Source organism: Carassius carassius, chromosome 17 (assembly GCF_963082965.1).
Source record: "Carassius carassius chromosome 17, fCarCar2.1, whole genome shotgun sequence".
NCBI classification, from domain to species: Eukaryota; Metazoa; Chordata; class Actinopteri; order Cypriniformes; family Cyprinidae; genus Carassius; species Carassius carassius.
Genome location: NC_081771.1, coordinates 31,261,256 through 31,549,613, shown reverse-complemented (window position 1 = coordinate 31,549,613; position 288,358 = coordinate 31,261,256). Strand labels below are relative to the sequence as shown.

The 288,358-nt window shown below is 37.2% G+C and overlaps 2 protein-coding genes and 3 long non-coding RNA genes across 11 annotated transcripts in view; 3 read left to right on the top strand and 2 right to left on the bottom strand.

Annotated features, from left to right (window-relative positions):
• The first annotated feature begins 53,473 nt into the window (after positions 1-53,473).
• LOC132090940 (receptor-type tyrosine-protein phosphatase F-like) lies at positions 53,474-272,989 on the top strand. Of its 5 annotated transcripts, XM_059497707.1 has the most exons (34): positions 53,474-53,830; positions 124,116-124,286; positions 149,974-150,119; positions 154,460-154,601; positions 175,929-176,117; positions 180,243-180,260; positions 183,112-183,222; positions 191,876-191,887; positions 198,356-198,625; positions 203,757-204,338; positions 204,841-204,974; positions 205,354-205,498; positions 209,166-209,471; positions 215,230-215,423; positions 229,302-229,419; positions 230,397-230,978; positions 233,450-233,547; positions 233,634-233,890; positions 235,712-235,793; positions 237,406-237,621; positions 240,668-240,825; positions 241,910-242,022; positions 247,102-247,199; positions 251,504-251,627; positions 254,703-254,878; positions 256,323-256,442; positions 257,284-257,438; positions 257,522-257,807; positions 259,936-260,114; positions 262,569-262,695; positions 264,089-264,214; positions 264,288-264,442; positions 272,344-272,479; positions 272,602-272,989. In XM_059497707.1, exons 2-34 carry the CDS (start codon positions 124,196-124,198, stop codon positions 272,668-272,670), a joined length of 5,715 nt encoding a protein of 1,904 aa, XP_059353690.1. In that variant the 5' UTR covers positions 53,474-53,830; positions 124,116-124,195; the 3' UTR covers positions 272,671-272,989. The 5 variants fall into 5 exon arrangements, with proteins under 5 accessions (XP_059353690.1, XP_059353691.1, XP_059353692.1 ...); XM_059497708.1 differs by lacking the exon at positions 191,876-191,887; XM_059497709.1 differs by lacking the exons at positions 180,243-180,260; positions 191,876-191,887.
• LOC132160632 (uncharacterized) lies at positions 55,620-56,611 on the bottom strand. Its single transcript, XR_009438060.1, has 2 exons — positions 56,123-56,611; positions 55,620-56,001 (listed from the first exon to the last, which is right to left on the bottom strand). It is a non-coding gene; the product is annotated as an uncharacterized LOC132160632 (long non-coding RNA).
• LOC132160631 (uncharacterized) lies at positions 57,641-58,592 on the bottom strand. Its single transcript, XR_009438059.1, has 3 exons — positions 58,215-58,592; positions 58,018-58,095; positions 57,641-57,887 (listed from the first exon to the last, which is right to left on the bottom strand). It is a non-coding gene; the product is annotated as an uncharacterized LOC132160631 (long non-coding RNA).
• Positions 136,141-136,605, top strand: LOC132160630 (uncharacterized). Its single transcript, XR_009438058.1, has 2 exons — positions 136,141-136,259; positions 136,502-136,605. It is a non-coding gene; the product is annotated as an uncharacterized LOC132160630 (long non-coding RNA).
• Positions 272,990-275,446: 2,457 nt separating the features above from the next.
• LOC132090941 (lysine-specific demethylase 4A-like) overlaps positions 275,447-288,358 on the top strand; it is a 14,267-nt gene continuing 1,355 nt past the window's right edge. Inside the window, exons 1-16 of one of the 3 annotated variants that reach the window (XM_059497713.1) lie at positions 275,447-275,591; positions 276,603-276,762; positions 276,841-277,016; positions 277,664-277,778; positions 277,895-278,088; positions 278,364-278,413; positions 278,488-278,591; positions 278,675-278,812; positions 278,920-279,299; positions 280,430-280,587; positions 280,668-283,324; positions 284,675-284,765; positions 285,497-285,678; positions 285,781-285,976; positions 287,614-287,690; positions 288,081-288,136. In XM_059497713.1, the coding sequence (XP_059353696.1) occupies positions 276,616-276,762; positions 276,841-277,016; positions 277,664-277,778; positions 277,895-278,088; positions 278,364-278,413; positions 278,488-278,591; positions 278,675-278,812; positions 278,920-279,299; positions 280,430-280,587; positions 280,668-283,324; positions 284,675-284,765; positions 285,497-285,678; positions 285,781-285,976; positions 287,614-287,690; positions 288,081-288,136 (4,721 nt within the window). In that variant the 5' untranslated portion in view covers positions 275,447-275,591; positions 276,603-276,615. Of the gene's footprint in view, positions 275,592-276,602; positions 276,763-276,840; positions 277,017-277,663; positions 277,779-277,894; positions 278,089-278,363; positions 278,414-278,487; positions 278,592-278,674; positions 278,836-278,865; positions 279,300-280,426; positions 280,588-280,667; positions 283,325-284,674; positions 284,766-285,496; positions 285,679-285,780; positions 285,977-287,613; positions 287,691-288,080; positions 288,137-288,358 lie in introns of those variants that run through there. The other 2 variants (XM_059497712.1, XM_059497714.1) reach the window with 2 other exon arrangements.

Here is a 288,358-nt window from a genome sequence, read left to right as displayed (position 1 = left end):
TGCTTCTCTCCGACTGTGTCAGTCCTGCTATGAAGCACCGTCAGCCACGATTACTCATTTGACAGTTATATCAGTCTTGGTTTGTTAAAGTAGAATGTGCCTCGGGAATCTTCAAATTGAATGTAATTAGCTGAACAGCACATTAATTGTGCAACACTTTTGGAAAGTACTCTGCCAATTATTTTCAGTTTATAGCGGTTGCTGTAGAGGTGCTGTAAAGCGCTATATATAACTAGCAGACAGTTAGATATATAGGTTAAAGAGCTTTCTAATTTCATCTCAAAATAGGCAGTTCTTGAGACAAAAATGAGGTGGAAATTATGATCTCAGCTACCCCCGATGTGACTTATAGTTAGAATATATCATCCCCTTTGCCAACATAGATGTCAGAACAGAAGTACACATCATTCAAATGTAATAATCAGAAAAAAGTGTAAAGGGAACGATCAATCAATGATTAATTCAGATTGTTTAAAATTCAGAACACTGGGGCATCATTTATTTAAGACTCATTCTAAACTACTATGACTTTGTTTTAAAGGAGCATTGCGTAGTTTCTGAAATTTCTAACCGTTACTGACACCAGTGGCTGTTAGAGGAACTGCAGCCAGTCTCATGCTCGTTCTCAGTGCGCACGCTCTTTTTTTTTTTTTTTCTTACGAGGAGTGTCCGTGGGTGTCTGAATTGTGCTGGAGGCTGGTCGCTTCTTTCCATCCGCAGAGTCCATTTGAAAACACTATTGCCTCTGCTTACTATAATGGCTGGCGTGCCGTACGGTTGTAAGCCCAAGTAGACGAGAACGCACATGACGTCACATTTTGTGAATTTTTGCGCCAATTCGGGCCCGACTCCTCCACACACAATTGAGTCTACAGGCTGATAGAGGCAACCGTGGTGGACAGTCGAGGTGTCATTCTTTTTTTTACATCATGGTTGGCTCATACATGTACAAATGAAAACTCTATCTTAAAGATTTTTTTTAAGTAAAAACCTCCACATAGCTCCTTTAATGGCAGCAGATGTTAAGTTTGGAAAATAAAAAAGGCCCATTAAAGTATCTATACGGCTTCTGAAATCATATGATGGCTTTGTGAGAGAGAAAAAAAAAGCTGTGAACGTTCTGCTAAACATAAGAAAGGCTGGTTTGAAACGACTCCAGGGTGAGTAAACGATGAGAGAATGTAAATGTTGTGGTAAATCATTCTTTCAAATAGGAGAGAGAGAAAGATGTACAAACTCTGGCGTGAGACAGAGAGGCGTTTGAGATCACTGAGAAAGACAAGACGCTTTTATGTACACTGACACACTCAAACACTGCCCCGTTTGTCTCTCATCGCTGCCATAGCAACCGTGTCAAAAACACATTGTCTGTGCAATGGACCACAGAGTCCAAAGAGCGAGACGGACGATTCGAAGGGTTTCTTACACAAACTTCTCACCGAAATGTGCACTGTGATTATTGTTTTAGCACAACAAAGTTTAACCTCACAGGACTCCTCTACCATACTTGCTCTGCTCTTTCTAAAGAATTAACTAAAGCAGTGGTTCTCAAACCTTTCCATGAAGTACCCCCAGCTCTGCTCAATTTGTATGTCTCCCTATATCTGACAAACCCACTTCAGGTCTTGCAGCCTCCACTAATGAGCTGATGTGTTATAGATGAGGGAGACACACAAAATATGCAGTGCTGGGGGTACTTCATGGAGAGGTTTGAGAACCACTGAACTAAAGTATTAAACTATAAAAGCAAGTGAAAGTAAGATTATTATAACTAAACTGCAAAACCAGCTGTTACATTAACATTTAAATCAGCCACATTTACTGCATTGAGTGATTCAAAACTAATGCATCCACTCACAATGAGGAAATAAATATAAACTGTAATATTATTATGCTTGTGTGCTGTTATCAAGGACATGAATGTCAATAAACGAGATACTAAAGCAGAATTGCAAAATAAAATAATAAATAGTAAATAATAAAATGTACCTTCTAAATCCCACCTAAGCAATAGCAACCATGTGAGTTTAGGTTGTTTAAAACCTCAAGAGTCTCTTTCATGGCTCGTGTTTCATATGTAACTGTCATAGACTGCACCTCTGTGGCTCTCTCCGATCACAGAAGAACACCGTCACCAGAGTATTGAACTACATTTCCCATAAGCCCCGTACCTAAGTCTAATCACCAGCACAGGTGCATCCACTTTTCCCCTCTATATAAACTGTCTCCAAACTCTTGCACATTGCAAAATCTTGTTCTGCCCCGGCTAACATTTCTGAGTGTTTATTCAACATTGATTGATTGATTGATTGATTGATTGATTGATTCTCTGTTATCTGACCCCAGACTGTTTACTGATTCTCGATTCTTCATCTGCCGCCTGCGCCTGGTATTGTTTCTGGATATCCTTTGACATTCTTGATGCTGTTGTTTGATTACTGCCTGTCTGACCATTCTACAATAAAGGGTCTCTGACTCTGCATCACAGTAACTCTTAGTTTGGGGAACAATTCTCACTATTAACTAGTTGCTTATTATCATGCATATTACTATTGGCTGTTTATTAGTACTTGTAAAGCCATATGTGACCCTCGAGCACAAAACCAGTCTTAAGTTGCTGGGGTATATTTGTAGCAATAGCCACAAAATTGTTTATTTTTCTCTTATGCCAAAACACATTAGGATATTACATAGAGATCATGTTCCATGAAGATATTTTGTAAATTTCTTAACTTAATTTTTCCAGATATTCAAATCTTGGCCAAATATTGTCCTATGCTAACAAACCACATCACTGGAAAGACTATTTATTCAGCTCAGCTTTCATGTGACGTTTAAATCTTAATTTGGAAAAATTGACCCTTATGACAATTTTTTATATTTTGTGGTCCAGGGTCACATATTATAGTTCCCTTAATCCAGCCCATATCTAAACTTAGGGTGTACTCACACTAGCCAGTTTGAACCGTGCCCGAGTGCGTTTGACCACCAAAGCGCGGTTCGTTTGACTAGTGTGAGTGCTCCGAACCGTGCCCGGCGCGCTTGGAAGAGGTGGGCCAGAGCACGGTTCAGTTGGACTCGGGCGCGGTTCGCATGCAGTGTGAGTGCTAAAAACCAACATGGCGGGGAAAGGGTCGCTTTGGTCTACGGCAGAGGTGCAATGCTTGTTGGAAATTTGGGCAGATGAGAGCATACAAGAACAGCTGGACAAAACGCATAAAAGCTCTTCCTGTTTATCCTGAAACCGTCGAACCATAATGACGTAAGCGTGCTCCGGCACGAATGCTGAAACCCTATGTGAGGGCAGGCCAGAGGGGGAGTGGGGAGGGGTGACAATCGTACTCGGGCCCGGTTCATGGCAACCGTGCCTAGTGTGAGTACACCCTTAACAACAGCCTACTATTAATAAGCAGCTATTAGGACTTTAGACAAAAACTGTAGTTAATAGTGAGAACTGCATGGTCCCCAAACTAAAGTGTGACCAGTCTATACAACAAGTCTATATTAATCAGTTAACCTATTATAAAAGTTGGTATAAAAGTTTTACAGCCACTAGTGTTCATTTCAGATGAAAATTGCTGTAAATTGTGTGTAGTATAATATAGCTGTGCAGCAGCTTTTTTTTTATTCGGTCTATAAATCAATATTCTGGGTTTACCACAGGTTGGGTTCAGTCCATAATGTTATATTACAAAAAATAATTTTTCCATCTCCTTCAAAAGCAAAATTCAAGGTTACAGCGAGGCTTTCACAGTGGAACTGAATGTGCCAGTTTTTGAAGATTTAAAAGCAGAAATGTGAAGCTTATAATTTTATCAGAACTCTAATATTATTTTGTTTCTGTAAAAACGTGTTATTATAGCTGAAAAGCTCTTTATGTTATTATTGTCATTTTAAGGTTACCATAATAATATAATTTTTAATAAATATAGCTTTAGGTTTCTATTGCTTTCAGTTGGGATTTGTTCCCATCAAAATAAGCCATTTTGCATTGATGAGTGCAGCTCATCGTGCGCTGTGTGAACACTGGTTGTTCTCAGTGGGTTTATTCCTTTTCATACTTGTTGGTAGATGTTGAGAATTATTTGAGCCATTGAACTAGAAGTAGTTTACAGTATGTCACACTGAAGGTCAAATTCCCTTCCAGCTCTTCTGTTCCAATGCCTGATCATTCCCAACATCCAAACTCTACCAACATGTCACAAAACACTGCAAACCTGAATGATTTTACTTCTTCAGAAGAATATAAAATATGAATATCCTGCCTTTTGATTTTTATTTAATGAAAGTTATTTTCTTTGAGTTTGTGCTCAGCCCTGGCAGTTCTTAGAGACTGTCTGTAACTGGACACACTGTTTTTAAATTCCAAGTCAGTTTTTCTCCATTGGTGCTCAAGAATCCGAGTTTCTTTCTTGAGAGTATGAGAATTACTGTTGTACCATGGTGCAGTATGTTTTTCTCTAACCTTTTTAAATTTGACGGGGGCAACAGCTTCTAGTGTATTAGAGAACATAGTGCCTATATTGCTAGTCACCTCGTGTAGTTCATGTGTATTTATGGGTTCATAGAGCAGTTGAGATAAATCAGGCGGGTTATTAATGAATCTATCTTTGGTGGTTGGAACAATAGTTCTACATGGATGATGATGTGGAGCCATATAGTTAATATCATTAATACGCAGAATGCACGATACAAGGTAGTGGTCCATAACTTCATCACTTTTAGGTATAATACCTATGTCAGTGAGATCAATGCAATGCTATATAATTAAATCTAGTGTATGATTAAAACGATAATCATGTTCATCATGTCAGCATGGACTTAAATGTATTGAGCGATGACCACAGCAGTGAGCAAATTGCAATTTCACCGTAACAAATAACTATCTCACATTATAAAATGCTTTGTTTTGCAATAAATAGATAAATATTAAATAATAATAAATTAAAACAAAAACTAAAACAGCAAAAAAAAAAAAAAGTGAATAATGAACAAAAAAGATGTTTGCCTGTTAAACTCAATTTAAATGACCTATAGCAATTCTTAAATATATATATATATATATATATATATATATATATATATATATATATATATATATATATATATATATATATATATATATATATATATATATATTTTTTTTTTTTTTTTTTAATTTTTTTTTTGAATTTTTTTTTTTTGTTGACATTCTGTAAATAGCTTAATGCTGGAAACTGTTGGAAATCATGTTGGAATCTGCATTCGAATAGTGCAATATATAAATGTGCAATTTATAAATGTTTATACGAATAAACAATTTAGTTCAATATATAAATGTTCAGCCTTTTACAGTACAACACTTTTTTTCAGTGCACCGAGCTTTTGTTTGGTACTTGTGTACAGTTATGATACTTTTTGGGTACTTAATGTAATTTTGGACCTGACTGCTCCAGTCTTCATTCACTTTCATTATGTGAGAAAGAAAGGCGATATATTCTTCAGAAACTCACATTTTAAATTCCACAGAAGAAAGTCAGTCATACAGGTTTAGAATAACATGAGAGTAAATTATGACAGATTTATGATTATTTCGGTGGTCTGTCTGATGCACCTCAAGTTGCTTTTATGCTCAGACACATCTTGACATTGGCAGATTGCAGCATGTCTCAAGTACCTGCTCAAACAGTAAATGTTCTCTTTTGTCCTGGAGTTTCAGATTGTGTTCAGTGTTTCTGTCCAGAAATGTGCCTCACTGGCAGGCGGTGATGGAGAGAGAGGCGCCACTCGACAGAGAGAGGCTTCAAAGCATTGTGCCAGGCTGCACTGGCTACTATGGGAATGTCTATCTGAGAGAGGACATTGTAAATATGAGAGGCCTTTAGAAAGATGAGATGCATCATTTTGCATTGAGATGAAAGAGCTGCTTTAGACAAGAAGGAAACACAAAGCCACGATTTGGCATTGCATTTTACTGACCTGGAAAAGATTTGAAACGTGTTAATTTTGGAAAAAACTGTCAGGATACAATGAATCATGTAGTCAGCTTATATTTGAGTGGATGTTATTCCATAACGTTTGTTTCACATTGGTCTCATACTGGATGTTTTGATACTTTTATATTCATGCTTCATTTTTCATATCTACTGTATGTGATTTTTTGAAAGGAATAGTAGTGTCATTAATGTTAAACAGTCTATAAATATTTATAGTAATATTTTATGTAAATGTATGCATCTTGACAATTTAATTATAGAATATAGACTGGAACAACAACCGACAAATCAAATAACAGAACACCAGTGATAGAAAGAGATGTCTGAATAGGACTGTTTGATTGTATGAATTATTAACACTACACCTCACCAGTTTAGGGTTGGTGAGTTTTCTTTAACGGTTTAAAAAAAAAATGTCTGTTTTAATATATTTTAAAATGTAATTAGTTCCTTTGATCAAAGGTGAATTTTCAGCATCAATACTTCAGTTTTCAGTTTTTTATGTCACTTCATCATCAATTTAATGAATCTTGCAGAATAAAAAGTATTAATTTCCGCAGAAATAATGGTAGGTTATATTTTTAATTGAAGACACATCATAACAGCCATAACTATGAATCCAGACTGAATGATTCACTCAATTCACCATGCACGATGAATAACATATGTTAAAAAAATGCCTGTCTAATTTATGCAATTATAACATCATAACTCCATGAGTTACAATAAAACACAAGCTATGACACTGAATTCAAATAGCATTGTTTGAGGAATTACTTCTGCCTCGATTGCAAGAACATGTACAGTAAACAAACATCTATTTTAAATAAAAGCATTTACTTCCTGTGGCGAAATCATAGCACAGTGTTAATTGCTCCAGGAAAACAGTGCTAGTTTTCTGAATTTGTAAATTTATATATTTATATATTTCTGTGCAGGTGTTGTTTGTTTCACAAAAATGGAAATCTAGTTTTTGATCTCCCGAATCAACATGTTTTATGAACATCATCTATTACAGAGGCTACATACTGTGTTCGACTTCAGTTTACATGGTGTAAACAACTAGAGCTGCAAAACAAAGAAAGCACAACATGAACTCTGCTAAAAGTGAATAGAGCTGAAGGATCGCTCTTGGTTTGTAAAATCATCGTTACTTCTCCTGCGGTTTGAGATGAGAGCTCAAAGCTGTCATTAAACACTAACAGCAACCCCAATTATCCTCCAGCCAGACCTTCATCACCGGGCTGTTGCCATGTTTCATTTTCCTCTTCCCAGCATTGTTTCTATTACAGCTCTGGGCAGCAAGGTCCAGATATTGATGGTGGATTATAAAGACAGTGGCACTCAATTAATTTCTTGAAATGCCACGGTTTCCTCTGCCAGTCACTGATTGAGTCCAGTGTCTGCTTCAGTGGATTCTGATTGGTCAGCGGTGGTGCTGCTACAGGAACTTGTCTAGAGAGATGAAGAGTGTTTAGAAGAAAATAACAGCTTACTAAACAACACACATAATGCACTGTACTATATACTATCTGCTCTGTTAATATAGCGAGCAGTGCAAGTGTGAGTGGCATCCAATTATCATCTTGTTTTGCATTTTCAATTTGGTTTTGTGCAAAAATGCTTTTGGCAGTCTGAAAAAAATTTTTTTTTTATCAAGAAACAAAAATACCTAGTTCAGTCATGCCCAGTTCATTCACAATGCTGGAAATGAAAGGTAAAGCCATGTTTTTTTTTTTAATGAGGAAGACAATATTTCATTCTTTGTGTTCTGTTATATACACATTTTTCTTGAATGTAGTCTTGTACATGTAAACTTTGTATACTGTACAAAGTACAGTATATATGATAAATTAGTAACACTTCATTTTAGGGACCAGTTAATTAGTTGCTTATCAGCATGCATATTTCTAGCATATTGGCTGTTTATTAGTAACAACGCACATATTAATGCCTCAATGACCATATTTTAAATCCCTTAATCCAGCCCCATTCCTGAAGTTATAACTAACTATTAATAAGCAGTAAATACGGAATCTATTGAGGCAATAGTCATAGTTGATAATAATAAAAAAGACTAACGAAAGTTAAATTCATAGGAATTATTTAAAGGGGCAAAATCTTTATAACAAAAGTAGATGACATCAGATACTATTCTGACATTATTTTGCTAGTAGCAGTAATTATTTGGCACAAAATCAATAAGGATCTTTATAAGGGTGATAATATCAAACTTAAATGGGTTTGTTTTATTTGAAATACAACTAATAACACTGTTTACTTACATTGAAACTAAACAATGCAATTGTAATTTAAATTGTGTACATGTTTTTATATTGTACTAAGATAAAACTTTTCAGGAAAATGAATGAATGAATGAATGAATGAAAGAACTGTCTTTAACATGCATTTAAAATGTTTTCTGAGCAGCAAATCAGCATATTAGAATGATTTCTGAAGGATCATGTGACACTGAAGACTGGAGGAATGCTGCTGAAAATTCTGTTTTGATCACAAGAATAAATTACAAATTAAAATATATTAACATAGAAACCAGTTATTTTAAACTGTAATAATATTTTACAGTTTTTACTGTATTATTGCTCAAATAAATGCAGCCTTGGTGATAAAAAGAGACTTCTTTCAAAAACCTGTATTTATTGATAAATTACAATTTTATTTGTTGGACATTTGTGCAATGTTGATGTCATATTGACCATCAAATATGTATTATTCTGACAAATATAATAGTATCTGCTCTATTGTAAATAAAAATAAAAAAAAAAACAGGAGAAGTGTGGTGAGCAGATAACACGTGTTTGTTTTTCTGGACAAAGTTTAAGCTTCTGCTCTGAATGCGTATTAGATGCCGATAAGGCTGGGAATTTGTTTTTTTGCTGTCCTCACTTTTCATAAGCGTTAATGCGGAGTCATTTTTTGGCCTAGTGCACTCAATTATTCAATTTGTATGTCTTACTGAGGAAAATATTCATGGTTCTCCTGTAATGGCTCTCATTTAGAAATGATCAGTTAGTCATGCTAGCGTCGCTTCCCTGGAGCTCTGGGTCTAATGATCACTGCACACATTCTCATGGGCAACATCATCCATTAAACACCCAATCGCGCTGCGCTTGTGATGTTGCAACTGTAATGCCATGATTGTCGATTTAAAGGCATCTGAGTCTAAAGTCAATCAGTCTCTCAGTGGAGTGTTTTATTATAGGCTTCAGATTGCCTGATGTAAACATACACTGCTTCAGATTATCAGTTTTATATATATAACAGTCTGATTCTAAAAGAGAAAACCTAGGTGATTGACCACTCATCGACATTAGCTGCTTTCTCTACAAGCTACTTTTTTTACTTTCCGACTTTATTTTTTATTAATCTGTGAAGATGTTGTTGTTGTTTTTGTGCTTGCCTTGTCTTGCCTTGTTTTTTTTTTTTTTTACAATGTGTTTAAAAGCAGAAGCAGAAATTATCCTTTAGTGAGCACACATGAATTTAAAAGTTATTCAGATTATTCATAGCTCATAAACAGAGAAACTGTCATAACATGTTTAATTGTTCTGAAGATATTACATTGTTCAGTCATATTCATTTATTGGCTATACATTTTCTTTCTGCCTGCAAAATAATGATTCATTAGGAATATTATTTTACTGTGTAATGTCATTGTGTTACTGGTTTGTGTTTATTTTTAACAACACATTAACTAGCTCCTCTCTTTTGTTCTGCTTGAGCTCACCGGCTTCAGTCCTGGATTCAGTGAGAGCTGAGGAACAAATCACTTTCAGCAGAAACCGTGAAATAACCCACTAAACATTGGACGTCGGATAGACGTGCAGATCATGTCTATATTGGGTCCGTCGGTCCATGACCAATTCTGGACATCTATTCGACGTCCAAACTAGGTCCACTATTTGGACGTCCAACCATGACTCAACTTGGACGTCATATTGACGTTCAACATTGGACCTTTGAACTGGGTAATTTTTTTCGACGTCGAAAAAGCTCAAACAGTAGAGCGTTGGCACGTAGAGCAGATGATCACGAGTTCGAGTCCCAGGTAAAGCAAGGTGTGTGTGTGTGTGTGTGTGTGTGTGTGTGTGTGTGTGTGTGTGTGTGTGTGTGTGTGTGTGTGTGTGTGTGTGTGTGTGTGTATAAGAAGTGGTTGTTTTGTTTGAGAGCACTGAACGCGATTTATTGTAAACAAACTTTTGTGGATGGACGTCGAAAAATGACGTGCGGAAGATGTCGAAAAATGACGTGCGGATGACGTCGAAAAAAGACGTCGCCTGGCGTTACAAAACAACCCCTTCAATGGACCAAATTTGGACATCCAAAAATTACATGAAAATGACGTCACATTGCACAGTGGGAAGAGTCATCAAAGCTTTCGGACGCAGCTGCAGCGATCTTCTGAGGAGAGTGGAGCAGTTCACGTTTTTCACAAGTTCATCAAACAACGGCAGTATAGAAGTTTCATCAAGCACGGTGAGTAATGGCTTCTCCTATCATTGTTTCTTGCACCTCTTGCCACGTGTATAGTTTATCTATCTCTGTCGCTGATGAGGGATTCACATGTGATAAATGCAGGGAAATAGTTAGGCTGACAGAGAAGATTTCAGAATTAGAGACACGCATCCAAACTTTAATTGAGGACAGTAAGAATGTTAGGACTCTAGATACGGCTTTGGATGCGTCTAGCTCAGGGATTCCTGTACATTGTTCGGTTCCGGAAACAGAGCCCCAGCAGCAGGGCAACTGGGTGACGGTGAGGCAGCGTAGTCGTGGGTCAAAACACTGCTCTTCTGTTCCGATTAAAACATTAAACAGGTTCTCCCCACTCAGTGATGCACCCACTGAGAAACCTGATGAAAGTGCCTCTAGTTATTGGTGATTCTATTGTACGGAACGTGAATATAGAGACACCAGCCACCATAGTCAAATGTTTAACGGGAGCCAGAGCGCCTGACATCTTGGCAAATATAAAAGTGCTGGCTAATGCTAAACGTAAATACAGTAAGATTGTTATTCATGCCGGCGCTAATGATGTTCGACTTCGCCAGTCGGAGATCACTAAAAATAACATTAAAGAGGTGTGTGAACTTGCAAGAACGATGTCAGACACTGTAATATGCTCTGGTCCCCTCCCTGCTTACCGTGGTGATGAGATGCATAGCAGATTGTCATCACTCAATGGCTGGATGTCTAAGTGGTGCCCACAGAATAACATAGGTTTCATAGACAATTGGACGAGCTTTTGGGGCAGACCTGACCTGCTTAAAAGAGATGGTCTTCATCCCTCCTGGGGAGGCGCCACTCTTCTCTCTAGAAATTTGGCAAATAGTCTTAGTGTTTATACTTGACTAATTGGGGCCCAGGTCAGGAAGCAGACAGACTGGCTAAACCGACCGTCTGCTAGCTGCCTCCCGTCACAGAGGTCAGTTAATTCTCAGCACATAGAGACTTTTTCACCTAGATATCACACTATAGAGACTGTGTCTGTTCCCCGAACTAGAAAAAACAAAAAACGTCCAAACCAAGTTAAGATTAACAATTTAATTGAGGTTCAACAAATAAAAAACAGAAGCAATATGGATAAACAAATGATAAAGCTTGGCTTATTGAATATCAGATCCCTTTCTACGAAAACACTTCTGGTAAATAATATTGAAGTGAAGTGAAGTGAAGTGACATTCAGCCAAGTATGGTGACCCATACTCAGAATTTGTGCTCTGCATTTAACCCATCCGAAATGCACACACACAGAGCAGTGAACACACACACACACTGTGAGCACACACCCGGAGCAGTGGGCAGCCATTTATGCTGCAGCGCCCGGGGAGCAGTTGGGGGTTCGATGCCTTGCTCAAGGGCACCTAAGTCGTGGTATTGAAGGTGGAGAGAGAACTGTACATGCACTCCCCCCACCCACAATTCCTGCCGGCCCGGGACTCGAACTCACAACCTTTCGATTGGGAGTCCGACTCTCTAACCATTAGGCCACGACTTCCCACACAATCAGCAAACAGCGTAGTCGGCAGGATGATCACTGATCATAATATAGATGTACTCTGTTTGACAGAAACCTGGCTAAAACCTGATGATTACATTATTTCCTCAGAGTCCACCCCCCAAGATTACTGTTATAAACATGAGCCGCGTCTAAAAGGCAAAGGTGGAGGTGTTGCTTCAATTTATAACAACGTTTTCAGGATCTCTCAAAGAGCAGGCTTCAAGTATAACTCATTTGAAGTAATGGTGCTTCATATAACATTATCCAGAGAAACAAATGTTAATGATAAATCCTCTGTTATGTTTGTACTGGCTACTGTATACAGGCCACCAGGGCACCATACAGACTTTATTAAAGAGTTTGGTGATTTTACATCTGAGTTAGTTCTGGCTGCAGATAAAGTCTTAATAGTTGGTGATTTTAATATCCATGTTGATAATGAAAAAGATGCATTGGGATCAGCATTTATAGACATTCTGAACTCTATTGGTGTTAGACAACACGTTTCAGGACCTACTCATTGTCGAAAACATACTCTAGATTTAATACTGTCACATGGAATTGATGTTGATGGTGTTGAAATTATTCAGCCAAGTGATGATATCTCAGATCATTATTTAGTTCTGTGCAAACTTCATATAGCCAAAATTGTAAATCCTACTTCTTGTTACAAGTATGGAAGAACCATCACTTCTAACACAAAAGACTGCTTTTTAAGTTATCTTCCTGATGTATCCAAGTTCCTTAGCATATCCAAAACCTCAGAACTTGATGATGTAACAGAAACTATGGACTCTCTCTTTTCTAGCACTTTAAATACAGTTGCTCCTTTATGCTTAAGGAAGGTTAAGGAAAACAGTTTGACACCATGGTATAATGAGCCATGGTATAAATTTGACACCCGAAAAATGGAGCGCAGCTGGAGGAAAACAAAACTAGAGGTATTTCGTATTGCTTGGCGGGAAAGTAACATATCCTACAGAAAAGCATTAAAAACTGCTAGATCCGATTACTTTTCTTCTCTTTTAGAAGAAAACAAACATAACCCCAGGTATTTATGCAATACAGTGGCTAAATTAACGAAAATAAAGCCTCAACAAGTGTTGACATTTCCCAACATCACAGCAGTAATGACTTTATGAACTACTTTACTTCTAAAATCGATACTATTAGAGATAAAATTGCAACCATTCAGCCGTCAGCTACAGTATCACATCAGACAGTGCACTATAGACCCCCTGAGGAACAGTTCCACTCATTCTCTACTATAGGAGAGGAAGAATTGTATAAACTTGTTAAATCATCTAAACCAACAACATGTATGTTAGACCCTATACCATCTAAGCTCCTAAAAGAGGTGCTTCCAGAAGTCATAGATCCTCTTCTAACTATTATTAATTCCTCATTGTCTTTAGGATATGTCCCCAAAACCTTCAAACTGGCTGTTATTAAGCCTCTCATCAAAAAACCACAGCTTGACCCCAAAGAACTAGTTAATTATAGACCAATCTCGAATCTCCCTTTTCTGTCCAAGATACTAGAAAAGGTGGTATCCTCACAATTATATTCCTTCTTAGAGAAAAATGGTATATGTGAGGATTTCCAGTCAGGATTTAGACCGTATCATAGTTCTGAGACTGCTCTCCTTAGAGTTACAAATGATCTGCTCTTATCATCTGATCGTGGGTGTATCTCTCTATTAGTTTTATTGGATCTTAGTGCTGCGTTTGACACAATTGACCACAACATTCTTTTGCATAGACTTGAACACTTTGTTGGCATTAATGGAAGTGCATTAGCATGGTTTAAATCGTACTTATATGACCGCCATCAGTTCGTAGCAGTGAATGAAGATGTATCCTATCGATCACAAGTGCAGTATGGAGTACCTCAAGGCTCAGTACTAGGGCCGCTACTCTTCACGCTTTATATGTTACCCTTGGGAGATATCATCAGGAAACATGGTGTTAGCTTTCACTGTTATACTGATGATACTCAACTCTATATTTCTTCGCAGCCCGGTGAAACACACCAATTTGAAAAACTAATGGATTGCATAGTCGATATAAAAAACTGGATGACAAGTAATTTCTTACTGCTAAATTCTGAAAAAACAGAGGTGTTAATTATAGGACCTAAAAACTCCGCTTGTAATAACCTAGAACACTGTCTAAGACTTGATGGTTGCTCTGTCAATTCTTCGTCATCAGTTAGGAACCTAGGTGTGCTATTTGATCGCAATCTTTCCTTAGAAAGCCACGTTTCTAGCATTTGTAAAACTGCATTTTTCCATCTCAAAAATATATCTAAATTACGGCCTATGCTCTCAATGTCAAATGCAGAAATGTTAATCCATGCTTTTATGACCTCAACGTTAGATTATTGTAATGCTTTATTGGGTGGTTGTTCTGCACGCTTAGTAAACAAACTACAGCTAGTCCAAAATGCAGCAGCAAGAGTTCTTACTAGAACCAGGAAGTATGACCATATTAGCCCGGTCCTGTCAACACTGCACTGGCTCCCTATCAAGCATCGTATAGATTTTAAAATATTGCTTATTACCTATAAAGCCCTGAATGGTTTAGCACCTCAGTATTTGAATGAGCTCCTTTTACATTATAATCCTCTACGTCCGCTACGTTCTCAAAACTCAGGCAATTTGATAATACCTAGAATATCAAAATCAACTGCGGGCGGCAGATCCTTTTCCTATTTGGCGCCTAAACTCTGGAATAACCTACCTAACATTGTTCGGGAGGCAGACACACTCTTGCAGTTTAAATCTAGATTAAAGACCCATCTCTTTAACCTGGCATACACATAACATACTAATATGCTTTTATTATCCAAATCCGTTAAAGGATTTTTAGGCTGCGTTAATTAGGTAAACCGGAACCGGAAACACTTCCCATAACACCCTATGTACTTGCTACATCATTAAAAGAATGGCATCTACGCTAATATTTGTCTGTTTCTCTCTTGTTCCGAGGTCACCGTGGCCACCAGATCCAGTCTGTGTCCAGACCAGAGGGTCACTGCAGTCACCCGGATCCAGTACGTATCCAGACCAGATGCTGGATCAGCACCTAGAAAGGACCTCTACATCCCTTAAAGACAGCGGAGACCAGGACAACTAGAGCCCCAGATACAGATCCCCTGTAAAGACCTTGTCTCAAAGGAGCACCAGGACAAGACCACAGGAAACAGATGATTCTTCTGCACAATCTGACTTTGCTGCAGCCTGGAATTGAACTACTTGTTTCGTCTGGTCAGAGGAGAACTGACCCCCCAACTGAGCCTGGTTTCTCCCAAGGTTTTTTTCTCCATTCTGTCACCGATGGAGTTTCGGTTCCTTGCCGCTGTCGCCTCTGGCTTGCTTAGTTGGGGACACTTCATCTACAGCGATATCGTTGACTTGATTGCAAATAAATGCACAGACACTATTTAATTGAACAGAGATGACATAACTGAATTCAATGATGAACTGCCTTTAACTATCATTTTTTCATTATTGACACTGTTTTCCTAATGAATGTTGTTCAGTTGCTTTGACGCAATGTATTTTGTTTAAAGCGCTATATAAATAAAGGTGACTTTGACTTTGACTAGCATCCCTGTTGTTTCCTCGTTGTTTCCTCTACTCACACCAAAAAAGAGAATAGTACAAGTATGTTTAAAAATACTGTGCACTTGCATGAGGTGAATATTTCCAAAGCTTGCTTAGCTTGTATTACTTTTTCTGAAAATCATATACTAGACAATAGATTATGTAGTTCAGCGTGTAAGTGCATAGTGTGTAGGCCTAGTATGTCATTTGGAAAACAACTATTGTGTATTGTGTGTGATTTTTTTGTAATGGAGGGAAATCATGCAGTAACCTGGTTGCACGCTGTATATGCTTTAGTAATGGCACACTGTGTTCGTGGGAATTGGCAGTAATTGATCAAGCAATAAAGTGAAGTTCTACCCAACTCTGCTCTTCCCTCTCCAGTGAAGCAGGGCAGATTGTGACGGTCTGTAATGTAAGACAATTACCTGTCTCTCTGGCTCTGCTCTGCTGTTTGGAGGCAGCACTCCGACGATGAAGTGAGAGGATATCACAGCAAAGCCTTTTGATGTCTCATTTATTAAGATCACTTTTCCTGTATTCCTGCATTCCTAAAGATTCTGCACAAAACACCATACAAAACCCATTTTATTTCTGTAATCTGACATGTTTCATAGTAAAACAGAATAGTCAATGAGAAAACTTTGGGAGAATAATTAATTGGAATTTTGCCCGCCAACCTCTGGTTAGTTTGGGGATATTTGACACATTTATGAAGGCAAAAACCACATATTAATCATAATGGAAGACTATATTTGATTCAGTGACAGTACAAAAAATACAAAGTGCAAATACAGTACAAATTTTGGTTCTCTTTCGACTGTCAGAAAGGATCTGAGAATCTGTCCCTGATAATGTGGAGGAAGAGTTGCGGTCACGTTTAAGATGACGATGTCTGTGTGTTTTAGAGAAATATCAGGTTTAATTATTCATGCATTCATACTCCAAACGTCATGTCACTCGATGGACCATATTTGCGTCTTACAAATAGCCATTTATGCACTACTACAGCTTCTACCTGCTCACTTAGATATTACTTTTGTAAATGTATGGAGCATGCAAGAGGAAAAAAATGTAAAGCCTGTTTCACACCTCAAGTATAAAAAGCAAGTTTGTGCAGCGACAGACTACATGCAGTATCAAACCTGCATAGTGCTGCACAATGACTGAGTCTGCAGTGTGACATACGTGATGTTTGAGGGGAAAATCCTGTAAGCCACAGTGTCTTTGGTGAGCTCGTCTTTCTTTCTGTAAAATTAAAATAATCCTTCTAAGGTAAAATCTAACCAAAAGTTTAACCAAAGTTTTTATCTTGCAGTTCTTTTTAAGTTGGTTGCAAATTATATATATATATTTAGCCTTAGTGATTTTTTTTGTGATCTTTAATCTTTTGTATTATTTTTTTACATACTTTTGGTGTATAATATTTTTACATATTTACTAATACATATTGCATCACCTGTAATCCTCATGCTGTACATTTAAAAAATTAACCAGCGCTAGTGAATTTCAGTGTCACGTGATTTATTCACATGAAAAACTGGTTTGCATATCAAGAGTCAAGGTTTAGCTGGTAAGCAGATGTCCAAACTGCACCATCAGCACACACACACAAATGTTCCTTTATTGAAAAGTAACTGTTTTTTTTTTTTTTGGATTAATTTCTGTTTGTCTCTTTGCAAGCAACATGCAGCTCTAGTGTGATCAGTCACATGACATTTACACTATTCATAGTCCTATTGTATTTATAGTTTAATATGTAGAGTTAACGATCTCGTTACTAACCCAGGGTAAAGTATGATTTGTAATAATATTCCCTTCAGCAGCTCAGGTTGCAGTGCATTACAGCGGGTGAATGATGGAGCGGGTTAGTTCAGAGTGAATGTGATTGGTGTGTTATCGTGTGTGTTTGTCTGTGTAGGAATGGAGATGTTTAAAGGCAACAGGGATCAAAGCTCTGAATCAAAGTGGGTTTGCTCATGATAAGAAATTATTTAAAGTATGCTGAAATTAATTATGGGAATTGTTTCTGTAATATATGCAAATGCACCATGATCCGCCCACCATCAGTTAAAGCTTTTACTGCTTCTGACTCCTTTTCTTTTCTTTTCTTTGAGATTTTGAAGAAAATAATCAACTTGTTGATTTCTTGACTGAAAATGTTATAATTGATACTTTTCAGTCAGGATTTAGAACTAAACATAATATTGAATCAGTGTTATTAAAAGTTACAAATGATATTTTGTGAAGTACGACTCCGGGAAACGAGCTGCCTTGATGCTGTTAGATTTGAGCCAGCCTTCGATACGATAGACCATGTTGTTTTCATAAAAAACCTTAGAGACTATGTAGGGATAAACAGTGTTGCCCTTCAGTGGTTTTCTTCTTATTTACAGGACAGGACATGTGCTGTAAACATCAGAAACTGTTTCTGAACCTGCAACTATCTCTTGCGGTGTTCCACAGGGATCAATTCTTGGTCCAACCTTGTTTTCTTTATTCATTCACATTAAATTTAGATTTAGATAGCTTCATTTATTATAAGTTTTTGAGAGTGAAAAAAACTGAATTGAAGTCATTGACCACTTAAGTGATGAGAACTATTCTTTGCTTTCTTTGTATATTGTTTATTCCCAGATTGAAAGACCATTTTGTTGTCTTGCTACTATGAACTATTTTAAATGTTGATTTTGTAATGTGTAAAAAAACAATAAACAAATTAAAATCAGTCCTCAACTTTTGTTTATGTAGCCAGAAATGGGAAGTCGTGGCCTAATGGTTAGAGAGTCGGATTCCCAATCGAAAGGTTGTGAGTTCGAGTCCCGGTCCGGCAGGAATTGTGGGTGGGGGGAGTGCATGTACAGTTCTCTCTCCACCTTCAATACCACGACTTAGGTGCCCTTGAGCAAGGCATCGAACCCCCAACTGCTCCCCGGGCGCCGCAGCATAAATGGCTGCCCACTGCTCCGGGTGTGTGCTCACAGTGTGTGTGTGTGTTCACTGCTCTGTGTGTGTGCATTTCGGATGGGTTAAATGCAGAGCACAAATTCTGAGTATGGGTCACCATACTTGGCTGAATGTCACTTCACTTTCACTTTCAGAAAAAGTATGCTGTTTCCCCATACACAAAAATAATTTTATTTGTATTCTGACAACATACAACATAGGTAATTATACAATTTGTATTCATTTACAAAGGTCAAAAATGTCCTAGGAAATCAATTCCAGAGGGCAGATATCTGCCCTTAATAGAAAAGTTTGTTTCTGATCCTGTTCTGAAGTGAATTGAATATAAGTCATTATTCAGAGTTGATATTCTCCTCAGCTTTTAAATCACATTGGCTTTCACGTTAAGTTTCAAAAATTATCTGCTGAAACTTTGCACTAGGTTTGACATAAATGACTGGATCTGCTGTTCCCAAATTCAGTGCATCATGTCAAATATGTGAAACTGAAATTGAAATGTGAGAGATACCATTGGGAGAATATTAGTGATTGAGTTATAACTTAAATTTGGCTCTGTTCTTCACATAAAACTATTATATAACTTCAGAAGACTCGGAATATAGTGCACATATTATATAGTGTAAGCTACCTTTATGTGTTTTTTGTTCTTTTTGGACCTTGAAAACTGTGGTGATATTGAAATGAGCTGTGTGATGATTCTTCAATTCTGCATCTCTTTTAACCAGTTATAAATCTGCATGTCCTGCACGTATCAGACAGGATGTTTAACCTTTGTAAAATGTTCAGGATCATGCGGCCAGCCATGATGTAAAATCCTGGATCTGTAAGCCTGTTAGATTAACTCTGAGCATTAGGCATAGTTATGTGTTACATCAATATCTAAATGTCAAGGAGGAGACTCTGCCAATCCTTACACAAGCAGATCTCAGTACAGATGCTCTGGAGAGCCAGTGTTTGTCAAAGCAGCTGTTAATTCTTCGCAGAACAATACGCATTTGATATCTTTTGATGCTTAGTCAACCCTGATAATGTCACATGGCTTATTTGTTGACCCAGCATCAGTTGAATTTAAAAAGCTGGGTTTCACTTCAGGAATGAAGACTTTGTAGCCATAGAAACAGACATGTCACATGATTGCATTTCCTGTGCTGTCAGTAAGGATCGTGTAGCTAGAAAAAAACTTCTCCACTGACAGCTGCTCATGAGCCCTGCAGAAAAACAATCCACATTCAACATCAGTCACTGGCATCCATCCAGATGATTCATGAGTTTTATTATTCCTGCAATTGATAATTATGAATGAATGCTTCAGTATAGCAACTCTTCCCTCTGACCTGTAGAAATGAAATAGATATGCATGTATTGTGAATATTTAGACTAAGCGTGCAGGTTGATTATTGAATTATTGAAGTGATTTTGAGTCTACCTCCTAGATGATAATCATTCTAAGTAGTTTAACCCTTCTGAAAATCTAGTTATATATCATAGAAAAGTTATATATTTTGTAATTGAATACAAAAAAAGCAAACTTTCTTATATTCTAGATTCATTGCACACACCCTGAAATATTTCAAGAGTTTTTTGTTTTAATTCTGATGGTTATGACTTACAGCTTAAGAAAATTAAAAATTCTGTATCTCAAAAAAATTGAATATTTTTTCAAAGATCAATCAAAAAAAGATTTACAAAACACAAATATTCAAGATCTCTAAAGCAGGTTTAATTATGCACTCAATACTTGGTTGGGGCTCCTTTTGCACAAATGACTGCTTCAATTCGGCGTGGCGTGGAGGTGATCAGCCTGTGGCACTGCTGAGGGGTTATTGAAGCTCAGGTTGCTTTGATAGCGGTCTTCAGCTCCTCTGTAGTGTCAGATGTTACTTATCTTCCTCTTCACAATATCCCATACAGTCCCTGTCAGGTTCAGGTGAGTTGGCTGGCCATTCAAGCACAGTAATATCATGGTCAGCAAGTTACTTGGAAGTAGTTTTGGCACTGTGGGCAGATGCTAAAGTCCTGCTGCAAAATGAAATCAGCATCTCCATAAAGCTTGTCAGCAGTTGGAAGCATAAAGTGCTCCAAAATCCCCTCGTAGACGGCTGCATTGACTTTGGACTTGATAAAAAAAAAATCATCACTAACTTCAGAAACTTCACACTGGACTTTGGATTCGGTGCCTCTCCAGTCTTCCTCCAGAATCCAGAAGTTCATTTGACTTCCAAATGAAATGCTAAATTTACTTTCATCTGAAAAGAGGTCTTTGGACCACTGAGCAATAGTCCAGTTCTTTTTCTCCTCACCCCAGGTGAAATGCTTCTGACGTTTTTTCTGGTTCAGGAGTGGTTTGGTTCTAGGAATGTGACAGCTGTAGCCATTTTCCTGAAAATGTCTGAGTGTGGTGACTTTTGATGCGCTGATTCCGGCTTTAGTCCACTCCTTGTGAAGCTCTCGCAAGTTCTTGAATTGGCTTTTGTTTTTTTAATTGATTCATTTCTAAAAAAAATATTGAATTTGACTGACAATATGAGATGAGAGAAAGGACAGTTGAGGTGTGCATCAGTTTGCTCATTTGTAAATTTTGCATGTGCAATACAACAGTGAAACCAGAAATACAACATTTTGTCATGACACAGCAGTACTTTATGGAAAGCCCACTTCAAGTGCAAGCACTGCACTATGAGCAACAATCACATGCTGCTCCGCGAGCCCAGTGTTAGAGTACTAATAAGGGCCCTAAGGGACATTGTGGCGAGTGGGGCGGGGCCGAGGGACGTGGGAACAAGGAGTGAGGCCGGCAATGATTGGGCAAATCAGTGTCACCTGCGACCCATCGCCGGTCTCGAGTCCCACGTAGGAGATGGAAGGATATAAAACTGGAGCGACGACAGTGAAGGACGAGAGAGGACCAGGCCTGGGATTTTAGTTGTGTTTTGGTTTTTATTTGAGCACACCAGTCGTCCGTGAGGGGCTGGTGCGCTGTTTTGTGTTTATTTTTGTAATTAAAATGTTTTTGATTGTCCGCCGGTTCCCGCCTCCTTCTTCAGGAAGATTATTAAGGTTTAATTCATTACAGTGGTGCCGAAACCCGGGAGAAGGAGGGACGCGCTGCTGAAGATCCCTCGCCGCTGTGGTGAATCCGCGGTGCCATCGAGCAGGCGAGGAGTGTGCCGCCATGGACGCTCGAGGCGGTGGGCTGGAGTGAGTTGCCGGGGACGGGCGAGCTCGCTGCCGGCCGCCCACGATATGGAGGGGCGGCTTCTGTCCGTGAGGGAGCGGAGGAGTCGGCACCGTTCGCCAGGTGGCCGGAGCCTGCTGCCATCCGCCGGAACGGGGAGGAGCAGGAAACGGGGGACTCCTGCCGGCTGCCCAAAACCAGAGGAGCCGTCGCCGTCCACCGGGCGGCGGAGGAGTGTCGTGCCGTCCGCCGAGGGCCGTCCAGTGCCACCGCCAGGCACCGCGGAGGAGATCACCAAGCTGGTGTAGGGCCGAGCAGCAGTGCGTCTGGGAGCCGGAATTTTTTTTTTTTTTCCTCTCTCCCCTCTCTCGTCTCTGTCGCTCCTCCTTCCATCTCCGTTTCTCTCGCCTCGTCTGTCCTACCCCCAGGTTCCCGCAGGTCCCCGTGAGCGGTCCCCCCCGGATGGAGGGGGGGGGGTGTAGAGCGCAGTCTCGAGGGTACCCCCCGGCCTGCGAGGGGCGATGGGGGTATGTGGCAAGTGGGGCGGGGCCGAGGGACGTGGGAACAAGGAGTGAGGCCGGCAATGACTGGGCAAATCAGTGTCACCTGCGACCCACCGCCGGTCTCGAGTCCCACGTAGGAGATGGAAGGATATAAAACTGGAGCGACGACAGTGAAGGACGAGAGAGGACCAGGCCTGGGATTTTAGTTGTGTTTTGGCTTTTATTTGAGTGCACCAGTCGTCCGTGAGGGGCTGGTGCGCTTTTTTTGATTATATTTTTGTAATTAAAATGTTTTTGTTTGTCTGCCGGTTCCCGCCTCCTTCTTCCGGAAGATTATTAAGGTTTAATTCATTACAGACATTATCTCGCCCCAAGCTTAGCTGAGGGCATAAGAAACCACTACCCACATGAGAGGTTAGACAGCTAGAATTCGCGCCTGCAGCCGGCGACCAGTCAGTGGCCGCACAGATCTCACTGATAGTTATGCCGCTGGACTAAGCCCATGAGGAGGCCATTCCCTTTGTGGAGTGGGCTCTCACACCAATAGGGCATTCCAGTCTTTCTTATGCCCACAATGGCAATCCTTCAAGTATTTCAAGCCATACTTTTCTGTTGCATGGATGAGTCTGGCCAAGAACGGGGCTGGGCACTGGTGGGAGGATTACTGGCGGGTGTCTGGCAGGAACCACTTATCCAGTAAGCTATGGGCGTGCTCGTCCTGAGCCAACCACTCGAGGCCCAAATCCTCCACAGCCTTTGCAAGGACGTGGATTAGCTTGGCGCCTGGCTTCTGCTTCGGCACATGAGGGAGAGGGGCTGCTACAGACTCCTCACTGGAATCACCCCATTCCTCCATTTCTGACACAGAGTCATAGGCTGTGAAGTCGACAATGATGATGTCCTTCTCGGACATGCCGAATGAGACCATTCTGCTCGCAGCTGAAAAGGGGTGCTGGTCCTCATTTGTGAAGCACACTGGTGTAAGAGGACAGGGGGAGGGCGGGGACGCAGGAGCTGAGTCGACGTGACACTTCCCAGGCCTGCTGGAAAGTATCTGCTGCCCCACTGTTTTTTCCTCATAGGGGAGGAGAAAAACAGGAGGGCCTGCTGGGGTGATCGAACTTGATGGAACAAGGCGAGCCACAAGCATAGACGAGAAAGGATCATGCTCTTTCTGCGAGCTTGAGTCATCAGTGAGCACTGCTTCTGAGTGGGCATGGCCGAGGCCGAGGCGACATTTGCAGCAACGCCCTATAATTTGCTCATAGAAATTGCCAATGCTGGATGCCAACAGTAATGCTTATGTTCGCTGGAGCTTCTTCATTGCTGAAGGAGAATAATCTGATGAATGGCGCTACGGGCTGACTTATATAACTGTCGGCCCCGCCCCTTTTGGTGGGCTGAAGCATCATTGGTTTGTACAGCTACACAAACGTGAACAAATCAGGCTTTGGCAGAATGGGAAAAATGAGTTTTCCCATACATTACGAGAGTGGACGTTCGAAGGGGAACTATTTTGATGAACTAAAATTTTGCCAAGTGGTAATCAGTCTTACTTTTCAGATTCAGATTAGTCAAATCTATCTTAGAAAGTTATGACCAGTGTTGAAAAAGAAAAGAAAAAAAATGTATTAAAAATTTTTTTGAGACCAGTCTAAGCAGTTTATGCAACCAGCAATGGGTTCAGTTATACTTGTGAATCTATATTTCTGAACTTTTCTATGAGGAAAAACTGACGGCCTTCGCATTTCTGAGTTGTGTCGACTTGAACCACTGGGAGAAACACAAAGCTACTCACTTTAAAGAGTGAAGAAGAGAAAAAGAGAGAGAATTAATTACTGTCTTCCTCATTGGAGCTCAAATGTCTTATAACGAAATCACAGCAAACAAACAAAGACTGAATGAATCCACATCAAATAAGTAATCTGTGAGCGTTTTGCCATACAAATGCCTTCAAACCGGCCCGTTTAATATGAGGGGCTTCCCTCAGAGACCTCGCGGCCTTGCTCAATAAAGGAGAAAGAATCCTTCCTCCTCCTCCTGACTGTGCGGTTATGAGATAACTAACTCCGCAAACAGCCACAGCAGTTTAGCCGCAGGTCAGGGAGAAGCCGTCATTCATTTTGGCAGGATGTTAAAAGCCTCTCTTTCTGATCTCTGCTGCTAAATGGCCTTTGAATGTTTGCTGAGCGGAGCCTCGTGGGATTCTGGTTGGTAATCCTTCGATTTTGGACTGGTGTAGCAGCCAATCGGATTTGGAGTATATTGTTTTGTTTAATGATGGGTGACGTGTCCGTCTAAGCCAGGAGGTCAGGCGTGCAGGTGGCTGAACGAAGACAATAAGCCACGCTCTCATCCTCGGCTAAGACCTGCCATGTCTCTCCGCTCTCATTGGCATTCAGGGAAAACCTTTGTCCACAGGGCGGCTCGCTAACAGACAGCTTAGCTCATGTCAACAAATCCCAGTCCACCCAGGCCAAAACAGCAGCATGTTGATCTGTGTAAGGCGCTAAAGCTGGACATGTTGTGCTATTGTTTTGACCGGAAGAGGCAAAAAGGATAAGATACGTACGATAAGAGAATAGGATCAAACCACAACGACTCTCCAAGAAACCGCTGGCCTTTTTAGTCTTTCATTGAGCAAAGACAGCAGATCGAGCCACATGCTTGTACTGTGAAATTGTGTTCAAGTTGGGTTGTCATTTAATTAAAACTGAATTAGCTGTTGATTCATTCATCAAATTAATTGCTAATATCAATATGTGAAAATTAAAATAATTCAAAGACATTATACTGCTGGCTGAATAAAGCAATTGCTGGAAAAAGTCATTAGATAATAAGTGACGAAAAAATTTTGGCTTAGAAAAAATAGGTAAATAATCTTCACTCTAAATTAGAAAAAAGAATTCCAATTTAACTAAATCAAATAAAATATTGTGTGGTCACTATTTATTTCTTTATTCTTACAATTAAATAAATATTAAGGAAATGAACACAATTAATACATATTATAATTATTTAATGTAATTTAAATAAATTAACTAAATAATTTAATTACGTATAAATATAAATAAAATGTAAAACTATTACATTTTTATGTGCTCTTCCTAGTAATTGAATCAAAGAAACCTGTTGCCTTATTACCTACAGAAAAATATTAACATACTTAAAACATTTTTTTGTGTTCTGTGTTCCCTGAAACTTAATCCCCAAAAATCTGTTGGTCAATACTGAAACCCAGCATGCATTTCAGCATGAATAAAGTATTGCATTGTTGCTATCTTTTCTTGATGTTTGTCTGTGCCTGGTATAAGAGTTTGGTTATTATGTGGAAATGTGAATAAATCAGCTGGATTTTATGGCTCTGTTCTTGATTATAATTGGTTATATTTATTTAGTGTCATTATACAAAATTAAAACATATATAATGTTATTGTGTGGTATAATGAAGCTAAACTGTATAATTGACCCAAGAAATAATTTCATTCATAGATGTCAGTGTTATTTTACTATATAATCATTTCAGCTCCAATTTTTCATTACATTTTTCATTAACATTTTGAAAGATTTATTTATTTATTTATTGGTTAAGTAGCCTTGTAGTAAATGTGGAAGCGTGCAGTCAGACGGACATTATGGCGAAACAAACAGCGGGTTTATTGTGTGTTAATTAACAGCTGACTGCAAATAATTCCTTATTACGGCCTCCCATGAACTGGAAATGACTTAGACGTGATTCTGGCCTTGGTCCGTGATCATTTCTACCTGTTAATGATGCTGTGTGTGTTTTGTGGGGCTTGAGTGTGCATGTGCTGTTGTTATTAATTCCCTGATGTTAGCAGATCTGCTTTAAACTCAGCTCTTTTAAGACTTCACCAATCAAACGTGTCTCCTCCATTACCACACGCTTCAAACCTCTCTGATCCCAGATGTAAACAGACTGCATGATAGGACTTCTAATTACAGTCTCACTCGAGTTTACAAATGGCCGAGACTGTTAGACAACCAGCACCAAAACCCAGAGAGGCACACATGGACGCTTGTGACATACAGTGAATATATCCCATGATCTTCATTCCTTCAGTCATTTTGTACTCATGTTTAACCCTTAAAGCACCTCATTAATTTTGAAGCTTGTTTATTGAATGTTTCTTCTATGAGAAAAATCTCAATAATGTCTCAAGTGGTACTATAAAATCATGATGAACTCTGAACTATTTCTCAGCAGTTTTCTTATTCATGTATTTTTATTTCTCCTAAAGGATTTTCAGGAGATACATCAGAGATATTTCTAAGATAAATGACTGAACTTCATGAAGTTTCCTGAGCTGTGAAAGATCAATCTCTGGGAACTAGACGTGATGTCTCACGCGTCATGTACTTTTGCTCTCCACAACGAAAGTAAAATGTTAGTCAAAATGAAAGTCACAGCTGTGTTATTTTAGTATTATTTATATGTTATTATTTTATTTATTAATATTTGAAATGTTAATATAATATTATTATTTTAAATGAAGCTTTAAATTAGCTTTGGTTTTGGTTTTCATTTTAAGTTTAGTTGAAGTTTTGGTAATTTTATGTGTAGTTGTCAGTACTGTATTAGTATTTGTTTAAGTTTTATGTTTACCTTTATTATATATGCATACAGTACTCATATAGATTCATTAAAAATGTAATTAATAGTTTTTATTTTAGTTAACAAAAACACTGAGCCACAGCCATATTAACATTGTGGGTGGCAGAGTAATTCAATTCCATATAACAAAGACTGAAACCAAACAACCTTTAAAAAAGTCTTAACACATGATGCTGTTAATGTCTTTCACATGTTTAAAACATAAATATCAATCAAGTGGCATAACTGATGGCAATTTGGTTCTCCAGGACCAAAACTTTGCACACTTACTTTTTTTTTTTTTTCCTCTGTGATATGGTTCATACAGGTGCATCTCAACAAATTTGAATATCATGGAAAGTAATTTATTTTTTGTAATTTAATTTAAAAAATCAAACTTTCTTATATTTTAGATTCATTGCACACAAACGTGACTTAAAAAATGACTTCTGTATCTCAAAAAATTTGAATAATTTCTCAAGGATCAATAAAATTTCTTTACAAAACACAAATATTCAAGATCTCCAAAGCAGGTTTAATTATGCACTCAATACTTGGTTGGGGCTCCTTTTGCACAAATGACTGCTTCAATTCGGCGTGGCGTGGAGGTGATCAGCCTGTGGCACTGCTGAGGGGTTATTGAAGCTCAGGTTGCTTTGATAGCGGTCTTCAGCTCCGCTGTAGTGTCAGATGTTACTTATCTTCCTCTTCACAATATCCCATACAGTCCCTGTGAGGTTCAGGTGAGTTGGCTGGCCAATCAAGCACAGTAATATCATGGTCAGAAAGTTACTTGGAAGTAGTTTTGACACCGTGGGCAGATGAAAAATGAAATCAGCATCTCCATAAAGCTTGTCAGCAGATGGAAGCATAAAGTGCTCCAAAATCTCCTGGAAGACGGCTGCATTGACTTTGGACTTGATAAAAGAAAATGGACCAACACCAACGGACGTCACGGCACCCAAATCATCACTGACCTCAGAAACTTTGGATTCTGTGCCTCTCCAGCCTCTTGTGTTTGCATGTTCTAAACTAGCCTAAGAGGTACCCAGTATTTATAGTCAAAATTACTCAAATTAATCAATCTCAAAATGGAACATTCTAATTTTTTTAGATAATTATTTTTTATATTTTCCTAAGCTGTAATTCGTAATCATCATAATTAAAGACATAGAAAACTCTTGAAATATTTTAGTTTGTGCAATGAATCTAGAATATAAGAAAAATTGTTTTTTTTTATTAAATTACAAAAAAATAAAGACCTTTTCCATGATATTCGAATTTTTTGAGATGCACCTGTATACTGCTGTCTTATCTTGACTACACCTTCAGCTTCTGCACTTTCTGAGATCTTTCACTGCAGTTGTGCTTCAAAACATGTTACATTTTTGTTGGATAATTAAGTTGGAAATGATTAATTATTTAGTATATCTGGTATTGTGTGTGTATTTTACTGGATGTCAGTGACTGAAAGCAAGCTTTTTCAGTGGAGAAAGGGTAAGTGATCTCTGAACACAGAGCAGGTCTCCAGTCTTTCTCTGCAGTCCCTTAAGTGAGTGGGAGGAGGGGCACCGTGTAACTCAGAAGCACATTTTGACAGATCATTTTTCAGGCATATGAAAGGCAGAACCCAGAGCGCAGAGGATTAGTCGGATATCGAACGGACCTGCGTCGCTAGAGAGAGTCTAATTCTGACCACCAAACACAGCTCAGATGAGCTCTGGGACCAGCAAACACACACACACACACACACACACACACACAACTTTATATGACAGCTCTGAACGCTTCACTAGCAGTGTCTGTGTGCTACTGGTTCCACTCACTGACTGCATACATTATCTTGGGTAGTTTTTTAAAAGTCAATTCTTCTTTACCACTAGAATCAAAAGTTAACATTTTAAAATAAAGCAGTAAGCCATGAGAAGCCATGTGTTCTTAGAAATAATATAGTTTATTCTTTAAAAAGTTGCTCAAAATGAAATAAGCTTCAACTTAAATCAAATCAAATAAAAAATAGAATAAATAAATAACTGTTGTTTCAGCTAAAGTTTCTGCTTTTAATTTAGTTTGACTTGATATATATTAATTATAAATTGCATATAAATTGTATAAAAATTACATTAATATAAATTATTAAATTAATAAAAATACTATAATAAATGCAATACAAATTATATAGACATTTTAAAAATATGAAATCACAAAGAAATTAACTAATATAAAATATTAATAAAGACTATAATAGTGTCTCAATATTACTAAAATAACACTGATCATATTTCACCTTAAAACCAACAATAATAGCTAATAATAAATGCTAATAATAGTAATAATTATATATTTTTTTTCTCAGTAGAACTGTCTGTTTAAATTTTGGACAGTTAAATTTCATGAAAATTATTGCACAAAGAAACACATATGATGTATGTTATAATGTTTGTATGTATGTACAAATCTAGATAATTTGGTTTTGATAGAATTTCATGGGAAATATCCATATTTAATTGAGATATCTGACTTGTGATTGCATACTTTGTGTTTTTGGCAAACCTGAATGTCGTTTGAGGCATTATGTTCTCTTCTGAAACTCATGTCAGATTATTGGTATCTCCACATCTGCAGGAGAATTGAGATATTGAAATGTAGGAGAAACATATTAAATCTCGTTTTTTTCTGTTGGTGGTGATTGCCAAAACTGTTGTCGTTTCTTTCCCATAATAGTGGCTCTTTTCCACTGTGACCCCTGTGACTGAATTATTAAACAAGCTCCACCAGCCAGCATCCAAAATCGATCAATCCTTAAATCTGCCCAGAAATTCTCCCACTCTAAATGTGTTATCATAATACACCACAAAACATGCTGTGCCCTTCGCGAAGCCGTACTTGAAGGTCAGAGGTTTACATTGTGACAGATTGGCTGGTGTTTTAAGGTGAAGTCATCATGTTAAGTTGTTGCATGCTGAAGGTTTTTTCATATGCAATATTTGTGCATAAGCACATGAACATCAAGGGCAGCTAACAGACTCAGACATAGACAGATGTATAGAAGGATGCAATGCTCAGACAGCTCTGTGTGTGTGTGTGTGTGTGTGTGTGTGTGTGTGTGTGTGTGTGTGTGTGTGTGTGTGTGTGTGTGTGTGTGTGTGTGTAAGTGTGCGTACGTTTTCCCACCTGATTTGGTGTGTGTAAGTGTGTGAGCTGATCAACTGGCGGCTGTAGCTTTGTAACTCCGCAAAGCAGACTCATGGATGACAAATAACTCCCCGGGAAGTCTTGGCAGCGTCTGGCCGTATTTTTCTGAGGGGTCACCTTGCTACACTCGCACAGTTTGCTCCTAACAGAGTGATAAATACAACAATTCATACATTGTATCATTAAAGCGCTGAAAAGCTGCAGCTGCGAGTTCATTTATTTGGAAACTGGATCAGTTGAACTTTGAGATGAGAGTTACAGAATTACCTAGAACAGATATGCTGCAGTTTTGAGCTGTGTGTGTGTGTGTGTGTGTGTGTGTGTTTTACTACTGTTTTCAATATGCTTTAAATGTCAGTTTTGTTTTAGTTTTAGCTAAATTTTATTTTATTACTGGGACACTCTTTTGTATTTATGTATTTACATTTTACTGATTTGTGAAAATAGAAATAAAATAAAGCCTGAAATGCTTGAATGTAGTAAAAAGAAAAGAAAAGAGGTGATACATTTTTTGAAAATTTTGACCAATTGTATGATAAATGTTGAGAAAAACATTTTCATTTTTACTTGTAGGTTTGTATTTTCTATTTTTGTATTTTTATTTTAAATCCTTTATTTATACATTTTAAAATGTTTTCCAGAACAAATAAAGAAAAAAAATGTAAAAGAAAAATGAAAAACAAGCATCAAATTCTCAAAACAATGAACAGTCTGATTTTTTTTTTATGTGCCTTTGTTTAAAAAAAAAAAAAAAAGACACAAATCACTAAGTGTAATTACAGCAGAATAAACTTAAATATAATTAGCAGTCTTGTTCCATATTCAAGGAAAGTGCCAATTAAATCAGCGATAGCTATTGTTAATCACTTGAGGACTTTGTGAAATTTGCTGAAAATGTATTCACTCTCAGGCCAATTAAGCTGTAGACGAGTTTGTTTCTTCATCTGAACAGATTTGGTGAAATTAAAATGTAAGTTGTTTTGACTCTAAACAGTTACTTCCGTCTAAAATATGAGTCCTCTATCCACAATATTGGCTTCTCCAGTGGAAAAGTAATCTGGTCTGAATCAGGAGAGAAATCTGCACAGATCATGCACCGTTTACGAGCGTAAACAGTCCAAAACAGCTCTACACAAATATGTGGGTGGATTTTGATGTGAGAGATAACTGAGGATGGACTTTTTCACCAGAAGAAGTGCTATTATTGATTATGGAGATTATTATTTTAGCCAGAAGCAACGGTTTGGAGTTAAAATGCCTTAATAATGAGTTTTTTCTTTTTAACACAAACACAGCTTTTGGCTTCACAAGACATGAAGTGATGGACTGGAGTGCTGTGGATTACTGTGATGTTTTTATCAGCTGTTTGGACTCTCATTCTGACGGCACCCATTCACTGCAGAGCATCCATCACTGACCAAGTTATGAATGCTACATTTCTCCAAATCAGATGAAGAAATAAACTCATCTACATTTTAGATGGTCTGAGGTAAGGTTGAAATACATTTACAGCATTTATTTTTTATTTTTGGGAGAAGTATTCCATTTAAGACAAAGTAGAGTTTGCAAGACTATTAAATTGCATCACAGATTATATTTGTGAGTCTGTATTTGTGAGTTGTATTCCACACACACACACACATACACACACACACAGAGAGAGAGAGAGAGGTCACATGACGCAACCATATGTAAAGATAGTGTAATTACAAATTAGGTGTTTATTTTTCTCATTTATTTCTGTAAAGTCAGTTTTTCAAAGCACTTTTTTTTAGTTTTGAATTTTAGTTTTGAATTTAAGTCTTTATCTTAGTTTTAGAAACTCATTATAATGCTAATAGCAGCCTCTGTGTGTTTTGTTGTATTTAGTTACAGACTGTAGGTTTTTAAAAGCTATTATATGTAAATGATGTTTGCAGTGAAGTAATTCTCTCATCTCCTCCTCTCTTGGTGTCCTAATATATTAGCACTCAGCGGTCGTCTCCTGTTCTGTGATGGCTTCTGTTCAGGTTGTGTGTGTTTTATTGGTGTGTGTGACTCTGTGTCTGTCTTTATCTATTGTAATAATATTACTTGAGTTAAATGTTCCAAGTAAATAAAACTAAATAGGAGAACTAAACAAATCAGCCATATGTGAAAATCGTAGCAAACAAATTCACAGTTTCCCACTGAGAGGAAAGACGACCTTTATTACGTTATTTAGAATCTTAATAAGAAGGCAAGGTCACAGCAGTTCAAGCAGATGAAGATAGTGCTTTTAGTCTTTCCCAGTGGAAATCTGAATAGTGTGCTGCTTCTAAACAAACCAGGACCAAACTTCAGTAAGCAGGATTGTCAGTCAGAGAGCAGGTGTTTATGTGTGAGTCGGTCTTAGTTTAGCATCACTGAAATTCTATTCGATTGTTTTTTATTTTATTTTAATTTTTTTATGAATTACAATTTTCCGATTTAGTTTGAATTGTAGTTTGTTTGTTTTTTATGTCTATAGTTTTAATGATTTATTTATTTTTTCAGTTATAAATGTTTTATAAACATTTCATGAATGTTCATATGGCAATTTATTTCATTTTTTAAATTTTTTAAGTGAAAAAAGTAATGAGGTATTTGTCATACTACAATACCAGTGATGAGAAGCTGCCAAAGTCATTAACACCTCACTAATTCAATAATTGATAATATAATATTTTTGGTTTGCATGTAGTTGCTCCTTTGCCAAAAGTTCAGCAGATTTCTTCAAAATGTCATTATTTGTTTGTTCAACAACAGGCAGCCACAGGCAGGTTAAACCACAGATCAGCACAGAAAATACCACATTTTACACATCTGCCAAAGGGAAAGAGTGTATTATTACAAAAGCTACAATATTTGAGAACAGCTGAGCTACTGTCACACCACTAAAGAAAAATGTAATCAAACAGATCCCCAAAATGAACATTTGGTCGTTGCTTACTAAACTTCATTTCCTGTATGAGTTTTCTTCTACAGAGCACAAAAAATTATATATATATATATAATGTAAATTAGATGATTTTAAATGTTTGTTTTAATTATATGGGTCCTGGTGTTTTCTTCTCCACCAAATTTAATATGATTAACATGATAAGCTTTTGCTATTGCAAACAATCTACATGCTGTCTGTTTGATAGTTCATAATTCTGAAGCAAATAAAAGGCCTTTAATTTTAATTTTCCAAACATCAACCTTACGCTTGTATGTAAATGTAAGAATAACTTTGATATTGTTAGTAATTTTTCAAAATGTACACTTTCTGGACTGAAGCATCTTTGCTTTATTTGATGATCCAAACAATAAAAAAAAAAAAAGCATGTTCCAATGTGACTCTCAAATATGATCATCATTATTTTTATTTGTTCATGTCTCAATTGTCATTGTATAGCATTGCATTAAATGTTTTCATCATAAAACTAAGCATTTAATATCATCTTGCTAAGACATATTATTGGAGATGACGACTGATATTATATACATGTTATGTCAAAAAAGTACATTGCAAGCTATCAGAATTTCATCTTACTTTTTGTCCATATAAATATAAGCAAACTGATGTATATAATCAAGCATGAGCTCTATATTTTTTATTATTTTAGATTTCATATTATTACAGGTTTAAAATCCTTTAACTGTCACCCCGTCCCGTATAGGGGATGCCTACATTTACTTCACTATATTACAATTAAATCTAATCTAATTTTGACAAAATATATGTCATTGGAAAGGTCTAAAACTCCCAAATATATATTTTACCAATGTTTTTTTGTTATGTAGTAAAAGTAATAGATTAATTTATGACAAGAGTGCACCCTCAAAAATCTACATAACAGGAGTTCTGACCTTTGTTTAAAAAAAAGACTTCATCGTTGCCTTTTTCTCTACCACATTTTAGAAATCATCAGAAATTATATATCGACTGAAAACGTAAAATCTCAAAAACCATCCTTTAAAACCCATTTTAAAATCAGACATTGCATTACCATGTAAATGGTACATCAATATCATGGTACAAAATATTTTCATTCATGAATTATAAAAATGTAAGTTTGGATCGTGCTCTATAAAGTCTATGTTCAAAAATGTGACTGACAGTTAAGGGGTTTTAAAGCATGATAGTCATTTTTTCTCAATGTTTAAAAGAATCCCCTCCCAGCTAGATCGGCCGTCATCATCACACACTCTCCTCTCATCATTAAACATTCATGAACCTGCAGCATGTCTGTCACCTCATACGAAAGGTCTCATTTTTGCTGTTTAAAAATCTTAATTCCCTCAATCAAATCATACTCGGAAAAACGTCAGAGTGCAAAGTCCAAGTGCAGAGAATTAGAGTTCTGTAATAGTGTTTGACCTCGGCGCCTGACCTCTGACTGCAGCTTACGTCTCATTATGCCTCTGTTTGTCCAGCTCTAATGGACGCCCTCGACCTCGTCTCCTCACGATGAAGACGCCACCTGCTCTCGTCGCGAGGAGATTGGGTTGTGTTTTATTTGCTGCTGCATGTAAGGTGTGACAGGCAGATGGAATAACTCATCAGTGTGTGTTTGTGCCGCTCGCTGCTGACTTAATGCACCATATGCGGCTTATTCATTTAAAGGTTTTCTTGGCCAAGCAAGATGTCTCTCAATATTTGGATCACATAAATATATTACACTAACAGTCTTCACACATCACCATGACGATGTGAGTAATGAGCTCATTTTTCGTGTTTTTACATATGTGAGTGCGATGTTATAGTGCACTTGCTGCCAGTGCTGAGAAACTGCCAAAGTCATTAACACCTCGCTAATTCACTAAGTGGAAAGACACTTTATTTGTTTATTTGCCTGCACTCTGATTAATTGCTTTGTCTTATTGCTTTTAAACATAATCCTTTGTTATATCACTGCTATCTGCTCCTCTGCAGAATTTCAGTGTTTGTTTATTCTGTATTTTGGACTAATCTGACCAGGTTATAGCACAGAAAAGGCCAAATTAGGACACAGTTATATCAAAATCGTTTCTATCATTTTACAACAAATCATTATGTTCCATATATATTTTAACATAATTGTTATTATTATTTAATCTTGAAGTTATTTATTTATTTGAAGTTTTTTTATAATTATTACTTTACAATCTTATGTTACAGTATTTATGAAATTTTTAAAAATTGATGTATATTTTATTATTAAAATATAAATTATTTTAATAATAATAATAATACCACAGGAAGGTTATGGCATAGAAAAAGCCAACGTTTGTGTTATATCTACATATTTTCTAGCATTTCTTTATATTCATATATAATTGGCAGAAATGTTTTTGTGGATTATTATCTTAAAGTCAAGATTCATCTATTATATACGCTTTTATTTAATCTTGACTAGTTAATAGTTATTAGTACTATTAGGATATAATTATTAGTATTTATTAGTTTCTTTTTGTCTTATACTGAATCATTCACCAGTGCATGTTATTCCAAAGAAATAAATAAGGTTTGTAGTTTTCATTTAAATGCACCAACTTGTTTTGCCTGTGAAATGACTTTGATGGTCATCTTATGTAATCCTTCACTCTTATTTTTCAACCTGATATGTAATTAACCTGTGGGATATCTGTTGAATTCTACACTCCCTCATTCTATTCTTAAAAACAAGACTTTTACATTAGTGGTGAAAGCATGTTCACACAGAACTCATTGCCACAAATGTGGCTGAAAAAGATCCTGTTGCTCACTGGCCAAGTTGAAATGTGCTTAAATGAGAACAATGTATATTAATAATGCACACCAACTTTGATTATTTGAAGCATGTGATAAATAATGAATTGATCAAGTGACTGTAAAACATTTATAATGATGCTTTTGAACAGGAGCTTGAAATTTTAAATGTATCATGATTTTATAAAATATAACTGTTTTTAACATTGATAATAGCAGTAAATCATCATATTAGAATGATTTCTGAAGGATCATGTGACACTGAAGACTGGATGAATGATGCTGAAAATTCAGCTTTGATCACAGAAATAAAATGCATTTTAAAATATATTCACATATTCACAACAGCTATTTGAAATTGTAATAATATTTCACAACATTACAGTTTTTACGTAATTTTGATCAAATAAATGCAGTCTTGGTGAGCAGAAGAGACTTTGTTTAAAACAAAACTCTTATAAACCCAAAATGGTGAATGGTACACATAACATCAGAATATAAAAGAAGCACATGTCTGTCTGCTTATATTTTTAATATAAAATAAGATGTGCTGAAAGTCAGGAAATTGGCCTCATGGTAGCAGTTTGCACTCAAATTGATTTACATCCTACTGAATGTGAGAGAAAAACAAAGACAGACAGTCTGGATGACAGAGACATTTGTACTTTTGTTGGTTCTGAGTAACCCATAGTTATTGAATAAACACAGCGAGATTATTGATTAGAAAAAAATAAAATAAAAATCACATCAAGACACTTGAACACCCTGGTCTGCTCTGAGTACTTAAACATTAAACTTATATTCATGCATAATATTCTCAGCCTTTAACAAACAATGGCATATTAAATATGAAGTTTAAGGTTAAGTATTTCATTTTATTTAATTGCAAATGCACTTGGTAAAACACTGCCTCCTTCACACACTGCTGAGAGTACAGTACATGCAGTTGCGGTCAGAGGTGCAGTACATTAAGCTATCGACACACTCTTTGAATGTCTTTTATAGACTGTGGAGAGCTGTACATTAATGTGATCATAATCACATGCTTTGGCTGCAACTCTATTACCTGTCTAAGTAGATTACTAAAGTCTTTTGAGAAACTTTGCGATTGGCCTTGGCCAGAGCTCTCCCACATGTGTGTTTTTGTATTTCCTCAGCGCATTCAGAGCACAGTGACAGCTGTATGCTGATTAATACTGTGTGTGGGAGAGTTTGTAAGAAATTATATTCTGAGGGAAATATGAGTGCTGCTTGATTCTAGGGTGTTATGGGTGGCTGCCAGGATGCTTTTTGATCACTAAGGTGTTTTAAGTTTGTTTTTATGCTAAATGTTTGCTAAGGCTTTGCTATGTGGTTGCTTGTTAGCCAAAGCAAAAATATCCAACCCTGCTATTTGAGCTACTGCATATGGATATGGTTTTTAGGCTTTTTTGCACCAGTTTTAATCCTGGTGAAAATGCTATAACTTTTGATATTTGATTTAATTCGAATTTTATTTTATTTTAACCTTTGTGCGTTGTTGGGGACGTTTTCGTCCACTAGGGGGTAAAGTTGAGTCTTATTTTGGCCACAACTTTCTCTGTGTTTGAGCTAATGGAATGATTTTTGGTGACAAATCTTATTTTGACCCATATTTTGGGAAAATGCTTTGAAATTTTTCAAAAACTCAACGGTACACTGTGGGCAAATTCACTACCCTTTCGGGATGTTCGTGGATGAAAACATCCACTAAATTAAACTGCTGTAAAAATGTATCAGATAAATATTTTTTTCAATTTCTTTTGCATAAATCTATTAATCAACCTCAGTCCTGATCAAAACTACCAATTTTTTTTAAAAAATTCCAAGATTTTAACTTTTTAATTATCAAGTTCATAAATGATGTGAAATAAATGTGAAAAAACACACAAAATTACATATTTTCAATATAAAAAGTGATTGTGGACTGGATTTTTTTTTTCTTGGGCATGTCAAAGATTAGTAGCAACATTGGCTTTGATGCATTTTTAGTTTTTGTGCAGCATTAGGTTTACATTTTTTCTCCCTAATTTGTTGTTGGTGGCTGTTTTTGCCTCATTGACTTCCATTATAACGACATTTTTTGATTGCAAAGCCATGACACCATATAATCATGCATTCTTGATTGTTTGTGGTTTTCACTTTTGGGAAGAGGTAAAAAAAATTATTTTTACAGTTGATCACTAGGTGGGACCAGTAACCCTTTAAATAGGCCTGTACAAAAAAGGCTTGGTTTCTGGCTTGTATATGGAGTTATATGGAGTATAACAGCAAATTATAGTGCTTGTGTGTGTGTGAGATTCTTGATTGTTGGTGGTTTTCCCTGTTGGGAAGAGGTAACATTTGTTATTTTTTACAGTTGATCACTAGATGGGACCATTAACCCTTTAGATAGGCCTGTGCAAAAAAAGGCATAGTTTCTGGCTTGTATGGAGTTATATGGAGTATAATAACAAATTATAGTCTGTGTTTGTGATAGAGAGAGAGAGAGAGAGAGAGAAAGAGAGGGTGTGAGAGAGACCTTTGTGCACTTACCTTGATGTACAGTATTTGAAAAAATCAAAATATGCACCTCATGCTCTCAGAACTACATGGAGTAAACAATAAAAAAAGAAGTGTGTTTATGCACCTGCTTCCTTTTGATGGTGAAAAGTACAGATGGCCTATAAGTGAAATGCTCCTCTTTTCTTGATGGTAAAGCCAGTTTAAAACCTTAAAATCCTGTAAAAAAAATCTACTTTGCATCAAATTTATGAACATAATGTATTATGAACCAAAATGCAATACCAACTTCAAATAAGCTGCAGCTCGCTGGAGGGGTCACGCTACATAATCATTTCTAAAACTTTGGAACAAATCAAGCCCTTTCTCGTGTTGCTTGCTGCTCTTCTCACCATTAAATATCCAGCACGATGGCATGCAAGTGTTTAAATCCACATACTTTGCTTTTGTTTAGTCTATTCGCTTGTTAAGTCTGACGTCACGTAGCAGCGCTTCCGTGTCCAAACGCTCTATCAGTTACCACGAGAAAACAACAAAAGGTGCTAATATAAACTCACAATGTGATAGAATACTAGCGAAAAAGTTATAATATTAACCTTTAACTCCATACCGAAGTACCAAATAGCCAGACAATGAAAATATAAATATAAAAAAAAACATATAAAAATTATTTGTGTTTGGGACGCTGTGAGCACGGAGACTGTAGTGTATATCGTAAGTTTGAAAGCGTTTAACTTAAATTATCAATATGAATAAACAGTGCTCATAAACGGCTGCTGAGGTCATATTCTCAAGTGAAGCGAGTTGAGGCCTGGACCCAGAAACAGCGCTTCTTACGTCATCACTTAACAACCAAATACTTTTACCACCATTAAAAGGCAGCAGGTGCATAAATACACTTTTGTTTACTCCATGTAGTTCTAAGAGCTGAGGTGTACATTGTGATTTTCTGAAATACATGAAGGTAAGTGGGGTGGTGTTGGCGCAGTGGATAAGACACATGCCTTTGATGTGAGAGACCTGTATTCGAATCCACTGTGAGACACCAATGTGTCTCAAAAGTACCAATTTTCTATGGTTCTGGTCTATAATTTTCTATAAATCTCATGATTAAATATGTTTCGAGGTCCAGCATGCCTGTTTTATTGCCCTGTTATTGAAAATGGTAAGACTCAGAACTTTATAAAGTTTGTTTTGATTTATTTATTTTTAATTAGTTTATTTATTTTATTTTTGTTTAGTTCTCTGTATAATATGAGTAATAGTAATAATTTTTTCCTGTAAGGACGCTTTTCTGAAGGCACTATTGAAAAAATAGCTTAAATACCAGTGTCATGAATAAATCTAGTAATAAAGTCTTTTTTTTTTTTTTGCTTCTACATACCACATTTGATGGCTTTATTGGACGAATTCTCAGTGTGCCCAGATAAGACTCAGAGTAAATATTGCATGTGGATCTGTTGTATCTGTGTTCTCTTTATCTGAACACACAGACAAGAGCAAAACCTTGAAATGTCATTGCCTACGGCTGCAGCAGAAATGTTATGAATTTAAGATATCTGGACATTATTCAGTTGTTGTCCTGTGTATGTCACGGTCAAAGATGAACTAAAAAACGAGTGCATGTGTTTTTTGTAGATCCAGTAAAGCAGCATGTCTTTGGCTAATAGACATACTGGGAGACAGCTGTGATTCTGCATAGACTGGCATGTTCCAATATCCCTTTTGTCATTTTGATCATGTCAGCCGCTAGACAAGCTTTTAGATGATGATTGTCCAATTATTCTATGGAAATGGGATCAGCTAGCAATGCAGATATGATTGGGCAAAAATCCATTTAAATAATGTGAACGTTTATGTGGACATCGAATATGAATACATCCTCTTGACATGGAGACCATTATTATCAATGGCAGCAGTCCAACATGCTGTAAGTCTTCAGTTGTTCATATTTATAAGATTTTTCCAGAAAAAGTGTGGTCTTTGCCAACGCTGAGAAAAAAAAAAAAAAAAGCTGTAAACTGCAATCAGCAAATGCACACTGGTGGCGAGATTTGCACAGGAAAAAAACACATGTCTTGTGAAAATATAAAATATTGAGCAACACTTTACATGAGGACTTACAATAATGCATCACAAAGATATTTATAATGTATGTTGTAATGCATTATATAATTTCATTTAAAAAAAATTATTTGTCACATCTGAAATTGGTTGTTTGTCATGGGTTTTAAATAAATATTTAATACAAAAATGACAATTAGCTGAATATATAATCACCCTCAGACCATCCATGATGTAGATGAGTTTGTTTCATCATCAGAACAGATTTGGAGAAATGTAGCATTGCATCACTTGCTCACCAATGCATCTTGGCATAGTGACATGAACAATGTGAATAGTTTATTTGGTAGTAGGTGTTTCTACGAGGGATTTGTGGAGGACTTTGAGCATGCTGTATGGAAGCTTTTGAACATGAGAGGGAAGCGTCGCTCTCTGGACATGCTCCATTGAGAGATCTCGCCCTGTTCCCGCTCACGGCTCCAGCTCTCTCGTTCTCACAGGACGCATCATCTTAGAGAGACCTGCGCCATCCTTCTGTGTTCATGCCGTGAGTCAGAGCTCTGTTGCCATCTGTTAATGCCGGTACCTTCAGAAACGCTCAAGTATGTCTAATATTAGCGTTTTTTTCCCTCCTCTCGCCTAGCGCACATCCCATTGGAGGCAGTGTCCTGGGGGAGGCCATCTGTCCGTGTGGCTCTGGGTTTGGCTGGACGTCGTAGGGGACGCTTGTCCAACTCCTGTCTCAGCATTGCCACTGTGGTGCTTGTGAAAGCAGTGATACGAGTAAATGACTGTGGGCTTGTGACCTTGCTTGCATCATTTTGATAATTGCAATATATGTTACATCAATCTCAATGCTGATATAGATAAAACTATGATTTAGAAAGACCAACATAAGCCACTCCATGCATCATGTGCATTAGGCTAAACATATGTTACAAAAAAACTAAACATTTATACCCTGTGTTTATTTTTGTTTGTGCATGTATATGATAAGTTTAATAGTTAACAGAGATTGAAGTATATGTATATAATAACACACACACGCAATATTAAATCACCATTTAAATCACCATAAAATATATAATTATATTCACATAAAGCATTTGTAACATTTTTATATATACATGTATACATTTGTGTAATTTATATAGTAATATAATTAATTATATAAAATTATATAATTATATAACTAATTTATATAAAATTATAATTAATAATGTAATATAATAAATATATTTTTTTGGTTGTTACATAAAGCATTTCTTTATAAATTTAGTAATATATATGTAAAATAATTAATTATATATGATTATATATCAATAATTATCTAAAATCATAAATATATATATATATATATATATATATATATATATATATATATATATATATATATATATATAATGCATTTACAGTATTTAATTTCATTATAATTATACACTTTCAAATGACTTGATTCGATATTCTTATTATTTGTGATAAGAACATTGAAATCTCTTAAAGTAAACTCAAAGTTTATCATTAAGACAAACTGAGTTGTTTACTACTAATAAAGACATTTACGCAGTAGGAGTCTTTGCAGCCAGTGGCCTTATTGACATATTGTTATTCGACAAGCCAGATTTGTTTGTGAGGAGAGAGGTGAAATCTTGCAAATAAGTGTAATGTGAGACACTCTGAGATTTGCCTGCCGTGCTGGTCTCTGTGCATGAGTGAGTGGACACAGAGCTGCATGTGCTCATTAATGTGTGTGTGCTGTACAGTCCAGGTTCAACATAAATAGAGGGCTGTCACTCACCACACTGGCTTTCAATCTTAAGAGAATTACAAAATTTACAAAAACAATCATCTCTGTCCCTCTCTCTCTCTCTCTCTCTCTCTCTCCGTTGAATATGCTACACCTGTCTGATTCAGAAAGCGGGAGGTTTTATCATCCTAGCTATTTTTCCAGTGCAGAAATGAAATTATAAAGTCAGCAATTTGGAGAGCACGGTATGTGTGTTCTATTCACACAGAGATTGAGAACGGCAGAAATATGTATTTCTCTCTCTCACTTGCTCTTTTAATCTCTCTCAATTCAATCATTTGCATATTGAAAAGGTGAAAGTTTCATGGTTTTTGTTTGAAAATATTGCTGCGCAAGTACATTTTCTTAACCTCATGGAAGTAAAACATGAACTGCCTGGATTTGGATTAAAGCTGAACAAAGTCAATGTGAAATTCTGCTTGCAATCCACTTTATTTCTTTATTTTGAAGTGAAACAGGACATTCGCTAGAAAAAAAAATATATATAATATATAATTATAATATTTAATATATAATTATATATATATATATATATACAACCCGAATTCCGGAAAAGTTGGGACGTTTTTTTAAATTTGAATAAAATGAAAACTAAAAGACTTTCAAATCACATGAGCCAATATTTTATTCACAATAGAACATAGATAACATAGCAAATGTTTAAACTGAGAAAGTTTACAATTTTATGCACAAAATGAGCTCATTTCAATTTTAATTTCTGCTACAGGTCTCAAAATAGTTGGGACGGGGCATGTTTACCATGGTGTAGCATCTCCTTTTCTTTTCAAAACAGTTTGAAGACGTCTGGGCATTGAGGCTATGAGTTGCTGGAGTTTTGCTGTTGGAATTTGGTCCCATTCTTGCCTTATATAGATTTCCAGCTGCTGAAGAGTTCGTGGTCGTCTTTGACGTATTTTTCGATTAATGATGCGCCAAATGTTCTCTATAGGTGAAAGATCTGGACTGCAGGCAGGCCAGGTTAGCACCCGGACTCTTCTACGACGAAGCCATGCTGTTGTTATAGCTGCAGTATGTGGTTTTGCATTGTCCTGCTGAAATAAACAAGGCCTTCCCTGAAATAGACGTTGTTTGGAGGGAAGCATATGTTGCTCTAAAACCTTTATATACCTTTCAGCATTCACAGAGCCTTCCAAAACATGCAAGCTGCCCATACCGTATGCACTTATGCACCCCAATACCATCAGAGATGCTGGCTTTTGAACTGAACGCTGATAACATGCTGGAAGGTCTCCCTCCTCTTTAGCCCGGAGGACACGGCGTCCGTGATTTCCAACAAGAATGTCAAATTTGTACTCGTCTGACCATAAAACACTATTCCACTTTGAAATAGTCCATTTTAAATGAGCCTTGGCCCACAGGACACGACGGCGCTTCTGGACCATGTTCACATATGGCTTCCTTTTTGCATGATAGAGCTTTAGTTGGCATCTGCTGATGGCACGGCGGATTGTGTTTACCGACAGTGGTTTCTGAAAGTATTCCTGGGCCCATTTAGTAATGTCATTGACACAATCATGCCGATGAGTGATGCAGTGTCGTCTGAGAGCCCGAAGACCACGGGCATCCAATAAAGGTCTCCGGCCTTGTCCCTTACGCACAGAGATTTCTCCAGTTTCTCTGAATCTTTTGATGATGTTATGCACTGTAGATGATGAGATTTGCAAAGCCTTTGCAATTTGACGTTGAGGAACATTGTTTTTAAAGTTTTCCACAATTTTTTTACGCAGTCTTTCACAGATTGGAGAGCCTCTGCCCATCTTTACTTCTGAGAGACTCTGCTTCTCTAAGACAAAGCTTTTATAGCTAATCATGTTACAGACCTGATATCAATGAACTTAATTAATCACTAGATGTTCTCCCAGCTGAATCTTTTCAAAACTGCTTGCTTTTTTAGCCATTTGTTGCCCCCGTGCCAACTTTTTTGAGACCTGTAGCAGGCATTAAATTTTAAATGAGCTAATTAAGTGGATAAAAGTGTAAAATTTCTCAGTTTAAACATTTGCTACGTTATCTATGTTCTATTGTGAATAAAATATTGGCTCATGTGATTTAAAATTCCTTTAGTTTTCATTTTATTAAAATTTAAAAAATCGTCCCAACTTTTCCGGAATTCGGGTTGTATATAATAAATGCATGCATGTTGTTTTGCATATATATATATATTATTTTTGAATCTCTTAAACTAATTTTTTTTGTAAAACTTACTGTAAATACATGTTTCTCGTGTATCGTTCATCTTTTCAGTCCTGTCATATTTATTATATGATGCTTTGTATTAATTGTTTATGGTTTGCTGGCATTGCCATTCTCTCATTATAGGCCTGTTTGTTGTGCCATGTTTCTCAGGAGTTAAATTCCATGTGTTTTTTTATACATCTGGCCTGTCATGAAAAGAATAACAATAATCCTGCAATGAACTGAATAAACTGTTTGTTAGTTTACACAGTTGGCAGTTGATGGGAAAGAGCTACACTAAAATTATGATTTATTACTAACATCTTTGCACATACTTCATTTTCCTGTAAATTTACTTAATAAGTGAAAAGTTGAGACCAAAAACTTGAAAGGATTAAATATTTCTATTCTAAAAACTATTCTGTATTAGTTGCTTGAATTAAAAACAAAAGCAGTACATTTTAGGAGTGTGAACTGCATCATTTGAAAGAAGACACTTAGACTTCTTTATTTTTGTCCTGACATTTTGCTATGGGTTTCTTTTCTGGTTTGTACTGGGAAGCAGAAATACAGACAGCTGTCATATGTCAGCTCATGTTTTCCAGCATGAAGCAGCCAGTGAAGCATTCTGACTACAGACAATCAGTATGTGCAAACTGCGGTGCTTTGACAGAATCTTGTTTTCTTTTGCCCTGTAATCATACCCATCATCCAGCAGTAAAGGAGAGCCTTGCACGAGTTATCCAATCTGGGGCCATTAGTGCAGAGTCCTGCACTACACGGCTTTGTATTCAAGAGATTAAAAATTAACCAGTTTGATATCTTTTTTTTTATCATGCGCAGGTTTGGATAGAGGGCGAAAGAGAAACTCCCAGATCTCAGCTTCACAATATGACGTCAGAAACCCGATCGGCTGAGAGAATGCTGAGAGAGAGAGAGGATAAACGAGATGTGCAGATAATTATGATTATTAACGAAGTCAGTGAGATAGAACCTATTTCTGAGCTGCTAAGGGCGCACAGAAAATAGCTCAGGACGAAAACTGGTGTGAAATGACGGCTGGTGCATTAGTGAGAGTCTAACAGGAGAGAAAATGGCCAAAGTTTGATGTTATCATCAACAATAGGCTACAAATGACTCATAAGCCTTAATGTACAGGCACAAATGCTCATTGTCCTTTATTACACTATCAAATGTAACAACATGAAACTACTTCTACTTGATCTGACCTATAAAAATTACTTTTTTTGTATAACATGTTGACAATTTAATCATATTAAATAACTTATTTGACTTGATTAAAACCAGTTATCATGCAGATGTTTTTTACAGTGAAAAGCACAAAAAAAACTTCTAAATACTGATCAACTGAAGGCTCTATTCATTTCGATCAGTCTATTATGCATGAACTATTTTATACAATGATGTCCGCATTCTATCATCATGAAATTATATTGTGGCATAATTTTATCATCATGTTATTTTGGGACATGATATTCAGTATTTTCTTTAATTTCATCATATGCTTTGAGAATGAGAATGGGTTGGGTTTTTTAATGGATTTGTAATAAATAGTCAAATAATCAAACACACCTGATCAAGCTCATCAATGTCTTCAGGATTACTAAGGCTACAGGCAGGTGAGGGTTTTTTCAGGGTTGGAGCTGAGCTCTCTAGAACCAAACTTGTCTACCCCTGATTTAGGTTTAAATGTCTTTATTGTCACAAAGTTGCACCAAAATTCTATTTGACTCAGTCCAGTCAAAACACATACAAATAAAAGCATCCCAACACAAATTGTTAATAATTATTATTTAAAAAATGTCAGGTTGGAGTAGTGTTAGGAAAACCTCTTTGGACATTATTTATTCATTATGGTTGCGACGCGAATCCTTACTTCTAGTAGAGTAAAATGACACACTGCAGATTTAAGTGCATAAAACAGTATTGTGAGGACAGTCATTTTTCAATGACAAAGAAGACCCAATGAGATTAACCTCTTTGGGACTCCTGCTGTCATGAAGGAACAGTGATTCCCAAGACTTCAGCTATAAAATAATAAGAGAGTAGGATTTAGGGTACGAGCAGTTTTAGTTTATGCCCTCCAATGGCATGTTTCATGTGAGGTGACAGAGTTGAATTTATTTATAGGTCGATTTGAGGTTTTGGGCACCAAGGGGTCATATTTTTGTGGTGTGGCACACATCACTTTGTCTATATTTAATCTGCATTTTGATTTCTTGTGAAAAGAGACACAACATGTCATTCTCACATCCTGAAATCCAGCTGTCAAACCCCACAGCTGTTTGAGTGAAGAGTTCAGAGTGACTGATCCACAGGAGCTGTCATTTCATGAGCTGATGCAAAGCTTCATGCTCAATCATCAGTGTAATTACTGTCCGTCTTATTCCTCTTAAGTTCCTGCTCTCTTTTCTCTTTGGGTGTTTAACAGGTACAGCAGTCCCAAATAGTATTTAAGCCACTTAAATATGTTTAAGCCACACTTAGAACATGACATGAAATAAAAATGCCACTTTAATTGGCCATTTCTTTGATCAAAACTTTATGTAGTAATGAAAAAGTGTGCAATTTGCTTATAGTCATGTGTAATTACTGTTCACTTACTTTGAAGTTATATATTAATGTATACATTGCATAGTCAATGTTATCTTCTACATTCTGCGATTTTCGGTCTTAGTTAAGATGGCCAACTATTGGGTGATTGGAACATACCCTCAAAAACACTGCTGTGTGTAATTCTTTGACAGTACTAAAGCATAAAAATACTGTAATATGTTTGAAGAAACATGCTAAGTTCACATACATGTTTCTCTGCAAAACTGTTCTACAGTAATGTATTCTACTTTTAAAATTTGTGATTTACCCAATAGCATTTTGACACCCCAAGGTTTCCAGTTGGTGAAAAAAAGAAAAAAAAGAAAAAAAACATATTTTAGCAATGGAACCCAGAAAACAAATGGAGTCAGAGATTGACTGATCTAAAAAACACCAGCATCAGTCTCAAAAGCTCTATGACCACAAGCACAATAAAACAAGGATAAATTATTTAGTCATTAAATAACTAATCAACTTTCAATGTATTGCACATTGACTTCCATTGCCAGTTGCGCTCGTTCCTGACCCCAAATCTGGGAACCTGTGTGAGCATAAGGAGGGGGCAGGAGAAACAACACTTTGAAAAACTTTGAATTTGCATTGCAGTACCCATTTCAGCCTCTAGCCAACAATATTACATATTGCACCTTTAAAGGGTTAGTTTACCTGAGAATGAAAATTTGTCCATCTACTACTCACCCTCGAAGCATCCTAGGTGTATGTGACTGTCCTCTTTCAGAATAATCCAATCGATGATATATAAAAAAAATTGCGATGATATATAAAAAAGTCCTTGCTCTTCCAAGCCTTTCAAAATGGGGTAAGCGGGTTTTTGTTGTCAACTGTTCAGAAGTGCGCGCATCTGTAATAAAACATCCCTTACACAGCTCCAGGGGGTGAATAAAGCCCCCCTGTAGTGAATCCATGTGTTTTTGTAAGATAAATATCCAGATTTCAAAAGTAAAAAAAAAGCTGACTGTTGGGAACCGGAAGACGTTCAGGCAGATATTGTAGTTCGTCAGTGCTGTGTTAGGGCTGGGCGATATATTAAACGATATGATCACGTGCATCTAGTCAGTAAATCTGGTTCCCTGACTGCCGCTAAATCACCTTCACCTGCTTTTAAATGGAGTGGCATTTAATAGACAGAGCCATAGATCACTGACAAGCTACGCAATATCGCGTTCATTATCCCAGATGAATCGCCTTCGATAATGAACACGATCTACGGCTCTTTTCATTCTCGGGTGAACTAACCCTTTAAAAAAGTAAGTTCTTTAGTATGAATATGAGTAGTATGAATTCAAATTAAGATGTACTGTACTACATCTGACCTACACCGCCAGTTTCGTCACTTCCCTGCCATTCATAAATCCTCTTCTCTGACCCATTGGCATAGAAAAGTGTCAATCGAATCCAGACGGAAGTAGTAGGTCATTCTGATACCTTTCGCATAGTGTTTTTCCAGAGCTATAAATTCAGACATACCACATGCTTCACATACTGTTTTCTGCATACTGTATAGTAATGAAGTATTAAATTTTGGACAAACAGTTTGTGTTAGTGGTTCATGAAACGTCTGTAGATAATCTCAACTCCTCTGTGAACTTAAAGTGTTTATATATCCATTACAAACCACAGAAACACAAAGTGGTAAAGTTAGTTCCACTTTCTTTGATATTTTGTCTAATGCAAAATGCATGTACAGTTTAATTGTGGCTTCAGTGGCCAAGTTCTTATTTGGTCCGTGTGTGATACAAAAATATTTTTTTATAAGATGTGCTGTGAAGATATGAATGTATGTGATGTTTCAGTGAATAAAAGCTATGCTTCTTTATTTAGAGCTCTGTTTCTTGAGTCAAAAAGAACCAGTATGATCAAATGCTTGTTTGGTGTCTCACACCCATATCACTCTGAGAAGAGTTCAAGCAGCCTGCAGAGTATTTTCCCCATCAGTGACTTCTCAGTCTACAGCTGGCGTTCTTTATCCACTCTGTTTCTTTGAATTTCAATTTAGCCTGAGCTCATTTGAAATTTGCAAAGGTTCAAGAAGTTTGTTTGCCTTGAAGCTCTGCCTCCTCTCGTCCTCTCTTCCTCTTTCTGTCACTCTGTAATCAACACAGACTGCTACAAGAAATTTAAAAATGTCCAGGTCATGTTAATAATAATGATGATGACAGTGACAACAAAAGTATTAATAATGATACATATATATTTTTATTATTATAAAATGATAATTAATATAATACATTTTTTTTTGTATAGAATTTTATCATTGTTATAATAATGGAGCCTCTCGTACCGTGTATCAGTAGCAAAAACAAAAGTAGCGTAACAGTTTTGTTTTTGCATAATTAACAAATACTTCTCAATTGAAATAATATTTCATTATTTCATGTATTAATGAGATTTTGTGGAAACATTTAAGTAAATCTTACAGAAGTCACGTTTATACTACTACTATTAATAATAATTGTTGTTGTTATTAAAACAAAACAAAAAGTTTACAAAATACACCGTAATATATTATAATACATAATGAAATTATGCAATTTTTACTAAATTAATATAAAGATATTTTAGCATGATAAATACTTTAGAATTGAAAGAATTATTGTCTGTATTATTGAGAATTTTGGAAGAATCTTTCTTAATCATCCTGAAATCCCTTGTAATGCAACATATAGTTTCTTATTTCTTTCTTTTGATTATTTTAAATATGACAAGGATGTCCATCTCTTGCACTTCTCAGTGTCTATGCTTTATGCAGTTTGCATATTAACTAAAAATGCTCCATTGGAAATCATTTTGGTTTTAATATAGCATTCATCAACCTCAGAACCATAATACTGAGCCTGCCTTTTTAGCCAACGAGACTTCAAATTTAATTAACGCATGAAAGAACGGGTTTCCAATCCCCTTACTGACACAGAGGCAAGGCTTTGAAGACTCTTGAGTGCTAATGAAACTCTGGCAGTCCTGATGTGATTAGTGGGTGTGCTGCTGGCTTTAATTGAATTGTTGACCCCACCCATCCTTGTGTGCAGGTATACAGTAATTGAGGAGCTTGATCTGGAGGTCAAAGGGCACAGCAGCCTCTAAGAGTCAGACACTGTCCCTAAGGGCTCGTGAAGGATGACGCCGAGCTGTTGTTGCATTGTTTGCTATCTGTATGTGCAGTGAGCTCATCGCAGACCCTGACTAATCAGCCGGATTAGAAAAAGGCCCTGACCTGTGTGCTTTCAATCAGTGATGATACGTCTGTCTGGGTAGACAACATAACAACCAATGCAATCCATTAGTGTGTAAACCCAATTGACATGGTAGTAAGAGAACAAGGAAATGCTTTCATACTGCAAAGCATAATAACGAAATGCTATGAAGATTAATTCAGTCAATTCAATTTGCACAAAAACTATTTTATAGTCCATACTCATAAAAATACAGTGTTTCAGAGACCTTTATCTAGTTATTGTCATTGAATTAAAAAAAACATTCATATGCACAGTTAATGCAATCACATCTCGATTTGTACTGTGATCTTACTGTTTGTGATGTTTGGTTTTGTTTTCCAGGTAACGCATGACATGCATGGTCTTTCAACTTTCTCTCGATGTTTGATTTGGGGGTTTCTTGGTACTCATGTTGCTGACAGTGACAACATTGAGGCTCATCCAAATAAGGGTGACTAAAATAGATGACAGTTGGAATAGGACATGTCACACGATTAGGATCGCACTGCAATGTAGAATGCAAGAAAGATTCACTACATGAAAGGTTGTGCACTGTAAATAAGCCAGTAATGCTTTAGGTTATGCATTGATTTTGATGCACAGAGTAATTATACTCAAACATACCATCATAGAGCTGCATGTATAGAATAAATGGTTTACGGTCAAGTGAGATTGCTTAGATACCTTGATGAATGTTTTCATAAAAAACATCCGCAAATAACAGCATTCTTCTCGTCCCCTATAATCTGAACACTGTTACTGGCATTTACTTGACCGAGCTTGAGTGTGCTTTCTGTTCTTTATATTGTTGTGGCATTTACATATTTAGATATTCGCTTATTTTTTAGCAAAGCAGCATGGATTGAGCTGGCATATTTGTCTGTGCATCAGCCCACTCAGGGGAACTGAGCTTCTGGGAGATTCAGATGAGTCTTTCAGTGTTTCGTTTTCCTGAGCCTTATCTCTTTCCCATGCGGAAGCCATGGATAAAAGATTTATGTCCTATAGGGCCCAAGCAATAGGCCTCGCTTTTTATTTTGGCTGTTTTCTCCTTGAAACCAAAGGAAGGAAATCATTTTTATTGGATAAAGTAATAAAAATCAATCTGTAATATCACAGCTCACTGCTAAAAATTGTATTCTATTGTACCGATCTGAAATGCTTGAGAGGTTGTAAATTTCTGCCTATTTTGAAATGCTTGAGAGGCTGTTAATTTAAGAGGCAGTGCAAAAAAGAAATGTTTCCTCGAAGGCTGAGAGTGGAGAGCAGGTGTGTGCTTGCTAAACCGGATTGCAACACTGATCATATTGTTTATGCTAAAAGAGAATATGTAAAATCCTATTTAAGGGCACGTGAATGCACATAAATATATACATCAAATGAATAATGTGATTGTATAACTTATTCCATTTCTCTTTAATGAACTTAAATAGGATTATGGGTTGGTCTGTATATTATAATGAGTAGTTAAATAACATATTCTGTTTTGAGTTCTATGCAGGGCTTGTTATAGAAATCAATACAGCGTCTTCTGGCACTCTGCACAAGGTCAAGAAATGGCATGTGTTTGTAATATTCCACCTCCATCTGTAAGGATTGCAGTAATAAGTTCTGTTGCAGCACAAGTGCCAAAATACTGAATACTACTAAATAACTGGGTTGATAGTGAATCCATTCAATGCATTTGTTTTCTTTTTTGTGTGTCTATATTGTACATGTTGATGTATCAACTTACAGTGTTTGGTCTTAAGCAGAAAAAGCCAATGACAATTTGTGATTATTTTCACTGACGGCATCAACAAGCATTACCTAAATAATTATTTAAGATTAGCTATCTTAAAGGGTTAGTTCACCCAAAAATGTAAATTATGTCATTAATGACTCACCCTCATGTCGTTCCAAACCCGTAAGACCTCCATTCATCTTAGGAACACAGTTTAAGATATTTTAGATTTAGTCAGAGAGCTTTCTGTCCCTCCATTGAAAATGTATGCAACGGTATACTGTCCAGGTCCAGAAAGGTAAGAAAAACATCATCAAAGTAGTCAATTTTGGTCCAAAAATAACACAAATTATGACTTTATTCAGCATTGTCTTCTCTTCCGTGTCTGTTGTGAGTGCACTCACGATGCTGCTGATGTATGACGCTGCTGACGTGTTATCTTTGTTATTGGGCGCACCAGAAAACACGTCAGTAGCGTCACTGCAGTGTTGTGAACGTGCTTACAACAGACCCGGAAGAGAAGACAATGCTGAATTAAATCGTAATTTTGGTTATTTTTGGACCAAAATGTACTTTCGATGCTTCAACAAATTCCCCTCTGATGTCACATGGACTACTTTGATGATGTTTTTATTACCTTTCTGGACATGGACAGTAGACCGTACACACAGCTTCAATGGAGGGACTGAGAGCTCTCGGACTAAATCTAAAATATCTTAAACGGTGTTCCGAAGATGAACGGAGGTCTTACGGGTTTGGAACGACATGAGGGTGAGTCATTAATGACATAATTTTTCATATTTGGGTGAACTAACCCTTTAAAACCTCTATAAGTTATTTCCGTATTTGAGTAGCCTATAAGAGAAAAGTAGTTCTGGTACTTAAATCTGATTTGTCAAGCAGCGTTAAAAGAGTGCTGATATAACAGTTTGAAAGCACTGTGTTTTTTAACTGTTGGTATTACTCTGGTGTGGTTATTTGTTGTAGTTACACTCATTCGTGATGATGGGGATTTCACAGATTTATTTTGCAGGTTAAATCGTTGCGCCAGTAGGTGGCGACGAATGTTGCGTTTTTTTAAGTGAGTCATTGACTTATTAATTCAACCGATTCGTTCAAATCACTGATTCGTTCATAAGAGGTTGATTCTGCTTTGGCTTGGATCGGAGCTATTGTTGCTGTCGGAGCAAACACATAAATTAAAATATGTACATTTTAGTGTTCATTTTAGCCTGTCTTCATCTGCATTCTCTGCCAACTAAAATAGAAGCCAAAGCATCAGTCTTTACATTCACAAATCAACACTACAGTGACCACAAACTGAATACTCTTAAAACAAGGACATACCAGCAAATAAACCACACGAAGCAGTTTGTCTCCACATGGCTCTCTTTTCTAGGAGGCAATGATGACACAGTTTCTCGGGATGCCCTAGAATACTGTGTAGGATGACATGAAATACACCCACACACGTGTACAGGACGGTGTGGAATGAAGCGCATCAGTGCGTGCGTGTGTGCGTGCGTTTGTGAGCGCGAGACAGACTGAGCTCACATCATCCATCCAGAGCTCGTGAGGGAAGCGCGAAACCTGTCCGCACAGCGCGAGAGGAGGAGAGAGCTCCACTATGAAAGCAGGTTCCGAAAATACTCTTATTATTCCATGAAAACGGACCTTTTACAGACAGAACACGTTCTTAAAGGATATATTATACTTGAATGTTATTCTCTGTGCACGCGCAAGGTGTCTGTGGAGAAGAAATATCGGGATTTGAGTCAGGGGCTGCTAAACTGAGGAGGATTTTATCCTGTTTCACTTCTGAGGTGAAAATAGTCTCAGCTGATGCCAACGACGAGAGAAAAAATATAGAGACGACACTAACCGATGAGGCGCTAAAGAGTAAGTTGAGTTTTTAACATTTCTGTTACCGTTCAGATGTGTTGTGATGTTATTTTATTTTATTAGGGAAGCTCTGTTGTCCTTCGACCTGTCACTTGACAATGGAAGCTAATTTGGCAAATATTTTAATTCTACGAGTCACTGTTATATCTAGAGATGTCATTCGATTAATATATTTGATTAACACATATTAATATATAGTTTTTTAGCTTGTCAGTTGCTTACTTTCTAAATAAATGTGCTCGCCTCATGGGCGCATATCAGCACTTGGTGGCACTTGTCAGATCTTTAACTCAAGATTTCGATGTATTTGTTATTAAAAATGTTTAAATCAGTTCGGGTTCGTTGAGAATGATGTGACCTATTATAAAACGCGAATCTTCTTAATGCTGTGGTAAGAACGCAGTACAAATGAAGTAGCCGACGTGCGGTTATTGCACACATACTTAAATAGCTTCGTATAGCTGTTATAGGTAATTTTACGAAAGTGCAAAAATATGTAAAACGGACATGGTAATGTGAAGTGTTGCCATAGCTTGTTGGTTATGTGATGAGCTGTCAGTTAGGGAGTCTGGATGAGAGAAACTGGAGGAAATCCGAATGGCTGCAGCACTGAGTCATGGGCAGGTCCGCGCGCTCCATCTCTCCGTCAAAACGCATCTTCTCTTATGTTCGCAAATGACATTTTCGTGTTAAAGAAAGACAGTTTTCGGAGTATGATAGTTATGTTAATACTAGCTTCAGTGGACTTCTAATTGGGAGGAAATGCATTTACACAACCCCAATCTGCTGCGAGATATTGCCTGCTATAAAACCGTATTTAAGGAGACACTGGAGACTCCACCACAGCAAAATAAGACGAATCGATGGCTAAACAACGGTTTAGACTGAAAAGAAATGATCAGGTTGTAGGGTTAGGTTTGCAGTGATTGCATTTATTTTCTTTTATTTAGAGATTTTTAGACGTGTAGTTCAGAGAAGTGTAATGTCTCTCCTTATTCTAAATACACAGCAGCAAGATGATTTTGATTTCATGCATCTTATTGGCAAACATGTATATTTATTCATATATATATAATGAATAGGTAAAGGCTATATATAGAAAGATGTAGAATTATTCTTGTAAATGCCTGAGAGAGATAGAGAGAGAGAGAGAGAGAGAGAGAGAGAGAGAGAGATAGATTCATGACTTAATGGGAGAAATGATCCTGTCCAAACCTTTTTTTCTCCTACAGATCAACAGATGTTTTTTTTTCCAGTGTTCATGGTGCTGCTCTAACACCATACACTGTAAACCCTAATAAGTTGAGACTACTCAAATGATTTGAGGAAAGTGGTTGCGTAAATAAAATTGAGTAATGGCAAAATTGACAACTCAATTCAATTGAGTTGACCTAATGTTGGTCTCTTCATTGAATTAACTTAAATGTTCAAGTACAGATAACTTAAAAAGGCAAATAGACTTAACTTAAATTTTTCGAGTTTTATATGGTTTACTTGTTTTAATGATTTAATACAAATATTGTTTTTCCATTAACAGCTTTATTTGGTTAATACATTTGCATTACTTTAAGAAACATTACTAATATCAAGCTCATATTTTAAGTCACATTAAGACACTTGAACAGCACTTAACACTTAAGCTCACATTTTTAGAAAACAGTAGCTCATATTTAACAGCAAGCTGCATTTTTAAGTCACATTAACACATTAAGCTCGTGTTTAACAGTAAGCTTACATTTTTACAAAACATTACACTCATATTAAAAAAAACAAAACATTAAGCTCATATTTTTAAGTCTCATTTTCAAAAGACCATGTTTAATGTAAATGTGTTGCTATTAAAAGTGCGCCAAGCAATTTCTCCATTTTAGCCAAACAGCTGGTTTGCCAACGATTGTGTTTTTGGCTGCAGGTCTTTCTGCCCCAAGGAAAGTATAATCCGCTGAATGTAGTCAAACGTGTATCCCAGCGACTTTGGGTAACTCAGGTGCAATGCATATATTAGTCCGAACAGAAGGCACATTGCTTCAGGAAGGTCACGTAGATTGTCCATCACTAATTTTCCCTCGATTACGATTCCAATCGAAGAGGGAGACCCATCTTGTCCCATCTTCAACTATCACAATCCCCACTGGCACATAAAGAATTGAGCGGTGATCATCGGACATCTAGTGAAAAAACATTAACAAATTAAAATTAATTCACATACATGCAAGCTCATTTACATTTCAAAAAGGTGCAACTTAAAGGGTTAGTTCTTCAAAAAATGAAAATTCTGTCAGTAATTACCCTCATGTTGTTCCAACCCAGTAATACATCATCGGAACACAAATTAAACTATTTTTGATGATCCGAGTTGTCTCACTCCTCCATAGGCTTCTCTGTAATTTAAACTTGCCAGCCCAGAAAGTTTATAAAGACATGTTAAAATAGTCCAAGTGACCACAGTGGCTCAACCTGAAGTTTATCAAGCGTAGCGTTACGTTATGTAACAGCGCAGTGCCTCTGGGTTGTACATCAGAACGGAGGCTCATGCTGGTCATGTGTGAGATGCTGGCCAATAGTGAGCCTTCGTTCTGACGTACAACCCAGAAGTGCTGAACTGTTACACTACTTGAACTCACTCAGAGAAACAAAGAGGAAAATTAATAGTTGATTAAAGACGTTATTTTGTTTGTTTTTTTGCGCACAAAAAGTATTCTCATCGCTTGATAAACTTCAGGTTGAGGCACTGTAGTCACTTTGACTATTTTAATAATGTTTTCAACTTTCTGGGCTGGCAAGTTACAATTACAATAGAAACCTATGCAGGAGTGAGACAGCTCTCAGATTTCATCAAAAATATCTTAATTTATGTTCCGAAGATGAACAAAAGTATTACAGGTTTGGAACAACATGAGGGTGAGTAATTACTGACAAAATTTTCATTTTTTATTACACATTCACACGATCTCTCACAAACACTGCATCAATATCAATCTAAAAGGGTTGGTTCACCCAAAATTTTAAATTCTGTCATTAATTACTGACCCTTGTGTCGTTGCACATCTGAAAGACCTACGTTCATCTTCGGAACATAAATTAAAATATTTTTAATGAAACCCATAAAGTTTCAGTCCCTCCATACTGGAGATCCAATGCAATTACCACTTTCAAGGTCCAAAAAGGTATGAAAGACATCATTAAAGTAATACATGTGACTCCAGTGGTTTAACCTCAATTTCATGAAGCTACACAAATAATCTGTTTGTGCAAAAAAAAAAAAAAAAAAAAGTACAACTTTACAAAATATAATCTCCAATGCACATTCACACAATTACGTCTGCTCTCGCATGAATACAAAACTCAAACGCTGTGGTGCTATATGAGATACTCTCTTGAACGGGCGTTGCAGATAAACATTTTCAAAATTACACTGGTAAATTATGTTTTTTTTGCACAAACATAGAACTCGTTTTGCTTCATAAAATTGAGGTTAAACCACTGGAGTACAGTAGTACAGAGTACTGTAACAAAGTCTTTCCTATCGTCCTTGAAAGTGTAGTTGTGTTTGATGTCAATGGAGGGACAGAAAGTTACAGAATATCATTTAAAAAAATCTATTGTGTCTTGAAGATGGAATGACATGAGGGTGAGTCAATGAATTACAGAATTTTCATTTTTGAGTGAATTAACCCTCTAGATTGATACAGTGTGTGTGAATGACCGAGATTGTGAATGTGTGAGTGTGTATAGAGGGTGAGAGGGTGTCTTTTGGACATTTTCTCCTTGGAACACTTACCAAACACGTCTTAAAGAAAGTCTCGAAGTTCGAGCCGCAATATCACGCTTAGGCCTATTGTAAACAACAGCGCTAGTCTGTAAAACATTGGCTATGTTTGGAAGTTAGGGGATTTTAACTTAAACGCATTTATACCTTGTCCATTTGTATAAAAAAATAAAATATTTAACAGACAATAAAGCAAAATTTACCAGCGTAACGTTACTCCTGTGGCCTCGACTCTTCCCCCTCCTCGTCTGCTTCATAACCACCTGCCTGCCAATGTTACTGTCCCTGCGGGAGGAAAACGGGAAATTCAGATGTTCTTACAGAAAGTTAGTAACACAAACGTGTTTATAACTCGAAAATACTCAAAGGCAACTAAGCAAGATTTAAATATATATTTTACCGTTATTCTACCTACCAGCGTACTCTGGGTCTTTCACGACGACTCTCTTCCCGCCTGCTTTAACGCCTGTCTGGCTGCTTGTGCAGCTGCCAGCTGGCCAGAGTAAAACGGTAAAGTATTTTCACCATGCAAATAACATGACAATAAAACGTATAATGAAATAAAAAAACTATGTGTGTATATTTATGCGTTGCGTTTAAATCTTTACTTACCTATTTAACTTTAAACTTTATTATTTATTTCTTCTTTCAGGTGGTCCTGCAAATGACTGTGACCTGCAGTCAGTGCTGTGTCTTCAGCAAATTCGACAAAAAATTCCCGCCTTGTGTTATATTGGCCAATCGGCGCTGTTGTCAAGGCAGAATTTCAAGCGCGATCAATCATTTTTAAACAGAGACGTAGCGAATAATTTAAATAAATGGAAATTCTGAGTTTATAACACTTAAAATCTTAATTCAAAAGATTTTTACTGCCAATGAGTAATTTAAACACACCTGTTTAAGTTTTGATGGCAAAACTGGGTGTTATAAGTAATGTGAAGTTATGTTAACTTGATTTCTTTATTAATTACAACATTAGGGTTTACAGTGTAGTATTGTACGCATACTAATGCCACTTAAAAGAGACGAGGTTGTCCCATCCATTTCAAATCTGTCATTAGTTGCTAAATTAAATGTATTTCTGTAATCATGGTTCCAATGTGAAAGAAAGAAATTGTGCAGTTGTTACATGCTATTTTTTTCGGGATTTGGCTCCTAAAACTTGCTTTTGTTGATGTATCCTGATGCCATAGTAATGGAGTCATATTAAACCAGTGCATTTAAATGTCACCACATGAATCACTTTTATGAGCTACCTTGCAAAACCTTTTTTATGATGGTGTTAACAGTTTGCTCCACAAAAAGTAGACTTGTTCTCCCAACCCAACATAGATTTTCTTCCTTTATGGGGGAGGTGGGGGGGGGGATAAATAGGCCCTCTATTCAATGTCTCCTAAATGAATTTCTAAAATATGTACATTTTTCTCTTAAATGTAGGATTCTCTTTCAGTATCAGTGTTTATCGCTGATGCGCACCAGGTCTGGAGCTCTGTATCCATTTTTTGAACCTATGGCCTAAGCTGATGATTTCTGACTCTGGGTGGAGATGTGGAGGCTGCAGCAAATGCAGAGAAAACACAGCTTTAGCTAATTAGATGTTGGAGAGCTGCTCTTCTGCTCTATCCAAACAGCATCTCTCTCTTGCTCTCTCTTTTAGCAGCTCTGCCCATGCTCATTCAGGCTCTCCATGCTGATAAATGATGTGTAATTTCAGTAATGAGTGGGAGTGTAAACATATGTGAAGGGAGGTAGTTCCCCCCCCCCCCCCCCCACTTTTATTTTATGATGTACCACAGTTTTTCCATGCCCTGACAGGGTGATGCAGCAAGTAAACCACCTCACAGTAATGGCAAGTGCAGCTACGCATTGAACATCTATCTCTCTAGTAACGAAGGTGACTGAAATATGACTTGGATGACATATCATGAGGTCAGTGTTTGTGCAGATTAAAAATGTGAGGGATGCGGCCGCTGTCTTACACATCGCACATTCTGTTTTTCCTGAGAATTGTTTTGTGGTTTACATGTTATATGCATGAAAACGGCATCATACAGAATAATGGTTCATGGGGAAAGGGCTAGAAGACCTTAGTGCATTGTATAGCGTGTGGATTAACCAATCTGCTGACCAGTTGTGGCGCTCACATTTCATTCCTGCCAGTGCACTATAATAGAGCGGCCAGGGTTTTCATTTACTCCTGCTTTTGTTTGTTGTTTGACCAGAGTCTAGAAGGCAGTTCTTTTGTTTCATCCCAACATAGATCAAGGGCCAGACTCAATCAGCAGGATTTAAAGACGGGGACAATAGTCACAAGCTGCTACAAAACAAGCAGAGGACAGCAATCGGTAACAAGTCAATTTGTCTATAATATATGGGGGCCATTCATCTTAGGTCTGTTTCACAACGCACACACAAGTGTATTAGTGAAGCAGTAACGTTACTGTAATTGAGCCATTATTTATGTTTACATGCCCTAATTTTCAACTGAAATTGATTTTGAAATTTTTGTTCATATGAACCCTAAATGTTGCAATACAATTTATAGTTTAAATGTGCATTACATGTATTCCAAACAAACATTTTGAATTCAAAACTGAAGAAAGCACCACAATAAAACCACCAGATGTAGCTAGTTGTAGTTTTAGCCTTGATGACATATCTAAAAGGAATCCCAACATTTACATAAGAAGAGCTTTTTAGCAGATATTTATTAAAATTCAGTATCATCTGATGGGTTTGAAACACTTGATACACGTTTGTGTGGTGTGAATTATAAGTAACATTCCCATCAAGGCACTGCGCATGTGTGCAAAACATTTTTAGAACCGATTGAGAAAATAGTCAGGTTCAAGCATTTATATACTTAATTTGTTTCCTCTTAATGAGGAAATTTAATTTCGATCAAGCTCAATAAGATGTTTACATGAAGGCTTTTCAGTCCAATTGAACCATCAATCCTATTTTAAACAGATTATTTGGGTTCATGTAGATGTAGCTATTGAGAATTATTACAGGCTTGATTGTCATAAAATCTAATTTACATGAGGATGGTGTCCAATTTACATGCAAATCTAATCCAAACTCCAAAGTACTTAAATCATTTGCATTCAGAGGCAATACACCAGCCTCATTTGACCAGTCATCTCAGATTTTCTCTGAAGGTCTTGAACACATTCCATCATGTTAACCAGAACTGTTTTGTCTTTGTTAAAGTTCTGGGTTTTAAACTCTGACACATGTATTGCTGCATTGACAGTATTACAGCACCATTAGTGAGCTATGAGTAAGCTTTTACACTGGAATATAGGATAAAACATTTTATGAGTTTTGTTTTGTATCATTTTTGCTGGCAAACATTTAACAAGACTTGAAATGTGTTTTGCTTTAACCATCTTGCCTGCAGTGGTTGTAAATGTGACTTTAGTAGGTCTATGTGGACAAATAGGCTTGTTTAGTTAAATTTAAGTGTTTCATTAAAGCTCTGTAATTATTTAGCAAATTCCACCCAAAATAGCAAGCACACAATATATTTTTAGATATAGTTAAAGACCACTGATTCATTTTGATTGACTTTTAAAGGGATACTCCACCTCAAAATAAAAATGTTGTCATTAATCACTTACCCCTATGTCATTCCAAACCCATAAAAGCTTTGTTCATCTTCAGAACACAATTTAAGATATTTTGAATGATAACCTGGAGGCTTGTGACTGTTCCATAGACTGCCAAGTAAAATACACTGTCAAGGTCCAGAGAAGTATGAAAAGCATCGTTAGAATAGTCTGTCTGCCATCAGTGGTTCAATCTTAACGCGATGAAGTGACGAGAATACTTTTTGTAATAAGTTGTTTCCTCTGTGTCTTTCCACATCACCGTAATTTTAGAGAATATAAGCTAAACGCGGGCAGCTTACGCTCTTCTGTGTCAGCCGTGCCACAATGATGCACTGTTTTCTTTCAGTGCCTCCCGGTTTTCATCCAAAATATCTTAAATTGTGTTCCGAACACGATCTAAGCTTTTACAGGTCTGGAACAACATGGGGGTAAGTGATTAATGACAACATTTTCATTTTGGGATGGAGTATCTCTTTAATAGTAAGTGTGTCTTGTGTACACAGTATTTATTAGGTTATCGTAAGACATACAATATTTGTATAATATTCTTAAGAACTGCGTACATGCAATCTGTGTACATGCAAATAATCAAGCTCAAAACATAAAAATAATGTAAAATGGAAATAGTTTGCAGGTGTTAATTACTTCCAAAAGAGGTAAATGAGCAGTCTGAACTAACATACAGGAGAGCAATTAGCCAGACGACACAAACACTTTTTACATTTATCACATTCATGCAGACCAGACTTATTTATTAGCTATTAGGGCGGTCTGTGATGTTGAAGTTGTCTCTTTCTCAATCTTATCTGTGCATATAATAAAGACTGTGAAGGAGCTAAATATGCATCTATGTAAGTAGCATTGAGAAGTCTGTTAGAAGAAAAACAGCTGTTTATCACGCGGCGTCACAATATACTACTTGCTGTTATATTGACTTACAACTCTATTCAATGCAGCCATAGTACTATTTCAGTATAAATAACAGTCAAATATGTTTATGAATGCTTTGACTAAGGTAATGTGATGCATAAAAAGTAATAATTCTTGATGGACTGCTGTAAGCTGCAAGTTCTTCCTACCAAAGTTTTTCTTTTGTCATCTCATGGACAAAACTTCTATTAGTTTTTCACATTAAATAACCATTGAGACTGTATATACTATAGGGGTATTTTTGCTAATAAAATATTCATCTTGTTTGAACATTTTGATGTTGCTCTTTTAACATAACATACAATGTTGGTTATAAACAGAATGTTAAAACATATAGCAAGGAACATCTAGTTTTTGACATGCATGAAGTTTGTGCAGTATTTCAGCTGTATGATTTGATAAACGATTCAGCCTTCTGAAGTCAGTACTCTCATCTCAAATTGGGGGTGGGACACTTTGTTCTTTCTTTTGTGACAGATGTGTCAAAACAGCAACTCTATTAAGATAAAACCTACGAATCCTGTCGTAAGGGGCTTATTAAAATGCAGACTGAAGATGACAAAATAATGTAAATGCAGTTTTATTTTATCTTTCTATTTTCAGACTTGTGTAATTCTTTGTAGAAGAAGTGTAGACAGGGAAATATGTTTTTTTTTCTGCTAACATTACATCGTGAGATCTGTTCACGCTATGCATATCATTTCTGTGTCATGTGTAAGACTGACTGGTGAAAAACACTGTTCTGTCAGGCCCTACTGAACATCTCCCACAATGCCTTAGCAGACATATATCCCCTGTGCTGTTCCCTTTAATGAAGAACACCCTGCCTACATTCTTTCTCACTTTTTCACAACTTTTCAGTGCATGTGCGGTGAGAAAATTCTGTAGAAAATTCTCTTTTAGACTAACGGCAGGTGTGCTAACAAGGCTGTCGGCACAATAGTGCAGGCATCTTTTTGTTCTAGTTCAGTGATGGTTAGAAAAAACTCTTGCAAAACATTTTTGTAGAAGTTACAAAACATCAGCAAGTTGCTAAGAAATGATTTTGCTGCTTGATAAATATTTCCTCTCCTAATTATTTAATTGTTTACACATATATCCTGCAACTGTTTTTTGTACTAATTTGTGCTGGGTTTTTTTTAGTTTGTTTTTTGGCATTAGACAATTTACGTGTACATCTCTAAGACAATTAAACAAATAGTATTACTTTAACAGCCCTGTAAATGTACAAAAACAGTACAAATAAAAATTGGAAATTGGCGTTTTATGCCTATGATGAATTCAGTAACATATTCCAAACAAACAAATAAATAAATATTCTCTTGTCAAATTGACAGTACAGCTAATTTAGCTTTTCTTGCAGACGTTCTCCAGAGATTTAACCCGTGAATCCTCAGCGTTGGCTTCTAGTTGATTATAATTCTGGTTCAACAGGAAAAAATAATTATTTTGCTTCTATTACACTGACGTGATTAAAGCTTTCTGGCGACACATAATGGGAGTCAACATTTGTAAAAGCTGAGTGGATATGTGGGCTTTTGGTAAAATAAGACATCTTTAACATCCTGTTGTTCATATCAGATTCAAATTGTATTATGCATATTTACAGTAATAAACCATAATTATAGGAGATGCTGGTTTGTTCTCATTTGTGGTTGGAAACAGCAAGAAAATATAGTGCTAGTCACATATAATAAAATATAAATGTTTATAAAATAAAATGCAACTAAAAAAAAATAATGCATAGCTTACATAATTAAAATAAATAGAGCTGTGAACTTTTGGTTTACGTCAGAACAGGGTTATTGTAATTAACTAAAACTAAAAGGAGGCTAAAACCATGAAAACGTTGTTACTTCAAATAAAATAAACATAAATAAAAATACAAAAAATTGTATCTGTATTAAAATAATATATATATATATATATATATATATATATATATATATATATATATATATATATATATATATATATATATATATTTATTTATTTATTTATTTTTTTTTTTTTCCAGTTAGTTGCTAAGGCCACATTTTAATTTAGTTTAATTTGATGTACTTAAAACAACTACAGATACAAAAATGTAAAAAAAAAAAGCACAAAAAATTACTTAAACGTTAAAATGAAATCAGAAAAAATAAAATATAAAAATTAAAACATTCAAAATATTTAATATAAAAACGAACAACAGAATAAAATAAACTGCGGGCTGCATTCAGTCAGATGATGACGCATAATATCACCAGTCACAGTGAAAATGCTGCTTCCCCGTAGTATCCACTGAATACTAGGGCTGTCACTTTTAGTTCGAAAATCGATTGCACAATCCATTGGACCAACCAAAAAAGTTTCGAAAATGAAAATAGGGAATTGATTTTAACCAAATATGTACACTATTAATTTTAAAATAATTAAACAATTAAAAAATATAGATGTAACAAAACTCACAAACAAGCAGAAAAAGAAAATAAAGAATCCCGAAAGTGCAGTATGCCTTGCAAAAGCTAGACAGAAAATACCAGCAATTTTAAGCGCCTATAAGACCCAGTGACGTCGAAAGCGACCTCAATTCGCGTCATTCGCGCCATGCTAAACGCCTCATTCGCGCCGCGAGACCTCCAGACGTGAACACTGCGTTCACACCAAACGCGAATAGAGCATCTGGCGTGAATGATTTCAATGTTAAGTCACTGTATAGACGCGTTTACGTGCGTCTGGAGGTCTCGCGGCGCGGTATTCACAAATTCGCCTCATTCGCGCATCTAGTTACAGGAGATTCTGAGTTATGAAAAGGACCATTGCAAGCTGACAGTGATCAGCTTTTGTGGTGGAAAATTGGCAGTAATACCCCCACCTTGCGCAGCTGTACCTGAGTGTCCCTGGGACATCAGTGCGGTCGGAGCGCGTCTTCTCAACAGCTGGACATATAGTGAATAAAAACGCTCTGCTCTGGACCCCGAAAATGTTGATCGACTTGTTTTCCTGTCCAATAAATTTGTAATGGCCCTAGCTTTTTTGTGCATTTCATTATGCCTGCCTAGTGCCCCTTAGCCCAGTTGTCGGTTACGTTCAATAAAAAAACACACATGGCCTGTTCTCAAGTCCACAGTTGAAAAGTTGTTTGAAATGGATTGAATCATTATTTAAAATAATCTTGGAGATTTTTGAATTGCCTAAATCATAAATGCAGCCGGGTTGAAGCCTGCAGTGATGTTTTTCTTTTGTTATGGCAGCCGTCCCCTCTGCATATATATTTTTTCGAGAATGTTGCACTCCTGTTGAACACACTGATATCATGTGTCTGTGGTGACTAGGGTTGGGTACCGTTTGAACTTATATCGATTCAGATTCTTTTAGATTTCAATGTGATTAAATATAGAAAATGATATCAAACATTTAGCAGTTTAGCATTAATTTAACAACAAATATCCAATTCCTGACCTTAAGTATCCGATTCTGTAATCGGAATCGATTTTCAATTCCCAACCCTAGTGTTGACATTTCCCTAACAGTGTTTCCTTTTGAGGGAACAAAAGATGGACTGTCTTTTTATCCCAAATCCCAGACTTGTTGATTAGACTGTCTGATTGTCTGATGACTTTCATTACAGTCATTAATCCATCAACTGAGTTTCAAAGGCTCTGGCATGTCTCAAATTAGGATTGACTGAAATACAACTCAGGCTTGATGTTCTGATTATTCATATTTGTAGGTTCTCCAATAGATTCGTAAATACACGTGTGTGTGTGTGTATGAGTGTGTGTGTTTTATGAACCGTGTCCTTTGAAGGCGATCAGCAAGTGACCAGCCACTCTGTCTTTTTATGGGAGTTTTATGGAGCCTCTCCCAGATGGTGGATAGATAGGTGTTAGATTGTGACTGCTATAATAGTCCACAGGACAAAGTGGTCCATCTCTGGCCTTGACACGCTCTGGGGATTGAAACTCAAGAGTGTATATATATCAAGCCACTGCTGGTTAATAAAATATTCCATCATATCTGTCAGCAGGAAAGCTTTTTGTGCTTGAGTCTGAAGTGCCCAAGGCTATCTGTGAAGCGTAAGGACTGATGAAGTCATTGTTTCTTTAAATGTGATCATTTTAAATCATCAATTTACAGTGCTTACAGTAGCTTCATATCCTTTCCAATAAACTGTGAAGTAAACAACCATTAACCACACATTTTCAGAAAGCTTTGACAACACTGTATTATATAACGCATTTTTAAAGTACCGACCGATTGATTGACCATTGATACTGACATTTTTTAAATGTCCATTTCCCTCCTAGATTTGAACACTGTTAAGCTGATTCTTAAACAGTGCTGATTGGTCATTGACTACGTTTACATGTGCACGAATAATGTGATTATTTCCAATAATCAGAGTAAGCACTTAATCACATTATGGTGTTTACATGTCAAGAGCAAATCTCTTCACTCCCGTTTATATGCAATTTCCATTATTCGTATTATTCGCTAAGAATTGTGCTTATTTTTTACTACCGAAAACATACCCAACAGCAAAAATGATGGACTCAGAAAGAGCAGATGTGTTACTGGCCGCTCTTTTAATTTATTTACGTCTAATGCAAGACACGTTTGTATGGTTGTATTCCATGTTTTTTCGGTGCCATAGAAATGTGATGCCAATTTGTTTGTTTCTGGATGAGGGTAAGGAACAGACTGGTGGCAGCGTGTTGTGATTTCCCCAGAAATGCAATGCTTTCTTCCACATCATCATTTCTAATTAGCGTATTATTATAGGTACGCATCACATCGTTCATGTATGTAACAATCACTGGCGCACTTTGGTCAGAGTGGCAATATTGCGATTAAGTTGTTTACATGCCTGTATATTTAGATTAAAATCGGCGTACGCCACCTTTATTAATACGATTATGCTTGCTGCAATTATGAGTTTAATCGCAATATTTAAATCCAAGTATTGTGTTTACATGAGGTAAAGTTTAAACACATTATTGCCAAAATTTCATTATAATTGCATTAAGATGGTGCATGTAAACGCAAGATTTGTCTGTGATTGGCTACAATGATCATGATAATATAAAAAATATATATATATACACTTGGCTTTCAACTGTTAAATTAAATTAATTAATTTAATTTAATTTAATTTAATTTAATTTAATTTAATTTAATTTAATTTAATTTAATTTAATTTAATTTAATTTAAGCTAAGCTATACTCCCCTTCTGTAAGTCAAATTGATGTAAGTACATTTAAGTACAAATACCTATAATAGATATATTTAAAATTTTTTAGCAGTGATTACTTTTTAAAAAGGTAACTACTATTTGTTTATGTTTAAGTTGCCATATATGAACCTATACAAATAAAGGCAAGGCAAGTTTATTTATATAGCACATTTCGTACACAATGGTAATTCAAAGTGCTTTACATAAACTAAAGTAAAATAATCATGAAAAAATTTAATAAACAGCTTTCAAGGACAATAAAATAATCATTTTGTTTTATTTTATTTAAAACTTAAAGCAGACAAACATTAACCACAGATTTTCTGACAGACTTTATATGTATTTTATTTTATATATTTATTTAGATTAGTTCGGTTCTTCCATAAAATTGAATATTTCTGGGGAAAGAAAGAGTAAAAAAAAATCCTTATGCAGATCCTTATGTCAAAATTAGTATTCGAACGATATATTGCCAAGGCGGATATATCAGCCGATATTTGCCATTTTCAGATATCGGCATCGGCCAATAAGTTTTTCTGCTTGGCTGACGTGTTTAAGGTTTTATTTTGACGGTGCACCAGACTTTTATTTTGACGGCGCTGGGAAAGGCAGTGCCTGAACGCACACAGTGCTCACACTCTCTTGTTTACTGTCGTTGTTAACAGGTCTGTCTAATACGAATAGAAGTCTGTCTAATAATCAGATAGAATGGTTAAAACAAGGAAATGTTGGATATAAAAAATATTATAATGATTGCTTTTATATTATTAATAATAGAAAGGCAGAGATTATAATACTTTCTCGTTTGCCATCAGCATTAAGCAAATACGCATTTATTTCATTTAAACAAATCTTTGAATGACTAATGAATATTTAATTACACAAACCATGCAAACTTAGTCGAATCCAGCTGTGAGATCTTGAGAAGTGTGCATATTTATCCAGCATGATCGTGTGTTCTCTGTGTGATGGTCGGTCCGTGTTAATTGAATGCTTTAAACTTTAAATGTGATTTCAAACTATGCTGCGCTTTATGCATTCGTCCACTGTCATATTTATGTAATTTTCAGTGTGTGCTGTATGTAAAATGAGTATTACCATGGCTTTATCTGAAAAATATTATTCCCAATGCACACATACTTCCCAGAATACTGAGTGCCCTGCTGGTTACAGTGGTTACATACTTTTTAATTATATTTTTATGAAATATCTATTTGTGAAAAATACTCATCTACTAAATCATCTAAAGTATAAGTGTTTATTTAACACATTTATTTTTAATCCATTGTCAAATGATTTCAAATTTAAATATGAATAAAAAATGATATATATATATATATATATATATATATATATATATATATATATATATATATATATATATATATATATATATATATATATATATATACAAACCGAATTCCGGAAAAGTTGGGACGTTTTTTAAATTTTAATAAAATGAAAACTAAGGGAATTTCAAATCACATGAGCCAATATTTTATTCACAATAGAACATAGATAACGTAGCAAATGTTTAAACTGAGAAATTTTACACTTTTATCCACTTAATTAGCTCATTTAAAATGTAATGCCTGCTACAGGTCTCAAAAAAGTTGGCACGGGGGCAACAAATGGCTAAAAAAGCAAGCAGTTTTGAAAAGATTCAGCTGGGAGAACATCTAGTGATTAATTAAGTTAATTGATATCAGGTCTGTAACATGATTAGCTATAAAAGCTTTGTCTTAGAGAAGCAGAGTCTCTCAGAAGTAAAGATGGGCAGAGGCTCTCCAATCTGTGAAAGACTGCGTAAAAAAATTGTGGAAAACTTTAAAAACAATGTTCCTCAACGTCAAATTGCAAAGGCTTTGCAAATCTCATCATCTACAGTGCATAACATCATCAAAAGATTCAGAGAAACTGGAGAAATCTCTGTGCGTAAGGGACAAGGCCGGAGACCTTTATTGGATGCCCGTGGTCTTCGGGCTCTCAGACGACACTGCATCACTCATCGGCATGATTGTGTCAATGACATTACTAAATGGGCCCAGGAATACTTTCAGAAACCACTGTCGGTAAACACAATCCGCCGTGCCATCAGCAGATGCCAACTAAAGCTCTATCATGCAAAAAGGAAGCCATATGTGAACATGGTCAAGAAGCGCCGTCGTGTCCTGTGGGCCAAGGCTCATTTAAAATGGACTATTTCAAAGTGGAATAGTGTTTTATGGTCAGACGAGTCCAAATTTGACATTCTTGTTGGAAATCACGGACGCCGTGTCCTCCGGGCTAAAGAGGAGGGAGACCTTCCAGCATGTTATCAGCGTTCAGTTCAAAAGCCAGCATCTATGATGGTATTGGGGTGCATAAGTGCATGCGGTATGGGCAGCTTGCATGTTTTGGAAGGCTCTGTGAATGCTGAAAGGTATATAAAGGTTTTAGAGCAACATATGCTTCCCTCCAAACAACGTCTATTTCAGGGAAGGCCTTGTTTATTTCAGCAGGACAATGCAAAACCACATACTGCAGCTATAACAACAGCATGGCTTCGTCGTAGAAGAGTCCGGGTGCTAACCTGGCCTGCCTGCAGTCCAGATCTTTCACCTATAGAGAACATTTGGCGCATCATTAAACGAAAAATACGTCAAAGACGACCACGAACTCTTCAGCAGCTGGAAATCTATATAAGGCAAGAATGGGACCAAATTCCAACAGCAAAACTCCAGCAACTCATAGCCTCAATGCCCAGACGTCTTCAAACTGTTTTGAAAAGAAAAGGAGATGCTACACCATGGTAAACATGCCCCGTCCCAACTATTTTGAGACCTGTAGCAGAAATTAAAATTGAAATGAGCTCATTTTGTGCATAAAATTGTAAACTTTCTCAGTTTAAACATTTGCTATGTTGTCTATGTTCTATTGTGAATAAAATATTGGCTCATGTGATTTGAAAGTCTTTTAGTTTTCATTTTATTAAAATTTAAAAAACGTCCCAACTTTTCCGGAATTCGGGTTGTATATATATATATATATATATATATATATATATATATATATATATATATATATATTTATATATAGCGGCTAAATATCGGCTATGGTACCCCCTGCTTTCCAAGATATCAGCATCGGCTGTAAAAAAACAACACATTATCTGTCGACCACTAGTCAAAATGTTGTTGTGCATGCATGTATTGTGTGTGAGTGTGTTAATGTTTGAAATGTAATAGCAGTGTTTCCCACAGAATTAGATTCTATTTGTGGTGGTGCAGTGTTTGGGGACCGGGGGGGGGGGGGGGGGTTAAATATATCATATCATATATACACATATATATATATATGTATGTATGTATGTATGTATATATATATATGTATATATCATAAATATATCTCATATATTTTAAGTGACAAGTACACATTTCCATTGCCAGCACTTAGTGTCAGATACCTTAATGGGATAGTTCACCCAAAAATGAAAATTCTATCATCGTTTACTCACCCTCAAGTTGTTCCAAACCTGTATTAGTTTCTTTGTTCTGCTGAACACAAAGGAAGATATTTGGAAAAATGACAGAATCAAACAGATCTTGGTCCCCATTGACTTCCATAGTAGGAAAAATATATACTACGGTAGTCAATGGGGACCGAGATCTGTTTGGTTACAAACATTCTTCCAAATATCTTCCTTTGTGTTCAGCAGAACAAAGAAACTCATACAGGTTTGGAACAACTTGAGGGTGAGTAAACGATGATAGAATTTTCATTTTTGGGTGAACTATCCCTTTAAAGACATTGCTATGCCATTGCTACACTTTCTATGCTATGACTGCTCCACAGACTAATTGTTGCAAATTTTGCTCACACACAGACACACAAACCTGGACCTGGAGATGGACACACACACACACACACACACACTCAAATTCACAAACTTACTGACACACTCAAACACAGGCTCACACACTCAAACATTCAAAAAGACTCACACACACAGGCTCACACACACTCCAAACTGGACCTGGAGGTGGACACACACAGAATCTGACACACACACACACACACAAACCTGGAGATTGAGGTGGACAAAAACCAACACACACCAACCTGAACCTGGAGATAATAATAATATAATGTCTAGTCTGGTGGCTGTGATATATATAAACCTACCAACGTCCGTTGGAATAACTGATCGCGAGAGGAAAAAAATGACGTTTTAGTCGCATAACATCGGTTAATGGAAACGCCGTCATTTCGCAATAGTTGTTTATCGATATTTAGAAGGAAAAAAAACACAAAAGTTTTGCGCGAATCTGTAATGGAAGCGCTTAACACTTCTCAGAGTTATGTTGAGCAACAGTGTTCATTACTAACCATTCAACTCCGGATTGATTCTGGAATCTTCGCTGGGGGAATAAGCATTAAGCACCGGCAACAATCTGTCCTCTAACTAACGCATGCTCATGTTTTGATTCAGATCATGTTCGAAGAGGAGGGGCTAGTCGTGCGTGCCTCCGTTGTCAGTTTGTCAGTTTGTCAGTTGGGAGCAAGCAGCGCGCAGCTCTACAATAAAATACAATTGTACCCATATTAAATAGTTTAAAAATCAGAATCAATCCGTGGCGGTCAGCGTTGATATTGTGGCGGGCCACCACAAATTAATGAATGTATGGGAAACCCTGAATAGAAAGCAATAATTGATCTTTTCAATTCTAATGCAAACATTTTTTATTTCATTGTAAGATATTATTAGTTATCGGCGTATATTTGGATAGAAGGATAGAGGCAGGGTATGTTTATGAAGAAGTTTGTGCTATTTAATGAGCAAATCCCACAATGCACAGCCTGGTTATGTTTTAATTAATTCGAGTGTGTTGGCACTGAGCAATGGGCAATCGCCCCCTCCTCAACCCCTTTATCCCCTCATGTTCAGCAGAACCCTAAACCTGCCCTGCAGGTGAGCATTGATGAAGGAAAGGAATGATTCATGAGCTCACCTGCCTGCCTCCCCCTCAGAGATCCGGCCAACTGCAGGCATTATCAGTAGTAAATGGGTTTGAAAACACATCGGCCAGGACAGGCCGTACGCCGTGTGATTTATTGGCCATGATGCTGCAAATAGTTAGTCGTGTTACCAGAGGGATATGAGCATTTTCATGGCCACAGTTCAAGTTTATTTTCAGACATAAATTCTGGGTGATGTGGGAATGAAAAAAGCCGCAATAAATTTATGACAAGAGAGATGTTGCTTGCAAGCGGCCAGCAGGAAGCGTTGTTTTAACAAACCAAGGACAAGGATGAACGACTGTTTTGTTCTCTTATCTTACGTTTTGTCAAGAGCTTCATTAAAGATGTTTTCCTTGAGCAGAAAAACATTTGAACATTTGCTAGAGGACCTTAAAAATAACATGGGATGGAGCTAAAAATCCTCCAAGTTGAACTTTGAAGTGAAAACCAAAATAATTAAGCTTTCTAGAAAAGAATTTGCATGCACCCATTGTTTTGATGGTGTTTAGTGATTTTTGCAGCACAGTTGTTTCATGAACCATGGAGAACAATTAACATTTGAACCTAACACGCTGCAAACATGTGAGGGGCAGAACAATGGCGAAGGAGCTTTAGTGGCAGTGATCATTGTGTTGTGAATGAAAACATCACTCCAGCTCTCGGTTCCTTCTCTTTGTCTCTCTATGCTTGTTAATGCTTAGAAACTGTGATCAATGTACGTGATCGATCTCCTGCACAGCTGGCTGGACAGGATCACATTTCCCCTCCACTTTACAGCATGTCTCAAGGGGCGGAAAACATTTACCTCACATTAGACATGGACACGATGATCCTGTTTACTGGCCGACTGAGCCTTTGTATTAATTATTTACCTCACATTGCGGAACAAATCATATTATCAGAGAGAAAAAGCACAGGATTGTGCTGTGTTTTCTGGAGAATCATTTCACACATCGACTTGTAACAACTGTTGCGTGTTTGTATTTGTATCCATGTTGACCTTGAAATGTCTGTTTATGATTTTTAATTCTTATAATGTTTATCTTTTGCATTCGCATATAGTAGCCAATTTTCCATAGGTCTCTGGAGTTTTTATATTTAGAATTTTGTTTTTGTTTTTTATTTATATTTAGGATATTTTTTAAACTTAAAGCAACTTTCAGCCAGTTTTTAGCTGTTTCCATGATTAAAACTATTTTTAAAATTTCTCACCACAGTTTTGAAGTCTGATCTCTCTGTATCACAGTGTTAACAAGGGTTATCATTCACTGACCATACATACAAACACACCACAGGATAAATACTTAAAGGAACAGAGCATCTTCATTGTAGTCTTATTGGAAGTGTCACGGTTAGCACAGTTCCTTCAACTAGACTTACAGAAATTAAGTACTTTGTAGACTCAGTCCTGCACATGGTGGTTAAAGTTAAGTGCCTGTGTGCGAATGGATCCTTTTGGGCCATCTCTGTAAGTACTGTCTTTAGTTCAAAGTAATTTGTAGTGTGACATGATCATTGTCATCAGAGAAACACCACAGAGAGCCCTAACAAAGAGTAACTTCGATAACCTGCAGATTCTCTTGGTCCTTGACAAACTAAAATGTATCATATATAGATTGAGAATAAACACATTTGCAGCACATGGATTTTTCTTTGTTTTTTTTGTTTGTTTTAGCTAATGAAACTGTTCCAATTTAAAATGAATTTCTTGCAGCCACAAAACACAAGCTCAGGCAATGCCAAGGTCATGGGTTTGATCCCCAGGGAATGCATAAACTGATAAACAAATTCTTTGAATGCAGTGTAAATCATTTAGCATTAAAGCATCTGACAAATGCATGAGTATAACAGTGAGTGCATTTAAGAGTGTGTTTAAGTTTGTAACAAAAGCAATGTCCTTGGTTTCAAATTTACAAAAAAGAAAATGTGAGCTGACTAATACACTTCTTCTATAGTTGCTAATGAAATAAAAGATTACTAATAAAATAGCTAGAAGTTAGCAGTTAGCAGGTAAGAAAACCGTTCGCTTCCACAGCTCTCAAGATCTGAATAACATAATGAGAATCAACGTAATATAGTTGGACTTTTCTTAAAGAGGCAGTACACTATTTTACCAATATGTACCAAATCCTATAAACACATGAATTCTAAGATGCTTTTAACCTTTTAAGTAGTATTTAACATTTTAACCATTACATGAACTTCTAAATGAAATTATTTACCTTTTTAACATTAATTCTTATTCACATTACTATGAATTGTACTTTGGCCTCTACAAGTATTGTAATCCTATTTCATTTCTGACCTGTTTATTCACTAAGGAGAGAGTAAAGATGTCATATTTAATCTCTGATCAGACAGGCATGATTCTGATTGACCTGTATAACATGACGCCCTCTGGTTCTCTCCACCGAAAAACATCAGTTGTTCACTGTCACCTCTATGAAGATGTCATTAGGGATGGGCATTTTTTCCATTGATTTTGCATTCGAATATTTGGGCTCATAAAAAAGACTTTTCAAATATCCGTTTATTTAAATGAGTTTTAATGAGAAAGACGTTATTTTTAATTATCAAAATTTTGTCAGGATTAGCCGATACACAACATTCTACAACAACATTGTTATATTGCAAGGTTTTATTTTGGTTGAAAACGTTTAAACAAACAAAAAATCATAAAAAAAGCATTCAAGATCAAGCAGAGCAAATGGAAAAATCAAGCATATTCTGCCAATTACATATACTCCAATCGGCCTATATTTATTGTGTTTTGCATTGTTTCACATATTAATCATGAGAAACAATAACATCCAAATGCTCGAGTTAAAGTTAGTTCCTCAGTGTGATAACTATAAGATGCGCTGACAAAGGTAAAATGTGTTAACACTTAACAGTTTCTTAGCACTGTGTGTTAAACCACTCTCCCCCAAGGAACCTTTATATATGTATCAAGATCATTTATCAGATGCGCTGTTGGAGTACAGCTGCGCTTACCTGCAGTCGTGAAGGCAGTGATGGACAGCTGTCTTTCCTCAGTCAACTGTGTTTGGATTTCATGTGATTTCTCATTGTGGTGGTGATATTATAATAAATACATTTCACTGATTAATTTGTTCAGAAGTAATTACATTTTGTCAGATCATTTAGTAAGATAATTTAGATCAAAGTAAATCCAAACTTCGCGAGGCAGATGATGACATCCTTTGATCGAATACTATCAAATTAACACGCTCCACAACGCCGCCCAATGCATTTAGTTATAACTGCTTATGATTTATCATTGATTCCCTGCATTCACGGCCAGCAAATCAACACATAGTAAAATTTGAATAGTGTTTTTATTGTTCGAGTAATAATTACAGACCGAATATTCGAATGTTTGACTATTCGTGCACACCCCTAGTCATTATCTATTCACAGGTCATAATTTAAGCATCCAGAGTGTTGATTTTAAGCCTCATCCTTTCAGTGTTTTAAGTGTCGTACCAATCACAGACGTGTTTTAGGCTGAGTTTTTAACTCCGTGCCTGTGAGGGGAAGTGGCCTGCTGGGTCTGGCCCCACTCAGTTTCAGTGCAATCTGCTACCAATGTGGGCAGTGCACCCGTACACTGACGGAACTGCTTCTGTTATCAAAAGGAGGCTCCAGTTTTGTGAGGCGAGTGGTTTTGCACTTTGCAGTGTTTTTCATTTAGGTCTTCTTGTCATGCATTATGTACATTATGTTATACTGTCATGTAAATGTTTTGTTTAGAAGTGCATGGGATTTGTTACCAAATGTATGTTGTATCATGTCAGTCCATGTGCTGCTGCCCCCCACTGGCTTCATATTCTGAGTGAATGTGAGTGTGTGTAATCCTGTTACTCAATGTGCAATACAACATTAAAGAAGAAAACGAGAAACAAGAAGAGAGGCACCATAACAGCATAATATTCATGAGTTCATGCCTAAGCGCTTCAGTTATTTCTTGATTTCTTCAGCGAGTGCTTGGTCGTTTGAATCAGATGACAGGTTAAAAGAAACCCCTCAGGTGTTCATGTTAATTGACCCTAGCATTAACCCATGTCAGGATCATTTTTCATGGCAGCGCCATTAAACATATTATGCCTTTTAACACACACCTTTCAGGGCTGGAAAAGGCACTGAAAGAAGTAAAATGTTAGGTTGTTTGAATATATAGTATGTTTATCAAGTTTTGCTGTCATTTAAATTATTTAATTGGCTTTACTGCTTTTTGTGAACTTTTGTGGAGTAAAACTTGCCTGCAAGTCATTCTTTAAAAAAAAAGTCAGCTTAGGGTTTTTCTGGTTATACATTATAGCGGGGTCTGGTAATGTCAAAGATTTCTTGACTAAATAAATTTGTTTCAGATTCAGAAGCTCTAAATTTGATTTGATTCAAAATGTGATTCAGTATTGATATATGTGGATAAATATCAGGTACAGTACATGTACATTTTTCTCAAAGAAAAAATCTCTCTAAGCTAATGCGGTTACACAGGGAGGACTCTCATTTAATATATTATTATCATTTAAAATTTTAAAATTATTGCTGTTTATTTTATACATATTATAATCAAAACTCAAATGTTTACATATATTTAACTTTCAAATAAGGCTATTTTTATGTCCTTTTTTCATGCCGTTTTATTGATGTCTCTCTGGGTTGAAACACTGATTGAGCGATTACATGAGACATGATACATTTCAATAAGTTACTGTTTCTTTCAACATAGCTGCCAATTTTCATTCTTGTTAATTTTGTACTAGAAGCAAAGAGAAAGAGATTAATCTTTTGTTCATAAAACTAGTATCTGAGAGCTAGTACCGATCCAGCAGTACTATAAAATAATTAATTAGAATTCCTTATCCAGAATCAATGAAAATGTCATGGAAAAGTCATGAAGATTCACTATGTGCGGAAAGGTGTTGATGTAAGACTTTGCTGGCCTTTATGACGTTTGTCTCTGAGATAGAGAGAGATTCAGTCACCAGTGCCAGCAGCGTGACCACAGGACAGTCCATATTCTCTCATGACTTCATTTTCCACACATCAGTGCACACTGAACACAGTTGCCTCTCGGCCTGTGAACAGAATGAAGAATGGCTGAACGTTATATATTTAATCTGCTCTTCATATGCTCTTTTTCGAGTCTCTGAAGCCACAGGGCTTCAGTGTTCTCGTTCACTCACTGTTTGCAATGCCTCACGGTGATTATTTTTCTTTAATTAAGCATTCTGGTAAACAAAACCATAAACTAGCCATTAGACATTTCCAAGAGAGCATCTGTTGACTACTTAGAGTTAACCTTAGCGGCTGTAAAAACCTTGATTTAATTTGTTCTTTGCTGAGTAGCCACGCACAGTAGTGTTTTATCTAAAAGAGATTGCCGCACGCATGTTTGAATGAAAGCGCAGAAATGTCCGCTTGAACTCCCGCTGTTAATGAGTTAGCGTGTAGCTTGGCAACCTTTGGCCATGGAATCTCCTGAGGCTGATTTTGGTGCAATTGTAAAATTGTTGTTTTATTAAGCATAATATAAGAAATCATAAACAACCAACGGCTTTCACCTCTATGTGCCACGAGGTGTTGTGAGCAGGATCATTCTCTCTCTCTTTCTCAGACTCACTGCAATGTGTTTACATTTCCAGGAATTCTCTGAAGCTGATGACTGTGTTCATCCACACTTTCATGGCATGTGCACGCTGGTTGATGTGTTGAGAAATGAGAGAGTAATGCCGTCTGCCACATGTGCAGTCATATTTTATTTATCACCAGAGTTTCCTCGTGCCTTCCTAAATTTCATCACTTCTCAGACTCGCACCTGCTGATGATAGCAACATAAAAGCAACAGCAGGGCATGGAAAGCATATAAAACATCCTCTCAAGTCAAACAGTACTCCCGTCTTTTAACTCTGCATCTACTTTTCCAAAACTAAGAATTTTAATGAGCGTTTATAGTAGTGGCTGTGTTATAAGTGTGGATAAGTCACTTGTCCTTAATGAGGAGTGGGTCACTGTATGTAATCATTTCATGTTTGTCAGCTAAATTATTTGATAGAAAAATCAACTGACTTTTTAAGGCCAAATGAAATGGCTTGAGAACTCAATTTTCTTTTCCTTTCATTATTTCCTCTTGATACAAAATTTCTTCAGAATGGCATACTACTATTCTCCATTCTGCAGTATATATGTGCACAGTATGCAAATTGTCTGTATGTATGAATAACTGATGACCTACTTCATTTTACCCAAATGTGCAGTGTATACCAGAGCACACTGCATGTCAAACTGCATATGCGAATATCTTGACCTTGAATTACTTACAGCACAACTTCCATTGAGACAATAGTAGTATCAACCACAATTTGTCTTGACTCATTATTTAATCAGACTACCAAATGTTGCTGTGAAACACATCTTAACACAAAATGTAATAAAAAATGCAAAATGCCATTTTATATTTTAAAATACACATGCAGTATAATGAGGTAATATGACAAAAAAGCATAGAATACTACATAATTTTTATTTAATCTAGTATTTTTAAACAACATTAGACTGCATACATTATATAATAATAATTATTATTATTATTATAATACAAGCTAGTATGAAGAGGCCAGTTGTCATCAGCGGGGGTTCATTGATGCATTCAAATGTTAGATTCAAATTGTATCTTGGAGCTTTTTTCTGCATACTTAGATCGTGGTTGGTGGTGTTTATAATTGCAGAAAAAGGACAATCTTATTCTGGAGAGTTTTTTTTTTTTTTTTTTTTTACAATTTTATCATACATTTGTATGAAACCATTCGTTTCATTGAGTCTAAATATTTTTGGTCCATTTTCTAGGAAGGAAAGTCTGTAAATTCTAAAAGTGTATATCTGTTTTGTCAACTTTTATATTTAAACTAGAATAGTACTTTAAATGACCTCAAACTGACAGACATGAGAGAAATTTAATTCGGACATGAATATCACTGTGTGACACAAATTTCAATCGAATTGTTAACTTGATGATGTAGTTGCAAAATTAAAGTTTTTGTAGATGTCATGGTCCGTGTAACGCTTCATAATTAAATTCTCAGACCATATGGTGCAAATGCAAAAATGTTTTTTCAACTACTTCATGAATGAACAATTACCATTTTATTTACTTTTTATTTTACTTATTTGTAAAATTGTAAAATAATTTATTTTGCTAAATTGTGACCTCAGAAATTGATCATTTTAAAAAATAAAATCAAAGCAATTTTCAGTTTTTTCTTTTTTTTTAATCTTAAAATTTGCGCTTTGGGCTGTACCATTTGTGCGTGGAGGGGGGGTGATGGGGGTTGGGGGGGGTTGCACATTATGTGTTAGAATATGAATGCAACATGTAAAAGCAATTTCCTCCCATTGAAAATTGTGCCATACACACACACATAACCAACAGAGAAGTAGACAAAATATTTATTCATAAACATTATTTGCAGAAATCCGTATACATCTCTGTGTAATGTTTGAACTGTAAAAGATACATTTGATTATAAATGTTTATCAAATATTTGCATATAATTTTTTTTCAGCAGGCTACAATATTATTATTAATTATGTAACTCGGTGGCAGTTGGCGCTGGCGCTGTCACTTCCAAAGTCCCGCAAGTCTGTGGCAGCTGAGCATAGCAAATTACTGTCGGCTATAATGTTTTTCAAATGTTGCTTTTACAGTTCAAACATAACCCTGATGAGATATAGCCTATGTAGACGGCTTTTAGTGTGGCTGGTGTTTATGAATAATGCTTTAGCCTATGTTAATAATGTTTATTGAGTTTGTTAATTTAAAAACTGTTTAATGCATAAGCCATGTTAAACGTTTTCCTTGTGTGGAAAACCGTAACGCATAATTGAACACGTTGCGTTCTAATTCTGGACTCGGCTGCTTGTCTGTATCATGTTTACTGAATTAGGTCCTTTAAAAACACAGTGTTAATGCATTAAGCCACGTTAAGCGTTTTAGAATGTTGCCCGATGGTTAAGTGTGTGTGCATGGTGCACTTTGGGCTTATTAATTTATACCACTGTCTTGTCTTTGTTCATTGAGCCACGTATTTTCTTCAGTGGGGCGCAAAACACATAATGTGCAATTTAGCGCAATTTGCTTTCATATTCTGGGCTATTCTGTTTGTCTGTAAATAGTAGCCTATATGTTTATTATTAATAAGGTGTGTCCTCCAGTGTCACTGTTTTAGTAGGATACTCTAAGCCATGTTAAGCGTTTGTGAAACATTCTGCAGCACACCAGCTAATGATACAGCCCATAATGCATATTATAAGATAAAAAATAAAAAAAAGAAAGAAAATTGTTTACATTTTTTTTTCAAATGATAATTTCTGAAGTCACAATTTAGTAAAAGTAAAATTGAAAAAAGGAAAGAAAATTGCAATCATTAATTTATGAAGTAGCTGAAAGAATTTTTTTTTTGCATTTGCTCCATGTGGTCTAAAAATTTAATTGTGAAGCGTTACACGGACCTGTCATAATAATGATTTTGTAGCAATGTTTGCATCAAATGTAACTTCTTTGGGGATTTAAAGGGTTTGTGGTCCATGTTTCATTAGGAGGAGAAGCTTTGAGATTCATACAATGTGTTTTTTTATCTGGGTGAGAGCATTCTTTAGAGTGAAGCACAGGGTGGTGAAGCATACGGCATCTTTCGAGGACAGCTGGAGGAAGGGGATGCTGGGATATGTAAGCTCACTATTCTCCTGCATGTTGATTGGGAGTGTTTCCCTGGTGTGGGGCAAGAACATGACTGAGGGGCTCCGGGGGCTTATGAGCACATTAAGACCCCCATCGGTCCATGAGACAGATGGACCGTATCTCCTGACAACACAGTCGCTGCCTCCCATTTGTTTAATCTACAAAATGATTTATTCAAAGATTTATTTCATGACAAAAGCCTCTTCAGAGATGCAGTTTACAGGTGTGGTACAGATACAGCAGCCTTTGTATTAGAGCCTCGGCTGACTTTACACCCACATGAATGTGATGCTGGCTGCTATGGCCTTGATCAGGCTTTTTTCTCTGTTGATCAGTAGCCCTTAGACTGAACTGAGGCATCCAACTGAGTGCGTTTCACTTTGTGGTACTGAGTGTATAGAAGCTTTCCTCGTGTGTCAGCAACAGTTTAGGGTGCTCAAACAATTGAGTAGGAGTGTCAAACACACTGAATACGGACTCTGGCTTGTGGGTGAAATAGAGCATCACAGTCCCGCCCACAGCCCGAGAGAGCTCTGGTGCCGGAAGTAAATTTCCCATTCATTTCTCCCATTGACTTTCGGAAAAATCCGTATCTAAAGAGTTTTAGAGCATGTGTGAGGATAACCAGCTACGGCTGAACTCATAAGCATATAACATATCATTTCGAGTGAAAAAATTAAGAGAAAATCCAAAAAAAGTCAAAGGTACAAGACTGTGTACATATTTTCATTTCGAGCGCAGGAACTACTCATCCCATAAACCACCGCGCCTCATTGAATTCGACTGAAACCACAACCGCGAACGAGCCTTTTGAGCGAGTTCCAAATCTGATGATGGCCGCTCGCGCGAACTTTTTCCTCCAGTGAATTTTATTTTATATAGTGAATGTAGTGAATTTACAATCGTGTAAATAAATAGTGTTTTATATAGGTATTGTGTATTGATTTTTAAATTTATCATCGTGTATTTTATATATTGTGTGCATGTGTGGAAGTTGTTAACAATAACGTCAGCAACATGGTGCAGTGCTTTGTACCTGACTGCAATCACCACTCAGTCGTCAACACATGTCGTTGCCATTACACAAATGTTCAGTAAATGCACAAAAATGTATGCCTAGGCTAAATATTGTTTTGACAGTGGCATTATAAAATGCTTGATATGACTCATACCATATGAAGCCTACAGTAGCCTAGCTAAGTAACCAACCTCCCTGCAAAACTCTTATGGCAGCCAACGAAGATCATGATTGCACTGATGTCATGAAGTCTACCGTGCAAAAACGCAACACTGGTTTTTATTTTATGTTATTTTTTTATTAATGATCTTCAGTCTTCACGGACCTTTGCGGGGTTTAACCAGACGGTTACACGAGCTCCACCAATCAGATGCATCACTGTGGGATTGTGGGATTGTTCAGGATTGTGGGTAATGAAGTACTTAGCCAAGACATCGCGAATAAAAGGCATTTATATCAAAACAAGGTTAGTGCCCCATGATCCTTTTGCATTTATATGAGCATATACTATCGCTTAGTACAGCCGTAGCTGGTTTTAAGTCTACCATGTATGGTTACGTTTTTATGGCTTATACCCCAAATGTCAATGCAGAAATTGCATTGAATTTTTACTTCCGGCACCAGCTGTGGGCGGGACTGTGATGCTCTATACTGTCACTTCATGCACAAAAAAAACCCAAAACAAAAAAAAAATAAACATCTGTGTTCAATTATTATACTGGATTGATGCATAATTTAGTTTTTTAAGCTACAGCAGAACAGACAAAAATGATAGCAGCCTTTCTTTTAATTATTTGCTGCACAAATACATGCTTTTTTTAGGATCTGTGGATGTGTATGACACAACTGTTTAATAATAATTACAGAGTTTGACTGAGAAGCAGATCTGCTATTAATTAGTTATGCAGTTGTTGTTTTTTAGTTTATTTTTGTATTATTATCATTAGGGTTGTGCCGATAGACTATAGTATTGTGTGTCGACGATAGTCAGAGATATTGACATAAGCAGATTTTTCTGTCGATAATCAAGACGATATTAGGTTGATTTTCCTATTAATGTATTATATAATAATAATAATAATAACTATTATTTTTCATTTTTATTAGGCGGCTTATTATAATTCGGCTATCAAACTGCCCATCTATTTCACTTTAGCATCGCATTTCAAACACACACACACACGCAAAAGAGGATTAGAGCCTGTAGTTGGTGAAGTTGTCCGCTTTGACTCAGATAACTTGTTAAATCCATGAAATGAACATACACCGGTCTGTTCACATGAAGCATGAAATGGGAAATGTCTTTCTGCAGAGCAGCACTCTATAGGAATCAAACTCTGCCCTTAGGTCTGAAGGAACCTGAGCATGTCATTGCACCGGTGTATAATGCAGATCAACCAGCCTCTCGAGACTGATGGAGACAGATTGTGAGGTTTAGCTGGAGATTTGGTCCTGAGAGGAAACTTAAGCCCTTGAACGCACACACATCACCTCTAATTCTGCAACATGTCAAACTTCTTCTGCAGTGGGATCTTTACATCTCACAAGAGTCACAAAATTAGGAAACAATGCTTCCTGATAGAGCACATGGACCTCCATGCATGTGCACACCTGTGCATGCAGTGTTTATTTAGGTGGTGATGGGGAGTGTGTAATGAGCCTGTGTCAAGCTGTATTGCAGTGCAGGTGTTACATGGTTGTTCTTGGCTGTACTCTCCTCATGTCAGGACATTATTAATGTGAGAGACGGATCTGCACTGAGCCGCCCGCAGGATAAACCAGAGGAGAGAAGCTCCTACGAGCAGAGAGCAAAGTCCTCCTCCCACACACAGACATAAACAAATAGTTTTTATAAAGTTAATTTCAGATAAAACAAGAAATGCACCTGCATCACTGCTTCATGGCTAGAAGTAAATGGCAGTTGTGCTGTTATATTACAGACTTACACATCAATGCTAATTTACAGTACAAGAACAGTCTTTCGGAAAAGTAGTCCAGATTACAGCTCAAGAAACTAGTGTAAATGCTTTTCGAAAATATGAGGTTCACATTACTGTTTATGCATTCACTGATTCACACTCCTGCTTTAAAAAATGCATTTGTTTTAACAAACTGATTTTTTTTTTCAGTGGAAATCAAAACCATTTTGTAGATGCATAATCATTAGTCCTACTAGTAACAATTTATTGGAAGCCTTTCTGTATGATGCATTATTAAGGTATTCATAATGTACCTTATAATGTATCTTCATAAATAATTGTAACCAAAGTTACACTGCATTACAATATGTGCAGATCCCTTGTTACAACTGAAATTGATTGTTTGTCATAATGTTTTTCAATGCATCATACTGAATAGATAAGTTTAGATATTAAATATAACTGCAGCTATAATTATTAGTGAAATCATGCAATGTATTATAAAGTGCATTACAAGGAATAATTAATGCATTAAAATACTTTTATAATGCTTATAAAAACTTTAAGTAAAGTATTACCAAACTGTTGATATCTGCATATGTTGTGATCTATCTATCTGTCTGTCTGTCTATGGTGTAGAAATCTAAAAAAACTCTATCTCTATTGGATAATATATCTACAATATTTCTGGTATTTCAAACAAACTCTGCCCATATATTTGCCAAGAACCCAAAATCCTGCAATCAAAAAATAAGAGTTTCAATAAGGACTCTCATATTTTTCCCAAACCAGATGATCTGAGTTTTCAGTAAATAACCAATAACATCACTTGTATCTGCAACCAAGAAAAGAGCCATGAAAGAGCAACCTCAGAGCGATAAAGTTGTCCTCTGGGATGTTACAGGTAGTGTGTGTATTCATGTGTGTGTGTGTAAATGTGGCTCCATCCAGACGTGATGGAATGAAAAAGTGAAATGCATTGTGTCGGTGAAGGACTGGGCAGTGTGGGGATGAAAGAGGATTGGGCAAGGCATGTTATTAAGGCTAATTGGCCGTGCTGTTTGCCGCAGGGCTAACCACAGTTTGACACGTTAGATGATAGGTTTCCTGCATGTCCTGCGCAAGACTGAAGGAAGACCCAGAGTCTGTCCCTGTACAATTTCCCTCAATCCTGTCCACACCATGTCCTCATTCTCTTATTCTTGTCTGCTGTGGGTCTGTTATAATGACAGCCCTTATGTTATTGTTGGAGAGACATGTTATGTGATCACAGTGAGAGTGTTGACAGGCCATTAGTACGGGAGGTTCAAGGTGTAAAGTTCATTTCCCACCCCAGAGGAACATGTAGGTAAGGGACGATTGGTGAGATGTGTGTGACATCACAATACTTAAAAAGCACATGCTCTCAGCAGCTTCGATGTTGAGAAGTTTCATCGGAGACAGGGTCAACTCAGCGGTTAGGTAGAAAAAAATAACCCAGAGTTAATGACCCAGCACCTGGGTAAAAATATTAAAAACAACCTAATAAAATGACCCAACAGACTGAACCCAGCATTTGGGTTAAAAAATAAATAAATAAAAATAACCCAGCATTTTTTAGAGTGTAGAAATGCTGGCTGCACAATTTAAGGTATCAGTCATATATCGTACAAAAGGCATAGTTTAAACCTTAGGGTTAGTGGTTTATTTAAATATCACTAATGAGCCTCTTAACCTGCAAAATGATTAAATAAACCACTAAAATGACACCCACAATGTCAAAAACACAATCACCCGAGCCACTAACATACAGAGTAGTCCTTGACAGCTCAAGGTCACTGTTTATGAGGCTACACACAATAAAGATTAGACAAATATTTGAGATCAACTGCATAATAACTTGTTCACTGTGTATGATGGATGTAGTAATCCATACAAATTACAGTTGAAAGATTATCTATAATTGCCTGTGCCTGATACATATTCTATCATTGGAAAGATGCATACTGAATATGTAATTCCATTTATCTGAGCAGTAAATGGCAAATGGATATGAGGAAAATATGTGTTTCCTGTTCCTGCCCGATTAAAATCTCACTCCAGTCAATTCTGAGCAAATCCTCGGTGCTTGCAGCACGTAATAAAGCCCAGACCATCCACAAAGAGGAAACTTTATCTCACCACAGTGAAAATAATCACAGTTTTCTCTGTGTATGTAATTGAGGGCAGCCCTTGAAAGACAATAGAAGAGATTGAAGTGGCCTGGTTAATTGTCTGTGGGTTTGTGCACCGTGTCTTGACTCTAAAGCAGAGATTCCCTGCTGCGGTCCTGGGGACGAGAGCTAAATTAGCTGGCTCTAAGAATATAACTCTTAGATTATTCACATTACAAGCTAAAGTAGTTCATGGCAAATGATGGTGAATATTTTATGTGGAGTTGTGCTGAGTGTTTTCTGTATCTGTTAACTTCTAAATGTTGGAACATTTGTATTCCAGGTTGCCTTTTTTGGTTGCTTGTCATTTAGCTTTTATGTAAAGCAACTTGCAGTGCACGCCATGCTGCTTCAGTCCCACTGGAGCGATCTTGATTAAGTGTCTTGCTCAAGGGCACAGTGCTGATAGGGGAGCTTTGTATCTTTCCACCTTTTATGGGTCCGCCTACCTGGGCTCTATTGTGTTGGCAATGCAAAATGTTAACCACCTATTCTGTGTAATGACAGCACACATCCTCAGTGTAATGCCTCTCTCTTTACTCATCTTCCTGAGGTGGCCCCCTTATATAAATATAGCTGTGTTTTTCAATTCCTTTCACTTGAAATATAAAACAAAAGGCAGACATGACTCTTCACTACCCTGATGAGTGGTATCTGTGTAAGCTGACATCAATAGACCCTCATTCCCGGAGGTAGTGTACATAAGGAGAGCTTTAAGGACAGGCCTGTGCATGCAGGCTGGGAATGAGTGGGCCTAAAACCCGAGCCTCGTGATGCTCACAGGCCACCTATAGTGTGGAGTCTGGATGCTGCTGGGTCCTTCTTCCCTATCAGAGCTCATAATCGTCCTCCGCACTGCCTGGGAGTGAAGAATGTGTAAATTAGCATGAATTATTAAGGTTGAGGAAAATCGCCAGCGAGGTCAGTGCTGCGAATTATGCAGTTAAATTACGTAACCCTGCATGTCTGCTGAGGTCTAATTTTTTTTTTTTATTATTAACAAAATTAGAATGAAGATTTTTTAATTTATATGTGTGTCAGCGAATGATGGGGAAAGTTACTTTTAAAAGTAATGCTTTACAATCACTGGTAAAAATCGTGTCCCAGGTGGTAAAATACAAGTTTTTTGGAGGGTTTTAGATGTGTTCGACTTGAAGCAGCACTGCTTATGCTGATCGTTGTGTCTCATCAAAGTACTGTAAGAGCTATAAGAGAGCAGACATCTCCTTTGCTTTCTCTCCCCGTAATTTGATGTCATACATCGATCGATCTTCAAGTCGAACACACCTCTTTACTCTTACGTGTCACATGACCGAGTGTAATCACAGCCTCTTAGGTTGAAAAATTTCATGTTTTCATATCGCGATATTATTGCAAATGCAATTCATTCAGCTCTAATTCACAATCTGCAAAGGAGTGGAAATCAGGCATATTTGGTATTTTTGGTGATCAAGGGATAATAAGTATGGGATAATATAAGTGTTCCTGTGGCTCAAGTGGTAGAGCATTGTATTGACATCGTAAGGTTGTGAGTTCGATTCCAAGGGAACACATGTTAGGTTAAAACTGTTAGCCTATATGCACTGTAAATTGCTTTGGATAAAAGCATCTGCTAAATGCATTAATTTAATTTTAAATTTAATAATACAAGAATTATTTACCTAACTAATGGTTTTGAAAAGCAGAAATGCTACAAAATACATCTTATTTTGAGAGAAAGTGATGTACTCGAGCAAAATAGACACTGTGTTTGGAATAAGCAGCCCACAATTTATAAGAAATATGTATTGGATTTCATTCAGCAAATATGATGCAGGGCAGCGTTATTATTGCACCAATGAGTAGCTATAACAGCTGGTTTAGGCAGACTAGTTTATAGTTCATGAAATTATAATAAGTTTGTCGTGTGTTCTCCAAGATGTGGCTTTTCTTACTTAAGGAGGAAATGACAACTTGTGTATCTGTATCACTGAGAAAAAAAATGCCATTAAACCAATTCAAGATATTTGTCACAGTCAGTTAACAGTTTACAGATATCATAGAAAGTATTGGGTAATGTTGTAAATTTATTCTCTGTGTTGCCAAATTCCCTGTGTCTGTGTTAATACATCAGCTATTGTTTTCATAGCAAACTCGATATCCACTCCAAACTCCTGTATCTCACTGCTTGAGCATTTTCAAGCTAAAAACCAAACATCTCTCTGTGGCTGTTTTAACCTTGTTTTTGGAGGATTCTGTAAGATCTCTGTGTGTCTTTGAGGACTCTGGCTTGTGGTTGTGATTGAATTTAAATGAGACTCTGGCTTTTAGTGTAATTATTAGATTAATCTTACAGTTGGTCTGGCTGTTTATTTTTATAAGGTGTCACAATTTATACAGGGAACTTTTTGCCATGTTCGCTAATGATGGATGAATTATGAATATTTACCAGCCATAAACAGCTATGTTGATCTAGCCATGAAACTGTATTAGCATTACCTTTATTAAAAGTATATTTGTGTCCGTATTGCAATTCAATTTTAGGAAGAAAAACTGTAAGTATCTTAAATAAACAGAAAGTAAAAGTTGCTAGAGGATTTGACATGTTTTCTGTGGCATATATGTTTTCTTTAGCATGCGAAATTCAAGCATGTCATATAAACAGCAATCAAACATGCATTTTGCATTTAAACGTGATGACATTCAAAGGTTACAGTTGATCCCAAACTGGTTATCACAACACTTTCACTAAGATGTGCACTCTCATAAATTAAGAATGCATTGTTATTTTTGTCAAGACAAGTGTCATGTGACTGAATGTGCGACAGAGCACAGACAGAAACCCCGATGACCAGCAGCTCAGAAAGTATGTAATTAGGACAAGTGAAATCTTAATGCATTGTGTGTTGGCTAATGGCACTTCCTCTCCATGCTCTGCATGGGCATAATTCAAGCGAATCTGTTACTCTGTCATAGTGGGGTGCGTCATCCTTCACATTGATTAACATTATGAATTCATGCCACTGTGTCTGTCTGCAACAGCCTCTGGCCCTGGGGACCGGAGCGGTATATCAGAACAGATGTGAACTCACCCCGCTGTCACCCTATATCTTGCAGAGACAAGATACGTTATGTCACAGAGGGCCTGTGTTTTTACATTCTGTGTGTTAAACTGAAATTTCTTGTACTTGAATGCAATGGAAATGTCTGTGTCTGTGTGTTCGACATCCCCTTTGCTTTCATTTTCAAGTCTAAGTGTAAATAAATTATTTCTCTGACAATCATATTTTTGCAAGCTAACCTCCCTGAGCATTAGTAAATATGGTAAAAATGAATGTGTTGATATATGTTGTTGATATATTGAGCACAGATATTCTTGTTGTATGATCATGCAAACAATAATCAATGAATTTCATGAAATGAATATCTGCTAGCATCTGTTTCTGATACTGATGCTCTTGTAATATTCTGTTATGAACACAATGGTGTTATTTTGTACTGAAACAATTAAAATTTAAGTTTCACACTTAGAATTAAGTCAAATCTACTTAACTAAGTTGTCACTGCACTGGCATTAGTACACCTAATACGCACAACCAGTGCAACGTCATAGAATGTCTATGAACAGATTCACACCCACTTTTAGGGGAAAACAAACCACCATACAGTATTGGATCGAGGAAGTGGACTGACCTTACAACATGCCAAAGAGTTGTTGTGTGGTTGGGTGCACCAATAATGTTTGTAAAACCCCAAATTTAAAATTCATGGCTACCTGCCATCATCATCCATATCTTTGCTGTTATGGAAATATCATAAATACGTATGATGCTAATCAAAAGCTAAGCCAGGCTAGTTGTATGGCTGGACAGAATAGTGCACTCAGTACACTAAATATAAAGACATATTATATACATTAAAAGATGTTTACTTTCAAATACGAAGTAAAATCATTCACTGGCTTGCCTGGTGACTTGATGAGGTATGAGTAAATGTCCGGGTAAGACACCACTGGCCATTGGTGTAACAACCCCACCCAGTGGCCAGAGGTGTCTTACCTTTAAATTGACCAAATTAAGTTAGTGGATGTATCTTTCACGCTCTGTGGCAGGCAGGGTGGACATATAATTACTTGACTTGTTTAGTCTTAGGGATTTCTTAAGTTATTCATGCTTGCCGGCTGTATACGGATGTTGCTTTGTGCCACTATTTTGTATGGAAGTCTATGGGAAATCTAGTTTATTTACCCCTAAAATGGGACGGTGACCTAATTGACAGTTATGTTCCCGGATGTGCCGGTAGTACATATGTTCATTAAAATGATATAACAAAAAACAAGCTGTTGTAACCACAAAAACCCTAAAAACAGAAACTATCACTTTAATTCAAAAACGCATAAAATAATGTCAGCATCACCTTATTTCAACACTGACTATTTCATTTCACTCCAGTGCAAGCGCAAAGCATGTTGTTAACTATAAATCTATCCATTTAATTAAGTAACATTAGTGTGTTTTGTTTTTTTGTATTTAAAAAAATAAAGAAAAATAAAAAAGTTTTTTTTAGCATAATTTGCCATTAATGCAGCTTCCACTCTTTTTAGAATATATTCATACAAATTCTGAATGGTCTCCAGTTAAATGTTGTCTATGAAAACATCTGGCAGTTGCTTCAGAGATGTTGGCGGAGGGAATCAGCTTCTCAGTCTTCTTTCCAAAACTGCCCACAGGGGTTTGATAATATTCAAGTCAGGTGATTTGTTTGGCCAGGGCAGATGTTGAAGTTTTTAGTGCTCCAGCTGTCCAGGTTTTATGATCTTGAATCTTTTTTACATTTCTTTATTATTCGCTGTGATTGAAGTTTTAGCAGATAGCTCTTTCATGGAGGTTGACTTTATTGTCTGTGGTCAAATTTTGTGGAAACAGGGTCTTCAAGGTGGACATTAACGTTTGCTGTCACTTTGCTGCTGTATCTGTGTGTTGTTTAGACACAGTCATCCTTCATGTTTGTTGGTTTGTTAAGGTTAAAGACACTCCTGCTAAACAGGCTCCCATGTTTTTTCTCTTTTGGAAGTCTGGCATTTCACAGATTACTTATACTAAACACGTGATACACGTGAGTATTGTGATATTTGGTTTGGCGATACTCAAATATTCAAATTGCAATCAATTGTATTGATTCTCAAAAATTCTATTAAAAAAAAAATAAAATGATTCATGGTAGTTGTTTTGTTTTGAGTTTATATCCCAACCACTAGATAGCAGCCTTCATTTCTGAACTTAAACAGTGACAGGGAATACTAGCATTAGGGCACGCCACTAATGTTAGTGTTAATATAGTTCACTGTTAGTAATGGAAGAAGAAAGAATTGTTCTGGTTCCTGTTTTGGTGTACACTTGCTGCATCCCGAAAAAGCGAGTTGAAGGATCACCGTGTGGCTGCAGTTTTCTCTTGTTGTTTAGGGCGATTCTCACTGAACATAAATGAAAAACTGAAAAACCTGTGAAATCCAAGTGGAAAGGTTCTAAAAATGTTCAACATCTGTGTTTATTGTGTTTTCTATAGAAATCTTGCAAGCACTTTATTTTTCATTGATATTAAGCAGATGCAATTCTTTTGTTCAGATCAAAATGTTATGACATTGTATGTTACAATTCTAAACTTAAAATGTGAACCTTTAAAGCAGGGTCTAAAAATGTATATGGTCTATTTATAAAATACGTATTATACATTTAACTTAAGGATCCTGCAAGCGCTTTAATCCACAAAAAGTGGTTCAATAATGTTGAATGTTACAGGAACTGATTATTGCAAATGCAGATCCCACTGTGTTCTGGCTAGATTATGTATTTATTTATATGAAAGCTTTCCTAAAAATATATCCTATTCCTAAAATAAGAAATATCCCAATATATCTCCCTGCTAACAGTCACATCTCAAGTACATGTAGAGTTTTAGTTCTCAGCATTACAAATGAAAGGACTGAAAACAGTGAAATTAAGCTGTGATAAAATGTTCAGCAATTGTGTTGTTAATAACACACAAAATAACCAGTTATATAATACAATTATAACAATAAACAGTTTTTCCTACATTTGTTTCATTCAATGATTGTTACGTCCTAGAAAAGCAGAGAAAAGGTTATGTAATATCTCAAGTGTCAGTAGAAAAAGTCAGCAATTGTAGCGCAGCCCCAGAGGAGCGTTTGGCAGCATTTGTTGATGAGTTTGGCAGTTTGATGTGACGCCAATTTAGACAACCAGATTACTCGCCGGTTTAGGTCATTCTCATGAACGCAATCCTTCTCAGCATGAGGATTACAGAGAAGACACTCGCGGATCAAGAGAATGAAACAGCATTAATTTTCTAATTCGAAAAAGAGTCTGTCAGCATTTATTAAGCATGAAAACCTCTGGATTATAGCCAGAGACTTTGCTCCACTGCAGAAGTGCCGTCACAGGACTTGCAAGTGTAAGATTTCCTGGCTTGTTCATCTGCTGTGATCCATTGCCACATTATTCCAAGCAAGACTTGCTTACATATACATTACATGACATGAGACCCACATTACCAATTAGCAAGCTAATTAACCAACAGTAAAGTAGCTTTACGAGTCTGATGTCCTGGAAGGAAATTCTTATATCACCATTTTCCAGTTCATTGCAAACGTGCTTGAATAAAAGGAGGCAGCTGAATCTCACTTGGCTAACAGCAGGTGCTATTGTCCTCTCAGATGACAGTCCTTTAGACTAAAAGCTATGGCTAGAATGAAGAGGAGAGCAGTGTCACAAGCATTTTTCTTTCAAGTTATAGTATACATTTCAAGTTTCATTACACAAGCCACACAGGGTCCACAATTAATGTTTTGCCACACCTGCTAATAAAGCTGGGTAAAAATAGATACATGTATCATGTAGTTAAATGTAACAATTTATTTAAATTGAAATCTGTGTTTAATTCTGTTTTTGGCAGCAAATAGCAGACGATTTTTTATCACTTACAGCATCATGTTCAGTACTGTCTGTCAGTGATTTGCAACCTCTTATGAAAACAGTGCAAAATAAATAGATAAATAAAGGCAAAGGTCAAATTATTTATCTTACTCTTTGACAGTGACAGTGACGTGACATGTGGTGACCCATACTAAGAATTAGTTCTCTGCATTTATCCCATCCAAAGTGCACACACACCGCAGTGAACACACACACACACACACACACACACACACACACACCATGAAAACACACCTGGAGCAGTGGGCAGCCATTTTTTCCTTCTGCGCCCGGGGAGCAGTTGGGGGTTCGGTGCCTTGCTCAAGGGCACCTCAGTCGTGGTATTGAAGGTGGAGAGAGTGCTGAGCTACATAAAAGAAATGTATGTTTTTTTGTTTGTTTGTTTGTTTGTTTTTATAAATAAACCATGCACTTTATTAAAAAATATATATATTACCGACTGACTCAATAAAGCCAGATTTGACTTGCCTTTGGTGCTTGGCGAGTGTTAATTTTGGACGTGTACACACAGATTCAGCCACATGCTCATTGCTCACTGTACTGAATGCTGTTAACAGTGGGTGGAAGCTGGTGAAAACGGATTAATGTTTTATCTTTATTTAGTAACATTTCATTCAGATATGATATGTCCTTTTTATTTGGAAAAATGTACCCAAGGAACTGTGCTTCAATGAATAATGAATCTGTGCTTTTGAGAGTGAAACTGTTTTATATTTCCACAGGTATTTTTTTTTCTTTTCTCTGGCATTAGCTTCCCTGCTTTGAAGAGCCCTTCCATCAACCAGAAGTTTAGTGAAATATGATACATCTATAATTTATGTCTGCCTAATTTTTCTTAGTCAAAACACATTAATTAATAGTCCGAGCACTTTATCTAGAATACCCAGCAGTCCTAGTCAGGACTAATTGGTTTCTGTATGGAAACACGCATGTTTGACAGGTGGTTCAGGGGTTTGAGTGCTAGAGCTGTGAGATGCATGCTGCCGTTCTGCATTATTTAGAAATCTAAGTGCTCTAGTAGTGAGCTTTTGATATGTATGAACAAAGCTACATTTTGGTGGAGAGCAGTTATGTGACTGTTATTTCAAATGTGATTATGCACACACACACACAGATAGCAAACGGATATGGCCCAAATGTGGCCTCAAGCTGGCACTGTTGGCCTCCTGTCAGGAGGAGAGTGGCCCAGATCAGTCCAGTGATATGTGGCCCAAATCAGGATATGATCTGGCAGCATATTATGTGACCCATTAGGGCTCAACATTAACGCTTGTCTGCTTGTCTCTCCTTGTTTCTCCTTCCTCTGTAGCTATAGTAACAATTAAAAAATTTGCAGTTGAGAAGTTTTACGGAAGCGATATCAAACGCTCACTGGGTCTAGTCGGTATCGTCATAGATTGCCATGTTTCCGGTGATGCATGTTTTGAATAAGAAACGTGCGCCTTGACAGAGTGGATTGGGATAGTATTTTCACCGTTTAACAACTTAAATTATGCCCTGCTCCTCGCACTACTATTATATTCTGCCTGAGAGGACTGCAACTGCAATGCATCGTCATTTGGACTACTGTGGTACTGCTCTTTGACACATCTGCAATAAATTCTTAATTAAGTTACATGTGTCTATCTGTTACGTTTCTCTTACAGACTGTATACTTTATACACTTACTCTTTATTGGTTGATTTGTTCTTTATAAAAATAAATAGAAAAATCAATGCAGTTACAGTTACATGATGTGTGGGTTTAAAGTCTGATTTTCTATTCAGTTTAATCTACTTTATTGGCATAGTTTGTGTGTACATTAAAGCATGTCACAAAATGAATAATGGCGATTATAGTAATACACAATGCAATAATATGAAATATTAATATTAATACATCTGGCCCGCGTGAAATCTATGCGGGCCAGATGTGGGCCAGATCTGGGCCGACACTGGTTGCTGTCTGGGTTGGGTCTGGGCTATATAAGGCTCAGGTGTGGCTCAGATTTGGGGATTCTGGTTTACTTAAGGCTGAGAATTGGCACCAATAATAAAACATGTTTTTGGCCAGCTAAGGGCGTTTAACTGTCTGATATTTTGGCTGGTTATGGCCCATGTGTGGCCCTTGTCTTTAATCCAGTTCTGGGCAACTTCAGGGCCATCATTCTTTGCGGCACTTGGGCCGAGGGAAAAATGATTGTTTGGCCTGGATCTGGGCCAAAAAACATTTGATATGTGGAACACATTTGCAATCACACCGACATTGTATACTAGCTGCAGGGACCAACTATTCTTTAATTGCATTAATATAAAATAAAGTTTTTAGTGTTGTTCATTATGTGCATTAATTTGCAAAACTGTAAAAAGGTTCCAATTGTTCACATGAGGACTTTTTTTCACAAAATAAAATACAATCATGTTGTCTATAACTTTTTAATATTATATTATATATTGTATTTTTGGCATTGCAAAAATTATGTCACATTATTTGGTAACTATGGCAACAGCTAGTGAGCGCAATTGGAAAGCTGTGAAGTTGTCAAGGTTTTGAGTAATGACTCTGAATGTGCAATCTAGCATTTATTTGCTTTCCCACAAAAAGCATTTTACAGATGTTTAACCAATATATTGAATCAGAATAAAAGGAAATGCATTCCTTTATACACATTAGTGGTTAAATTTACCTGGCTTTACCTTTTTAATCATTAATCTGTTTGTGCCAATGTTTAAGCATATCTTTGTAAAGCTTGTGTGTTTTTCTAAATCTGTTTTCAAAGTCTGGTTCTTTAGGATTTGCTTTAAGCCACAAATTGTGTCAAATTTTACATCCTGTGGGGTTTTATTAGTGTTATCTTTATGACAGCTCGCAGGTCAGACAGACAAGTCCGGTTGTGTTCAGAATCAGTCAGCATGTTCTACTTAAAGAGTTCTTTATCTCAACAACAACTTTTCTGCCAGCCAGTCAGTCTGTCTACCTACTTTATACAAAAAAAAAAAAAAAAAACAAGCCAGCCTGTTTGAATGTCCCTGCTGCCCTCAGTTACCTGTTGGCCTGCTGCCAGGTGGGAACAGGAGGGGCCGCCTCGTTTACCTGTACGACATCAAACAATAGCCCACATCTGGCCAGGGAGACGATTGGCCAGGGAGACGAAGCCCCTCCCTCAGCCTCTGTTGTAATTTAACACCTGACAGATTTTGCTTGTGCCTGAATTAGTCTTGTTCACACAGTCTCAGAAACCGTGCATCTGTCCCCAGAGACACTGTCCCAGCTAAGAGCTCAGATAGAGTAACGCCTCCTGCGCTGTGCCTGATATATGGATTAGCCACTTGCTGTACACTTGCAGTTGCCTTCCCTTTCATGACTTGGGATTGGATCCACTAGTTTTCCAGGTTCTTGCCGATAGGATTTTCTAAACTTGAATCAGATTTCCTTTGGATGGTTTTCTTCACATGGGTAAGTGGTGGACATGCATTGGATTTTTGCTAGTAGTGTGCATGATCTTTTTAGCTAAACCTTGGCATTTCATAATAATATTCCATCATTTGCACTTAAATTAGGGTCTTATTAGTGGTGCGGTCTCTCTCATCTCCTCTGTGCACCTTCTTTTGCTGTTGTACAGAAACACACTGGGGCTTAGGAGAAACCATTAGCAGAATCACAGCTGTCCTGTGGTGACTGATTTTCTCAGTCTTACATGTAAATCTCTGTTCATTCTACTTGAGCATAATGTTCACCTCAGATGCTGCTTTTTCTGAGGGCGTTATGTAAGACTTTTTTAATTAGACTGGCTGAATGTATAATTTAGATTGAATTATGGGGATATTGTAAAACTACACTGTCTTTCCTGAAAATGTTTTACAGAGAGTCTGTGAACTAGTGCAGTTTGTGATGTACAACAATTATGAACTGCTTCTATTTTACATGCTATTTCTTAAATTTGATAAACAGAATTTGTATTTAAATTCAAATTCAATGCACTCAAGCTGATATGCTGATTTGAGAAAAAGTACCAAAAGGCATCTTGAGCATCCAATGATTTTTTTTTTTTACTCATAAATGTACTTAGTACATTAGTGACCTAGAAATGAATTAACTCGTCATAACTTTTTAAACTTTTAAATGTTATTTATTTATTATTACTTATATTTCTTATATTTACTCTGATGCTTTTTTATATTTCTTACATCTATTTCTTGTTTGTTTTTTTAGTGTTACTTTTTTAAATTAAAATATTTTAAATAGGCCTATTATTAATATTTATATCCTTAAATCTTAGATTTCAGTATCAGAATTTTGGATGGCATACATTTGTTCTAGTGTTCATATCAGATATAAACTTAATTAATGACAAGGTAGTCTCAAACCTAAATTACCTTGACTAGTCCTTGGTCAGTTGAATAATTACAACAAATGCAAACAACTTTATGCAAACTTGAATTTTGATTAAATACAGTTGCTGGCATAGTTATACATGCATTTAATGAAGACCACTATGTTGATTATAATATTTCATCACATTGCCATATGTGCAGTATAACAAGTGTTCCATATTTACTATATACTGCATTTATATTCCCTCTATACATTATATGGTATTTACTTTACAGGGAATAATGAAGGAGTGAGTAATTTGGCACACAGGAGCGGTGCCAACGCATGTACATAACCAACCCTTTTTTGACAGAAGTGAACCCGCAGGCTTGTTTGTTGTTATCACCTAGGCTACAATTGCACATTTCATTTGTGCAAGGCCTGTAATAAGTCATTTGGATAAATGTATGTTCTACTACAATATAACAAGCAAGAACACAACAGGATGACAGGTGAAAGGCGAAACCAGCAATACAGAAAGTAAGAAATTATTTGCGGGTCAAATACACAGGCCGGTAGTTTGAGACCTCTTCTTTAAAGTGAATTTTACTGATATGTAACAAAACTGGGCTGTATAGATTGAACCGGGTAATTTTGCCTCTGCCGTGATTGAATGGTGTCATCAAAAGTGGAGAGAAGTCAGTGGGAACTAGTTTGTCTTTCTCACTTTGTTCAGCGGGAAAGGCAGTCTTGTCCCCAGGGAGTGATTCTATTTCACACAGAGAGGCTTACGTCTTTCAAGCATACCATTGTCTCATCTAATCCCACAGTCCTGCCCTGCTGCAATGCCATCCATTCAGTCACCACCAGCATATCGCTCTCTCTCTCTCTCCATCACTTGCTTCCTTACTTTTTGCTGGTTCTCAGTGGCTTGTATGTTGCTACATAGACCACCAACATGCTTCTCTCATTCATAATAACAGAGAAGGAGGCATTCAAGAGAGATGGGACATTGGTCCAGAGAGGCAGTTTGTGACTTTGTTTAGTCCCCATATGGAACAAAATAAGCAGTAGTTAGAGATCTTGACCCCACTGGCCTTCAGAAACACAATCTGTGACCTCTCTCGGTTTGGCTGTCGCAGTTGAGTGGTGCATTTTGCAACTGTAACCTCAGCCCATTCAGGTCTATTTGTATAGGGGGACGTTCATCATGTCCTGTATCAAGTCAGGTTGGCATTGCAGCTGTTTGAATGGGGGTTTATCACTAATGCAGTCTTGTTCGCTGTGTGGATCTTTGTTGTTTGGCCTGTTACGATGTTGTTACCTGATTATTGTTGTGATAAGTATTTGGTGGCTTCAAACCCCTAAATAATGCAACATTTTACCCTTTACTCTTAAAGGGACAGTGGACTTGTTCTTCTGTGTAACACAGAAGAAAAATTTTTGTTTCGTATAATTTTTTTATTGAATTTTTTTTTATAAATTCATACAATGAAAGTTATTATTAAAAGTTTTTTATTCATTTAATTAATTAACGATTATAAATCTAGTTTTGATCTCTAGTAGGCTTTTCTATCCACAGGCTTTTATTATATTGTAAATGTATTTTCTTGCAGCTGAAATACATTTTTAATTTTGTAATAATTAGCACCTTTATCCATCGGATTGAGCTCGATCCGATATGAATTTTTTAATTATTTATTTATTTGTATTGCTTTTCTAATACAAATGAGAGCCCATGCAAATGCATGATCGAATTGAAAACTCAAACTGAAATGACTGCGCATGTGCAATGACCAACATAGGCTGATTGGAAATACATAATGTTCCATGATAATTCAGTTTAACATGCAGTTTTTAATTAAAAAATATAATTTAGGGGTGTCATACCAAAGGACAACAAAACGTTAAAAAAGTTAAATATTTGATAAACTTGTCATGGGCTTCACAGGGGGCTTCAGTAACATGATCATGAATGGGGTCCTTCAACTAATTCATTTTATCTTTGGAATTGGCCAATTTGAAAATTATATGGTGTCACATCAGAGGACATGGTTTTCAGAGACAAAATGTATCAAGTTTCTATGCTTTCAGAAATATATGGAAGAAAATAGTCATTGCTATTTACTAAAATAGACACTTGTATAATTATGCCAGAGGTATTTATTAAAATGTATACATAAACCATAATGTTGTTGTTTTTAACAAACCATCTACATTCAGCTTATTCAAAGAACCCTTGATGCTTCAATTTTGCTGTTTCAATTGATATCTACTACCATTACAGTGATCTGAAGGACTTATAAACATCAATAACGTTTTAATATACAAAGAACCATAAAACAACTCAACCCTATAAAAGGATTTGGTTAAAGGTTCTATACTAAACCAAAACCTCTGCAAAAAGTTTTACTTTTCACTGTTCAAGGCACTTGAACTCAGATTGCACCAGTAGAAATTGTGAAATTGTCTGATAAATGAAGAATAGCATATTGTTTCATGAATACCTCCTCTATTTGTCATTGGAGGATGGACACATAGATACAGGGTCCAGGGGGTTTCCTCTGAACGTTTCATCTCACTTGGATGTGAATGAAACCACTGTCAGCAGTGGTGACAGTAATTTGTTTGGCTTATAAAGACTGCATTTGCTGTTTATTGCTCTCTTTGATGGAGAATTCAAAGTCCCTCCATCATGAACCTCTGAAGGGGAGTTCAAAATAAACCCAGTTTAATTAGCATTTGAATTTCTGTCTGTTGTGATTTACAGTGCCATCCACTGAAATTGCCTCTCTGTCTGTTATTTCTGTTATCACGGCCTGCCGTAGAGACCCAAGCAATTCTGGGCCACTATTTTCGGTTTGTTGCTTTAAAAGTGGCGATACAATCTTGAAAATCAGCCATCTCTCCTTCCTTTGAAAACTTCAAAAGCAGATGTGTGAATCTGCAAACTTTGATTTTCTTTGACCTGAGAACTTTGATTGGTGAGCAGCTCTGTACTTTCCCCCCTTATGAAATAGGATACATCTGTAGTAATTACAGAGATTGCAGAGCTGTAGCCTTTTTCCTAAAGCATTCAGATTAGCCCTGAGTATAAAACTTTTTCAATTAATTCAGCTTGAAAAGCTTAATGTACAGCCTTTGTAGACAATTTCAGCATTAGCTCTATTTTGGGCTTTTCAGCATTTTAATGCTGGGGTGGATAACACATGATGCACTTTCGGAAAAAAAGGTAAAAAAGCTTTCATTGGGGTGGTACGTCCTCATAAGGTATGAAGTCCATATTGGTACCTTAAAGCTACATATTAATACTATACATATTAGTATCTAAAAGATACAAAAGTGTACCTTTAAAGAATCAATGACCACTTTTGTACTTTGTGTACGTAAAAACAATTTCAATATCAAGATTTTAGGTTGGATGTGTATGAATGTTTAAGGAAAAAGGTATATTTTATGTCTTTTAACTGGTTACTCTTTTTTCTACCCTTTTCAATAATCTTTTACCTTTCACCTGTGGTAGTTTATTTTATATTGTTCTGCAATGTGTCCTGCATTTACAGAAGTACTAAAAGTCCCAATGAATGTGACATCATAAAAGTTGCATGCATATACTTCATCCAAAGTCATTTTAATTAAAATAAAATGATTATATGCCTGCAACTTTTATGATGTCACATTCACTGGGACTTTTAGTACTTCTGTAAATGCATCAGGTTTCTGTAAGCAGTGCATGTCAACTTCCTACTAAGATTTACTGTATGTAAATCTCTCATTGATTTGCATTGATAGAATGCATAGTCATAATGTTTGCATACTGAGTTCTGATTGGAGTTCTGTGTGTGTAATAAAATGCAATTGGTCTTATACTCTACCATTCTTGTTTCTATTCAACCATTATAGTCTAGTTTACATTGCAAAAATTATGTTCCATTATGTATTCTCAGGAGTGTCATGACAACAGCAAAGCTGCTCTAATGTGCCATTTAATTCCCAAAGACTATAACCAAAACTTACATAAAACTAAAACACTAGTCTTTGGGAGCCTTGAAAGCACTGCCTTTTCCTTGTGGAAATGCAAATGTAGTTTTGCAATATAAAGAAGCGCAAATACTCTTTGCCAGCGTATCTAAATGGTTTGCAGTTTTATGTTTTCCTAAACTTTTATTGTATACTGTGTCACAGATGACTGCGCCGGAGAACCAGAGGGATTCTTGATTCCTGCTGTGTGTGTGTGTGTGTTTGTTTGTCTAACACAAGTCTGCACTTGTCCTTGAGTATCTTCAGAAAGGATACTGACAGTAGCGTTGCTTAGAGACTGTCTCTGTGTGTTCTCCGCTCACCATGAAGCCCAAAACTTGAGGATTAGAGGACAAGAAAGGTGTATGAATGCCGTTTGTAGACAATAGGAAACACAGTCAGTGACTCTTTAAAACTTTGTACAATGAAACATACAGCATAATGGCTAAAGGTGCTTTGGTTTAACAACAGGTGTCCCGCTGAACTGAAAGCTGTTTTCTCCACATGGAATGTGTCATTCATATCCATGTCACAGCTTCTTTTGTGTTACATGACCTTTTTAGTCACACCTTGGGACCATGCAAAATTAGCATTGGACTTAATGTGTTTTTGTGTAAGATTCTCAGCTGAAAGTGACCGTGGAAAGATCTATGGCTTGTTTTCCACCTCTATGACCAGCTGGAAATACAGAGCAGCGTATCATTTATTAGCTGGTCATGTACATTTACAGGCTTGTCTGTACCCGTCAAAAGCACTTGAGGAAATAATATGCTTCTTATCCATATTTGTTCTCTGACTCATCCGCCAGTGGCAGGCCACCAGCACAAGCAAATCAGTCATTTCAGATAAGGCCTTTTCTTTTCGTCATTAGATACTGTATCTTCCAAGCTACTGGTGGACCCCTGCTTCTCCCTCACATACACACACTAAATATATAAGCACAGCGGTGGATTCAGATTAAACGTAGTTTCTCTCCAGTGGGCCACATGCTGGGACTATCACCCCACTGATTTCCTCATCAACATACAGAGCTGAATAACAGCATCGCTGACTGCTTCTCTCCTGCTTTTAATGAACACACAACTGTGTGGAAAACATGTGAAACCGTATTTGGCCACTGTGGAATTATCAATGTATTTTGGATTAGATTAGATTAGAACTTTATTGTCATTATGCAGAGTACAAGTACAGAGCTAATGAAATGCAGTTAGCATCTAACCAGAAGTGCAAGAATATAGTGTTTTATATACATAAAAGTGCAGAGTAAGTGAAGCTATGATATACAAAATGTACAGTGGAGTTGCTATGTACAGTATTGAGCAGAGTATATACAGAATATAAATAGAAATGCAATGTAGGGATTGTATGTACATTATGAACAGAGCAGTGTAGGATTATATACACATTATGAACAGCAGCAACGTGAGAACAGTGGTAATAAATACAGTTTGATGAGTGTGCAAAAGTATTTTTAAACAATGTATTCTATGCAAAATAACAGTAGTGCAATGATATTTTTATAGAAATAGTTTACTGTGCTTTGTACAGTAACAACTTTAGACAGTAATAGCTAGAACAGTGTGCAGTCTGTTCAAAATATGAGTAGTGCAAATACATGTATGTAAAGTACTGTGACCAATGCAGGTTAGATTGGTGGTGTGGTGTTCAGAAGTGTCACAGCCTTGGGGAAGAAGCTCTTCCTGAGCCTACTAGTGCGAGGGCGTAGGCTCCTATAACGCCTGCCGGATGGAAGGAGGGTGAAGAGTCCATGGTTAGGGTGAGAGGCATCCTTGATGATGTTTCTGGCCCTGCCCAGACAGCGCTTGTGATAAATGTTCTCGATGGAAGTTAACTGGGTGCTGGTGATCCGTTGAGCAGTTTTCACCACCCGCTGGAGTGCTTTACGGTCAGATGCGGAGCAATTGCTGTACCATACTGAGATGCAGTTTGTGAGTATGCTCTCAATGGTACAGTGGTAGCATTCCACAAGGATACTGGGACTCAGGTGAACTTTCTTAAGGCTCTGTAAGAAGTAAAGGCGCTGCTGTGCCTTTTTGACCAGGGTGGAGGTGTTATGGGACCAGGTGAGGTCATCAGAGATGTGGATACCAAGGAACTTGACACTCAACACACGCTCCACTACAGCTCCGTAGATGTAGATGGGTGTGTGTGCATGACTCCTAGTCCACCTGAAGTCCACAATGATCTCCTTTGTCTTCTGTGTGTTTAGTTCCAGGTTGTTGGTGGAACACCACACAGCCAAGTGCTGCACCTCATCCCTGTAGGCTGACTCATCATCATCCTTGATCAGACCTACCACCATGGTGTCATCTGCAAATTTGATTATGGTGTTGGAGCCATAAACAGGAACGCAGTCATGGGGGAAGAGGGAGTACAAGAGAGGGCTCAGTACGCAGCCCTGTGGCACACCGGTGTTCAGGGTGAAGATGGAGGAGGAGAGGTTATCTGACTTAACAGACTGAGGTCTGTTAGTCAGAAAATCTAAAATCCAGTTGCAGATGGGTGTGCTGATTCCAAGCTGGCTGAGCTTGGAGATCAGTTTGGAGGTGATTATCGTATTAAATGCAGAACTGAAATCAACGAACAGCATTCTCAAATGTGTGTTTTGACTGTCCAGGTGGGTGAGGGCAGAGTGAAGTGCCATTGAGATGGCACCCTCTGTTGACCTATTGTGCCGATAGGCAAATTGGAATGGGTCTAATGTAGCAGGTAAACAGGATTTTAAGTGCGATGCAACCAGTTTCTTAAAGCACTTGGCAATGATGGGGGTGAGTGCAACAGGATGGAAGTTGTTAGGGCAGTGGAGTGCTTCAGTACTGGCACGATGGTGGAGGTTTTGAAGCTAGTGGGGACAGTTGTTTGGGCCAGGGACAGATTGAAAATGTCAGTGAAGACCTCAGCCAGCTGCTCCGCACAGGCTTTAAGCACACGACCAGGTATTCCATCAGGGCCAGCTGCTTTCCGTGCATTCAACTTACGAAGAGTACAGTAAACATCTGATGTGGAGAGTGTGAGAGGCAGTTCACTGGGTTGATGTTCAGCTTTGAGTGAAATCTCCTTATTATTTTGATCAAAACGAGCAAAAAAGTGATTGAGCTCGTCTGGGAGGGAGGCAAGGCTGGAGGGGGGCACAGAGTTAGGTGGTTTGTAAGCTGTGATAGATTGTATGCCTTGCCACATACACCGGGGGTCTAAAGAAATTAAGTGTTCTTCAATCCTCTGTTTATGTGTGAGTTTGGCCTGGTAGATACCCTTCCTCAGGTTGGCTCTGGCTGAGCTGTAAGCCTCCTGGTCTCCAGACCTGAAGGCCGCATCTCTAGCTTTGAGCAGGAGGCGAACCTCTCTGTTCATCCAGGGCTTCTGATTGGGGAATTTTTTTTTTTTTGTGTGTGGTCACTCTGCCCACACATCTGTTGATGTGCTCCAGGACAGAGTTGGTGTAAATATCAATGTTAATCTGAGAGTTTTTGGTGGCCTGGGCAGCAAACTCACTCCAGTCTGTGTGCTGGAATTGATGATGAAGAGTGGAGTCAGCACCTTCCAGCCAGATTGTAACAGTCCTTATTGTAGGTTTCACACATTTGATGACCGGGGTGTGCTTGGGGAGCAGGAATAAAGAGAGGTGGTCAGACTGATCCAGGTGGGGGAGGGGTGTGACTTTGTAGGCATCAGTCACATTAGTATAAACATGGTCCAATGTTTTATGTCCCCTTGTAGTGCAGGAAACATTTTGGTGAAATTTAGGGAGAACAGATCTTAAAGTGCAGTGATTAAAGTCCCCAGCAACAATAAAGGCTCCATCTGGGTGCAGGGTTTGTAATTTGCTAATAGCAGCACAAAGTTCTTTCATAGCCACGTTAGCATTAGTATATGGAGGTACATAATCTGAAGCAGCAACAATGCAAGTAAACTCACGTGGTAGATAGAATGGCCTGCACTTGATCATCAGGAACTCCAGATCAGCAGAGCAGTAGGTATCAACAATGACAGAGTCTTTAAACCATGATTCGATTACATAAATCCATACTCCAAAACCCTTGTTTTTACCAGAGGTTGCTGCTACTCTGTCAGCCCTGAAGAAAGAGCGTCCCTCCATATGCACCACGCTGTTTGGGACATCATTGCAGAGCCATGTTTCAGTGAAGAACATAACATTACAGTCCATAAGACATTTCTGTGTGAGGGTCCAGATCTTTAGTTCGTCCATCTTGTTCATCATAGACCGTACATTGGCAAGAAAGATGCTGGGCAGAGCTGGTCGATGTGGGTTTAGCCTTAGCTTAGCACGCAGCCCTCCACGCTTTCCCCGTCTTTGTTTACTGTCTTGACGCCGATGCCGAGCACTTCTGGTCAGTACGAGTGATCCGCTTGTCCGTGGTGTTCTCAGTAGCTCTGGCGGGAGTTTGCTGAAGTCGTAAGGATGATCTAAAACTATGTTGGAACACCTTTTGTTGATGTCCAAAAGTGACTGTTTACTATAGCTGTAGTTCACATAACTGAATTGCGCGAACACGAAGGAACTAACCAGGTAAATTATTAACACTATTTTCCAAAATCTGGTAAGACGCTGAGCCTCGCGTTGTGTTCGCGCCGCCATCTCGGTCGCATATTTTGTGCTCTTACATATATTGTTTCACACAGTTTCAGCTACATAATCATATATTCTTTGTTGGAATATAGCAGTGCAAAAATACTGTTCTAAAGCTTTGCATTGATATGGGAAAGTGTTATGTTAAAGCTGCCGTTCTGATATACAACATGATTTTTTAAAAGTTTTTATTATAGAAAAAAATAGCATGTGCATTCCCATGTTTAGGTGAGAAAATCAAGGGAAATATTTATAAAATATTGGCATCATAGATGTCACAAACAATGTTGGGTTTACACCTGAATCCTTTAATTAGTTCTGCTGATACAGTGACAGATAACAAAGCCTTTATCCATGCCATAATCCTTTATCTCTGTTTTTGAAATGGAAAAGAGAGAGGAACCCAAACAGACACATATCACTGGCAAAATAATGAACGTGTGTCCCTGCAAAAGGTCGGATTATTCAAATCATAGCCATACGCAGCCTGTCTGTTTTGACTCCATGAGTCGGATTCATCTCAGGTGTCAGATTAGTTCTGGAGGATTTTATATTTTCTGCACATTTATTACAATTCCAGACACTGATTTTTTAAATCTTTTCTCAGTGCTATTGATCAGGAAGCTGATGTCGTAACCAGATCCGTATTCGAATGAATGATACAGATAGTGATCAATACTGTCAGACTGAAACCACACTGCGGGGGAGTCTTTGAAGGGCAGATCCTGTCGAGACACCGAGGGCTTCTCATGGAAAGTAGACCAGGGTTTATCTGTCTGGTGCCATTGATGAATCACTCAAATGACAGTTACATAGTTTCAAATACTGTATGAGATACAAGAGCATTTTGATCGAGCTAGAACAAACAGATGCCATAGATGTGTGGTTGCAATATGATGTGTTTCCTTAATACTTAAAAGGTTAGTTCACCCAAACAAATTAAAATTATGTCATTAATGACTCACCCTCATGTCGTTCCAAACCTGTAAGACCTCCGTTCATCTTCGGAACACAGTTTAAGATATTTTAGATTTAGTTCGAGAGCTTTCTGTCCCTCCATTGAAAATGCATGTACGGTATATTGTCCATGTCAAGAAAGGTAATAAAAACATCATCAAAGTAGTCCATGTGACATCAGAGGGTCAGTTAGAATTTGTTGAAGCATCCAAAATACATTTTGGTCCAAAAATAACAAAAATTACGACTTTATTCATCATTGTCTTCTCTTCCGGGTCTGTTGTGAGTGCACTCACGATGTTGCTGACGTATGACGCTGCTGACATGTTATCTTTGTTATTGGGCGCACCAGAAAACACGTCAGCAGCGTCATACGTCAACAGTCACAGCAGTTGCACTCACAACAGACCCAGAATAGAAGACAATGATGAATAAAGTCGTAATTTTTGTTATTTTTGGACCAAAATGTATTTTCGATGCTTCAACAAATTCTAACTGACCCTCTGATGTCACATGGACTACTTTGATGATGTTTTTATTACCTTTCTGGACATGGACAGTAGACCGTACATACGTTTTCAATGGAGGGACTGAGAGCTCTCGGACTAAATCTAAAATATCTCAAACTGTGTTCCAAAGATAAACGGAGGTCTCACGGGTTTGGAACGACATGAGGGTAAGTTATTAATGACATAATTAAAACATTTTTGGTGAACAAACCCTTTAAGACAGAAAAATCACAATCTTTAATATCTCAGTTATTACTCCTAGATAGTAGTTAGATAGAATAGAGGGTAAATGGATAGTTATGGATATCCCTGAGAATAGTCATAAATAATATACATTTTTGAAACTGAACAGTTAATTGAACCATTTATATATATATATATATACACACACACTGATGTCTTTATAAAATTATAGCTGATTACTTACACAAATTAGAGACATAACAGTGGTCTCTTTATATATCTCTATAATATGTCTTGGTAACAAGATAAAAAAATGAAAATGTGCGTACAGTTCAAGAAGGGTTCATTTTGAAATATTACTAACAATATAAGTTATGATTACTTTATAAAAATCAATACAGCACAATAGATTGTGTGTGACTGTTTTTTCAGCAAAATTCAGATCAGTGTCTAACTTCTCATCTGTGAAGTCTGCAATCAAAAAAGTGAGAGATCTCAGTATGAAATACACGGCTATAAAAATGTAACTGCTGAGCAATAAGCATTTTTTTGCATTAGCATGGTCTTTACATACATTTATTTGCTAAAGACCATACTGTTGTCATCATTTAGTTTTGGAAGTGCTTGCTTTTTTCCCAAGCACATACAATTATCCCACATGCTGCTCTCTATATGGGTTTAGCTCTCACATTCGTCAATTCAATCAAATGACCCACCCGGATGGATGAGCTCAGTCCCATCTCTGTTTCTCTTTACGCTACACTGACTCACAGGGATTAGAGCTGCATTCCCACATCCCACGTGAACCATGTTGAGAGGCTCATCAGAGCAGTGGTGTGCTGATCTTCAGCATGCTATCGATCCGCTCCTCCTCCTCCTCACTGGGATAATCCGCTTTCTGAATGGACCAACCGGGTCTAACAGAGACAACCAACAGGCTGGGAGGAGCTGTCGTCTCTAACAGAGTCTTTTAAAAGATTTGTCTATCCTGAGACCCTGCAGTCTGCATTTGCCGCCCCTGATGAATCAGCAGCATAGTTTGTTGCCATAGTTTGGATGCTGGTTCTGTTGTTCCTTAACCAGCTTTACCAGACTTCACTAGAAAGATCATGCTTGTTTGACAAGCTTCAAGTGAATATTCCTTAAAGGGTACATAACATACACGGTTTCACCTAATCTCATGTTAATCTTGAGTACCTATAGAGTAGTACTGTATCCTTCATATATCCAAAAAGTCTTTAGTTTTATCATATTTTTAAAAGAAAAATACAGCTTTCTGATTCTTTCCGGAAAAAGCCGAGCTCCTGGAGGCGTGCTGTGGGCGGAGCTATAATACTGATGTTTTGTGTTGTTTCCATTATATTCAATTATGTGCTGATTTCCAGCAAAATACAGAAATCTGATGTACTTACATGAATGGGGTCTTTTATCACAGGGACGGCTCCATGTTTTAATAGTAAACGATGTGCAAATCCAGCGTCGACTTGGGCCTTGTTTATAAAACATTCGTCACTCAAATGAACAGAACACACAAAGGCACTTGATACACTCCGTTGCTGGCCCGGAAAAACAAACTGCATCGCCTGTTCATGTAACGCTGGGTTCTTTGGGAAGCTGAACACAGTAAACTTTCCCTCACATCCAAAAATGCACTTATTTGGAGACATAATCCTATGCAGTGCTGTCGACGATTTTGAAGTGCATTGATGTGCGCGGTCTCGCTCTCCTCCGGTCAATGTGTGTGCGCGGACGCGCTTTTCCGAGAGAAATGCTCATATAAGGAGTTCCACCATCGTCTACGTCATTAGATCCACGATTGAGAAAAAAACAGCTGAAACTTGTACCAACCCGGAAGTAAGATTTTCGGCACAGAAATTCACATACAGTCATTCTTATAAATTATTTTTTTAAACTTTGGACATGTTTAGCATGAGAATCCATCTCTTTAACACTGTGAACAACTCTTAATACATGAAACACCCTTGTACCCCCCCTTTAAGAGTAATCATTTCTGAATAACTTTTCTGGCCATATTTAGACTCATATTTATGAGGTAAGCCAGTTAGCAACCACACAGAAATGTGCTAAAACACTCAATACACCATAGCAATCACATAGCAAACTCTCACTTAACTGTACTAAAGTTGTTTTATTTTTGGTTTTTGTCATTTGACAAAAGAGGATCCTTTCCAGTAAATGAAGTCAATGTTTTTCATAATTCTTTTCACAATTTTAGTAAAAAAAATTAAACCTTTCTAGCCAACATTTTAGTTGACACAAAAATATCAGCACAACATTATCTATGAATCATATGTGTTTTAGTTCATTGCTATGGAAAAGCATATTCACAACCTAGTTCAGGTTGCATTTGCATCATTTTGTGCACACACAGTATAAGTAAATTAGGTTATTGTTGTGTATATACCTAATTAATGTCATATGCACAGTATAAGGTGAATTTGGTTAGGTTATATATAGCAAGCGCTGAGCTATAAAGCACTTCAAGTGTTCCTTTGCATCAATCTACAGCATTATTGACTGAGTTGAACAATTTGAGACCGCCATCTTGCTTCATCTTACTTCAAAAGCACTGCTAGTGCATTGTAAATATCTTGCTGTTATTTTTTTCACTCATCATTTTGTGAATGTTGTTTTAATTCAAATCATATCATCGTCATCTCATTATCACTGAAATCAAAGAAACCCTTTGTTAATTAAGCACTTTAGTTTGCCGCTGTTCATTTGTGTCCTTCACCGACATTGATTATGACTGGATAATTTGAGACAGTCATATTCTCTGTAGATCTTTGTGCTTTCTTCAGAAAATTTATTTTTTATCTCACAGGTTTGTGACCTTTTAATAAAAAATGTATAATAAATGCACTTTTTTCTTTATCTTGTCTCTGTTATCTTCTAAATCAAAACCCCTTTGTAAGATTAAGATTTTTGTCATTAATTTCTCTGAGATTGTTTGCACAGAGGGTTTTTGCACAGACAAGAACAAAATGTAGTTTTATTCATGACCTTGCTTGTATGACACTATGACACTGTTCCTCGAACTTCTTTCTAGAAACATGCAATAAATTCTGGCTGCCAAGGCAAAAGAACACGTTATCTTTCAATCGGATTACTAATGAACCATTTTTCAGAATTAAATATTTCCCCCTTCACTCTCTCTTTCTCTCCTCCGTTCGTATGATAAGGTGTCCTCTCATTTAGTACAGTGATAACTCACTGAGCCATTTTATCCGCATCCCTGAGCGCTTCTTTAATTGACTAACTTTTTAGTATCTCTCTCTCGTTCTCAAGTTATTTAGCATTCAATTCACTGGCAGAAAAGCGAGAGCTGCCAGTATATCTCTCAGAGACAGGCCCTCGACATTAAATCACACACACACAACACAGAGCTCGGTAACAAAACTCCCACTAGTGCAGACACAATGTGCATCAACAGCACTTTGCCTCTGTCAGTCTTGAATTATGTATTTTGTTTGATTATTCCCACAGGACAGTTGCAGACATGCATGTCGGTGAGAGAGAGAAAGTGAGAGAGTGAGAGTGCTGCTATAGATCTTGATAACAGTGACACTCTCATCAGAGCACACATGCTCACATAAACGCTCTTGTCAATAGTGAGATGTTAATGTGAGCAATGCCAGTGAAAGGGCCGTCCTGGTAGTTAATTCCAATTCAAGGCCAAAGTGCTTTGATGTGAGATAACTGAGAGCCACCATGATGCAGCGGGTTGAGCTGCCTCTCCTCTGCCTGCATATTTCACTGATGCAAGAACAAGGAAAAATGGAAAAAGCTCTCTATAAACCTAAGTGAGCTGCCATGCTGTCTTCTGTCTGCACAAATGCCTTCCAAAGGCTTTACAATGACTCTGATGCAACAAAGCTGAGCAACTAATGAACTACCAACAGCACAAATGCTCTGTTGATTTATTTGTTGTCACTGAGTTCTTTTTTGTTAAAATGACACACCTTTATTATATCAAACTGTTATCTTTAAACATACGTTTTAAATGAGTTTTTTTTTCATAGTTTTGGAAAAAAGTCAGCATTTATTTAAACAAAAATCACATGATCCTTCAGAAATCATTATAATATGCTGAATTGCTGCTCAATAAACATTTGAAAAGAGTTGTCACTTCATATTTTGGTGGAAGGCATGAGCATTTTTTTTAGGATTTTTCGATGACAAAAAGTTAAAAAGGACAGTATTTGTTTGAAATAGATTATCGATTATAGTGACTAAAATTATCACGATTATCAATATTATCACGGTTTTGTTGAAGCGAGATGAAAGTGTTCAAAAATAGTTGATGCTCACACTGAAAACATTTCAGCAAGTTTTATATTTAATAATCAACAAACAACTAATAAAACAAGCAACTCTATGCACTTAATTTAAAGAAAGATTAAATTCTGTGGCATTTCCTTCCTTACAATGAAAAGTGTAGAAGCATAGAAAAGCATAGAAAAGTCACTGACTCTGCATTCCTTCTCGAAAAAAAAACAAAAAAACATTGTGCGCTGCGCTTGTGTCAGACTGTTGCTGGCTGGACATGATTTAATAGCGAGTTATTAAAACCGCGATAATCAAACACGGTTTTAATGATAATTCATTTTTAAACGATATTACTAACCTTCAGCACATTTTATCACGGTTATCGATAAAACCGGTTATCGTCCCATCCCTACAGCTATGATATACATTTATACAGAAAACACCATGCAGACGATTAGTAATTAACTTGTATTTGTCTTTTTAGTGATGTTTTTAAGGCAATCACAAGTTAAACAAAAAAGCTAGTCTAGATTATATTGGTGACAGTTCACTATAAGTTCTATATTGTTGAGCTCTGGTTATATTGAACTTAATGAAATTGTAATTTTTACTTGTCAGCATTGCGTCCTTGATTTGCTTTCTCTGTGTAATTTACATATTGCTTTGGATTTTGTCCACAATCTTGGTTTTGCAGCCTATATTTTGGAACAGCTTGTGTGTTGGTCCTTTGAAGCATTTCAAGGTTTTGGAAAAAGAGAAAGGAGTCCTCTCCCCTGCTGTCTTCTCTGTTAAAGCTGAGAGCTCTCTCTTGGGTGCCCATCTCTCTGAGGAGGGACCTGCTATGGCCACTGACCACATTGTTATAATAGACAGATTTATGTGCTCGAGGGACTCATAAAGCTGCTCCCCTTTTCCTCCCACGAGTCACATCACGCCATCCCTCCCTCCTGCTGAATTGCTGTACTATTATAACCCAGCTAGCAGATAGAAACACTTTCGCTCTCTCTTATTCTCTCTGTGAGTGCACTCGTGCATAAGAGGAGATACAGCTGCATTCTAACTGAGCGTGAGACAACATCATGGACAACCCGTCAGCCATCACCTCTCACTCCTGTTATACCACTCTTCCAGCTTTAATGGTGATAGATGTGCCACACGTGTGTGCTTGTGCATTATAATGAGAAGCAGGTGGCATGTTTATTCCCCAGGAAGTGTGTCGGCGAGCGTGCATGTGACTGATATCCTGTACAGCTAATGAACCAGAGCTGAGCATGAGAGTGCACTAGGCAGCTCACAACAACAAAACCTCTTGGACACACTGTAAAACATTCAGGGTCAGACAGGTGAGCAAATAGCCGGCACTCTGTGAGGTCAGATACCTGTGGAGGTTAATTACTGTTGTGTCCTGAGGCTGAACATTAACCCAGGTCACCTGTGGGCCACGGCTTTTATGCTAGTGCTAACTTGACTGGCTAAATCCTCTGAACTCATGACATCACTCGCTCAAAAGTTCATAACGGATATCACTGTCAAAGCTTCTCAAGCGCAAAGTGCCTATTCCCAAATGTAAGCGTCAGGATATTGATTGGTGGCAGACGGTATCATTTAATTGGTTGACGGCACTCTCTCTGGCCCTTAGCGTTTAATCACATGCGGTGCATTTATGAGATGCCTCTGAAATCCCAATTAATCAAAATACAACAGTCAATACGCAGCAGTGTGTGCAAATCCTAAACCAGCTACTTTAGGAGCAACTCCCCCAAGTGCTGCATGCCACAAAACAATAGGATTTTTTAACTTATTGTTGTTGAGTATTTGATCTCAACACAGTATATATCAAAGTTTTCATATGCAACTCATCCTACAGAATTTGTGCTCCAATCATGAATTTTCTAAAAGATTCTTTAAAATAGGGATGCACGATATTATCAATTCAATATCGGAATCGCCGATAATGGCTTAAAATGTGAATATCGGCAGCCGATATCTTTGTTAGATAAGAGGATTAACTCACATGTGCTTAGGGTGTACCAGGAATTAGATCTCGTCAGCAGTGTGGTCATTTTTGAAGCAAACTTTTGAGAATTTGAGAATGCAAGTACAAGATGATTTGTTCGGTGTGTGATAGAGTAAACAGTAACTAGCATGTGCAGTAGCAGCAGTGGCAGCTTCCCCCGGACCCTAATTATGAGCTTTAAAGATTTTTGACAACTATTTTGCCTTATACCATCTACAACTAAATCTTAAAATAATATTTTAAGGTTACTACTTTATCTTTCTGGAAAAAATGCAGCAAATGATATTTGGTTGATTTATAAATATTTTCAAAGCTTTCAATGGTCATTATAAAATAACTATATTATTGTTTATTTAATTCTAACCTACGTTTTTGTTAAAAACTAACCAAAAAAAAAATATTATAATTTCTGCACAGGATAGACTTGGTGTTGTTTCCAAATAAAAGGAAATTTATCGGCATCAGCTACCTGACAAAACAAGTTGAAAAATATTGGCATATCAGATATTGGCAAAATCCAATATCATGCATCCTACTTTAAGCCACGTGTCTTGTTGAGTGTGGTGTTAATTTATGTAAGCAGATGCACAATTTATACCTGCTGAATGGAGAAACAGGTGAAAATATTCCATAGATTTGGATTGAGGGAGGAATCTAAGCCATGTTCAGAGACCAGATCACACAGATTGAGGGTGCTTTTCATGCAAGATGTGAAAAAAAGTTGTGGTTTTTAAGATGGATATTCACTTCCTCACCTACAATCCCTGTCGGACCTGAGACTAGAAATCAAAACCTTCGGGTTACAAGTCCAACTCTCTATCCAATAGGCCATGACTACCCCGTTGATTTGAACTGAATTGAATCAATTAATCTGAATTTAATTACTGAACTGACTAGAGCTGAATAACAGCACTATTGTCTTCAGATGAGCTGATGAAGTTTACACAGTTATTGAACTGAACTGAATCAACACTGAACTCACTTGAGCTGAATAATTACTTTTTAAAAAAATAAAATAAAATCAATCAACTTTAATAGTTCTTTCACCATGAAATCAAAAGTAATTTACTCACCCTCACATCTTCCCAAATCTGTATGACTTTCTTTCTTGAAAAACAAAAGGAAAGGTTTTGATAAATGTTTGTGCATCCCTTATCAAGATACAGAAGTTATTGTTACCCAAAATTTGTCATTAGATCTCAAATTTTCCTTAAATTTGCATCTTACTTGTATTTAATTACCTATTTTTGGCACAGGACCAATTTCATTATGGCAAGTTTCAATAGGCAGATGTGTGAATGAGATTTAAGAACTGAAGTTTTTCAGTACTAAGAAAGAAAGTCATATGAGCTTGGAGTGTCATGGAGGAGAATAAATATGACATAATTAGATTTTTTTTTATTAACTATCTATTATAACTATCTATATAACTATCTATTATAAGCATCTCTTTCCTTTTATAAAGACTGCATACTCTTTCCTGTGGTTGCCGCCGATCTATTCCAGTATAAACAATCACCACAGCTGATAATATAAAGTCATTTCATGTCTTTAATAAGAATCTGGACGATTGATCGCAGTTTATGTAATTTCCAGAATCGCAGGTTCAGTTTCGTAGAGCCAGGCGATGGGATGTGCAGTTCATCACATCCTGGCATCTGGAGCGCTTTTGACCGGTTCACTGAAGCGCTGGGTCACTCGTGGCTAATCATTAACTCATTATTGTGTATCAGGCTGTAGATAATCTTTAACTCCAGTGCATTTAGAGCTCTGACAGTTTTATGGAGGCTTCAGAATACGTCTGTACAGAGCAATAAAACACTCCGAATGGAATCTTGGAATGCTGTGGGAATGTGACGTTATGAATAGACTGTGGTCTTTCTGGCTTGCGTTCAGTGATTCAGACTTCATTGAATGCCCAATTGTGTTAATCGCTTGAGGTGTTCTGCTCTACTGGGTCATTTGTTCCTCCTTGTAGGCTTCAATAGCTGCATCCTTCACTAACCTTTGATTGATTTCTGATTAATTGTTAAACTCTACTCATCTTCTTGAACCTAATAAATCATTTCTTGATACACTTGAATGACATCAAATTGTAGACGTGTCCAGTTGACTTGAAGACAAGAAGTCAGCTTTTCAGACATGTAAAGAGCAGATATTGTTGCTCATAAACCTTTCAAACAAATACTAACCCAGCAGGGCAAGCACTGTCAACAGGATCACATTTTCTCTTCTAGAATCTTTTTTCCTCATCCACCTTTTTATCTGGTGATGACCTGACTTGCACTTTTGTCTTGGGCCATTAGCAGAGAGCATGCACAATAGCCATGAAAAATATTTGCTTTCTTAAGGCAAAGAATATGGGAACTCAAAGTAGTTTTTAAATTCTAAAACAGTAAATATAGGGCCATATTGCATATTTTAAAGCGTTGTATTGTAATGTTATTTACATTTATGTATTTGCCAAACACTTTTATTCAAAGTCACTGTAAGTATGCATGCATCGGTATGTATGTATTACATAACAAAATATTAATCAAAGTTTGCATTTATTTTCAAAATAACAAACCCACTTTTCAAACAAGAAAAAAATTAGATTTTAAAATATAAAACATGAAATATAGTGTCATATTACATATTGACAAAACAATATATTTTTTTATGTATTGCAGTGACATGCATTTATTCATTTGGCAGATCAACAATAAAACTGCAGTGCACTCAACCTGCTCTGCTCATGCAATATAACCAGTTGCAGATTACTTGCATCTCAACTGCAGAGCACAGGAGGATTTCTCCTCTCAAATCACTCTGTGTGGTCCACATCTCATGCTGCTGTTGAATTTATCACATGCTCCTACATTCTCTTTATCTGTCGTTTTCACCCTGTCATTATATGCAGCACAGTGCCATCTCTTTTCCTTCCCTTATTAGTGTAATCACACCATTAACTTCGCTGTTGATACTTTGCTCTGGGGGCCAAAGTTATTTCGTAAATCTTTTATGGCCGCGCCACAGGATGTTGCAATAGCATGTCCTTAGGGGCTCATCTCTCCTCTCTTGTTAGATTTTTTATCTTAACTCCTCACATACTCATGCACACTTTTTAGCTCTCTCTCTTGCCACTTATAATTAGTTGCAAGGGTGATAAAAGTATTTTTTCCCAGATCCCCCTCTGGCCACATAATCCCGTAAGCGCCACACAACACACTGAGTGCTTCCCTCAGACAAAGATTAAAAAAAGTTTATCATCCAGTATGCTGGGCTCTGTACTCAGAAAAAGGAGCTAAAAGCTCCTGCAAGGACCTCAGGAATGACTGCAGTAAAATCATTGAGAACAGGGCTGTGAATCAGTCAAGGTCAAGATCTGTCTCCATGTTTTGTGTTATCAAGTTTTAAGTGGGATTTGCCCTGTCCTGCCACCCAGAGTTTTTAGTGCTGTTTGTGTGTGTAAATGCTTTGTAAAGAGATGGCATTGTTGAGTTTTTGAGTGTCTGAAATGGATTGAATTCAGACTGATAGCTGAGGAACAGTAAACTTGTTATACAGTGCTGAGTGAATCTCTTGATATTTTTCAGCTTTTTGGTGACACACAATAAATATCTTGATATTTTCATATTTACTCTAAAGTGGCTTGGAAGGTTTCTCTCTCTCTCTCTCTCTCTCTCTCTCTCTCTCTCTCTCTCTCTCTCTCTCTCTCTCTCTTTCAGTCAGATGAAACACAATTTCAACCAAACAGCAAGCTGGATTTCATAAGTAAATGTCTATAGTTAAAAGTAATCAAGTCATATTTTTCACACTGTTTACTAACTGAAAAAATATATTTAATAATTTTATTTTATGATTATTATGCACTGATTTAACCTTACATTTTGTCAGTATTTCAGTACATATAATTTTATTTTAAAAGGCACAAAGAGACAATTTTGCTTTATGATGCAATTGATTGAATCGTTTCATTTGGAACAGAGTTTAAACTGATCCATTGATTCATGAATCAAACATACTGAATGAATGGACAAATTAAAAATAAAACTATTATGATTTACATAATTATATATGAGTTACAATATTTGCCATGTTGCTTAATTAATAAGTCTCCAGTAAAATCATCATCGACCTGCTCGCATTATGTCTTTTACTCTTTTTTGTAAAAAGACTTTTCCTGGGCGATATGATTTTGAAACCCTGTTTTGTATGTATCACGGTGTGTATTTGTGTTAAAAAGGAAAAGGAAGCACACCAAAGTGCTTTAGGCACCTTAATTTTCCTCAGTTTTCTCTGTTGAGACAATGAGCCTCCATTCCTGCCTTTGCTCCAATATTTATGGCCTTAGATCCGTTTCCCTCTTTGCAAATTCCTGCCACAGCACAAACCTCCCTCAGCCGCTCCACAAATCTCCTGGCATCGCACAGCACTTGAAAGCCACAAATCTTGCAGGATTGCGTAGCTGCAGGGCGACCAGTGGACCGTGCATTTGCACCTGGCTGCCAGTCATGAGCTCTACCACTCTGCATGAGCCAGAATTCCTCTTCCTGTCTATCTATAAATGCCATCAGCTATGAGATGAAAGCTAGAGCTTTAAATACATGCACAATCTTGACATGTAGGATAGCTTGATGCCACATATATGCTGCCAGGCATGAGTTTGGACACACTTGACTGAATTTACAGTATATAATATATATTTTAAAAACCTTTTGATGCGAAGAATTCTGCTGAAATATTTGAAATTAGTCTTGTGTACGGTGTACGGCAAACATAAATTGTAATGATGCATTATTATCTTATCAAATATACTGTATGTTATATGAAAGCATACATGTGAACTCTTAACGTGTTTATAAGTATCCCAGGATGCATCTCAAGAAAGCCCCCCCCACCTCACGTTTTGTTTACTGCATTATTCATAATCATGCATATTTCCATTTGTGTTATTAGATAGTTCTCATGACTTAACTGTAATTTAAAAAAAAATGTGGAAAGTAGCCATAGTAAGAAATGAGATGTTTAACTCTCCAGAATGAAGTCAGACACAGATGTCTCATTAGCATTGCTGATGAACCACAGTCCCCTTCTTAACTAAAGATCCACCAGTCTTGGCACTTCTTCTCTTTAATGAAATTTAGATGAACTGTTTGGAATACAGAGCTGGTGTCTATGACTCACTCTGTGCCTCCTTCCCATGGGGAGTGGGCGGATAACAGGGGAGATAAGAGACTGCTGGCCCTCGAGGGTGCTCCTCCTGCAGGATGAAAATTTCATCCTTTCCCCTTCACACCCCCAGAGTCTGCTGTAAGAAGATATCATTCCCTCTTTACTGCTTTCTGCCTGTCACTGTAAACACAGCTGACTTGGTCCTGCATCAGACCCAGAGAAACAGTGGGTCTGAAACAGACCCACTGTTTCTGTGTCTGAAACAGACACTGACATTTTAATGAGATCTCATTATTTCATGGTGACGTTTCAGTACTGTACTTCAGTATCTGCAAAAGGATTCAGGTGATGCTGGATCAATTTTGGCCAAAATTAGATAGTGTAAAGCATAATTCACTGCCTTTTGTTGGAAACAGCCTGTAAGTGTGGATACAGTATGATGTCTAGTTGGGTGGCTCACTTGGGTTTGGAGCGGAGCCCAAATGCTTTTGAAGCATCACTTTCATGTTTGATGTTAGTAACAGGTATTTATAATTACGTTTGGAAATCTGTTTCAGTCAGCTCCAAACATTCAGATTAATTTTATTTGAGTGATTTAGACATTATACTGTCAAATTGAATTCATGCGTCAAGTGTATGAATTAGATTTTATTTAAATCTTCATCATCACACATTGGTGTGCTTATAGTTACGCAGAGAGATTTCCTTCTTTTTTTTCACCTGTGTTTTCTCTCATTGCAGGGAAATGTCTCATTCAGTTTATGTAAAGTCACGTAAGAATCTTGACATTTGAATATTAACCTCCATTTCAGGGATAAAAATGTCATGGACAGATAATAGTGACAATCTTTGTAACAATATTGATGTGATTAAATGAGCAGCACAACAAACGAGCTCTCCGAACTGCCGCCCTCTCCCCTCATTTGCCTGATTTAATTTGCTTAATTGAATATCCGGCAAGAAATGTGCTTTTTAAATGGCCATGCTGCTGAGGGAAGTACATACGCATCAGACTGATGAACTTATGTGTAGCTCTTTATTAATATTCAAAGAGCATTGATTTTCTAAGTGTACGTCAGATATTACCGCTGCTCCGGCCAGTGTTGAAAGGTTTTCTGTCGAGGCACAGGAAATCTCTAACAACCAATTTCTCCTCTGGGATTATGATAGATTATCCATCAATCCAGAAATAATAAAGCAAGTGCTCTTTGCAGCTATCAGGCTATCAAACACTACAGCAAGTAAGCAACATCATGTTGGGCCTGAAATTAGTTAAGAATTTAGGTGCAATTATGCCAGTGCAACCTGCAATGGCCATTCTAGAAGACAAAACACTTGATGAAGATAAGACGACTGGGAAATATATTTGATATTTTTGCAGTGATTTTACTGTCAATAAAATTAAACAACATTGTAAGTGTAACAGTAATTTTAATGCATTTTTATTTGGCCATGCATGTAATGAGTCATTAATTTTAATTTCCCTTTCTTGTCTCTGTAAATTGTAATAGTTTCTCTGTCATCAAATGTTAAATAGCAAAAATGGCATTTGAGTTGGTTAGTTTGATTCATTTCTTTGGTTTTTACATATGTGTGTTGTTTTTATTACAGTGTTAGTTGTTTCTTCTGTTTGTTTTTTATTTTATTTTGGTGCATCAAGTTAAACTGAATAAAAATGAGAAATGTTGACTTGGCTACTAGATGGAAAAATATATATTTCATTATATATAATATTTTGTTATAATTGTATCACAATTAAACATTTGTCCTTCATTTAGTGAAAAACAATCTGGAGAAACTTTATTATTTTAACTTTTAGACTATTTTTAATTATTTAAGTATATGTTACATTATTTATATACCAGTCACACACAACTCATGAATTCAGGCCTGAGCAATGACTGAAGTGTGCGACGTGTTGAATCGCTGCATCCCTACTCTGCAGTTCCTGTTCAGTCATGTCCTGAGAGAAACGGCCTGACCTTTGCCCCTTCATTTAAACATGCTTGTCATCATGGAGAGACTAACTGGCTGCTCGTATCATTTTTCTTTCAGCAGAAACGACTGAGGTCTTTAGAAATGCAGGCCATGTTCAGTCCGCTCTTTGTTTTCCCAGCGTGCTCTTCCTGCAGGAATGTTCAGGAGAGCTTGCAGGTTGGGCATGCCAGGGACTCTTGGCTGGTGCAATTGTGTTTTCTTTGGAAAGGCAGAGATGGTGGGGAGCATCCTGCTGTAATTACAGCGTGTGCTGAAGCAGAAAGGCTTGTGTGTACTGCAGTGTTTGTCTGTGTATGTCCCTAAATGCTCAAAGTTTAATGCAGTGTTGGTGACTCTGTCAGCTCAGCGGTTCTGTTCCAGACTCATGATTTCCATAATAAGGTGCACTCGGAGACTGAGATATGTTTCCGTCTGCTCAGCCTGCAGGAATGTGGAAGCGCACCTTCAACTCCCGATCAAATGGTGTTTGAGGGTGGAAGCTGTTTGCTGAGTGCCAGCGGCTCCAAACTTTCCTGCTGCGGTGGCGGTGTAATTAGTGCTGGTCTACGGCCGTCTCTCTCTGTGGTGTTTCCATGATTATTTTCTCTGTGGCAGAGGGGGTCTGTTGGATAGCAGATGTCTGCTTTGTGTGAGCATGATTAATTAGCCCGGGTCCGGCCAATTACATGATGAGCGCTTCTGGTTAATAAATGAATGCATCATCTTAATCATGAGTGAGTGAGAGCATGCATGGGGTGGCTTCATTGGAAAGACGCATGAGAGCCCTCAGCACACGGGCTGTTAACACACACAGACCCCTAGACACATGCACTCAGCATGAACCCGGCACGACTTGTGTCCCCCACAATGGCCAGAGGTGTCTTTGGTTTTTGAAATGCTCTCCAGGGACTCATTGTAGCTGGAGCTTATTTGCTTGTGTTTAAAACCACTTTATTAAATCAACACAGTGACATCATTCGTTGTATGCATGATGTCACTATGTTAAAGGAATAGATCAGCCCAAAATGAAAATGTGTCGATCTGTATGTTCCCCTGCTGACCAGTAATGCCATCGAATAATAAATCCTTAAATTAATCCTTTGCACCATATCGAAATAAATCATATTTTCCCTGGGTTCTGTCTTTTTATTCAATAATGTAGATTTTTTTCTTATACCTGTAGTATACATGTATTTATTATTAAAATTGAGAATTTGCTAAAAAAAATTTTTATATAAATATATATTTTTCAGGAAACTTTATTTTTATTACAGTATAACAGTAATATATATCTATAATATGCAGAATAACAAACAGCAACAGGAGTGTAACATTCTCTAAAAATATATATATATTTAGATTTAAAATGAAGCATGTTTGTCTACATGACAATGTGACATGTAGACTAAATATACTCATTTGCAATGTCTTTTTGTTTGTGTTTCTGTAATAATTGAAGAAAAATCTACCCCCCCTTTTCTTTTTCACATTTTTACAATTCTGTCACAGTATATAATGATTTTCAGTAAACAATGACTTGATTTTTGACACTGTTCCTCACAAAAGCTATCATATGACTTCAGAAGACTTCTTATGAAATATTTAAGCAGCGTATATTGCTGTAATGTTTTGGAATGTGATGATGTAATGTATGATTGCATAGGTTTGTGCGATATGGACAAAAAAAAACCTATCACGATTTTTTGATCAATTTTGCGATTTCGATTTTAATCACGATTTTGACACACACAGGCATGCTTTGCAGTCATAAATGCATTCATTATAAATTTGAAACATATTTCCAAAAGAAAACCAATTATAGCTTTATCAAAAAGTTGTAAAATGTCTCTAGAACAGACTTAAGTCAAAATAATCACTAAGTAAAGATGTCAAACAAAATCTAGACATATGGCAAAAAATTATTATAAAAAAATAAAATAAAAGCCGTGTTCAGGGATGTTTTTTTTTTTTTTTTTTTGCCATGCATTGGTCCTAAAGCTCACTGTAGCGGTGCCTCAGGTGTAATACGTTTTGGCCAATATGTTTATTGCCCAAGGTTCACACGTACTCCGTCTGCAGTGCGTATACAGTAAGTTACGTGTACGCGGTTCAGAAGCAGCTACAATATGCATTATTGTAAGGCGAAAGCACATTAAAATAATGCACAAGCCCGAATCTATCCACTCGCACGCAGATTTCCTTTGCTCTGTTAACAAAACCAGATGCGCGTGCTCAGATCATAGACTTTATAAGGCTCAGATACACGCTGCCTTACAAGGTGTCTCCTCTCGCTCAACCTGTGTCCTGTGCACTCACAACTCTCTCTGTGCTCATGCGCAAGAGATTAAATCTTCACCTTTCTATTTATAACCTTTTCTGTTCTCATCTTTTCACTGCGTGCAGTGTGAACGTTCTGATCCATTAACATGGGCTCAAAAAAAAAGGCTACGCATCACAGACAGAGTGTGTGAACCTGGAGTTAGGCATATGCCCAGTCTGCTCTGTTCTCGCGCTCCACTTAGGTGGGGTGCATCCTGATTGGTTCAGATAACATACTGCGGGAGGTCGGGGCTGCGGAAAATCGTGCTATAAAGCGATTTAGAAATCGCGCACACTCAAATCGCAATTTTATTTCGATTTCGATTAATCGCACAGCCCTATTGCATACATTATCATAATGCTTCATGATGTCATTCCCCTTTTGCTTTAATTTAAACGCTGATCATACAGAATTACGTGAATGTGATGTAATGCTCTCGGAATGCTAATAATGAGCTCATGTCTTGGAGTTTGGTGATGTCATGTTTGAGTATTTGTCTATGTTGTTGGCATTGCATCTTTCTGATGTCATTTTCCTTTGTGTCCCCTGTCAGGTCTCACTAAATGGTAGTGTGAGCGTGTAGTGATCCAGCAGGAGTTTAGGAACCCCTGCGGTGAGTGCCATCCACGAATCATGGTGCCACACACCCGACAGGCCTCTCCTCGCGGCAGAGCCTCGTCCCTCCTGCTGCTGCTCTGCCTGGCGGTTCCAATCCATGCAGACAGTGAGTAGCACACTTAAAATACACACTACTCTCTTCTGTCAGCTCATGACTGCCATTCTGTACATCTCTGATCTAAAAACCCAAGTGCGTAGGAATGGGAATATCATGCTGTTTACAAAACAAACGCAACCTTCTTTCCTAAAGTGGCTTATATCACACCGGTTGTCAAGTGTTATTTTCTGTCAAATAAATTGAGGGAGTTCTGGTTAGAGCTATGAAATAAATGAAGTGAGGAAATATGGATGTAAGAGGGATTTGAGATGTTGGATGCAATCACCGTTGTGTTGTTTGTGTAATAGCATACGCGGGAGGATCTTTCACATTCACATCGATCTTGTTTGTCTCGAGGGACCCTCGCAGGTGTTTTAATGAACACTACAGGCTTCGCGTCACATTTATCTAGCTTTTAAAGGGCAAATTAATAAGTCCAAAAATATGAGACCTGCTGGTTTGCTTTTTTTGCTGGGGAAATTGTTGCTGTCATCATTGAAAGATTTGGGTCCTGAAGTGTTAGAGTCCCTTGAGAAAGGTTTCAGCAAGTATTTTTGCAAAATCAAATAGCTGTGTTTACTCCAGCCATAGATCAGAATTGATAAGAGTGTGTTTGTGCAGCAGTATGAGAGGCACAGGCCTTATGTCATGTAGTCCCTGAACCCTGAGGCCAATAAAAACAATAAGAACACCAAAGTCTGGTCACTTATTACCACTGCTGATCTTTATGGTGAAGTAATACCAGCAGCATTAATCATTTACCCGCTGTCACCATTCCCAAACTAGGACTCACTTTATATGGAATTTTAGTTGTGTACCTTGAGAAAAATATTTACGTCTTGCTATCTTCTGGAAGGTTGACCAAGTTAGACGTAGTGTGTTTGTTTTGCAGCATGGTTAAGTTAGCTATTGGCTGTGGTCTTTTATTCAGATTGTTTTGGAATAGATAGCATAAATGTCTGGAACACTTTCATAAAATACTTTTATTCAGCAAGGATTAATTATACAGTATTGATCAAAACTTCCAAAAAGTGACAGTATAGACATTTGTAATGTTACAAGAAAAAAATCCCAGTTTCCAAAAAAAAAAAAAAAAAAAAAAATATATATATATATATATATATATATATATATATATATATATAATAATCAGAAATGTTTCTTGACAGCAAACCAGCATTAGATTGATTTCTGTAGGATCATGTGACACTGAAGACTGGAGGAATGATGCTGAAAATGAATGATTGCATCACAGAAATTGCATCTTAAAATTTATTCACATCGAAATTAATTATTTGTAATTTGAATAATATTCAAAACATCACTTTTTTACTGTATCTTTAAGCAAATACATTTAAAAAAAAAAAAAAACTTTTGACAGTATTTAGCCTTATAGTGTTTGCTTTGAAAAGAAAACCTGCTATTTATTGCATAAAATAATAATTGGTATTTTAAATAATATTATTGTAAGTTATTGTGGACAAATGAATCCAAAATATTTAATGAATTAAGTAAAATATAGTTAAAATAATCAGAATAATAAAATATTCTACAGTGGTGTGAATTCAAGGAATAATTATGTGTATTTTGTATTCCCCTATAAACAGCGATATTTACCCACGTATTTTTATTAAAACATTTTATTATATAAAAAGTCAGTTTCTGTGAACATGTGTGATTGATGATACAAGTGAAATGTTGATTAGATTTTAAACCAATTCATTGAAGTAAATCAAACATCAATCTCTAATGCCATTTTTATGAATTAATTTTGAATCAGATATGCAATTAAAATGTTTTTGTCTCAACGGTCTCATAATCCTGAATCATGGCACATGTTTAGGAAACATAAAAGTTGGTTAAAATCATTGTAATGCTGGGTAATTTTATGTTGTATAATATGTTTGTAAAATGAATTACAGCACCTGTCAGTGTTTGTGACTCAGATGCCGAATGGTTTTGTCAGTCTCTGTGTGAGATGGGGAGGATGGCAAATGTTTCTGAATTTGCCCTCTGCTCTGCTTTGCTCTTCACGCTGATGGAGCCCTGTGCTCTCATGCAGGGGTGAGAAAAGCCTTTAACAGGTTTTTCAGTTGAATGCATCATTTTTCTCACTCTTATAATCTCTGGCTCTCATGGTCTCTCTCTCCTCTCTGCGTGAAGTCTTTCTACCAGCAGCTGGACCAGCTTGTGTTCACATTATGATCCACTCAATGGATTTTTGTTTTTCCCCACTCACACTTTACTTTCGAGTCTCCTCGCTAACTTGCGTAGGACGTAGTCTTGAAGACTTGAAGCACAGAGTACAAAATCACCATGTTTTATTTCTGAGAGCAAATATGGTGAAACTCCATCGTGCAATTTCAGCAGCGCCGGGACTTATAGAGCTGCTTGTCCTCTGATGCTGTGCTGGATCCGTGATGCAGAGCTGCTTTTGTGGTAATTTCAACATGACATTAATGCCGGTGGTCACAGAGGGAAAGTCCTTGCAAAAGAAATCACCTCTTATATTCACACAGATATTGCTAAAGCCACATGCATCTAATTAAAGGAAAGAAGCTGCTCCTTTTCTTTATGCTTTGCCTGATTCCTCCATCTCTCCCTCAAAAACCAACTATCCCTTAGCAAAGTCACACACTGACAAAAATAGGTGTAGAAAAAATGCCACCCAGAAATTGATTGCAAGTTTCGCATATAATTTCAAAGAATCAGATACTAACACATTTGATAAAACGATACATTTCAAAGTAGCAAAACTGAAATGGATCAGTATTGAGATCTTTTCATGGTTCTTAATCAATGCTGCTGCACACAAACTCCATCTGCAAGTGCCATGAGTTTGTCACGTGTAACGTGAATTTGAATAGGCAACATGCACCGAACATCTTCCCAAACTTGTGATTAGAGCCATTTATACATTTCTAAGCAAAAAAAGAAGCATTTGAAAAGTTTCCCTGTGTTTTCTCCCAAAATAAAAGTAAAAAATGAAAATATAGTGATATGCATTTACTGCCTCAAATGCAGACATTCTAATGGAGGCCGAAACGTATGTCAGACCTTCTCTCAAATTAACTGGCCAAAACCCTCCCATTTAAGCTTGATTTTGGTAATGAAGTGCAAGTTTCTTAACATTAAACGCAGTGTTTAATTGTTTAAAAAAAATATATGTTTTCAATTTCCTACAAATTTTGTGTAAGGTGTTAATTCATATATATATATTACCTTGCAATATAAAATATAAATGAAAATGTTATTATTCTTAACCTGATATAGTCAGTAAATTAAAACTGGCATAACAACTTTTCAACACCCTATGAAACCAACATAAATACATAAGATTCATAATACATTAGACATCATACGGTGTAGCTCTGACACTCAAAATTGTGTCTATGTGTGTGTGTGTGTGTGTGTGTGTGTGTGTGTGAAAGAGAGAGATGGAGGAGGGATTGATGGGAGTGCTGCTGATGGAAGGACTATCAGTTTATCCAGAAAATCTATTCACATCTCCGTCAATTAAACTGGACACCGATACACACTAGACAGTTAAAAATGGGTTGTTGTCTGACCCCTGAGCTCTACACACACACACACACACACACACACACACAGACTGAAATCTAAACAGATTTAGTGAAATCTTGTTACACAGATCTTTTTAACCCCTCGAGCACTGGAACGCATCTAATGTGTTCATTCAGACAAAGCCCTTCTTAATCGAATCTGAAATGATTTGAATAATTAATCTCATTTGAACCTGTGCTGCTGAAGTGGATGTTTGGCCGGTTCAGCTGTGCGTGTTTGTCTCATGACTCCCATGAGTCTCTGAGCTCAGGTCTGGCGTGAGGTGAGGGGGCTCCTAATTGCTAATCTAACAAGCACTTTTATTCAAAGTGACTTAATGTTCGCTTATTTCAAGACGAATCCCTCTGGAGTAACCTGAGGTTAAGTGTTCTGCTCAATGGCGAGAGCTCGTGAATCATCCTTTACAGAACTGGAAGCAATAAAGATGCACTTCTTTGTTTGCATGCAGCCAGAAGTGTAGCACACTTGATAACACTGAAGAAGTCTGGGAAGAAATTAATAGAATTAATGCAAAGCTGTATCCACATAGACTGCTAAAATGTTTATATACAGTATATTTACCTTTACTTACGAAGTATAGAAGCAGACTACTTTATATCAACCATGTGACATTTTTATGTCATTGAATAAAAATATTTAAAATGGCTTTGTGAAGAAAAAGTTAGAAAATATTTTTTTAGCCATCTTGGACGTACTTCTTAGTCATTAAACTATTTGCATTTGTGATTTCCAAGCCTTTAAGAGAGCAGAATGTACTCTAGAATGGAAAGTAATCCGAGGAGCTTGACTGTGTTGAATGGGAGTTTATTGTATGTTATAAGCAGGTAGATAAAGTAACTGTAGAGCTCAGCTTTGCTGTCTTAATGATGAGAGTGTTTCTGTCAATAGACCTATGGCGCGATTTTGCAGAAAGTTTTATTGAAGGTAGCATAGCAAATGATGGTCATCATCTAATAAAGATAAAATTTTGATTTATGAGTTTTCATAAATTGCTGTAAATTAAATTACTGTAATTATCCCTTTTTACCTTTGTGCTGATCAGACTCATTTAAAACTTAATAGCCAGCAAGGGTGTCAATTCCAGTATTCCAGCAATCCAAAATTGTGTTTGTGTGTGTGTGTGTGTGTGTGTGTGTGTGTGTGTGTGTGTGTGTGTGTGTGTGTGTGTGTGTGTGTGTGTGTGTGTTACAATTCCAGTATATATGAGTGTCAATATAAACCAGTCATGACAAATAATATTGGTGTGCATTTATTATGAAAATTATTATCCATAAAAAGAAAAAAGGTTTTGCTTTCTGATTCAATTTGATGATAATTATATCGGTAACACTTTACAATGAGGTTCCATTTGTTAATGTCTTGTTTAATGTTAATTTCAGTATTTAGTAATACATTATTAAAATTAAAAGTGGTATCTGTTAATATTATTTATCTTACTTATCTTAGGTGACATGAACTAACAATGAACAGTTGTATTATTAATAATTAATGTTAACAAAGATACAAATACAAATGTATTCCTCATTGTTAATTAATTCATGAATTAAAGTTAACCAATGGGACCTTATTGTTAAGTGCTCCAATTACATATATTATTATACTATTGAATATATTATCATATATTTTGTTTATATATATATATATATATATATATATATATATATATATATATATGTATGTATTTATTTATATTATATTTTTAGATACTTTTTGTACATTTATTAAAATAATATGTGCATATGTGTGTGTGTGTGTGTGTGTGTGTGTGTGTGTGTGTGTGTGTGTGTGTGTGTGTGTGTGTGTGTGAGGGGCCGTACAAGCCATTATTCATTTTGGCACTCTTTCACACTTACATTCTCCTTACACATACATATATTTCTACCTTTCTTAAGCTTGAATTCACTCTCAGTCCTGGAAATACATGTGGAAGGCTTGCTCAGCTCTTGCTCACAATTTTACAGTGATGCTATTCAAAGTCATCCTGTTTTCTTTTCAAGTACATAGTTTAAGTTTTTAACTTTGACATATCATTTTGTAACGTACGTGTTCTACAGGTCTGTGTACAAGTGTTATGATTTTGATCGTATTGAAAGGGATCAATGCTGATTTTTTTTTTTTACTTGCCCTGGCAACATTTTCACAGGCCTTTCACAAGACTTATTGTTTTTATTGTTGACTTTAACATTGTATTGTAATAAAGGATAACCATTTTGCATAAATGGGTACAATAGTTCAAAGATAAAGCTCAAATGATCCAACACAAGTTTCGAAAACGAAAATAGGTAGATAAATAGAAAAAATTTATTTTAACGACCTTCTCTCGGAGCGCGTCCAGGTTTTTATTTTTTTTTTTTTTGGAGCGTGTGACACAGCAACTGCAGCTTCGGACACACATGCATAACAGCAAATAATACTTCTGCACAATGTTTCTCTTTTTACAACAGAAATGTGAATTCTGCCAGTATTCAGACAGTCTCATGCATACAGATACAGATTCGGGCTAGAATCGCCTAGGGCTGTCAAAATAGCTGAAAAACTAAATTCGAATTTTTTACTTAAATATGATCAAAATCTGTATTGTATTCGAATTTAAAATGCATAATTTCAGTTATGGTGAAGAAAAGCTTTTTGCTTCTCTTCTGAGGCCTCAAGATAGCGCATCGAGCAAAATATTACTACACGTTTATTCAAAGCATTAGAATACATGACTGAAAAAACAACAATGTTTAAAATAATTTTTAACCAATAATTATTAATTAAGTTGCTTAAAAAACTATAAACAAAACAGCGTCATGTATGCATGCATTGTTAAATAAATAAAAAGTGCGGAAAACCAGTCACACAGAATAAATTTTTTTCATTTAAAAACATGAGATGCAGTGTGATGGGGAACAAAATCCCAACATAAAGTCTCGAGATATTTGTAGAAAATTAAATTAAATACATTAATTTTACATAAACATGCGTCTCTCTTGTGCGAGACGCGAGTCCAACTGTGTCCCTCTAGAAAATGCTCTAAATATGCGTTCTGTGTGAATGGTTTGGTTTCAGTTTGATGTAAACAATATCTTCTCCACATTGATGTTCTCTCTTTTTTTTTTTTTTTTGAAGTGGCTTCAACTGGATAGGCTAACATAACCTTATAATGCAATGCCACATACATCGTCATCGCATCTCGTGCGCCACTGATAAAGATAAAGTATACTTCGGCCCTCCACACACTGTCTGCATAATGTCCTTTTCATCATCCGCGTGCGGGCATTTTTTGAGACCGCACGGACGGTGAGCGTACACGAGGTGAAAGAGACAGCAGCTACTGCGTGTCGAGCTCGTCTGCCTTTGAAAGTTGTGTAGACACGGCTGTGCGCGTGGCGAGATGGAATGGAACACGGACTGTGAAGTACATATAAGGCAGCTTCCTTAATGCACACCTCAAAAATGTTTATGTTAAATTCGACGAATATTCGAAATTCGATTTTTTTTTACTAGAATTTGACTAGAATTGCCTATGCGAGTTTTTGTTGTTGTTGACATTTCTAATCGTAAACACAGCCATGTTGAAGCCTGCAGTAAATGTTTTGCATTATGGCAGTCCACTCTGCTTATTGTTTTTCGAAATGTTGCACTCCTGTTTGTCATTGTGTAACTTCACGACAATAAATCATCAGAAATATTGGTCTTTACATTCGTCCTGCCTGTTGTCCATGGATTTACCTATGTGTGGTGTTATTTGCCGTAAAAAACTTATTTACACATGCAAAATCGATTTTACAATCGATTCAATGAACACTTCTCACTCAAATCAAACAGGATTTTTTTCACAAAAGTGACAACCCAAGAAAGCAAAGTAAACGGTCTCTCATTTGTAGGTTGCATTGATACTTAGTGGTGAATTTGTTTAAATTCATACCTACGTCATCACCATCTCCAAAGTGTTCCTTTTTTTTTTTTTTACATTGAAACTTGAAAAAAATAAATAAACTGACCTACTGACCCTTTTTAAAAAAAAAATAGTTACTGCAAACCAAAATATTTTTAAGGATGGCCTGATCAGGATTTTTCTTGACCGATTCCAATTGCAGATATTATTTATTTGTTTATTTATTTTACAATCATATGAGCCGATTCCCATACTCGTTGCCAATTTATCTAGTTTTTATTTTAGTTATTAAATGATTATTTTGCTTTGTTATTGGCCAAACTAACCTTGAACAAACAAACAAATAAAAATATATGCAACATAAAGCAACTGCACAAAACAAAAACATCAGACAGGCTGAATTAATATTTTATTATTACTCTTTATTATTGTTAGTGTTTTATTACCTTAATTATATGTTTGTCTGTACTATGTTTGTAATTTCTGTACTGGAAGCTCCTGACACCAAGATGAATTCCTTTTGTGTAAACACACTTGACAATAAAGCTCTTCCTGATTCTGATAAAAATGATAATTCAATCTCTGAAAGCAGGTGGCGCTTATAGAACACTAGCAGCATTTCCTGGATTATTTCTGTACACAGCCATGCGCTAATTAACACTAATTTAATATGCGTTTGATGATGGTAAGAGGAAAAAGAAAATGCCATCTAAACTTTACTGAAAACAGCTAGTTCTCCTCAGAAATACATCCATATTCACCCCACCCTAATTCCATAATTTTGGTTTTCTTTCAGTATTTCAATGAATTTGTTCTGTCTGGTACAGTATTTTCTCTGCTTGTGCGACTGTTCTTTCCTCTTTGTGTCCGTCTTCAGTGCATCTGTCTTAAAGATAATATATCATGATGATCACTACATTTGTGTTACCAAATTGCATCCTGTCAGGAATAACCTGCCCGCGCTGTTTTTAACCTGGTCGTTTTTGATTGCTGTCAGTTTAAATGCCGAAGTTGCCAGGTATTGAAAAACAAACAAAACAATCTAAAAAATAAATAAACAGCAACGAGTCCCAATCTTGAGTTATGGAAATAATATAAATATGTCACTGTCTCTAACTTGCAACCTCCCACTTTATTCACTTCCTAAATTAAGTGGAAAAAAAAAATCCGCTTATAATATGTGTTTCTGCCAACACGACTGAGGCTGAGTCCGCGTCCTCAGTCACAACTCGCTCAAGGGACGAGGCCATGTAACCTTTTCATGATGATGATATTTATTTATTTATTTATTTATTTATTTATTTGTTTATTTATTTGTTTATTTATTTATTTATTTTTTAAAACCCAAATAGCTTGCTGAAATACTTCTGTGGCCGCCTCATCTACCTCAGGACCTGTCCCGGTGACCCTGATCGCACCTGACCTGCCTTCCATTTCCATTAAATGTCTTCACTCTAAAAACTGCTGGGTTGAAAATAACCCAATTTGGGTAATTTTGACAACCCAGCGCTGGGTCAAAAAGGGACGAACCCAACGCTGGGTTGTTTTAACCCAACCAGTTGGGTTATCATGTTTAACCCAGTCTGCTGGGTTGTTTTTTATGGTTTAAAATGACTACGTTGCAGGGTTTCAAAAACCAGAGCGGGTGTTTTTTATCACTGTATTTCAGAAGGAAAACTACTGTATTCAGAAAATGTTAAAATTCATTTCACATGTAATGCTTGATTAGGCAGCGTTTGTGAGCTCAGCGCTGCTTTGCAGCCGTTACCATCGAAACCTATCTCTTCCGCTCTCAGAGCCTCCTGCTGGCAGAAAATTAACTCTCAGAGTACCGCCACCAATTGAGTGTAAGGATGTGGGGGGAAACACTGCATTGCTACGTTAAAATGAACCCAAATTGAGCTAGGCATTAAACCTACAAATGTTGTTCATTTTAATTATCACTTTTACACACAAATAATAATTATCAAAAGGAAAATATTTAACAAGAGAAAAGTCCAAAAGTAACATGTAAGAAGAAATTCAGAAAAGGATGGCATTAACAGCTACAGTTCATAAAGCATTGAACGTTCGTTGAATATAACTTAAGATCAAATTGGACTTTGTTCAATTGTATATATTGTATAAAAATATATGAAAACACTATTATACAATAAATTTACAATTAGTTAGGTTCTTTACCAACTATTCTGTCATTACAGTGCACAAATAAATCACAACATTAACTCTGATATTACAGTATAACATTTAACAGACGCGTGCGTGTGTGTGTGTGTGTGTGTGTGTGTGTGTGTGTGTGTGTGTGTGTGTGTGTGTGTGTGTGTGTGTGTGTGAGAAAGAATGTGAGCATGTGTATGAATGACAGAGTGTAAACTCTTCTACTAAACAACACAGAAAAAGAATTTAACATTGTTATTACAAATTATACACTTATAGTTTGTTTCATAGTCCATGAATACAGATCATGCATCACTGTCATTCATGATCTCTTTAGCATAATTGATGTAGTCATGAAGAAGCCCCATCAGCACAGCATGTGACATCTTCTACATCATCCAGGGCAGCGTCCTCCTTCAAAACCACTGCTGCATCAGTTTAGGGGAAAGGAAGTTCTCTTCTTTGACCAGCATTCATCCCAGTCACCACCTGCTCTTCATCAGTGGCCTAAAAAGAGAAACACATTTGAAAAAATAAAACATTTAATTAAACTATCCATTTTCAGATAGAGGTGTATTCTCATCTGTAAGGACAGGTAAATAATCTGTTTTATAGTTTCAACACTTTGTGTGGTTGTTTAATGTCTCAGTCCACCACAGCGCTCTAGAAGGCTATAATGGCAGCACTAGTGTGAGGGCAGGTGATATTTGATATTTTTTTAATAAATATTGCTTTCAGAAAGCTTCTTTACTGAAACATTAAAACAGACATTATATTCACATACCTCACAAATGTTCATGTACGTAGATGGCTGCTCGTCAAACGGTTAGTTCACCAAAAAATAAAAATGGTCATAATTTACTCTCGCTCATGTTGTTCCAGACTCATACAAACTCTGCTCATTTTTGGAAAACAAATAAATATATTTAATATTCTCTTAATTTGTGTCCTCCATTGCTAGTCTGGGAGACCAGTATTTTATTTTGAACATACATGTTTGCTATCATATAATTTAAGATTTATGCATATATAAAAATGAATTACTTCTACAATAACTCTGTATTTATGAGATTATCTAGACTATAAATGGATTAACAAAATTATGAGAAAATTCGAAATATATTAATTTGTGTTGTAAAGACAGACAAAAGTCTTACAGGTTTGGAATGACATGAGGGCAAGTAAATGATTTTTTGTGTGAACTTTACCTTTAAGAGGGAAGACCCAAGAATGATGACTTTCCAAATCAGACAACTCCAAAGTTAGTTTGAGTTCTGCAATGAAAAACACAGACATCAATGGTTTTAATGAAATGAGCACGTAATCACACTGTTGTTGGATCAAAATGTGAAGTAAACCAGCAGGAGACAACAGAAACATTTATTTTTTCTAAAAATAACTTACATAAAATCTCAAAAGAATGATGCTCTCCCATGTCTCTGGCTTTTAACATCTACAAAAACAAAAAACAAACATTTTACTCTTAGTAAAAAAACAACAACAACTGATAACTGATAACATGAAATTATGAAGTTTACTTGCCTTAAACTATCTTTCCCTCTCTTCAGAAGAAGCTGAGAAAACCTCCTCCTCACACAAGCAGACTTCTGTCCCCTTAACTCCAGTTAGTTTGAGTTCTGCAAAGAGGGACATCAATGGTTTCAATAAAATATGAACATGTGATCACACTGTTGTTGCATCAAAATGTGAAGTAAACAGGCAGGACACAACAGAAACATTAATTTTCTAAAAAATAAATAAAAAATAACTCACATCAGTCTCAAAAGAATGAAGTTATCTTGTCTCTGGATTTCAACATCTACAAAAACAAACATTATTTTAGTCTTAGTAAAAATAAAGATAACTTGATGTTATTCTGAAGTTTACTCTCCTTAAACCGTCTGTCCCTCTCTTCAGAAGAATACCGTCTCCTCCTCACAGTCTGAGACTCTCACACGAGCAGCTTCTGTGTCTTTAACTCTCGGCGTGAGGACAATGAAGACACGAGCTCGACAAGTCTGAAATATTACATGTAAAACATACTTTTAACAGTTACCACTTCAACAGCCCCAAAATAATTATGCTAGTCTTTACTACACAATGCCGTTTCCTTTAGGAGACAAACATACATTCAGTTTAACCGCGAAAAAAAGACAAATTAACATGAGTGCAACCGTGACCATAACCATCTATTAACGCCTCAAAAAGTACAGATAATGAAAAATCTTGTAAATATGACAAAATATATTCACGGACGTTATATTAAAAGTACATCTTCCGTTCAGTAACGTTAAATGATGCCGTTAAGACCTCCGTGTCTGAGGCGAAAACCGCGTCTGTTTTTTTTTTATATATATAACGTTAAGCTCCTTTGTTTTTCTGCCTTTCATAAAACCTTCTGCCTTTCATACAACCGGGTAAACAATAAACGATAACTTTACATTTTGAATATTTACTTGCCATAGTCTTTCACTCGCTTCTAGCTTCTTTCACGCTGAGAAAATGGCGGCTGCTCGCACTGGAGACGTACGATCTTAACGTGACGTGCGTGCTCTCCTTCACGTCCGCATTCTCAACCCAGCCCTGCTGGGTTAAAACGGAGAACAATTTTCAACCCAAACTTGGGTTAAAACATCCCAAAGTCCTACCCAATGGTCTCAACCCAGCATTTGGGTTGAAAAAACAACCCAGCGTTTTTTAGAGTGTTCCGTTTTCACTATACTCTCTCTCTCACATACAATCATTCTTCTTTTCCATACACATATTTTCTTCAGACATGCATACATTCTATATATATAAATATGTATCTGAAAGGAGAATGTATGTGTGTGTGTGTGAGAGTAGAAATGTATGTATCTATGTAAATGGAGAATGTATGTGTGTGGAAGCAAAAATATATGTATGTGATAGGAGAATGTATGCGTGTGAGATTAGAAATGTATACATGTGTAAGGAGATTCTCAAAAATGTATGTGTAAGGAGAATGTAAGTGTGTGAAAGCAAGAATATATGTATGTGAAAGGAGAATGAAAGTGTGTGAGAGTGCCAGAATGAATTATGGCTTGCACGGCCCCTCATATTTGTGTGTGTGTTTGTGTGTGTGGATATATATATATATATATATATATATATATATATATATATATATATATATAGATAGATAGATAGATAGATAGATAGATAGATAGATAGATAGATAGATATAGTGTTATGCATAATAAATATAAATTATTTCAATATATTTTTTTACATTATTTTCTGTATTTTTATTTATATGGTCAATATAGCATAGTTTTTAAAGGGTGTCAAGCAATGGAATAGTCTTCTGGAGAGACACACTAGAGAGAAGAATACAGTATACGTGTATGTGTTCTCTCTGCTACTTTATTCTATAGGGCAGTGTCCTGGAGCCCTGATCACTCTCACTCTCGACTGTCTGAGTTTAAAAGCTTGTGTGTGTGTTTGTCTCTGTATCTCTCTCACACACACTCCTCTGTACCTGTTCATTTTCCCTGAGCGCACATCAACCCACACGCACTGACCCAGGAACATACAGTTCTGACAGACACACGCGCGTTCACGTGTGAGGGAGCAGACTTCACATCGACCGAGTATATAGGTGCATCAAAAACAGATTTATAAAAGCAGATAATTATATTTGTCATATCCAGTCAACAACAAAACAACAGACCATGTGAGCTGATGAGAATTTTCCACCAGCTCATTTGCATTTTTCCATTCTGTCCAGATCTCGTGGTGCATGAACGCACACTGATCATCCTGTGTACTTTACTAGCACTAAATAAACCTGAAAATGAAGGTAGCCAATGAGACACTGTAAACACAGAGATTGTCTACAGGATATGAATCTACCAGGGCATATCCACTAAAAATCAAACACCAGATAATTAAAAAACATTGAGCAAAAATTATGAACAGATCAGAAAACTGACAAATTATGAGCAGATACAGACAATTCATCTGATGCTATAGAATTAGTTTTTATGTATCATACTGCACTGTATGTGTCTATATGTGAGCCTGGAGCACAAAATCAGTCTTAAATCGCTGGGATATTTTTGTAGCAATAGCCAAAAATACATTGTATGGGTCAAAATTATAGATTTTTCTTTTATGCCAAAAATCATTAGAATATTAAGTTAAGATCATGTTCCATGAAGATATTTTGTAAATTTCCTACCATAAATATATAAAAACTAAATTTTTGATTAGTAATATGCATTACTAAGAATTCATTTGGACAACTTGAAAGGTTATTTGCTCAGTATTTTTGATTTTTTTTGCACCCTCAGATTCCAGACTTTGAAATAGTTGTATCTCAGTCAAATATTGTCCGATCCTAACAAACCAGACATCAATTGAAAGCATATGATGTATAAATCTCAGTTTCAAAAAACTGAAACTTAAGACTGGTTTTGTGGTCCAGGGTCACATATACATTTGGGAGAGCATTGTATACAGTTTTTTTTATTACATTTCTATTATATACACTTCCGTTCAAAGGTTCAGGATCAGTAAAATTTTTATGTTTAATGTATTTTTAAGTGTCTATACTATCACTTTTAATCAATTTATCATATTTTGGCTGAATGAAAGTATTAATTTTGTTCAATTTTGTGTAAAAAAATTCTTTTTATCTCATGCATTGTTCACATAACTCTCAGTCAAGCATACAATATTTGCATATTTTGCACAATATATTGTTCAAATTATATACTGCAGCTCTAATGGAAGTAGTGTGGTAGTATGCCATTTTAAAACAATTGTATTTTTCTGACTAATAAAATAATTTGTTCAGTTTCCTGAGCAAAATAAATTACTTTATTTTCATGAACATTTGAGTCCATTTGATGAGCTTTTGGTCTCCACACTATTATCATTCAAGAGAAAACTGAATAGTGCATCACACTGGGAGAGTATATTCTTTTCATCAGCCATTTAGAAAATGTGTGCACCTCTGTGGCTGGTGAAACCTCTGCACCAGTGTCTTTGTGTTTGTGTGAGTGATTCCTCTCGATGTGCTCTCGGTGTAGCTGCACTGTTAATGAGAGCTTTTCAATCCAAAAGCAGCGAGTTTGTTTGAAACTTTTGTCATTCGTCATTGTGAAATGCAGCTTTCCCTCCGCTCACACAGCGTTTGACTATCTGGCTGTCTGCCTAGATGCTTATACCCTGGTTATCTGAGCCCAAATTAGAGAAAGGTCCTGTAGGACAAGAGCAGGGTGTTGAATGACAATGAATCTGCTGCAGTGATTGACTGTGTGTGTGTGTGTGTGTGTGTGTGTGTGTGTGTGTGTGTGTGTGTGTGTGTGTGTGTGTGTGTGTGGTCTCCTCAATCTCTATTTCATCATGACATTTTATCCCTTTCTGCCTGTATACTGCTACTAGCAGTGTTTACGGCACTGTAACCTAAATCACAGACAATGGCCAGACACACACTTCATCACATACAGCACTGCAGTTTTTAGAAGCAAGTTTATTGCTACGGTGGTTTAAAAATTCATTTTAAAACATATTTTGTGCATATTTAGTGATGTGTGTGACTCTTTTCATTTGAGACAATAAATAATCACCTGTCGAACACCTAAAATATCGAACTATGTTGTAAATTGGATGTTTTAATAAGATTTGACAGTTATTCTCTTAGCTAGTGATGTAATAGTTGCCGATACTTCAAAACATACCATGATATGATTTAAGATTTTATTAGATTCAGGGGTCTGCAATCAATATATTAGTAATACAGTATTATATGCCTGTTTTATAAATCCATTTTTTTTATTATTAAAGGCATAGTTCACCCAAAAAATTAAAAACTTCAACATCTAGTCACATTCATGTTGTTCCAAACCTGTATGAATTTCTTTCTTCTGTTTAGCATAAAAAATATATATTTTGAAGAATGCTGTTAAACAAACAGCTGGTTTTACCCATTGACTCCCATAGTATTGAAAAAGAAGTCAAAAACTACCAAAATTCTTCCAAATATCTTACACGAAACCCACACAGGTTTGAAACAAGTGTAGGGTGAGTAAAGTAAAATTAAAACAACATACAGAACTACCCAATTTTTCTATAAGTTTGATTGCATCATATAATTATTGCTGTTCATAGTGTTCATCGTCTGTTTGATTACATCTTTAATTGAATTTTCCGTACATTTCTGCCCTATATACATTAACTTGACAGTCACTACCGATAAGCTACTACTAAATATTGTAGAAACTTAATTTTCTGTAAAGTTGCTTTGCAATGATTTGTACCGGAAAAGCAATATACAAATAAACTCGAATTGAATTGAATTTTAATTAATTAATTAATTTATTTATTTATTTATTTAGGTTGAACTGTACCTTTAAGTCAAACTTTGCAGCCAAAATATAACGGAATAACATTTAATTGAACTCTCTGAAAATTACTAATCCTGTTTTCCAATTGGGGCATTCAATAATAATATACAAAAATAATAATATAAAAAAAAAAAAATCAACAGTCAAGAAAGTCAACATTCTGTGCTTACTAGAATGTGCGAATCTAGTATCACCATTATTTGTTCAGTTGTTAAAAATGAAAACTTAACTCAGTTATTTGATGACAGATCAGGGACCACCTGATTTATTTTTAAGATGTCTTCAAGTATAGCACTACTTCTAGTTCTGTGTTTAACATCATATTGTTGGTCATTTGATTCGTGCATGAATTTATATTGATATATTTTTATATCACTAATAACATCCTCTCTAGCATTGTAGTCTCAACACTTGCAGAGGCAAGCCCCTTTTAAATGTGATAAAAGAGCAAAGAAAATGTAAAATTCAAGCTTCTGTAATTTTGTGCATGTTCGCATGTTCATTCAGAAGGTTTTCTCTGTCTTTGGTTCCACACAAAGATGTTTCATCCCAAATCCTACACTTTCAAAGCATGTGAAGTATGGTTACTGTAAAAGCTTTCACCGGAAGAGGACTCACATCTAAGAAGAAAACCTGCTTTGATTTAGTCATCATTCATTTAGTCTCAGTAAAATTAAGATGGAGAAATAGAAATGATCTTTGGGACTTGGTTGCTTTGAGATGTGCATTCTATAATACATATGAACATGTGTGACAAATCCATTTATAGCAAACTTTCCTCGTGTGAATAGTTACAGAAATCACTCTACCAAGACCCAGTTGTTGAGTTTCTTTTAAATAACTTCTGGTCTTTTGAAAGGCAATTAAATTGTCATCAAAAAGCTCATTTTCTGATTCATACTTCTCGGAGCGATGAATGAGTTTATTAGTCGAGACGGAGCCTCAAACGTGTGCTGATTGCTGCCGTATAATCACTTTCAGAGTTTCTCTGCTCGTGTAGGCGTTTCACTTACCGTTTATTGAACGATCTTCACAATGATCGCACAAGGCCGCACAAGACCAACCCTGCTAACTCACCTCAGTGAGCGAGAGAGAGAGAGGGGAGGAATTGGTCATGGTGTTGATAATGGGGGGCACCATTTTAACTCTCTATTGCTATTTAGACAGAGCCATTACTGTAATGCACCACCCAATGGGGAATAAAAGAGAAGCAATTTCTCTTTCTTTATCTCACTCCTCTTCTCTCCTCTACTGAATAATAAAAAGGCCAGACTTTCAGGCTACAGTCTCACTAACTTGGTTTGAGAGTTTAGTATCCTTCTCACCTTACTACTGCTGCAGTGTTAATTTTGACAGGTGTTTTTTATTTAGTCTTAGTTTTTATCTTGAGACTAAAATGCTTAATAGTCTTTGTCACATTTTAGTCATCTGAATCTTTCATAGGCTTAGTCTAGTTTTAGTCGACGAAAAGTCATGGCATTTTTGTCAACTTTAAGTAATGACTTATAGTCATTATTTTAGTCAAACTGCAGTTACCAACATTTATTTTGGAAGCTATTTAAATGTAGTTTTTAAACAGAAATAGTAATTAATTCTTCTCTCTTTAGACCAAATCAATTAAGAAATTTTAATCAAGGATTGAATTTTGAAAAACTTGAATAAATGATAATTTTCATGTTTTGATGAACTATCCCTTTAACAGCAGTGAAAAGGGTGAAACTTATATAAATTATAGTTGTTCATATATAATATCAATTATATTTATATATTATTTATACATTTGGAAAAAGAAGCACAATATGATAAATACAAAAGAGATAAAAATGAAACTCGTTTTTCAGATACAGTAGGTTAACTTTACATTTATACATTTATCTAACATCTTTGTTGGTTAACATTAATGACACTGATAGTTACTTAATTAGGAATACTGTCCCTTTAAGATGGAAGCCATGCATTTAATACTGACACATGTTCAGTTTTCACCCACCTGTTTAAGTTCACTTCATCGATAACCAACTGTTTTTATGTGAGATACTCTACATGATAGACATTTGGACTGCTGTGTGTGTATTTGAGCCCTGAGAAATGATAGCTCACTGTATATGAGAACTGAAGAAGTGGAACATGCACGAGAGAGAGCACTTCTATCAGCGTGATTCTGCCTATCTTTTAAGTTCATTAACAAATTGTGTCAATAAATTCCATCATAATTATCACCATGCGTTAGTTTTAGCTTGTCAACGTCTCGTCTTCATCACAGAAAAAATGTTTGTTGAATATTTTTTGTACTCGTCCTCTTCTATGAAATCAACACTGTACTGCTGAGAGAATATTCAAACTGCATGTAAATTAAGAAGTCCCATTATGAGCTTTGTTTATAAACACTGAGTTTCACTCTAAAGATTGGCTAGACCAACTCATTGAGGGCAAATACTAAATGCAAAATCCAGCTGGAACCTATATTTACTTTCTTAATTCATTTTGTTATACGTAAAAAAATATATGTATATATGTATATTTATTAGAAGTAAATAAGCATTATTGCTGTTTTTTCATTGCTTCAAAATTTTACATTTAATTCAATCTGTGTCTTGCCATTATGTTTGCCATTACTTGATCTGTTTTTCAGTAAACATTGTTTCATTGTAGTACAACACTCTACAATGTGAGTATATCACTCATAAATGTGACTAAATCTCAATGCTAGGCCAGTGTCTTTAGCACTTGCCAGTTAGAAGCTGAGCATAAGTTTAGCCCAAATGTATTTTCACAACTAAAAAAAATATTTGTCAATGGTGATTCTATTGCCAAGGTGTGCATGGAGGGTTGTAGCCTTATCCATGCACTTTGTTTTAGAAAATTACCTGTGCTGCATGCAACTAGCATATGAACACAGAGATGCAAAGGGGTTTATGTTGACTAAGTTTTTCCTATTAGACCGTGTCACAAACAACATCAAAAAGAGTACAGTGTGTCTGAACAAACATTGTCTATTTCTCTGGTGTTGGGCATATTAACACGTCCTCAGTTCAGGTTCTGTTTTGCAGACATAAAGCGAGATCTCGACTGGAGGTAAGCCGTGCATCCATAATTAATGAGAATAAATGGCTGTGCTGCTGCGTCTCGATCGATGTTGTGCTGCTTGATGTTTAGGGACAGAGTGCAGTTGAATGACTTCCTGGATGCTGTCAGTTTATTTCACTTCATGCAGATCTTAAGGGAGTGGCTATCTGCATTATGCTGTGTGGAAGGAAATGCATCTGCTGTTTGTGTATTTTGCGTTTTCTTCCAGTTATTGTGCCTTCATGTCAGTTCTGGTGAGTTTGAGTTAAAGAAAGTCATGGTTAAACACTTCCAAATGGAGACACAGCTCTTAAATGAGCACTTAATATTAAGTGGCAAACAGTGAGTCTCACAACTGATCCTCCCTGATGTGTAGAATAAACAGGCGAAGCACGCCACAGCTGATCATCTGGTTTCAGAGCTGTTGATACTCATTAATCCTGTGATCTGTCAGCGAGCAGATTAACAGAGGGATTTGGGTGGTGTGTTTGTGGTCGGAGGCTCCTCTCTCGACTGCTCGGCCTGTGCACTGTGAACATGCAGACCCTTTACATAATTAACAAACATTCCTGGGTGGTTCTTAAATTAGCTATTTTTACCATATAAAATCTTGAAAAAGATGAAATAAATTTGAAATATATATTTATTTACATACATTTATTTACTTATTTTATTTATTTTTTATATATACAGTACATTTATAGCAGACAACTACTAGATCACTAGAAAACTAACTAGTGAACAAAGATGAAGAGAACTGTGTTGCATGTCAATGTGTGTAACCCAAGTACTCAAGGAGGTGATAATTACTCTAAAATAGTATTGTTTTTGTTTAATAACATTATTATTATTATTATTATTATTATTGTATAATTAGTGTTCAGCTGGCTAACTAAAACATACTATAATGCTCAGCAAGATTATCTACTTGTTTTACCCTGATAGTAATTAAGCCGAATTAGAAAGCTTAATCTTATGTATGTTATGCTCACTGTATTTGGCACTCTTTGTTGTGTATAGCTGAGAATGCAACTTGTTCTTTGAAACATTTTAAACACAGTGCAAACCATGCTTGTGTTCATTAGCTAGAAGCTTTTGCATTAACATGCCATGTGTATGTTTAGTACGTTAAGGGTCTTAATGGGTTAAACAGGTTCAGTATCAGAAGAACGTATAGAAGCTAATGTGGTTGCCTCCATTACTTTTATTCAGTTTCATTGGGTTTTGTCCAAATATAAACACTAATTTTAATCAAATGCTGGTGTTTTTGGGTCTGTGGATTGCTTTAAAGCTCCGATACATTTTTTATTTTTTTTAATGATTAAATCATGAGATTGTAATAAAGTATTTATATGGCATCAGACTGCAGCTTCTGTTCTCATGACTAGAAATGTATTGCATCATGCATGAGCTTTTTTATCATGCATGAACTCCTGTTTACATGAGATGTTTCTAGGCAGTTGATTCTTAAGATTAAAAATATTGTCCACTCTGAATGTTCATGCAAATTGACAGTCCATTATGGAAGAAGAGATTTGACTCAAACTCAAAGTGGATGTCATTTATGCAGAAAAGATGGGAATGCTGAGATGGAACTAGTGTTATTTGTAAATCTCTGATTGGCAGATTACATGAAAATGCTCAGAGACCTCTGTGTCCTGTGTTTTTGTGAGGTAGAGCGAGGGCAGAATCCTTGGCAGCAGATTGCTTTGCACTTCCTGAAGTGAACACACATGAAAGCCAACACGGTAAATATTGCAGGAGGTCAGCATGCTAGCAGTCACAAAGACCTTTGTGTGACTGAGAGTCTGTGATGTCTGTCTTGTATGACACATCCAGGGTCAGAGGTCATCAGGCAGGGAGACCCTCTGATAAATCAGTCAGAGTAAGTTTTATTTCAGGTGTTTCAGAGGAGGCTGATGTGAATATACAGAACCGATCGTATTGAGGCGTGAATAAGACTGTGTTTCTGTTTTATATATTATTTATGTATTTATTTACTCATTCATCCATTCATTCATTCATTCTCACCAAGGCTTTAATATTGTGAAATATTACAATAAAAAAAAACATTGCTAACACTTTCTATGAACCCTGTATTTATAAGGCATTATAATGAATACATAATGAATTATAAAAAACGTATAATATGTTATATCAACTTATGAATAATCATAACAACAATTATAATATATCATAATACTTACGTATTTGTGGTTAAAAGTTTAAGAGTATGGTTATTTATAACACACAATGAATACCATATTAAATTTACTTCATTTACAGTATAATGGACTGTATATCTTGACATTGTTTATTTAAGATCTGCACAGTATCTTACTACAGCTTGTGAGTGGTTAGATGTTGAGTCTTATTATGTTTGTTTCCTGTGGAGCTAATGTTAATTTATTAATGTGAGCTTAATACTCCAACTGAAAAATATGCTATGTTTTATATGGTTACATTTTATTTTGATGGTCCCCTTAATCATTCGACTATAAGCAACTTTGCAGCTACATGCCAATTATCTCATTAGAGTATCAGTATGCTCAAGAATGGTTGAATCTAGTATGATAGAATAGAAGTTGACGGACTTGCAAAGACACTTATAGTCAGTTTATCTGTTGATTGACCATCAAAATAAAGTGTTAGCATATATTTACAGTAGCAGATATACTAATACTCTAATGACCGCTAGTTGATATGTAGTTGCAGAGTTACTTATCAACAGCTGTCTAAAGTGTACCATCAAAATAATCAAACTGATATTACAATAAAAATTGTTTCAAAGCAAATGTGTCATATTACACATCCATCTGATCTGATACATGATCTTATGGCTGTTTGAGAGAATTATTATTATTACTACTACTACTACTACTACTACTACTACTACTACTTATAAGTAGTCAATGACAGCTTTAAGTAAAGTAGCATCAGAAAAATGGCAAGATTATGAGATTTATCATATATTATAACTATGAGAAATATTAATTGTAAAAGTGAATGCAACGTGTTCATTGTGTTATAAATAATCATACTCTTAAAAGCTATAACCACAAATAAGTAAATATTCTAATATATTAAAACTGTTTTTATGAATATTTATGAGATGATACAACATTAGGGTTGGGAACGGAGAACCAGTTCATATTCAGAAACAGTTCTGTTTTCTCAAAAGAACCGGAACCGTGATTAATTTCTAAGTTTCGGTTCCGAAAACGGTTCTGGTGCGACACGTGACCAAGCGCTGTGAGCAGCCTTCATCCGGTGTTCTGATGATTCGGAATTTCCCGTAAAGGATGTCACAAACCGAATAACAGAAACGCTGCCCTGCCTCATTAATTACTGAGCACATTGTACTCCAGAGACTCGCTGCACCACATCGTGTCTTTAACTGCTGAACACATATTTCCCACAAATGTACATGCACTCGTGCCTTTGATATCTGTGCACATCGTTTTGTCTGACTGTACGTGCACAGGTAGTGCACAGCACCTGCCGCCACTAAATGACATTATATTTGTCCCATATTGTCATTAATATACATACTGACTTCAACTTGGACCACTAAATAAATAGACTGCTATTGTTATGTAAGTATGAGGGATAGATTATTTAGTGTACACGTAATTTCAAGAGTGATAAACAAAGTGATAGAAAATATTTATTTTCATGCATTTTAGATGTTTAAAAATGTGGAAACCACTCATTGCATCACACCCTCTGACTGCATTATTATTTGTAAAAGATGGGCTTTGTCACGATCATTAGATGGAGTGCCCATGAACTTCAGTAGAGGGCACTCCACTCAGGACCATTCCACCCATCAACCACCAGATGTCACTTGGACACTAGCACCTTTCATACTGTTGCACCACACCCGAACTACATTCCCCATGAGTCACTGCATCACAATCACCCTGCCACACCTGCACCTCATTCATCAGCCAATTTCCTTGCCACACCTGCACCTCATTTACACACACATAAAAGCAGCACACTCACTCTCACTCACTGCAAAGTCTTGTTTAGCCAGTCTGACATTTCCGAGCGTTTTCCCCTGTGTTTGTTATTCCTGTGTTTTGACCTTTGGACTGTGTATTCCGACTCTGATTCTCCGCTGCCTGTCCCGATCTCTGCTTGTTTCTGGTTACAATTCTGGTTATCCCTGACACACCTGACGCCATTCCTGATCTCTGCTTGTATGACCATTCTGTTTAATAAATGCTGCATATGGATCCGAACGCCTCTGACTCCTCGTTACAGGCTTTATGGAGAGTTTGTATACATGGTTATAAGTATAACAGTTTATATTTCATTAATTTAGGGAAATTAACAAGTGTCTCAGCCCTCAAGGGGCTATTTGGCCAACAAGCTTATTCCTTTGCTTGAAAAGCTAAATGTTATTGATAGTGAAAAAAAAATCATCTTTGTAGCACGTGCTGATTGATGGACTAGCATTACTCAACATTACTAACTACCTTCCAGCAACACTACATTCACTAAAGTTAAAATCTAAGTGATTAAAAGTGATTTCAAATTGTGCTGCGCTTTTCGCATTCACCCACTGTCATATTCATGTCATTGTTCACTGTGTGCTGTATGTAAAATGAGTATTACCGTGGCATTATCTGAAAAATATGATTCCCAATGGACACAAACTTCCCAAAATACTCAGTGCCCAGTTGGTTAAAGTGTATCTTTATGTACAATCTTTATATCAGATATTGGCCCCCCTTTTTCCCAAGATACCAATGTGGGTTTTCCACTAATATCACTGTTGAAAACTGTGGTATGTAATATTTTTCTGAAAACTTTGTAACATCAAGTAACATTAAAAATGACTTTAGTGTCAGTTTTGATCAATTTCATGCATCCTTGCTGAATAAAATGATTAAGTTAATAATCCATATATATACACATCACAATTACTCCCATTTCTGTAGAAAACCATAGTCTATGATGTTTATAATTAGCCTTATGTAAAACAATAGCAGTAGTGTGTCCTCATTTAGCTGATGGGTGTATGAGTATGTGGTATAATTAATGTCTTGTGGAAAGTTGCCATAAACCTCATGCGAAGCCAGTTGGCAGTCTACATTCTGCACACACACCGCATCAGGCGAGGGCAACCATAATGACATCAATTCTGCTGACATCAATGCCATGAAACGAGAGAGAGCCAGAGAATTAGAGAAAGGCAAAATGACAAGGTCCCCTGGACAGAAACTGGGACCAAGACAGCTCCTGCCAAAGAAAAGATGAAGACATTGTTTCCAGCAAGGCCGGCAGTTTGCATTATGCATCTGTAGCCAGAGACAGAGGTAAACAAAGCAGGCAGTGCACGTTATGATATATCTGTTGTTCCCTGCGGTGAGCTGGGTGGCTGGAGTCTTTAATTACGTTCCCATCAGCTGTCTGTTTCTCTACAGGCATGCTTTCACCAGGGGATGGTGGTGGATGGGGAGCTCAATTTGTTTGGGTAGCCATGGCTCGTATTCTGTCAGAGCATTTAATTATGCTTTTGATACATCCTCGGAGATGAAGCTCTCATGGCTTATAAACAGTTTATTCTTATCTCGAGTACAGCCAAGCAGAGCTTAGGCAACAGGGGAAATAGAATTCCCTCATATTGCCCGTATTTATTGTTTCTCACCATGAGGGACGTGACCCAGTGCACATGGAGGAACATTACTTGTACCGTCCTGGAGGTCTAGCTCAAGGCAGGGTTTAGACATTTTTAAAAGATCTGCTTTTGTTCCTGTGCTTCTAGCAAGAACAGTTTTATTGCTCAGCGATTGCTCCATCGTAGCTCAGGAGACTTATAGTTCAACCATGAATGTCATTCTAATCCCATACATATACTTTTAATATGATTGAGAAACTAGCAATGTTTTTGTATTAATATAAAAAACAATTAATACGTTCAAGTCATTTTAATTTTTTTTTTTCCATTTTAATTTAATGTACAATTTTAGCAATTTTCTTGTTTTGTATTATAATGTCTATTAATCGTTTTTATTCCGTTTATTTTATTATTAATTTTTTTTTTGGGGGGGGGGGGTTGTACATCAAGTCAAACTAAGTAGAAATTTTATTTTATTTTCAGTTAACATTTATTTTAGTTCAAGTAATACAAACCTATTTGTATGATTTTAGTTAGGTATAATACCAATGGTTAAACAAAATATGTTCTTATATAGATCCAGTTTTGTTCTAAATTTAGTCTGTATGACTTGTGCACTATATTTTCATCTTTTTCAAGTCTTATAGAAACAGACTGAAATTGAAAATGCTGTTCACTCATAATTTTTCCTTCTGACATGAATCTTAAATCTAATTTGCTCATTTGCTTTGTGTTCGCCATCAGATTGCATTTTAAAATGTAAAATAAAATAAAATAAAATAAATTAAAATGGATGGTAAAATTCATGCATTGGTCTTAATAATTTATTTTGATCACTTTTAAAACCATTACAGTAAAACACTGAGAGGAGAAAAATATTAACTCTCCATTTGTTTCTTAATTTTATCTAACTGTTATCTATGACAAACAAATGATACATTAAAGAAATTTGTGATTTTTCCTTCCTGTATTTGTAATAGTGTCTTAATGTCTCTCTTTCTCTCACAGGCACGCCGAGTTTCATTAAGACTCCTGAAGATCAGACAGGGATTTCAGGAGGGGTGGCATCCTTCGTGTGCCAAGCGGTCGGGGAGCCCAAACCACGAATCACCTGGATGAAGAAGGGCAAGAAAGTCAGCTCACAGCGCTTTGAGGTGGGTTTGAAATAATAAGATGTGCTTGTTTGTGCCTGAGCTCTAATCAGATGTGAAGTTGAGCATCATATTGAAGATCGACCTGCTTCCTGCCAGCTGTTCTTTTACCACAACATTAAATCATACGCAACAAACATCCTACCATTTCTCCTCACCAATTGCTTCAAGGCATCCCTTTTATACAGCAGCTCTCTTTGATTAAGATCATGTGAGGGGTTTTCAGCTTTTATCATGACCTGCTCTGAGCTCTAGAGTGCACAGGGTCGAGTGTTTCTTTGAATTCATACAGCACTGCTGACATCTGTACTGCAAAGATTACTGACCAAGTGCAGTGAGCTTGAATTACATACGTGGTCTAACCTTAGTCACTTCTTTTTGGACTGGAAAATGAAAGTTGCTGTTCGAGAGAGATTAGTTAGACTGTCCCCATTACTTCATCCTCTCTAAAACCCTGTCCTGGAAACTCACATACAATGATTAGTTTTCTCATTGGCTAAGAAAGTGTGGACGTCTGTGTCAGTGCTGGGTAGTAATTCAATTCGATTCAATTCAATTCAAGATTATTTGTATAGCGCTTTTTACAATACAAATCGTTACAAAGCAACTTTACAGAAAATTATGTTTCTAAAATATTTAGTAGTAGCTTATAAGTGGTGACTGTCAGTTTGTGCACGTATGACAGGATTTTTAGAAAAATTAATACAAGACGTAGTCAGCCAGACGATGAACATTATTAATATTATTAATAATTATTATATGATGCAGTCACACTTGTAGCAATATTTTTTAGTTCTGTTCTGGTAGTAACTGATTTTATGTACCGTATTTTCTGGACTATAAGTCACACTTTCTTTCATAGTTTGGCTGGTCCTGCGACTTATAGTCAGGTGTGACTTATTTATCAAAATTAATTTGACATGAACCGAGAGAAATGAACCAAGAGAAATGAACCAAGAGAAAACATTACCGTCTACAGCCGCGAGAGGGCGCTCTATGCTGCTCAGTGCTCCTGTAGTCTACACTGAAAACATAGAGCGCCCTCTCGCGGCTGCAGACGGTAATGTTTTCTATTGGTTCTTGGTTCTAAATAAATGCGACTTATAGTCCAGTGCGACATATATATGTTTTTTCCTCGTCATGATGTATTTTTGGACTGATGCGATTTATACTCAGGTGCGATTTATAGTCCGAAAAATACAGTAATCTGGATTATGTAATCAGATTCCAAAAATGAGTATTTGTAATTGAATTATATGACGTTTTAAATACTCTTAATCAGAATAGATATTATTCAGACATTGGCAGTGAATGTATATGAAATCTCCTTAATTCTTAATTTACTTTCTAAAAAGACTATCACTTGTATGTTTGGAATAGGGCTTTCAAGTGATTAAAAAGTTTCAATCTAATTGATTACACATGATATATATATAGGAATATAAATGGAATGTATTTTTACCATTCTATTTTTATATAAATAAGGTTCAAGATTTTCCTATTCAAATAAATGTGATTAAAAAGTTAGGTCATCTAATAAGTAATCGAAAATTTGGATATATATTTATATATTTGAAAATAGAATTTATAACCTAATATGTTTAATACAATAGAATACGGTACTATTAACAACTTCTATCATCTTTACTATTGGTAACTGACTATAATTAATCTACTCAGCATTGCATCAATGTCATTGACATTTGTCAGATATTAGAGACATTTAATGGGTACATTAGCCAGCTCAGAAAAGGCAGACCAGCAGAACAGTTGACTGTCCAATATTCGGTCGCCCTAAAGTGACCCACAGCTGACTTGCGCCATCTGTATTGCCAACTGTACCACTGCTGAATGTGCCAGCTGAGGCAAAGACTGTATCAGTGCCAGGACAGTGAGGGATGAGCTCTGTACTATTGGCCGAAGAGCAGGGTGACCTGTCAGACCTCCTCTGCTCACTCCTCCAAAAACCTCACATCTGACTCTCTGGGGCCAAACAGAGGCCACAATAGACTCATCAGCAGTAGCATCAGGTCCAGAAGAGCCTCTCTGTGCCAGAGTAAAGAGGTGTGCTGATGCCTGGGGTTGAATCAGAGCAATGGTGTTGGCTGGCATTCAGGACATGGACTGCATTATAAAGGTGTCATCAGTTTGTAGAGCTATTATCACAGGTGCAATTCACCTAAATTATCTTGATGTTAAGTTACGGACACAGTGGTCAAAATTAAAGTATATATAACTGCATGGCAAAATGAACTATATTTGAGCTCAGCTTTTTACTTTTTACTCATTTTTTAAAATTAATCACAATTAATCCTCCTTACATTAAAGTTTTTAAATATACTTTTATATTGCAGTAATTTCATATTCAATCTCCAAATTAATTTAGAAACAACATAAAGACCGTATATTTGTATTATTTGTTTAATGCATCTTTTTTGACCAAAGGCGAGTATCACTGATATTGATACTACTGATGTCTCTAGGAAATTATGATTTTTCCTAATATTTAACCACTGTAATAACATTACAGTATAATTGAGAGCTATCAATTTTAACCTTTATTAGACTTTAAAAATAACACCTTCTAATTTAAGTGAACATAAATCTTCACATAAACCTATTATAATAAATGTCATTTTTCCTGTGCCCTTCAGCAAGTAGGAAATACAAAGAAATTAAATAAAGTTATCAAACACTAAATTCTTAATGAATTAAAGATGAATCCTTAAAGCTACAAAAGTTATTAATTTCCTCTTTTTTCTTTTGTTCTTTGAATAGCATACATCACAGCAGCTGGGTTATTAGGTTATTTGGCTGCTATTACTTCAAGAGTTGACGCTGCTGAATGTTACACGGATCTGACACGCATGCTCGTAGTTTCATAAGTGCTTTAATATGAAATGATACAGGCTACAGTGTGCACTGTCGTATTTATTCATGCAATTGAAGAGCACAGTATGAGTACAGTATAATGATTGACAGGAAAGGTAAATTTGTTTTTACTGACATATGGTCTAATATCTCATCTGACCACAGTCCACAGTTGTTCTACTGAATCCACCTTGTCACCCGAATCTTTTCTGCACTCATATGACTATAGCCCTTGGCGCTGTGGCAAAGTTGGAGAATAATAATAATTGTTAATAAAGCAATTGTTATTAAAAACTAAGTTGCAAAAGCATCTCAGAAATCATAATTATGATACTAATGTTAAGCACATTACAGGTCATTTACACATCAGCACCTAATAAATATTCAGCAATTTTGCCCGCCTTGATGAGCAACACTATGAAGGTTAGCCAGCCATAACATTTTTCAGCTTTAATGTATAGACTGTCAATAAATATCACATTGTGAATGTTTTAATAAAACTAAATGTATAAAGGTGAAGAAAATTTGTGTTATAGAACTTTAAAACCTTTAAAGCTATTCAGGTGTATAAGCTTATAAACTGAAACTGTAGTATTTCATCCCAGGGAATGCTGCGCTTGTTTTCAACATCAGTATAGATAGTGCAGGGCTCCAGCAGGGGAGTTCAGGTTGATCTCAATTTGGCAGTCAACCTAACAACAGAGAGAAGCTGACGGCATCCCAGGCATGAGGGCTCCCTGGGACGACCCTCCTCACACTGTCAACAGAGCTGATTGAGCGTGAACGAGCAGGCACTGACAGCACCGGCATCTTCCTTTAACTCTGTGCCTCATACACCCAATGCAGTGCATTTATACTGTACAGGAGCTGATCTCTTTAACATCACTGTCGTATAAGACTGAGTGAAATTGTTTCTGACTGGTTTTATTACTTTTTGGTGCTCAAGATACTCTGGCTGGCAATTGCTTCCATCATGATTTTGTTAACAATAAGTAACACTGGCAAAAAAAATAAAAATTCTTTCATGAAACACAAAATGAGATATTAGCCAGAATGTTTTTGTCCACACAAGAAAAGTGGATGGTAATTTATACTGTCAAGCCTCAAAAGAAAAATCACCTTCAAAGTAGTTGTAAGTAAAGTAACTTCTGCACTATATTATACACGCATATTATACTATAGTATATAATACAAACCATGCAGTAACTTTCAGAAAATGTATCTAATTTGTGGGTGAACTATTCTTTTAAATTGTATATATTATTAGAATTAGTATTTTTACAGATTATTTTCATGCATATTTTATGTTTGGAAGAGAGCGCCAATTCACGCCTGTAACTTCGCAGTGTCATATAGACTGTGTGTCCATGTGTTTATGCATGCAGATCAGTCTGATTGTATGTTTAAAGAACAACACTTGATTTTTGATGCCGGAGATATCTAATATCACCTGTATGTCTGTGTGTTGTCAGGTAATAGAGTTTGATGACGGCTCAGGCTCTGTGCTGCGGATCCAGCCATTACGGACACATCGAGATGAGGCCATTTATGAGTGCACAGCTACCAACAGCGCTGGAGAAATTAACACTAGTGCTAAACTCACTGTATTAGAAGGTAAGAATACACTCTCTCTTTTGCTCTCTCTCAAACAGTATAGGATTGTCCTGTAACATCATGAAGATTTACAGCTGAAGCTATTTCATTGCATGCATTTTGGGATTAGAAATGGTGCAGAAGTGAAATCAAACGAAAAAAAAGCATTGACTGTCGGCTGAGTATTTTGGTTCCTCTCACACTCAGTTTCATAATTATTATTAACATGACAAACAGGAATTGAGCTGAAGTTAGATTTAACAGGTGGTCTGACTAACTAGAGCTCGGGTAAGGTCATGCAAAGAGCTTTTCATGGTAGTTTCCTTATAACTTTGAGTTTCCTCGTGTAATCACTGTTTGCTTTGGCAAATATTCACTGATTTAATTGTTACCACGTTACCTACACAGTAACACAGTGGGAAGATCTGATTAAAGTAAAAGTATAATAAAAAATGATGCTGTTTACTTTCTTAATACACATACCTGCTCTTATTACACGTGATTCATAAATGCATGTTATCCCAAAGAAAAAAAAATTCATAATATTCAACTCCAAAACGTCTTCATGTCTTCATTTCAATGTTAAAATGCCCCACAAATCCCCTGCAAACTCACATTCGGCTCTTATTCTGATAAGAAATGCAGACTGTAGATGAATTTCCTGTTTTCTGTATTTAAAATGTGCCTCATTTCAGAAGTAGAATGGGTTATGAATACTGTCTCATGTTGACATTAAGGAAGATAGAGAAAGAGGCAGATAAGGAGGGGAAGATAATAGGACATAGGTTGTGAATTTTTTTCTGCAGGTAACATTGTTATACTGCCAGTAAATGGCAACAAGTGATTATGAGTTACTTTTTCAAATAAGTAACACCAGTTACCTTGTTTTCCCATGTATTGACTGACAGATCTCCTATCTCCATGTTGAGAGAAATCAGGAGTAAGTGCAGAGGTGTTGTGCCTGCTGTGTGAACATGATGTTACTGCAGCTCTAGACTAAATATGAACATGTATTTACTCATCTCACCTGCACAAAAACAGATTCAGTATTCCTCAAAATTTATAAAAACAGTAAAAGGTTAAATCTGAATATTTAATTATTGCAGGATTATATAATATGTTAAATAAGACAAATATCATATCTGTATTTAATCCCATTTCATTAACCAATGTCCAATTCAATCATACTAATAGGTACATTTGTGTTTCTTTTGTGCTATTGCTGAATAGTGTTGAACTTTCTTCTCCTGTATCATATTCTTCATGCAATTTGCTTGAGATGTGCCCTTTTCTGTCCTGTTTATATTTACTTCAACCTAAAACATTCATTTCACTTTTGATGTGAAAGAGCTTTGTCAAAGAGCAACTTTTTATATTAAAAACAAACAAGCAAACCCTGCCCAGATTTAAAAAGCAACTAGTTAGTAATTAGTTACTTTTTTTAGGGAGTAATGCAATATTGGGATGCATTACTTTTAAAAGTGAAGAATTCAGATTATCTGTTATTCTGCTGATGGTTATGAAGCTTATCAGCCCTCCATCTCACAGGACTGTGAGGGGAAGAAACACACACACACACACACACACACAAACACACATTCTGCCACAGGATTGGAACATGTGCAGTGTTCTGATAGCTGCCTCTGTTTTCGGTAAGCCTTGCTGTGGTTCCTCCACTCAAAGCCAGAGTTGTGTGCGTATGTGCATTTGTGTTTAAAGATTCAAGTTCATTTCAGGCCACCTTTGAGCAGATTACCTGCGCCTGCAGCTCTGATAGAGTGATCTTTCCATGCCTGGCCCTGTGACCCTGCGGTAGATTACAGCACACACACACACACACACACACAGAGAGAGAGAGGTGATATGTGTTATTATGTGAGCATGCTGTACACTGCAGCTGGATTCGTGTTCAAACATGAGGAATATGGAGGTGCTGATACTGCATGGTGATAAATCTCAATCCAAATGCTGTTTTTAGACAAAGAGCCGATGTGGCTGCCTGCTTTAGTGCACAGTTACAGCTCACTGAAATTCAACATCCCCTTATAAAGGCAGTTCTAGTCATAGCACAGCACCACAGAGCACAAATCATGGTGTATTTTGTAATATATCTGCACGCTAATCTGGGGAATTGGATTATTCAGTAAGAGGAAGGAAAGTTTGTTGAAAGTGGGCCATGTTCTCTCATGCTTTCGGTCCAGTGTGCCGTTTAATGTGCATTCGGAGCCACGGATCAGCAGGTGTGCTGAACCTGTGCAGGAATCAGGTTTGTAGGTTAGGTGTTATGTCTGCGATCTCATTATATCGGGAACATCGTTTCTCACCCGCCCTTTTGATTACATCAGTGTTCTCATTCACAGACTAGCAGAATTTCTTGGCTGGTTGTTAGCAAAGTGTTGTTCTTCAATTTGAGCAGTGTGTATTGACAATTGCATGCTGGAACACATGGCACTAATCAAGCGTGAAGATAAAGCGCAACACGACAATGAGAATAAATCAGCACTAATTATGTTGCTTCTGTTGAGAGTTTATTAATTTATGTTTTATTGTATAATCAAGTCTTCTATTCTTTGAGTCTGTTCTCCTCTGTCTCTTCTGTTCTCATGTAGTTTCTTTTCATGTCTCATCACCTTGTTTATTTTCTCACTTGGTCTCTTCTCTCATTTTTTGATCTGGTCTCATTTTATCTTGTCTCATTTGTCCATATCTTTCTCTTCTTTTCTCATTTGTCACTCATTATGTTTATCTTCTCTGTTTGTGTATATTCTCATCTTTACTCATTTGTCATCTTTCTCATTTTTCCTCATTTTGTTTCATTTCATTGCCCTTCTCTTTCCTGACTGTAAGGCTTGAGTATTGATAGTGACTCAACATGATTTTGCAGTTCTTCCTTTGAGTTTTTACAGTCCTGTTCTTGCTGCTATAACAAATGATTTCACCTGAATGCCAAAGAGTCTCCCCCAAAGGGATTTCACTGCGATGATCAGCATCCTCAATCTGAGCTCAAGCAGAGCAAGGTCTTTTCAAGATCTCCTGAAAATTCACTGGATGCTCCACCATGGAATGGAAAAACTCCTCTTGGTATCTTTTCCCAGAATGACAGGAAATGTCAACTGGAGCGCTACAACTTATAAGTGACATAAATGTAAAACTTGTACACAGACATCTCCCCTGATAGAAAGCCAATATATAGCATCGCTTCCCCTGCATGCAAATAGATGAGGTGATTCAGACAGGTAATTTAATCCCTTAGACATTTGCAAATGTATTTCTCCCACTAAAGTCATTCTTTATCGGCAAACATGCTCCTCAGACAGACTGCATCTGTTTACTTCTCCCTGCTGCTCGCCTGCTTACGTCTTGAAACTGTTAGAAAGGCCATTCCAAAGATCAGCTTATGTGTATAACAGGGCAGTGGGCAGAAATTACAACATGCCATTTCCATTTTGGCGTTTCAGACACAGAGTTGCTGATCCATGTCATAGGTTTAGTTTCCAGTGGTTGGCAGTGGCCCAGTCCCCCACTGAGCTGAGTTAGAGTTTAGCAAAATATCAATTACTCAGCTCTCCATCAGTGGTGTACTGCAGCAGAGTAAACACACCCCTCCTTCCTCAGCATCACACTGGGCTACCTGCCATATCCACCTGCAGGAGACATTTAACACTACGTGCAGATAAATTTGCAGTCAGAAGGCTGTGTGTGTGTGTGTGTGTGTGTGTGTGTGTGTGTGTGTGTGTGTGTGTGTGTGTGTGTGTGTGTGTGTGTGTGTGTGTGTGTGTGTGTGTCTTTCTATTTATCTATTAAAATTTTATTTAATCATTTTTGTTTATATGTCCCACTATATATATATACATACAGTACAGACCAAAAGTTTGGACACATCTTCTCATTCAAAGAGTTTTCTTTATTTTCATGACTATGAAAATTGTAGATTCACACTGAAGGCATCAAAACTATGAATTAACACATGTGGAATTATATATGGAATTATATTCATAACAAAAAAGTGTGAAACAACTGAAAATATGTCATATTCTAGGTTCTTCAAAGTAGCCACCTTTTGCTTTGATTACTGCTTTGCACACTCTTGGCTTTCTCTTGATGAGCTTCAAGAGGTAGTCACCTGAAATGGTCTTCCAACAGTCTTGAAGGAGTTCCCCGAGAGATGCTTAGCACTTGTTGGCCCTTTTGCCTTCTGTCTGCGGTCCAGCTCACCCCTAAACCATCTCGATTGGGTTCAGGTCCGGTGACTGTGGAGGCCAGGTCATCTGGCGCAGCACCCCATCACTCTCCTTCTTGGTCAAATAGCCCTTGATGCCTTCAGTGTGACTCTACAATTTTCATAGTCATGAAAATAAAGAAAACCTTTCTCATCCCATTTGAATGAGAAGGTGTGTCCAAACTTTTGGTCTGTACTGTATTTATATATATATATATATATATATAACACAACCTGTCCTCCAACCAATATGCTCGTGTAGGTCGTTTGTCCAAATCCCTAAAATATGACCCATCAGAGCATATACTACAATTGCGCCCCTATCGACAAAAGGTCGTTTCCATATTAATGTTTTGTACTCTTTTATTTGCTTTGTAGTTCGGGTCTCGTGTAGCTCAGTTGGTAGAGTATTGCATTATACAATGATATATACGCTATCATGGGTTCGATCCCAGAGAACGGATGTGCTCGTAAAATGTATATGCTCAAAAAAACATAATTTTGCATGATTTCTGTGAGGGGTAGGTTTAGGGGTGGGGTTAAGGTGTGGTCATTCGAACGAATAAGCCACCTAGTAAAATATGTACGAATTACTGTGAGATAAGTGTAAAAAGTCCACACATTGCATTTAAATAAACGTGCATTTTGATTGGTAATGACGTTATACATCATTTCATGACGACAGACGCAACATGGCAGTGTCATTATTTTTAACAAACTTTAAAATGTAAATATAGGTCTTAATAATGTGCTTGCACAAACAACCTATATGGGCGGTTTTTGTTGGAGGACAGGCTCATATAACACTGTGTAGTAAATATTAGTAATTACTTGCATATATTAAAAAAGGCCACACGAGGACACAGTGCTCCCAGCCAGCAAAAATTTTCCAAATATGTCATGAATATTCCATACATCTTCTAGCCCTAGAGTGTATGTGTATCATTTGCACATATGGCAGTTATGTGAAATCACTGTTGTTGAATGCACATTACACTGCGATTATAAGCCCAGTGTTGCAGAGAAAGAAAGAGCCAGACGGGAGAACAGACAGAAGGTGCATCTGATGCAGGAAGGAAGAGTTGGTGACTGATGTCTGTGATCAGAATGTGCAGCGTAATGGAATATGAATGATGAAGATCACTCACCAGCTCTGTTTGAGGAGGACTTTTCAATAGTAGCCAGTCCTACATGCACACACTGCTGAGTAAAGAATATGTATAAATAATCAGCATTACATTTGAATGAGCGCAGACCTTCATATATCTCATCTACAGCTTCAGATGTTCTCTTTCCAGCTGGTTAATACTCTTTTTAGAGTACTGTAAAGTACCATGATAATGTGATGTATCAGTTTGAGATGTGGTAGTTATACAATATATATAGGCTACCATGATACTGCATGAGTCTAATATTCATATACCAATGCAAAGGTAGTAAATGTACTTCACAGTGCATTTAAAAAAAAAAAATATCCACAAAAAACATGCTACCATGGTACATACATGTAACTCAAACTGACATGGCTCATTAATTCAGTTGTTTCTTTGCTTGTTTTCATTGAAGTTCAGAATGTCAAGCTAACCTTCACTTCGTTCTCATTAAACTGCTACACTGAATCTGTGTCTTCTTTGCCATTGTAATCTCTCTGTGTTAGTGTGGATCTTGTTTGATCCAAATGAGAGGCACAGAAATGTAGAATGTTTGAAGAATCTTTTCCTCTAAGCATTTCGATTTTCTTCTCCACCTTAAATTGATCTGAGACAGGCGTTTGAATAATTGACACTGGAGGTGATTCAAAAGAGGAACACTTCTCATTTTACTTGATGTTGGCACTAAATATACAGAGGAAGAGTCTGCTGGAGCTCAAAGATAGCATTTCTTTTACTCTACTTCTACACATACCATGTATTATTGAAATAAAAAAGTTTGCACATTAGAATTTTCTTTGGGTGATGAGCTACTGTATGTATGCTCTTTCAATCAGTCTTCCTCAGAAACATCACAGCTAAGGCTTCATCAAAGCATGAACTTTCTGACTGAGTATTTGCATTACTCATTCTCAAGTCTGAATGACATTCTCTGTACTGTAGAACACAAAAGAAGATATATTGAAGAATATTTCAGCTGTCATTGAAGTTCAAAACAAAATTGGACCCCATATGCATATATATATGTGTGTGTGTGTGTGTGGGCGCGCATTTAATACACAGTTTATTATATTTTTTTGTTTTCATTTTCATTTTATTCAGTTTTTGTTTTTGTTTTAATTATTGGTAATAACCGTGGTTCCACAGAACAAATAAAGTAATAAAGATTTTAAACTATGATAGCACATGTGATAGGTGAAAGAGATGCTGAGATGATCTTTATGAATATCCAATATTCCTGTGTTATATTAAAATATTTATGATTAATCATTATGTTGCCTAATGGATTTCTGTTTGGCAGTGACGATAGAGTCTGAATTTAATTAATGTTTTATTGGATCATAAATTCTAGTTAAAGTCTTATTGCTTGTGAGCATGTCATGCTTTTTAAATGGTTACTAATTTAATGTCTTGTTAATCTGGGAGACATGTGACAGACGTTAATGATGGTGAACTGAAACCGAGTTATAAGCATATATGTCTGTATGAAGGGTTTTTTTCGTCAGCTTTTAGGCCGTCCATGCACTTGACCCCTGACAGGACATTTTGTATTCACATTGGTCAGTAATTTTAAATTCTCAAAATGTTAAGCATCATCAGCAATTGTCATAAATTAAAAAAGAGCTTTGATTTGGTTTAATTTCTTTCAAGATGTGTGAGGCATGAACAGCTTAGCTGTTTTATGCTCAAAGCAATAGTGTCACTGAACACCGAAACAGATCCTTCAAAATCCTCCAGACTGTTTTTCACAGTAGAAACTGCATTCCTACAAACATGTACAATCTCATGTACAAGGCCATTGCATTTTGCTGACAGTACAGTTGAATCTTACGGAAACATGTTCTGGTCATGTTAAATCCCACAATCAAAATAACTAGTCTTTTTTTTTTTTTTCGGACAATGAACAGTTGTTGTAACACATTTACACCCATATTTTTAATGCACACAAATGTTTATTTTATTTTACTTAATTTTAATTTGTAACTTATATACTGTATCTTAATTTTTTATTAGTATTAAATATGTGTAGAAGCTGTGCAACATATACTTAACTAAAAATTCCTCATGATTTAAATAAATGTAACTATTTTTTTTTTTTTGTTTTTTTTTGCAAGATAGTCTTTTAAATGTGACCCAGACATGTTCTTGTCACAGTGTCTGGGTTGTGTTCCCTGGGTTTCCACTAGGTGTGCTCCTGTTCCCACGGTGTATATCTTATAACCACTTCCTGTTCCCTTATTTGGTCACCTTCCTCCTTGTTTGAGTTAATTGATTGTTCCCCACCTGTCTCCTGTTTCCCCATTATCCTTTTGTGTATTTATACCCGGTCTGTCTGAGTCTGTGTCACGGAGTCCTTGTTTAAATGTTCATGTTAATCTGTAGTTATCACGTCTTATTCTAAGTCTTGTTCTTGCCCGTGTGTCTGTTTATGTTCATTGGCTATTTTGGTTTTGACCCTTGCCTGGACTGATTACGAATTGGATTATCCCAATAAAAAGCATACCTACACTTGGATCTCTCTCCCTGTGTTTTCTGGACCGCGAACGTGACAGTTCTCGGCAGGTTTTGTAAGATTCCTGACCCATAATATGCCAGTTTGAACTCTGATTATTTTCTCTGTAGGTGTAAATGTAAATGTTTATGCTGAAGGTGAAAGGCTGGTTCAGGGTTATTTACAAATCCTGTGTGTCTTTGCTATCTTTTATTCGAGGTCATTCTGCATGGCTAGACGGTATTGTTATGATCATCCTTTGCTCTTCTGAAACCCTTGTTTCAGTCCTTTGAACAAATAAGTAGAAATGGAAGTTCAAAGACACAGAGATATAAAAGGAGTACAAGGCTTAGAGGGGCATTTTTCCATTTCTGTGCTAGCTTAGCGACACAGCATTGTGTGAAGTAACCACAACAGGACTGGTAATTTACCCAGCTGGGGTGGAATCGGTCTGGCAGAGAAGCACTTTATTATGGAGGCAGTTAGCCATGTATTGGTTCAGTTGTTATATTGGTTCAGTTGTTAAACTGTATAACTGAGACAGAATAGCCTAGAAATGGACCATGTCCTGGCCACTCGACCGGTAAACTAACTACCTCATTGCCTGCAGTGAAATATAAACAGTCTAACATGTTAAATGAATTGCTGTAGTAAAACAAATAACACCTGTATTCAGAATGACTTGTTTTCAAGTCATTGTCTCTGTATATAAGTTCACTGCATTGGTACACATATCATCCACGCCTTGTGCATGTTTGATTATTCAGTCTTTTGCCTATAGTTTACACATTTAAAGCACATAAAATGTGACTTGAAGTACCTGTTTAGTTTTGAAATGAGAATATTCAGGATTTCTTAGTGTGGGAAATCCACATGCCTTTAAAAATGTGTTAATGACTGTTATATGAGATGCCATTTAAACCGTTGCGCATGTAGTGTCTAATTTCTGCATGCCAGAAAAGAACGTCTGTTTTAGAGTCGCCTGTGTGGTGCCATGGTGGAGTCCTGACCTCTGACCCCTTAGCTTGTAAATAAAGTAAATGTAAAGGTCGGTGGTGATTTTATTGCTGAATTAAAGTATATTACTGACATAAAAAATTTTAACAGTAGTGTGTGTTTGTGTGTGTATATATATATATATATATGAGGAAAAATCTGTTTTATAGTGGGTAATAAATATGTTCACACTTTATTTTATTAAGACTGTTGCAACCACTGCTGGTCCTCTGTCTTTACTTTCAAGAAAGAAAAACCCAGAAATGTACATTCAGGTCCTTGATAACTGTGAATCAGGCACAAAGAGATTCATTCCCCTCTCTTCTGTGTATTTGATTACCTGGTTACTGTAGGAAGATCATGTTACTGCAGCGACTGTAAAAACACATCAAGGCTTTCAAACATACCTCACACTCTAAAGCACTGCCCACTGTTCATGAGCACAAAGTGAAGGAAACTCTATAGGAGTCCTTTGAAATTCCACAGGCTTTTTTAGCCACTTGTGTATTGGTGGTGTCTTCTGCTGATTTACAATGTAGAGAGGGTGTAAACCAGAGATGGCCTCGAGCACATGGAGATCATCGCAGAACAAGTGTACTTGGTAACATAGCATGTTATATAAGGAGCAAAGGAAAAGCATGCAGCTAAGCATGCTGGGTAGTTAGCGCTGCATGTCGCCATGAAAGCTCATCATTAGACAGTGTGTTGCCGTCAGCCCTGAGGCTTTCTTTATCTCTCTTTCTTTCTCTCTCATTGCTCGATCTTTTCTGTTATTCTGCACTCTGTTCAAGGATGCATACCTGCAGACGTGCTTCGTCTCGCTCTGTTACTAAACCGTTACGTAAAAATAACATCATGGCAAAATTTGTGTTTGCAGCTAACGTTCTGCAACAGTTTTTGAAAGCACAATGGATGAAGAATGTATGATTTGCACTGCAGACGTTAAGCTGCATTAAGAGCATTGTGATTATATTTCTTTCCTGATTCTAATGGACGTGGCATTTTTTTTTCAAGGTGTATTTAAAGTATTGGCTGATCCGTCAGAAGATTTGAGCGGTTATATAATCTGTTTAATGGGTGTGTGTGGTTTCGTCCTGTCTGAATGCGTGCCACAGGAGAGCCGATGTGTTTGGAGTTTCAGACACATTTGTATGCTGCAGCTATTAGCCAAGAGAAACTGCAGTTTATCTTACAGTAAACAGGCCATGCTCAAACACACACACACACACACACACAAACACGCACAGCTCCACAGGGATGCCGGGGCCTGATAAAGAAGTAATTAAAGCTGCTGGATTTCTTATTCCAATAATAACAACTTATTTACCAGATATTTTTTTCCCTTTTCCCTACATACCGCTGACATTGAAAAGTATTTGTTCATTTATTATTGTAGTTTGTTTATCGCTGTCCTAATTTGTGTCAAGGAAATTTAGCATCTCGTTTTAAATTTCCCCAGACAGACTAATGAAATTCTGGAGACAGTATCAATGCTTTCCTCTCAGGTCAGCCAAACGTCCCAATCCAAACCAGTTACATCACACGCACTGTAAAAAACAAAACAAAAAAAAAACAAATGCTGGACACATAATGCTGATTGATATCATTAGCCTTTACATGACTGTTATCAAACAGCTAATAACAAGTTGCTAATGGTTCACAAACCACATTCCCACTAAGCATCTCAGACAGCTCTTCCAAAGATCAACATCCTTAGGTCGAAACATTTTGCTAATGATATGAACAGCTACACACTGCAAGTTGTTAAATGTTTGTGACAGTAGGAAATGGGCTGTTTCAAACCACATTTGTAGTAAACTGCAGTTTAAAGAAGAAAATGCTCAGCAATGATGTTGACATACATTTGCATATGGGTTTTCTTTAAACATATAAAAAAAACAGGTATTTATTCCTTATTTTCACCACTTAGCTTCACATTTCATATTGACTAAATGAGAAATTCTAAGGTGTCACGTTTTTTATAGTGTGGACAAAACATGAATATGTGATTAAGACTCTCCTCAGCAGATGAGGGTAATTTTGCTCATCTGTCAGCCACCGTGGCAGTTGACTTTCTAAGGCATAAGACATTTGACAAGAAATGCTGTTGCTTAGTTGCAAAGACATGCGTTCGAAGAAACCATTTGATTATTTCTTGATGAACAGATGAAACAAAGCTGTCAGTGTTCTTGATGTCTGATTGTTCAGATATTCAGTGGTGCTCTGCCTCACATCCATGCTGCTTTTCTTATAACATGCAGTTTTATCGCAATACTCTGTATGTACACTTTTTTGACACTGTAATTCTAATTCTAATGACTAATGTTAGAGGGTAGCTTTAGGGCCTACCATTACTGGGCATCAAAAAGTTTCTTTAGTGGAAGACCACTAGTAAACCAAAAGATACAAGTTCACTTCTAAATGAGGTGGCAGTTTTTCTTCTTACATATAGTCACTTATTTTATACATTTATCCATAAAATCATACCGATATGGACAAACAAACGCTGCCTCTGTTCCTCCAGTGCGGAGTCACAAACAGCACCAACCATGAGCCTCAGATAGAGTCTGCTGACTTCTGCAAAGCTCTTGGGAAGATGCTTCAAAGAGCCAGCTTCAAACAGCAGCTATTAAAGGCTTATTAGTTACTGAGATACCATGTGTGTGTATGTGTATGTGAGCGTGTGTGTGTGAGACAGATAGTTGAGGGGAAGGAATTAACAATGCAAATAAATTCTGCTAACTAATTACCCTTGATGAAACGCGGCGATGGTGGCAGGATTGACAAAAGCAATTTCTGGGGCAAGGAGAGCCAGATGCCTACATCAGTGTCACTGACACTTTATGATGTGCTGTTAGAGACTTCTGGAGAGCTTCTGCTCCACTCAATGTGTGATGTTTCCTTCAGGTCCTCCTGAGAGGGTTGGACACCCTTAACTTTAATAGTGGTGAACAGGTCCCATATGAACATATGCACAGTAATGATAATCCTCAAACAGATTATTTCTTTTAAACTTTTTCTGTTTTTTCACCGGCAATAATGAATCACTGAGTCTTCACTGAAATATTGTCCATGCACCACATTTAACAATAATGGTTTGTTTCCATGTTTTGAAGTTATGAAAACATACATTTATGAAAATGTACTTTGAAACAGTTTTCATGTTTATAATAATAAAAATTGTATCCATTAAGCATATTGTAATCACAAACAAATATTTAGTTTGCCCCAGTTTGTTTGAAATTTCACTGATGTTTCTTAAAGGAGTTATATGAAGCTTATGAATTTTCCGGTATTAATCACTTCTTATTTCTGATGTGTGACCAGCTTGTAATGAAACTTAAAAAACTAGTACTTCCCCTGTCTCCCGTTGTCTATGAAAGCATGAAGTCAAAGGATTTGGGACATTTTTGCATGCTTTGGAGAGCCTCTTTTCCACACTATCACACATGAAATAAATGTTTATAATGCCAAGTGACACGCAAAGTAAAGGGGCTATAAAAAAAAATTGCAACAATTTTCACTCAAAAATTACTAGTCAATTTCAGTCTGTTAATGTTCTAGTCAAATCAATCTGTTAATTTGTGTTTTGAACCAGTTTATTAATGCACTAAAATGAATAAAATATCCCAAAGTATTTTAGTATCACCGATTATAGTTGTTGTTAATATTTTGAATAAGGTCTAGGTTATATTTGTTTTCTGTTTTCAATTCATTCAGTTTAAAAAAAAAAATTTAATTACGTGTAAGATTTTAGTATTACTTTATTTGGTTCTAGTTATTTTTAAACCTAAACTACTAAAAGAACATTAGAAATGTTGCCTGGGCAAGTAGCTAAAGTAAAATAATTAATTGTATTTACATTTTTTATGATTTAATTTCAGTTTTTTTTTTTTTTTGGTTGGTTGGTTGGTTGGTTTTAGTTTTAATTAAACCCTGCCACATTTTTATTTATTTTTTATTTTCGTTTACTGGTTCAGAATTTGCTTTATAATGTGATGTAGATTATGTGTGATGTAGATGACAACCATTTTTATGATGTGTTCTTTCAAATGAACCATGTTGTCTATTTAATCTCTTAATATTTCACAGAATATTTTTATATAATCACATTCGATTTTTAATGCAACTTGCAGGGGAAGAAATCTGTTGTGTTATAGATGTAGTGCATGAAACACAGGTTCCTAGAGTCCGCCCACGCAGTGGTAGCTGATTACAGACAGGTGTGAGACCTTGCTCCATTTAATATATCCTAGCTTTGTCCTTCTCCTGAATCCCTACTTACCTCTCCTCCGCTCTTCCCCATGCAGACTGTTTTTTATCTGCCAGGAGGAAGATTTTATTAAAAGCATTCAATTTCCCCAAGGGGATCATGACTGCTCCTTGATTAAAGAGGAGATGAGAGGCTGCGTGAGGAAATGTCAGCTGAACGAGGGGCGGACAGAGGTGTGTTCTGTTTGTTTTGGTCGGTCTCTTCCTCCCAGGTGGAGAGAAGTTCATGTAGTGTTAATTAAAATAGCAGTAGCTGGAGGATGTGATCCCGTCCTGGGTCCGGTCCGGTGGGGATGGGGTCCTTGATGAGGCGTGCATGTCCTACCCGAGAAACTCTGCTTAGAGACGATACCAGTATAATTTAACAAGGGGCAGGAGGTTTCTCCTCCCTGAAGAAATGAAATCTCCACCGTTTAATATTGCTTCTGTTAGGGGTCCAGCTGTTAAGCTCTATAAGAGCTTTGCACGGTGGTCTAAAGACTCACAATGCAGATTTAGCCTCACTTGGATAATGTGTAGATGTGCTTTGAAAGTTTATATAATGAAAAAAAAATCATGAAAGGCTGTGCATTTACATATCATTGAGATACTAATATTATTATTTATATTTTTTGCAGTGCAGTCATTTCTTACATCTGTTTAATGTCAATGCATTCATCTATTTCTCTTTCATTTTTGTGACAAACAAAGTTATATCATTAAAGCATCATATGGTAGATGTGATAATAATGTGATAATTGGCCTGTTTCTCAGTTAAAATGCATTTGTCAACAAATCAACACATTGTGGTTATTTATTTTCTTTGAGTTGGTGATTTAAGAAATACTCCACTTATGTTTTACTACATACATTTTTGGATATAAATTTTCCCCTTCATTGACAATTTCTGTAACAACCAATGCCCTGTACGTATGCTGGACATTGATTAAAGAGTCAAAACAGACAGATCTGATTCCATCACTTTTGAAATAACAGTGTAACAGTCAGTCCTAAAGTCCATTGTATTAACTAACTTTAACCAATATTTACTCATATTTGGCTCTTGGGGATTGTTAATTTTGGTGCGTGTGAATAAATCAAGGACTGTAGGATTATCATGTGTATTCTGGCCCATGTGCACCAGCATTGTTGCATGTCTGAAGCATTCACTCGCAGACACGACCTGTGAAAACTCCCAAAGCTGTAAGTGATCTGCAGGACCACCTGTCAGTCTGAACCGAGAGAACGTGTGCATGTGTGATTGTGAACGGCTTTGTGGTTGAGAAAGTTGTTGTTGTAGTTCGGACTCACAGCTGATAATCTGAAACATGGGCATATCTGTTCAAAGGAGCCTGGTGTAACTGGAAGTCAAGTCACCATTATTTCTACAGCACTAGACACTAGTGCCATTATTTAGCTTATTTAGCTCAAGTCAGTTTAGTGATCCCTAAAAGAAATACAAATCAGTAGTTGTGATACAGAGCTATAGAGCTCAAATGAATTTGAATAGTAGCTCAAATCATTTGATCTTGGGAGATTTAATGAGAATTAAACGTAGTTTGAGAAATTGTTCAAATTGTTTATACTTTTGATTTGAACAAACCTCCTATCTGTAAAAAATAAAATTAGTGACATTTCTGGTTAAAAAAACAAACAAACAAAACATACAGAACTTTACCATAAAAAATAGTAGCAACATTTGGGGCTTTACAGATTTAAACACAATTTACAGTTATATAACAAACAAACCAACATACATTTCTTTAACTCAAATAATGTTCACATACCAAATAATTTTTACCATTATACTATTGTATACCGACTAACAATTTTAAATCACGGGAAGTAAAGAGAAAGGCAGATGATGAATCAAAGTTTATCTAAGTAGCTTTTGCACAAACTGAGGTAAAAAGAACGTATAGAAGATGCATAGTGTCGTACACACAAATACAAAACACATGCTATAAACATTCATTTAACAACATGAGACATCTCATGAACATTTAACTCATGTAACTGATAAGAAAATCTAATATGAAACATCACTATTTAATGAAAAATCATCAAACATAAGCTGAATTCTGTGAATTTCAATATCATTTTTTAATTCATTTATTTTAAAGAATTCTTTAAAGTGAATGTAGATTTATTTATTTTTATTTTTTTTCTTAAACATGACTTTCATTTCTGAAAAGTCTACAGTTAATTGTATTTTACTGTAAAATTAAATCAAATGTCCCTGTTGATCTGAATGTAGTAAGAGAATTAACGTTTTTACCATTTTTACTGTCTTGTACCGTTAAAATTGCAATGAATTTTTGGGCACATAGTTTGATTCTGTGCTGCGTTTATCCCAGGAATTCAAAACCTAGAAACATTAGACAATATCCTCAGGGCCTAATGTCACATTGTCTCACGTCTTTTAAATTCAGCAGAGCCCGACAGCATGAGACACTCGCAACCCATAAAGATCCTTCTGTCTTCCCCTGAGCAAATCCTTCCCTCTGTCTGTCTGTGTTACAGGTGAATGTGACTCTTTTTTCATTCGCCTCCAGAAATGTCTGAGAATCCAGCAGGTACACTGAACCAAAGAGCTTGTCTCAGTAACACTCGGAGAACAAAAAGCCCCAGTGTGGGGGCGTCCCGTCCCGGCACACACTCCAGAGCTGGGCGGACAGGTCATTGTGACACATGTCCGACTGAATGGGCCACTTCATTAAGCTTCAGTCAGCACACCTGACCCGCACTGCAAAGGCATTCTGGGTAGTGCCACAGATTTCTGTCTACATTTTATACAGTCTAAGTCTGGGTGGTTTGACACTATTTAAAATGCAAGAGAAATGCTACATACTATTGTTGAAGAGTTTGGGGTTGGTGAGAATTTTTTATGATTTTGAAAGACATTTCTTGTGCTTTCCTAAGCTGAATTTATTTATATATATCATTCTAATATGCTGATTTGCTGCTCAAGAAACGTTTTTGATTATCAATGCTGAAAACAGAGGTGTGATACATTTTTTCAGGATACTTTAATGAATAGAAGGTTTGAAAAAATAGCATTTATTGGGGAATAGAAATCATGTGTAACATATATAATATTTTGGGGCAGACAATGTAATGATGCCATTCAAATTACAATATAATTTAAAATAAAATATATTTGATAATTTAACAAATTTTTATTAAGTTAAAATGTCATATAATGTCATATAATATTTTTTGTTTGACAGCAAAAATAAGTGTGGTATGATTTGATCACACCACGCATTTCTAATACACACTGTAAAATATGATGGAGACTCTGTCAATCTGTCTAAACAACAAGGTGGTTGAATCCTCAGTTATCACTTTAGCTCTTAAAAAAGAGACTCACATGCAGTGCAGTTGTGTGTTTGCACTTGGCAACAACAATATGTACTGACACACTGCTCATCGTCTGTTTTACAGAGCGTAATATGCTCAGTCTGGCTGTTTTTGATAATCTCCCCGAGGTGATGAAGTTATCAGGTAAGACAGGGATGGAAACAGACAGGGAGAATGTTGTCTTTCATTTGATTTCCTCCAGCGGGTGACGACGGGTCGCTCCGTTCTCTTTGATGTGTTTTCATGAGAGTTGCCTTGGCAATGTGCTTCCACGAGCGGGCGACGGTTTGCAAGCGAGACGGTGAGGCATGTCAGGATGGCGTCATCTCCGCGGTTAATTCTCTCTGACTGACAGTCTGTCAGTTCTGTGTGATTCCAGCATTCAGGGATTACAGGGTGGAGGGAGTAATCCGCAGTTTCACAAATTCCAGCAAGTAATCGCAGCACCGTTTGGGTCACGTAATGTGACACAATATTTCCCCCGACTAATTTGTCAGAGGTGAGCCAGTCTGAATTCTGTTTCCAGCTCATTGCATGCTTTAATTAAATATCTGAGTGTTAAATGACTGTGGGAAAATGACTGCTGGTGTCATTGCTGTGAGCCGGTCAAAAATGTGCGGCATTGTCGCCGTGACTATTTGTGTCATCCTGTTATTGGAGAATTAACAAGGGATTTCCTTTATTATTATTCTTTTCTAGCACACAAACTGAGGTGTGTTATGTTTTCTTCAGCCGTCAGATTGAACAAAGGCCTTGAAACAAGTGTTCAGGTTTGATACGAAAGTCTCCTGAGAGCATGACGTTTAGTGTTTTTGCCACTAAATAAACTCAAACTGATGTGTGAATCCCATATTCAAAGCCTGGCTTCTGTTCAGTTTTTCAGTGTGCTTAGTTTTTAAAGCACTTTGGACGATGTTGTTGGCAAAGCCTGTGCATTTGCATTGCTGCGGGGCATGAAACTTCTTTATTTTTAGTGTTGCTTGCTAAGGCAGCAAAAAACAAAAACAGATTGACACTAAAGGAGAGACCTGAGCCTTATCTAGGGGACCAGGATGTCAAAGACTCGGGGCGTTGAATTGGGGCATTAAGCATCCAACCACAACACCCTAGCAACCTCATAACACTGAGGACACCTGAGTAAGGACCTGGCAACCAACCAGAATGCCCTGGCATTATAGCATTGGGTTTTGAATAGACAAACAGCACTCACATATATATATATATATATATATATATATATATAGTTATATATATATATATATATATATATAGTTATATATATAAGCTTGATGTTGTTTAAAATAGTTTGAGGGAGAATTTGATCAGAAATGTTTGCACTCATATTGAGATCTCAGAGTTTTGGTTACCAATATTATTTTATTTTTCTATACTATGATAGTTTTTATTTGTATTTTGATATTAATATTTATATTTTATCTGATGTATTTTCAGTTCTAATTTTAAAATTAATTTAAATTTTAGTTTAGGTTAGTCATTTTATTATATGCGTTGTCATTTTTATTATTTTTATACAATTTTTGTGACATTTTTATGTAAATATTTATTTAGCTTTTCATTTTAGTCAGTTTGGTCATTTTAGTACTTCAACGTATTTTAACATTTCTAAAATAACATATAATGCTAAGAATGCATTTATTTGTTTATTTAATTTTTAGGTTTCTCATAATCTCTAATCTAATACGTATATGTTATGTTATTTCAGCTTTATTTCAATTAATAAAAATGTATATGTATGAAAAATGTATGATTTTAATAAACAATATAAACACTTTACTGTTCACCATTAAAAGCAGAAGACTATTCAAAAGTCTTTATTTGCTTCATTTAGTCTCATTGCTGCCAAGGAGAAACTGTGATTGTGGGTTTTTTTTCCGAACCAGCATGATACAATAGTATCTGTCTCAAACCTTCCTTCCCCTTTGGCAGTGACCTGGAATGGACGATTCCTTCAGAACATGAAGGTGTGTGTATCTTGCTGCAGCTGCTGTTGGTTCATTCCCACTGGGGTCTATTACCAGACCTGCGTGTCACACAAAGGCCTGTGGTGCATAATTGTGACCCTGCTGTGACCCGAGTCCTTGTACTTAGTCCTTCCTATAATGCATCTTCCCAAAAGAAAACAAACACAAACAAAGGCAGCTCCTCCAGCAGGACGAAGTGTTCCTCTGGTGCACGTTCTCACACATCAAGAGACAGACCGCGCACCCTCCATTTGGGCATATTCTCTCGTTGCAGGGCTCATGCTAAGCTCTTTATGAAGGCTTTCCCAAATTCTACCTCTATTGTCTCCCAGAGAAACTCTTCAGCTGTAGTGTAGCATAAAAGAACCTTCCTGTGAGAAAACTAAACTTTAGTGCTTCAGTTGACAGTGTAATTTAACCACGGAGGAGTCTGGTTTCATCATTGTGTTTGCGGTGGAATACCCATAAACAGTGTTTAACTGTTTCACTGCCAGAATGGAATGTGAGGTCTTTGGCTGCATGGTTTGGGGAAAATTTGTTTGACTGCTTGATTAAATGATTGAATCGTTTATTTATTTATGATTGGGATTTGAACCACCATTTGTTAGTTTATTTATATATTTATTTATTTATTAGTCATAATTTGGATTTATTTATTTATTTGTCTTTCTTTCTTCTTTTTTCTTTCTTTCAAATCATAATAGGAAAAAAAAACACTAAAAATCAAAATGTAATTTTCACCCTTGAAACAGTGGATATTTTAAGTGTTTTAAACATATTATAGTATAATATTATTATTATTGTAATATACTATTATATATTATGTAAATAGATAATATTATATAAAAGTGATAAAATATTATATTGTATAATATAATACATTTTAATTAGATTCATGCTTAGAACTAGAAACATTAAGGTACGAAGGATTTAAAAAAAAAAACAAGATCTTGAACAATTTTGCATTTCAAATGAAAATGTATTTTGTAAGGATATATCCATGTTCTGCTGTCGGTAGAAAGAGTTTCACTCTTTATTAGTTTTCACACTTTTTACACAATGCAAAAGTGAATCAAATGAAAAATAAACCAAGATCCACATTGCATACAGTGGGAAAGCAATTCAAACTCAGGACAGCTCCCAGGATGTTGAGTTTATATGGCACGTTATTAATTCAATTTCATATTAAAACAGTTTTTAATAACCACACTATGCCATATCAGGGTTTCGATGTTATCTCTAATAATTGTCCAGCCCTTGTGTGTTGGTAAAGCTCAATTAGTGTATGCACAGAGAACAGTTAGAGCATTTAGTCCCATGTGTTTCCTGTATGCACCTGCTGTTCTTAATGATGCTGATTTGCATAAAGTTGTTTTATCCTCCATTATCTTCTAGCAGTGAGAGTGTGGAGACCGCTGGATGCGGTTTGCTTTCTCTCTGTGCTCATCCACTCCTCATTTCCTATTTCAAACACACATGGAAACACTCACAACACATTATGTACAGTTCTGCGCTGTTCCCTTCACTTACCTCTTAACCACATATCAGAGAAACAGAGCTCTCTACCTCATAGACCAAGTTTACATCTTTTAATGACATCCATCTCGAATAATTGAAATCACAAGTGGACAGTGCTGAACGCAAGTGTAAATAAAGTCTTAAAGACACATTGTGATCTGATCGAAATGCTGTTCTTTTTTTACTTTTTTTCTTTCTGTTCACCAAAGAAGCTTGAAAAATAAATGTATCACATTTCCTTAAAAATATTAAGCATCACAGCTGTTTTCAACATTGATGATAATCTGATTTTTTTTTTTTCTTGAGCAGCAAATCAGCAAATTAGAATGATTTCTGAAAGATCATGTGACACTGAAAACTGGAGTAATGATGCTGAAAATACAGCTGCGCATCACATGAATAAATTACACTTTACAATATATTTAAATAGAAAACAGTTATTTTAAATTGTAAAAATATTTCATAATATCACTGTGTTTATCGTATTTTGGATGAAATAAATGCTGCCTTAATGAACACAAGAAACATCTTACTGACCCCAAATCTTTGAGTGTTAGATAAAAGACCCCCAAAAATAAATATACTGTAACTCACATGTTGTCTGAACAATATTTATTTGTGTAACACTAAAGATATTTGTAAAAAACCTTGGGGTCTACAACAACAATTGGCCCCACTGACCGTCATACAAGAGGTTTGTAGGGGTAAAATTTTGGGGTGAAAAATCCCTTTAACAGAATATTTTTTGTATGACTGACAGCATACTATGTGTATGGGATGTACATAGACATGCAAACAGCAACCCTGTGAAAATGCATGAAATGCATTTGCGATGCATGATGAATAACAGCAGGTGCAAATGGGGTCAGAAAGAGTGAGAGCTTTCCCTCTAGAGTGCAAAAGAGACATGTGGACACAACATGTAATTGTACCTTTGCATTTCAGCAGCATTTGGTACCCCTTATTTAGGAATGCCAATATTAGACTTCCTGTAGTGAAATTGTGAGTCAGACGGAGCCAGCCATTCTGTGAGGTGTCACTACAGCCGGAGGGAAATCACCCCTCTCACCCTCATATATCCATGACCAGAAACACCACGGCCGGATTAGTCACGCCTCGGCCCACCTGTATTTACATTAGCAGTGGATTTCACACCCTGATCTCTATTCCACCTCTGTGTCTTACAGTCATGCATTTCAGCTGCTACAGTCCGATCGCCCCGGGTGGTCCTGCGGACGAACATTTTCAAGAGCTGTGCTTTAGTAAAATGAGCCGCGGCGCTTTTTCTTCTTACCAAAAAAGCACAGGTTATCGTGAAATTCAATCATGTGCACTGACACCTCTCTCTTTGTGGTTTTGTGTGTATGTGTTTTCCAGAGGACCAGATCCCTCACGGCTTCCCCACCATAGACATGGGACCGCAGCTGAAGGTTGTGGAGCGAACACGCACTGCTACCATGCTCTGTGCCGCCAGCGGGAACCCTGACCCGGAGATCTCCTGGTTCAAAGACTTCCTGCCTGTCGACATTAACAGCAGCGATGGACGAATCAAGCAGCTCCGTTCAGGTAAAAAGAACTTTGTAAACACACAGAAGGCAAAAACTCTTAAAGAATAAAGAGGCTGATTGTGAACATTAAAGCCGGCGTTATCTGCTGAACGGGATTTTTTATATTTTTTTCTAACCTCCTCTTATTTTAACCTCAATGACAAAGACAATAGAGCACAGTAGTGAGTAACGACTTTTTTCCTTAAGATTTTTTTCCCATTCATTCTATCCGTAAGGATTTCTGAAAATTCTTCAATAAAGAGTTCTAAGGCTTGAACCAAACCAGCTCAAAGATGAATCGCATTGCAACATTGATTCAAAGCGTTTGAAAGTATTTGAACATTTAAAAAAAGGCAACGGTGCAAGACTGTGTGCTTATTTCATGAGGAAACGATAGGAATCGGAAATGACGGTATAAAACAAAATTATTGCCTGCGTACTAGTGTTCAAATGTTTAAGGTCTGTAAGATACTTTTATTCAGATAGTATTTATTAAATTGTTCAAAAGTGACAGTAAAGAGATTTATAATGTTATAGAAGATTCCGGTAGCACTTTATTTTACTGTCCTTTTACTCATGTACATACTATGTTCTTATTTTACTAATTACAATAACTAGGTACAAACTAGGTACTAACCATGAACCTACTACTAAACCTAACCCTATCCCATGTAGTTATCTTATATTACCAGTACTTTCTTAGGTAAGTACACTGTAAGTACATGGAAGTACACATACTTTAAAATAAAGTGCAAACAAGATTTCTATTTTAAATTAATCTGGTTCTTCTAAAAAAAAAAAAAAAAAATTGTATTAGAGTTTTCACAAAAATATAGGGAAGCATAACTGTTTTTGACATTGATAATAATAAATAAAAGACTGGAGTAATGTCTGCAAAAAATTTAGCTTTGCATTACATTAATAAATAATATTTTGAAATACATTACTATGGGAAACAGTTATTTTAAATTGTAATACTATTACTGTTTTATGGTCAAATAAATGCAGCATACTTTTAACCTCTTTGATTATCACATGCTTGTTTTACAGTCGCTAAATCTCTATGGAGGGAATAAATGGATTTTTCACTTCTGGAATTGTGGTGCAGTACAACAAGTGACATTCCAGTTCCAAATGAGCCTTCGGTTTCATTTCATGTCTTAAAGTAAACGGAAACAAACAGGAAGACAGAGTGGCTGGTAGTTATTATTCACATAACCCTCCGGTTAGGACACACAAACATGATTAACATGACAGCACAGTGATTTGTTTTGATTAGAATCGTCTGCCTTTGTCAACAATCATTTCCTGCATCAATCTTCAAACAGCTCCGTATTTGTCAAATTATTCCCTGTCGGCCAATCCATCTTGCAGCTACCAGACAATCACATAATTTATTTGTTTGGATACAGTCCATTATTTGATCCTGAGATTAGCTTTGCTCTCCAGCCATTAGTGCAAAGGCCTTTTTCCATTAACGAAAGCTAATGAAACAATTTTTCAATTCGTGACCTTTACAGAACGCCTATGAACAAATAGGAAAAGCACTCATGATTCATACCTCCCGCTTCAAAGAGAACCTTAATCTCACTGGAGCATGTCATTGTGCATGAGCAATTACCACCAGCCTCGCCAAAGCAGGTGATTCTGCCCAGGACATCAATCAACAATCTGTTTACAATGCAGGCTGGGTGATACGCAGACAGTTAGACTGAACCTGATAAAGAGAGATGGGAAATGTAATCCTGCTTCTCTCAATGTAAACACAAACAATAATCTACGTCAGGATTCAAGCTTCCTACACACATGAGCCAAAGGCCTTTCAGATATTCAAGTGTAATACTGTGGACCCTTTTCACATTGTGCTCCAGTAGCAAATTGAAAAAGCCACAGTAGCGTTTCTATTACTTTCCAACAGAGAAATAAAATATCAAGAGATTTAATACGGTGGTCAGAAGAGAGAACGGTGTTAAATTTCCCATCAGTACCGTAGCTGTATTAGAAAAACCCTGTTTTCTGTAATTTAATGGCAATGTAATATAACACAGTGTTTTTTAAACTATGTAAATTCAGTAAATACAGCATCACAAACTTCTATATTTGCAATGTTAATAATCTGGGACTAAAACTAAAAGAAGAAGAAGAAAAAAACAGTCAGAACAAGTTTTCTTTGCTTTTTAACGTTAACCATAGAGTTATTTATGGAAACCACAGGTAAGATTCTCTTTTGAAATTTTGTTGACACCTGATTTATGAACCATTCTCATTACAAAACAGATTTTTGGCACATGTTGCATTTTTAAATGCATGTTATAAATGATTCAAACTTTACAGCGCTTACGGAAATGTAGTTTGTGTGGAGCAGCATTTAATGCAATTTCACTTTAAAACACACAGCTCATCAGATTATATATTTACATAATTATAGTGATATGATAGTTGTGCTAAACTATATTGCTTTTTCAGCCATTGTTACAATTACTTTATCAGGTGATTAACAGAGTTTGATGTTTTTTTTAATTTCTTCACTTAACATTTGTGCTACGGTCATGAATGATGCCTCAAATCAAGCAGTTTCTTGAGGTTTGCAATTACTTTTATAAACAATCAAAACATTTTTGTCTGACAGATGATAGATATGCATTACCGATTTTTACCCACTACGCCACAGTAAGCTCTCAGGCCGAGGTGATTTATGATGATTGGTGTGCAGATCTTTATGAACAGAGATGTGTCGGGCTGATTATTGATTTCCCCTCAGTAAGATAATGGATGTCCAGCTTAGCTGCTGTTTAACATCTTAAATGCAGCAAGGATTAATAGTGACTGTCTCTCGACTGCCGGCGAATGGAGAACTCTTACTACCAACTGCAAAAATTAACACATACTCACGTTTTCTCCCTCTAGCCATAGTGAAGATATAGTAAAGTCTTACTATTTTTCATTATGCTCGTGCTACACTGCAGACTCACCTTAAAGTCCTCAATCCTGTCCTGTACTGGACATCCTGGGCTTTCTGAGGGTCCCTGTGTACGCCAGGCTCTCTGTAAACTGCTGATGGACCACAATCCACACAGTTTACAGGGGCTTCCTCATGTCTCTGACCCCCTTCCCAAATCCGCACTGTTTTCACATGGTGGAGTGTTGACTTATGATCCAGATTGACATGAATCTGCATCATAGTCAACATATGGACTCCATATGGACTCTTTTTGATTCAATTCTAAAGCATCTTCACATGTTGATATGTTGCAAAGGATCTTTGAAAAAAAGCACTCCTAGGAATTTACTACAGGCTTGTAAATCGTAATTATTTTACGATTTTAGTCAGAAGAAAAACCCAGACAAACAACAAAATGGCAAGTATCTGAAGCTTTTTCCAAAGTTAAACAAGTCTCTTTTGAAAGTAATAAGACTCAAGGGTCGGTCAATGCAATGAGATTGAACTATCACTTTGCACAAAAAGGTTTTCTTCTGTGTTGCATCAGACAACTGTATTTATTTAGCACAGCTGTGGTCTGATCCAAAGGCCAAAGTTGTGCTGGATGTAGAATGTGCACCACTCTAAAAATAGCAGAAGACCCTTGTGCAGAGAGGGATGAAATTATTACTGGCTCACAAGAATGAGTCATTTAAAGGCTAACATATACTCTACTCAAGTACGTGAACTCAGAGACTTAAGTACAAGGGACATTATTGCAGATAGCACTGTTTTCTTTTTCAGGTCCACCACTGTCATGTTTTGCTGTGCAATTTAGTTCAGATTAATTAAATTTATAGCGTGTTTATAACCAGCTACCTGAATAATAACAAATATATTTTGATTGCGCAGCCATTTAGCACAGTAATTCTCTGGAGTACCAGAGAACATCATTTATGCACAGCAGGACCATGCACACTTGCATAGAGTATGTTTCTGGCCTGAAGCAGCGATGTAAGCTACATAATGTGAATTAACACACACTAAGAACAGAAGAGCCAAAAGTCTTCTAGGGAAGATTGTACATGCCGCTTCTTAAATAAGAAATCTATTTCTGCTGTTCATCTTACTCTCCTATTCTCTCTCTCTCTCTCTCTCTCTCTCCTCTCACTTTCACACTAACAGTTCTCTTTAATCTTATTTGCATTCATATTACCTCACCAGGTGGTACACCAATCAGAGGTAAGAATGCTGAAAACAGAAAATATCCAAATGCGTCATCTTTCGATTCCTCTCTCACCCCCAAGTGTCCCCCTCCATCACCCTGTCCCCACCTTCTCTCTCATTCTGGAGTCTTTATCTTTGTCTTCCTCTTGTCTTCGATCCGGCCTCGTCTCTGTGCATGAACCTCTGCTCGTCTGTCTCACTAATAAACATCTGATTCAGTCTTACTGAAAATAATACATCACTATACTAAACAAAAGTCAAAACAAAGATGCATCTGAATAACATTTTTGATGGATTTCACAAAACCTGCCATAAACACATCCGTAATATTCGCCACAATATCTGAAATGACATTTAGCATAAATTAAATTGATATATATATTTAAAAAATCTGTTTTTTAAATTTTTTAATTATTATATTTATACAACTTTTATACTTATTCAATTTGAGTTACATTATAAATTATTTTTAATTTATTACCTTGTGTGAATGCTTAATAGCAATAGTCACTTGTATTTTACTATATATATATATATATATATATATATATATATATAATTTATACTTAATGTATTGATATTCATTTACTTTTATCTGTGCTATATTATAGTATAATATTAATCTTTATAAAATGTTATTTTGAGTATCATCGAGAATGGCAGTAGTTTTAAAAAATGCAAAAGTAAAATGTCTGGATACATAACAGTAAGAATTTGGGGAATGTCCTTAAGTGTCATTTTCCGCTCAACTGACCTTTACTTACTGGCCAGATGATTGACGATCTGTCCGATCAATAACTGAGCAGAGCCACTATGTGGCTTCGGAAATTGTGAGATACCTGGAAAACATCTTATTCCCCGCAGCCAAAAAATATAATGTCATTATGTAAGTTTGTATTCAACGAATGCTTCTCATCTCCAGGCATTTAGCTGAAGAGTCCAGAACAGCCAAACTGAGGGATAGAAAGCTCACTGCTGATATGACAGGACTGATGTAGAAGGAAAGAATTGCAAGATCTGACTGTAACTATGAGTCGGTCTCTTCAGAGGGAACGTCAGGGCGGAAAAAGTGAGCTGAGACTGAGAGAGGGCAGAACAGCATCCTTCAACATCAGTCTGACACTTGCGCTTCAGATGATAGAAAGAAAAGCTGGCTTTCCTGATGACTAGAGAAGAAGAGACAGTTGATCTGTTCCAAACGCTGCTGAGCTGCATTTGAAAGTACTGTATCAAAAAGCCATTGCAAACAGCAAAATTAAAAAGATACCTAATTTTGACCAAAATCTAAAATCACTTTAAAGAATCAATAAGGAAGGAAGATACTGTAAGTTTGAAATTTGTAAAATAGCTTTTTATCACACAGGAATACTTTTTACCACTAGTTCAACTAAATAAAGAGCAAAACACATGCATTAAGTGTGATTTATGCTTTATCTGTGTATTTTATTATGCTTACACAGAGGATGATGGGAACAGTAGTTTTAAATAACTGGTGGTGTTTACTTTTAGATTTATGCATTTTTCAAAAACTTTTATCCAAAGCAATTTGCACTGTATTTAAGCTACACGTTGATCCCAGTGTTATTTTAGAATTATATATTTAGTATCATAATTTTGAATTAGTATTTATTTTTATATTTACTGTTTACATAATAATTTAAATTAGAAGTTTTAGTATTTACATTTTTATTATTTTTATTATATAGTATGTCTTTATAGTTTCCATTAAGTTTTAGTTTTAGTTACTTATTTTTATTACTTATTTATTTATAATTTATTTTATTTAATTTATTTATTATTATTTATTTTTTTTACTTCAGGTAATGTTTATTTCAAAGTATTCAAGGTTTTATTTTAAGTATTGACTTTATTTATAGCTTGAGTTTTAGTTAAAGATAATAATCCTGGATCTTTAAATAGATGCTTTTACAGTTCACATGTGTTTGGAACAGATCTCATATGAGTGTGTTTGTGTTTGTGTTTATGTGTGCTGTAAGTGTTTTAAAGAGTCATTCTTCTGAGTAATCGACTCATGGAGCGAGGTTAATGCTCAGGTCTCATACACTCAAATGCACACGTTCAAATCCATCCCATAATGCATTTCAGGAACACTTCTGAAATACACATTGACAACATTTTTAGTTCTCTCAGTGTGCTTCCATCATCCACAGATTGCATGATGTATGTCACATCACGCAAACAAACAGCACTGCCATAATAAAACACCTAATGAGCTAATGACTTTTGTCAAAACAAAATGTGTATGAACTTTTTGTGTTAATTTATGTGTGTTATCAACAGAAGGCCAAATCTAGGTAAGTGACAGTGAAAAGACGGAGATAATAAACTTCAAAAACTTTAACATATTGCAGTCAGAAAAAAACATCCTTTTAGTTTTAGTTCACCTGGATTTGCTTTTTTTTGCAGGATTTCTCGTCAGTGGATGCGTTGAGGATGTATTGACAGTAGTTGCAGCAGCTGTATTATGTCTTGATAGATTCATTCTCTAAGAGCACGTCTTTGTCTCGGCTCGCAGAATAGCAGAGCTTATGTGCAGTGACGTTTATATAGCTGGCATAGCCTGCAGGTCTTTTTATTTGCCACTTTGAATAAATAACTCAGTTTGCTTTAGATTTATTGAATTATGGAGTGAAATATGTTGCTCTTTTCTTTTTGTGTGTGTGTGTGTTTAGAGAGACGAGAAAGGTCATATGCCAGCCAGCTGAGTGTTAGTCAGTTTGTATTTGTTGTTTAGGCAGAAAATTATTTTCTTTTCCTCAGGCCGCCCTCGTTTAAAACGACGGAGGTTGAGATTGTTTGTGAGTGTGTGAGAGAGCTTTTGTGATTGTGTGTGTTGTGTTTGCAGGGGCTCTGCAGATTGAGAACAGCGAGGAATCGGACCAGGGCAAGTATGAGTGTGTGGCGGTGAACAGCGCAGGAACACGCTACTCCGCTCCTGCCAACCTCTACGTCAGAGGTAAGATCTGCAACCAAATCTAAAACCCCACCCCGTTTCACCTTGATCTGCTTTCCATACAGGCTTTACCACAGCCAGAACAGGACCTGTCACGCAAAAGCTCACATTTCTCTTTAATCACCCATTTGTCTTAAGACAGGTCTGCAGCAGAGAACTGCTCCATTGTTTTCTAATTTTGATGAATAATAAATGAATATTTATTTGGTGTATATTTTATTTTGTTTTAATTTTTTTTATAAATAGTAATGCATAGTTAACAGTATTTGCCTAAACATATTTACTTCTTTGTATCATATTTACCACACATTTCTACCACAGTAGAACTTGTTAAATTTAACTTATAAATAAAAAAATTTAAGTAAACACTTAAAATGTATACATTACTATATAAAGTTATATATATATATATATATATATATATATATATATATATATATATATAGTGATCATTATGTAGATTTAACAAGACAAACATATCATTTTACTGTACAATACTTGTAGCGAAAAGTATTATACACCTTATAAATTACTTTTTTTATCCAACTTGTATTTTAAGGTAATATATGTATTTTACAGATTTATTTTATTATAGATCATATATTGCCACTAAAGTGAAAATTTTTAGCAAACAAACCTTTGAATAAGTGGATTGTTAAATCTTGATTCAGTTATTTGAAATTAACAATTTGAAAGAACTAATTCACTTATGTTAGTCAAACTTCCCAACTTATTTACTGTGAAATTACAACTTTACCTGTACAACTGATATACTTTTTAAAAGCTTTTAGATTCAAGTTTAATGTTGTTTAAAGTTTGCATTGCATTAGTTGCTTGTTGTGAACAGGTCAGCCTTTCACCAGAATTTACATCTTAAAAGTCTTAAAGGTACAGTAATAACAGTAGCCTATTTAATTAATGAAGTCAGAGAGAGGTTGAAAATATTAAAGGGGACCTATTATGTTTGCAAATAAACACACCACTGTTAGTACAGTTATCTTTACAGAAAACGCACTCGGTTTAAAAGTCAGTCATCTGATTGTAATGTGCATAAAAAATGCACTTTATTAATTACACAGACAGGAGCACGGCACCATAAAAAATAACTCATGGTACCATCGTATGCTATTACAAACTTTATAAGCACCACTTGTGATTATGAGCTCGACTAATTCCAGCGGTTGACATCACATTGCTTTCATATGCAGATTTAACTCCCACTTTCCTATTCATGATCATTCTGCTACGTAGCACGTGAAGGCAGCATCTGTTAAAACAGACATACAGTGGTAGCTTTAGCAACATTAGCCTTTAAGAGTGCCAAGAAGGTCTTTCAGAAAGGCAATTTGGAAAACTAACCCATGATACTTTCTTCTTCCGGAGATGTAGCTGGATCCCGAACAGTTGGCACTGCTCCATCCTTCAGGAGAAACTTTTGTGCAAAAACTGCTTTATACTGACCCTCATTCACAAAGCAGTCCGGTGTTAATGAGAGAGCTATGTGGATTCATACACCGAACAAAATTATAAAGGCAATACTTTCGTTTTTGCCCCCATTTTTCATGAGCTGAACTCAAAGATCTAAGACTTTCTTTGTGTACACAAAAAGCCTATTTCTCTCAAATATTGTTCACAAATCTGTCTAAATCTGTGTTAGTGAGCACTTCTCCTTTGCCCTCGGCAAATCCATCCACCTCTCAGGTGTGGCATATCAAGATGCTGATTAGACAGCATGATTATTGCACAGGTGTGCCTTAGGCTGGCCACAATAAAAGGCAACTCTAAAATGTGTAGTTTTATCACACAGCACAATGCCACAGATGTCGCTAGTTTTGAGGGAGCATGCAATTGGCATGCTGACTCCAGGAATGTCCACAAGAGCTGTTGCTGTGAATTGAATGTTAATTTCTCTACCATAAGCCATCTTCAAAGGCGTTTCAGAGAATTTGGCAGTACATCCATCTGGCCTCACAACCGCAGACCACGTGTAACCACACCAGCCCAGGACCTCCACATCCAGCATCTTCACCTTCGTCTGAGATCAGCCACCCGGACAGCTGCTGCAACAATCGGTTTGCATAACCAAAGAATTTCTGCACAAATTGTCAGAAACCGTCTCAGGGAAGCTCATCTGCATTCTCGTCGTCCTCATTGAGTTCTCAACCTGACTGCAGCTCGACGTCATAACAGGCTGGAGTGGGCAAATGCTCACATTCGATGGCGTGTTGCACTTTGGAGAGGCGTTCTCTTCATGGATGAATCCCGGTTTTCACTGTACAGGGCAGATGGCAGAAAGCGTGTATGGTGTCGTGTGGGTGAGCAGTTTGCTGATGTCAACGTTGTGGATCAAGTGGCCCATGGTGGCGGTGGGGTTATGGTATGGGCAGGTGTATGTTATGGACAACGAACACAGGTGCATTTTATTAATGGCATTTTGAATGCACAGAGATACCGTGATGAGATCCTGAGGCCCATTGTGCCATTCATCCACCTCATGTTGCAGCATGATAATGCACGGCCCCATGTTGCAAGGATCTGTACACAATTCATGGAAGCTGAAAACATCCCAATTCTTGCATGGCCAGCAAACTCACCGGACATGTCACCCATTGAGAATCGCCGTATACAACAGCGTGTTCCAGTTCCGGCCAATATCCAGCAACTTTACACAGCCACTGAAGAGGAGTCAACAACCAGTCAACAACCTGAGCAACTCTATGCGAAGATGTGTTGCACTGCGTGAGGCAAATGGTGGTCACACCAGATACTGACTGATTTTCAGATCCCCCAATACAGTAAAACTGCACATTTTAGATTGGCCTTTTATTGTGGCCAGCCTAAGGCACACCTGTGCACTAATCATGCTGTCTAATCAGCATCTTGATATGCCACACCTGTGACGTGGATGGATTATCTCTGCAAAGGAGAAGTGCTCACTAACACAGATATAGACAGATTTGTGAACAATATTTGAGAGAAATAGGCCTTTTGTGTACATAGAAAAAGCCTTAGATCTTTAAGTTAAACTCATGAAAAATGGGAGCAAAAACAAATGTGTTGCATTTATAATTTTGTTCAGTATACATCCAGCTAAAGAACACCTAAAGCGCTTGGGAGACATTCTCGTCAGTGCAGCAATGTTGGACTGTGTTCAACTCGCTATGAACTCGCTAAGGGCAGTTCAATGTATAAACGGCAGTGTTTGTCAACTTTCGTGGGCGGGGCCTGTGGCTAATGTGACGTCACATTAGCAGCAATTCTGAAAACAGGTAGTTGAGAGACACAGCTTTTTACTTACTGGGATTAAAAAAAAGGAGTGAGTGGATTTTTATCATTATGGGGTGGCTGTTCACACACTCTGCCAACACACATTTATTTCTAAGTAACATGTGAAAGTGAATTTTGCATAATAGGTCCCCCTTAAATAAAGGTTTTGGTGCTAGAAACCTTTGATTAGCACTGTAAATGGATTTGAGGAACAAGTGCCGAATATATTTAAAATAGTAAAGAGCAGCAAACGAGATAAAATGCCCACTAATGCTGCTGATCATGAAGGCTGGTGGAAATGGCAAAAGTGTTGCCAGGGCATCAAGAAAAGGACAGTGTTGAGACTTGTAGGCTAGAATGGAGAATCCGGTTGAGGAAATTCCCTCATTAATGTCGGGATCTATTACAGCAGATATAGAGACCACTGAAGCCTTGTTTCAAAGAAAAGCCTTTTATTTAACAGCCACTTTTGACTGGCAAGTGCATAAAGGAGACTTCAAATTCAGACCTTCAAACATGGTGATGCGCTGTTCTTTGATAATGTGTTTTGAATAATGCATTCGTGTATGTTTGAACAGAGGAAATGAGAACTAGACACAAATCTATGTCCATAAATTATCTTGGTGTTCTTCCTCGAGCTTTCAACCAATCAGAGGGAAACTCATATAAATGATGCATCGTGTAGATCATATCATATGAATTCTCTCCAGAGATCTCTCCTTTGATCTTTACACAGACTACGCACACTCTCAGGACATAATATATATAGGTGCATCTTACAAAAAAATTTATATTGCGATTTTTTTTATTATTATTATTTTTAGAAACAAACTTTCTTATATTCTACATTCGTAACATGTAAAGTAAAATATTTCACAATTTTTTTTTGTTTTGTTTTAATTTTCATTATTAGAGCTTACAGCTCATGAAAGTCAAAAATCCACTATCTCAAAATATTAGAATATTTAAATTTGAGTTTCATTAAACGTCCATTGCTTTTCAAAGAAAGGCCTTTTATTTAATTTATTTAATTAATTTTTATTCACTTCAAATTCAGAAGTGTCCTTATTCTCTTGTTCTTCGAAACCACAATAATGGGGAAGAATGCTAATTTGGCAATGGTCCAGAAAACAATGATGCCCTCCACAAAGAGGGTAAGTCACAGAAGATCTTTACTCAAAGGGCTGGCTGTTCACAGAGTGCTGTATCAAATCATATTAAATGCAAAGTTGACTGGAAGGAAAAATTGGGTAGGAAAAGTTGCACAAGCAACAGGGATGAACGCAAGCTTGAGAATACTGTCAAGCAAAGCCGATTCAAACACTTGGGAGAGCTTCACAAGGAGTGGACTGAAGCTGGAGTCAGTGCATCAAGATTCACCACACTCAGACGTCATCAAGAAAAGTGCTGCCAAACCACTTCTAAAACAGAAGCAACGTCAGAAGCATCTTACCTTGACAAAGCAGAAAAAGCACTGGAATGTTGCCAAGTGGTCCAAAGTCATCTTTTCAATTAAAAGAAAATTTTTAATTTTAAGACTGAGAGGCACAGACACAAAATTTCAGTGTGAAGTTTCTGAAGTCAGTGATGATTTGGGTGCCGTGTCATCTGCTTGTGTTAATCCATTGTGATTAAACAAGTCCAAAGTCAATGCAGCCGTCTCCCAGGAGGTTTTGGAACACTTTATTCTTCCATCTGCTGACAAGCTTTATGGAGTTGCTGATTTCCTTTTCTAGCAGGACTTAAGCATCTGCCCACAGTACCAAAACCACTTCCAAGTGGTTTGCTGACCATGATATTACTGTGCTTGATTGGCCAGTCAACATGCCTGACCTGATACCCCATGTGGAATCTCAGCAGTGCCACAGGCTGATCGCTTCATGCCACTCCTTACTGATACTGGAGTTTGTGCTAAAGCAGCCCAGACCAAGTACTGAGAGCATAAACGATTATACCTTTAAACATAACTTTACATAACTTGAACTTTTCAGGAGTTTTTTTGATCTTAGGAAATATTCTAATATTTTGAGATACTGTTTTTTTTTTTTACTTTCATGAACTGTAAGATCTAATCATTGAATTTAAAGCAAAAAAAAAAATCTTAGAAATGTTTAACTTTACATGTAATGAATCTAGAATATATGAATATTTAAATGAGTTACCAAACAAAATGAACTTTTTCATGATATATATATATATATATATATATATATATATATATATATATATATATATATATATATATATATATATATATATATATATATTAGATGCATCTGTATGTATGAGTATCTGCTGTATGATGAGACGGGGAGATGTTCTCATTTTGTTAGTCCATGAATCTTTCATTGGTGATGTTGTACTTTTATTGCTTTTCCATTCAAGGATTTACTATTGATGTGACTTCATGGTTAAGTGAACTCTATAGGCTTTTCACCGTGTGTATGCATTAATCTTGCATTGTTATTCTATAACTAATGTTTATAGCTGAACGATATAACCCTTCAAATATAAGGCTATATCTCAATATTTTAGTTTATTTATTTATTTATTTTAATTCAGAGGAATCATCATTCTAATCAAACAAAAGAAAGAAGTCTTTTAAAGAAGAATGTTAAATAAATTAAGATAATAATTAAGTTTTTGTTGTTGTTATTGTTGTTGTTGTTGTTGTTTTACAGGAAATTAATGAGAAAAATATTTAATCAGTTTCACTTATTTATTTTAATAATTATAAATAGTAAAGTAGTTAAAGGGATAGTTCACTTTCAAATTAAATTTTGATATGTTTTAGCTTACCTCAAGGGCATCCAAGATGAAGGTGTCTTTGTTTCCGCAGTAGCTTTAATTTTGATATTTTTAGGTCAAACCGTTCTTGTCTGTGACTCATATAATGGAGGTCTATGGTTACCACCTCAAAGAGCACGCACAGAGAAGTCCAAATTAAACAATTCCCCATCGTAAGTACACATTGATGACCTAAGACACGAAACTAGTGGTTTGTGTAAGAAAACAAACAGTATTTATATCGTTTTTACCTTTTGTACACAACCACGTCCAAGTGATCTGAGGGTGCATCCTCGTCGTCGTCTTGTAGTTGTGGCATTGCTATGTTCCATTCATGACAACATATGCTCTCCACTTCTGTTGGCATCTCACAACACTTGCTACTAAACACCACCAATTTTGAAGAGATCTCTGTCTCTCTGAGGCTTGAAGACGTGCTGCTGCAGCGAATCGCTCCTGAGTACTTGATCTGTGTATTCTGGTTCAAATAAATATGGTTGTGAAAAAAATTCAATGTTGTCTGTTGATATATCGAAATCGTCTTGCATTGTGATTTCCTGTATGTTTAAATATGTTTAGATCTTTACAGTAAAAGGTAACACTTCCGAAATCTGTGTAAACAATGAGTGATGTACACACGTGAGAGATCACTTGCGCAGACTAAGCCAGAGCGCGCGCACACGTCACACACCAGGAAGCACTCGCGCCCTCAGATCACTTGGACGTGGTTGTGTATAAGAGGTAAAAATTATATAAATACTGTTCGTTTTCTTACACAAACTGCTCGTTTCATGTCTTAGGTCATCAATGTGTACTTACGATGGGGAATTGTTTAATTTGGACTCCTCTGTGTATGCTCTTTGAGGTGGTGACCATAGACCTCCATTATATAGAACGGTTTGACCTAAAAATATAAAAATGGAAACTACTGCGGAAACAAAGACACCTAAATCGTGGATGCCCTTGAGGTAAGCTAAAACATATCAAAATTTAATTTGAAAGTGAACTATCCTTTAAAGTACAGTAAATGTAACAGTGTTTGCTAGACATAATAGTATTTCCCTTCATACACATTTTAATTAAAGTCTTTAAGGCATATATCCATGAATGTTTTGATTCTTGAATGAATTCATTGAAATTGACAGTTTAAAAGAACTGATTCACTGAAGTGAATCAAGCCTACAACTCCATCAATGTTTTCAATGCAGAGGTTTAAATCAGTGATGCTTTTAAAATATTGCTCATTTAAACCTCAAGCAACAGGTGCAAAGCCAATTTTATATTCCCAGCCAAATAATATTGCATGTATAGTGTAAATATTTGATATATCGGCCAGCTCTGCTAATAAGAATGTTTCTGTATGCTGTTATGTGTTTTTGTTCTTCTTTATAGTCTGACTAACAGAGTCTCTCTCCAGGTGCTCAAACTTCACGAACACACACGTACTCTAACAGATCTCTTCTGAACGCTGTGTGTGGGCCTGTGTGTATTTGTTTAGTGCATTTCCTGCTCATCTCTCTTTTACTCTAATTCTTTTTTTTTCTTTGGGTTCAACTGCAGTGAGTAGATGTTTATCACTGTACTGTATATAGGATGGGTCATTCCATAATTGCTTATCCTTTCATGTGAAAGATTGTGTGTCTGTTCACTCTCATTCTCATGTGCCTTATCACACCGAGACCCTCAAGCACTGTTGAGGGTCTTGCATCATGCTTCTTCTGTGTGTGTGTGTGTGTGTTAGTGTGTGTTCTTCTGTATATTTGGAAGGTTTAGGCAGAAAGAGATTGCAGAAGGACATACTATCGGTTAATTCATTAGTTTTATAGGCACACAGGTGTACTTAATAAATTCAGTACTTTTCTTAATTCAAATTTTATTTTATTTTTTCTTGTAGGGTAGGGTTTGGGTTAGTCTATAGTAATTATGTAGTCATTTGTTCCTGAGGTTAGTTACCACCCCAGCAAGGCAAGAACGCAAGTTTGAGTACCGTATTTTCTGGAATATAAGTCACTTGTAATGGGCTGCAAACTAATACTCCAAAGTGAATTGTGAGATGCATTTAAGAAATGTTATTATAGGTTTGGTGTCCAAATAGCATAAATGTTGCTTATGATGAATGGCACTAATGTTAATAGTGTTTATAATGTTTGTAAACCTTTCACTAACTGATATTTTATTATCTCTAAATGTAATAATGGCATGCAACTGTAAACATGTGACCAATGCAAATCTTTTTTCTCTCAGCAATGCAATTTTGACCCTGTGCAACTAATTTTTCAGAAAATACAGTATGCGCTTGCAATGCATCACCTTCATATCTGGCCTGTATGTGATGCATAATCTGTCATAAAATTTACAATACAAGAAAAAATCTAGTAAATAATGGATGTGTGAGTGTGTTTTGGTGCTGTGATTGTGTCCATGTTCTTATCTCACATCTTTTAAATGGATAAGCGGAATATTTGCCTGTTTTACTCTCTCTGTTTCTCCTTGTCTTCCTCCTCCTCCTCCTCCTCCTCCTCCTCCTCTCTTCTCTTTTGTTTCCCTTCTTCCATCATCATTGCACCCTGCCATCCAAAATCAATCCACTCCTCACTGTCAGACCAGCGGGAAGGTGCGTTCTTTTCACTATCTCTCCTCCTACACAGAGGGCCGGCCGGTGGACGGGAGGCGGCGTGCGTCCCCTGCTGTTGTGTGCCAGTCTCTCTGGAGCTCTGCTCTACCTGAATCTCTCACATCCTCACCTTCCACATGCATGCTGCTACTGCTGCCTCGCATTTCAGCCTGGCCTTTTTCTTCATGTTGCATGTGTCAGAACTCTGGATGTTTTGTTGTTAGCAGACATTTGTAGTTTTGTCTGGGGTGTAAAGAGCCCTAAAGCAACTTCAGGGATCTTTAAGGCTGTTTTCACACATTTGATTGCTCAGACTGAACCCTAGATCGAGGGAAGGGTTTTTTTGTTTGTTTGTTTTTTTACTCAAAACTATGGTGCACATTTTAAATTAATGAAAACCTGTGTTCAGTGTTTCAGTAATTTTTTTATTATTTTTTTATTTAATTTTTTTGCCAGATTCATTCATACCAGTTGCAAATTGCAAAAGTCCTAACAAAAAAATCCATGTGGTTCTTTTTTATATATAATTGAGTCTACACTTCTGAGTTTGATTTGTTTTATGTTATTTGGCTTTGAACCACAGTACAAGTACAGTTTATAACTAGAGCAGAGTAATGACACTTTGCATTTATATATATGGTTTTGTTCCTTTGGTTTTGACCTATGAAGGTCTATGAAAAAAAAGGACAGAGGACAAAATGACAATATATATATATATATATATATATATATATATATATATATATATATATATATATTAGGGGTGCAATGGTATGTGTATTCGTACCGGACCGTTTCGGTACATGGCTGATTCTAAGGCCGGTGACACACTGGCTGCGTGGCGTGAGCGTGACGTTTCTGCTGCGTTTCTGCTGCGTGTCAGTTGCGTGACGGCTGCTTCGCGTTTTCTGTGTCTTTACACACCAGAATCGTGCCTGACGCGCTGCTGCTACTGTAGGTGACATAGAGGGAGACCGCCGCCAGACCAGGATCTTGTCTTCACGACAACAATATCTATACTTCATGTTGAGCATAAATATAAAGCCTACTGATAAAGGACACCGTCAACAGTATTGACGGCAAAATGTTTGACAGGTGCAATATACCAGTGTGTCACCGGCCTAAGGTTTTCAAAAGGCATCACGCGAGTGTGAACATCACTACAACTAGGAAAAAAACGATTGTAATTCAAACGCAGCTCCCGTCAGCATTTAAAAAGACCTTTGCTTTTAATTCCGATCGGTCCAACGCAATAACGAAATCTGAGCAGGTCTAAAAACTGAAACTCTTCATGCTGCACTTTACACTTTGGAAAAGTTATATATATGTTTTAAATATGAGCAGACCTACAAGCTGGGATTGGTAATGCTGCACTGTAATCATAGTTATTTATTTATATTTTTCATTATATTTTATTATATGATATTGGTTTGAGACTGAGAGTATTTTATTTAGTGGAGAACTTTGCAGCAGTATTTTATTTCTTATTCTTTTTTAATTTGATATATATTTTATTAAAAAGTATTTTAAAAAAGTGTAAAGAAATTGTTAAAAAACGTTTATAGTAATAAACAACCTGCAGTTTAATGTTTGCATTTCTTTCCCCTACTGTACCGAAAATGAACCGAACCGTGACTTTAAAACCGAGGTACATACCGAACCGTGATTTTTGCGTACCGTTACACCCCTAATATATATATATATATATATATATATATATATATAACATATTTAACTAAAATTAAAATGGAAACTGATTTTTAAAAATTATCTAAAATATTAATAAATACTATAATAGTATACTATCACTATATAAAAATAAAGTTTTAACTAAAAAACAGAATTACACCTGCATTTATCTACTGGTTTCATCACAAAAGATGGCAAGCATGTGAAGTGTGAAAACACCCTTGAGGATTTTAGCCAGATATTTTGTTTGTCTGAAGTATTTTTATGTACTTGTTTACGGAAGTGTTCTTGCATGCATTCTCAAGTTTTAAGGAGGTGTTTTGTGCAGCGTAGTCCGGTCTTGTTTGTGAAAACAGAGAACAGCAACATCATTCTTTCTAAATTCACATGACTATTTGTTGATGTTCAGAGCCTGAACTCAGAGGTCAAAGAACAAACCGAGGAATCCACCCTTAGCTTAGCGGATCAGACCTGTTTATATACCAGTTCAAATATCAAAGATGGCAGCAATCCCGTCTGCTCTGCTCTGCTTCTTTTTCAGAGGGCCTGTTCTGTGATCTGCCAGAAAGCCTTTTGAGCTCTCAAGTATTTAAGCTGGCTAAAGCAGCTTTCATTGTTTGTTTTGGAATCAGCCATTTGGTGAGGACTTCCAATGTGGAGAACAATACAAACAGACAGAAAATGTGATGGCAAAAGGCATCTCAGCATTGTTTGTTTAAAAGAGTGTCATTATCCTTCCAAAAACTCGGATCGGTTGAACCCGGGCAACTGTTCTTCTTATAGGAATAAGACAATGTCCTCTTCATGTCACATTATCACAGAAACAAGCTGTTTCAGTTGGACAAGAACAACAAATGACATTGACAAATTGGCTTTTTCCCTTTGAAGCGTGAAAGTTCATGGAAAATAAAAACAACATACTGTCAAAGAAAAAACAGCAAATATACTGACCAGGTCATACCAGAAAAAAATTCCATGAGCCATAATTTCATTAAGACAATATTTTATTGTTTTTATGCATTAAATAAAGTCAGTACAACAAGAACTACCCATGTTTTATACTTAAAGTTGTACTTTTTTTTACCATTTAATAATTACATTTTTTCACATTACAGTAATGATAATGCTATATTTTTGCATGATTGTGTGCATAACTATTATGAAAATGTCACAATGCTAAAAGGAAAGAGATCTAGGTGATATTGATTTAAAAGTCCAGGAATCAGTAGACTCATTTACATTTAGTCATTAAGCAGACACTTTTATCCAAAGTGACTTACAAATTAGGACAATGGAAGCAATCAAAAGCAACAAAAAAGCAATAATATGCGAGTGTTATGACAAGTCTCAGTTAGCCTAATGCAGTACACTTATAGACTCATCTGAAGAATATATAATGTGACGTCAAGGACTTTCAAACAACCATATAGCAGTGGTTCTTGATGAGGTCCTGGTTGGGTTAGTATGACTCAGGTTTCTAGGACACTCTGATCTCTGTGCTGATCATCTCTTCAGGTCTTCATGTCTTAATGCATAATTCACTTTATGTGGCCTCAGGCGAGATATCTCTTCAGCGCTGTTGTTCTCTCTCACTGGCACCTGCAGAGCACAAATGAGACATTTCAACACGAATAATCCCGGTAGTCTGTTCTGACTTCCCTTGTCTATTACAGAGAACATTCATGCACATTTCTCTGGCCAAAAATGTTTATATATATATATATATATATATATATATATATATATATATATATTCATTTTAAAAGTTCTTGAAGAAGAAACTTATGTGTATCATAAATAAATTCTAAATTATACATTTTCCACTTAAAAATAAGCACTGTCTTTGTCACTAATATTACACATAGATTTTAGTTTTTTTCTTCATTGAGTTTTTTTGTTTTTCTAGATGCAACCTTATGTCAGTGAGGGCCAGACTATAGTATGTTGCAGTATAGCCAGCTGACCTGGCAGTTTTACTCTTCTTTGTCATATTCTTCTAGGACCCTGAGTTCACGTTTCTCTTTTGGCTTGTTCAGTGTTCGTATAAGACTTTTATTTGAGTCGGTTGGATCTGTAAAGCACGGCTTTGATGCTGATTAGAGACTGATTCTCCAATAATCCACCTCAGGCCAGAAGATTTACAGCGAGTTGACACTGCAGAAGATGGTTCAAATGTAGTGTCCATCCCTGACAGCAGAAACATTGGCAGGATCAGGAGTTTGCTTGTTGTGGAATCCCTCTCTGATCACAGCTTGTTTCGGAGAGTTATTCAACCGTTTTTTTTTCTATTGATCAGAAGGAAGCTGAAATTGGATTCTTTGCACTGTTTTGTACATTCTTTAATGCATTTGTTTGGATTGTTTAATTATTTATTGGTTTTGGTTTGTAGGTCACACATGCATGCTCTGTTGACTATCGCCTGTGTGTTCTTTTTTGCTTCATGCTTGCACAGCCATTGATGTGCTTGGGAATGTTTGTGTGTGTCCGTGTGCATGTGTGTATGAAATTACTTTTGCACTGAATAAATCTGGCTACCTGCAATCAACTCCCCTTCAAAACGTCCTCTCTCTCTCCTTGCGCTCTCTTTCTCTCTTCAGATCGCATGCGTGCGTATGTGTTTCTCTGCATGTCTAACTGCATGCTTTCATTGCTCTGTTAACATTCCTGTCAATATTCTCAAGAGATCAGTGACTAAAGTCAGCTCAGCCCATTCTCTAATCTCACCATGGCTGCTGGCATCGCTCACATTGCTCACGCCGGTCTGTTTTACTAGCCAGCAGAGACTTCTCAAACTTTCTTAACAATCTCTAACTGAGTGAAACTCTTGGCATCATGTCGTGACCATCCCTCATGTCCATGGGTAACATCATCCTCTCTATGCACATTGACTAACGTGGATTAATATGACGTCCCTGCAGGCATTCCTGCCCGACTAACAAACTTAACTCAATCCCAGAAGTCCAAACTCTGAGCTTATGTCTCAGAGATGATGATCAGTCCGGCAGCCTCTGGCCACGGACAGTACAGATCACACACCATAAGCACAATTTGCTCAGTGTTTACCTGACTTGAATCAATGAATTTTGCAATAGATATTGATTTACTGTTTCTGAAGCTCAGTAATATGTTCAAATTACAAAAGTTAAAAGTTATGTGGTTTAAAAAAATAACGCGGCCTAACCAATCATTGTTTTTGCCTTAACAAGCTAAATTTGTTTGTTTGTTTGTTTTTTTGTTTGTTTTGCATTGCATAACATAAAGAAGCTCTACCAACAGTGGAATTTCATTGGTTGAAAGTCTCATTCTACATATTTGATTAGCTGGGATTAGTTTTATCTTGCTGCACACATTATTTAACTTTCAGCGTGTACACATTTATCACATCACATAAATTTGCAGTATTTTCTTTGTAATGACATGGCCAAATAAACCATGTATACCGATAGAGAGAGATGACTGATTATTGTTGGAGTTTGGGTGATAGTTAGCACTCTTCTTTCCAGAAACTGCATTCAAGTCAAATAAATAATGAGCATTTGTAATCCCTCAGCCACATACTTTCCTCATTTATCTGCAATCATTGCCTGTGTGTGGAAATGAACAGGTAATGTTCGAATTTGGAATTAAGTTGGAGTCTGTCAGAAGTTTGTTTGTTTATCTGTGAAATATAGGCAGTAGACTGGCTGCAGAGCTCCCGTTAAACTCAGCTGTCGTCTGAAAACAGTTCCACTTTATATAAGGAGAGATATTATAAAAGATTGGTTTATTAGCGGGCTCTCCATGGACGTTCTCAGAAGGCTGTTTACCCATGAAGTCTACAGAAAATGCTCCTCGTTGTGGATAGCTCTGCAGATACACAGTGTGTTTGCTGTGTATTCAGTGGAAAGGATGATTTGGCTTTGGCTTCACACCAAATACATGTGTGTGAGGAGAGTCACAGTCTCCTAATTTAGATGCATTTTTTTGCAAAAAAAAAACTTGCCATGCCATAATTTAAATAAGGCATATAAAACTTTATAAATGACAGGCATTTGAATTCTGAGGAAATTCAGTGAAATCTGAGCCTTCAGAGTCTAAATGTCCCTGTTTATATCGATGAAATTCTAAAGGAAATGTGCATTGTACTGCTTAGCTATCAGTCACAGTGATGAGAATGTCTAAAGTTCAAATCTGTGACTTGACATTCACCTGTCCGCAGTCTCTTTGAGGTCCTGAGTGTCTGTCAACCCAAGATAGTGTGACAGAGAAATGTAGAAAAAAGCAATGCACACCTCAGTGCTACTGGACTAAAGCTTAAGAAATTATTTTATGACCACCATGATTGACTACCCTCTTCTTCTGCAGTATGTATGTATTTAGTATGTATTTGTCAAGCAAACAGAGTTAATTTGGTGATGTAATGGTGAATAGCTTTCGAGCGCTTTGACAGAAACTGAATTTAATAAGACAACAAGGAGACTCGACTGTAGAGACAAAAAAGGCCTATAGATGTATTTACGGTCAAAACAGATTCTTATATGGTATATGTTTAGTAGACTCTAAACATATACCCTATGGCTCTCAGCTCTGTTGCCTTGATTTAGCTTGTCATTTGTCTGTTCAGATTAATCATTAAGATATAGAGCTAATTCATATTTCATATCTCTTATATTTACAGTACAGTCACTCAAATACAGCCCTAGATGTCATTGGTTTATAGCCAGAGCCATTCCTGAAGCATATTCTCTGCCCTTCTGTATCTGTATTCTGCTTATAACATCATCTGCGCTCCTCCAACAGTCCGGCGAGTTCCACCACGTTTCTCAATCCCGCCTACCAATCACGATGTGATGCCAGGCGGCAGTGTGAACCTCACCTGCGTGGCGGTGGGCGCTCCCATGCCCTATGTGAAGTGGATGAAGGGGGAACAGGAACTCACCAAAGAAGAGGAGATGCCCATTGGCAGAAATGTGCTGGAGCTCACCAACATCCGGCAGTCGGCTAACTACACCTGTGTGGCTATGTCCTCTCTGGGCATGATCGACACCACGGCTCAGATCACCGTCAAAGGTAGGAGACACTTTAGATATAAGTCACACAAAATATACTTAAGGTTTGCACTTATATGAAAAGTATTCAATATTTGTGCTTAAATATAGTTAAAGATAGACTATCCTCTGTTGGCACTTGAGAAGTTGAGAAACTATCAACTTCTGTAACGAGCAATGCCAGTGACGCAACACCGATGGACCCACAATTCAGTTGGCCAACGCACGATATCATTCATTCAAAGTGCATAAGAATGCTAACATCGACACCCCGTGTAAATGTATAAATATTAATATAATTTTAAATAATAATTTTCAATTTTGATATTTTTTCAAATTTAATTTATTCCTGTCATGCAAAGTTGAATCTTCTGCATTATTACTTCAGTCTTCAGTTTCACATGATCCTTCAGAAATCATTCTAAATCGATACAAGAAACATGTATTCTTATTCTTATTAATCTTAATGTTGAAAACAGTTGTGCTGCTTAATATTTTGTGCATACTGTGAAATTTTTAATAGCATTTATTTGACATATAATTACTTTTTAATTTTATAAATGTCTTTACTGACTGATTTAATGCATCCTTACTAAATAAAAGTTATTTTTACTTTCAATCAATCAATAAAATCAATAACCCCAGTAATTCAAATTAGTTGTTAATTTGTTGGTTTGGCCAAAACATTAAAGGAAAAAAAACTATTTGTTTGTGTATCAGTTATACATACTACAATTGCAAAAAACATTTATATTAAAAAAGAAGCAATATTCCTAAAAGTAATGAAGTATGCTTGGTTACATTAATTTAAACGAATAAATTGCTTTTCTTAATCTTTGTCCCCGAGTGATCCATACAGCTAGTGCTGATATCAGTTGTGTACTTAAAGTCGCTGATTATCTCTGATAATCTAGACGGTAATAAACAAAGCTGCTCTAATCAAATTGGAGGCTGGGCCCAGAAACGTTGAGAGTGAAATCTCATCAATAACACACTCATGGGGATTTCCACCGATCCACAGACAGACGGCGCATGCAATCACCTCATCAATGTTTCATCAGAGCTGAAATGTGATGAGAAGATCTCTCTCCTCCTTTATTCCACCTTGACAGCGCGAACAGAATCTCTGAGCTCCGAATCATCATTAAGGGTTATTTTTAGGGCTTTGCGCAATAATGAATCCATTCAAAACATTTTATTGTCACAAATTTATTATGTTAAACTAGGGCTGGGCAAGTTAACGCATTATTAACGCATTAATTAACGCAGACAATTATTTATTGCGCGTTAATGCAGTTTTTTATTATTATTAAAAGTCTCTTTCTCACTGGCTCTGAATACACATACAGACAAATCACGGGTCACAGGAGGGGATTCTCCCGATCAAAATATTTAGGCTAAGCATCAACATTCATCAACCACTGTCCACTGTTATTTTTAACAGAAAAGATTGCAACGAGCTCGTAATCATGACTTTATAAGTTGGAAATAGGAAGTTTCCGATAGCACCTGAAGACAGCAGAGAAGCGCACTCGCTCAACACAGTGGAGTGAATCGTTTGGTTAACTTTGTGGTTTATTATTTTGAGTCATAATCTTTTAAGCAATATATTGTGAGAGGGACGTGTGTTACCGCGTCCCTCTCACAATATATTGCTTAACAGATTTATCGCTTTTGCCGCTCAGAAATATTCACGCAATCATGCAGCACGTATCAGAAGATCTGCACTCCGGTGTGGTTAGTGCTCAAACTCACTGATCTATCTATAACTGAACCGAGCTCTTGCCCACCTCTTCCAACCGAGCCAGGTACTGCTAAAGAGAGAGATCAAACTAGTAAAACGAACCAGGCTTTGAGGGACAAATGCGCTCCGACACGGTTAAGATTGCCTAGTGTGAGCACACCCTAATTATTCTCCCACATCCCGCACACACGAGTCTCTACCCACCCATTAAGTATTGTCCCTCGCCGCACTCTGCTGCGATGGGTCCCGCGATCATGCAGGTCTCTAATAGGAAGGTGCCTGTTATAATGTTATGATCGAGGCTCTGGACTCTGAGCATAAGTTGTATTTCTATAACAAACTATAAAATATTTTCTATAAAAACGTTAATGTCCTGGCAGTGACATAGACCAGAATACCATACAACCCTGGGAATGAGTTCTTGAAGTCTAGCTAGTAAGCACAACTCAATGTCACTTTTAACAACTCACTCTAAACAATATACGTAGAACACAATAACAACCACATAGTAACTCACTCTAAATCACTCAGAAAACTTTAGCTACAGCATAGCAACACCCTGGCAACCACTAGCAACAACATGGTATCCAGGGCTGGGTGGTAACTGATTGCATGTAATCTGGATCAGATTCCAAAAATTAAGTACTTGTAATTAAATTTTATTACATTTTAAGTTACTTAGACTAAAATAACTTTTTTTCATGTGATTACTTTTCATTTCATGATTATATATTATTCACACAATAGTGATAAATTATTCATAATTTATTGATCCTCAATAATTTCAATATTTTATGTACATGTAATGCAGGGATTCCCAAACATTAGCTTTTCATTAAACTCACAATTCTCTCACAAACCCCAGTTTGGGAAACCTTGACGTAATGTTTAAAGCACTTTGTGTTGTTAATAACAATGAATGGAATATATTCTCTTCCTCTTTGTATTTTATGTCAATATGGTACAAGATTATCCTCTTTAAATCAATGCGATAAACGAGCTAGTTCAAAAGTAATCTAAAAGTCATCAAAAATAGTGTAATGTCACAAAAATGTGTCATGTCATGGATTATGTAACTGACTATATAATTTTTGTCATGTAACTTGGAATCAGTACCAGACTTTGTATATATCTACCCAGCACTGATTACTGTACTGTATCAGTTTGTAAATGTGCGCTACTCTGAGCTCTTCATTAGTCAGTGCATCAGCAAGCATTTACTAGTGTATCTAGGGAAGTGTTAAAAATAGGGGATTTAGAGAAGGAGTCAAAGAGAATTCCAGCTCAATTCTGGCAAATATTGTTACAACATTAGCATTGATTAAAGCTTATTTTGTGTACCTGGCATTGCAGCGTTTTTTTTTTTTTTTTTTCTCACTGCCATTTTCCGTCATGCGATATCATGTTAGCTGAGGTTAATATCATGTGTTTGGGGATTTCTTGGCCTATAGCAGCTGTGGCTCTTTAAGCCTCCTAATGCACGGCCACAGGCTTCACTGGATTTTTCTATCCATTTCCACACTGCTGCTGCTTATTCAAGCTGATCTGTTTAGATTCTGACAGCCGTCCAATCGCATATAGCACAAAAGTTGTTTAGAGTCGATTTCAGAAGCTATTTGATGACAATGCAGGCATTTTTTTCCCGCCTGTGGAAATAGAGTAAGCTGATTGAACTTGTCTGAAACAGACACAGAATAATCATAATAGCAATGTTTAACACAGCACAATTTGCTGTTTTGATGTCAAATGCCAGATTATTAGCATTAGGGATGTAATGAATCACAATTCAAATCGATTCATTTTTTTTTTTACAAAATGAGATTTAAGACAAATTATAAATTAAATGTGTGCTTCTATTATTGCTTAGACAAAATGCTGCTCTGTGCGCTTTCCATATCAAATTAAAGGCAATTTGCATTTTAATCATGATTCAAACAAAGATGCTGCATACATGCACCATGAGCGGTTTTTAATCTAAGTTACATTGTAGAATTTTGAAATTTGAAGCAAACAGAATTTTTTAACTTTAGTTTTGTGAAACTATGCATAAAAAATATCTGCATGAAACAGAAACAGCAGATGAGCTGAACGAGACGCAGATTCACTCTCTGCCAGCAGGTGGAGCTTAAAGTGTTTCCTTGGTTTCCGCTGTAAACAAAGCAGCGCTGCACTTATGAACTTTAATATGCTTTATACAGAGGAGAGATGAAAAGAAAAAATACCATCTAAACTTTTCTAAAGACAGTAAGTTCCCTTCAGACATACCTTCATATAATTTCCTACACCTAATTGAATCGTGATTTGTTTAGCATCTCAGCCTAATTGAATTGTCACTTATTTGAATCGATTTTTAACCGGCTCGCGGTTAATCGTTACATCCCTAATTAGCATGTATGTAAACTGAGAAATGTCACGGATATATTTGCATTCGTTTCGCATATGTTAGCATGTCAAAACGTGGTTTAGTAGCAAATGCACTGAGAAAATACATTTCAAACAGCTTTTTCATGTTAAATAACAAAATACACACAAAAAAAGTCTGCGTGGTTTGTTTTTGTCCGTTATCTAACATCTAAACCAGTGTTATTTTTGTATTATTGCCAACATTTCTAAATTCTCTTTTTTTAAAGTATGTTTAAAGGGTACATAACATACATGGTTTCACCTAATCTCATGTTAATCTTGAGTACCTATAGAGTAGTACTGTATCCTTCATATATCCAAAATGTCTTTATTTTTATCATATTTATAAAACAAAAATACAGCTTTCTGATTCTTTCCGGAAAAAGCCGAGCTCCTGGAGGCGTGCCGTGGGCGGAGCTATAATACTGATGTTTTGTGTTGTTTCCATTAACATATATTCACTTATGTGCTGATTTCCAACAAAAGACAGAAATCTGATGCAATTGTACTTACATGAATGGGGTCTTTTATCACAGGGACGGCTCCATGTTTTAATAGCAAACGATGTGCAAATCAAATCATTACACTTTATTGTGTAATGACCTTGCATTAATACAGCTCTGTTAGCACTGGGATGTTGACCACTGTAATTGTTCAAACTCAGAATTTTTTTGGAAATTAATTTTAAGTCCTTGAAATAATTTGACAGCACACTGTGTTTTAAATAAGAATGTAATTGGAAATTAATCTGTGGACAAATACTACTGCTGAATAAACCAAATTATGCATTTCTGTTGTGTTTTAGATATACTGTGATTGAGTCTAATTGGTTGTTAAAATGAAGTGCACTGAGCTGTGCTGCTGTCAGTAAACACTAATTAATGAAAGAAAACACATCACACTGTTCTTTTGGGTCACTTTAGATGTTCATGCTCAATCCTATCCTAGTACTTCACAATCCTGATGGTCAGGAGACTAAATATATATGTTTCTTTTGCATTCTTAGCTCTGCCCCGTCCTCCGACCTCTCTGATCGTCACAGAAACCACTGCCACCAGTGTAACTCTAACATGGGATTCTGGTAACCCCGAACCCTTATCCTACTATGTGATTCAGTACCGGGCCAAAGTCTCAGACAACGGCTTCCAGGAAGTGGACGGAGTAGCCTCCACCCGCTACAGCATCGGTGGCTTGAGCCCATACTCTGAGTATGAATTCCGCATCATGGCGGTCAATAACATCGGCCGCGGGCCGCCCAGCGGGGCAGTGGAGACCCGCACCAGTGAACAGGCACCCTCGTCTCCTCCGCTGCGTGTTCAGGCGCGGATGCTGAGTGCCACGACCATGCTGGTGCAGTGGGAACCTCCTGAGGAGCCCAACGGACAGATACGAGGATATCGAGTGTACTACACGTCCGACATGCACTTCCCGCTCAGCACATGGCAGAAACACAACACAGAGGACAGCAGCCTGACCACTATCTCCGGCCTGGTACCTGACATCACGTACGGCCTGCGCGTGCTGGCGTTCACCTCCATGGGAGACGGGCCACCCTCAGACATTCTGCATGTTAAAACACAGCAAGGAGGTGAGATGTGTTCCCATGTAATTTATTGTTCAATAAAAGCACGATATCAATATCAGTGTTATTTTAGTATTACTTTTACACATTTTTTTTTTAATTAGCTCTTATTTTCTATTTTCTAAATATTACTTATAAATATTAATATTAAATATTAATATTAAATATTAATATTATTAATATTTATTTTCTAAATATTACTTCTTAGATTGAATTTATTTTTATTTCATTTAGTGCTTTAACAAACTTATTTCTGTTAGTTGATAAGGCAACAGTTCTCATTTTATTTATTTATTTTAACTTTATTTTTTTTTATTTTTTTTTTTTTAGCTTTGTTAACAAATATTTTTATAGTTTTAGTTAAAAAAAAATGTGCTGAGAAAAGAAAGATCATTCTGAGACATTGCAAAAATAAGATTATTGAAAGACATTGCAAAAGATAGCTTCAAAAGTCAATAGAATGTGTGATTTAAGTGTATAGTAGGACAAACTCTGTTTCTGACTGCAGTGCCAGCACAGCCCACTGGTTTTGAAGCAGAGGCCGAGCTGGACACCCGGATCATGCTGTCATGGCTGTGGCCCGTTCAGGATCAGATCACCAAATATGAGCTCACATACTGGGAGGCTGACTCTGACAACAAGGTAACAGCTAAGATCCCTGAATCTCAACTATATATATATCAACTCTCTATATATTTATTTTTATTTAAAAAAACACGTTTATTAACGTTGTTGTGCTTTTATCGTTTTTTATTTATATTGTTTTATATGTTTTAATATTTATTTGAAATTTTTTAAACATACTTTTTTAAGAATTTTTTTTCCCCTAAGTTTTCAAAGTTTTATTTAACAGTAACAACATTGCATATTATAGATCAGTTTATTTCATACTGCGTACAATTCCACATATATTTTTTACAAAGTATGTACTGTTGTATGCAGTATGCACTTGTACTCTAACTGTATTAGTTTACTAATGATGCATTCTGAACAGCCTGTGTGTGCCTCTTATCCATCACAGCACCATGTCATCTTTAACCCAGCTGGTTCGTATGCTGTTGAAGGCCTGAAGCCAGACACACTCTACAAGTTTACTCTAGCCGCGCGCTCTGAGATGGGACTCGGAGTGTACACACAGCCCATAGAGGCCCGGACGGCCCAGTCCAGTAAGTGCCAGCTGTTCACTAACTCAAACTATGACAATTTCTTAGCCGCTCATTACTGGCCCAGTCACTCGTCTGAAGATTGTTAATAAGGTACGTTATCAGCTTTCCATTTGTTTCTAGTTGTGTTTTCTTAACCATACTCTGCCGTATCACTCACTTAAAACAAATGAAACATTCAGTGCAAGTGTTTACAAATAAAATGCAAAGATTTGACCATCAAAAGCACAAACATGTAATCTTGAAATATTTGCTACAGTGTTAGACAGAATGCATTTAATTAAAGATACATTAATTAAACAGTACAAGTGGCTTCAGTGGAAAAAAATAAAATGCCATAAAAGTGTAGATTAAAATATCTCTAATGTTATCTATCTCGCCTTATCGCCATACAAAGGACCCTGTGTTTTCCAGAGCAGAGCAGAGCAGCACTGGCGTCTGTTTCATGCACAGCGCTTCAGCTGCATCACAGCAGCTTTTTGAGCTTCATACGCACAGGAGGTTGTGGTTTGTGGTTCAGAGGTCTGTGTAGAGCTGCAGTGACCGTGGAGTGCGACACGCGCTGATTGTTTCTGTTCTCGTGGCGTCAGAATGACGCAGTCAGTACGACTTAATCTCTGTCCTCATCTTCCTCCGGCTCCAGAGATATGGACTAAAGCTGAGATATTTATGACAGCTCCTCCAAGAGATCTCCTGCTATTCAGAGCTATTTGTTAGACATGTCAGCTTTGAGAGGTTTGATCTAAGCCGCGGCTTGGTTCCCATAGAAACACTGGCTTTTTCTTTACGTCTCTGAGTCTGTTTTTTTGTCCTAGTGTCTTTGAGTCACTGTCCTTAAAGACCTGAGACACCAAAATTCCTCTGTCTTTTTCTGTCTCTATAACTCTGTGCCAGATGTTAACCCAACTTTAATGGTATAGTGACTCATTTGAAACACTTTACATACAGTAGGCTTCTGAACACAAAAGGAAGATTTTGAATGTAGAAGGTAACTCACATCTATTTACATAGCACTTCACACTGATTCAAAGCAGCTTCACATTAAGACAGCAGTTTTAATGCTGTAAGCGGTGATATTGTCATTATTCAGCTTAATTCTGTTCAAATTTTGTTTTTATTTGAGTGCAGTTAAATATAATAATATTTCGGAGTATTAATCATCTTTAAACCGTGTTTGTCATCTTTCAAAAGGAGAAAAATGTCCCTATGACTCAAATACTTGATGTTTTTGCTTAATAAGCAGCAGAAGAGCAGCTTGAACACTTAAAAGTTGGCATAAAACAGAAACTCTGATAATGTCTTCCTTATTGTAGGCTTCTCAAAAAAAATAATAATAATAAATTAGGATGGGACTTTTGTCCATCAGGAATTGTTTGGATCATTGCCATTTGCTAATGGCTGCTTAAAAAAAAATTGTGCATAGATAAATTAAACAATAAATTAAACACAAAAAATAAACAATGCAATACCCCCCCCCCCCCCAAAAAATAATAATAAGTATAGTCCATTTTGATTTCAGTTGCTTACAAAATAAAAATAAAAAATCTCCTTGTTTAAAGGACATGAAAAACACAACAAATCCTGTAAAATCCTGTCTAGGTAGGCACGTCACTAGCCTTTCTTTTTTTAGCCCTTTCACACCTTTTTATAGCTTTCTCTCACCATTAATGTACCTTTCCTCTCACTTCATTCTCTCTCCTTACCATCTGCTCCATTTCTTGCTGTCTTTAATATTTTTCATCACTTTTTTTCTTGTTTTTTTTCCTCCTCACTGACCAGTTTCTCTCTTCTCTATATTTAGTTTCTTCACTTTTCTCTTTTCCTCTTGTATTTAATTCACACTTTCCTCGGCTCCAGGTGACATATACACTTGCTCTCTTTCTTTTTCCTCACACTCCATTCTCTCTCATAACCGTGTGCTTATTTTCTCATTTGCCTGTATTTATTCTTTTTCTCACTAGTTTTTCTTCTTCTCAACTCCCACTTGAATTTCAGATGTGTCCAGTGTCTCTCGCTTCTGTCTCCGTTTAATCTTGTTTTCTCACCCATTTCTCCCACCTTTTTCCACACTTTCTTTCTCTTGTCTTTTCTCTCCTTATTTCCTCTCCAGGTTTCTTCACTCCACAGGCGTCAACCATCATATTCTCCACTCACAAACATGTTTCTTGTGCTTCTGTGTGGAGTCTTATTTTACATATTTTTTTCCTCTGAAGCCATTTTCCTCCTGCTCTGCTGCACACAAATGGTACACCATCATTGTTATCATTCATAAAATCCCATTCCCAATTCGTTTGCCGTGTTCTCATGGATGGGATAGACAGGAGCGGTGGGATTTTCTGTGATTTTAAAACTAAATCGATAGAGCATCTCAGACACTAGACAGGCCATCAATCACATCAATTACATGTCTAGCCAAAGACAGTGTGTCAGACAGAATGGATCTGTTATCTCTGTCATACTAACACAGATACAGTGTAGAAGTGAGCCATCAATCTCTGCTTTCACCACAAAACACAATATTTAGACTACAGTATGTGCAGACTTTAAAAAGTAATAATGCAGCATTCGCTCTTATAAACAGAGTTTCCTAAAATTGTTTTAAATCTTGACGATGGAGAAGAAACTTTTAAAATGCAGTCATTTATAAGACTATATTATATTGGTGTGTAAAGCAGTGATTCTTAACTACAAGGACTTAAATGGGTTCCAGATTTTGTTAACTTTAGAACAGCACAAAATAGATGAATTGTAATTAATCTCATGTTTTGTTTAGTTTTCAAATAAATCGAATTTTTGCAAGTCTTAAAGTTTTGAGTATCACTGCTTTAAAGACCACAGTAAGGCTTCGCTTCTCATCTTCTAACAGACATACACTACTATTAAAGTTTGAGGTTGGTAAGAAAGAAAGAAGAAAGAAGTCTTTTCTGCTCACCAAGGCTACTATTATTGGATTAAAATACAGTAAGAACTGTAAAATCATGAAATATTATTACAATTTAAATCAACTGTTTTCTATTTTCTAAAGTACATTTTATGCAAATTATACCCATGATGCAAAGCTGAATTTTCAGCATCATTGCTCCAGTCTTCAGTCACATGATTCTTCAGAAATCATTCTCATATGCTGATTTGCTGCTCATTTCCGATTGTTTAAAACAGTTGTACTGATTTCATATTTGTGTGGAAACCAGAATACATTTTGATGAATAGAAATATAATTTTTGTGTATCATTGTAAAATTCTTTACTTTCACTTAAGATCACTTTAAAGCATTCTTGCTAAATAAAATTAGTATTCTTTACACACACACACACACACACATACACAACAAAACTCACTGACCCCAAACTTTTGAACAGTATCAAAGGATGACTAAATAGTCTATTTGAAATCCTCCAAAATGAGTTTTCATGGTGTATGATTATACTTATTTCTATATGTTTTTGTTTGTTTACTGTATTTGTCACCTTGATGTTCTTTGCTAGCTGGTTGCATAAACTTGCATACAAGTTAGTCATAACTTAAAATCAGTTACATAAAAAAAGATAGACTGATCTAATTTGAATCTGAAAAGTAAGACAGATTACCCCTTGGCAAACTACTTGTTAGACACACAGATGCTAAGTTTATGCAACAGTCCCAGCTCATGTGTTCCTGCACCCCTTTCCAGCCCCATCCGCCCCCCCACAGGAAGTGCACCTGATCAGTCTCAGCTCCACCAGCATCAAGGTGAGTTGGGAGGCTCCTCCGGCCGCCAGTCGCCATGGAAACATCGTCAGGTACTCTCTGGCCTATCAGGCGGAGTCGGGCGAGGACCAGCAGCGTCACGAGGTCAAGGACATCCCCGCGGATGTGTCCAGCTACGTGCTGGAGGGGCTAGAGAAGTGGACAGAGTACGTGGTGTGGGTCAAAGCGCACACAGATGTGGGGCCCGGCCCGGAGAGCAGCAGCACCCGCGTCAGAACCAAAGAGGATGGTAATGCTCGGCTCACGGGTGCTCCAGACCTGCTCTCGGCATCTTCTAACTCACCAGCACTAACTCCTCGCTACGGGTTTCCTGAGAGAACGGCATGAATCCACTCCTCCCTGTGTCATTCTCTCTCTTTCTTCTGTTACGCTGGAGTTTCTGCCTGCTGTTCCTCACTCTTCTGTTATTAATGTGGTGCAGCAGACACAGGAGAGCAGAATCTGGTCTCTCGTCTCTATAGTGGAGGGAAAGTTCAGGACAGCGCTGGTGTTTTGTTCTGTGAGTCAGTCTTTGCTGTGCGATGAAAAGACTCGGAGGGTTTCGGTGGGGTTCACACGGCACATCGAGACGCACACCTACACAAACCTTTATTTAGAGAAGGTTCTTATAGATGTAACTAAAACAAGTGTTACTATTACTGTTACCCATAGTTAATATCAAATGGGTGGAAAAATTCCACAGACTTACACAACTGTTCAAAAGGCTGCATTTATTTGATCAAAATACAGTAAAATATTAATATTATTTGAAATTATTACAATTTAAAATAACTATTTTCTATGTGAATATACTGTAAAACACAGTATATTATATATGCTGTGATCAAATCTGTATTTTCAGCATCATTCCTCCAGTCTTCAGTGTCACATGATCATTAGAAATCATTCTAATATGATGATTTGCTGCTCCAGATACATTTCTGATTATTATCAATGTTGGAAAAAGTCATGCTGCATTTTTTTTTCTTTGTGTGCATAGAAAGTTCAAAAGAACCATTTTTATTTGAGATAATTTTTTGTTACATCATTGTCTTCACTGTCACTTTTCCTTGCTGAGTAAAACTAGTAATTATTAAAAAAAAAAAACAATTAAACCATAGTGACCCCAAAATTTTAAATGGTAGTGTACATTGAAGGAAAAAACAGATTCATATTTAGAATAGAATATCACAAGATTAGATCTGGGCCAGTGAGTATCCACTTAGCAACTTCCCTGAGCACTCTGACAGCCGCTTAGCCCATGACATCCTAGAGTCTTAGCAGTGAGTTTTGCATGAGCAAACAGCATGTAAAAATACTCAGTGCATTTGTGTGTGTGTCCATATGTGGGGCTCATTTAATGCTGCACATTTCTGTCTCCACTGGGTTCAGCAGTTTGATTGACAGGTGAAAGCCGGAAGTACATGTCCCTTGTCTGTTAATCCTGTCAATCAAATGGCACACTCTCTTTCTGATATCCCATCTCCCCTCTTCTCTCTTTGTATTTCTCTTTGTCCTGGAGGCAAGGTTTGTTTTTTGTTTTTTGTTTTTTGTTTTTTTACCAGTGCTGCTTGCAGTGGCATTCTCTCTACTTTAAGCAAATGCTGCCTTTTCAGTTTCATTTTAACCCGTCACATGCAGCCCTGGTAAAATCAGCCTTTTTGATTTGTAACAGGATAAACACTAATTTGATTCATTTCATCTTTCCCAGAACACATGCAATATGGCATTAATGTTGTGTGCCTTAAATTTGCATTAATAAAGTGGCACACCATAATAAAAAAATGTAAATAAATAATAAATAGTGGTGGTAATTGATATCGCAATTAATCAGTCTAATCACATTATTCCTTATTCTTTATTCAGAACATAAATGTTTTTATTCAGCAAGGATGCATTAAATTGATCAAATACGACATGCATTTATGTTACAGAATGATTCGTTTTTAAATAAATGTTTGTTCTTTTAAACTATTCACCAAAAAATCCTTAAAATGTATGAGTTTCCACAGAAGCAGCACAACTGTTTTCAACATTGATAATAATAAGTTTATTAGAATGATTTCTGAAGGATCATGTGACACTGAAGACTGGAGTAATAATCATGCTGAAAAATCAGCTTTGACAATGGCAATAAATTATATTTGAAATTATATTCACAAAGAAAATAGTTACTTTGCATTGTAATAATATTTCAAAATATTACTGTCATTTTAGTGTGCAGCCTTGGTGAGCAGAAGAGACTTCTCTCAAAAACATCAAAAGATCTTACCATCCCCAAACTGTTGACCAGTGTAGTATTGATGGGTGATTGCTCTGGTGCTGATATATACACTGCTGGAGAGCTCTGGGTGGTTATTTCTGTCCTATTCTGGTCTCTAGATATGGCTTGAATCTTTCCTGCAATGTAAGTCTGTGGAATATTTTACTGTCTGCAGAGCAAAAAAAGACTGATTGCTTAAAATAATAGAATACTTTATGTAAGGCTATATTGAACCAAGCAAGAGCAATAGTGATAGTGATGCTAAGCTTAGCAAGGAATAAAACTCTGAAGGAAAGATTGCTGCAGGCCTTGGGCCTGTTTTAAAGCTGATGCACTGAACTTGGAAGCTGCTGAACTTTATACGCGTTGTTCAGTTTCATTTCAGCTTCTTTTGAAGGGTTATTAATCAGGCCAAAATGAGATAAATCAAGCTATTGAGTTTTCTCTTGCATATTCTGGAGAGAATAATGCACTGCGGTGGCTGATAAGGCTATAACGGCGCTGAGTGAAAGTGAAAAAGCGAAGCTGCAGGTGCAGCCATTGATAAATTAGCTGTGCTTTTTATCTGTAAACTTTTCCATCGGTTCTTCTTACCTTTTCCGCCCATTCATAGAATCTCGCTGACATCCATATTCATCAAGCAGAACTGCTGCGACGAGATCGTTCGTTAATGAATCCCAGACAGAACAGAGTGTTTTTTACATTTCTCAACCTCTTAGCTTGTGTATTCTCATAAATCAAAGCGCACACTTTGGTTTGAGGCGTTCTGAGCTTGATAGTTTATTCACCGCAGTTATGAATGTCTTTTCACGCAGGAAAGCAAAGTGCTGGGCTGCCAGGTTTGAGCAAGGTCATGGCACACAGGATCTGAATGCAAGCTGTATTTCTTATTAGAAACTCTCACAGAAACGTTCTGCCTTATAAAGCGCCCAGTGTGTAAGCAGTTTGTGATTTGATGTGGTCTGTGATGCATGAAGCAGGACTCAGTAGACCTCATCCTGTTTTGAGGCCAGGCTGAGAACCTTTATGGGCTTTACGCTGTTTTCAGGTGATCTCTGATCTTTATCATATTCCAGATCCTGCCAGCACACGTGTAATTTCCCTGGGATATTGCCTTCATGCCTGGAACTCTGGGTAATGTGCTTTAAGGGCTGGAGTGGCATGCAGTGGCTGTGAGCAGCGAGCGTAGTGTGAACCCGTCCCATCCAGTTGGTACGGTTTCCATGGAGACATGGGATGAGAGCGAGAAAACGAGCGAGTGAAAGCTGAGGGAGCGTGAGACGGCGGAGTCAGACGTCAGGATGGAGCCGGAAGATTTGAGAAGCAAAGTCTGTGCTTTCACCCCTCAAAGGAATGTTACGTGTTCAATACGAGTTAAGCTCCATCGACAGCACTTCTGGCACAACATTGATTACCACAGAAAATAAATGTGACTTCTTAAATGTTTTGTTTTGTTTTGAAATTATGATAAATCCACAAAAATAAATGTAAAAAGTACAAAACTGTCATGGCGGTGCAACAAGGTAAAAAGTACTTTTTTCCCCTAAATAGAACATATGAGTACCTTAAAAGTAGCCTACATATTAGCACTTTAAAAGTACAAAGTTGCACATAAAGTGTACATTTTAGTTACCTTTTGAAAGCGTATCGGCCCAGTGAAAGTGTGAAAGTGTTTAACACTTACAAAGTTAGTAAACAGTACTTGGACATACATTTTAGAACTGCATGATTATTAAAAAATAACAGTCTACAGAAGTAGTTCTCAACCAGGGGGCCCCAAAATGTAAAAAAACAAGGTTTAAAATAATTATAAATAATTATATTTTTTTATTAAAATTTCTTCCCCCAACAGCTGCTTTTTTTAAGACTTTTTTTTACTTTTTTTTAAAAGTGATTTGTAGACCTGGTAAAGTCATGGAAATTGAAAATATGGGGGTAAAATATTAGAATATCTCAAGAATATATGAATATGAATTGAATGGAAATTAGGGTTTAATATGGAGGGAAATTGCTATTTGTCAGTAAAAAAAAATTATAACAAGAAAAGTCATTTTTATTCATTGGTAAAAAAGTGTAAACAATGAAGAAAATTCAGTTGTTGTGATTATCAAATTAAATTTTGTTGCTTATTAAGGATAATTATATTAATTATAAAGTTAATTTATACATAATCATATCAAGGAAAATAAGTGGCAATTTGTGTCATAATTATGCAGCCCTAATTAAAATACACTGTTTATGTAATGACATGAATTGAATATAAAATTATGAGTGTGATAGAATGGATGACTCACCTTGTCTGTGTAAAGCCAGATGTCGTTTTTTCAACAATGTCATGAATACATAAGGCCCACCAAACTTTCACATGAAAGGTGCTAGACTGAATTATTCATTTACAGTAGCTTTCAACCCCTGCAATGCTGGCCTAGTTTACTCAATTGTAAGTTCAAGTCTTTTCCCCAGACTTGTGTCTGTGGTAATTGACATTATGCTGCAAAGTGTGTCGATTGAACTGAACTTGTATTAAACTTGCACAAATATGCTGTTAAAATTGACCGTGTCAAAGCTTTCGTTCCAGCTCGGGTCACAAATCTGCAAAGGAGCACTATAGTTTTGTTTATCTGTTTTCAGGAATCGACTTTTTTCTCGTCTGAAGGTCAAGGCTGAATTCCAGCCAGCGCCAAGCACATTTATACAGTTAAATGACTCCAATTAAGCGCAGCCAATTTTGCTGACGTTCAGCTCTTGAGCCTCCATAGATCTTCTGTGCTCTGAGCTGTTACTTCTGGGATGGGAGAGGCTGTTCTCTATCTGGCTATTAATCTCTTAATGCTGTGCTTTTTAACCTTCACTCCTGTCTTCCCTCCCTTCAATGATTCCTCTATTGACTATCAATTGACTGTCATTAACATCTACTGAACTGCTGCTCTTTTGGATTTAAGTCGGTTCTGTCTTCAGAACAAACTCCAGAGGGAGCTGAGCTGAGCTGGCATTATGAGGGTTTGGTGTAGCCTTTCTCCCAGGCTCTCAGTGCAACACTTTTATGTTTGTGAAATGCATGTGAAAAGGATAGTTCACACTCCTTAATTTTATCACCCTTATGTTGTTTCACAGCTATATGACATAAATATTTACACTTGTTGTTTCCATGCAGTTAAGGTTTATGGTGACCACCAGCTGTCAAGCCTTAAAAATGACTGAAATAAATAGAAAAAGTTGGTATTTCAGTCTAAATTATTTAATGAATGCCTTTATGATTGCCTTTTTTTTTTGACTCTGTATCTGTGAATGAAGTTTTGGTGCAACACGAGGAGGGTGAGCAATCCCTTTCATTTTTGCAGGATTTTATGAATTCGAGAAATGAAATTTCTAAAGTAAAATTAAAGAGGAAAGACTACAGGGTACCTACTTCATTATTATTGTTAAATATTATTATAATTTTTTATATTATATGCATATTATTATAGATGTATATTTATTATTATTATTATTAAATTTTTACATATTATGTCATTTTACATAACAAATACACAAGTGTTTTTTTTTTTATCAAATATAAACTATTTGAGAGTTGTAAAGTCTGAGGTGAGTTAGAAAAAGTTATAAAGTAGATAAAAGAACTAAAAGAAAAGAACTATTCAAATGTGTTGGCTGCAGCCTGGGAGCTGGTTTGTACCTTTAGCTGACCTGTGTGTGTTGTGAGTGTGTGATGAAGCTCTAAATGTTTCTTCTCTGCCTCCCACAGTGCCTGGCGCCCCTCCACGCAGGGTTGAGGTGGACAACGTGAACTCCACGGCCCTGCGGGTGTCCTGGAAGCCTCCTCTGCAGCAGAAGCAGCACGGACAGATCCGTGGCTATCAGGTGGTTTACTCACGGCTGGAGAATGGAGAGCCACGCGGAAAACCCATCATACTGGACGTGGCCCTTCCCGAGGCACAGGTACTCACATAGAAAATGAAAAAAGTGCAATCAGTAGAAATCAAACCCATCAGACCAGGCAATGTTTTTCCAATCTTCTATTGTCCAGTTTTGGTGAATCTGTGTGAATTGTAGCCTCTGTTTCCTGTTCTTAGCTGACAGGAGCAGCACCCGGTGTGGTATTCTGCTGCTGTAGCTCATCTGCTTCAGGGTTTGATGTGTTGTGTGTTCAGAGATGGTATTCTGCATACTTTGCTTATAACGAGTGGTTATTTGAGTTACTGTTGCCTTTCTATCATCTCTAACCAGTCTGCCCATTCTCCTCTGACATCAACAAGGCATTTTTGTCCACACAACCACCGCTCACTGGATATTTCCTCTTTTTCGGACCATTGTCTGTAAACCCTAGAGATGGTTGTGTGTGAAAATCCCAGTAGATCAGTAGTTTTTGAAATACTCAGAGCAGCCCGTCTGGCACCAACAACCATTCTACGTTCAAAGTCTCTTTCTCCTCTTTCTTCCCCGTTCTGATGCTCGGTCTGAACTTCAGCAAATCGTCTTCACCACATCTAGATGCCTACATGCATTGAATTGCTGCCATGTGTTTGGCCAATTAGCAATTTGTGTTACCAAGCATTTGAACAGGTGCACCTAATAAAGTGGCTGGTGAGTGTATATATACATAAATGTAAATTAAAATAAATGCTTTATTAGTATTTAGAAGCATTGTTAATAAATGCAGTTAAATAATGTTAATAAATGAACATTCTTCTACTAAATTTAATCTATCCAAAAAAAAGACTGTCATCTATAACTGAAAATCATACTTTTCATACATTAATACTATTGTTTCGTGTTTTACATATATCACTTTTCAATTATTTTTGAGTAATATATTTTTATCTCTTTACATATAAAATTATGTATTTATTTGCAAAGTAAACTACTCTTGGTTAATTTTTTCGTCACAGTTTTCCCACAATTTCACCTCTTTCATAGATATGCATCTATGAAATATAAACTTTATAAACTTTAATTCCAATAGCTTTTGAATGCATTTGGCGTGTAGACTATCATGTGCCTTATACATTTTAAATCAACCACATTTTAAAGCATGCAATTTGATACATGTTAGTAGTCATCTCAATCTGACAAAAACTGATAAAAGTGAAGTCAGAGAAATAATGTTGAAAGGTTTGATTCATAAGAGTGTAATTCCAGCTTGCAGAGGGATGATCCGAACTCAGTGAGTGTTATTCAAATGAAGTTAATATTAATATATATGTATTTGAGAGGAATTGGTTTTTGCTGAAATGGATCAGGAGCTGTAGTGGTGCTCTAATCCTTGCTAAGTATTCATGGGAGAGAGCAGCCAGTCGTGGAGAGCTGCTGTAGGATTGTTATTCAGTGTTTAGCTTGCAGGAGCATGCAGACTCTCTGACTCCAGGTATCTGCCTCTCAGTCAGCCTGCTTTAGTGTGTGTGACAGGGAATTACACTACATGCATGGCTTACAGCATGCGTGATGCTAAAAGACCTGTGCCTCATGAATGTCAGAACTCAAGAAACAGAACGAGCTGCAGGAAAGTTCAGATGCATGCTCGAAGGATCTGCTTCGTTCTCGTTGGCTGCTCTCAGTGATGCGTTCGCCTCTGAAGGGTGGTGATCCTCATCTGCTGTTCACACACGCTCATTTTGCGTTTTCTTTCTCCATCCCAGCAGATAAATTGGCACCTCTTTTTCCATTCGTTAGCTGCATTGCTGTCTTATTTGTGTGGAGAAGAGGAGTCTTGAGCAAGATTCTTGCATCTCTGCACATTTGTTTTTATGATCAGATACACGTTCAGTCATGCAAACTTAAAGTCATTAGTTTTCATACATGAGCATCTATTTGTCACACAAACTTCACATCAGGCACGTATTAGAAACTTATTGCATGTTGCCTAGTAATCCCGATTCCCTTTTAATTTATTGGGCTTTATTAGCATGACAAACATGTATTTTGTCTGGCAAAACTGTGAATATAGTAAAATAACAATGTCACTATTATGATTATTATTATTATTATTGCTTTTACTTGCATAACAACTTTATGTGTTTAATTCATTATTTTTCTATACTTTCAAATGCATTATAGACTTTATTGTTTTACCATTTAATCGTAAAATATGAGAATCCATTATAAAAACATTCATTCATTCATTCATTCACATATAAACCACATTTAAAAACAACCATTGGTTGACCAAAGTGCTCTAAATAAATAACCTTAAGGGCATTAAAAGACAAATACATTAATAAACAAATTAATAAACAAAGAATGCTATAAAATATTTGACTCAAAGATCAAAGCCATCATCACTTGTCCAAATAAATAAGATTAAAGCATAGTTTGGAAAACAGAAAGAGAAGGTGCTATATTTACATGCATGTATATCATTTGTGATTAATATAACCTGTTCTATGTCATTTGCATCACAACCAATAATATGTCACTAATTAAGTTTTTCAAAGGTTAGGGTTCCTGGTAACCAATGAAAGAATGTGTTGTGTGAGAAAAATTAAGAAGAAAAAAATCAAGGTTAAAAATTTATATATTTACGTGCATAGCTTCAAATTAAACTGTCAAATTATGCAAAAGTGTGGAAAAAATCTTTAACTTGTGCAAGTAAGATAAAAGTGAGTAAAACCAGCAAATCACACATTAAAATACGTCATTTGCAAAGGAAAAATGAATCAAACAATAGTTATTGTAAGCAAATCATTTCGGTTTGAGTCTGTGGTTGTTCTTTTGTTCCTGGTGTTGTTTAATGAAGGCCAGCTGGACACCAGAGCCGTTTCCACATGAAGCAGCCATTTGTTTGCTTGTTCTCTGTTCAGAAATGTTAAATGGAGTGCGTTCTGCTGTATTTGGGCCATGGGGAGGAAGTGATGAGAGGAGATGAGATGTGTTTGGGCTGAGAGCGGCTCACTCGTTCATCACTTCCACGCGTGATGGATTGAATCTGTGCAGCGAGTGCTGAATCATTTTGAGAGTCTCTGAGGCTGATGACTGCTCTCTCATCGAGTCTCACGCCACCAAAGCATTCGCCTGTGCACAACTTTACGGCCACCATGTCCTTGTCTAAAAGATATGAAGTGGCTCTGATGAAGTCTGCCCAGCAGCTATGCTCCACAGGCGTCATTTCTCTTCACCCCCTAAAAACAGAGTAAAACTACACCTGCTACATCTGCTACATCAGTTTTATGACTGAAGATGGCTTCATGCTGTCTTTGATTGTGTTTAGCACTAATGTGAGCAGTCTCTTTTTATTAGCTGGCCTTTTTCCATGCTCTCCCTTGACTAATTAAAAAAATGATCAGAGTGATGTGAAACTTTAAGACGTCATGGGTATAAACACACAGCTACATAAAGCCTTGATTAGCTGCTGCCTCCCAGCACTTTATGGGAGATTATATGGCGCTAATATAATCACTGTCCATTCATTTTTAACAAAAAGGTTCAGCAATCAGCCCTCATCTTATCAAGAGTAATTTCTGGCTGTGTAGGTTTTTGAGATGACTAAATGGCTGTTTGGAGAGTTATATTATAGATTCTTTATATCATTTTATCGGGCTCAGTGTGGTTAGTGTTAACTAAAATTATGAAAAAATTGTTGTATAATAAAGATAAATATTTATAATGAAATATTTGATTAAAATAAATGATAACATTATGTAAATATATCAAATGTAATTTATTATGCATAAAATTATAATATGAAAATTAGAAATAGAAAAGGCTCAATAAAACTTTTTATTATTAAATGATTAATAAAATGAAATACTAAATTTACTAATGCTAAAGAAATAATAATAAAAATGTCAAATGCAAATAAATTACTACAATTAAAAAGAAAACTGAAAAATTTAAATTTAAAATATTATTTAAGTGTTTAAAAATGTAAGTATTTGAAAATGCTGAATTGTGCTTAAATTTTACATTCAAATTAAATTTAACAGTACAGTAGAATGAAAATGGGCTTACTGTGAACAAATCTTCAGTGCACTTTATTCAAAATGTAAAAAAAAAAATGTATCTTTGCCTCTGATATGATTACTATGCTTTACAGTGTGTCATGTTGCATATCTTCTTTCATTCAGAAAGCCTGCAGAAGTAACACTGCAGAAGTAAAATGGCTTGTGAATCCTTTTTCATGTTGACTCCACAGTAAAATGTGTAACACTTCACTCTATTCTTCAATAAAACAGTCATCAAATATATTATTTAAAATATGTCTGTTTGTTGAGAGGTTACAGCATTACTTGACATCTAAGAGGATGATTCAAGTAAATATTAATGTTAAAGGTGTTCTGCTGAGAAAAGGCTTGTGAACCCGATGAACTAGAGAATTAATATTTACTTCTTTGTGGAAGGTTTTCTTGTGGTTTTAAAAGTCACTTTGACTCTAACTGGAAACTTTATTTTTGTTAACAGTTCGGTGTTTCGAGTGGTCTGATGGATTCAGACTGTGAAATGCTTTGTCTCTTGCGGCTTTCGGAAGATGCTTATGTCGGATTTTATTCTTCCTGAAGGAAGTTCTCTCTGGATTGAGTTTTGCTTTGGTAGAGTACAGTGATGGGCGGCTGCTTTTTCTTTTCATACCTGAGGACCTGGATGATCCCCTGCGTGTGTGTGAGTGAGAGAGAGAGAGAGAGAGAGAGAGGAGAGCTGTGAAGCATGAGGCACGTCTCATCAGATAAGACATGCTGTCAAAGTCTGATCTATGTCTCCTTCAGCACAGGAGAGGGTGTGCACGGTGACCCGGTCACTGTGAGGGAGGCGGAGAGAGAGAGAGAGATCAGGAGAGAAACTCAGCCTAACACACACAGGCTCTCTTTGTAGGTGGAGAGGAGCAATCTTTGGTAAACAGGTCTATCTTATCCATGCAGGGTGGCATAATGGCCTGTATTTACTGAATAAAAGAATGGGGCATAGTGGGCAGTGTTTTTTACAGGGATTGAGTGTATGTGTGTGTGTCTGCATGGGAACATAAAGTCATAAAAATAAGATCTCTTAATGCTGCCACAGATAGCAATGAGATTAATAGAGAACTTTTTTCTTCCAAACCCAGAAAAGTAGAGACAGATAGACAGATAGATAGATAGATAGATAGATAGATAGATAGATAGATAGATAGATAGATAGATAGATAGATAGATAGATAGATAGATAGATAGATAGATAGATAGATAGATAGATAGATAGATAGATAGATGATAGTCATGAGGATTAAGAATCTTTTTTTTTATTATTATTATTATTTAATGAACGTTTAAAAGAACATTTATTTAAATATTTGCTCTTTTGATCAGTTTAATGCACTTTGGCTAAAAATTTCCACTCCAAACTTTTGAACAATAGTGCATCTATTTTAGTGTAGTTTGGATGTCATGTTTAGAATGTGTACATGCATATTTCTTCACATTAATACATTCATGTGAACTTTATATATGTGTCATCGCAGTTTAAAGTATCAGTGATCAGTTAACCAGCAGCTCTCATTGAGTGTTTAATGAAGGAACTGTAAGGAGCACAGTCTGCGCTTCATTTACCTCCTGCAGAATGAAGCCAGGGTCCAAACACAGCAGCCTCCAGCACACACACTATTTCACTATATCACTTTCTCATTTCACATGCATACAGCTAACTAGCACTTTATGTTGTTGCACTATTTATTCTTAACACAAGGTTTAGCTAGTATTGTAGGTCATAAACTTATGTTTAATTGTTCAATATGATTTATGTGTTTATTGATCCATTGAGAGCCCATCTACAGTAGTTTCTGATTTATGGAAGCTTGCTAAAATGTTAAACACAAAAGGTAATTGCTACTTTTTTATCTCATAATTCTGACTTTTTCCCTACAATTCTTAGTTTATATCTCACTATTCTGTCTCTTTTTCTCAGAACTGACAGATATAAACTTGCATTTCTGAGGAAATTGTCCTCATTTACCTTTTTACTTAGTATTTTGTATAAGATGCAAATTCAGAATTGTGAAAGGTTTTGAAAGAATTGGGATCTGAATTGTGAGATAAAGTCACAATTACCTTTTTAAAAAAAAATTTCCATGGCAGAAACAGTCTTCAATATTTATTGGTTGTGTAAAATGTGCATCAGAAAATGAGAAACTGAGACTTTATATGTGCTGAGGGTGTGTGTTTGGCATTAGTCTGAGCAAACTGGCTCCTGGGAATCCAACTGCGTTGAAATATGAGAGAGAGAGAGTGCTGGCATCGGGTCATGCTAATGGAAGCTTTTATCAGCTCAGGATGAAGGGTGAGACTCAAACAGAAAATGACCCTCAATGTGTGCTGACTGATATAACAATTTAACAGCACAAATAGTTGGCGTGGCATCATATTTCATCATTTCCCTCATATTTGCCCAAGCCTGAAAGGCAGTCATGTAGCGTCTTGTCCACTATGAGGAATGTCTGATATGACATTACTCAGTTCTCTTGGCTCTTATTGTGAAGAGGCATCAGTGTCAAAGCCAAATTACTGCTCATCTTCATCACAAGAGAGAGAAAAGCACTCAAACTCCAGACCTATGGCAGCTGAAGGCACTTTGCCTGAATATGATACACTTTGGTGTCTCATGAGATTTGTAAAACCATTAGAGGCACAAATCGCATTTTTCTTTTGTATAATCTTACATGTTATTACCCTGGAGAAGTAGATTGTTTCAAAGTACTCTGAATGTGCGATTCTCTCTAGCACAAAAAAACAACAACATTTGTAGCATTATTTTAAAGTGTGATGCATGAGGAGTGAGTTCATTTGGACTCTTTGTTGTCAAAAAGTTGGTTTCTACCAAGAAACCTAATTTCTAAATTCGTAAACTTACATTATTTAAAGTATTTTGCTGAAGTTAAAATGATCTAAAATTAACAATGTTGCATCTGCACCTACTTGACATAAACTAGTTTCAAATTACTGAAATTAAAACATATATACATGAATGCAAGCTATTAACAATAAAAAAGCATGGAAAAAAACTGAAACCTTTAAATTAAAAAGCTATTTTAAAAATATAAAGAAATACTATAATAGTACACAAGTTTTACTAAAATAACACTGGTTTGCAAATCTGTTGCTGATGCTGGTGTATTTTTAATATAACATTTTTGATGTCTAATCTTTGTTTAAAAGAAAAAAAAAGTTGCAAGACTCGTTGCAATGTTGCAAACATGGAAAGTGCCTGAAACAATTTGAAGAAGCAACAAACAGTCATATGTATCCCAGCAGTATCTCATCTTCTCACAGCTGGTAAATTACACACTGCATCTGTATCAAAGCGGATCCTGTGCTGTTTCTGAGATGCTCAGTGCTGCAGACATTCCCACTAAAAGACTACTGAAGAACCAGAGCACATCTTCTCTGTGTGATCAGACGTTTGTGAGGCTGAAACACATTACTGACACAGTGAAGACAGGAAAGACTGCATGAATCTCTACATAGAAAACTAGTCACTGCGGACTCATTTACAAGGTTTATGGTGTCCAGTCTTTGAAAGATGTCACCCCAAATCTCCAGCTCTCATAGGTAATGAATGATGTCCAGAATAAACCAGTCCACAGTCTGTCTCTGTGAGACTATAAAATGCAGTGCAGAGCTGGAGACATGCATTTGTGTTTGATGAGCAGTTCGTCTCATCAATGTTGAACCGCTTCTTTTGTCTTGCTTTAGCTTTCTCATCTCTCGCTGTGTTTGCATTCGCTGTTTTATGATTAAAGCGTTTTCGAAGGGTCTGAAGGCGCCATGTATTTTATTTGCTGTTAGTCAGCAAGGTTATGGAGCGGAATATAAATCCCTCCATCAGCGGTGAGATGGCAGCGCTTCATGTGCATCTGGGGGAAAAGACAAAGCATTGACTGAATATGCAGCTGCCATATAAAGAGGAGAAATCACCCTGCTGCCCTCAGACGTGTGCAGGAAGTGAGGCTTTGACTGGCAGACGGCAGGTTCTTTGAGCAGTGTGTGTTTGAGGGGAATAAGGGGGAAAAGTAATCCCTGAGCGAGGTGCTGAATAAGCAGATATCCTCTAACCTCCGAAGGTGAAACTTAATCTCTACTTACTGACAGAGGACTAAATCATCAGCTACAGCACACGTATGTGTGTGTGTGTGTGTGTGTGTGTGTGTTACAATCTATATGACCATTTACCCTCTTCACTACCCAATTTTACTCGTTTTGTTCCTCACATGAACCTTGTACAATGATGGCTTTCAATGCAAATACTATTTGGAGTCTATTCTTGTAACTTTTTTGCACAACGGAATTCTTGTCTATTGCACACCGGAAACGAGAGATCCAAATGCAGTGTTTTAATGGGTAATCCAAAAATCAATATCCAAAACAGGCAAGAGGTCAAAACCATTAGTCAGTCCAAAACACGAAACAAGAAACAAGAAAAACACAGGGAACATGAGAAAGCCGGGTGACGGAAAACAAGGAGTCCATGAAAACAGAATGAGACAGGCTGGTATATAAGGACAGGTGATAACGAAGAAAGTGGAGACAGCTGAGTGCAATAACAGGTGTGCAATTAACAGTGATGAAAGGACAAGGCTTTGTGGGAAATGTAGTGCCTGCAGTGGGGTATTAATAATGTATTAATTATGTATTAATAACCCGTACCTGACCGACGTTTTCAACTAACCCGCCCGCAACTCGGACCTCAAAAAAATAACAATAAAATATTGTACCCAACCCACTTCCTCACCCGCATTTTTAAAAAGCAGTAAATGCTCATCTTAGCGTCATTGGGCCATAGGAACGTAGGCAAAACTAACTAGGCAAAAAAAAAACGCCTTAATATATTATAATTTTGTCAAGAATTATAAATAATTGTCAGTAAGCTCATAATTTGTACTAAAATAGTCTAGTCTGGCTATGTCTATTTGTATGTTTCTGCAAGGTCAGCAGACATTGAGGCTCGGGTTTGTTCCGATCAGAGCTCGTGAGCGGAGAGCATTTCTAAATATCCCGATCCGCTCGCTCATTCTGTGGGGTCTCGCTCAACCCAGAATGGCCTGCTGGTTCGAAAATAAGCAAGGAGTCATTTAATTGTTTAGTAATAAACTGGTGTTTTCTGTGTCACTGCAAAGATGAAGTTGACGATGGAGACTCGCCACGCCAGAGAGAAATGCACATTTCATATGGATTACATAATCAGAGAGTAGCCTATTTATTTTGGTTTGAATATTTTTGTTTAAAAGTAGACATTTCAAGCTTTCTGTAATATATAGCATATATTTCTCAAATCTGTGAGGCACAAGCTGAGTTTTGGTGCCCTCCAGTTCACATGCAATGCAAGTGATCGTGCCAGCGTCTCATTACATTGTCTGCTATATATTAAATACGGGCAACTGATTGATAAAACATTGATCAAAATTAAGATATAATTTATACAAAACGAAAATCTTTTAAAAAGAGTTTTCTATAAAACAAAACTTAATGAAGTCGTCAAAATCATGTTTTACCATAAACAGCGCCGTTGCTCCCCATGCAGTCTTCTTTGCCGCCTCCATCTCTACCTGCAGACTGAGCTCGTGCGTCATCTTCGTGCCAGTTATTCAGCCAATAAAGTGTAGGCCTATGTATTTCAAAAATGTGTCTACTATATAAATGACAAAGGTTTAATTGACATTTTTATTTCAAAGGACCTTACCGCTCGCGACCCGAATATCATTAAAAATATTTTTGGATTACTCGTAACCGCTCGTTTTGGATCAACCCGCACATCACTGGTGACTATGGGGAAGTGAGACCACTAGTGGACACCCAGGGAAACACAGACCAGACACTGTGACAATTCTGCTCATTAAGCCTAAAATCAGCAATGTATTGTAAAACATTTTTAAGAATTTGAAAAAAAAAAAAACATATATATATTGTAATATATTTTAAAATGTAATTTATTCCTTTGATCAAAGCTGAATTTTAAGCATCATTACTCCAGTCTTCAGTGTCACGTGATTCTTCAGAAATCATTCTAATATGCTGATTTCTGATTACTATCAATGTTGAAGACAGCTGTGCTGCTTCATATTTTTGTGCAAACTGTGATAGACTTTTGTCAGGATTCTTTGATAAATAGAAAGCGCAAAAGAGAAGCATTGATTAGACAAATAAATGTCACTTTACTGTCACTTTTGATCATTTTAATTCATCTTTGCTGAATAAAAGTATAGATTTCTTTCAAAAATGAATTGGGAGGGGGAGTGTTTAATAGCTAGCCTACTTGTTACTTTTATATGAGCAGAAACAGACTTTAGCCACTGCTCTGTCATTGACACAGGGACTGATGCACTATTATCAGAATAACAATGAACATTGATTTCAGATTTACCCACTTCTAAACAATGGCAGCTCACTGTACATGTCCATAGGTGGTTCTTGACTAAAATAAGCTGCAGTATCTTCCAACTACACAAAATGAAGTGTGTGTTACTGCAGTGTGTTGTGGGATGTGGGCATATGGCAGGAATATGCCTCCATCTGCCTCGTGAAATACTGCGTGTGTTGTGATTGTAGATGGGAGACTCCCAGCTCCTTCATTTTCTCTCAGTCTAAGTGTTTTCTGCGATGGTTTTGTGAATTGGTGTTCTGCCATTGGGGAATGTATTAACATCTTAATGAAATTTCACACAAATGGATTTGTCACTAAAATCTTTTTGATTTATCTTCCCTCATCTCTGAAGATAAGAGCCTGCACCCTGAAGATGCAGTATTTATACCACACAACTCAAATGCATCGCTGCTGTCTGTTTACCTCTCTCTCTCAATCTCTCGTCCACCGGGAGCTTTGATTTTCCACTGAATAAAGCTGTTGATTCTACCTGAAGCTCTGCTGTTTTAGTACAGGGAACTTTAGATTAATAACTGGTGGGCCGTGACCCAAAAATGAGTCCCTGGTCTGTTTTGATAGGGTCATGGAGTGCATGGAAAAATAATTCTAAATGCACATTATAAAATCCAACTAACCATATAATTGTGTTTATGCAACAGTTGTACTGAATCCATACTGCCATACTGTCTATTATTTGAGAGGATTGCTTCAGTTCTCTTCTTGTAGGTTGCATTGTTGCAACAGTAGATGGCAAAAAGTGAGTCAAATGAATCATTAATTTAATCAGTTTGTTCAAAAACACATGGGTCTCTTTTTTTAATAAACTGCTGTATAAAAGCAATACAGCAGTTTGATTTGGTGCTCTTTCTTTGATATTGCTAAAATATTTATTCAAAATAGATTTAACAACTTTCAAAAGGGAGAAAAACACTGACCATATCTTTTGTTGCTGACAACTAAATTTTAACTGATCTTTGTTTTACCGAACCCATATTGATTCTTAAATCCCAAGATTGAAGTTGATATAAAAACTACCTAATATGTAATTTAAGTGTTCATAAACAAACCTTTTTTTTTGAGTGCTGATTATTATATCTGAAAATCAATTACTTTGTTCTTTATGAATTAAAAAATTGACTTGCCTAAAGTATATTTCCAATAGAATCAATATCAAATCAAATAGTATTACCCAGCCCTAGTGTGTTAATAGTTCTGCATATTGATTAGCATGGTTCAAATTTAGGTTTAAGTACTTTTAATGAAGTTTTATTTATTTTAGTTTGAGAAAGTGCAATGTAGCCAGTATTCTAAACATAAATACAACACAAAACAACAGCATTTTACATATTTGAATGTTTTACCATTATAATTTAATTCCACAAAGCTTTGTCAAAAAAGTAATGACTTATTTGTGTCTTTTGTTCAGTTCATTAAAGATAATGTGCTCTAAAACATTGCACAGGCTGATAATTCTCACTGATGAAGTACTTAACAGTCTTTGTTCAGAAGGCGTGAGACTCTTGTGATGCTGGCAGCCTGCATCTCTCTTCCGGTGTCCTACATATTTATAGAGGCTGATGTTGAGCTGTCATGTGCAGCTCTGCCCTGTTAAAACTCTGTCTGTATGTGGGTCTGTCTGTTTCTAAACCATCCCTCCATCTCTCTCTCTGTTGCCCTTTCTTCTTTATTAATGAGTCGTGACAGTGATATCACTTTAAACAGATAAAGAGGTGTCTCTCTCAATGGTGGCCAGCTCTGGTACCTCTGTGTTGCCACAGGCAGCCTATCCATCATGCCTTAATGTGAAATGTTCAAGTCTTCCCACTTTTCAGGACTCAATGACTCCCCCAAACACATGCCAGAGATAAGACGGACTACTCGAAACAGGGAATAAAGTAAAAAGTAAATGCGCTTTTTGAGAGAGGGACCCCTGCCAAGCTGCAGCTTCTAACTAGCATTTAAAAGTGTTAGATGATTCACACGTTCACATTTCCTCTGATCTCCTGCAAGAGAGGGTCTGGAATTGTGGGCTAGCTGTGAAATGATAATTTAAGTCAATGTGAAACTCTGTTTGCAACATGTTTTACTTCTGCACAAAAGTAGGATGTGATTTCATCCATCGGAAATGGATTATAATCATGAAAAGTGGGAATTACCTGCCATTTCTTTGTAATAATTTGATAAATTTACTTGCTATTATTGAGTGAAAGTTGTTCCAAAGTTAATCCCACTATAATTTTTTCAGTGTATTAAAAACAGAATATTTTTTGATTTCGTAATATGTTTAAGGATGCATTAGGTTTCGAGTAAGAGCAAGAATCACTGTCTTGTCTCTGATGGTTTGCTTTTTTCACCGTGTTTACAATAAGTTATAGTTCATGAACAGCATGTGGATGTGAAATATTTCACAATTTCAAAGACATCTGTAGAGTGCTTGAGCATGAACAGGTGTTGGTTTGGTGGATTTTTTGTACTACAAACATCTGAGCATGTTTGCTATTTTTCATTCCTAAAAATACCTGTGGGAGTGTTTATAACATTTTTCACTTGTTCCAGATTTCCAGCCTTTTTGTGATGCTAAAGTTCCCCCTGAAAATGCAGATTGCAATATGTCACACGTTTATATACAATTGGAGGAAACTTCAGAAGGGTTTTGGCAGATATTCACAGCCTCCTGCCGTTCTTCCAGACACAAAATACATCCCCACACACTGGAGAAAAATCATTCTTCATAGTGTTTTTCTTGAGATGACTATCTTTAGATGCTCTGGTGGTTTTTTCTGTGTTTGTTTTATCAAACGTACCAGCTCGAGATTTACAAGAGCAGTACTGGCGAACTGGCAGACCTGGTTGTGGAACGAATAAAATAGAATTATGACCTTCTGAAAATGTTGTAGTTCTCAGGGAATGAAAAACTAATTCACATTAGGCACCAACCATATCACACATTCATCATGCTGTGAAAATTAGGCTTTAAAGTCGCTTCCGCAGATTTCTTCAGCCCTGCAGTGTATGAAGTCACAGAAATACAAAAGAGACTTTTATGCTTTAAAAATCCTGCATTGATTCTAAATTAAATCAGCTGGAAGTTCTTGAAACTTTGCATGAAGAACTAGTGTGGAGAATTTATCCTTGAATTATGAAGACACAAGACGAGCGATTTCTGGAAACATCCTACCACAAGAAAACAGGATTATAGGATCATTTACACCCAAGACGAAATAAAACTCAACATCGTCTGGCTTTAAAAAGATTTGATGTGACTGATAGGAAAGTGAGAAGCACCATGACCAGGTACAGACTGGAAATTGAGACAACGCTTCATGTCCTGACTGAATGCTTAAAGTTTAATGAAAACCTTGAAATGAACTTCAACAGTATTAAACAGACATGTCAAAACTGTGACAGCGCACTGAACGATGAAAAAAGAGCAATAGTACGGTATGTTTCTGCCTGCCATCGTTTGACCTCTCTCTCTCTCTCTCTCTCTCTCTCTCTCAGGAGGCCATCATCACCGGCCTGCTGCCTGAAACCACATATTCAGTGACTGTGGCAGCGTACACCACTAAGGGAGATGGAGCACGCAGCAAAGCCAAAGTGGTGACCACAACAGGGGCCGGTGAGATTGTGTGTTTAAGGGTTCAGTGAAAGTTTAGGTACATTTAGAGTTAAAAAGTTAAACTGTAGTTATGATGTAAAAACTCCACAAACCTTCAGACTCGAGCCCACAATGACCTCACAGGGGGGTGAACATCTTTTGAAGATTGAAAGATTTGGGAAAAATGTGGGTGTCGACATACATTGGTATACCCTCTACAAGAACCATCTCAATCCTCCTTCTATAAATAAGTGAACTAACAAAAAACCTTTCATTTGAGTTTACATTAAATCCCCACTGTCTAGAAATATATTACAAAAACCATTTTATAACCATTGTTATAAAAAATGTAAAATAAATAATTTAATTAATTCTAAAAACATTATAGATGTAAAATTAAAGGGCTAATCAAATTTTCAAATGTTAAACCATCAAACTTTATTTTGGCAGTGTTCCTGTGAATAAATACATGCACTGCTGGTTTCAGAGCCAAGTGCAACACTCTGTTCATCATTTATATGCAGTTTCAGCATCTCAGAGTGGTTTGATAAATGAACAAAACTTCTCTGAGGTGCTGAAACAGTATATCATGAGCTGCACGCTAGGAAATGAACACAGTGCTGTGCTTCACTATGAAACTGAAACAACGCATCCATTTATTGACTAGTTGACTAGTTAAAAATCGTAAAGATTTTTTGTTTTTCATATCGCCCAGCTCGAGGTGTAGCCCTACACCACAATACCATAGTAACTGAAATCAAACTGTGTCAAGGGATAGTTTAACCAAAAATGACAATTCAGTCATCATTTACTCACCCTCAGGTTGCTCCAAACCTGTATGAATTTCTTTCTTCTGCAGAAGATATTTTAAAGAAAGTGGGTAACCAAACAGTTGCTTGTCCAGAAATTGTTTGGGTGTTTTTGGGTGAACTATCCCATTAGTTCAGGATTAGCCATGACTGCAAAATGACAAATTCTCCCATCTCTGTTACTGGTAGTTCCCGGCAAGCCCACCATGATAATTAGCACCACCATCGGGAACACAGCTCTGATCCAGTGGCAGCCCCCTAAAGAGATGGTGGGTGAACTGATGGGCTACAGACTGCGCTACAAGCGTGAAGAGGAGGAGACCTACACCTCCCGTGACTTGAGACGCACCGACGACCACTTCACCGTCACCGGCCTGCACAAGGGCGCCACCTACATCTTCAAGCTCTGCGCCAAGAACCGCGCGGGAAACGGAGAGGAGTACAGCAAAGAGATCAGCACCGTGGAAGACGTGCCCAGCAGTTACCCACAAAACCTCCGAGTGGTGGGCCTGACGACCACCACCACCAAACTGGCCTGGGACCCTCCACCTCTGCCCGAGAGGAACGGGAAGATCATACGCTACGTGGTGGTGTACCGTGACATCAACAGCCATCAGAACCAGACCAATGGTACCGATGAGACGCAGATGACCATCCAGGGTCTGCAGCCGGACACCACCTATGACATCAGAGTGAGGGCGTTCACGGGTAAAGGAGGGGGTCCCATCAGCCCCAGCATCCAGAGCAGAACTATGTCTACCTCCATGCCTGGTGAGTTTTTAAGGAGCTCTGAATGACTTCCATTTTCATTATCGGTTCTTTAATGTCTGCATTCATCCATCAGTGCTGATGAAAGCGCTGTAAAATACTCTTGCACTGCAATTCAGAAGTGATGCTGCACCATTGTTGAATCTATAACATCATAACGAAATGATGTTTAGTTAAGCTGTGGATTTGACATGAAATGTGCCATCTGAATTGAATTTGATGAGTGTGGAAATAAATAAAACGCCTCTTTTATTCTGACATCTTTACAGGTTACACGTATTGCACATAGTCTGAATTAGGCACAAATCAGTCTAATGAACAGTTTTTTATTAATGAATCAGTCAGTTGTAAAGCAGCTCCTTCAAAAGTTCTAAAAGAATCGTTAATGGAATCATTAAAGAAGCAAACTAGGAAATCAAATAAAAAATAAACTCAAAATCGTATTTGACAGAGAAAATCTTTATTGCTCAGAGGTTGCTTTTGTAAATCTCAGGAGTTTTAATGGAAGGCAAAATTATGTTTTAAAAATTGACTTTGTCTCAAATGTTGGTACCTTAATTCATTTGGAGAAATAAATTGTTGTCAAATTGGAAGAATGAAATGTGAGAGATATCTCATCTCTTCTAGACAGTTTTAATTTAGTATCATTGATATAATACAGTTTTTTTATATTTTCTTTTTATAAATTTTCTTTTTTCATTTAAACTTTATTTAAAGTTTTAGTAATTTTGTAGTGTTTGGCCAATTAGAGTTTTTTAATGCTTTTATTAAGTTTTAGTTTAGTTTTTAGTTTTATGTGTTTTCATAACTTCAGCTTAAACAGTTTTATATGTTTTTCAAGTTTATGTTTTACAAGTTTTTTATATATATTTTTTTTATTTCAGTTAATGTTTATTTCAAGAAGTGAGGATGTTTTAGTAACCTTGGCTAGAGGGTTTTAAATCTTAATTTTAAAAAATTAATTAATTGTCAAACAAATAATTGCAATTAACGATCTGTTTTGGGAATGCTACTTAGAGTATAAGCCTAATACATTATTAATATTTTACTTGGAAAAACATCTCAATTTGACCTCTGTTTAATCTCACTGCTGCTTAGAAACCAGACTTTAAGACATTAGGGATCTCATCTGTGGGGTTTTTGGTCCAGTGAGATTTCACTGTGGGAGGAGCTTCCCACTGGAGTGTGATAATAATAGAAAATAAAAAATACCTGACACTAACAGTCACAGCTGTTAGGAGAAAATCTTCAGTTATCTTGGACAAGATGTGAGTCAGTGTGTTCAGTGGTCATGAAGTTACATCCAAAATTCTGTTTCTATCAAAAATGTGTTACATTATAGATGTAAAGTGTGCATTAAAATATACTCAGTAGAGCAGATGGTTGGAGAGGAAGCAGACGTACGGTTTGTGGACTGCAGTCACTGCAAACTCCACATACAGCTTGTCTTCTGCTGGAAAGATGAAGGGCTAGTTTGCCCTTATGTTGTTCCCAAACTTCTGTCTGATTTCTGTCTTTCTTCCAAGGAACATATGGACAAACTTTGTGTTATGTTTGGAGCTCAACAGCATCTGTTCACATTTACTTATCATATATATATATATATATATATATATATATATATATATATATATATATATATATATATTATATTCTGCTTAACAATTGTTTTTTTGTTATATAGGTTTGGAATGTGGGATTATTGAATAATCCTCTGATCATAGTTTTTCGATCTAATTGCAATAATTTGAAATAGCATTGATATTTGCTATTCAAATAAGACATTAGACAATCAAGGAATGACATATGTAATGGACAAAAATGCTCTGGTTTTATTATTATTTAAAATTTACATCATGCAGAACATTCTTGGTCCTTAGAATTTCACACACAGTTGTTGATTTTATTTTGTTTTTATTTTTTTATTATTAATTTATTTATTTTTGCTTGGCTCCGGTGTGAACGTAGTGGACTAATATTACAGATGAACATAAAGAGAAATATTTAAACTTTTGGAATTTTATTTTCACAGCATTAAAGAAAAAACATATTGGTCTATTTAATCATGTTTGCAAGTAAAACAGAAATTATTCATATGCTTAATCGCAATTATCATTATTTAACCATTATGTATCAGCCCAAAATTCTATATTTGGAACAACAAGTTGATGAAATAATGAGATAATATTAATTTTGGGGTGAACTGTCCCTTTAAATATGTTTGCGAAGATGACATCTCCATTATTTCTCAGTGTTCTGACTTCTCTACTTCCCTACAGCATAAACCACATGCAGAGGACAGATAATAGGCTTTTCATGTGTTTAGAGATGAAGGTCTTGAGATGTTATCATGTACAGCATGTTAATCAGTGCAGTCTCGTTACACAGTGATGCAGTTCCTCTGTGTATCACTGAGCCGGTCTGGAAATACGTGCCGACATGCAGTAACTCTTTTATTCTCACCTCCTCTGCAGAGTTCACTAAAAACTTTGGTGTGAAAGCTGTGATGAAGACCTCTGTCCTGCTCACGTGGGAGGTGCCAGAAACATACAAGTCCCAAGTGCCTTTCAAGGTGAGATGCAGCAATTGTGAAATAGAAATGCAGTGTAAAATGAATCTCATTGTGTGACAGTGAACCTTTCCTCCCCCTACTGTCAGATCCTGTATAACCAGCAGAGTGTGGAGGTGCAGGGTGACCTGAAGAGGAAGCTGATCACACGCTTGCAGCCGGACACAGATTACTCCTTTGTGCTGATGAGCCGAGGAAACAGCGCTGGCGGACTGCAGCAGCAGGTCTCCATCCGCACCGCCCCGGACCTGTTCACCACCAAACCGGCCCTTTACAAACAAGATCCAGATGAGGGCGGCAAACTCACCATCACACTGCCCAAGGTGCACAACAGCGCCCTCGTCAGGTCAGTCTGAGAAACATAATGCCATTAAAACATAACTCCATAACCCATAATCTTCTGCAGTCATTAATGCTGTACTGATCATGAAACTGCTTTCTTCATTATACCATGAATCTGGATCTAGCAGCTCTTGGACTGGAGTGAAGCATGGCACTGTGTTTACTTACACACAAGCTGCTCATGTTCCAGTGTTTTCAGTTTGCTTCACTGCTGAACATAAATGCTGCCACATAAGCTCCTTGCAAGTGCAATGAGTTCTGCTTAAAAAAATGCAGCGCACCAGCCATCTTCCCAAATGTTTTATTTATAAATTCTCTGTTCTCTGAATCTCGCTCTTCGGTTGTCCATCAAAATCTGATGACGACATTCATGCCTTTAACTGTGAGATCTTTGTTGGCTAAACAGTCCTGTCCTGGACCCAAAAACTCGAGCATACGTATGTAACGTATGTAATGGTAGTTGTTATGGCAGTGGTGGCAGCCATGGCTTTATTTGTCCTGGCTCGCTTCTGCTTTCTTCTGGTTGTCCTCTCCATCTCCAGCATACAAACCCAATCTCTACACAGTTTTAGCCAGATGGTACCGTCAGCAGCAAATGAGGGTGCATCCATGAGGTCTTATACTTTGCCTTCTGCTGGAAGATGGTATTGGTTATAGTAATGTCATGCTCAGAGCAAAGAGTCAGTAGTGTCATGCAATTTGCATTCACCCTACCAAAGCCATGCCTGCTTAGTACTCCACTCCATATTCTGTTGTTTTCTCCGACCCTAGCATTGAAATCCCCAAGCAAGAGGATCTTGTCAATCTTAGGGATCTGGCAAAGAGCTTCATCCAGTGCCTGATAAAAGCATTCCTTGGCCTCATTGGTAAAGTCGGTTCATAGGAACTGAGAAGTGTGGCATAATGCTTTTTTGTTCTTCCCCATCACAGCTCACAGGAGCATCTCACATGTCTTTAGTTAACTGCAGCAAGCTGGATTTGGTGTAATGCGGTGCAGTCTGAGCCAACTGATCGCTGCCTGCAGGATCGGTTCTGACCAAAGACAGCGCAGAAAAGCTTTAATTAGAAACTACCAGACGTATTTCCTCATCAAAGCCCAAGCGAGATTGTTAGCGCCAGTTACATCAGACGTTATAGACATCACACATATCAAACAATGCTCTTGCTCGGGCCTGACATGAGAGCGTGGGAATTACTCAGCTGATAATTGGGTTTCAAGTGTTTGTTTCAGTCACTGAATGAGCCACAGGCTGCATGGCTGACACCGATTCATTTAAAAATGCAATCAGTGGTTTAATGTCCAACCAGAGTGTTTCATAAAAAAAAAGATTTTTTAACATTTATTTAGCAAGAATGCATTCTGTTGATAAAAAGTGACAGTAAAGACATTTATAATGTTACAGAATATTTCTGTTTCAGATAAATGCTGTTCTTTTAAACTTTCTTTTCATCAAAGAATCCAAAACAAATCTGGATTTCCACAAAAGTATGAAGCAGCACAACTGTTTTCAACAATCATAACAATCAGAAATGTTTCATGAGCAGCAAATCATCATATTAGAATGATTTCTGAGGATCATGTGACACTGAAGACTGCAGTAATGATGCTGAAAATTCAGCTTTGATCACAGAAATTACATTTTAAATATATATTCACATAGAAAACTGTTTTTTTGATTGTAATAATATTTCACAATATTACTAATTTTACTGAAATTTTGATCAAATAAATGCAGCTGAAGTCTGCTTGACTCCAAACTATTTATGCATGGTAAGGAAAAATGTATCTCATTGTTAATGACTTGTTTCTTTGTTTTCCTCTTAGGTGGTTTTATATAGTGGTGGTGCCAGTAGCTACATCCACTCTACGCCGTTGGGAAAACCCAGAGGATATGGATCTGGATGAAGTAAGTTTGTAATGATCATATAAAAATAACAGATGTTCCACACTCTGTTAACTTATTTATGTTAAGAACATACATCGCAGTATTTTGTTGTTCCACTTGTTATTTTTCGGGTCTCTCAGTACTTCTGCATCTGTGCATCAGCTGTTGAGACACACAAGCACTTTGCTTCTCTTGGCATTTTTGCGTTTTTGTTATTACTACTGAGCTTTCGGGCTCCAGCACAATTCTGCTTTTTCATGAGTTTGTTCGCTCTCAATAAACTATCGTCTGCAAAATAGGGGAAACTTCAGGTGCTGCCTACTGAAGATCAAAACGCAGTGCACAATGGTGTCACCAGCGCTTTGAAACGGCACACTTTAACGCAGCCGTTCTCCCCCGAGTTGTCCCTTATTTATTAGCGTTGCCGAGTCAAATGACAGGTGTATTATTGGATTGTGTGTTGTACTGGTGTTTATCACAGCGCTGATATTATACTCGCTGCAATCCTCGTTCTCTCTGCCGCTAGACCCCATTTGTTCAACTGCAATCCTGTGCCCTTGGATTAGATTCAGTCTCCACCAAATGTACTTTACTAAAGCTAAAGAGGCAGCGGTCTGTTGGTTAATATAGTAGTGGGGAGAAAGAAAAAGAGAGAAAGAGTGAGGGATGGAGAAACAGGGGAAGTGGTCTATAAAGAGACAGATAAAGGTACCAGAGGAAGAGTGTGTGTGTGTGATTTTGAATTAATGATGCTTGTGACTGAAGCACCTGAGGCTGATATCTGACCTCTGACCTCTGGGTCACAGTCCAGCTGTTTCATGGACTGAAAGTGCCAATCAGCACAGACCTAGAGGACTGCTGGCCAGTATATAAATTGTTCAAAAGTTTGAGGGAGGGTGGCATTATTTATTGTTTTTGAAAGAGGTTTCTTCTGCTCACCCAAGCTGCACTTGTTTGATCAAAAATACAGTTAAAACTGCAAAATTGTGTAATATTATTACAATTAAAAACAACCGTTTTCTATCAAAGCTGAATCTTCAGCATCTTTCAGTGTCTTCAGTGTCACAAGATCCTTCAGAAACTATTCTAATATGCTGATTTGCTGCTCAAGAAACATTTATGATCATTTATATAATGTTAAAAACCACTGTGCTGCTTCATAATTTTATGGAAACTGATAAATTTTTTCAGGATTCTTTTATGAGTAAAAAGGTCCAAAAACAGCATTTTTTATTAGAAATCTCAATAGAAAAAAATGTAAATGTCTTTACTGTGATGTTTGATCAAATTAAACCATTTATGTATATTTATATAAGTGCAATAATTTTGAAGAATTTAAAATAAACATATTACTTTTTAATATGCATTTAATTTAATCTAGTTAAATACTGTAAGTTAGTATTAATTTTAGTATCAATCTTTCTTCTGTTCATTTAGTCAAAAATGTTTTGAAAAACATCTCTTGATTAATCCAATTTGCCCGAAAATTTGACATCATTTAGCACCATATAAAACTTTTATAAGACATTCATGTCAGTGGCTTTATGCATGAAGGATGCTTTTTTCCCCAGTATATCACTGTTTGTCATTTTACTGATGTGCTTCATGTGATGTGTTCTCTGTGATTTATCAGCTATTGGGGAGTAATGGAGACTCAGGTGTGAGGAAGAGGAGGAGGAGACAAACTCAGGACTTCCTGTGGCCTTACATCGCTGCCAAGCTGGAGAATCTTCCAGAAACCTTTGTGTTAGGAGACGAGAAAACCTACAGCGGTTTCTATAACAAACCTCTACCTGGACAGCAGCAGTATCGCACGTTTATATTGGCAGCACTGAAGGACCGGGACTCAGTGAGTCACACACACACACACACAGGTTTCTGAGTTTTATGGGTTCATTCCATAGACAAAATGGTTTTTATACTGTACAAACTGTATTTTCTGTCCACTTACCTAACTCAATCAACCCCTCACAAAACCAAAACTTTATGCATTTTAGACTTTAGACACACAGAAGTTATTTCTGCATGATTTATATGCTGGTTTCCTTATGAGGACCTAAAGAAATGACCCCACTTGTACAAAATTTACTGGTATTACTATACTTTTGGTCCCCATAAAGTAGGTAATAACAGGTACACACACACACACACACACACAGATATACACATATGACATTTGAGACTATATATGTGTTAATATAAATATAACTAGATATATAAACCTAGAAAGAATGAAAGAAGAAATCAGAGAAGAAAAAATAAGAGAAGAGGAGAGGTTTCTTGTGAAAGGACAGTCTGCGGTGGGCTAGTAAACAGACTAGCGAGTGTGAAATTGGATGAAAGAGGTCAAATGCAAAACTGCCGCAGCACTTAAAGAAAAACAGATTAGAGGAGGAGATGAAAGAAAGAAGGAGAAAGAGACTACACATGAGGAACTGCGACAGATCAGCAGAGAGTGTGACGGCTGGAGAGATGAAGAGATGGAGAAGATGTGATGGAGAAATCAAAACACACATGAATATGCATCAGTAAACAGTGGCTGGAGTCAGTCAGAGATGCATTACTCCCGCTGTGGGATGTGCTTCCATCTGAGGTAGTGCCGATTAAACTGATCACTGTGAACGTTTCCCACAGTGCTTTTAGACGCTCTCTCTCTCCGCTCACAGTTTCACTCTCAATCCTGTTGAAGAGAGAGACAGAGGTGTTGATCATAATAACCTGACAGATCTAGATCCCTGTGACTGTGCAGTCCAAAATGTGCAGTCGTGGAATCCGGTCATTTGATTACTTCAGGTTTAATGATACATTTCTATTAAAGTATATATATATATACTGTATATATAAACAGAACTTGGGGGGATGGGATGCAATGGTCAAACACATCCATCTAGTGGGTTATAACAATGGAAAAGTAGCATACTGGAATGGACAAAGACATTCAGTGTGAAGCAGCCACAAAAAAATACTTTTTTAAATATGAAAGGAGGCAAAAGTGTTTCCATGAGGTTTAGTACTGTATCAAGGCTAAAAAATAAATCTGTTCAGTCTGAGATGATGGGACATGCATTTAAGATGATTTATAGCCTGAAAGTTGATCCATTTGGTTTTATAATGTTTCATGCACATTAGCACTCACCCGTCCCTCTGAGCAAACAACTTCATCAAGGTTACAGCGCAATGAGTGCTCATCCAGTCATCACAGCCTTTTCATTTCTTACATAATTGCATGAAAGATGAACTTGGAGTCATTGGTTTAGTGAAAAGTGCTTTTTTCCTTTGGATAAATGCTAGTGAATGAATGGAAAGCAGCCAATCAGGATGCACACAAAAGCTCATTAAGGAGTGGTTCATGGAGAATCTCACACATGTATCTGGGAGTTTCAGGAGATATCTCAACAATTTCTCGATGCTCAAATTTGTCTGTAGCTTAGAAATATAGATCTCTGTATAAACTTAATCTATAAATTGTCTAAGCTGCTCGACATAAAAAATTGTATCTCTAGATTTATACAGTGTCTACTATAGACTCATCTGCATCTGATTTTATGTATTTAAAAAGTCTCCTAAGCGATGCAAGAGCAGCTACTGAGAAAAAAAAAATTCCCTTTGGTTTTTTCTCACAGATGTGTCAAATTAGATATTGCATGTGTTTTCTAATCTGTGTTTATATTGAGATAAAACTTATCTCAGATTGAATTTAGCTAATTCGTTTACTCACCCTTATGCACTGCAAAAATCATTATCAATAATTTACATTTACCTTTTTTAATAATTTTTCTGAGGAAAAAAAAGTCAAAATTAAGTGTTAATGCTAAAAACGAGTAAAACTTTTTTCATTAAGTTGACTATTTTTTAACCCAAGCATAAAATCACTTCATTTTTGTACTTATTTATTTCTTTTTAAACTAGACTTAATACTTTAAATCATTTTCTGTCTCAAGTAAATTGATCTTGATTAGAAAAAGTTTAGATATTTATACTGGAAAGTGATAGGAAAGTGTGTTTTTCCAAACCTTTAAGGCTTTCTTTCCTCTGCAGACATGGAAGAAGGTATTTTGTGAAATGTGTTCATTTTTTGGATGAGCTGTGGGTTTAAGCGCTGAGACTCCTCTGAGACTCTGTGTTTGAGCTGCACTGCTGTAAATGAGTTCTGTGCTGCGATGGTTTCTGTGGTTCCTGGTGTCGCTTCCGGAGGGAATGCAGAAGGTGTAGCACTTATGGGATTTGGTTGATGATGCGTATCCTCCGCTTCTCAGCGGGATGGAAGAGGTTACCCCTCCCTCGGCCCTTTCTCTCCCTCTCCCTCTATCTTCCTGTTTCCATCCCTCTTTCTCCTGCGCCCCGCTGTGCTGTCTAAAAGGTGTTACTAAGACGATTAGTTGCCAGCGTTTGTGGAAGGAGCCTGACTTCTGTGCTACTTTGAAGATATGAAGTATTTCCTCATGCTCTGCTCAAACACAAATATGAAGATTTCACTTTGCATGTGATCACTGAATGTCATTAAACATCACATTGAGGCTGACAGTAACAGTGACACGCTTATTGGCTGTCTCATGAAAAACACCTACAAAATTTAACCTTATAAATAAACCTAAATACACTAGTAAACATACTTAAAAGTGATAAATGTTAAAGGAAAATGTGTTTTACACATTCAACTAAAAACAAATATTTGAGATCAAAGGGATTTGACTGGCAAAAAAAGTTTGAATCCCTGATTTAATGCATTTTATTACTACATACTTCCCTTTTCTATTTGTATTATGTCATAGTTTTGATAACTTTAATGTTGAAATGTGCAAAGTAGTCATAATAAAGAATATGTATGAATGTCTTTTGATCTTTTGAGTAATTCTTGTCCTTTCTCCATCCTCTCTTCCTTTTTGTATCATAAGATGTTCACGGTGAGCCCTTACTCTGATCCCATGATGGTGAAGCTCCACAGCGGGATGTCCCGTCATGTTGAGGACCCAGAGATGCTGTGGGTGATGGGACCAGTGCTGGCCGTCGTCCTCATCATTATCATCGTCATCACCATCCTGCTCTTCAAGAGGTGCTATTACTTTACTGAAAAATACCATCATTCATCCAGCACTGAGATTGCATGTATTGCATTCTGCTTAAGTGACCATATTTTCGTTTTCGCCGTCCGTAGCCGTTCTCATGTCAGATATAAGTAGCCATTTTCTCTCAGAGACATCGCTGACTCAATGTTAGAGCAGAAAATCAAAAAGTCAAGAAATCTTATTTCACTATGACAGTCAGCAATTTAAATCTCTTTTTTTTCCTGAACACTTTCACAGAACTTTAATGATCAAATAATGGTAATATATTTCTGAACTAGACTGCAGAAATTATATTTCATAACACACCTACTGTACCAAAAATGTGACCTCCCCAAATTATGTCCAAGTCTCAGATAAAATGTGCCCCTCTTCTCAATTATGACCAAATCCATTCTGCCTTATTGAAGAGTGCAGGAGAATCAAATGCCTAGAGTTCAAGTTAGATGTCTATTGAGTGGAAAGAAAACTCATTTTGCAAATGTCAGCTCGAATCGGAGCTCATTAGTAGCAATGGCATTTTCACATTGCTGACAAATTCGCCCTACACACAGCGTCTGTGCAGTTTTCTTCCTGTGACATTTTCTTTTTTCTCTCCTGTGCTTCTCCGTCTCTTTCTGTGGGATGCAGCAAACAGGAGAGGTGGGTATCGAGCGGCTCTCTTTGATCCGATAACAAACGCTCTGTGCTTTGTTTGTGCTTGGTGTTTAATGAGAGGCAATTGAAGAGTTTAATTGAGCTCAGATTAGTGCTGCTGCTCTCTAACACATACTAACACATGGGAAATATCAGTAACACTTTACTGTAAAGTCCTATTAGTTAACATCAGTTAATACATTACAATAACTAACAATGAGCATTTGTTAGAGTTGGTTAATAAAATGCAATTATTCTTTGTTCACGTTAGCTCAGGTCTATTAAATAATATTAACAGATACGACTATTAATTTTAATAGAGTATTAGTGAATATTGAGAGTAACATTAACTAGGATTAATAAATGCTTTGGAACGTCAGTTCATGTTAACTAATTCTAATGTTTAACCAAATGTGATGTCATTTCCTGTCTGCGCAGGAAGCGCTCCTCACCCTCGGCTAAAGATGAGCACTCAGCTGGAGTTAAAGATCAATTACTGGCCCATTCCTCTGACCCCGTGGAAATGAGGAGGCTCAACTATCAAACGCAAGGTACAACGTCATGATGGACATTTTTCATGGACTCCTATTGTTTTAACACCAAAGTACTGAGTTACTGTACAAACAGCTCATCACATTTATAGCAAACACAGTGAGACTTTCCATGTGTGGCCAGTGAAGGGCCATTCTTGAAAACTTGAGCAGCTCACATAAAATTCACTATATAAAAAAAGTGTCAGTGTTTCTAGTATTACAGAATGGCAAATTGGTGGCTGCATATTTTACAGTTTATATCTATATATTAGCCATATTAAAATGTGCTTTGTACCTTATAATATACAGCAACCAGTAGATTTTTATAATAATACGAGTGGAATAGAAATCCATGATGAATAAGAGTGGCCTGTCTCTAAATATGGCTAATACACAGGTATTATAGTTAACTTAAACTTAAACCATACACAATAAATAAACTTTAACTGAAATTCATAAATGAATAAAGAAACCTTTTATTTTAGCTAGTTGCCAAAGCAACCTTTATCACTTTATGGACTAAAATAACTAAATCAAAATAGAAATAAAATTAATTACAAAAACAATATAGATGTTTAAAAAAAATGTAACTAACAATAGCTAATAAAAATTACATAGGGTGAAGTCAGCTAAAATGGGCCATGTTTTGGTAAATGACTTATAATACCATCAAATAAGCTATGCATGAGATCTAATGATATTTTTATGAATAACCATGGGTCTCTTAAATATTTCTATATTTTTTCAAATGTCAAAAAATATAACTGTTTTCAAATTATGAGAGTTAGAGTATCAGCAGGTAACTTCTTGAGCTACGGCACAACATTCAGTTAAAATGGGCCAATATAAAAAGAGAACAACACAGGTCATTTCAGCTGAAATAATTTAATTTTTAACAGTAAATTGACACTATTGTCTTTATTGTGCCATAGCAAAACAAGTTTACTATTTAATATCAACTCCAAGCTTTTGAATTGTAGAGAGTATAATGTTACAAAAGCTTTTGGTCACACTTTATTTTAAGGTCCAATTCTCACCATTAACTAACCATTAACTATGAATTTTGCCTCAATTAACAACTAATTTGCTGCTTATTAATAGTTTATAAGGTAGTTGTAAGTTTTAGGGTATTTGGTAGGATTATGGATGTCATGCATTATACATAGATTTTAAGCACTAATAAACAGCCAATATGTTAATAACAGACATGCTAATAAGCAACTAGTTATTAGTGAGAATTGGACACTATACTAAAGTGTTACCAAGCTTTTAATTTCATATAAATGCTGATCTTTGGATCTTTCTATTCAGCAAAGAATCGTGAAAAAATGTACTCAACCGAATAAAAAAGTTTCTTGAACAGGAAATCAGAAAATTAGAAATGTAGCTTTGATCAAAGGAATAAATAACATTTTAAAATATATTTTATATTTATTCAAATAGAAAATAGTTATTAAATTTACGTTTTTTTATATTAAAAAAACATTTAATCTCACTGTTCAAAAACAACAAGTTAACTAAAACTTTAACAAAAAAAACAATAATAATAAAATTTTAAAAATCTGATTAAACTAGTATCTTAATGGTAGTAAAATAGTAGTAAATAGTAAAACACTGGATGTTCTACAAGGTTCTTATTAGCCTAGTTTCTAACATACTCCATTATGCGTAAGGACAGCACCCACAAAGATTGGGTATTGAACTATTTTATTCATACATTTCTATACTGACTGGACTATCACAGGTATTTCATTTCACCTATGCATCATCTTTGAATATGCATTCTGAGATCCTTGAAGGATGCATGCAGTACTGCCTCAGAACGAGGTCTGAAGAGTCATGATCCTGCACAACTTTTGTAACAGTGCTTCTTTGATACCTTAAAATGCTCACTAGGTTTTGGAACAGAGTTTCTTTAGAAAACAAATCAGTTTGGGGTTGTTTGGATGTAGACCTCAGAAAGAGAGACAGAACTGTTCACTGGATTTATGGACGTCAGGTTCAGCTGGAGCTTCGGTGTGGAGACAAAACATTATTCACAGAGCCGCACTGTCAGGTGAAGGACACACTGAGGAGCAGAACCTGCCAGATAATCTCAAACCACACACACACACATAGCAGCATCACATCCTATTGCTTCATTTGATTTAGACTGTGCTTTGAACATGATGGATAGAATTAAACAGGTTGATTCACTGGAGAGAATCCTTCTCTTTCTTGCTCCTTTCAATCCATATTTTGCACTTCTCCCTCTGTCTCTTTCTATTTTTCTCTCTTTCTATCTCTCTCTCTCTCAGGGGAAATTTCTGAATGCTCAGACATTTTGCTGACTTCAATAAGAATCTGCTTTTGCTTCAGTTGCAAAGTGACTCATGTTCTTATGTCAGATTGTTGGGCTGCAAGTGCATGCTCGACTAATGCGCAATCTTTCTCATGGCGAATCTGGGAGAAATATTCATGTCAACTTCCCTGCCATGGGAACTGATTATCCATGCTTTTGAAACATCAAATGAAGAACCATACTACCATGTTGTTTTGTTTACTTCAGAACTTGTGTTTCAAAAAGCTTCAGGACACTGAAAATGTAAAAATGTCTTACCTCACAGATAAAGGCTGTTTGTGTTTTAGATAAATGTTTGATGTTTTAGGCACTGTGTTTATGTCACAGCGCCTACTGTGCAGAGTGAGAAACTTGGAGACGAGGGAGAATTCCAGTAGAACAGTCTTTAATAATCCAAACGTAGGGCAAGCAGAAACACACGTAACATTGAAGACTTGACAAGGAAACATGGGGCAGACCATGCTATAAATACTAAACTTAACAAGGGATAATTAGACGAGACACACCTGAATCAACTGAACAATCAAAACAAGGGAGAAACTAGGTCACGGAGCACATGGGGAGAAAAACACACTATCAAGACTAGCGACATCTGTGGCATTGTGCTGTGTGATAAAACTGCAGATTTTAGAGTGGCTTTTATTGTGGCCAGCCTAAGGCACACCTGTGCAATAATCATGCTGTCTAATCAGCATCTTAATATGCCACACCTGAGAGGTGGATGGATTATCTCGGCAAAGGAGAATTGCTCGATAACACAGATTTAGACAGATTTGTAAAACAATATTTGAGAGAAATAGGCATTTTGTTTAAATAGAAAAGGTCTTAGATCTTTGAGATCAGCTCATGAAAAATGGGGCAAAAACAAGTGTTGCATTTATAATTTTGTTCTGTGTATATTAGAGCGCCTCGTTGATACTTTGGTCCATGTCATAACAGTGAACTTTTGATACACAAGGTGCGATTTAAACATCCTGTTGTGTTTTGACATGCTGAAAGCCAGTTCTTGATTTCTGAACCAAGAGCTTTAATGTGAACTAAAGGACGAAAAAGTGCCTTTCAGTTGTAAGATTGCAGTGCTTCGATTCATTCTTTGGAAGGCTGATGTAGAAATTGACCTTATTTACACTACAGTTCAATAGTTTAGGATAGGTAAAAGTGACAGTAAAGGCATTTATAATGTTACAAGATTTGATTCTAATAAATACTGTTCTTTCAAACGTTCTATTTATTAAAGAATCCTGAAAATAAAGCATCAACATTGATGATAATCAGATTTTTTTTTTTTTTTTTTTTGAGCAGCAAATCAGTGTATTATAACCATTTCTGAAGGATCATGTGACACTGAAGACTGGATTAATGATGCTCAAAATTCAGGTTTCATCACAGGAACAAAGAACTTTTTGAAATATATTCAAATTCAAAACAATTATTTGGAATTGTAAAAATATTTAGCAATATTACTGTTTTACTGAGCTTTTGATCAAATAAATGCAGCCTAGGTCATTAATTTCTTTCAAAAAAGTAAAAAAAAAAAAAAATATATATATATATATATATATATATATATATATAAACTCTTTTTTTGAACTGTTGTGTATTTACTTAATAAATAACTCTGAACATATTATGCATTAAATGTTATTTAAACAGCAAGTGCTACTAAAACTGGCTACTGCCAATACATCCACAGACATGTAAGAAATACTGTTGCTGCACATAAAACACATTTAAAATAACCCCTATATATAATATATGACAAATTACCTGGTGCAGATCTACACAGGTGGAGCTGGAGAAGGTGGAGGGTTTTAAAGCACATCGCAACTGCTACAGCAAGCACCAGCACAGTATTTGAATGTGAAAGAAACCAATCATCTGATTATATCAGATTTAGTTGAATGTGCCATCTTGAGTTTCATGACAGAACCTTGTATTTGCTCTGAATATTTTGTTTCACTCAGAAATATTTCATATTAAATAAGTTAAATATGTAGGGAAAGCGTTTTCATGTTGTCTTCTGCTCCTCATGGCTGTTTCTTTTGCTCTTTCTGCACATACTCTGTCTCTTTTCCTCTTTCTCTCTCTTCTGTAAGTGACATTTATCACAGTCCCTCCTCATCTTTTCTCTGCAGGTTCCAGTGCCTTCAGCTGCCCCAGCACTTCAAGTTAGTTTCTCTCTTGCGTTCCTGTGTGAACTTTCACTACCTTCATCTCTATGCTCCTCCTCCCTGTCCATCAAGAACAAAGCCACGCCCCTAAACCACTTTGGCTGATCTGAGTTAAAGCTTCACCATCTCTCACGTCCTTTCCACAGGCTGTCCGTCTCAAACAAATCAGTTGAGCAGATGTGGGATGGGAGGAAAAGCAATCTGTGTTTTTTAATGTGTGCTCTGGATGTAGTCCTTCTGTGTAATATGCTGGTGTCATTTACATGCCATTTTGATTGTACAGGACAGCTCAAGCCACCTTGCTATTGACCCAGAAGCAGTTCATATTTCAGCCAATGAGCATGTCCGTTCACTGCTTATATCACTGCCGCTAGTCTTAGCATATAGCATGGTGTTAAAAGCTTAGTGCTTTCTCCTTCGCCTTCTATTTCTCTCATGCTTTGGGTTGTTATCATGTGTGCCCATCTTCCAAATGCCTAAAAACTGTGTGAAACAAAGTATTTTTGTTCCTCAGTTCAGCCAAACAAAACCAAACAGGCCAATAGAAATCTCTGCTATCGGTTCATCCTCTCTTTCTCCCTGCAGGAATGCGGGAACACCCTCCAGTTTCTGTCAGTGCTTTGGCTGACCACATTGAGCGGCTGAAAGCCAACGACGGCCTACGCTTCTCACAGGAATATGAGGTAACTCTTCCCTAGTCATGTCAAGATTGTCCGTCTAAACAACCTTGAGGAGAATTGAGGAGAAATACCTTCTGTTAAAGCCACAGAGGGATAATTGCTTGACGTCCTTCAAACATCAGAAATTTACATAAAATGTATGCAAGTTAGATAAATCTGGACAATGAGGGGATAACACATCCATTATGGATAACTTCTGCAGCTGGAAAACACTTGCGCTTGTTCTGACCTACATCTGCATGTGTGGAACATGTAAATTGTAGGACAAGACACTGAAGATTAGAGTAAAGGAGACAGTGGATTTATTATGGCTGAACATTTAAAGCAGATCAGTTATAAATAGAGCTCCAAAATACAGTACTGGGGAAGCACATTCATTTAGGCAAGGCAAGTTTATCTATATAACACATTTCATAAACAAAGGTAATTCAAAGTACTTTACATAAAAGGAAGTAAAATAATCATAAACAATATATAATAGCAACAATAAAACAAGGAATTTAAATTTTGTTTTAATTAATTTAAAAGTTAAAAACAGAAAATGATTATACATAAAGTATGCAATGCATACAGTGCAATCAATTCATTAAATAAATACACAGCTAAACAGATGAGTCTAGATTTAAATGTGACTAATGTTTTAGCACATCTGATCTCTTCTGGAAGCTGGTTTCAACTGCGGGCACATAATAGCTAAAAGCAGACTCCCCTTGTTTTGTGTGAACCCTTGGTATCTCTGTCTCGATACTAATGATCTGACTGTTAGGTTTATATTCAGTGAGCATATCTGCAATGTATTTAGGTCCTAGGCCATTGAGTGTAAAATAACATCCATGAGACGTGAAAGTGAATTGAGTTCTTCCATTGCTAGTTTGGCCAGACATTTGTTTTATGGTTTCTCTTTAGAAAGAGATTCTCTCATCTGAACCCTATGTAAAGCTACCAAACACAGTTTTTTATGCTTTACGTGTTAGTTAGGGGAATATCTATTCAAAATAGCTGAAACCACAATAATAGACCAACTTTATCTCTGAAACACTGGAGAAACTGGCAATTAACTGAAAAATCCAGTGATTAGTTATTTTGTCAGAAGCATTATTGCTTTAAAATATGACCTTTGTTAGATTGATGAACCACAACTACTGCAACAAGTTTCATAAAGCCAGCCAAACATAAAGGAAGAGCTAATTTTGAGCCAGAGGTTGAAATTTTTGTGTGCAGAATTGTTCAGAAAGTCAGCCGATGGCCTGTGGCCGACTATCTGATGCTGTGACTACTCCATCACAGACAAACAGCTAAATGTGTTCACCATACAATCTCAGAAAGATTGTATGAATGTGAACTCTTCAACATCTCATGTTCAGCAAGTACTGCTCTGCATTACTCAAATGTGCTGCAATGACACTAAGAACTTGTGCATCTTCATAATACTACAAGTTACACATGGATTTACAGATATTCCACAGACACACACACACACCTCAATTTAGGTTCCCACTGTGACACGAGTCCCCATGAGTCTGTGTGTTTTCAGGTTTAAGTCCCCACCAGGATATATAAGCCTGTTCACACACACACACACACACATCAGCAACTCAGGCAGTACCCAAATCACCAGAGCTTGAAATTAAAGTTGGGAAACAACTCTATTATGAGTGTAATGAGTGTAAGAGTCACCTGCTATATTAGACGGCTAATCCTGCAGTGTGTGTGTGTGTGTGTGTGTGTGTGTGTGTGTGTGTGTGTGTGTGTGTGTGTTTGGGGAAGGGGCGGGACTCTGCTGCCTGCTTGAGTTGTTATTGTACATTGAGCAGCTCTTCTGAGTACTTAAACAATCAAGACAAAAATAAAGACATCAAATACTGTCGGAGCAACAGTGATCTAATCAAACGCCAAATGGCTCACATTAAAGAGCAATACAAAAGAAGCTAACAGGATAAACAGATAAAGACAGGCTTATTGGGAGGGAACTGTGTACAAAGATGGAGAGAAAGTAATATATCTGTAGGTAAATAATAAGATAGCGATAGATCAGTGTGAGCCTGTCATCTGTGGGAATGTCCTCCTGAGTACAGCATGCATTTAATTTAATATACACTACAATTCAAAAGTATATATATATATATATATATATATTTAATAGTGATTTCCCAATATTATTGTTTTCACTGTACTTTTAATAAAATAAATGCAGCTTAGATGGACAGAAGAGACTTCTTTCAAAAACATTAAAAGACCTTCAGTCGAGCTCATCGAAGCTTGTTGGTACATTAATATTAACTTTGTGAATGTATTTCACCTCTAGAGACATTTTTAAAAAGTAAATCCTTCTTTTATAATGGAGAGCAACCACAGATCAGGACAGAGCTAACAGCAGACGAGGACAACACATCCTCAGATCATACATACACCTGCATTAAAATCTGTGATGTTTTTAACAGGGAAAAAACAGGAGACCACTGAATAAGGCAAGAATAGCCACTCATACAGTAGACAGAGACGAGAGAGAAGATTCCACTATATAATGTGACAGAGTGACACTATAATGTGTTATTCAAATGAATATTTTATTGCTCAGATGTTGCTGTTTCATTGCTCAGGAGACTTGACATACTGTAGGTCAGAGTTATGTTATATTCACACCACAAACCCATTGGTCTGAAGTACCGCTCCTCATGTATATTAACTATCACATATGGATGAGAAAGAACCGATGGTGGATGCAGAGAAACATTAATATAATATGAAAAATGCATCAGTTCCATCTGGAGAGGTGTCATGCAAGTCCAAGATATAGAAGTTGTGCGAACAAACTGACAAAACTCATCACAAACTCTTGATTAGCTGTTATCGTGTTGCGTTTTGGCCTCCAGATTCCCAGATTCATTGTTGTGAATATTACTGTGCCAGGTTAGCACACAATGTTAAGATACGAAACACATAAAAGCAATTAAGGCTTGTGTGTGTTTATTATAAATGCATTGACGCAGCCTTTGCCAGAGATCAATACAATTCTCATGACAAACACATAATCATACATAACCACAAACAAATGCACACAATCTGTGCTGTGAGACAGATTAAGCTGACAAACAATCATTTGAAATATGGCAGATGTATAGTGATTAATGATTATTACACAATGATTATCACAATCCATCTGTTAGTAGACAGAAGTTCAGCCTTTGGTTGCTCTTTATTCTATATACATCTAGAGTAATGTCACATTGCCCTTAGAATGAACTGTACATGTCACCATCCACCATCTTTTAAGAGGATTCTCATCTCACGTTCAAAAGATTGGGTTTATCAAGACTTTTTTTAAATAAATTAATAGTTTTATTCAGCAAGAATACAAGGATACATCTATAATGTTATAAAAAGTTGAGATGTCCGTTTCAAATCAATGCTGTTTCTTTAATCTTTGCACAAAATGCATAAAAATATGCGGTAGTTTTTAACATTGCTTATAAACAGAAATGTTTCTAGAGCAGATTTCTGAAGGACTATAGTAATGATGCTGGAAATTCAGCTTTGCATCAAAGAAATAAATTGCATTTTAACATATATTCACACACTAAACAGGTCTTTTAAAATGTAATAATGTTTTACAATATTACTGTTTTTACTGTATTTTTGGTCAAATAAATGCAACCTTGGCAAAAAATATCTTAACTGACCCCAAATTTTTGAATGGTATTATGTTTCATATAGATGATATGTTTTGTTTATTATAATTGATAGCGTCTCATAGCTGCAGTAATGTGATGCAGGGAGACATCTGAACCTCACCCTCTGACCCGTTATCTCATCGCTATGATAACAGCAGGGCTGGATTAGGCAGGTCTCTAAAGCGCCGGGCGTGATCGTGGGCAGGTCAAGGTAGAGATTCACTGTGTGGTGCGTCTGCTAGATTTTGCAGCATCAGTTCCTGCTGTGCCAGACTCATCTTACTATGAATGATTCATTGGTGCACATTATTCCATGGCTTTGTAAACTTTCATCAAACTGAAATGAAACTTGCTCCACCTTTACTTTGACTTTAGTTTTTGGCTGATGTCACCAAACCCTCTTATTTTTTAAACCCGTTTTCTCTAGTCACCTGTCATATGAGCTTCCAGAAACCTGCTGGAAAACAGTCTGCAGAGGATTTAAATGATGTGAAAGAATGATTAACTCTTTCTCCTTCTCATGTGATGTTTAGTATTCGAACTGGATAATTTCAAAGGTTAAATGTGTCTATTGTCTTCCTTTGTTGGTCAAGCTTTCTAACAAACATTCTCATGTTTTGTCTTTCTGTTCTGTAGTCTGTTGACCCCGACCAGCAGTTCACCTGGGAAAACTCCAACCTGGAGGTCAACAAGCCCAAGAACCGCTATGCAAACGTCATCGCTTACGATCACTCCAGAGTCATGCTGACCCCCATTGATGGTGAGTCCAAAAAAACACATATTTATACCAGTTTGAGGTCCGAGGGCCCTATCATACACCCGGTGCAATGCTACGCAAGGAGCAGTGTAAGCGTGTTTGCTAGTTTCAGTACAGCGCCATTCGCATTTTCCCATCCAGCGCCACATCGTTTAATTAGCAAATGAATTTGCGCCCATTTGTGCGCCCATGGGCGTGCTGGTCTAAAAAAGAGGTGTGTTCAGGCGCATTGCTGGTGCATTGCTATTTTAAGAAGCTGAAAATAGACTGCGCCATAGACCAACTCAAACCTGGTCTAAAGTCTAAAGTCAATGTTTTTTCTTTGTTATTTAAAGAGCGTACACGCTGCTTATTAAACACAGGGACAAACAGCAGCACACAAACATGCCAAATATTACAAATTAAAGGATTGCAATGCATAAGAATGTAGGTTAATTAAATATATATAAATAGAAATATATATATATAAATGCCTACATGTCATCATGGATAGTCATCGCATGTATCAGAATTAGGCTATTATCTATTTGCTCGCACACGAGTAGCTCTGTTTCATCTCTGAGACGTGTTCTGTCTTTGCGCTTGACAAATTCTGCCATGCAAATTGCAAATCCGCTCTTAAAGGGAATGGAAGATGAGACTCTGATTGGTTTATTGCACGTTACGCCCAAAAAATACCCATTACTCAATAAGAGAATAGGGACAACCCGTTTAGACCATTCGCCCGGGCGCGCCAACTGTTTTTCCGTCGTTAAAATAGCAAAAGTGGATTTGGACACCCTGCGTTTAGATCGTTAAAATAGGCCCAAAATGTTTGAGGTCACTGAGATTTTTTGAATGCTTTTTTGAGTCTCTTCTGCTCCCCAAAGCCAAGTACACCCAGCTGCAGCCTGCAGATCGAGGCGGGGCTGCACCTGGGGCGGGGTTGCACCTGCAGCCCCGCCCCACACCTACTCTGATTGGTTAGATCGTCTTTCATTGACTAACATGATAGGAAATGTGTGCAAAGTTGGTGTAGGACAGATAATGCTGTTTAATAAGCTAAAAACGCTGTACAGTTTTACAAAGCCTTTACTATGATGCAGTTTATTGTTAACTTGACTCACTATGTCTGATTTATTGAATCAAGAGATGTTAGCTGCTGCAAGTTTACTCTTCTTTACCAGATTAATTCACAAATGAATAATTGGGACACTCTAAAAGCACGCTTAACGTGAAAGTACGTGGCTTTATGCATTAAAACGGTGTTTTAAAAAGACCAAACTCAGTAAACAAATTATTAATAAAGCATTCTATTCACAGACAAGCAGATATGAGCACAGAACACGAACACAAAGTGTTTAATTTCCACCCATAACCTGCTTGTCTGTAAATAAAATGTGTTATTAAAAATGTTTACTGAGTTTGGTCTTTTAAAAACGCTGTTTTAATGCATTAAGCCACATTAAACATAGAATGTCCCGAATTATTCCAGCTGATTGAAAAGAATCGGCTCAATGGTCACAAAATGGATATCGGAGAAGATACCAATTTAATATAAATAGATGATACTTTATAAAGTTTATCTCAATATTTGACAGTGGCTGTGAGACTGCACTAAAATAAGAGCACAATTATCATTAAATTGTGTTTGTTACTATAGCAACGGTTTACAGGTATGTCCTTTCTGAATCATCACTGGCCGATAGAAATAAAAGTTTATCGATTTCTTCACTTTCAAATAATGGAGGAGCAGCATATTTTCCTGAAATAAAGGGGAGAAAAAGTCTATGTTTTGCAATGTAGTAAAGAAAATTTAAAGTTTCATAAAAATTGAATTGGCAGACACATTAGAATATTGCAGTGTCATTTATCAACTGCATGACGGATAATTATATGTAACAATAATTGTCTTGTCATGCTATATAATTTAAAACAGTAATAATACACCCCTTTCATTTTCCTTTCTTATACTCTGATGATATGAAATAATCATATTTTCTAAAATTATTTAATTCATAATTCATTCTTCTATCTGAAGACCTGATCGTCTTACTGTGGATAATCAACCCAATTAATTTACTATATTCGTATGTTAGCCTAAAGATCAGCTTAATTTAACAAAACAACCATTTCAGGGACATGGCGAGTTACAGGCTAATGTTTTTTCTTCTTCTTTTGTGCAATATGAAGGCTTTATGAAACTGTACAGCGTTTTTAGCTTTTTAAACCGCATTCTCCGTCCTACACCAACTTCGCACACATTTCCCATCATGTAAGTCAATGAAAGACGATTGAACCAATCAGAGTAGGTGTGGGGCGGGGCTGCACGTGCAACCCCGCCCCAGGTGCAGCCCCGCCTCGATCTGCAGGCTGCAGCCGGGTGCTTCTCCCCAAAGCTGCATTGATTTAATCTAAAATACAGTGAAAACACTAATACTGTGGAGTATTACCATTTAAAATTACTATTTTCTATGTGAATAGATGGTAAAATATAATTTATTCCAAAAATTATCAATGCTGAATTTTCAGCATCATTCCTCCAGTCTTCAGTGTCACATGATTCTTCAGAAATCATTCTAATATGATGCTATTTGCTGCTCAAGAAACATTTCTGATTACTTTCGGTGTTATAATAGTTGTGCTCATTATGCTTTTTTTCAAGGTTCTAGAAAGTTCCAAAGAACAGCATTTATATGAAATAGAAACCTTTTGTTACATTGTACTGTACATGTCTTCACTGTCTCTTTTGATCAGTTTAATGCATGATTATGAATGCTGAATTAAAGTATTAATTTCTTAAAAAAGCATCTTAATACTGACCTCACACTTTTAAACAGTAGTGTTTGTAGCTTGACGTCAAAATGAAGAGTCATTCAGGAGTGACCAGTTCTGCACAGAATCTGCGGCCACTGAATTCTGTGAAAGTCTAAATCATGCCTTTTTATTAAACATTTAGGATAATTCCAAAGTACTTTCAATGCTGTTTAATATATTTAAAAAAAGTGTTTTAGATTAGCAGATTCCACGTGGGCTTATCAATGTCATTATTACAATGAGGCCTTCTTAGTGTGTTAACTCTGCACTGCTGAACCGCAGGTGTACCTGGGAGCGACTACATCAATGGAAACTACATTGACGGCTACCGCAAGCAGAACGCCTACATCGCCACTCAGGGTCCTCTGCCCGAGACGTTCAGTGACTTCTGGAGGATGGTGTGGGAGCAGAGGACCAGCACTATCGTCATGATGACCAGACTGGAGGAGAAGAGCAGGGTGAGAGTTCACTCCTCATCTCGTGTTGTCTGGTTCCTGCCCCAAAGAGAGACACAAACGGGCTTTGTTATGACAAGAGATCATCATCTGTCAGGAGAGCGTATTGGGCTTTATATGGAATTAAATAAACAATCGAAAAGAAAATAATTTATAATGACCATTAATCATTATAAAGATCACAGCAAATGATGACAGAGATTATATTTTTGAATTTCTAGGATGTCAGATAATATCCCAAAAGCCTCGGGAACACATGCAAACACATGCCCTGCCTGTGAATTACATAGGACAGGAAGTGAGCGTAAGTGTCCTCACAGGACTGTTGAACAGGAAGTGATGTGTGTGCATGTGTGTTTGTGAGAGAGGGAGGAGTCACCTGCCGTGTGACCAGATGGTCATTCTGTTTTTCCTCCACATGGTCAAGCTCAATATACATGAACGCAAGCTTTCTAGTGGAATTACAGTATGTACCTCACGAGTCACGATTATATTATAATTTTCTGTATAATATCAATTGATGAGATACAGTACATATGGATAAATTTTCCATTTTATAGTCCATTTTAGCTCAAGTCCATTAAATAGCATTAATAGATACAACTTTTTAATAATATATTGGCAAATCAACATTAACTGAGATTAATAAATGCTTTAGAAGTATTTTAAAAAAATTATTTTTACTAAAGTAGTTAACTAATATTAACAAATGGAGGTGTTACCAAAAATTATAATAATATTTATCATGCTTTTTTGATATGGTGGCCAATATTGTAGATCAGTACTACACAAATGTAATTTTATTGATTTATGTGTGTATTTATTTATTTTTCTGCAAAGTCTAATTCTAGAATATATGCTTATTAAAGTCATTAAAATGTTTTAATAAACACTGTAATACACAGTTGCAGTGCTCTGTTGTCACAAATATATTGTGCATCTTAAGAAGAAACAGGATGATATTCATTCCACAATAGGAATTGCCTTTATTTTCTTCTTTAATTCAAATGAAAGGTTTGATGAACCGGACACCTGGAACATCCTCAATTGGGAAAATGAAAAAAAAAATATTTCACTTTAAAGATGCAAAAAAAGATGAAAAATCTGGGAATTGGGTTAATCAGCCATATTTATTAATTAGCTTAAATAAGTGCACAGATTGTACCTGTTCTTTGTTGAGGAAGAACAGCAGTGTTTACATAAGCCCAGATGGGTCACGCTAATGCATCTCAACCCCAGACCTGTGTGTGTGTGTGTGTGTGTGTGTGTGTGTGTGTGTGTGTGTGTGTTCACAGTATATGACCCGTGTGTGTTTTCAGAGTCAGAGGTTCATCCACAGTTCTGGCCTGTCTGTGGTGCGTGATGCCCCCATCTGCTTCAGATTCAGCCGTCTCCTGTGCTCTTGTGGCCCCTGATGTGTGATGTTTGTGTGTGTCTGTGATTGCAGGTGAAGTGTGATCAGTACTGGCCGAGCCGTGGAACAGAGACATACGGCATGATTCAAGTGTCCATGCTGGATACAGTGGAGTTAGCCACCTACAGCGTCAGGACCTTCGCTCTCTATAAGGTCTGTGTGTGGCGGTTTATAGATGATATAACTGACATTTATTTTGTTTTTCTTTTGTTTTTGATTGTACCAGCAGTCAGAAATTATTTGATTTAAATTGTATTCTGTTGAAAAATATAATGTAATGAAAAACTTATACACAAAACAACCAGAAAATAAGTTTTAGATGTTCCTTTTGATTTATGTCTGACACATTTTTTAAACTGAAAAAATTCCTCAAAAACATCAAAATTTAATTAACAGTAAAAGACAATTCTGCCAATTGTAACTTATAGTCTGCTAGGATACTAGCAACATTAAATAATAATAATAATAATTAGAACAATTATATAGGCTTTTATAGTAGATTAAATAATGACTGTACATTTATATTTAACTTATTATATTTTACAATATATAGATTAATGCAAATTTGTAAACGGTCGTAAGTTAACAAGCCCACAGTTGTGATGTAACAAACTTTATGATTTCTGATTGATTTGATTTATTTTTATTTTTTATTTTTTATTTTATTTTTTGCAGTTTAGTTTGTGGTTAAATTGTGGAGGGAGATTAATATTATAATTCTATATATGTAATTAATTTTAATATGTATTATAAATAATAATTAAAATTATTATACATATATTATTTTATATTGTCTTAACAAGACAAACCCTTTTTCCATCACATACTGTACAGTCAAACCAAAAATTATTCAGACACCAGTTAAAATTGTTATCTTTTTCTTGATAAAAAAAAAGTTCTTGACATATTTTATTACCATTTTCTAAACTATAGCAATATAATGTGTCTGAATATATTTCGGTTTGACTGTATGTCTTTAAATCTCTTGACACAGAATGGGTCAAGTGAGAAACGGGAAGTTCGGCAGTTCCAGTTCATGGCCTGGCCGGATCACGGCGTTCCCGAATACCCCACGCCAATCTTAGCCTTTCTACGCAGGGTCAAGGCCTGCAACCCACCTGACGCCGGACCCATGGTGGTGCACTGCAGGTGGAGCATGATCTGCGCTCACGTATCTATTAGCATGCACATGTGTCTGTGAGTTCACTCTACATCTGTGTTTCCCATGGCAGCGCTGGCGTGGGTCGGACGGGCTGTTTTATCGTAACAGAGGCCATGCTGGAGCGGATGAAGCATGAGAAGTCGGTGGATATCTACGGTCATGTGACCTGCATGCGTGCTCAGAGGAACTACATGGTGCAGACAGAAGATCAGTATATCTTCATCCACGAGGCCCTGCTGGAGGCCGCCACCTGCGGGAACACAGAGGTCCCGGCACGGAGCCTGTACACACACATCCAGAAACTCACACAGGCGTCACCCGGAGACACCGTCACTGCCATGGAACTGGAGTTTAAGGTCAGAAAACACACACAAATGGCATCCTTACCTGCCACGACACAACAGGGTTCCAGTTTTCTCGTCTCACTGAAGGCAAAACACAGCATGAAAGCACAAAATCACAGCCGATCAGAATATGTCTGATGTTTAGTGTACAGCTCTATGGAACCAAAAGACAAAGCTATGCCTTGTTGCTTGTTAAAACATCTGATTAACATGCAAAGGATGGTCATCTTGCCTCATTTTTGGAGCTGGGAACAGGGTTGTTGTTGTTGTTAACTAAAACTGTTTTGTTAAAAGATATACAGCTGATATAAACTGAAATATAAATATTGGATGATAACAAACTAAATTATAAGTGCTTCATAAATGTTTCTTATTATGACAAATAGGTTTAAGCTCAAGCATTTAAATTACCAGGTATAAGAATCAGCATTGGTTATTGATAATGAAATATAAGGAATGCTTGAAGTGAAGTAAACTTAATAATGTTGATTATTAAATTAACAGGAAATAAATAAAAACTAAAATTGAATGAAAAACAGAATTACTAAAATGAAACCTGAAAATTGAAAAAATTAAAGGTTACACTTAAAATCAGGTCTCATTTGAAAAAACAAATTAAGTTAAAAATATCCTAACTAATTGTTGACTAAGGTTAACATTTTAATAGTGTATAAGTAAATGTTAAACTTAACATTAACTAAGATTAATAAAAGCTATGCAAGTACTCTTCTTGTTTAATAATATAGTTAAATAATGTAAACAAATTAAACATTATTGTAAAGTATTAACATAAAATCATTCAAATATGAATAAACAATATAATAGTAAATAAGTAACAATAAATAACACTGATTGGGAATCAAGAACAAGTTATGGTTAAGCTTATTAAAAGGTTATTTCATTTTCAGTAATGCTACACTAGAACAACAATTAAAAAAACTGCTATAGAAAGAGAAAAGACATGCACGCTGAAGTTTTACCAAAGCAAAAGTGCACATTTGAACAGCTCAAACAGTAGGTTGGTGCTGATGGAGAAGCTGACGGGCCGTATCTGTGACTGCGGAGAGAGTTATAGCTGCTGCATGCATGAAAACACTCCTTTAACATACAGCAGCCGTCCTCAGACACGCTCCACAGCCCGGATGATGAGACTCAGAGCTGCTTTACATCGAGGATGTAACCAGGTTTTAATGATTACATGTTGTTTGACCAGCAGATAAGAATGGTGTGATTCTGAAGGGCCAGTGCAGCCAGAGCTGTGTGGAAACATGTTTGAGTTTCCCTGCACAACATGAATGATTTTAATGGGCTGTTTTCCCATGATGCATCTTGCTGACTTGCTGAGATTCAAAGAGCATGTATCATTTGAAGGTTTAGAACAAAGCCAGTCAAAACACAAACACCTCATTCTCCCCCAAAGAAAGATGTCAAATGTTGACGAGATTCAGTATGGTAATCAACATTATGCCATGAATACTGAACTTGAGCTTGACTATTGAACTCAGAGCATTACTTCTAGTTAATGACCAGTACTGAATGGATTATTATACAGTATAATGATGCCAAATAAGATGCACACAAAAAGCTGATATATTTAAAAGAAAATATTTTATGGAATATTTATTCAAAATTCACAAAAAGAAAAAGAAACTGACAGAATGCTAACGTCTGAAAGGCTAAAATGTCATTTCATCAATAGTTTTTGTTGATTTTTCATGTTTTTAAAAGAAGCTTTTTCTGCTCTCCAGGGCTGCATTTATTTGCTTAAAATGTTTTACATTCTGTAATATTATTGCAATTTATTTATATTGCTATTTGAATATGTTTTAGGATATAGTTCATTCCTGTTATGCGCAGCTGTATTTTCAGCATCATTACTCTCATCTTCAGTGTAACATGATCTTCAGAAATCATATAACATGCTGATTTGCTGCTCAATATCATTATCAGTGTTGAAAACAGTTGTGCTGCTTCATATTTTTGTGGAAACGGTCATAATTTTGATAAAGAGAAGAATATTTCTGTATAACATAATTTGTCCAATTTAATGCATCCTTTATTCTTGTTTCAACCTTTGATTAATAGTGTGTATGATTCTGTTTCACAATACAAATGTGTTCTGGGTCTTTTCTCACTGCAGAAACTGGCCAACTCTAAAGCACACACCTCTAGATTCATCAGCGCTAGTCTGCCGTGCAACAAATTCAAGAACCGACTGGTCAACATCATGCCCTTCGAGTCCAGCCGTGTGTGTCTGCAGCCAATCAGAGGCGTGGAGGGGTCCGACTACATTAACGCAAGCTTCATCGACGGATACAGGTATGTGAATCAAGGTTTGCAAATGCGATTTAGGAAATTCCATTTCCTGTCATTTCAATTCAACATCCTGTGGTGCGGCTAACTTAATTCAAACTCACTTGTTGAAGTCAAAGGGAGACAGATCTTAAATTCAGAATTTTGCCTGAAGTCATAAACAGAGATCTGAGAACCAATTGAGACCAACTGTGAATCAGACTCTGGAGAAATCGGATGAAAGACGGCATGTTCTTCTGAAAAGGTGCTGAACGGCAGCTATTCTCTGCGTCACTTTCCCCCCGTGTCTTTTGACTGCAGTTGGATGTGACGGCTCTCGGAAGTATGCATCTTCGTGTCTACTGCCTTTGTGCTGCTAGATGTCAGGACAAATTGTTCTTATTGGCAGGACTGTCCATAACTGGAGTGCTATCAGCACTGGGGAATCAGCGGGGTCCTGCGCCCACGAGCTGACAGGTGATGCACACAGTTCAGCGCACAAATAAAAGGATTACCCAGAGGTCAATCCATCACAGACGCACAGATAAACGCTCAGACTGCAGTGGGTTTGAGTCAAGCAGAGTTAAGGCATAATTCCACCATTCCTAGTATTGATATTTTTCCAAATCGATACAGATTTGTTTTCCGACCTGAAATATGAATGTTAAAGTTTGTGAATTAATTCTATAAATATCTAGTCTGATGAGCTGTGTGTGTCTCAGAGTGAAGCATGACACCGTGTTCATTTATGTGCGATGTGTATAAGTGCTCCAAACAAATTTCAATTCAGTTGTTACAGTTCAGTATTATCACTGCAGTAGTAATATTTCTTTGATTTCATTTTTATATTTTAAATAATAATAAAATAAAAACACTATTTTTATATCATTTTTTAAAATAACATTCATTTTTACGTTATTTTTAGCTGACAACATGCCTGGTTCTGTTAATATTTATGAATCGTCGTGTCATTATGTCTTATCATTTGACTTATCCTTATTCTTTGGAACACAATATGTGAAGTTTAGAAGAATGAAGACACTGCTAATTAGACGGTTCAGCACTCATTATAGAAGCATGGTATCAAAATGCTGCGACTGACCAATCAGAATGAAGTATTTCAGAGTGTGTAGGATTCATTTAGTATTGATAGTGTTAAAGGCATGCTTATTTTGTAAGCAATTACTTTTCTATAGACAGTATCTATGTGGTCTGCTGTGACTAGTCTCTGAGAGTCATTGATTCAGTTCAGCTTTCTGCCACAGTGAACATTTCCTGCAAATATCAGTGGATCATATGAATAGTCCTTTACTAACATCCTGAATCAAGAACTGCTGCTGAGGGGTCATGTGAGGCGGAGGGGCCCATGTCTCCAGCAGGTGTGTCAAGAATCTTAACAGCCCATCAACGAGCTCCCACTGCATCTGCTGCTGTATGAAGTGTAAACAGTGTGACTGGCAGCAATCATGTTTGTAATGAAGGACAGAGGGAGAAGGGCTTTCACATGCTTTTAGTGTGTGTGTGTGTGTGTGTGTGTGTGTGTGTGTGTGTGTGTGTGTGTGTGTGTGTGTGTGTGTGTGTGTGTGTGTGTGTGTGTGTGTGTGTGTGTGTGTGTGTGTGTGCCCTGCGTGAAGATGTCTCATACAGTGACCAAGTCAGTGAGAGTCACTGATCATTGACAATATGGGTGTGTCTAAGTAAGCTACATTATATGCAAATAAGCAGTGATGTAAGATATTCTAGTACAAGACACGGGACATTAGTTTAGAATTTCAATATAAGAGGTATTCACGATAATATCACCCCACCATGATGTTATTAAAAAATGATTAAAAGTTAAATTTTGATGTTGACTTGAGAAAGCCTGGCCACAAGTTTGAAGGTGTTAAGGTCATGCAGTCTGTAAGACTATGGATGGACGGACGGACGGACAGAAAGGTAGAAAGATAGATAGATAAATAGATTTAAGTGGCAGTACAGTCAATCAAGAGTGCTGTGCTGTGCTGATAAAATCACTGTAAGAGAATAATGAGGCTGCTAAAGTCAGATTAGACATTTCCTGACTTGTTCAACCACCTCAGAGATGCATTTGCTCAGTTTATCTCAAAAAACCCTTCAGCAGGATCTCACAGCAGGACAGCAGCACGAGTGTGACGCAGTCAGAGTGATCTAGAGCTCTGCTACACAATCACGCCTCATCCTCCACACCCAGCGTCTTTCTCACCCCTTCTGTGTCCTCTCTCTGTCTCTCTTTTTTTTTTTTTTTTTTCTCTCTCTCTCTCTTTGACTGCAGCTTTATCTCCTCTCTTTCTGTGTTGTGCTTGTATGATCACAGACGGATCTGCAGCGCCTCCTGCTGTTAGACTAGAGGAATCACTCTTCCCTCAGTCTTCCCATGTCACTCCTACAGAGAGCTGTTCATTAGCATTCTGTCTAGATTCTTGAGTTTGTAAGCTGTATCTTAATGTGTATTTCCTGCAGGCAGCAGAAGGCATATATTGCCACACAAGGACCTTTCTCTGAAACCACAGAGGACTTCTGGAGGATGCTTTGGGAGCACAACTCCACCATCGTGGTGATGCTGACGAAGCTCAGAGAGATGGGACGGGTGAGTCCATGCCATTGTCATTGTGCCAGATTCTCACATTCCTGCACAGTGAACAAAGTCAATGTGAATGGCTCTTTTGAAACCCATTTTACTTCTGTAATGTGAGTGAAACAAGATCTTCAAAACGGCAAAATGTAGTGCAGCTCTTGATTGCATCCATTGGGAATTGATTGGATTGTGAAATGTTGTTCATCTTTGATGTCCTGTCGACTTTAAAACTGGGATGTTTTCATTAACTAAAACTAAAACTATAAAAACATTTTCGTTAATTGAAATAAAATAAAATAGAAAAATATATTCTACATTTCAGCTAGCTGCCAAGGCTAAAATAAAATGTAATACAAACTACTGTATAAAGACATATTTTAAAAAACTATAATAATAATATTAACAATGCTGTTAAAATAAAACGCTTTGCTCAAAACACATTCAGCTGTTTAAATCTTTGATTCCATGTCACACATTGCAACACTTTTGCTTTTTAGCAGCAAAACGTGAAGTTTATAGAAATATGAAGAGGAGAACTGCACAAAGAAACAGTTGTAATAGTATACTGAAGTACAATGCAGCTCATGAAGTAACTTTTTGTGTGTGATTGCCTGTTAGTCTATTCAAGGTCATGGAAAATATATGTTCTTGTGCAGCTTTCATGGGCAGAAGGTTTACATGGATCCGCTTTCTTTTTTTATGAATCATTCAACAGTCCCATCAGGATTTCACAAGACTTTTTTTCTCATTTTGCATCCCAAAGTCACTGAATTTGCTGCAGCTTTTCTAAAAAAAAGAACTTGTGTTGATTTTTGCAGCAAATTGTGCAATGGTCTTGCATTAAAGACCATTACCATCATTATTTAATACTGTTAACACTGTTCAATACTATATAATACTGTTACTATAAATAACTTTGTGCATAATTACTGAAATCTTTTGTGGTTTGGCAGTTGAACACACATTGATCAATTTGTTCAGATTTATAGAATTTAATTAGCTACTATTTATTCTCTAAAAGGAAAACTTATGCAAAAATGCCAGCTGCTGTAAATAATGAGAAGGCTGGTTATATTTGCATTCATTGTTGCAACTGCATGATCACAAAACCCTGGAGGGAATGATTTAAGTGTATTAAATAACAATGACCAAATAAACATGCAATGTGAATGCAAGAAAATGTCTGAAAACACTGCTGGAATTATTACAAAAAGTACTCTGATTCTCGAATGACTGATGAAGTGTTAATGATGCTGAAAATCAGCTAGTTGTATGCTGGCCTCATGATGTCATATTGTGCATTACACCACAGAGACGAAAGGCAAAAAACTAAATATCTAAATAAATAACGTTGGTGTTTGGCCAAGTGTGAGCTGCTCCTATAACCATGTGTTTGGCTCCACAGGAGAAGTGTCATCAGTATTGGCCTTCAGAGAGATCTGCGCGCTATCAGTACTTCGTCGTGGACCCCATGGCTGAATACAACATGCCGCAGTACATCTTACGGGAGTTTAAGGTCACAGACGCCAGGGTGAGTCGATCAGACGTGACCACATGACTTCAGCTGCGCTGTGTCTTTAAATCACACTCTCATTCTCTGTCAGGATGGCCAGTCCAGGACGATCCGCCAGTTTCAGTTCACCGATTGGCCAGAGCAAGGCGTGCCAAAGACAGGAGAGGGCTTTATTGATTTCATTGGCCAAGTCCACAAAACCAAGGAGCAGTTTGGACAGGACGGACCAATTACTGTTCACTGCAGGTGAGAAGCAAAATGAACGAGCGCAGCAGAGCATGGCTGATGTATTAAATATACAAAATGTTGTAAATCTATATTAAAAATGTCTCAGTGTAAGATTTTTCTGACTATCTCCGAAAGCTGACTTTGTATCTGTACATGACAGTTTAAAAATTTAGGGTCAGAAATCATTTTTTTTGTTTGTTTCAAAAAAGAAATTGGTAACACTTCAGTATAGGAACCAGTTCTCACTAGCTGATTATTAGCATTTATATTACTAGCATATAGGCTGTTTATTAGTAATTACATTTATTCATTTAGCAGACGCTTTTATCCAAAGCGACTTACAGATGAAGACAGTGGAAGCAATCAAAAACAACAAAAAGAGCAATGATAAACAAGTCTCAGTTAGCTTAAACGCAGTACACGTAGCATGGGCTTTTAAATAATATAATAAATTAAAAGAAAACAGAATAGAAAAAGAATAGAGCAAGCTAGTGTTAGAGGTATTTTATTTTTATAATTGTATAATAAATAAAAAGAAAATTGATAGAATATAAAAAGATTAGAAAGGTAGTTAGATACTACCTTTTTTTCCTTTTTTTAAAGAATAGAATTAGAAAAGTGAGTGCTAAAGTTAGAGTCAAATAAAGATGGAAAGAGATGTGTTTTAAGCCGATTCTTGAAGATGGCTAAGGACTCAGCTGCTCGGATTGAGTTAGGTAGGTCAATTTAATGTAAAGGTCTGTAAAAGTGCAGACTTCACTTGCAAAACACAAGCTTCTCGAGGCACATAAATCTGAAATAATGAATTCAGGTAAATGGGTGCAGAGCCAGTGGTAGTTTTGTAGGCAAACATCAATGCCTTGAATGTTATACGAGCAGCTATTGGAAGCCAGTGCAAATTGATAAACAGAGGGGTGACGTGTATTCTTTTCGACTCATTAAAAATTATAATTAATTATAAAGCACATATTCTGCATGACCATATTCTAGATCTCTAATCCTACACAATATCTCAACTTAACAACTACAGTAATTAGGAGTTTACTGAGGCAAAACTTGTAGATAATAGTTAGTTAACCACAGGAACTGGACCCTAAAATAAAGTGTAACCAAGAAATGAATACTTTTATTTAGCAAGTATGCATTAAATTGATCAGAAGTTACAGTAAAGACATGTATAGTGTTATAAAAGATTTATATTTTGCATGCTGTTCTTTTTTTTATTTTTTTTATTCAAGCCTTTGACATTGACAGGGTTTAAACACAGTTGGCACATCTGAGCTAATACAAAATGCCCAGGTGGCTATACATACGTAAAAATAAATAAATAAATAAATAAATAACTAAATAAATAAAATAAATATATATATATGCAACGTAGAATAAGCATACCAGTATATTACATCACCATTGGGTAATTATTCAGTCTTTCCATGCCAGGTTCTGTATTCCCAGCTCTAGCAGATGTGTCTCTCCCACCCCAACATAACTCAAGAAAGGGTCCCATATTTTATAGAATTTAAAAGGTTTATCTTTTAATGCTGTTGAAAAAGCTTCATATGGAATAAGGCATTTGGCCATGTTAATCCACTGTGCTATTGATGGGGCTTTGTCTGTTATCCAACAAACAAGTATGCATTTGCGAGCACAGTGGAGTAGGATTTGAAGAAGGTGGGCCCCTTGGAATTTGGACGGGAGTTCTTGGTTCATACCAAGTAAACATGTCTTTGGTCCTAATTGTAATGGGCAGCGAAATATACTTTCCAGTTCCCTTAGGACACCCATCCAGAATTGTTGTATTGTCGAACAGCTCCAGAAACAGTGGAAGAGGGTTCCTTCTAGTCTTTTACATTTATTGCAGAGGTTGGAGAATTTTGGGTCTACTTTATGTCTGCGTGCTGGAGTCACATGCAAGCGATGAACAATTTTAAATTGCATTTCCCATGCAGAGTTGTTGGCAAGATAGGAGGGCATCTCAATCTCCAATCAGCTGTCCGAATTTCTTCCCCAAAGTCCTTTTCCCATAACACCCTGGTTCCTTTTCAGGAACTCGAGCTGCGTCGAAACGCTTTTGGGGAACGTCCCTGACGAGACCGACTCTGAATATCGTGTGCAATCAGTCCATCGGAAAGGCGTGACGTCACGGGCGGGGTGACGTAGCGACCAGGAAGCTATAAAAGCACGTTCCGTGCAGCTGGCTTCAGCTTCGAATCTGTCAGCAAGCGCTCTGTGTGTGCATGTCAAAAGTCTGTCCTGTTGGTCCTATTTATTGTTGTCTGACCCTTAGCTTAAAAAGATCGCTAAAACAGCTCAATATGCCTAAGCAGAAGCAAAAGACCAAACATTTGAAGGGCGATTCCAAGCCACATTACAGATTGTGTGTTCCTCCCTGCCCTCGCTACATTACGAGCGGGGATACACACAGGCTGTGCGTGGCTTGCCTGGGATCAAAGCACGCTGAATCGGCGAGAGGGGGCCGACTGCCCGCATTGCGAACGTTTGCCAATGCGGATGCTTCGATCCCGGAGGGCTCTCTTCGAGGAGGGAGCCTTCACCAGCGTTCCTCGCGGTGCTGGCCCCGCTTCTGCCGAGGCAGAGCGGCTGCTGCACTCGTGGGGTTCGCAGGTGGATCTGTCAGAAGGAATGGAGACGGGCCAGTCCTTATCTCCTTCCTCATCTGCCAGATCCGGCGCCCAAACCCTGGGTTCGGAAGCACGCTCGTCGGTTTCTTCCCCCCAGGGTGAGGGATCAGCTCTTCACCTCTCGTCCTCCGAGGAGGTCGATGTGGAGACTGTTGCTGGGGATTCGCCACCCCTGTCGCCCCAGTATGAGGAGCTTTTGGAGGTGGTCACGCGTGCAGTAGATAAATTAAAAATCGACTGGCCTGCTGAGAAACAGACTGAGCCGCAGAGAAGCAAATTAGACGAACGCTTTCTGCGGCCGAAGCAACCACCTCCACGTCGGAGCTTTCCGTATTTTCCCGATCTCCATGATGAGTTATCAAGATCGTGGAATCACCCGTATTCGACCCGCCTCTTTGGCCCTGATTCACTATATTATGGCAACGTGATGGGGCTGGGAGAGCGTGGTTATAGAGCGATGCCACGGGTTGAACAGACGCTCGCGGGCTATCTGTCACCCGGTTCGGCCTCGTCTCTAAAGGCTCCGACATTGCCCACTAAGCCGCTTCGAGGTACATCATCGCTAGTGGGCAAAGGTTATGTGGCAGCAGGTCAGGCTGGGGCGTGCCTTCATACTATGGCAGTCCTGCAAGCTTATCAGGCTGACCTGCTGAGAGATGTCGATGAGGGGGAGGGGATTAAGTCTGAAGATATTGAAGAACTCAGAAAGACCGCTGATCTCTCCCTCCGCGCCACTAAGGAGACCGCTCGCGCAATTGGGCGGTCTATGGCAGCCTTAGTGGCCGCGGAGAGGCATTTGTGGCTGACCCTGTCAGAAATTAAAGAACGAGACAGGGTCTGCCTCCTGGACGCCCCGCTTCAAGCCTCGGGCCTGTTCGGCGACACAGTTAATACTGTCGTCGACAGGTTCCAGGAGGCACACAAGCAGGCGGCGGCGTTCCAGAGTTTCCTCCCTCGTCGCTCTCGTGGTGCATCTGGGCGGGAGATGACCACGCCACATACCGGCTCCTCACACCGGGAAGCGCAAAAGCAGAGCGTCGCCACTCGTGCTCCCCCACGTCGGGACCGAGGGCAACGACGCTCTGAGTCGGGGGCTTCTAGGGCAAAAACCGATTTAAGATCTGTCATCGAAGCCCGGAAGTCCTCGACGAAAAGATCCTGACGCCAGGATCCAGAGGGTAGCCCCTGCTGGGGTAGAGCGCGGTTCACCTCATTACACGGTGCCCGTCTCACCTCAGTACCCTCAGGAGGTCGGTCTGCCAACCCTGCCAGAGCTTCAGGGCGCAGCGGCCTCCAGCGAGCGCCACCCCCAGTTACTTCCGCCCGTGAGCGTAGCGGAGCTGGGATGCTCGCCGCCCCTTCGGGGGCCTCTTACACCAGAGGTCAGTCTCGAGAGACTGATTCCCTTAGTAGATTATTTAGCAGCGTGGAAGCTACTGCCAAATGTATCTCAATGGGTCCTGCGTACAATAGAAAGAGGCTATTGCATTCAGTTCGGTCATCCACCACCGAAGTTCAACGGGGTTACACCGACTGTGGTCGGCCCCCAGCAGGCTCTGGTTATGGAACAAGAAGTGAATACCCTATTAAGGAAGGAGGCCATCGAGGTGGTCCCTCCTCTAGACAGGGAATCCGGATTTTACAGCCGGTATTTCATAGTTCCAAAGAAGGATGGGGGGTTGCGTCCGATCTTAGACTTACGTCTCCTGAACCGCTCAGTTATGTCACTGAAGTTCAAGATGCTCACTGTCAACCAGGTTGTAGCTCAGATCAGATCCGAGGACTGGTTTGTCACAATAGATCTCAAAGACGCATACTTCCACATATCCATCCTTCCACAACACAGGAAGTTTCTGAGGTTCGCTTTCGGGGGCAAAGCTTATCAATATCGAGTACTTCCCTTTGGCCTCGCACTCTCACCCCGCACGTTCACGAAATGTATGGATGCGGCTCTGGTATCCCTCCGTATGCAGGGCATCCGCATTTTAAATTATATCGACGATTGGTTGATCCTAGCTCAATCAGAGCAGATGGCGGCTCGACATCGAGATGTCGTTCTCGCACACATGGGGGAGCTGGGTTTGAGACTAAACGCCAAGAAGAGTGTACTTTCTCCAGTTCAGAGAACCACCTATCTAGGCGTAGTGTGGAATTCGACCACGATGCAGGCACGCTTGTCTCCTGCTCGGATCGAGTCGATCCTCACATCAGTCGAGAGAGTCAAAGAAGGCCAGTCACTCACTGTCAAACAATTCCAGAGATTGTTAGGGCTGATGGCAGCTGCGTCCAATGTGATACCTTTTGGCCTGCTGTACATGAGACCCCTACAGTGGCGGCTCAAGTCCAAGGGCTTTTCCCCGAGGGGAAATCCACTTCGAGTTATCAAGGTCACGCGGCAGTGCCTTCGTGCCTTAGACATGTGGAGGAAACCTTGGTTCTTGAATCAGGGCCCGGTGCTGGGAGTTCCTTGTCGCCGTGTAACACTAGCGACAGATGCGTCCCTCACCGGTTGGGGTGCGGTCATGAGCGGCCACCCTGCCCGCGGTCTGTGGAGTGGTCGCCATCTAACATGGCACATCAATTGCCTAGAGATACTAGCGGTCTATCGAGCATTGAAATATTTCCTCCCAGACCTGAGAGGTCACCATGTGTTGGTGCGCACCGACAACACATCAGTGGCCTCTTATATCAATCACCAGGGGGGTCTGCGTTCGCGCCCCTTGTACAAGCTGGCACACCAGATCCTTCTGTGGTCCCAGGGCAAACTCCTCTCGATCAGAGCAGTGTATATTCCTGGGAGATTGAATGTGGGAGCAGACATACTGTCGAGACAGGGGCCGAGGCCCGGGGAATGGATGCTTCACCCCGAGGTGGTGAAGCAGATATGGAGAGTATTTGGCACAGCCCAGGTGGACCTCTTTGCGACTCAGGAGACATCGCAATGTCCCCTCTGGTTCTCTCTAGTTCATCCAGCTCCTCTGGGACTGGACGCTATGGTACAGACCTGGCCGAGGCTTCGTCTGTACGCTTTTCCCCCTATCGCTCTGCTCCCGGGAGTTCTGGCGAGAGTACGCCGGGACGGGGCCCGTCTATTACTAGTAGCCCCGTTCTGGCCGGGCCGAGTATGGTTCTCAGATCTAGTCTCGCTCCTCGACGGCTCTCCGTGGGAGATACCGATCAGGACAGACCTACTCTCACAGGCGCAGGGCACGATAGTTCACCCTCGCCCGGAGTTGTGGAAGCTGTGGGTGTGGCCCCTGAGGGGGCACAGCTGTTAGCTGCTGGTCTCTCAACCGAGGTTGTTGAGACCCTACTCCAATCCAGAGCTCCCTCTACGAGGAAACTGTACGCCCTGAAGTGGAAGCTCTTCACTTCATGGTGCAGAGACCGCCAGCTTGACCCAGCAGACTGCCCAGTTGGTACAGTTCTGGAGTTTTTACAAGCCAGGCTCTCTGCGGGGTTATCCCACTCCACCTTAAAGGTTTACGTGGTGGCCATAGCTGCTTTCCATGTCCCTTTCAATGGTCAGTCAGTGGGTAGACACCCCCTAGTTACACGTTTCCTCCGCGGTGCGCTGAGGCTGAGACCTCCAGTACGATCCCGTTTTCCCCCCTGGGATTTGGTTGTGGTTCTAGAGGCTCTTTGTAAAGCTCCATTCGAGCCAATACAAGATATCTCAGATAGACATCTGACATTTAAAACTGCCCTGTTACTGGCAATCACCTCACTAAAGAGAGTTGGAGATCTTCAGGCCCTTTCGGTGGCCCCTACTTACTTAGACTTTGCCCCTGGTATGGCCAAAGCATTCTTATACCCTCGAGCGGGTTACGTTCCGAAGGTTCCCTCTGTTACACCACAACCTATCGTACTGCAGGCCTTCTGTCCTCCTCCCTTTCGGGAGCCAGACCAAGAGAAGCTAAACTGTATGTGTCCAGTGCGAGCACTGGACGCATACGTCCACAGAGCTGCCCTGTGGAGAAAATCAGACCAATTGCTTGTTTGCTACGGTCCTTCTAACAAGGGTTCTCCTGCCACCAAGCAGACCCTTAGTCGTTGGATAGTCGAGGCTATCAACGTCTCCTATGAGTCCTCTGGTCTTCCCCCTCCTTTGGGGGCCAAGGCTCACTCTACTCGGGGTATGGCGGCCTCCAAGGCCTTCTCAGCAGGTGTGTCCCTCTTGGACATCTGCAACGCTGCGGGGTGGTCCACGCCCTCCACATTTGTCCGATTTTACGATCTTGACATGCGAGCCACGCCGGGCTCTTCTGTTCTCTCGTCTTAGCTGTGCTCTTTTGACTACACACTAGGCAGGGATTTGGAAGTCTGGCAGCGTGGGCACATCGTTCCCCAAAAGCGTTTCGACGCAGCTCGAGTTCCTGAAAAGGAACGTCTCAAGGTTACGTATATAACCCTAGTTCCTTGAAGGAACGAGACGCTGCGTCGCAGAGCCATACTCCCGGCACCCCTGCCGGCGCTTGCTTCCCTACTCGAAGCTGAAGCCAGCTGCACGGCACGTGCTTTTATAGCTTCCTGGTCGCTACGTCACCCCGCCCGTGACGTCACGCCTTTTCCGATGGACTGATTGCACACGATATTCAGAGTCGGTCTCGTCAGGGACGTTCCCCAAAAGCGTTTCGACGCAGCGTCTCGTTCCTTCAAGGAACTAGGGTTACATACGTAACCTTGAGACGTTTTATCTGAGTTGTCTGTGTTTGCCCTTATCAAAATAGAATAAAAAATTTTAGATGCAGATCGAGATGATGTAAGTTTATTTAATTGTTCCTCAATTGGGGATACGCAGAGACCATTTGAATAGACTCTGAGATTTTTGCATGCTGTTCTTTTAACATTTCTAGTCATCAAAAATGTAAATAGATTTAAAAAAAAAAAAAATTAAATGGTCAAGAAAAAAAAGCCAAACTGTTTTCAACATGTGTCTTGAATAGCAAATCAGTATATTAGAATGATTTCTGAAGGATCATGTGACCCTGAGGACTGGAGTAATGATGGGTTAGGGTTAGGAAAAATTCAGGTTTTCATCATGGGAATAAATTACATTTTACAATATATTCAAATAGAAAACAGCTATTTTAATTTGTAAAAAATATTTTACAGTTTTACTATATTTTTGATCAATTTATAAAGGTGCCTTTGGTGAACAGAAGAGACTTATTAGAAACAAATTTAATCGACCCCAAACATTTGACCTCTAGATGTTGTGTGTGCAGTACATGTGCTGAACTGCTGTCTCTGTGTCTCTCTCTCTCTCTGTGTCAGTGCTGGTGTGGGCAGAACAGGGGTCTTCATCACTTTAAGTATTGTTCTGGAGCGGATGAGGTATGAAGGAGTGGTGGACATGTTCCAGACCATAAAAACGCTCCGCACACAGAGACCTGCCATGGTACAGACCGAGGTAAACCTGACAGCCCAGCAAGAGTTCACCTGTCCTCATTTCCTCCAAATCAGACTTTTCATTTTTTGCCAAAGCATTAGTTTAAGGTGTTTTAATGATGCGTGTTTTAACTGTGTGTGCAGGACCAGTACCAGCTGTGCTACAGAGCCGCTCTGGAGTATCTTGGCAGCTTCGATCACTATGCAACGTAACCACTCCCAGAATGCCTCAGAACGGAGAGCCGCCACTTGTTTCTGAGCCATAATCATCCTACCTATTGAGTCACCACTGCTGGAGGGAGAGAGAGAGAGAGAGACTGACAAACAGACAGAGAGAAAGGGCAGATCAGAAGAGAGGAGAAATCACTGGATCCTGTTCTTGTCTCTGAAAACAGCGACAAACGCTTCGTTCTGGTCTCTAATGCACAGCTCCTGTCTCTGTATTACCTTACTGCTTTATGATTACGGTCATTTCAATTTCATATCGATCAATCGTCCACTGTTGTTTTTATTATTATTATTATTGTATCATCATTACAATTGGCATACCTGTCAGAAAATACAATATTTGTATCATTTATGCTGATCATTGCATATCTAAGGGGTTATTTTTATTCTTATTTTTTTCTTATTATATTATTGTTATTATTCCTTTATAAATATGTTTCGTATATACGTTTAGTTGTTTTTAGCACATGTGGACATGTATTTTCACATGACCCAGGTTACTAATACTATAAGAGGTGTACTCAGAGCTGCTGATGATTTCTTACTTTTTATCATTTTTATATTTTAATGATCTACTTTTATTTGGTGGGAAAAGGGGAACTATTATAAAAATATACAATTAAAACAACCTTTTCACCTCCTGATACTTTATAAAACAGTATAATCAAGTATAAAAGAGATGAAACGCTTACACGTGAGTTAGTGACCTTAATGAACCTGCCGTCGTTAAGGACACTGAATAAACCAATGAAACGAGAGAACGCTTTCTGGAAACCCTCCATTCTCGAGTGAAAGAAAGACGAGAGAAATGGTGTTCCTGCTGCCACAGTAAAGTCTTTATCCCATGACGGGTCTGCTGAGGTCAAAGGTCAGGCCTCGACCCGACAGACCTGTGCACACACATGTACAGTCATCGTGTACCTCCAGTAGAACCACGGCCATCCGTCATTCACTCCGACTAGCAGCTGAAGAGGTTAAAGGCTGAGGCTGGGAACACAAAACCTCCTGGACTCTCCATGTGTGGTATTAACGGTCATCCGATCATTTCTCACTGTGGCTCGTAAAGACAAATCTCCCGTAATATGTGCATACTCAAGTGTTTCTTTCCTCCTATGGCCTGAGCACAAAGTAAGATGAAAAACACGGACACGGGAAGAATTCATTTGACCTTGTGTTCACATAGAGACAAAACGGCATTCAATCTGTTGTACAGGCGCTCTGTTTTCTATTTGTTAATAAAAAGGAGAGAAATATGTGTTAATAAAATGCTTAATTGGGTTTTGTACATGTTTATTGTGGGCCTTTCACTGCTGGGTCTCGGTTCCTTCAGCACATTTCCCGGGAACAGATGGCTGGTCCCTCTCCGGTGTGTCCGTGTCCTTGCCAGAAAGCCAAAGCTAGTCAGCCCACTGGCCTTTGTGGTTTAATGTGAAGGCATGTGGACTGGATTCTGCCTGTTCTACATGATTCATTAGTTCTGAAACACCTGGAGACATTAGTCCTCCTCCAAAAATCTCAGCAACCGGACAGGAAAGTTTACTAATTCTATTGGAAGCTAATTATCTCACTAATTAGACACAAATTGTCCCTTTGGTCCGAGGTCAGAGATGTTGTTTCCCATTGTAGATTAACAATTAACAAATAATTAAGCCTAATTACCAGTTTGCAGACAATGATCAATGTCTTTGTTTATTGCTGGAGAGACACAGATCATTTAAGAGCACATTTTTCTCAGGTGGTCTGAAAACTAACAATTTGTCCAAAGGAATAAATAACCAACAGGCATTTAAAATTTATTTTTGATAGTGAAGATGCAAAATGTAGTAAATTTATACTCTATGTTTTTTTTTTTTTTTTTTGCAATATTATTATCTGTTGAATTTATATATTTGTATTAGTTTAAGAAATAATGTCTATTATCTATATAATCTATATATGCATGGCTATATAAAGATCTATGATATGGGATATACAAACAAGTCTACAGTTATATATTTATACAGTACACCACATCTAAATAGTTGCATGTGGATTTAATAAGTCAGATGAGATGTATAAAGTCAACCTTACATGGATAATCAATATTATATAATCTATATACTTACAATTATATGACTCACATGATCCATACACAGATATTAATATACTATACTCATACATGTGGTTCTGTATAATACTTAAAACATAAGCATGTTTAGACTGTATATCACTTTAATAAGTAACTTCAAGGGTATGTATATGCTTTATATATGATCTATCTATAGGGTTACATTTTTATGTATAAAAAAAATCATAAACACAATAGGCCAGTAGGTGCATCATGTTATCTATTATTTTTTCATAAAGAGTCATATTAGGATGCATAGTACAATTAATCTACATTATCTATAGCCTAATCAATATCTATATGGTTCTATATGTGCTATGAAGATATCATAAGACTTAACTGAAGTATGTGTTACATTAATCCATTTCATTTGTTTATTCTATATCTATATGACCCCATAATCCATATAGCCTTAAATATAGATTGAATTATCTAAAAATACCTAGGATATATAATCTATATGATTGTGCATCCATATTATATATGACGTGGAGCATGTGTAGATTATATCTACAGTTCATATTCTGTGGCCACATAAGGTTCATATGGAAAGTATTTTCCATACTATCTATATGGGCCCCATACTTTTACCGTCTATGGACCCATAGGGTTCATGTGGCGTGAGCTGATTAGGGCGCGCGCGCAGGGGAACGCCTTCTTCCATCTTTGTAAACAGTGCGGGCGCATGCGCAGTGGCGCTGCACTCTAATGGAGGACATGTCTGATCTGCAATCGTGTTTTTCTGCGCTGTTTCTCTGAGCTGCGCCCTCAACACCCCTCAGCTGAGCCCGAGACACCCGTGAGTTAACTCCCCTCAGCTGCGCTGACACATATGATCGGAGTTTTATGTGTGTCGAGTGATTTCATGGTGTGCGTGTTTTAGTGTGTAACAATGTCGTGTTTACAGTAACGTTAGTTAGCCGCCAGGCTCCTCAAAGTTTGGAGCGGATCAGTAATTCATGTAATAACACAGTTATACACTACAAAAGCCGTTAATTACAGTGTGTGAATGGATGTGAGCGTGTGTGTGTTGAGCCGAAGCGGTGTGTGTGTGTATGTGTGTGACAGGAGTAAGTTTGTGTTGATTTGAGCGCGTTTAGCCGTCAGTGTGTTTGTTGTTGTTTGTTTGCGGCGAGTTTGAGAGATTCCGGGGTTAAAACTTTCAGTGGTCCTGAACAGAACCTCGTGATCAGATCATGACAGACTTATAAATGCGATGCTTTTTCATTAAACACTCTGAATGTTTAGATATGATGATGTGTTTATCAGGCTAATGTCAGCTAGCATGCTAGTTGAGTTTACAGGTGCTTCTACATTCACAATCTTAATAGTTATTTAACACTACGGTGGATTAATGTTTTATTATATAGTGTGTTCTTGAATAAAATAGTGCAGTGCGTGTATTTCTGTATATAAAGTTGCATGTGGTTTATCATATAATGTTAATTTGATTAAAATGGTTCATTAAGTGAATTTCTGTCATTAAAGTCAACGAGCATGTTGTTAGCTGTCACAAGTTATTTTGTTATATTATTTCATAAATATATCTTTTTAATGTTTTATTTAATTATTTTTAAATATATTATTTTTTCTTGATATGCAAATATTATGAATCACTTTTAGCAAGAATATGTGTATGAAATGTGTTATAATTAAACAGGTCTTGCCTAGTAGTGTGTTCTCAAACATTAGTTTTTTTTGTTGCTGTGGTGTGGTTGTTTTTTAAAAGACTCATGAGTATGATGTTTTATGTATTTAGTTTTGTTTATGTGTTTGTTGCTGAAGTCTTCATCTGCTGTTTCTCTTACAGCCCCAGTGGCAGAATGGCTTCGGACTCTGTCTCTCAAAGCTCCCAGAGTCCTTCCACCAGGATCATGACCTTTCACCCCACAAAAGAGGAGTTCAAAGACTTCAACAGATACATAGTGTATATGGAGTCTCAGGGGGCTCACAGAGCTGGCATGGCTAAGGTTAGTGTACAGGATTTCCAGATTGTTGCTGGTGATCATTGACGGTTTGCATGGCTCACTGATGTGCTTGTTTGTCAGGTGGTGCCACCAAAGGACTGGAAGCCCCGGCGCACGTACGATGACATTGATGATCTGGTGATTCCCGCACCGATTCAACAGGTGGTCACTGGCCAATCAGGTCTCTTCACGCAGTACAACATCCAGAAGAAGCCGATGACCGTCAGCGAGTTCCGCAAAACTGCCAACACAGACAAGTGAGCCGCAAATAAAGCTTAATAAATATTCCTGGTGTTATTATGCAGGATTAATAAATGCAAATTATTTTTAAGTAATACTAACATTTTTGCTGATAAAACTACATTGCTATTCAAATATAAAATATATGCCACTAAAATATAGTCAAATTATCTTATTACTTTAGATAAATTATTTTATTGTGATATATTTAAATTCTAATTTATTCCTGTTATGCCGAGCTGTATTTTCAGCATCATTACTCCAGTCTTCAGTGTCACATGATCTTCAGAAATCATTCTAATATGCTGATTTGCTGCTCAAGAAACATTTCTGATCAACAGGGCCATTTTTTTGAAAATGGGGATACATTTTTTTTTTTTTTGACAAATACAAATTTGATCATTTAATGCATTCTTGAAAGTATTAATTTCTTTCAAAAGTGTTAGTTCAAAAAGTTTCTGACCCCAAACTTTTGAATGGTAGTGCAGGTCTGATTGAACAGAGAAAATCCAATAATATCCTAACATACTTTTCTTGATGCATAAAAGTAAATCCATCAATGTATATTCTCTTTAACTCTGAGATACATGAAGTTGATGCATTGGGAATGTTCCATCATATTGGTTGTCAGTCATAATAAAATGGTTCTCTAACTCGACTGCAGGTTCTGTAATCCAAGATATGCTGATTTTGATGAACTAGAGAGGAAATTTTGGAAGAATTTAACATTCAATCCACCTCTATACGGGGCAGATGTCAGTGGAACCCTCTACGATCCAGTGAGTAATCTGCCCTTTTTATTCATGGAATATTTCAATTTTCAGTTACAATCATTGTTTACAGTGTGATAATAGTGCTATGCGGTGATTACAGATATATATGTGATTGTATACAGGACGTGACGGAGTGGAATATTGGTCATCTGAACACTATTTTGGACACGGTGGAGAGAGAGAGTGGAATCACAATCAAAGGAGTCAACACTCCGTATCTTTATTTCGGGATGTGGAAGAGCACGTTCGCCTGGCACACAGAGGACATGGATCTCTACAGCATCAACTACCTTCACTTTGGAGAGCCCAAGTCCTGGTAATGTCACAACTAAATCTCGATTTTGGGCAGCATTTTTGTTGTTATTATTATAGCTTGTTTTAAGTCTATTTTGCTATTCTCAGTTCATTTGATCAATTCATTGAGTCATTACATTGATTCAGACCAGGAGCTGAGACTTTTTGGCAGTTTCATTTGAAAACAAGCTCATTTGTTCATATTCACGACTATTCTTACTGTCCGAGAGAAATGTATTTTTTTTATTTGTTAAGCATTATTACTTGGTCTTGAATTGAAAACGGGCTCTTCTGCAGGTACATTGTGCCTCCAGAACACGGGAAGCGTTTAGAGCGTCTTGCTAAAGGTACAGTGGTCTCCTGAAAACATCCCATTAGTTCCTGTTCCTCTTCAGCTGCTCATTAATTTTCATTCATACAGGATTTTTTCCCGGAAGTGCCCAAAGTTGCGAAGCCTTCCTGCGACACAAAATGACTTTAATTTCCCCATCTATTCTGAGGAAGTATGGGATCCCCTATGAGAAGGTCAGCGGCGTGATTTTTATCATCTTATCCTGTCATGCCTGATTTTATCTCACAATGTGACTTCTTTCTACTCGATTCGTCAGGTCACACAGGAAGCAGGCCAGTTCATTGTGTCCTTCCCGTATGGATATCATGCTGGGTTTAACCATGGCTTCAACTGTGCAGAATCCACCAACTTCGCCACCCAGCGCTGGATCGATTACGGAAAGCTGGCGACATTAGTATGTTATTTCGTGCACATCGTGTACCTTCAGTTTTGAGTTGATTTTTGGAGAACAAGTATGAGTGCAAGTATGTTTTTGTTTGTTGATGTGCGTCTCTTTCTCAGTGCTCCTGCCGGAAGGACATGGTGAAGATATCCATGGATGTGTTTGTTCGCAAGTTCCAGCCAGAACGCTATAAACTTTGGAAAGCAGGAAAGGACAGTGCACCCATCGACCACTCGAAGCCCACGCCAGAGGCAGCAGAGTTCCTGACAGATGGAAAGATGGAGAAAGAGACAGGAGAGCTCAGCGATAGCAGCAAAGCAGAAACACAGGAGAAGAGAGGAGAAGCAGAGGCTGGAGAGGAGGACAAGACCAAAATGTTGAAAAGGGAAACCGATGGTGCAAAGAAGAAAGAAGGAGCAGAGAAAGGAGGTCTGGAGGCAGAGAAGAAGAAGCCTGTTAGAGATGAAGAACCAAGCAGTACCTCAGAGCAGATCAACAGGTGTGTCAAAAGAAAATCTCTATCTCAGTGCTGATGGGAATTTGCTTTGCTTCTAGTCTGTGGTTCATTTGCTGACACAGTGCAGTATGAATGTGAAGTGCTCAAGTACTCATTCACATAATTCCAAACATTTTTTGGCTATTACATGTTACTATACAAACCTAACCATTGCGAAACTTTATGGACATAGAAGGAACTTTTCTTCATGGGGAAAAAAACATTGTCAACTATACACAGCAACCCAAAGGTCTTCATTTAGTGTTCCGTATGATTTTTTTGATCCTAATGACGATTATGTAAATCTCAAGATTTTGTGGTGGCTATGTGAATGTATTTGTACAGCACTGTTGACGTTGTGCTGTATTGTGTGTATGGTGACAGCTGAGGGGTGTTGTTAGGTGTGGCATGCAGCAACGTGACGTACAATACAATGTGAAGTCAAGTGCCTTATTGTTTTTATATAATGGTTACAACTCAATCAAAAAGATTAAGAACACACATTTTCATTAAGCATTATTATATGAAGCAGTGTTGTTATTTTAGCTAAGACTAAAATTATTAAAAAATGTTTCCATTCTTTGCAATAGAGCTTAAATAAAACATAACAAGTGAAAACAAACTTGGACGAAGGTTAGAAATGTTGCATTGGCAACTAACTTTTTACTTAATTGCTATAACTGACATAAAACTGAAAAGCTAAATAGAAATAATAATTAAAAAAACAGTTAAAAAGACAAATGCACATAAGCAAATAAAACTTACATTTGTATGAAAACTGAAAATATAAAAATAAAAGCTTTTTCAAAATACTATTAAATGCTATTAATAATACTTAAATAACACTGAGCTGAAGTAAAGTAGATATGCTAAAAGATATAGTAATTGATTTGAAAACTAAATTTCTAAAACTAGTTTAATTGAAAATATAAAAAATGCATTTTGCCTTTCAGTAAATACTTTCCCACAGTAAATGTACTATAAACATGCTCTTTAATTTTTACGTAATAACACAATTTGTCACACTTCTTCATCATATGCTTTAGAGAGCACAGTGGTGATGGTTTATGAAAAAAAAATTAAAGGACCTTTTTTTTTATTCTTCTCTGATTTCCCTTCTCTTCATACAGTAGCACTCCAAAGCAGAATGTGGGGCAGAAACGGCTCAGACCCAGCCCTGACAACAATCAAGTAAAGGTAGAAAAAGAGGAGGAAGTTGAGAAGAAGAAAGCCAAACTCAGTCAGACTGAGACTGATGACAAGACTGAACAATCCATCTCCGCTGACCCAGGTAGAGCCTCATACACAGCAAATTATACTCCGGCGATGCTGGAATAAAAAGGCTAAAACAACCAATGTGTATTTCTGCAGGTTATGCGCAAGCTGAGGAGGCGATGAAGACAGACACGCCCCCTCCACAACAGCAAGAGAATCAAGCCCCTTCCTGCATGGAGGTGGAGCTCTCACCATCAGACCCCACCTCCAGCAGTGACATCACAATGCAGCAAAGAGATGATGTCACTCCCTCTGAACCCAACGACGTCACCTCATCCTCACAATCCACAAACAGCATCGCTGATGACGAGGCTCCGAGCATTGATGTCACCTCTCAGTCCCAACACGTCACTCAAAGCTGTGATGTCCAAAACAAGTCTGATGACATCACTCCAAATGGTGACCTCACTGATGCGCAGCAGAGTGACATCATGGCCCATTCGTGTTCCAGAGACATCCCTGCCGCTGACATCATGCCTCTCATATCTGTAACCAGCAGTATCTCCTCTCTACACGGCATTAACTCCGCCCACACCTGTGATGTCTCTGCTGAACCCAGCGACAGCACTATAAATACCATCATCCCTAGTCCAAGTGACCCTGGCATAAATTCCTCCCTTACCTATGATGACCAACCAGAACCCAACGACATCGCGGTCAGCCCTAAACACGAACCTGGCATTAACTCCACCCACACCTGTGATGTCACCACAGAATGCAGTGACATCACCATCAGCAATGAAAATGAACCCAGCATTAGTTCTGCCCACAGCTGTGATGTACAACCAGAACCCAGTGACAGCAACATCAGTGCTGAAAAAGAACCAAGCATTAGCTCCGCCCACAGCTGTGATGTCCAACCAGAACCCAGTGACCGCAACATCAGTGCTGAAAAAGAACCCAGCCATAACGCCACCCACAGCTGTGATGTACAACCAGAACCCAGTGACCGCAACATCAGTGCTGAAAATGAACCAAGCATTAGCTCCGCCCACAGCTGTGATGTCCAACCAGAACTGAGCAACATCATCGACCCTAAACATGAACGCAGTGTTAACTCCGCCCACACCTGTGATGTCACCACAGAACCCAGCAATATGACCAGTAGCTCTGAACCTAAACCTGGCATTAGCTCTGCCCACACCTGTGATGTCACCACATATCCAAGCGGCATTACTGTCAACCCTGAACACGAACCCAGCATTAACTCCGCCCAAATCTGTGATGTCCAACCAGAACTCGGCAACATCACAGTCAGCCTTGAACACAAACCCAGCACTAACTCCGCCCTCACATATGATGTCATCACTGAACCCAGTAACAACACTGTCAGCCCTGAACACAAACCCAGCACTAACTCCGCCCTCACATATGATGTCATCACTGAACCCAGCAACATCACCGTCAGCCCTGAACACAAACCCAGCACTAACTCCGCCCTCACATATGATGTCATCACTGAACCCAGTAACAACACTGTCAGCCCTGAACACAAACCCAGCACTAACTCCGCCCCCACATATGATGTCATCACTGAACCCAGCAACATCACCGTCAGCCCTGAACACAAACCTAGCACTAACTCCGCCCTCACATATGATGTCATTACTGAACCCAACAACATCACCGTCAGCCCTGAACACAAACCCAGCACTAACTCCGCCCTCACATATGATGTCATCACTGAACCCAGCAACATCACCGTAAGCCCTGAACACAAACCCAGCACTAACTCCGCCCTCACATATGATGTCATCACTGAACCCAGCAACATCACCGTCAGCCCTGAACACAAACCCAGCACTAACTCCGCCCTCACATATGATGTAAACACTGAACCCAGCAACATCACCGTCAGCCCTGAACACAAACCCAGCACTAACTCCGCCCTCACATATGATGTCATCACTGAACCCAGCAACATCACCATCAGCCCTGAAAAAAAACCCAGCACTAACTCCGCCCTCACATATGATGTCATCACTGAACCCAGCAACATCACCGTCAGCCCTGAACACAAACCCAGCACTAACTCCACCCTCACATATGATGTCATCACTGAACCCAGCAACATCACCGTCAGCCCTGAACACAAACCCAGCACTAACTCCGCCCTCACATATGATGTCATCACTGAACCCAGCAACATCACCGTCAGCCCTGAACACAAACCCAGCACTAACTCCGCCCTCACATATGATGTAAACACTGAACCCAGCAACATCACCGTCAGCCCTGAACACAAACCCAGCACTAACTCCGCCCTCACATATGATGTCATCACTGAACCCAGCAACATCACCATCAGCCCTGAAAAAAAAAACAGCACTAACTCCGCCCTCACATATGATGTCATCACTGAACCCAGCAACATCACCGTCAGCCCTGAACACAAACCCAGCACTAACTCCACCCTCACATATGATGTCATCACTGAACCCAGCAACATCACCGTCAGCCCTGAACACAAACCCAGCACTAACTCCGCCCTCACATATGATGTCATCACCGAACCCAGCAGCAGCTCCATCAGCCTTAAGTCTGGCGAGTTGCGGTGCAGCTCTGCGTCAGCGGGCGGCAGAAAGGTGTGTCCACCTGCGGTCCAGCACATCTTCCAGAGAACGCTGAGCCCCGCGGAGGTGCTGCACGTCCACAGCTATGCTAAAGGAGACTACAGCGATCTCGAGCCGCGCATTCGGCATGAGAGAGACCAAGACAGCGACTCTGATAGCGACTCTCAAGAGGACAGCAAGGTGTGTATGTGACTGTATCAAGGTGTGTATGTATCTGACTGATTCACTAAAGCAATAGAGTGCTGCAGGAATGACGTTCATTTGTAGAACAACATCTGAGTTTGCATCACCCTGTTTCCCTTGACAAATGTTAAATAGTATGTTTCCACTGGCTTTTGGAAAGTAAGCTGTCACCAAGGAAAGTTTATGATGGTTATGTTTTGTCTTGATCCTGATAATCCTCACAAATAAACACAATTTTTATGAATTTCGAAGCCTAAATACAGTTACCAAAGTTAAAAGTTAAAAAAGCTAAAGTTAGGCTATAACACACTACACCATGGTTGCATGACTTCAGTGACACCATCAGTAAGCCTCCATCAGTGCTTTAATTAAAAAGTATTTCCCTGAAAGTTTTAGTCAGAATAGTTTGCAAGAGCATGATTAGACTGTAAAAGTCACTAGTGAGTAGATGAGTTTAGTTTATCACCCCGACAGCCTCTGTAGTCCCATTTAGCCACTTGTTAGCAATTAGGCCTGTATTTTTTAAGACAAGTAAAAGCTTTACCATTCACAAGGGTGTATTGATGTGTTTTATGTTTTAGAATAAAATGTGAAAACACCTTGAGCTTGTGATCACCAGACTTTATTTCAGACATTTAACCAGAAGCACATTCGTAAAACCCATTGACAGTGCAACCAGAAGCTTTTAGGACTCATTCCTGCAGCACACTATATTGCAAATTAATCAGCATTGTAAATAAATACATTTAACAAAATTAGTTCCTGACATATTTCTCCCTGCATGCCTGTGCTTTTGATTGTGGAGGATGCAGTAGACTCCCTCATGCTGGCAAACTATGCTGTTACTGTGCAGCCTCACTTTATTGCCAGTACCAGAGATTTAAATTACACTCAGCTGCATCACATGTCTGGAAACATGCCCGCTTACAGTGCTCTTCATCCTCTGATGAATAACTCATGTCATCAATTAATGACACGCGTGAATATCCCTCTTAATAAAAGTTTGGGCACCACCTGCTTTCCACGAGCAGTAGAAGAGTGATGTTAATCGCTCCAGGCAATATAATAATATAATAAACCTAATTTCCTTGGAAAAGAAAGTGCTGAAAAGAATGACAATAACTCAATGTAAATACTCACCAATAACAGCAACAGTAAATGCACTTCTGTTCTGAATGCGTTAACACATTTTATTTATTTGTTCATTGGGTATTTCTATCACATTACAAACCAAATGCAGTTCAACATGAATCACTACGGGATTTGCGAGCTCTTGTTTGGGAAACCCCTGATGTATTTATTGTGTGTGGCTGTGTGTAATGAGTGTGAGTTTGTGTTGTCCTGCAGAATGAAGATGAACACCCAGTGGAAGCTCAGCACAGACTTCCCAGACTCCCCAGGCACCATCCTCTGATGAAGGACAGCATCAGTGATGAAGGTCAGTTTGTGGCAGTGTTGTTCTTGTTAACTAAAACTAAAATCATTAAAAATCATAACTGAAATCGAGCTGAAAAAAAAATAGAAATATTAGATGAAAAAATTGACAACAAAGTTAGTAAAATTAAAATTAAAATGAATACTGAACATCTAGAAATTAAAGCTAATTAAAAATATTAATATATGCAAAAAAAGTATTTAAATAATGCTAAGTTAACACTGATGTGAGGATTATTATCCTGTCATTAGTGTAATGAACCACTTTTCAGAACTACAGTTTTCCACTAAAATCTCAGTACTTCTGCTTTATAACTGGTATATAATATATATTTATATGTGCACCCCACATAATTTTTTTCACAGAAAATTCATTGTAGTCTAAAATGAAATGTGTGAAGTGTGTCATTTCCGTGCACTAGCACCACCAAACAGAATGACTAATGTTTGCACATTGTGCATAATGTCAGTCCTGCCCTAAAGTCAATGCAGTTTGTTTAATTGTTGTTGCAATGTTGGGTTACTCAAACAGAGCAATGTTGAAATGTTCCACACAGTCACAGTCTTGGACTCTTCAGGAAGTTGCCATATGAATGCTTTATTCAGTTGCCTCTGCATATTTAACTGGAATACTGAGTATTATAACGATGGAGAATGTAACGTAAATCAAATTGCACTGCAAAAGCATCTTGTGAATGAAGGATGTAATGTGATGGATTGTGTGTGCATGTGCAGAGCTGCAGGATCAGGCTGTGTCAGAGGAGGACGGGCTGGACGGGGAGGCCTGGGCGCGACCTTTGGCCCAGCTGTGGCAGAACAGACCATATAATCCAGAGAGAGAGAGAGAGTACAACAGAGAGATGGGTCTGCGGCCCCCATACTGCGCTGTGTGCACGCTCTTCCAGACACATCAGCAGGTACACCAGCCTGGTTCAGAGATCTGTGTTTATCTGTCACTGAGTATCAAGTGTCTGACACATCCTGTGCTTTCCTGTATGATGTCATGTGTATGTGTTCAGTCTGAAGGAGGCGAGAGCGAGCCGGCTGTGATGCTGCCCAGGGGTCAGATGAGGACCAAGCCTCTGATTCCAGAGAGATGTTTCACCACCACCACTGAGGACAGCACAGACGTCCAGCCGTCCACACCTCACCTGGAAGAGGACGGCACCAGTCTGCTCGTCAGCTGCTCCCTGTGCAGTGTCCGTGTGCACACTAGTGAGTGCTGAGCTGACAACCCTGACTGTAACAATTCCAGACCTGCCAACCTGTACGCATTTTGTGTAGCGGCTACGCATTTTGACCTCAAAGTACACTAGTACGATTTTTTACTCTAAAATCACAAAAATCTAGTGGCAACTCTGTTCACGCGCAGTATTCAAAACAAGCAACAGAAAAAGATGATCTGAGGGTTTTTTTTTCTGTGTTTTATTTCTCTCCTAGTAGCCTATAGTTTGTAGTTGCAGTTCAAAGCGGCTCACTCTCGCCCCGTCAGATGCTCTGATGGAAAGGCTGCGTGTGAGGCTGTTTTTTTAATGCATAACTAAATGTTAAAGAAGCCTTGGAAATATTTCCATTTTGCTGTCAGAAGTGCATGAGCTTTTGTTTTTCGATTCTCCGCTAATCTCCACAGACTTCATTTAGAACGAGCGTAGCCAAACAGACAGAGCTCAATGAAATAAGAGCGCAATAGCTCTGACTAAAATATACATTTTGCTGAAATATTTGTAATTGGACAATAACTGTGACATGTATTATTTTAAACCTACAATTAAGTGTATTTGTATGGTAGCACTAACTGTAAAGTGTAATGGATAAATCAAAATAGCCTTTTTGCTCAATTAGTATGTGCTTTTTGTTTTCATTTTTAGTTTAGTAACTTTAACTTCTGCTTTAAAATGATTATTTTTGTTTTTAAATTGCAAGGTTACAAGTAATGTGATTTTATATTATATATGCCTACATGCTTACATTAGCTTTATTTGTTTTATCCAAATACAAAATACTGAGATATGTATTACCGTATATACCGTAATACTGCTACCGTATACCGCAAATCAATCAAAAAATACCAAGATATGAATTTTTGCTCATATCTCCCAGCCCTATAGTATACAAGTATAGGCTACTGGAGTTTAATTAAAGTGTACTGGAGTGTTTTTTTTTTTTTTTAATAGCATAAAAACAAAACTAAATAGCAAAAATTTAAATAAACAGTTACAGTAAAGTCTCCCACCGCACACCACGCTGATAGTACTCAAAAAAAAAAAAAAAGTCCAAGGTTGGCAGGTCTCCAATATGGGTTTTTCCCCTCATTGACTAGCTGTTTCCAGAAAGATAGTCATATGTTCACTTCATCTTTATAAATAGATTATGTTCTGTTCCTTTGAACTGTCTATTCATCAGATAATCCTGGGGGAATAAATTATAATTTCATTTTGCACAACTGTCAACTTTGAAAATAATAAATGCTTCAGTATATCATCATATTATTCTGATTTCTGAAGATCATGTGACACTGAAGACTGGAGTAATGATGCTGAAAATACAGCTGCACATCACAGAAATAAATTACATTTTACAATACATTTAAATAAACTAAAAAACTTTATTTTACTGTTTTTACATTAATCAAATACATGTAGAATTATACATGCCCATTGTGATGCCTTAAATGAAGCTTTTTCTTCAGTAAATATGCTATTAGGGAACAATCTTTCATTAATGTAAACTCCTTCACTACAAGATGCACCCAGGATGATGCTAATGACTAATAAGGAATTTCATCATAGTTTCCAGCACATGTAGAGCCAGTAAAGGGTGTGTTTGAATAACCCGAGGTCTGTTTGTTGTAGGTTGTTACGGTGTGGCTCCAGCGAGAGTCTCCAAAGACTGGAAATGTGCCCGCTGTAAAGCCAACGCCCACACCGAGGTACACCCAAACCTGACATATAGTGGCCCAAAAAACATTTGGACACTTACAGAAATAGTTTGTCCAGACATTCTGTGCTCATTTACTCACTCGCATTTTAGAAATCTGTATGGCTTTCTTTGACATTTTCACCTGTTGGATTCGTTTCTTTTCTATACAATGAAAGCAGACAGCGTTTTTCTTGAACAGTGTATTTTTCCTTAAAATGAATTGAGACTTTAGATTTTCTTGATGTTTCTTGTTTCTGCTTTGAGTCTGGCTTAAGTGTCCAAATAATTCTGGGCTACTGTGCACCTGCTTTAAACACATAGTGGTCTTTCACCTCTTGTTTCATTGATATGGTAGGATGTATTGTTAACTGATGATGTCTGAATCTTTGATTCTTGACAGAGTTGCTGTCTGTGTTCGTTGAGAGGTGGAGCATTGCACAGAGCCAATAATGGCAAGTAAGTAAAATGAAAGTCCATCAGAGTACAGAACTGATGTCTCGTGAAACACACACGGTCCGTCTGTAACCTAGAAGTTACCCAGATCTGGAATTGATAGAAGTGTCTTTTGTTCATTTTGTGTACTTTAGTCGAACAAGAACCTTTTGTTTTCATCTAATCTCACTTATTACACAATTCTGGTTCAAGATCACAGGAATCATTCATTGTCTTGTGTAAGTT

Excerpts from the sequence above, each read along its gene's own strand:
- LOC132090940 (XM_059497707.1), top strand. The coding sequence starts at position 124,196 with ATGGTGCCACACACCCGACAGGCCTCTCCTCGCGGCAGAGCCTCGTCC. Across the intron at positions 204,975-205,353 it reads AGGCTGACTCTGACAACAAG|CACCATGTCATCTTTAACCC; the intron begins GTAACAGCTAAG and ends TATCCATCACAG. Across the intron at positions 257,808-259,935 it reads CCATGGAACTGGAGTTTAAG|AAACTGGCCAACTCTAAAGC; the intron begins GTCAGAAAACAC and ends TTCTCACTGCAG.